This window comes from Argiope bruennichi, chromosome 2, assembly GCF_947563725.1.
Source record: "Argiope bruennichi chromosome 2, qqArgBrue1.1, whole genome shotgun sequence".
In the NCBI taxonomy this organism is placed as follows: domain Eukaryota; kingdom Metazoa; phylum Arthropoda; class Arachnida; order Araneae; family Araneidae; genus Argiope; species Argiope bruennichi.
The window spans coordinates 140,297,618-140,585,975 of record NC_079152.1 but is presented as its reverse complement, the minus strand read 5'-3'; the positions used below and the strand labels follow the sequence as shown (position 1 = coordinate 140,585,975).

General features: G+C 28.3%; 1 protein-coding gene across 1 annotated transcript; it reads right to left on the bottom strand.

Annotated features, from left to right (window-relative positions):
• Window positions 1-144,752: 144,752 nt before the first annotated feature.
• LOC129962361 (uncharacterized) lies at window positions 144,753-282,484 on the bottom strand. Its single transcript, XM_056076108.1, has 6 exons — window positions 281,758-282,484; window positions 280,454-280,696; window positions 279,729-279,907; window positions 145,880-146,331; window positions 145,291-145,478; window positions 144,753-144,955 (listed from the first exon to the last, which is right to left on the bottom strand). Exons 1-6 carry the CDS (start codon window positions 282,482-282,484, stop codon window positions 144,753-144,755), a joined length of 1,992 nt encoding a protein of 663 aa, XP_055932083.1.
• Between the last annotated feature and the right edge of the window lie 5,874 nt (window positions 282,485-288,358).

The window sequence follows — 288,358 nt, the reverse complement described above, 5'->3', positions numbered from 1 at the left end:
CTATTAATTAATGAATATAATTCTAACGGAACTCATATTTTAAAGAACTTATATTTTATTTACATTTTAGATAAAAGAATGCTAGCTTTCTCAAAAAAACCCCCAAAATTAAGAATTGCTCTCTAAACTATCCTTATTTTTCCCCAACAGTTAAATTTAAGTTATAACCTTAATTAACCTTTAAGTAAAACCTTAGCTCTGAACCTGATAAGTAAATTTGTCATCTTCAATTTGTTCATCATAATTTGTGCATCATCATTAACGTAACTATATTGTCACTCATTAAATACTCAAATGCCAACTAACTCGAACTTGTTATTGCTTTTCCATTACGCCCCACACATATAAAACGCTTATTCAACACAAATAAACATTGTTAGTATAGAAATGCGTCAATATCTGTGTTACAACACACACATACACGCACGAATACTGTTTATTTTATTTTTTGATTATATGGCATTGCACCAGAATAAACTAATTTAACAATAATTACAGATTTAAAATTTAGAAGTAAAGGAACGTTCCTTCTCTAAAAGACACAAACATTTTTGCTGATATGATATATTGCAGATGGAAAAAATTAAAATAAGCCCATTAAATGGACCCAAGCACCATAACCTATACCACATATGGCATAGTAAAAAAAAAAGAAAAAAAAAAGAAAAATAAAGAAAGAAAAAAAACATTGAATAAAATAAAAGTAAAGTTATGAGAACGAAAATAAGGAAATAAATGTGATAGAGATAGATGAATAAAAACGGGAAATAAATAAATAAAAAATGAAAATAATAGCCAGGAATGTCCGTAAACTCACGTGTGTTGCAGAGATATTTCTATTCTAAATTTGGGAGAATAATTCTGCTTGACGATTACACGCATAAATAAACATTCTCTAGATTTCGTTTATCAGTTCTTTCCAATCTATAACTTCAAAGAAAAAAAGATGCCAATTTTTACATTCTTCTGACCTGTTACAGCTGTAAACAAAAGCAAATTTTAATTTATACCATCATTGATATGGATGCAGGAATTAAATTTCAAGCAGCACAGATGTTTGGGACAAGTCGAATTGTAAATTCTTGGCTAATGAATTAATTGTATATGCATCTGGAAATTATAAATTCTTTAAATATTTCCCATGTGAATTAATTTATCTTCCCAAAGTCATTGCCATCTATTTTTTCCTAAATTTTTAAATTTAGATTTGTAAGTTAGTTCTGGTTATTTAGAAGACATTTTTCTTAGACTATATAAAGTTGCTTTTTAAGAGCTTCTTAATAGTCTTCAAGCTTTATTTCTTAAAAGAAACAATCAACTAAAGAACCAAGTATGTTGTAGTATTTAACTGTACAAAGTATATATACGATGGTACGACTAATATGCACTTGAACAATACTATATCTTACCATACCATTTATAATTCCAGGTGCTCATAAGCTACAATAAATAATTAATTTCTGAATTATGACAAATGGCCTAAGACTTTAATAAAATAGTTTTAAGTTCAAGCCATCACAAATTCTAATTCTTCAAAATATTTTTATGCGTAGAAAGATCTTCGAAGAAATAAGCAAATTTTTGCAAAACGTTTTTTGTTTTTATAATCCTATTTACTACATCTATGCTTTAAGAGATGCAAGGGCTGAAGGTATGAAAATACGTGAGTTAGGAAACCAAATAATCTTTTCCTTGAGAATACTTGCAATTTTTATTTTAAACTTAAAGTCTTTCCTTAGAGTTTAAGAAGTCTTTAAAGAAAATATTTCATTCTCTTCATATTTCTCACTATTTCATTAAAAAATCTTCATTTTTTTTAAACTTTAAAATTATGGAAAACCAGAAAAAAATGGAAGAAAAGGGGCTATTTTGCATGCCCGTTAACATGCTCCTAAATTGTTCGAAGGGCTGGGGAGCTCAAATCTGAAATTGTGCCTAGCTAAGCAAAGCAAAAATCAATCTGCACTTGTGAAAAAGGGCTTTTTGTTTTTATTGTTATTTCTTTGTGCTCCATTTCTCATGAATTTAAGAAAGAAAAAATGTGAAAGTCATTTTTTTTTCTTTTCGCACCCCCTCTAAAAAGCACTAAAAGCGTCAGGGAAACAATCGGCATCAGTTAGTGGGATTTAGGGAAATGTAGAAAAGGAAACGGATGTTTATTCCACTTGAATTGAGATCGAGTTCTCTAGTTATTTTTGCTTCAGGAAAAGGAAATATTTTCTTATTTGTAAATAGGAAAGGAAGAGTTTTAATTTGATAGATGAAGCGGAAATGTTTTAACTTTAAGTAAAATAGCTTTTAAATTTTATCGAAGATGCAATCATCTTAAAAAATTAATTAACAATACAGACACATGTTAATTATTTGATGATTTTTATTATCAGAACATGAATTTTGAAGTAAATATATTCTTAAAACTGAATGCCTTTCTTATAATGACAACAATTTATAAAATAAACATATCAATCGGTGAATGCAATTATTATAATATCGCCACAAGGTGTATTAGTAAAAATGAACAAAATGCTCTCTCATGGTACTTAACCATGACCATCTATAAATAAATACGTATTCGCAAGATCTTTATTAAGTTGCATAAAGATGTTATGTAAGTACAGAACGGACATTTGAGAGATCCAGCAACTTTAATTTGGTAAGAAACCCATTGATTTGGAAAATTGATATCATCTTAATTCAGAATAATTCGAGGTAGTTCATAGTTTCACATGACATTTTTTTATATTTTAAAGTTTTGCGCCAATGATAAAAGATCGTTGTGTTCCATTTTTAGTTAAATGTAAGGATTTAGGTGAAATACTTAGCTGACCTAAAACAGAAATCAAATCCAAGCCTTTTATGGTTTAAGTATTATTAAGGAGAGCTTTTAAACTTTTTCAAACTTTTAATAAAAACTCAAGCAAAATTTTTATGCAAAATAAGATTTGTTAAGACACTAAGACAAAAGATTAAAACACTAAGTGATCAAAAGTATCCATAATCTTTCATATACACACACATGTTTTCGAATTTCTTCAGGAATGCTGGATGAATTGTCTTTGAGTTTTGGCTACGTAAAACAGGAACATGAACTCACACTTAACCATGGAGACTCGGTTAATAAGACAGTTTGGAAAACGAACAAAAAGAAGAAAAAAAATTCATCATATTTTATAGAATATTGATAATGATTTTAAACCTTAACCCTTTAAAGGTCCATTTTTTTCTAGTCATGTTATGTTAAAATATTTGTAAGCTTGAAATTAGAATTAGAAAAGGAATTCATTTAGCTTATTAGATAAGTTTAATTTGATTCATTAATTAATTTGGTAAATTAATAATTAAGTAACATATCAAGACATATCATTTTGTCTGAGATAAAGAAATAAAGCATTTAAATTTCTGACTTACTAAAAAATTTTGTCAGAACTTATGCCAAACTACATAATTTCATACAAAGATTGATAAATTTGATGGGAAGCATACTTCCCACGGCCGTAGAAAGAGTTAAACAATGATTTTATTTTTTCTGAGCGATACTTGCATGAATTTTTGCAAAAGTAGCACTAGTATTCTAGAAAATATTAAGGCTTAAAAAATAAAAATGATAAAAAAATAAAATGATAAAAAATGATAGAAAATATAAAGGTTTAAAAAATTAATTTAAATAAAAATTAATTTTATAAATATTTAAAGAAATATAAGCATTTGTAGTAAATAAACTGCGCGTGCTTGAAATATATCATATTTTTTCTTTCATAATATCAATGCAAAATATTTTTCCAATCGAAAAGCATTAGGATTCCGAAAGATATCGGCTATACAATGAGTTGCATTTCAATAACTGCCCAAGAGAAACTGAAAGACGAAGAGTTTTCTTCAAACTGGCATTCTTTCACTTGAATCTTCAATTAGTTATTGTCATTATAAAAGTTTAAAAATATACTAAAAACTCTTATATTTTTAAAATCTTTTGTAAAATAAATTGTAGTACAAGTAAATTAGCCATCATAAATAAAAATTTTATTTATTAAGTTCTGCATTAATATTTGCGCAAATATTAGATCTCTAAATTTAAAACCAAGTCTTGATACACAGAAGTATTTTGTAGCAAATATTACAGTTATTCTATAAAGAAGACTTTCCATTAATTTTTGAAATGCTTTTACAAGATTTCCAAATCGTTCATTTAAAAGAATATCAAGAAAGCAGGAACTACTTCGACTACTACTATTGATATAAATTTTAAGAAATTAGACTGGACTGCTCAGAGTCTGAATCTCAATTAAATGAGATACCTAAACATTGAATTGAAATGTTAAGTTGGAGCTTTAATATAAAGGCCCATACGAATGAGAAAGCTTGCTAACTTTCTTTTATGAAAGTTACATACGGTTTCTTCCGAAATTTCCCAGAATCTAATTCATTGAAATACTCATAAAGATCACGTCACCCGTAATAGACACATCTGCAGGTGAAATAAAGCACAGAGGTGTGCGCCGGATTCTAATTTACTCTTACTAATGTTAGATTAGTGATTGTGCAATTAATAACGAATAGCATAGTAGTTTTTTTTGTTTTATTTGGTAATTAATTTTCTGCAATTTATGTTAATGTTTTAATACCTAATTACGAAATGTTATTTAATATATTTCTAACCTTTTATAAAATTCTCTATAATTATTAGAAAATTCAACTTTAACGATATCAATTTCTTTGTATTTCAGTTATCTTGCAGAGCAATTGTAATTAAATTGATTGCAATGCAGATATCTTTCTGAATCTTATTTATATTTGATTGGAATATTTACATAAGTTGAATTATATGTCTGGCTTTGAAATTATGAAAAAAAATGGGCTATACATCACGCATACGAAAGTTAGTTAAATCAGAATCAGTTAAAAAAATTAATAAAATTGTTCATATTTGCTGGGATATTTATGGGATTCACTTTCACTTTTAATATAATTATATTACATTTATTTTATATTTGTTACGTATTTGTAAAAACTTTGTAAGATTTGATTGAAATTCTGCATTCAACAAGCAGAAAAATATACAGAAAAGTTTTAGAAAGAAATTTTTATTTTCCCTCAAATGCCCATGCTACTTTTACAAAAATTTATGTAAATATCACTCATCGTAAATAAAGCTATTATAGAGAATATCCAATCAATATCAACTTTTTGTAAACTATTGAAAACTCGATTAAAATAACGTTCATCGGCCCAAAATGCATTTCTTCAAACAGACGGTTTTAATTCTACATAAGGTGTGACTTAGTACAGGGGTGGCGAACTTTATGGATCAACGTGCCATTTTTTCTAAAGAAAATGAGTCTAATGAGTCTTTTTCTAAAGTCTAATGAGGTATAAACGTGCCATCAAAAACTTTTGACTTGTGATTATTGAAAAGATATTGAAATTAAATACTAACAACTCAAAACTCTTTATTTACTATGAAAAAATACATTTTGCACTATATAGTAGTAGATGTTTTAGTTAAACGCATCATTCAAATTAATGTAGCATTAATGTGACTTCTGTTGTTGGAGATTAGATGACAAATAATTTATATTAGGATTGTAAGATGCCCAGAATGCACGCCGCATTGGAATCATCTGCCAAACGGTTTCTAAGCGAGTCTTTAATGATATTCATCTCTGAAAATGACACACAGGCATAAATAAAAATATGCTTAAAATAGCACGAGGCAGCTTCTTCAAACATTTAAAGGCTTGAATCGAATTCCATGTTTCCAAAATTTCCTTACTGGCATTTTTACTTATGTTGCTTGTTAGCCTTTCTGTTACAATCAATTCCAACTTTTTCCTGATTTCAATAAATTTTTGAATCCACATTGAAATAGACTGGAAATCAATCAGTTGCATTTCAAATTTTTCGATTTCCAACCAATCGAATCGAGACCAATTCAGTTTATCAAATGAAGTCACATGCAAGCCGTTTTGCAAACCGTTTTGATCGGCGGCGTGCCCAAAATATTGTGTCGTGTGCCATCGATGGCACGCATGCCACTGGTTCGCCATCCCTGACCTACTAGAACTCCATATGAACTAGACTGGAAGCAGACTGAAGAGCATTTTTTCCATGTATCAGTCCATGGACTCCCCTATAGATGCCTATTATTACGTTTAAATATTCTCCGCACAATACGTTTTAGAATGATGAGATTTGCATCAAATATGTACTTCACTGCACTAACATGATTATAACTTGAAAAATAAGTTAAATATTTGATTTTTTTTCTCCGTATGTATAGCTAACTTGAATATATCCATCATGTTTCTCCTCGGGAAAGCTATTATCTTATAGCTGGTAATCGCTAAACCCATCTGAAAATACATTACTTCCAAGAAGAATGGTGGGAATTCGGAAATTATCAACCAAGTAAAATGAAAAAATATTATACTTGATTTGCACATCTATTTGAAGTCATGATCATTGGATAACTTATTCTTAAATAAATATTGATATATGGCAGTTTTTATGTATTCAACGTATTTGCATTTCAGAAATAAATGTTTTCATCTAAATTTGTGATAACTTCTTTCTTTTGTTAATACATGGCTATATCCACTATAGGAAGGCTGTAAATATCCTTTGCTTTATTTTTTACATTATGTCCTTTCTTTTTTTATAGTATTATATCCTTATTTGCAAAATAATCGTAGAAGTTAATAAAATATTGCAGGAGGAGTTTAATTCTGATAGTCGAGATGACATTAATTAATTCTATTAAAAATTTTGGAACCTATTGCTTATATCATAAAGAATGTCTCTATTTCTGCTTATAATTTGGTGTCTGAACATTCTGAAGTTTCATTCTTTGGTTGTTTATAGCCCACTTGTACTCAGTACAAATATTTGTAAGGCTAGTTTTATATAGTCTTCAAAATTTGAGATTTTAATCGATGTAATAACGTTGATAGGACATAACTTATCCTCATCAAAAAAAAAAAAAACCGCCACTATTAATCCTAACTTATTCCATGATGATGAAGTCCATTCTGATTATCTTCATTTGGTATGATTTTTAATTGTTTTTTTAATTAAATATTTATAATTAGAAAATGTTTTATACATACTTAAGCACAACAAAGTGGTAATTTCCATTCCTATAAACAATCAAGTTATGTTTAGTAGAAAAATAATATTTTTAAAGAGGTCTCAAATACATGGAAGCAATTCTACCTCAAGCACAGCATCAATTTTAATCTTTTTCTCTTTCTAACCCAATTCAATTCCAAATAATGTTAAAATCTATAAGAAGTATGAGTTTTTATCTGAGATATAAAAGACCATTTCTTAACACAAGAAGAAAGATTATCTAAACGTAACACATTTTTTAATTAACTATAAACAATCTTTCTAGACCTTTGGGAAGAAATACATAATAATAATAATAAAAAAAACGCATTTTGTTGATTGTATCAAGAAACAAATGTGATTATGTCTGAGGCAAAAAAAAAAAGGAGAAAAAATAGATGCCTTGGAAACAAATTGTGAATTCGTATTAAAATAAAAACTTGCAAAAAAGAGTTTTAAATCACCTTTGGGATAAAACAATATTACACATCAGCAGAATTCAATCGGAATTCTTTAAGCAATAAATTAAAATTCACAGTTTTTAATCAGAAAAAAGGAAAGTAATTTTCATTTTCGGGTAACATGATGCCAATACTTTCTCGTTTCAAATCTCTAGAGCTCAGTTATTCTCACTTTCTTATTATTAAATCAATAAAAGGTAAAATGTTTTCATATAGTTAATTCCATTTTATATTTCTATTAAAATGATACTTACACAAATTAGTCTCTATTTTCATTACTCAAAGGATTCCTACTGATATTGAATGAGGTAAAAAGTTAACAATGTTTTTGAAATCTACTTTGAAACTACAATTTATGTTAGAAAGTTTAAATTGCTGCAAATTTAATTACCTTGTACAACTGAAGATTTAAATTCAATTACTATATATAACAATTAATTGACATGACGTTTCAGGTTTTCAAAAATTTTCAACTATATACACAAGGGAAAAAATGCTGTATTAAAGCAATTTAAATGAAGAGTTTAAAGGCTTTTGGAATTATAACAACAGTAATTTAAATATAAATTAAATTATAAGATAATTGCTCTATAAAATTCTAATTTAAAAATAAATACATAAAATTAATATATGAAAAAAATAATAAATGTAAAAATAATTTATGTCGTACTTAGTCACATATTGTTCCTTCTAAATTTTGTTCGAAAATTAAAGGATTTGTTGACATCTATTATTAAACATCAATGATATATGACGGCAATGGAATTATAAAAAATGTTGGCAACATACAAAAAGTTCATACAGGGTTCATAGAGGAAAATTGAATGAAAACTTCTTTTATAAACGCAATTCTTATAGACAAATATAATATAATAGCAATTTCAGTATCAATCTAATATAATATTGTTATGAAATTCGGGGTTCTTTCCGATTTGATGGTCAATGAAGAAACATAATCAACAGGCCTCAGTAACAAATGACGATTTTTATTAACACGAAGACAAGAATGCGCAGACAATAAATATAGTAGTAGTAGTAATCGGTAGTAATGACAAACACAACACACAAAGCAGCGAGACTGAATTCAGCAGAAGGAGGGAATCTGTGTAGCTTCACACTACGGTCTCTCCAGACGCCTGCAGTTCTCCACTGTCTCTCTTTAGCTGTATCCAACTGCCGACTCCCTACTACAGGACCGGCTACTCCTCATTCGACTCGATGCTGCTTCCACAATAAACACGACCACTTGGTACACAGCTCAATCCAGCAATCACTTGAGCTCCAGTCCACGCTTGGGCTTCCCTGGACTGATCCAACTATTCAACCGTTGCTTCGTTATCTCCTCAATGACTTATACACAACTGACTTCGGCTTGAGACCGCCAGTCTTTTATAGTTCCCGGAGGCGGACAGAGAAGGTTCTGGAACAATCAGACATACCTTGGTTCCTGTTGGCTCAATCGCTGAAATTCTGAAAGTTTCCAGTATTAACTATTTTGTCGTGAAGTCGTCAAATGCTTTCCAAATTTGCCACCAAACCTTGAGATCACTAATTCGGTATACGATCAGCATCCAACGTAGCTGATCGTAAAACGGTCTTTCCAGTGAGTGAACTAACCATGCTGGGTAGCAACATTACAGAAATGTAACAATATAATAATTCTTATAATCTAACATAATATAATTCGTACAGTCTAATTATAATAGCAATTTTAACACAAGACTAATAAAATATAATAATTCTAACAGTCTCATTATAATAGCAATTTCATTATGCTGATAAAAGCAAATCACTAATTTTAAAACCATGTACCTTTTTAAATGATCACCTTGAGTGAATTATTCAACTGGCACAAGGTAGCAATAAATATTTAAAATTGTCAACAGAAAAGAGTGTCAATTTAATAATTTAGAAAATTTAATAAGAAGTCTCTAAGCACAGCTGTCCTAATCCTAATGCTCCTTTGTCTGATAATACATTATACAGGGTGTTGCCGAATTCGACCGACAAATTCAGAAGGGAAATAGTAGGTATCAAGGAGAAAAAAGAATCACCATCCAACATGGGGTCCCAAATGACGTTTAGTAGGTGAAAATTGCAAAAATATAAGGAATCGGAGAATTGCTGGAAACTGTAAAAAATTAATAAAAAAAATAACAAATGCAGTTTCAGCTATAAATTTTTTAAGTGAAAGCACATTCTTGAAAGTTTTTTTTCCATGCTGGTCACATACGGATTTGATGATCGAGGGGGTCGTAAATGACTGAAAATGAAAAAGTAGTTTAGAACCCATATTTGCAAAAATATTAAAACTTGAAGAAAAATAAAAGCTTGAAAATGTAAGGAATTTTATATTCTATAATTTGATATAAAAGTGTTGTGTGTAAACTGGGGAGTTTTAAAGATATTCAAGAAGAACTACAATGTGAACAAAAAAAACATTGCTGCAACATCAGTACTAATGTTCGCAGAGAGAGTTGTCAAATTTGAAAGACAAATTCACAGCAAGGATAATAGGCATTAAGGAGAGGAAAAATCACTATAAAATGTAGGGTTGCAGGTGACGTTTATTCGGTGAAAATCACAAAAACAGACGTCGAGAAATCAAGGAGTCTTGTGAAGAGAATGACTCTATGAATGCGAGGATTAGGTACATAGTAATCGAAAAAAAGCCTTCTCGTATGTAAATTTTTCATACGTTCGAGAAAAATAAAAGCATCGAGAGCAAGTATTCATTAATGAGCATTGCAGAATTTATGATCAGTATACTTCGTTCGCAAACAATAAATCAGATTTCACGAATGAAACTAAAATGTGCTTCTGCTCCATCATGTATTTATCAAATGTTCTGGCGTGCAATTGTCGGTGTTCCTTGCTGCAAATCCGGAGGAACGTGCTGCAAGAAAACCAGGTACTTTGTGTCGCTGAGGCGTTCGGGCAGAAAATACAGTCCAAATAGATGACTCTGCCCAGATGTTTGATATCAAACTTCTGTTGTACGTTCGACGAGATAGTGATGTGGGGAGTTTCGAAAAACCAAATATTCGCATTGTGCATGTTAAAGACATCTTCTATTTTAAAACAGGCTTCATCTGAAAATAAAAATAGGAGAAAAGTGAGCAAATATGGGTTCTAAACTACTTTTTCGTTTCAGTAATTTACGACCCCCTCGATCATCAAATTCGTATGTTACCAACATGAAAAAATAAAAAAAACTTTCAAGAATGTACTTTCACTTAAAAAAAAGTCATAGCTGAAACAGCATTTTTTATTTTTTTATTAATATTTTACAGTTTCCGACAATTCTCCGACACACTATATTTTTGCGATTTTCACCTACTAAACGTCGATTGGAACCCCATGTTGGATGGTGATTCTTTGTCCTCTTGATGCTGTTATCATCTCTCTGAATTTGTCGGACGAATTCGGCAACCGACGTTTTTCACCGAATAAACGTCACCTGCAACGCACAATGCATATTATCATCAATTCATATTATCATTCAATTATTTTATATTATCACTGAATATATCATGAAGTACATTGGGAAGAATGATCATACTACAGTCCACATCTAACATTTTTTGTTTCGATAAATATATGCAATAAGTTTTTATATTTTGATAATGCGTCATTTAAATTAGCATTTCTAGAAATCGCTGATTTTATTAGAATTTACATGTTTTTAACAGATGAATAATGTTTATAAAAATCTGGTATCTTTTTTTTTAACTCTTTAATATCAGGATTTCTGAAAATATAGAAATTTTCTATTCGCCTTACTTATAGTGCGAGAAATTTCAAAAATAGATTTCCACACATTTTCTATGTGCTCTGCCCATATATTAAGCATAAAGTTCTAAGTAATTAGCAAACTTCTCTGACTTGTAGGTTAAAATAATTTCGCAATAACATCCGCCCGCTAACCACTAATCAAATTTCAAATTTTAAGGAAACATTTTGTATTTAAAATACATAATAAACTCAGCACTCTTATTAATTTTTATACTTGATAAAGATTTGCTTAGTACTGTTTTTAATTTTCGAACATTTGGGTATTTGCATTTTATAATAAAAATATTGGATAAAAAAATTAATAAAATTTTGTTGCGAAATAAGAATTTTCTACCAGCTTAAGTAATATACTTTTTTCCTCTTTTTTTTTAGAGAAACTTTTGTAATTACATTAAAATTAAATTTTCTTTTTCATGCGAAATAAAGCCAGCCATAAAATGTCAAGTATTTACTATATTTAATTCTATTTTAATTATTTATAATATATTACAACAAAAGACAAATATAAAATTATATTTAACTGTAAAATATTTTGTGGAAGTATTAAAACACATATAATTAGATGAAATGATATACTATGTTTACTTTTCTACAAGGTATTTATATTTCTTATAAAATTTACTACTTTTATTCAATAAAAACAATTCTTAGAAGTTTTAGATTTAATGCTTCATTGAAAATAACGACTCAATTGAGAAAACCTATGCAAGATTTCAATCCATTTCAATTGAAAGCGAAGATCATTTCTGAGCAGAATTACATTTCAATGTGAATAGAAGACCTGGGGAGATATATCCGTTTCATAGATGTTTTGCTCAGAAGAGAACAAAAGTAGGATCTAAAAATAAAAATTCAATACATTTTATTTAAGTGGCTGAAGTACTTTTTTCTCTTATTTTTTAGAATAAATTAGACATTTATCTATAGAAAGCAATCGTCTATGTATTAGAATAAAAAGATATGCGATTCCTTCAAATTTTCTTTATCTTTATTCTTATGATATAGAATTTAACCATAATTAATCTTTTTACTAATTGTAAAACCAATTTAATGAAAAGTTTCAACGATAGTTATGCTTTTAGGATGCTAAATAATAGAGATATCTATTAAAATGTTTTACTAAAGAATTACAGATTTAATGTGATTTTGGACGGAACTTCTTAGGAATACTTTTAATGATTAGCTATAGGTTTTTTTTCTTTTTTTTTTACAAAATTATTAAATGTTCTTCGTTGTCATTTATTTTTATTTTTTGTAACAAAGAAAATAAGCATTAATCATTTAGCTAAATTAAAAAAAGTGAATTATTATTTTCCTATTCATAAATTTCATTCTATTCCTAAATTTCAAAAGTTTTTTTTTTTTAAATCGTTAGTAAAGAGCAATAGACAAGCATACATAAAATGCAAAATTTTACGAATAAATTTCACAGTCTCCTTCAATATATATCTGAGCGCTGTCACTTATGACATTATAATTGATATTAAGGTTAGATGATTCACAAAATGTCATACAAATGTAGTGTATACAAACTTTATTATTTCTGAGAATTGCCTTAAAAAATTAGGAACTTTGCTATTATTCGATCATCACAATTACCCTTCTATTGAATAATTTTTTTTCCTACTTTTTGCGTTAAAGGCCTTTAAAATGACGAAACGATAACTAAAGTATAATATTACCTGAAATGACACAAGCAAGAAAATTAAATTGTTTATTAACTGGATTTACAGACAATCAGGACATCCTATGGAAAACCATATTCATATTTTGGCCGCTAATCAAAATGAATTCAGATTTATTTTCGCCAATGGACTTGTTGGATGTTTTTATAATAAATATTTTTATGGCATAAATTTGGTAGCAAGTTTGCTTTTAATTTAATTTTTCAGGATTTAAGAAATTAAAAATGTAGGTTATAGAATCTAGTTTAAAAAAAATGGATCTGTAAATTTTTTATAACGGAAGTTAAAGTAAGATAGATAAGAAAGTAAGTAAATAAGATAGATTATAAAAGGTGAAATAATAATACATAAGTTAAATTGAGCCTATGCATAGTTTTAATTAAAAATGTCAACTGAAGGTCAATATTCTCAGTCATTAGTATGATCCTTCACTATCTTTGGTTAGTACCACTCAATGAAAAATAGATAATCAATCCACGAAGATCATCATACTGTTAGTTTTGGAGTGATAATCTGAGATAAAAGATCATGCAAAACAATAAATTAAAAATACATTCAGTATCTTGACCATGCATTTTTTCCTTGTAAGATAATTGTTTATAGTTTTGTTTAGAAAGAATCCAATTTATCCGCTTTGTATGTTTGCGAATAGTCTTAATATTTTAATATGTATGATAAATGAAGAATGAAATTGAAATCCTGCAATTTTTTCCTGTTTATCGTCAAAGAAATTATTTAAAACATAAATCTTTGATAAAAGCTCATATAAATTTATTTATTTTTAAGTTTCTGTAGTTTTTAAGACTATCTAACTTATGCTTGGGAATTTTTTAAAGCTAATTATTAGTTATACAGCAAAAATTAACTGAATTTTGGAGTGAAATTTAAAAAAAAAAATAAACCAGACTATATTTCAGAGACTTTTCATGTTAATTCATTTCCTAGTATATGTAAGATAAGTATTCTGTATGTATCAAATTTTCATATATCAGTATTTCAAAATAACATATTTTTAACAAGTAAAGAAAGAAATATAGACAGAATCGATCCAATGTTTAAAAATCATACTGCTTTATAAGTAACCACATTTACTTTACAAATATATCTTATTTTGACAATTTGCCTTTTTACTATCCGCTTTCTTATTTTTTTCCTTAATTATTTTCATACTGACAGTACTTTTATCGACTGTGTTTAGTACCTTTCCTGGTTTGTATTTAAGCAATGTGCCTCTGCTTTAAAATGATTCATTTTTTTATGTAGTGATTGTTTATAAAGATAACTTTCTAAAACATTTTGTATTTTAATGTTTGGATGAGCTTAAAATCGAAGTTAACAATTTCTTAGACATTGATATTATGCAATTCTTAAAGATATAAAAGGTCACGTGTTTTTTCCTTATCTGCAATGCTTTAACCTTTAAATTTAAAACCAAGCATTCAAAATGTATTTTTTGACGTGCTATATTCTCCTACGGCATTCTAAAAGCAATTCTCCTAAGCACACACACACACACACACACACACACACACACACACACACACACACACACACACACACACACACACACGCGCGCACGCACGCACGCACGCACACACACACACATATATATATGCACACAACAATTGATCTACAACTTATTATTTAATTAACTTGTTAAATTTTATCGTTTCCATGCATATTTTATTGTTATCTAGATGCAAATTCGATAACGTTTGTAACAAAAGCGATTCCAAACTTATTCTGGTATATTAACAAAATAAGTTGAAATTCGAACATGAATAGATCTAGAATGACTAAACTCGTTACCTCATTGAAATATATATTTACTAAAATATAATAATGGTAGATTTATGTGCTATAAATTTATGGAAAAAAAATTTAATTATATATTGCTGAAATTAATGAATTTATATATTTACCCGAAATAAAAATTTGTAATTGAATTGAAACTTTAAAATATACATTTATGTGATCAGAATTCACCAACAGAATACTTTAAGAATCTTTGTTTTTTATTAGAATATTTATCAAAATCTCAATTATATGGAAATTTAAACTCTTATTGAAGAAAATGTAGATAATACAATTTCATTAGAAATGCATTAAGATAACCAGAATGTTCCATAATAGTATACTCTATTAAAATTTGAATAAATTTAATTAAATTTGAAAAAAGTTATTATTTTTTGTAAGCCAAAAACCTGAACTTTAAAATTTATATGCCTCATTTCGTCAGATGGAGTAAAATATTTATTTAAAGCTGCGTGTTAAGAATCAGTTCATCAATTCAAAACATGTTTTACTTTGTGCTTTAATTCAAGGAAATTCATACTGAGCCACTTCATTCAGATCATTCCAGATTTAATTCCAAATTGAATAGTTATTTGCAAGTACTTCCCTTTGAAATAATCCCTACAGATAAAAATAAACACCTTTTCAAGAAGTTAAAAATAGATTAAAGAATACTCAATGAAAAGTTGGAATGAAGTGCGAAACATTTAAACTAAGGTGCTTCTAAGCGTTAAATTCTCAACTCCTTCTGGGCTAATCGACCGCACATTGAACATGTGCATTAACTACAAGCAAGATTAGTTCATTCTATATTTATTTGGTTCATCACCGGAAAGTACACCCTAGGCGGCTCCCATACCTTTTAAGGATAATGGTTTCCGTAACTTTTGAGATGTATCTTTCTGAAATGTTTATGTGCTACTTTATGCGAAAACTTCTAAGCATAAGTTTTGGTACTGCAACACTGAATTTTAATTTATTTACTTTGCGGGTTATTATTTGAATATTTCATTAACATCTAATCTGGATAATGCTAGAACTTCTTTAACAAAGGGAGGGGCAGTGAATTCTTAAGTTCTTTCTGGAATTGTTGTTAGAGTTCATTTTTTGAAAATTCATAGTTGCAATTCACGAAATACCAATGTCCTTTGGAAATCATCTGATTTGCCAGAGATATTGGTTATATACAATTGGTTTTATATATTGTTTATTATAATTTCATGTCTATAAATCCATCAAATTATCAGCCCATAAAGTTACTTTATTTTAATATTTTACATATGTTTCATTCATTGAGTATATGAACGTTTTTAATAGAGATAGCATATCAACATTGTGTTATTATAAATTTAAATGTAGGTTTCAATTATCTTCTAATTTTCTCGTTTTCCTCCTTATCATTTGTTTTATAAACGGCACAAATTTAAACGGAATCCTTCCTTTTTATTTCAATATTGGAAGAAAATCATGCTATTAAACATTTGATGAAAGAATTGAATGGGTTTGAATTTCAAGACAACGATGTAATATATTTAAAAAATACTTTTAAAAGATTGCCAAAATTCAGAAAACAATTTGAAGGCATATAAAATTGATAACATTAAAAACATTTGCTTGAAATTAAAAAAAATGACGTTTGATTATATTTAAAAAATTGAAAGTCGTAAAATTTATTTCTGTGCAATAAATAATGGAAATTTCCAGTTTCAGTTTAATATCCATTAACTAAAATTCTAATAAAAAAAACTTCCAAATAATAGTTTCGATGTGCTCATTTCCATTTTCTATGCGCCAAATGTCACAATTGTAGAATAAACGGTTTGATATGTACAGAACAGCATGCAAAAATCCGCACACACATTCATTTTGATTATTAGTGGAGACCACATTCGCATATACTAAAGTAAAATTTGAATATGGAATATGGAATATATATATATATATATATATATAAAAGGGTTTGCAATAATAAAAATTCTTATATTGAAGCATCAAATATCCTCCTTAAAAATTTAATTAAAAATGATTTTCCTAGAAATTACTGTAATGTCAATTTTTTAATTAAACAAGGTATGGTTTGGGATTAATCTTTTGGCTTAAATAAAAATAGAAATTTACTTGCATATTGGATCACTCAATAGATGGCGCTGGGTGCCTACCTCTGTTTACATAATTTAACCGTTAACTTTCAAAAACAGGAAATCACAATCGATTGTTTAAAGTTTCATTCACTGTTGGAAGGTATGTTCTGGCCTTTTTGTTTTTAATTTTAATTTTAATGCTGTTTTTGTTTTTATTGTTATTGTTTTCATTGTATTTTTACTTTGTGGTTTTTTTCTAATTTGTTATTTTGTATTTCCTTTCTGTTAAAATGGTATATCTCTTGAGCATAATTTCGGGGGATTTTCGGGTCACGAGGAATCATTATTAGACTTAATGTCTGTATGTCCTCACAGAAAAAATCCCTTTATTTGAATCCCTGCCTGAGGGTGACCCTTGAAAAAGTCTTCAGGCCGGATTCTTTTTTAATATTTTTTAATAATTTTTTTTGGTTTAATTTTTATTTGATTTTGTTTTTCCTATTAACTTGATTCTAATACTTTTGTATATATATATATATATATATATTATTTGCAATTTCTGTTGAGAAAAATAAATTCATCAGCATTTTATAGTCAATTTTTGGAAATTATTAACTTTCTAATAGATAATTCTTTTCTACTGTTCAGATTTCATTTTATTTCCAGTCATTTTCCAAATTTATTCTTGGGATTTCGATAATGCAATGAAATTAGACATATTCTTCATACAGTATATTTGTTATCCATTATAATTCAACATACTACTTTTTTTTCTTACCGCAAATCGTTTTTATTTCTTAAATATTCTTTATTCGTTTCAGGTTGTACAGTTCCTTACTATTTTATTAAAAGTATTTACATTTGATAACTATGTATCTTGGTTAAATCTACACAATAATAATATGGAATATCATTTTGAATGACATTTCTAGGAGCACGACAAAAACAAAAATACGTATTTCAAATCTCTGAAATTTTCTAATATTTCCAGATATAACACACTATTTTACATTAAACAAAGAACAATACAGCATTAGAAATAAACCAATTAAATAAGAGTTAAATTAATGGTATGTTCTGGCATAATACACGAACTAGTTTAGGAGTGATCTCGTCATTTCGAATCGCGATCAAAGACGAGGACGACAAACGACAACTGAGATGGTATCCTTCCTACAAATCTTCCGTTCAAAGTGGGAGGGATAGTTATTTACCTACAGCGTTGGAGTGAGTCAGCACCAACCAGGTCTGAGTAAGTGATGGAACGTCGGAGATGGGTTTGAGAGTGAAATCCTTTGGCAGATTTTCTATTAAATAGTGACCCCTTAATATAGTTAAAAAATAACATTTATTTATCATTTTTATAATTATTATTTCCAAGCAAAAGCCTATTATTATTATAATGATTAAATATATATCAACTTATTAAATATTCATTGTATTTCTTTCTAAAATTTGGAACCGAATGAATCTGCATCTTTAAAAAATTAAAAACACTTTCCAATAAATATATTTTTTTGATAAAAATAATTAAAATAACTTTATAAAAACTGATTTACAAAATAGCTTTCGTAGATGATTAATGCTTCACATGGTTTAGCTTTTATCGGCATTATCATTATCTAATTACTTTTATTTGAGATTTATAAGAATCTTAAGATAATGCTTCTTTGTGGAGAACGCTGTAGATATTTCCAAATTATAGAAATGGGATCTCTGAAAAAAGATTAATTTTAAGATTATATTTTTAATACTTCTTTCTCAACATATATTTAGTTACAGAGTTCTATATGTATTGAAGAAAATTTGAAAATAATTAGAAAACAAATGCCTAATGAAATTCCAAACAACAGTATTTTCTTAAAATAAAAACGATTTACTGAAAGCTCCAATTTTCTAAAAGATTTACTGGAAAAGTAGCTTTATTTCTATTGATTTAGCTCATAAATAAATCACACTTTTAATGAAGATTAAAATCAAATTAATGATAATGATTTAATTACATCCTTGAAAAAAAATGGAATGAAATATAAATAACAAAAAATTCACTGAGTTACTTTGAAATTTAAAAAATCTTGTGTTACCTCAGATTCTAAGAAAACATCGAAATATTGGTTTAATAAACTTATATTAAAATAGTTGATATACCTGACGTTACTTGGATTCAAAATCATTTTCCTGTATAGTACTTTTAATGTAAAAACTACTTTTATATAAAATATAATGCCAAAATGCGACTCTATATACACGTATTGAAAGAAAACATAATTCAAAAAAAGTGGTAGAACAACTCGTAATGTTGCCCAGGAAAAGGAGCAATTATAAATGTCCTGCTTTTAAAATCACCTGAGTTAAAATTTTTGAAGTAATAACAATGGAAAAAAAATTGCACTGAAATAAAACTAGTATTGTTGAAAAGGTAAAAGTGTTTTTTTAAAGATAATGCAAATCTTTTTGGAATAATTTTCTCCGAAATTCCTGCGCAAGAAAGCGAAAACTCTGATAATTTCTCATAGCCTGAAACGACTTGCTGTAGTCGAACTTTTACTTTATTTACATGGAAATACTTTACTTTTCTTGTCTGTGTTTCAAATATTGACTTGTTTGTCTATATTTAAGAAACATTAAATGATTAGTTTCAGATGATTGAAAACAAGCAAGCAAATATGTATTAACATAAAACAAAAACTAAAAACAATGCTGGTCAAGTCTCTCAAAATTAATTGTAATCCTTTTTTTTAGAAATAAAAAACATTTGAAAGGCATATTTTACAGAAATTAATTTGATATCATAAAAATGGTAAAATTTTGAATTTTAATTTTTTTTTCCGATTATTTTCCCCGAAGTTAATGGGGAGAAAAACTATTTTTAAATGTATTGAATATTTCAATAATTTTTGAACTTTGAAATAATGATAGTATTCTTTTAAATAATAATTGTGTGAAATTTGGTTTAATTGGACCAAGTAGTTTATAAAGAGATGAGTGGCAAACTCAAATACTTAAACACATAATATTGAGCCACAACGACTTTTATTTATATTAGAATAAATGATAAAAAGTATTTTCTTTCAAATAAAGGCTTTGACACTTAATTTCAAACCCGATGTTTGGAGAAAAAAATATCTAAAATAAAAATAAAAAAAACTTTTTTTTAACTTTTGGATATATTTTTTAAAAATAAATGTAAAAGAAATCAGATTTTTAAAGAAACTATATCCTCTTTAAAATTTACTTCGGGATTATTCATGTTCCTTCCTTTTTTTTAAAACGTTTGAAAACATCTTATTTGTATGGAGGTGCATTTGAACACAGATTCATTTCACATTTTGAGGAAAATGAGATTTTAGAAATGCCATAATTTATGACGTTGTAAAATTTCTTTGCTTCCATTCATACCATATTATATTTGTCAATAACATGCCAGATGCAATAAATAATATCTTGACAGTAAGAAGGGAGGAAGCAATAATTAGTTTCTGCCAAATATATAAACAAAGGAAAATTTCATAACATTTGCCGCCTTCAAGTCTAATTTCATAAGAATTGGAGACATTAAGACAAATAAAAGGGAAATAGAATGCATTTGATGACACAATTCAATGCAGTATAATATTGTTAGGCTCAAAATCATTTGATATTTTTAAAAAATTATTTTTCATCCCTTTAGTTTCTATGTTATTTTGGCTAGAATAAAACCTACAATACAAAAATTATTTATTATGATTATACGATAAATCATCTACATTGAATTATCTTTCTGTTTTCAATAGTATGGAATTATGCGAAAAGGAAATTTCCGCCGTCCATTATTTACACTGCATTTGAGCTGCTTAGCCAAACTAGTCAGTTATTTTCTTTCTCCTTGCAATGCACCTTCAATCCAATAAAAAAATGTTGCTGAAATGCAATAAAAAATGTTACTTTTATTATGACATAAGAAAAGATGAGGACGTGTCATACATATATTAACTTTTAAAAGAAGTTTAGTTTAAGGTTTTAGTGATAATTATTATGGAAACTGGGATTCAAATTTCTTGAAATTTGTCTAAAAAAATCACTTTATTTGGTGCTTTCCTTATAAAGAATCAACATTAATCATCATTTAAAGTTATGCTCTTTAGATTTCTTGCATTGTACAAACATATTAAATATAACAAACATTAAGCAGTATGTATTATAAATGTTTTCAAGATTAAGATACAAATCTTTAAGTAGTACAGCACTTTCTCCTATATATATTATACTGCCACCAGAAATTTCGAATGCTCTCTCAGATTATTTCTATATATATAGAGATAGACATTCAAATGGCTATATATCCATTTCTATCATCTAAGGAATGGCGATCAAAATTGTAATTCTAATGAAGTATAAAAATATATAAACTCAAGCTTCAGTTTCCATTTTTTTTCGAATAATTTTGCAATTTAGTATTTTTTTTTAATTTTAAAGCAATTATGGTATTTATCATTAAAGTATACTTGTTTTTCCTACAAGTTATTTTTTCTCAATTCTTGAAATCCATTTTACCTTCCTTATCTATTTCATCTTGAATTTTATCATTGTTTTTATTCTTCAAACCACATCTAGCCATGAATTTTTTGATAATTATTTGAAACCACTTATGCTGCACCAAACACGTGTGCATCCATTTCAGTCACATGTTGGTGCAGCATAACAGCCATCTTGACGGATTGGTTTCCGAATTTCATTTCAGATTACTTCTTAAATGATAATTCTGCGTGCCAAATTTTATCCACCTAGCTCTTCGTTTTGTAGTTATCATGTTAACTTATAATTCGACCAATCGAAAAGGCACGATGAAATGTGTTCAAAATTTGAAAGAAATCTATACATTTTGGATAGAGACCATATATCAAAATTTGATTCATCTGTATGAAGGCGTTTTTTGAGTTAATCGTATTTACACTTAGGCAGACATTCACAATTCCAAAAATGTACTTTTCGGATTTAGAAAGTCTGAAACGAGAAGATTTGTTAAAATGTCGAATTCGAATTTTCGACAATTATAATGTAAGGTGCTTCGTAAATTTGTAAAATCTTCAAATATTCATAATGAAAGAATTGCTCGAAAAAAATATCGATTTGCACTTACATGGAGACATTAGAGGACTCCTGGAATTTTTTTACTCTATATGAAAAATAATTCAAAAAAAAATTCACATGTCATACGTAGATGTTTTATTGAAATTAGGCTAACAATAAAACGAGAATTTGTTATTTGACTCTGGCACTATACCATCATTAAAAAAGTCAAACGTTGATTATTAACATTTCTCACAAAAAATGGTAAACCCGCAAATATTTCATTTCGAAAGTTTCACATAAAGGCATGCTGAATTTAATACACCCCTTTTTTGTGATAATGCAAGTTTGTCGGATAGCCCACGAAGAGGCAGACCATCGTTGAGTACAGATTTACATTATAAGTTGTCAAGAAAACATTCGCAGCCCAGACATCAGTGGGAAGCAACAGAGTTTATGAAGCTCAGAGATTAACAGGGAGTCTGTAATCATTGATTCGATGTATTCTGCAAGGAATCTTGGATTTATATTCGTACAGGATACAAAAATTTCTTCCATTATAACTGGCAGATATAAATGACAGCTACAAAGCCACTGGCACAAATGAGATGTAAACCGCAATATTTGTTAAACGTCATTTGAATGGATGAAGTCTGTTTTTCACAACGTTGTGACGCTAATATTCTAATCATTCGTAAATGGAAGACTTCAACCCCCATAAGTACATAATCAAGCCACTACATTTTCATCATGTGACTCTTTGGTATGGTTTTACCACATCTGTCTTACTGGAAAAGTTGTCTTGAATCCTGCTGGAAAACTTGTTTAGTCACTGTGGAACGGATGCCAGGCTTTTTTGTAAATATATTGTCCCTGCGTTGCACGAAAGACATGAGCTACCGGGTGCCATCTTTATGCAGGATGGTGCCCAACCCCACATTGCTCAGTATAACAATACATACTCTTTGGACACTTTCGCTGAGGCTCTAGTGATGTATGAAATTGTAAGTTTTAGTCACCTTAACAATCACCAGACTTAATAGAGGAAGATTTTTGTTTTGTTTTAGGGATTTAAAATGTCCTGTGTACGTAGGCTCCTCTGTCAAGTCAATGGATTTTGATAGCGCCAATAGCAATATATTGCCTCAGCTGTAATAAAATTAGTGACGAGTTTCATTTGTCTAATACAATTTATTGGTGATCACTGTGCATTTGTTTTAAAGTAATAAATGATGAACATTTATTATTTTAAAATAAATGCACAGTGATCTCTTTCACTGTCTATTTGTGTTTGTGTATTTTTTGAGTTGTATTTAAACGTTTTAGAATGATATGTGAGGCCTCACTTTCTGTTACTTTAGAAATCATTTATTTTTATGCATTAGAAAAATTCCATTATTTCTTTTATCATATTTCGAAAAATTCAAATTTTTTTCGAGTATCACGCATTTTGTTATGAATTTTCGAATGCACCCTTTACTTTCACTCTGCATACTTTGCATAAGAGAAATTAAAAAGTTATTCTATCAGAACTAGAATAAGTCATTTTAGCCACTTTGAACAGATTAACATTCTAATAAACATAGCATATTACTAATAAAATGTTCTCACGAAATGAGCAAAAATTTCCGAAATGCTTTAAATGTATGCAATTTTATTAACAACTTCCCTGTTTGTATTACTAAAATGCCGAATGAATGTTGTATTATATTAGGAGGTAAGAAAACAAACTTTCTTCTTAAATTATTTGTTCTTTTCCCTTTAAGTGTAATTCCTTTTCACAGAAGAATTATATACAGCATTTCTTTGAAATGTTTTACGTTTCGGATATCCTGAATCATTTCTCTGAAACGATATCGTTCTTTCACCTGAAAGAAAAGAGAAAACAAAAAAGCATAAAAAAGAAGTGATCTTTCGATCCCGATAACCGACCCCTGGAATTGTCGGGGATGGTTGAATAACTGCAATCTCAAATTGTGCTTCGTTTCGCAAAGCGAAAATCAATCTCCAGTTGTGAAAAAGACTTTTGTTTTTATTGTTATTTCTCCCAAACTCATTACTCAATGCTTTAAGGCAGGAGATCGGTTTCTCACTCTTCTCGAAACTGGGCCCATGGAGTCTGAGGTAATAATCGTTCTCAGTTTAGCGGAATTTAAGAATATGTAGAAAAGGAGACGGAGATTTATTCTAGTTGAATTCAGGCCGATTTCAGTTATCTTTTCTGCGAAAAAGAAATTGTCTTAGTCTTTGCAAATAAGAAATGAGCAGATATTTATAGAAGAAATTTCGGATATTTTAAATTTCTCCCCAGCATGAACATTATTTTAAATTTTTAATATGAACTTATATACTACTTTGATTGAGGTATTACTGTTTTGTTTCACTTCTTTCTCCTTTGTCTGTTTCTTGGCGTAAAGTTTCTCAATCACTTGGAGTTTGAATGATGAAATGGTCATTATATCTTCGGCAAGATGTGAACTGTCGATGGTTGTCTTTTTCAGAAATTTAGCATTAAAGTGATAGAGATAACGTCTCACAATGATAAAGTTAAGCCATGAATTTGTTATTACCTGAAATATCTAAATAGTTAGACATATGAATGTTTGTTTGCCAAATAATAAAGCAACATTGAAGCTTAAACAACTCTGGATTAACAGCATTTGAATATTTAATATAGTTATATATCTAGTTGTTTTTAATGTTTCTACCAAATGTTTCATTTAGAAATGAACTGTGGTTATTTTGAAATAAAATTCTTCAATAGCAATAAGAAGTGGAAGATAATTGCATGGTTTAAAAAGAAAGGAAGATATTTCTTGAAAATTAAGCCGAGATCCTTAAAAATGTAATACTTAAAATGTTAAGATGTGGCAGAGATTACATATGTGCAATAATATTTCCAGATATCTTCGCGTTAAAAATTCAAAATTTACTTATATTTTGTTAAAAAAATTTCAAAATCATCTTACGTAGTATTGCATTTCCCACACTCAAAGTATTATTATGCGAAATTTGTCAATTCCAATCCAACGTCTCTCTCGCAGGCAAGAAATCATAGAGATTTTATTAGAGACGCAGAGTAAAAATATTGACTAAAGAGGATTCGGAACACATTAAAAAATGAGTTAGTTAATTCATAATTTTTAAACTTTTTGTATTGATTAACCATCTAAATACTAAATAAAATTATAACATATGTTGGCAAATCTTGAAGTTTTTTTTTTAAATTTAAAATTTAATTTTAAAAAATGTGGGGAAAATTTAAACCACTAAAACTCAAAATATTTTCGGTCAATTTTAAAAACTTAAAAAATAAATAAATGCTAATGTATGACCTTCAATTTTGATTCAGCAATTTAAAAAATATTAATTTAACTAAAAATTACAAAATATTTAAATGGAAATTTCTAAAAATTCTAAGATACTTTTTTTAAAAATAAGTTATATTATTTTAAGAATTTGTTTTCCTAATTTACTGAATCTGAAATATAGTAAAATATTTAAAAATATATGTTCCAAATTTCACGCCTTAATCTTCATAGGTTCTTGACTTTAACAAACTGAATACAAAAAAAAAAAAAAAAAAAAAAAATGCACTATGGGAGAAAAACACCACTAAAGTTTGAACACCTGTCCAACAGACTGTTTGAAAATAGCCTTTGCAAAATAGGCATCATTTTGGCTACAGCATCTTTTCGGCAGAGGACTTTTAATGACTGTCTTATGAATAGTGGGGTTTTGTTTCAGCAATAGAGCTCGATTAAAGAAGCATCAAGATTCAGGCCCAGCAGGGCAAGCTGTATATTTTGGTGTAGAGTCGAGTCTGTGCAGCTGCAGTGTTGCAGAATTACATATCTCTATCCTCTTTATCCCTTTAACATTATTTTTGTTTCTGTCTATGGAGTTGCGGTAATATTAGGCAATTTTTGCACGGCTGTATCGCTCAGGCTTCCGTGCTTCTTCCTACCGAGTGTTACGCCCATATTCTTTTTACATTCTACTAGTGTGCGTAGAGCTGGCCACAATTGTCTGAGAGTTAGATTTTCGTAACAACGCGCCACAAGAATAATTGTATCTTTGGTTCTAATTAAGATAGGGTAAATCAGAAAGAAATAGAAAATGCTTTAAAATAAGAAAAAAAAAATTACAAAATTTGACGACTTTTTGTGTCCCGGACCCTTTTAGGTCAACTAAAATTTTGCTCATTTATTATACAAATTTTTAAAAAGTCACACATTATAAAGCTTAAAATTGTGGAAAATATCATTGATTAACCGTATAAAATGTAATTCAATTATTTAATTTGTTTCATATATTAACAGAATATTAATATCATAAATCAGAAAGATCAAGATATTTGTTCTCAAAATAATTTATAAATTTTATGTTCTTAACTAAATTGTAATTAATGTTAGACTCAATAAATATTAAAATACTATTTCATTAAAATAATCTGCATTATAGAGAAAAAAAAGCCCTCAGTTTGTAACAATTTGAGCAATGCTACATTTGCATTTACATTACATTACTACATTTTAGAAAAAAGTGCCTGATATAATCCAAGAAAATTTTTCAAATTGAATAAATCCCAGAATTAATTAACTGCCGCATTTGTATTAAAGAAAAATTACGAAATATTCGAATTAAGATATTTATATGCTATTTTTCTCAATTATTGCAAATCCCAGAAATCTAGATTCTGAAATGCATGGTAATAAAGCATTAAATACATTTGAATTTCAGAAAATTAATTCATTATTTTATTTTCTATTTTGAAAAATGAGGATGCATTTGAAGAAACTGATCTCTAATTAGATTATTTTAGGCTTATAAATTATAATCAGGTTTATGAATTTCTGATCTTGAAAGAACTGTGATGTTATTCATTGGAATATAAGCTGTATGATTACTTTAAATTTCATGTCTAATGGGTATTTAAGCTATTCAAATAGATCAGACATTTCAATACAGCAAAAGAATAAAATATTGAAATGAATAATAAATCCAGTTATATTAATTTGAAAATCTTTTGTTCAAATTTATGATTGATATACTAAATATTAATCTTAAGGAAATAGTGCTAAGTAAAATTTGTTTTTACAAGGAATTCATTCGCATTTCCAAAGAAATTTTTAATTACTTTTCCACATATGCAAGCTCTGCAATTAATTTAAAATATAACAAATTTGAAATGTTGCTCAAAATGCTTTTATCTAAAGAGGGAGATCAAATTAAAAATCATTTCATTTTAAATGATTTTTAAATAATGAATGGATACTAATTTTTTGAATCATTTTTAAATAATTAATAGATACAAAATGTAATAGCTAAAATTTACACGAACGAAAAATTTTTCTGCTCTCGTTTTCGAATAATTGAGAAAATTAAAATATTATCTTAGCTTCAATAAATTATGACAAAAAATGACTGAAGTTTCTGAGCTAAGACATATTAACTTTCGTATTCTAAACATCATATGGCAAACTGACGTAAAACTGACACGATTCTTCATGAAAAATCCGAAAACTTATCGAAAATTATACTAGTTAATATTTCATAATTTCCTTATAGTCTTGTAACAAATTTTCAAAACTTCACCGAATATCATAAAATTGGTGACAAAACGTTACATTTTTCATTTGTTTTTCAGTATAAATTGGCTAATGTATGTCTAAAGATCAGCTTTTAAATTGGTAGCACATCTATCAAATATTGTCTTATAAACTGTGCTTAAAAATTTCAGTCTTCTAATTAAAAATTACAGTCTAATAATTTCTTTATTATATTTAAAAAAAAATAAAAAAAAATTTAGCATTCAAATTATTATTATAGCTATCATTTCCTTAGGAATTTGAAAGAAAATATTTATTGGTGTATTTAAAAATATAAATAGCATCTTTTGGAGCTGACCATAACTTATCACTAAAACATAAAGGAAAATAAAAAGATAAAAGAAATCAAATTTAAATTAAAGTAACAATAATTCAATGGAAGAGGAACATTAATATGTAATATAAGTTATCTAAAATAATATTGTAGCATTTATGCATACATTATCGACATCATTAAGCATGGATTTCAGTTAGAAATTGGATATCCCACTTCTATTAGAGAATAATTTAGATGGACTCACGTTGCATCATTAATTTTAGAGAAATACTGAATTGCAAATAAAATAAGTGAGCAGAAATAGATACGATTATCAAAATGTCACCTTCTCATAGTGAAGCAATACTCTGCAAGATTAATTCAAACACTTTCATTGGGTTATATGTAATATAATTGTAAGTATTGTTTTAAATTAAATTGAAATTAACATGTACCTTAAGAACACATAAAAATAATATGCGTTCCTAATATTTAAGATTTCATTATTAACAACATTAAGTATCAGTATTTAAACAATAAAAAATTTGTATTTTCTGAAGATAAATTTTTTGTGAAGCAGAATCAAACAAAATGTATCAAATGAAATCAAATGAAACGTTTGCCGTTCAATAGACGAGACTGAAAATTTGAGTTCAAAGATAATCTACATTCGACTTCTACATTTATAATATATCCCGTTTTTATGTAGGAAAATTTAAATAAAAGGACCTTATGCCTCTCTAGGGCACTTATATATATTTTTGTAATTTATATGTTAGGATTTCAGATATTAGTTATTAATATGGATATATATATCACTGATAGTTTTAAATTTTTTTGGGGGGTCATAAGGAATTATTCAAAATTAGGATAAAACTCTATTAATAATAAAGATGAATGTATATGTATACGCGAGTTAAGTTCTCTGAAGGAAATATCATTAGAGCTGCTAATTTGGCACAGATATTCTTTAGAAGGTGGGAATCAGAGGGATTCTCAGAGGGATTTTTATTAATTTATTAAAAACTAGGTGACATTTTGACACTTTCCTATGATAATTATAGAAAATATAGAAATTACAAAAATCTAAATTTTATAATGTTTTAAAATTTCAGTAATTTTCGAGTTAACTGATAACAATTTAAATTTTGAACACATTTTTTTTCTGAATGTTGGCAATTTTAATCTACGCAATTTTTAAGCACAGATTTAACAATTGAATTAAAGTTTATAACCATTTTATTGCTTCAGAAAATATTTAATGGTGTCATTTCCTTCCATTTTTTGAAGAAAAAAAGTTTAACATATAATTTATTAATAAACGTAAAGCTTAAGCCTTTAACTCTTAATATGTATAATTTATTTCTCTCTTAAGGTGTACGTACACACTAGAAGATTTTTCTTTAAATTTGATCTTTAAAAATCCTGTTTTTTTTAAACTCATTTCAGTGAGAAATAACCATATTACACTAATTATTAATTACTTAAATAATATTTAATGAGCTAATTAGCATATTTTTTTTTAACATGATATCGTAAATTCTAATTTGCACAGACACACAATTCTAGTTGGAAAGGATGCCTAATATTAGTCTTCATGTTATCTGCCTCAATCAAGTTATAAAAATATATAGTTTTTTTTAACAATTTTTTCATCAACGATGAATAGAAAAAGTGAGATTTTTAGCTATTAAAATTTATTTCTATAAATATATCTTTGATTGAGGCACAAAATATACGCTATTTCATACAGATTATTTTGATATTTAAGTAATTGTATTTGATTAATTTCTTGTCGAGTTATGATTGTTTGAATGAATCAACATAGTGGAAAAATGTCATTCTTCATAAAATGACTTTAAAAAAACCATAACTAGAGTTTTTAATGAAAGCACCTCAAGAAAAATAATTACTACTCGAGAAATATTTCGAATATTGACATCTTGGTATCGTTTGAAAGCTAAAGGATCAGAAAACATTATTAAGCAATAAAAAATATTCGATATTTTGAACGATTTCCGAAATTTCAAGTGTATAACATTTAATAATAAAAATGACATATGTATGTTGGAACTATACAAAATAGGCTTTTAGATTTAGAATTACCAAAATCAACATATTCATATCTTTGGAGTACTAAAATGTGGATTTCAAAACTTACTTTTGAAATTTTAATTAATTAAAATTAAATGAAATATTGATTTTTTTTAATTGAACGTCAGAAATGTGTATACCATAAAATTTTTTTTAAGTCAACGCAAAATTTAAGCATTAAAATTTTTTTTAATGACATTAAGTTAATTTCCATGCAATATTTTCCAAATTTTAAAAAATCTAAAGCATTTTTTACTTAGTTTTTCAACCATAGGTTTTATTGGGGTAATATAATTTACACCGCTTAATTTTTTCATGAAATATTTAATCATAAGATTTTTTTCTATTGTTAAAAACAAAGAATCGAAAATTCCGTTCAGAAATGTGAAATTTACATTTTTTGAGGGTTTAAATGGACAATATTAATTTAGGCAATAAATCAATAAAATATTATTTTAATTACAATATAAGCAACTAATATCTAAGACAAAGAATTTTTGATCGAATTATCATTTGATATTCACTTTATTAAAAAAAGAATAAATATTTCTTCATGATCTTTCTTTCAAAACAATTTGGGATTCACTTATAATATAAGCCATTTAAAGGAAGTAATCTTTCTATTAAATGACATTCGAATTTGATAAAAAAATACAGATAGAAGTAAATAAATTTGAAAGAAAGTTAGAGAAAAAAAAAGGATTGAACTTATCTATATTTTGACAAAGATATGCTCAGATACATGGTTTAAAATGGAAAAGGAAATCAAGTTTGTTTCTTTTATGGGCTCCTAATCTATGATTTGAAAATGCATTTTCTACCTACCTAATAAAATGGTTCTTAAAACTTTTAAATTTAATAAAATGGATATGCTTTATAGAAAAGAAATTGAAAATCCATTTGGGGAAATACAGAAAAGAATTTAATAGAAATTTAAATTGAAAGTGGCTACACATTGAAAGTTCGAAAAAAGGATTTGATTTGAAAATAAATAAAGTAGCGTCTAGTGAAATATTCGAGATGTATTTTTATAGAAAAGAAAATGGAATCTATTTAACTAATATTATAATATAAAATCAAAATCTGTTTCACTCAAATAGCTCTGAAAATTTTCATTTGAACAATTTCGCTGTAAGGAATGAGACGTGTTTTTGGAGAAAACAATTTAGTATACATTGTTTATAGAACAAATAAAAAATATTGATTTTGATCCTTAAATTTCTATAATCTTAAAAGAAGTTTCAAAATATAGAGTTAATCATCACAATTCAATTGATTCTGAGTGTAACGACTAAATAAATAAAGGAAGAATAACTTCGACGCAGTACAGAAGAAGCGTTAAGTTTTATTTGTGCACTTGATAATGGCCCTATACGATTTTCTTTGGACAATACCTATTTGGTCAAATGGACAATTTCTGTTGGGATGTCTATTTCCATATTATATAAAGTATCCTTTGTACTCGTACATTTATTTCGTTCAATATTACACACAGGAATGTACAGGGTAAATCTTCGACTCATCCTATGAAATGAAATGTCAATTTCATTCAGAAGATATAAATGGCAAAGTACTGACCATACAAATGGCTATCGTACTAATATCAATAATTGGAAATAGGTTTCATAAAATGAAGAATGTCATAGACATTGCTGTATGACAATAAAAATAATATAGTATAAACATTACGTCAAAAAAGCCGTCGACATTACTTCTAAATAAGTCAATACTTATTTTCTATAGTTTGTAAAAACGGTATACTATTAGTCAACGATGTAATTTTTTTAATATTGCTATCTATACCTATCAATAAAAACGAAAAGAAACTGAGTTTTGGTGCGTTCATTGACATCTGTAATAAAAGCATTGCTTCACAGCTGAAGATCGTAGTCCAATTTGGAAGGAAACTATTTAAGTTATCAACATTACATGAACTAAATGGATACCAATTTTATATTAAAATAACAATTAATTAAATAAGCATACAATGAAGCGTTTTAAATGAAACAATAATAAAATATTTATTGGAGATACAGCAAATGAACAGCAATTGGAATAAATTAATATATTTGCTTAATTTTAATTACAAAGTTCGGTTAAATTATTGTGTACTATTCTCGAAATGTACTTCTCAGTAAACGTGGTAAAAGAGTATCGTTTAAAAGAAAGAAAAAAGTTGAATGGTTTAATTGAGTTCACAACGCAATTTTATTCATGTTATTCATTTAATTAAAAATAACTTTAATTTTTGTATTTATATTTTTATTGTTGAAACATATTATTTGTATATATATCTGTATATATTATTCTGCATATATTATTTTGTATATTTGTATATATTTTTCGAAGAATCTAATTTTTGCAATAATAATAATATTTGAATTTATTTAATGTTTTGAATTTCAGGTCGTAGATATAAATAACTGAATCTCTATTCTTTTTTCCACTACTCTCAAAGGAAAATCAAAAAGTATCTGATTGTTGTACGTAACTTGTTACACTGCCATCGTAATTTTCAAAAGAAAGCAGATGTCCTTATATTATTCTTTGAAGATATTCATATTATATATTGTTAAATATAAGGTAAATAAACTATTTACATCACAAAGTTGCAAACAAGTTTCATTCAGTTCCCACAAAATTAAGAAATTAAACATTTATAAGCCTCCTAAATTTTGCATACCGAAGTACTACCTTCAAAAATATATTGCATTTATAGATTATTTTACTGAATCACTTCTTTCTGTATTTAATTGCACAAAGAGTCCAAAAAAATTGGAAGCTAAATAATTTTGTAGCATTTATTTCATTCAGTTAAGTAAAAGGTGTGATTAAAATTAAGTATTCATTTTTTACGTCTCTTAGAAAAATATCCTTATTATCTTAAAATGTTAGACTTTCTTTCTGTATTTATTGCATAAATTTAGACTTTTAATTCTCCATAAATATTACTTAGTTTATTAAAAAATTATAACATGATAAAAAAATATGTATTCGAAATTAATTAATTTTCTTCAAAGTAGCTATATGCCAACTGATAACATAAGGCACCACAGAGAATTTAATTCTAAGGTTTTAATTATTTTACAACTTTTTTTCAGCTTTGTTTCAAAATTCAGAATAATTACGAAAATTAGATGCTTTACAAATTTCACGACGTATATACTTCGTGTAGATAATTTAAGTAAATTTAATTAACATAAATTTATTGCTTTATATTTTATAGCATGCAAAGTTTATTACTTTATATGTACGTTAAATATGATATTAGTAAAATACAATAATCATGAATTTCAATACTGTATGGGATTGAAGCTATTTTAAAATGTTGAAACAATTCAGTAAAAGATATATGATTTTTAGATTTCTGAAATGCATTTATGCATCTTTTATTCTAAAAAGATTATATAACGTGATCTGAATATGGAATTTTAAAAATATATGCTACAAGTACCAAACAAAAGATTTTTAGAAATATACTTCTAAATAAATTTATATCGAAAAATATAATCATGTTGTTTCTGAATATTATCCTCGACCGAAGAATAAATATTATTTCTCTTTTATATATAAAATGTACCACTAAAATGCACTTCAGCACCAGCATTTTACAGAAAATATTAGTTATTATTTTCATACGTTAAACGCTTTAAACACGTCCAATACACTTAATGAAAACACTTCCTTTATTTTTAATTCTATACTTTAATTCCATTACGTTTTTCCTATTGAAGTCATACAGAGTAATTGATGCTTTAAGTCAAAGAGGAACTTTAATTTGAAAAAAACCTGAATTTGTATCTGCAGATATCATTCAACGAAACCATGACAAAGCTCAATTAAGTAAAGAATCCTCAATGAAAAATTTGAATCGACTATGGAGCATTTAATACTAAATATTTAAACTGAGGATCTTCAAAGCGTTAAATTTCTTAACTTGCTCCCTAAGGTGAATAGAACGTACTCTAGATTCGTGCATTAATTAACATCAAGATAAGTTCATCCTATATTTATTTAGTTCATTGCCGGAAAGTACATCCTAGGTGGTTCCCAGCCCTTTTAAAGATAATGGTTTCCGCAACTTTTGCATCATATCTGTAAGAATATGTTTGTCTCATTAGAAATTCTCTTCTTCAAGGATTTGGAGTATAAAACTGAATTTTCTCTTTAAATTGTATCATGGGGTCTTCAGTGGAAATGAAATGAAATTGAAATCTTTTAGAACATTTGATTTGGAGATTAATTGACGATTCTGAATAGGTAAACAGTGAAAGGAACTTATAAACTATTTCTAAAAGTAACATTATTTTTATTTTTTAAAAATAAATTTTGAGATATATTTTACAATGAATTTACATCATTTTTCTGAGTACTACATAACATTTACGGACTTTTCTTTTTTTATCGGTACTTAATATACTCATAATTAAAATGCATAAACCACCATATAAATGATGAAAGCATTGGATAATTTTCTTTGCATTTTCAGAAAGGTGAACCAATTAAAAATAAGACGATACAAATGAAAAAAGAATTGATTCTGATTATTCAGTACGCTAAGATCGCACACCCTTCATTGTTTGCTTTAAAGACAATGCACGAAACGCAGATAATCTGTGACATGTTGCCAAACCGTATCCATAAATTCGAAAAGAAAGGTTAGTTCTCTGGTGCAAATGGATTAGTTTCCCTGTTTGCAGATAAATTTTACATCGGTGCCGTGGGCTCTCTGCATTTTGAGCAGTCTATTGAAAGTATCTTTCTAAAATGCGCCTACTAAAAAACAAAGAAAAATTATTCAATACTTCCATCATTTAATTTGAAACTTATGACTAATACCGTAATAAATTAACTCGTAACTGAAGATATGAATTTCCTCAAGCGACCAGAGACCTGGAGTCAAAATGACTTCATTGTTATTTTTCTTTTTTGTCTTTTATGAACAGCATTGGAATATATTTTGGGAATTCAATATATTTTGGAAATCATGCTGTTACCAAAGATATTAAAAATATTAATATTAAAAAAAGTTAATGTTATAATATTAAATATTGAAAATATATTATAAAAAACATAAAAAACTTTTTAATAAGTATTTACTTCGGTTAGATATTACGGAAATACACTAATGTTAATAACTGTTAAAATTTAACAAACAAAAATTAAGAATGCAATATTTAAAATATATTTTAAGAATATTTCTTTATTTTTTTGCATTATTCAAATTAAAAGCAGTGTCAGAGACATGGAGTCAATGAATCCATAAATCACAACACAAACTTTGAAAAAGAATAACTCGGTAATACGCAAGTGTTCATACTTTTACTTTTGCTTATATACTATTGAAAGAACAACTGGAAGGTACTAAGGAGATGGTTGTATTCAAGTACAAAATACTGAGGGATAATCGGAGCTAATGAACAAAAGAGAGTCATTTTGACTCCCATCTTCAGTTACGGGATCAGGTATTATATTACATGATCTCTATGCAGTATACATATACAATGAAGTAAGGAAATTTACTACACATTCAAAATAAACCGTTTAAATAAGACAAAAGGAAGTAAAATACATTTCGTGGACAAGCTTGAAGAACGATTACCAACACATAAAGACATTAATTTTTAATTCTTCCTCTTTATGTGAAATTATTCATTTTTAGATTTGGAAACTAACGCATGCACACAAATCAAATCCAATTTTTGTAAAGATTCTGCAATATGATTATTAAAATGTGAATTAAAATTTTCTACACTAAAATTTTAAAGATAAATAAATGCAACTGAATATTTAATAATCAATGCAGAAATTAAATATATAAATAAATTATTTTCAAGAAAAATTAATCCGCAAAATATTATGGGACGGAAGAATTTTTAGATAAAACATAAACTATAATAAATCATATTTATATGATTATGCAGCTATTATTTTAGGTGTTATGTGAGATGTTATGTTACAAAAAGATTATAAAAAAGACTTGAATAATATTTTATTTCAATGGATTTTTGAATGCATTTTAAAGAGAAAAAAATTTTATTTCTTGTCATCGAGCATGATTTAGGACATGGACTACTGTAAAACTTAAAAATTTTAATTAAAATATCTATAAAGTAATTGGTTGTACTACAAATAAAATTAATGTTGCTAACATAAAGAAAGGTAAATAAAATCTGTTATATTAAAGGATAAAAAATATGTTATGTAAAATGTTTCCTTTGCTAGAGATTAAAATCGCCTTTTCAATGTCATTCTGATAAAAAAAAAATCGTTTTGTTAGACTGTCTAACAAAATTTTCTTCATTGTTTATTTACTTGTTTTAAAATTGCATTAATAAAAGTTCCTTCTAAGAAGTTAAATGATTAATTTTTTGAAAACCATGGTAAAATTATAAATAAAGCCTCGCTAAATTAAAGCTCTTATATCTTGTGTTTAGTTAATTTATTTTCATTTTTCTATAAAACTTCAATACCTCTTTCTACTCTCCAATCTTATCGATTTTTTAAATTGAATGATTTAATAAAATGAGCAGTTTAAAACAATTACTTAAAATATTTAAGCATTATTCTTATAAAAGGTATTTTGTTGTAATCTAAAAATAAAATATAAATATTCCAAAAAAGTCTAGCAATGATATATTTAATTCAAAATATTTTGGATGGATTAAAAAATATATAAAAATAAAAGAAAACTTCGAGGAAAAAGTGCTAAAAATGAAAAAAGCTTTTTTTACTCTCCTATTTTAACATAATTTGATCCGTAATTTCTATTCACATTTCTAAAGTTTTTAAGGCGATTAAAAAAAATCTAATTAGTTCTATTCCAGTACAATGAGATGAATTAGTTAGAAATCCTCTTTCGTAATAAAATTATTATTACAGAAATCTTCGTATTAAAGATTTATCTGTAATAATAATTTTTTCTTTGTTTTTATCACAAGAAATAACTTCATAAGAAGCTTAAAACTAAAATTTATTTAGTTGCCATACGAAATTTAGATAAAATAAGAAAACGAAAATTTTAATGAGGTTTTTTGAAAGAATATAATCATTTATTGTACATTTTTCTGAAATATTAAATCCAAATCAGTTTTATTTCTTTCAAATAAAACAAAGATTAACTAACGCATTGTCTGATGCAACTTTTTAAAATAAAATGTTTGAGACAAATAAGGAATTAGTTGGAAAAAATATATTTATTTTTCTCTTTAAAAGTCAAATACAATCATTCTCAAAATTAACTTTCGAGGAAAGAATACAATTATTATTTGTGCTTTCATATTATACAAATATAATTAATATTGACTGAACTGACAAGACTAGAAATTTTAATTTTTGCTCCATTGCAAAATTTTATAATGAACTATTTACTATTGATACACGAAATATTTTCATTGCTACTTGATAAAAATCAAAACTATTTGAAAATATATGTTTTAATATCAAGTTTTTGAATATCAAAATAGATTTTAAAGATAAAAACCCTTATTAGATATGAATAAAAAGCGGAAAAATCTGAATTAATAATAGATAAAATTTAACCTTAAAATATGCTTTATGAGAAATTATAATTATCTCATATCAAGAAATGAATGTTAAATGCAAAATAAATAAATGATTTAAATAAATTTTGCATCTTCCAATAAAACACAAAAATGCATCCAGTGTTTATTTGAGATCTAAATATTTATCATGCTTCCAGACCAACAAAATATATCGGTTTCTTTATATTTTAACTAACATTTCTGACAACAGTGAAAAATTGGATTTTATCAAGATATTGAATACTAGAAGAAAACTTTATTAAAAACTACATATGTAAAATTAAACAATTATTGGTGTAAAAAATATTTTAATCTTGGAAAAATATGCATTTAAACATTTTTTTTAAAGTTCAGTCTGATAGCCTATTTTCCAGACTATAAATCTTCATCACGATTTCCATAATAGATCGAATTATCGCAGAATTTCCAGTTATATTGATTTCTATTCCTCCTCGACTGCGTTTTACAGTCTGTCAAACGTGATAGGTTTGAGCATAGAAAGAGTTCTTTAGAATAGACCAAAGACACAATTTTGTACAGATGAAATGCCATATGTTGAAAACATTATAATCAATATCTGTTTCAGCCTTCATTTTTTTATGGAATGCAGAGACAGAGGAAACTGGGCTGATTGTAACAAGTGTAAGTCGACAGGCATACATTACACAATGGTGTCTAAAATATTCACTCAGAATTTTTACTAAATATGTTTCTTAGCACGGTCCCTCTTACGTCAGTATAGTTAGTGATCAGTTGAAACGCGTAGTGATAAATTGTGTACACATACTCTGATTCAGCTACTGAATAGAGTAGAAAAGGCATCGTAAATTTTGAGTTAAGATAAATCAAAATGAGCTTCATAAAATGTTTTGTTTATTTACTTTGTTTATGTATGTGGTAATTTACTTCCACGTGATTGTACTTTGCACATTTTTGATGATATATAGCGGCCAAGTGAACAAGAGTTCATTACGAAGCATCACAGAAGAAGAGTTAGATCGTAGATCCAAGAGAAATGATCTGTTAAAAACTTGTAATTATGACTTTTTTATAGCAGAATTCTTGCAAAATATCCAATTTACCACACTTAGGTAGAAATAAAAGATCTTTTTGGATATTAGAACACGTCGTTTCTCATGGAATATAAATTACTTTTTCATTGTTGAACTCTCGTATATAAAAATTTATCATAATCGTCTTTGTTAAGAGTGAATAAAAAAGCATTAGACCGATTAGAAGACCGTAGACTGATGCATTAAAATCCATCACATTCCACATGTATTATTTTTTTAAAGGCTAATTTCAACTTTTCTCTTCTTTTTACTAATTTGTGATTTATTTTTATAAATGAACAAAAATGCCTGAAACTAGACTAGTTATAACGTATTACAATTTGCGAGATATATCTTGATTTGTGTTTGATTGCAGTTGGTTGTCTTATAATAAGACAGTCTGATTTGAATATTAAAAAGTAGCTTCAAAGTTTAAATTTCTCCCTAAAGATTCCTCCCTGAAAGAGTCTAAGAGAGGTCTTAAAAATAAATTCCTAACTGATTCAACTGAGTAAGAATGAAAAGAAAAAAATATAGCAATATATTAAAAATAGAAGAAGAAAACAAGAAGGAAGAGTAAGAGAAAGGTATAAGATAAAAATAAAAAAGCAAAGAGAACAAAATGGATAAAAAAGAAAAGAAAAGAAAGAGGAAAGGTGAAAAGAATAAAGAAAAAGTTTGTGAATGAACGTACAGATTTTGAAAACAGAGAAAAGTTTTGCTCTACCTGGCTAGATTCGCTCAATACCTTTGACGATATATTATATCGTAAAATGTATTATATCAATTTTCTGGTATGAAGTATACGTTACTAAAGAGTAGGCCACACAATTTTGAACATTAGTTAGATGAGAGAACTTTTCTCTCTTCTCTTATCGGAAGAAGGAGGGTGGATGTTCAACCATCTTAGATTTACCGTTCATCAGACTCGTTTATTAGGCGGCTCTTCGGCGAGATCTGACTTCCAACCAAGAAACCTCTTCCCGAAAGTTACAATTCTGATAAAAGAAAATGGATTCCGTGCTTAATTTGCAAATTAAGGGTACAAAATGTGTGCGATGGAATTCTTTATTTGTATTACTATCATTTGCTTGAGCTGTATCAATTCTGATGAGACTGAATTTTATATTATCGTTTAAATATTTTTATATTTATTTTAACTCTAAAGTTCTTACTATATATTTTCACTATGGCAAGTGATAATCATTCCCATATGCCTTATAATTTATCAATGAATTGTAAAGAGAAAATAATTTTAAAACATCTTGTTTTTATTGTTACAATTTATCCCGTAACTGGGGTAAGTTGCCATAGCCGTCAAGGTTTTATTTTTAATTTCTGGTGCTGAAATCAATGAAATTGTTAAATGCGTTTTGGTGCATGTTTCGAATGAATAGTTAAGCTATCCAAAAAGTCATTATAATCAAGAAATGACATAAAAATATAAAAATCTAAACAATTTTGCCAAAATATGCAGTAAATAACTCCTTTCTTCAATATTTAGACAAGTATGTAGCTTTGTGTGATAAATGTGTCACTCCTGAAATCATTGAGAAAAGAAATGGAATATTTTCTTTAAATATCGGACATAAAACCTTCTGTTTATAGGGCATCCAGTTTATTTATTTATTTTATTCTTTTCTTTTTTAATTACGCATTGTAAGCGAACTTCGATACAATCATAAAAGCCCTTCACTCAATCTTTCTTGAAATTAACTAAGCTTGGCTTATACATTTCATTTTTCTTCTTTTCGTTTTCGATAAAAATAGACTTATTTGTATTACAATCATATAGGCACACCGATGCTTCATCAAGGATCACAACTTATTTCCATTTATGTCTTTTTAATTAATTTCCTGTAGGTTTCTATAAACTTTTATGCTTTGAGGTGCATGTCTGGGTGGAGGCTGCTAAACATTGTGTTATAGTTTCTAAATTTTGAATCTATTATTTTGTTTATTGTTCCTAAGACTCTTTGCAATAGATTTCTGTGTCAAAATACTTTTTCTTGTTATCAACGATTTCATTTTAGAAATATGTTAAAAATTACGTACTTTTTTCGAGTATTCGTTTGGAGTATTTTTTTCCACGTATCTTTCAAGCGATCTTTCCAAGTGATAATTGGCGATTTCCGATTAATACGTCTTGCTTATAATGCTTCTTTTTTTTTTTTTTGCACTTTCAAATTTTAATAATGTTAGTACAACATATAATATCAGAATGGCCAAATTTCAATGCTTAGCGCTTGCTATTTTTTCAAAACGCTAACACTCCACTACCTTTATTACTTGGCAAGACACCACATGCTGAGGTTTTTGCATTTTTGAAAGCTATCAAATTTTATACACTCATTTAAACTTGGGTGTTTTGAAGCACTTTTATACATTATCCGTTTTTAATTATTGTAAATTGACACGATTTTAACCCTTGGGTGGCGCAGCACAGTCCAATTTTAATATAATGCTGATCTTAACATTTTTGAATCATACAAAAGGAATATTGCTCTTCAGAAAGAACAAAAATTGATTTTTCAAACCACTGCTTCCTTATAATCGATATTTCAAAGGAAGATTATATTTAAAAGCAGAAGAGCAGATGATATTTCCTTTTTCAAATAAATTCCTTTGCCAGACATTTTATCAAAACATTTGATTTTTTTAAAGAGAAATCAAATAATTTTAAAATGTAGATACCCTCTGTATCCCATAAACGGAATTGATGTAAAATATATTATCGTTGATGATTTCCTCAAAACTATTTATTACATAATACATGTAGAGATTTAATTAGTGACCATTATCATTCCACTGTTATACCGAACGCACCCAGATTTCAATTTAGTTTTATTGTATTGTAATTGATGCCACAGTGGGTTCTACTAGTCTAAAATGCTAAGTCACATGACCATAAGTTTAATAAAACGTGAGCTGTTGTCATTCGCTCAAAAAAGAGAGAAGAGTGTTCTTCGTCTGTGGTAACGATGAGTAATAATCTTACGCTACATAGCAGTTAGTTTTGCTATGTGCAGACATCTTGTTAGGCTTCGTCCTTTGGTGCCATCTAAGTATTTTAACTTCTAACTTTAATGTAATTAACCTTTCCTGTCTTAATTGTTAATGTCCTGTTAATTTTGTTTACTCTGAATAAATTAACTGTTTTTCTTGAAATGTTACTTCTTTTCTGAATCAGTACCCTAGACACTGATCCAATGGGATTGAATGGGCATTTTCTCCCTTACATACATACTGCAATAAACATACTCACATACACACTGCAATATTATTTTGATGGTGAAAGAGAATCCTCCAAGGCAAATTCTAGAGAAATATTCTGATCATATATGTTTCAATGATAATTTCTATCTATAATTACTTTTCTAAGAATTCGAGACAGTTGCTGCAATAGTTTGAAAATCAGTTTTGGATTAATATTTTGAATCTTATTGCGTACTAAATGGTTTTAATGGGAAATACTATTTTAGCTCTCAGTCTTGAAGTTCATGCAGAAGTATTTGAGTTACTCCATTAAATTTGTTTCTAAATATAAATGTTGTTATATCTTTAGAAAAAAAATTTCTGTGAATTGTTGGAGCAATTTGACACTATCTACAAATTAGATATACAGACATTGCTCTGTCTTTCTTAGAATAGAATTACAAGATCGTCATATTTTAATGTGAAAGCAATGCCTTAAATTTTTAAGATGAAGCATCAAATTCTTGCAAATACCTTTGTTGTTTTTAGATAAACAAATTCACTTCATACAAAGAATGATTCAATTAAAATACTTGAGAAAATGTTTATTTTGATCAAACGAAATTTTTTAGTTAGATATTAAAATGTTAGAGCTGTAAGATTCAACTTTTGATATTTCATACTCTTTCTTGACAACATATCGCATGGTAAAAAATCTTTCCTGCATGGTAACGAATTTAAACTTTTATTAGTATTCCAATAATTATCCTATATATATATATATATATATATATATAGGATAATTATTGGAATAATAATAATATATATATACAGAGTGATCAAGAAATAACAGGAGGAGTTCGGAGCCCTGCAGCGTGTTATGTACTGGACGAAATATAACAAAATTTGGCCACCGTACACATTAAAGAATGTGGTTTTGATTTATTAAGAAAAAAAATCAGTACCAAAAACACCGATAGGAGATATCCTGGAGCTGCAAGCGTAAAATATGTGGAAAAAGAATACATAACTGCCAAAGGAAACAGTAAAGAGCAACACACCAAATACCAATGAAAAGCAACTTACAAATTTGGCTCAAGGTGACTACCAACTTGATGTTCCAATACACGAGGTTTTCGACGGTGCTTCGCAGCATATCGGCATTTATTTGTCTGACATGTAACGTTATTTGATCTTTCAAACTAGAAATTTCAGGAACATGTCCTTGAAACACAACATTTTTCAAGTGAAGCAGAACCGCCTCACAACCACAAATTGCCAAGATTCAGATCAGTGTCATCAATTAATGGATGTTATCTTATACGGATAAAATTTCAGAATCTTACGCAATTTCTTCTGCATCATCGAGAACGGGGTATCTGTTCGTCGTGATATTGAACGTGCACTGCTGATAACCTGCTTATTTGCTATCGCCTGATCCATAACGGCTGTTGCAACTTCTTCAACTTGTTCCTGCTTGATAACTTTACATCCTCAGCCTGTTTGCACAACATTATTGTTGTTTCAAATCTTTCAACCATTCTTCGTAAGTCAGTAATGGTCATCGGTCCTCTACGTAACTGCTTTAACCTCCGGTATTCAAGAAGAGCAGCACTGGCATTTTCATCCCGATGATAAAACAGTTTGACTAATAAGGCGCGTTCACGTAGTGACATGCAATCGACGGGCGAATTCTTGCAGAATGACATAAATTCCATCAACCCTTTCTTTTATGTTCGATGTCATATCACAAAATACCCGTATAAGCAATTTACATAATAAAGTTTTCGATAGCAGTGCCAGGATTTCCCCTATCGGCGCTTTTTGGTACTATTTTTATATATATATATAAATCAAAACCGTATACTTTAATGTGTATGGTGACCAAATTTTGTTATATTTCGCCCAGTACATAACACGCTATAGGACTCCGAACACCTCCTGTTATTTCTTGATTTCCCTATAGAGTGGCTCCCAAAATTGAGAATACAATATACTCTTTCTTTTTTAATTTTATTCTTTTTCAACTTAACATTCCTATTTATGGCTAATATTTATAAGAACGACAAAATATACATTAGCAAAAGTATTAGGCTAAAAAACAAAACGGAGGAATCAATAATATTTTTATTAAAGTAATTTTTATGTCAAAGTTGCAAATTCCAAAGTCACAAAATTGAGTATACATCTAGCAAAATCTGTCAACAAAAAGAGAAAAAGATAAATTAATATTTTGTTGCATATCCTTTTGCATTTAGAACAGCTTTGTAAACAGTGTGGCATTAAGTTGACAAGAGTGTGAGTTGTTTGGCCGGATATTTTCGACCATTTTCCTTCTAATACTCTTTTTAAGTTTTCCTTGCCCATAATATCGTGTTTTTGAACTGATTTTCCTAATTGCGCCCACAAATTTTCAATCACATTGAGATCTGGAGATTGAGGAGGGGTGTGTAATTGCATTTTATAATTATACAACAACCACAACTTAACTATTTTAGCTGTATATTTTAGGTCATTATTTTGTTGAAACAGAAAACTTGACCCTAAACCCAAATTCTGGGCACTTTGTTTTAAATTGTTCTTCAACATATCCAAATATTTAATTTTGTCCATCATTCCATCAATGAAAACTAAATTTCCCACTCCTTTTGCAGACATACAGCCCCATACAAGAAGTGAACTACCTCCATGCTTGACAGAAGGATTGGTGTTTTTAGGAAGAAGTTCAGAATTGGGCTTTGGGCTTTCTCTAAACATAGCATCGACCATCACTACCAAAAACATTGAACTGACTTTCGTCACTGAATATTACTTGATTCCAGAAGTCAAGGGGCTTTGAAAAATGACTTTTAGCAAATGAAATTCTTCTCTCTCGATTTACTTTGGAAATTAATGGTTTTGTTCTGGCTACGAGACCATTATAATTTGCTTTTTGAGTTACTCTTCGAATTGTTTCTGCAGAAACACACTTTCCAATTGTTCTTGAAGTAGATGTAGCAATTTTTTGTAGCACTCGCCTTAGAATTGTTTGTTACCTCTCGAATAACTCTTCTCTTGGTCGTGGCACTGCGGATTTCTTTTCTTCCTCTTCTAAGTTTATTAGCAATTTGTCCATACATTTTATACTTCTGGATAATTTTTTGAACGCAACCGTGACTGCGTTGAATTTCCCTTGCAATTTCTCATAGATATGTACCATCTTCAGACAATCGAATAACAAGTTTCCGAATTTCAACATTTGTTTCATTTCTGGAGCTCATTATGATAACCAAAATGTTTGTTTTCGCATGAAAATCAATGACTGTCAATTAAAGTAACAAAACTATTTTGCTTATTCATTTGAAAATAAATAATGGTAGTCAAGTCGCATATTTTATAAGGGGTATACTCAATTTTGTGACTTTGGAATTTGAAACTTTGACATAAAAATTACTGTAATAAAAATATTATTGATTCCTCCGTTTTGTTTTTTAGCCTAATATTTTTATTAATGCATATTTTGTCGTTCTTATAAATATTAGCTATAAATAGGAATGTTAAGATCAAAGAGAATAAAATTAAAGAAGAAAGAGTATAGTGTATACTCAATTTTGGGAGCCACTGTATATATATGTGGGAAAAGGCAACGACCAGCATTAATATTTGAAATATATTTATTAAGATTAAAGTACAAAGGACAAAACATTACTACATAGAACATAAAAGATACATGAGCGTGAGCTACACGTCTTGCAGTCTCACTGCCTAACTCTCGTCTGCCAATAATGGCGGGAAAGCATCACGTGATTAATGACGTGACGCAACATGGCCAGCATGGCGCCATACAGGATACGGGATCTGTCAGCGCTTCCCACATCGGCCATCATGACAGGATAGGCGACTTCGCCTTATGGTATACAGTACAATGAAGTAAATATATAAAACAAACAGCAAATACAGGAAAATAATTTGTAAAATTGAAATATTCACAAGATAAAACAAATAAAATAGTCATACCATCCGTGACAGCATAAGTATATAGCAATACAATAGCGTGCACTGGAAATATCGAATAACTAACTAAAAATAAAAATAATATTAGTCTTGAACATATAAAAATATAAAAACACAAAATAAACAGAGAAAAAAAAATCAAAGTCTATATCGTCCAAATATACACACACAAAAAGAAGGAAAATAGTTCTCTTTCTCTTTAAGTAGTGTTCAGTGTTTTCTTTTGAAACACAATTCAAGTGATATGTTCTATATTGCTGGACCATGGTTTCATATATTCTGCACAAGTTGAAGTTTTTGATGGTCCATCGAAGAAATCATACTTTTCAACATCGTATGTGTCGTTTGCTTTAATTTTGATCACTTTATATGGTCCGAGAAATTTTTGTTTCAATTTCAGACCAGGGCCAAATTGAGTGCGCTTGATTGCGACGAGATCATTCAATTGAAATTTTTGAGCATGTTTCCTACGCAGATTGTAGGTACGGCGATTTTCTTCTTGGATTTTGAGGATTTGTTGTTTTGCATCTTTACGGAGCTCATCACGCTGTTGGAGAAATGCAGACTGGATCTCTTCGTTGACAATTTCGAGGATTTTTATATCATGCTCAGATTTCATTTTAGTTCCAAACAGAATTTCGAATGGAGTAGAATTGATACTTCGTTGAAATGTAGAATTAATAATTTGCTGAACGGAAGCAACATGGCTATACCATTTCTCAGGGTTTTCTATGGATAGCTTGGAGAGTACAGATATGATAGTAGAATTAAGTCTTTCTACCTGACCGTTTGATCTAGGAAGTCCAGCTGTAATAGCAATGTGGGTGATATGCTGATGTTCACAATATTCTTTGAATGACGTAGATGTGAAAGCGGTACCTCTGTCCGTAATAATCCTTGAAGGATTACCGAAAACTGATCTTTGGCATTCGAGCGTATTGAGAACTTCAGCGGTGTCGGTGGACTTGGTCGGGTAAAGCCACACAAACTTCGTAAAGGAATCGATGATCGCCAGAATATGCTTATATTTCTTAGAAGTGCTGGGAAGAGGACCCAAATGATCAATATGATATGTATGAAAGGGAGTATCGTCTTTGTCAAGTGGATGCAAAGTGCCATCTAATTTGCCACGTTTTCTGTTATTTAGAATGCATGTTACACAGTTGCGTATGCATTGTTCAATTTTCTCTTTCAAGTTCGGAATAAAGAATTCTTTGTTTAACATTTCCTGCATGCGTTTTACTGCAAAATGGCCTCGTTCATGACAGGATTTAATAATGTTGGCCTGCATATCATCAGGTACGACAAATAAATCGATTCCGTCTAAGTTCTTATATAAAATGTTGTTTTTGACTATGTAGTTCTCGTAAGGTGCATTTTGAAGTAATGCTTTTATAGCTGTAATATGCTCATCTGTCTGTTGAGCTTTGAAAATTTGAAGATTGACACAGTCTTGAATGATCATGCAGCATGGGCTTCGGCTAAGAGCGTCGACATGAGTCATCTTTGAACCGGTTCGATGCTCTATTTCGTAGTGAAAATCCTGAAGGTATAATGCCCATCGCGAAATGCGGGAATTCATTTCTTTTTTATTTAACGTTTTGACGAATGCATTACAGTCAGTGATAATTTTAAAGTGTGATCCGAGGATGTAAATTCGGAATTTTTTAAGAGCTTCTACAATGGCGAGTACCTCCAGTTCATAGCTGGTGTATTTTCTTTCGCTGTCAGACGTTTTCTTGGACATATAATACACTGGATGGAATTTGTTATCATCTTTGGATTTTTGTAGTAGGACTGCCCCCAAGCCATCAATTGACGCGTCTGTATGAATTTCAATGGGACTGCCTTGATTAAAAATAGTTAAAACGGGTTTATCAGAAAGTAACTGTTTTAAGCGTAAAAACGCAGTTTTTTGCTGAGCTTGAAATAGAAAGGGGCTGTCCTTACGAAGAAGATCACTAAGTGGTTTTGCTATAGTAGAGTATGAGGGAATAAATTTTCTAAAGTATCCCGTAAGACCTAGAAAACGTTGTACGTCTTTTGCATTTTTTAACTCAGGATAATTAAGAACGGCTTTAGTTTTGGAGGGTGAAGGGAGCAATTTGCCGTGTTCTACTACGTGACCCAAAAATTCAATCTGACTATACAAAAATTGACATTTTTTAAAGTTTATATCTAGTCCATAATCGCGAGCTACTTTTAGAACAGTGTTAAGGCGTTCGAGAGCCTCAGATTCATTATTTGCGGGAATGACGATGTCATCCATATACGGGAGGACAATGCCTTTTGCAATAAGATCACGAAAAACGGCATTTATGTATCGCATAAAGACAGGAGGACATGAACTTAAACCGAATGGCATATAACGGAATTGAAATTGACCTGTATTTGTGACGAAACTGGTGTAACAACGACTTTTTTCTTTTACCGGCACATGAAAAAATCCGTTACGCAAATCGAGAGTACTGAAAATTTTAGCATTTTGAAGACGATCTAAAATGTCATCAATTAATGGTAGTGGATAATGGTCTTTAACTAATTTACGATTTAATTTTCTATAATCTATACAGACTCTATGTTTTCCATCTTTCTTACGAACTACGACAACTTGACTAGCATAGGGTGAAGAACATGGTTCTATAATTCCATTTTTTAACCACTCGTCTATCTGCGCATTTACTATATCACGTTCGGCAAAGGGTAAACGTCGAGGAGTGTGGAAAATTGGCTCATCGTCAGTAAGCGTTATGTCAAGTGCGATGTTCGTGGTTTTAGTTTTGTTAGGTTTATAGGCTAACAAAATCTGTTCAACCTCATTGCGAGTTTGTTTAGAAATATTCGGACCTATATCAAACGTGGGAGTTTCGGCAGAAATAGCCATTATAAAACTGTCAGTTTCAACAGGATCATCAGATTTAGAAATTTTGGAAAATACAACACCGTCAGGTTTAATTGTCAAATTTGCCTGATTTATTACGTCGCAACCTATTATTAGGTCATAAGTAGTACAATTATTAGGTACCACAGAAATAAAAATAGGAAAACTTTGTTTGTCAATAATAATTTCAGATTCAAAGGAACCTATTATTTTAGTTTGGGAAAAACCGAATCCAGTTAGTGTCATCTTGTTATTCGTCAACGGCGGCGATCCTAGTTTAATCCATGCAGAATGTTTGAGAAGTGTCGAAAAACTACCAGTATCGACTAATCCGGAAAGTGTATTATTAAGAATAACAACCTCTTTATGCATATTCGACGGAGAATGCAATAAATGTAAAGTGTTGACATTATCCCGTGGGGTAGAACTGTCATTCCGAGTAGTACGATGACAATCGGAAGATTTATGTCCGAAAAAATTACAAGAAAGACATTTAGGACCACGATTACGATTAGGGCAAGACTTTGCGATATGTCCAAAATCGTTACAGTTAAAACAACGCGTCTTACTGTTAGTCGGATTACTAAAATTCGATTTTGATTCTCTTTGTTGGACAGGGATTTTATGTATTGTATCACGTCTTTGGCCGTCATTAGCATATCTAGAATACGTCATCTTTGAATTATTTGCGTTCATTGCACTTACGATAGTTTCGAAAATTCGTAATTTTTCTTTAAACTCAGAAAAACATTTTGCACCATAAAGAATAATTTTATCAGATGGGGAACCCTGTATCCCATTTATTGCGTGTTGAATAACAGAATATTCATCAATAAGGGTTTCAGACTGATTCGCAATTTCACGCATGGCAATAAAATATTGCATAAAAGTTTCATTCGAGCGCATTTTACGTCTTTCTAGTTGTTTATGTATTTCAATCGAAGTTACTTTATCGGAAAATTCATTAATGAATGCACTTTTAAAAGCATGATAGGAATTTAAATTTCTTTGAGAGAATAAAAAAGATTTAGCTGCGCCGGAAACTAATCTCTTTACAAAGATTAATTTTTGTTGTTCGCTTAAAGAAGGAAAAAGAGAAAAATTCTCTTCAACATCATAAAAAAAACTTTTAATCGAATAGGAATCATTTCCTGTGAAGTTTCTGCTACTACCACAGAGATCACGTAATAAAAAACAAAACTGAAGGTTTATTTCATTCATCGTTTGTTTATTCGAGGGATCATTTTCGAGTGATTCCCTTTTGGCGCCAGTAATTAATGTCTGACTGTTATTTATTAATGTTTCGTCTGAAGTTACGGGGATGGGGAAGGAAGAATTATTACCCGTATTACTCATAGAGCTGTTATTAATAGATGAAGTTTCGGTTTGAGAAACCTTTTGAGGAGACAAATGTTTTTCTTCTGTTTCCGATAAAAAACTAATATCTAGCGAGTTCTGAAATGCATTTAAATTTGTTAGGGCTTTAAAAATATTTTCACACATAGCATCTTTGTCGGTCTCAGTTACTTCTAAGTGTAATAAATTAGAAACGGAGATAAAATCAGATAAAGAAAAAATCTTCAGCAATTCTTGTTTATGTTTTTCTACATCTAAATTTTCAAATCTTTCAAAATTTCTCATTCTTTTTCGAGAAGAATGGTCAAAATTACTGTAACCTAACACAGAGTTAAGCAATTTTACGGAATTAGTTTTTGCATATTTAAGGGAGTTAGCGATTAATTCAATATCGCCTAGTTTTAAAGACATTGTAATGAATTAAAACAGAACTAATGCACATTCACTCGGGATTAAAATTTAAAGGGAGAATGGAATAAAGTAACGTACTATACTATAAATTACAAACTTGGGAAAAAATTGCGCCTACCTGGTTGGGAGCAGTCGAATTATTCACTCTTAAAAGTTCCTTTTTTTTTTAAAGCAGCCAGTATATGTCAGCACAGTTGCACAAGAACACGAAGTAATTGAACCTTTAACGTTTCCACTTGAATCATATCCATCCAAAACGTGCACTAACGTCCATTAAAATATCCACGGCAAAAATCCACTCTTATCAAAATTCTTAGCATCAATTTAACGTCTTAAATTGTACTAACGTCCACAGCTTTTCAACAATTTGGCGGGATTTGCTAGGGGTATTCACGAGAAAGGCCGAGCCCCCAAAAATGTGGGAAAAGGCAACGACCAGCATTAATATTTGAAATATATTTATTAAGATTAAAGTACAAAGGACAAAACATTACTACATAGAACATAAAAGATACATGAGCGTGAGCTACACGTCTTGCAGTCTCACTGCCTAACTCTCGTCTGCCAATAATGGCGGGAAAGCATCACGTGATTAATGACGTGACGCAACATGGCCAGCATGGCGCCATACAGGATACGGGATCTGTCAGCGCTTCCCACATATATATATATATATATATATATATATAGGCATCAAGAGGATAAAGAATCACCATACAACATGGAGTCGCAAACGACGTTTAGGGGGTGAAAATCGCAAAAATATAGGGAGTCAGAGATCTGCTGTAAACTGTAAACAATTAATAAAAAAATAACAAATCGTGTTCAACTATGAATTTTTTGAAAGTGAAAGCACATTCTTAAAGGCTATTTTTCATGTAAGTAACATGCCAATTTGATGAACCAGGGGGCCGTAAATTATTGAAAACGAAAAAGTAATTTAGAACCCTTATCTGCAAAAATATTAAAACTTTACAAAAAACAAAAGCTTGAAAATATAAGGAATGTTATACTCTTTAATTTGATATGTCTGCAGTGTGAAAAATAAGGATGTTTTAAGATATTCAATAAAATCTGAAATGTTTGCCGGGAAACATCGCTGCAACATCTGTACCGATGTGTTACAGAAAGTATTGCAAAATTCTTCCTAAAAACTCTGAGGAGTGATAATAGGCATCAAGGGGATAAGAATTTCCAAAGAAATATAAAGTCGCAAACGACAGTGAAAATTTATTTGGTGGAATACAGATACAGCATGCATTTACAGCAAAGACATTTTAACAGTAAAAAGGAGACGACCAGAAACTTTTATAAAAATTGCTCAATGTTGCAGCCACGAAGGTCGTTACACAACCGACACAGACGTTTAAAGGATCGCCGGACGCGCTCAAATATACTAGGTGTGCTTGCGATTTCTCCAGCAGCGACGACGATCCGTGCTACGAGATCTTTCACTGTATCCAAAGATGTCTGATAAACAAGATATTTCATAGTGTGAGAATCTAATAGGAGTTTCTCAACTCGTATCTATTTAGAATAGGGCAATCTAGGGATCTTTTAAAAATATTTCGCTTAGCTTAACAATTTTTTATCCCTTCAGTCGGAGAGTGGGAGCCAAGCTTCTGTTGCATTAATTAATCTCTTCTGTCTATATTACTTTTGTTAAAGTGCATTTTAGTATTTATTTATCTACATGGAGATCTTTTGTTTTATCCAGCTTCGTGCCCTTGCTATTCTTGACTGAACTGATATGTTTCGGGTTGTAGAGTTGTAAGGTTTTGGGCTCGGGTCTGGAAGGTTCTATGTTTCAAACCTTTACCACATAGTAGTAGTAGAGCTCATGCATGCTAAATCTCAGGTTGCGTGTCAAAAACCTTCCAGATGGTTTGTGTGGAAATTTGAAAATGAGAAGTCAATTCAGATGATGCTTTTCTCACCTTCTGACTGTGGTTCAACTAAACTAAACTATTATTGATTCCATAATTTTTTTGCACCACATTTTTTATTATTTTGTAAATTTTATTCTGAGGCTTCCTTTAGATATACTCAATTTTAAATGAGAATTCGATGTATTTTTTGAATTCACTATAGAAATAATTCTTAAATGTGCATTCTACTTGACATTCTGCAACTTTGAAACTTATATAGAGTAACACTGCGTCATTAAATTCAAATTTGGACTTAGGCTTATGAATTGTAAAAAAAAAATACACAATTTCAAAAACGCGTAACCTACTGATTGCGATTGACTAATATTTCAAACCTACCTTTTAAAACGAAGATTCTCCTACAAAAATGGGAAAAAAATCTCACGCTTCTACTACTTCTGGTATAATTAAATTTTTCATTTTCATTTTTAGTGATATTGCCTGCTCCTGTCTTTTCTCATTACAATACATACAACTAATTATCATAAATTAGATAAAATGCTGAGAAGCCAATTATGTTCAGATTAGTTTAAAGGAGAAACGTATTAAATCATGTGAGTATGCAAAATTTTAGTCATTCAGTTTAGCGTCATATGTATAAGCAGAATGCTAAAGCATTATTTAATGTATATAACTTCTCGCAACCCACTTAAAATCCACAATAAATTATGGGAGTATGCAAATCATTAAATCATAAGAGTATGTAAAATTTTAGTCATTTAGTTTTACGTAATCTGTGCCAACCAGAATGCTGATGTATGTTTTAATGTATATAACTTCTTGCATCCCTTATAAAAACCGTAATAAATCCCTGGAATATGTAAATCATTAAATCGTGTAAGTATCCAAAACTTTAGTTTTTCACTTTAGCGTCATCTGTATAAGCCAGAATGCTGAAGCATATTTAATGTATATAAATTCTCGCAACCGATTTAAAATCCGCAATAAGTCAGGGTAGTATGCAAATCATTAAACCATGTGAATATGTAAAATTTTAGTCATTCAGATTTTCATCATCTGTAACAACTTAAATGCTGAAGTATAATTTAATGTATACAGGTTCTCGCAATCCATATAGAAACCATAATAAAAGCATAAAAAAATTATAAATTCCGTAAAATTTTCTTCTTAATTAAAAATATCTTCTGTAATTTCAATAACAGAATAGCAACAGCAGCAGTAGCAAAAAGGCAACTGATATTTCTTACAAGTTTTCCATAAAAAAGTAAAATATTTCCTAAAAATTTGAGTTAAGTTCTAAGTAAATCACTTCAATTAATTATATTATTACAAATGAATTACATCTATAATATAGAATGAAAACTTAAATAAATTCCACAGAAGTTTTCTTTCAGTTTAAAACTCTTTTCAAAATGTCATTTTCTAGAGGATCGAAGTTTAGAATACGCAAAAGCGCTTATTGATTCGCTGTGTTATATATAATAAAAAATCTGAGTTCCAACGTCAATCATGTAAATGTAAAAAAAAATTCTCTTTCTCTCTCTCTCTCTCTCTCTCTTTTTTTTTTTTTTTTTGAAAGTGGAATGTGTGTAAAATTGTCAAAGAAAATAAAATATTCACATTTCAAAATAGACCTTTCAAAGTTTCTCTCAAGTAATTTCAATACATATTATTAATTTTGAATTCAGATAAAAAAATAGAAAAATCATTTGCAAACATGAGTTTGTCTTTGGAATAAATTTGACTTTCTAGGTATATTTTTTACACCTTTAACAACCAAGACTAATTTAAAGGGCCCAAGGATCGTTCACACTAACATTATATTTCAAATGTTTTTGAATGGCAAACATAATTGAAATATATTTTCAAAAATTTTCATAAATTCCCTGTATGAGTTTTTTTCTTAGAATTGAGACTAATTGCAAACATAAATAAAAGTAAAATATGAAATATTTAATTTTTGCTTGCATTTGTAATATATTTGTTTATATTATAATTAAATATAAAATTTTCATAAGTTCTATATGTCAATCATAATTTAAAATAAAGATTTCTAAAATCTATTAAATAACAAACATTCTATATCATACATTAAAACATGTCACTCCTCCTCACCCCAAGATAAATTGTTTTGAGATTTTTCTCATATGAGATTAACATTTTGCGAAAAATTGCCATTAAGGGAATTTAGAAATTTAAATATTCAGGCTTCTCATATACAAAAGAAATATTTATATTATTTTGAAACTAGATAATAGTTTTCGGTTCAACAATTAAAACTTTAGTTCCTTATTTTTTAGTTTAATATTTTTTCCCCATTTATTTGTAATTTGAGTACATTGGATATTGATGTTAATATCAATGCTCCTTTAAAATTATAATAAATCTTAAATTCTTCCATTAAAGATGTATTTTTATCGCCCACGTAATTATCTAGGATATATTAATACATTAGGACCATCTATAATATTGCATTTCATTGCTATAACATTTCTTGGGAAATTATTTTAGTAAAAAATAAATATAATTGTCAAAATCACGAAATCCAATGAAAAGACTTTCATAAACAAAAGGTTGCAGTCTTTTTCTTATAAAAAGTTTAAATTTTATCTAAAAACATTTTTATCCATTAATTAAATTTTCACTATACAAGTAACGCAAAATAAAATCAAATTATCGAACAAAGAAATAAATTGCTCAAAACTTGTTATATTTCAAGAATATTCTTCCCAACTTCTTAAAAATTATGAGTCAAGTGAAGCAATTTACTTTATATGTTTTCTTAATATATTTCAAAGAATGGACCTGAAAATAACATTTCATCATTACAGATATTATCACTAATATTTAAAACTACACATTGAATGTTCCCTCAACATGTTCTGGAAATTATTTAACTAAAAAAATCAATAAAATAAATATTAAATTATAAACATTAAATCAACTATCAAACAAACTATCAGAAAATTTTACAATTTATTTTAAACAATTATCTAATTGAAAATTGCGTAACAAGCGAAGAGATATCATTACTCATTCTGCACTAAAGGTGTCAGGCATAGTTTGGCATGACCGTAGGATGTTACAGTCGACGTTGTCGAGTTGATAGCGATGTAATTCCATCATTCAATCTGTTTAATGTGCTTATTCCGTGTTCTCTGAATTTCAATGAGAACCAGCAAATCCATCAAATATCGGTTAATCCTCTCTCTCTCGCCGTCGAGAGAACAGGTTAGTTTAATCTAATGGTCTAGATAAATGTGATTCTAATTGCATAATCGATTACATCATCAATTTGAATCAATCACACGTGCCGGGAGGATGGGAAATTTTACAGAGCAGAATTCATTCATTTTTCCTTTGCATGTTAGTTGCTGTGCAGTATAATTTGTATTCGTAAATGAGTTGTAAAATATAATCGTAAATAAACTTGGTTTGTATCGATTGGTAAATCCTCAAGATTGAAAACTGAAGAGGTAATTGAATTTACATGTTAGACTCATAAATCATTTGAAGGATATAAATTGAATTATTAGCTCATTTATGAAAAATAGATTTTTTTGTAGTTTAGACTGAATATGTGTATTGTATAAAAGTGAAAAAATTAAACTCTCAAATAAGACATATAATGCAATATTTAAAAGTATGATTACACATACACAGATACATAATTCTGGATATTTTTGATAATTCCCTTGAAAAATATTGCTCTAAAAGTTAGATTCAATTATTTTTCAGAATTAAAAGATCTGTACCTATCATATCGTATATCAAAAACTTAACATTATGCGCCACTTCATGCAATTAAAACAGCTTACGCTTCGGCAAGCACAGTAAAAGCATGCTGATTGCGTTACTTTCAGTTACATTTCCTGGCTACTTTCTTTTGTGTATTTATATATGCATTTATCATAAGTTTGGACAAGAAATGGAATATTTTCCTCTCAACGAAAATGAAGAGAAAGTAATTTTTGGGTACAAGACATAATTTGAAAATTGCATTAATAATAATGCATTAACGTTTAGCATATAAAATAAATATTTTCTGAGTAGAATTAAAAAACTGTACAATCCTTTATTTAAATTTCTGATAAATAAATTTGATAATATTTATATAAACTTTCTTTTTAAATTTGCCTCAAATTATCTTTAATTATTAAATCTATCATTTTGAATGAGTGAAATACAGTACTTTTAAACCCAAAGTATAACTAAATTCTAAATATCCTTTCACAATCTTCTACCTATCCTTCATCCTCTTCAAAATATTTCTCAACATTTATTATGTTGTCAAATATCCTGCTCTGATACAGCACCTAGAAGAAGAACTTCGAACATTTCTTGTCGCCACTCGCGATATCTCAACGAAGCTATGAGAAATTAGATCCATTTTTCTACCATCACTTGATTTATAAGATTTCTCTTTGGGCGAATTGAAGAAGTTGAAGTGGGGCATTTATTACCGAGTCTACTCTGATAGCTCGAGATATATCAAAGGTTATAAATCACTCACCGATAAAGCGGATCCTCTTTATGCTGCACGAATACAGTTAATAGCTGCATGCATAAGTATGGTAGAAAATGAAGGAAGTGTTGAGATGAGCATACTTTAAGTAATATTGATATGTCATCCACAAAGTAATATAATTTCTTATAGGTTTCTTAAAAAAATATTTAAAGCTAACACTATTCCTTCTTTTATCACAGCGAATGGCTAAAGAATAATTTATCAAACGAACTTATAATTCCATGTAACAGTGTAAGAATTGATGAGTTAATTAACGTGCATCGTGTTAAATAGGGATTTATAAAATAAGTTGGGTATATTAGTATAAGATAATATTTATATGATGGTAACTAGGACTGTTGCTTTCTTTTGTGTATGTAGACATAATTCGCATCCGAGTTTCCATATCAATGTGTGGGTACATTTAACGTTGTAAATTCATGTTTTGTGTTTGTGTGGGCAGAATTAGTGAATGCGTTTTTATGATTTATATAAAGATATCTATCATTTAATGTCAGTCTTTTGATTGGTGGTGTATTCCATATGTGTATTCCTATTTTTTATTAAATTATTTAAATATTTTATCTGTATTTTAGTTTTATATATGCATTTAATAGTTTGCTTTCGTATTTTTTTGTAAGAGCAAGTGTTTAGACAGGTTTCTTTATTTTGATTATGTAGATATGATTAGGCATGTTTTATTTTCATATTTTGATTGTCTAGATGTATTAAACTACTGTTTGTTTCAGTATCCTGAGACTACCACTCTTCGAGTATTCTATCTGGCCAAAGGGCGAAACCCGGAAAGATTTTTGGAATTCTTCGCCATTCTTTGACACTGATTTCAACCCTATTAGATACTTCTTCGTTCAAAATTTTTTTCAAAGGTATCTGAGTGTCATGTTGCTTTTATTTTAATTCAAAATTAATTATTTTATTTCCGCGAGTAATCCGAGTTTACTTTATTATTGAAAGTAAACATCTCCTCCTTTCATCTTTCCTCTCATCCCTATTTTGACTAATTAAACCCATTCTAATCAAAAGCGCGGAGGTTTTTAGAATCCGTTGGCAAACAATATGCGTTTTCATATCTTACTTGTAGAATTATTTGTTTAGATGTTTATACTAAGTACGTACATCTGCTTTGAATTTTAAACATGCAATTTGTCAATACACATGTTTAAATAAATTCTGATATCTAGGTAATGTTTAAATAGTTTTTCTATATTTTTTATATGCAGACAGGTATTTACCATTATCGGCAAGGATTATTTATAAATTTTATGCGTGTTGACTTCATTAAATATGTAAATTCATATGATGTTTGTGTAAACGTGTTTATACATGTTATTCATATGTCTAGCCGACTATTTTTATATTTTGTGGTAGACGTATTCCATATGAATTTGTGTATTTCGTTTATTTGGATAGGTATTTTCATATCCTTCTTTGGTTGCTTTCGTGCGAGTACGTATTCAACGAAATTTGTTTTTGTATATAGATGTGTTTAGACACTTTCTATTTCTTAATTCGTGTAAATAGAAACGTTTCATGTTTTTAGTTTCTAATCATGTTAATATATGTGTTTCGATATTATGTGTGTGTTATTCTGTTTAAACGTTTCTATTCTACGTTTTATATTTAAATTGTGTAGACATGTATTAACTTTGCATGCAAGAACTGCTCATGCAATAGGAAGCTATTTGTTGTTCTAAGAATTGAAGATGATGAATGGAATAAACGAGTCAACTTAAAGTCAGAAAAACAAACTTTTTTGAAAATGTGTAAAATATTTCGATGTTGAAAAAATGATAACGGTGAAGAGCTCTAATGAATGCAGAAGACAAATATAGATTTAAAAAATGGAGAATATGCTTAATGTAAAAATTATTAAGAATTTCTCTCTTAACAGCTTATGGGAAATTATTAAATACAATGAAAACATTTTTTCATCAATTGAAGTAAGACATGCTTCAGTACTTTCTTCAATAATTTTATCTCTTTTGTTACTTATGATTTTAAGACATATTCTTAAAAATACTTCATTCGTCCATGACTTTCTTTGCAAGGAAATAAATGATTGATATTAGAGTATAACATGCTAATCAAATCAAAATATCCATTTATATTGGAAGAAAATTATTATTTCGAAATCAATTTCTTTTTTTATTATAAACATGATTGCAATATCCGAAGCATTATGGATCAAATTTATTTTTCTGTCATACGCCAAATTGCGGGAAAATTCCAATGCAGAAAATTAAATATATTAAAAAATAGTGAGATTTATATTAACTCTGATTAAATTCATTAGTACAAAAAAATATAATATATCTTCTAAATAATTATTTATTTTTATATTTAATTGTATTTGTCTGGTGACAATTTGTTCAATTGTATTTAATATTAAATCTGATTGATATGATTTTTTTCATTTGAATTTTATTCTGGATTTGTTTCATGTGAATTGATTTCCATTTTCTCAATTTATTTTTTCCTTATAATAGTTTGACTCGTTAATTTTTTAAGGAATTGTGCTTCATGAAAAATTATGGTATTTGGAATGACGGATGGTCTGCTTTACTCGGCGAACTAATGTCGATTATTTGGTGAAATTGTAAACTTTGTATAACATTTATCACCAAATAAATTTCTAAATAATATTCAGAACAACATTTCAACTATTTAACTGTAAAAATATTGATATACTTTTTGAGATTATTGATTTATCTAATTAAAAATTGTAGCAATGAGTGGAATGCCTTTTGAAAATTTATTATTTCTACCGAAGAAGTTTGAAAATATTATTTCGAAATATTTATGTTAAGTATAGAGGAATTATTAAAATCATTAAAAAATTCGAACTCGAGATTTTAAAGACTGCTACCGTTTGAAATCTTCATGAGTTCGAAAAACATATTTTTGTATTATGTCTGTATGTGTATAAACATGATAATTTAAAAATACTTTGAGCTTGATGGACGAAATTTGGTATATAGATTTCAGATCAAATTTGCATATTCCTATCACATTTTGAACGAAAGCCATTCAAAAGACATCTCCATTATTACAAAGCGCATAAAGGAAAATGAATATAATTTTGTATGCATATTTACATTTAAATACAATATAAATTTTGAACCAAATTTATCAATGGCTTGAATGCCTATCAATTTGTTCTTTCGCTTGTACATAAAAGCAAGTTTCGGGAAGACCTCTCTGTTGTTCTTAAATCTGAAATTGCAAGAGGGATTTGAAGTTATGAACTATTTAAATAATTTCTGAGATTAGACTAAATTATATATATAGTATATTTATCAATTTTCACAAATACATTTTTTTTAAATTCCTTGTTGGCCTGTAATTATTTTTGTACTAATTCCTGTGAATTAGTTGTGATCGCCCTCGAATGTTTTGCTATTTGTCGGCGCTTAAATGAATAAATTCTACTTCTTAAGTAACCTTTGTACTTAGTTCATTCAGATGTTTCTCCTAAGAAGTTAACTTATACAAATTTATTTTTTAAATGAAATTAAAATATATCCAATTATTTCTCACTAACAGAAGTTTGGTGTATTGATTTCTGATTAATAAACACTAGATATATGAGCAGAAATTGAAATGATATTTCGAAAATTTAACACATTAATATACAAAGTTCTATTGACAATTTCATTCCTTTTAGATACATATTTTTAGAGACATTTTTTGCTATTCCTTTAAAAAAATACTTTAAAAAGTTTTCAGACAAAAAAAATGCATTTTGCATTATGACTACGCGTGAAGATAAATAGAAAAACAAAAGATGATGAATTTCGACGATGTGAATCAAGTTATGTAACAAACATTTTTGAATACAATTGCATGCGGTTGTTATTTAATAGTCTAACAATTTATTTTCCTTTCTTATGTTGAGGGAAGAAAGGCAAAACAATGTATACATTTATCTGCAAAGTCACTAGGAAGATATGATTCTTCCATAAAATCTTGGAGAGTGTCTGAAATTAATTTTTATTTGAACGTTTTTTGAAGAAATATATATGAATAAAAAAATGTGATAGATCCAATTGAAGGCGAATTCTTTACTCTTATTTTAACCTGGAAAGATTTAGAAATGGAAATATATTCTTTTTAGATATCTCTAAAAAAATGTACGGAACAGAATTTGTGTTGATTTCTTTTTTCAGTGAAATATTCAGCAAAAGAATATTTTCTTTTGCTGAATGTTTAGACTTTAATTTGAGCCTTTTTTAATATTTTCAATAGTAGGCATTGTTTTCCTTTATTTTAAACAAGCCGCCTTTGGAGACCAGCCGGTTTGCCAATCTTAATGCTCGTTAAAATTATAATTATGAAATATTTTATGCAATTCTTACTTTAATAGCTTCTTCATCAAAATATTTTAAAACTTCAAATTTTGATTGTCATATAATTCAGTCATAATGTTATAAAGACCTTCAGCCATAACGTAGTATGTATCTCTCTAATTTTCTGTTAGCTCCCGTAGAATTTATGCTTTAAATTAAAGTGGAAATGATTAATCTGCAATTAATATAATAATATTTTTTACTGAAACAAAGCATTTTTTTAATAATATGATTACTGAAAACAGAATCACTGAGCTTTTAAACTTTATGGGTACTAAAGAATATCTTTCTTAATTTATGTAATATTTCAAGAATTTGTCAACAAAATGTTCTCAGATTCATCATGAGCAGTTCTACTAATAAACAATGTTTAATTTTAAATGCATCAAACACAAAGAAAATAAAACGAATCGTTTAAAATAATGTGTTGAAAAGGTTTAAAAAAAACTACTTAAAAAACGATGTACTTAAAACTATAAGTATGTACAAAAAATATATAACTAGCATAAATACATTTTAATTACAAAAGCATACAACTAACCTAAAAATAATTTAAATCAATTTCGCATCCGTTGATATAGTTCTCAGCAATCAGAATACAATGTGCATGCGGGAATTTTCAACGCCAGTTACGGTAAAACAAATGCGCGAATTTTTCTACGCCAGTTGGGGTAACGCTATGCGGATTAGAAATTTTTAATTTCCTTTACTCTGCTTTATTTTAATTCAAAAGTACTTCAGAATGAATCTGAAAGATAGATTCATTAACAATTTTTAATTTTAAATGCATAAAACATTAATAAAATAAACAGAATCGTTTGAAATAATCGGCCGAAAAATGTTAACCCTAGCCTCATTAGAGTGGGAAGAAAAAACTTGAAGCCTTACTCATTTGGCATTGGGGAAAACGGAAGATTTTTTTTGGCGGGAAAGTTAGTTTTAAATTAATAATTAAAATTCTAATTAAAAATTCAAAAAAGGGACCCCAAATGCACATTCTCTACCTCTAAGGTATACATGTACCAAATTTAATAGCTGTAGGTCAAACGATCTGGCCTGTAGAGCGCAAAAACACACACACATTGAGCTTTATATAAGTATAGATTATCATGCATGTATATGCTCAATAAATTGTACTAATATAATTTAGTAAAAAATGTAACAATGGATTAATAAAGACGGATTATATAACTCATCCATTTTGAAATCAATAAATTTGTTTTATTAAATACTAACTGATAAAACATGTATTACTGGGAAAAAAATCATTTCAAGTACTTGTAATGTAATCCTATTTAGCCTCCAATTGAGTTATTGTTCCCTCTTGCTAACAGAAAATCAAATTTCCACCAGGAGTACATGAGCTTCTAATATATTTCTTTGAAATTTAGGGAAAAAATATTTGTATGGAATAAAGCTTTTAACAAATGAAGCAATCATCGCTGGCATCGAGATTTCTATCACAAACATTACTTCTATTAAAATATTACTTGAGTGTTCATTTGTAATGTAACATTTTTGTGTCAGTGTACTGTGAATGTAATCACTTCTTTTTAATGAATAAAAAAAATTAGCATTGCAAAGAAAAAAAAAGAAAAAAAAGAATTGTTTCATTTCGTAACAAGCGTGTTATCAATACAAAAGTTTATTCACTCGTATTTTTCATAAAACACTTGTAATTACGTAAGATCTGTACTTTAGTAGAAATAAATTAACAATGCTTTCAAATTTTATATAATATTTAATATAATAAGAAAATTTTACATAATCGTCTAAAAAACATTTTTTCTGACTAATGTATATTAAGCTTTAAACTATTTATCGCAAAACAATTTATAGCTTTAAGTAAAAACTGTTATAGCTTTAAGATAACTAATTATAGCTTTCAACTATGTATAGCTTTAGGATAGATATAAGAAAATAAACTTATTTCTTTAAATATAAATAAACTAAGTATTGTTCTTCTGATAACTCAGAGAGAACTTCGGTCATGCATTAGTTATTACAATATTATTAGCTAAAAATAGTAATTATTTATTTGTTTAGAGAAATGACATCTAGTGGTCAATGTCTTTAATAGTTTTTTTCTTTGGTTTCCGGCGCTATTAAGATATAGGTTTAGAGGTAATAATATAACTACCTCTAATCATGGGCTTTTATAAAAATTACTTAACACATTGTGAATCTGTTGACAAAAACAAACTATTCCTTAAAGGAATCCAGGAAAAACCAAAATGGCAATACCAACAATGTTAATTGAATTTTAAAAGTTTTCCTACTATAGAATCTCACGAGGTGGGAATATTTATATTAGAAACTAAATGATAAAAAATTAGAGACATAATTAATGATACTTAATAAATAATTCAAAAAATTATTGTAGGTTAATTTGAAATTTCTACTAAAAATAAATTTATTTAATATTTTTTACAACTTTAATTCATACTGACTATTTTTTTAACTTATTATAGTTTTATGTAATTTCCGCAATTTTTTTTAACTTTCCAATTCATATTTTTTAAAAAATTATTCATTGTTATTTGAATCTTTAAGGTAAAAAAAAAAAAAAAAAAACAGGTCAAATATTTGGAACAATTTACATCAATATTTTATCTAAAATGAGCGAAAAATACATAATATGTTTGTTCTTCCTTTATTTGATTTTAAGCTTAATCCGCCTGTAAATTTCCATTATTTTATCATTAATTTAAGAAATTAATAAATATTTTATTGCTAATTACCAAGCCGTTGAAGATTTATTAACAGTATATTGTTTAAATAAAGCAGAAATCATTACTACGTAGTAAAGAACTGTAACTCCCCCCCCCGGGCCATTACAATCCGCAATCCCTCAGTGCCTTTAAAATTGTAAGTAATTTACGATTTTAATGTTTAGAGATATTTTAGTTTCATGACAAGCACCTTTTCATTAAAAAAATTATTTTCTTACTGAATGGAAATCTCAATAGAAACTCTAGCTACACCAAATTTCTAGAGCTTGTATAGGAAACATATGGATAAAACATTACTTATTCACAAAAATGTGTTTGTTGAAATGAACCACATGAAAAAAACATTACGTCATAATTAAACAATGTCTCAAAATAAACTTATAACCATTGATTATCAGTATTAAACTGATTTCCGTGACAACTTTCAGTCACAGTTTTCATGAATACAAAATATCACGAAAAGATTAGACTATGGCAAGTATTTATATACAAGAAAATTATATATATATATATATATATATATATATATATATGTGTGTGTGTGTGTGTGTGTGTGTGTGTGTGTGTGTGTGTGTAATGATATTTTAAACTCTAATTTCAATTTAATTAATTTCCAAGGTTTTTTTCTTAATTTAATCCATCGTAACTTTATTCCAAAATTTTCTCTTATTTCCTGATCCAATATCACTTTCTGTATATAACTAATTCAAGAAAATATTTGTAAAATTGCTAAATTGGCTAAAAGCCTAACTTTCCCACACTCTAAGTGAAGGGACAAAATACCACTGACGTGACGAATTCTTTTTTAAAAGATCCCTTGTTTCCCTTGCTTCGTCGTAGCGTGTAGCGAAAATACCTATCGAAATCTCATTATATATAAGCACTATGGAGGAATATTTTCCCTATCAAAATCATAGGTTATATAAGACTAGGGATAAAATGTTCCAGAGATTTTTCCTCATTTCTTACTGTGTCGTTCTGTGTTGTGTGTTGTTTGTAGCTCCTGCTTGTACATAATGCGTGCTTCTCCAAGATGAAATAAAACGACGCCAAGAAATCGAAAGTATCTTCACTGTCTTCGAAACTGCATAAAATCAAGAAATAAATTTAATAGGAAAAAAAGTATCAAAATTAAACCAAATAAAATAAGAATCCGGCCTGAAGACTTTCTCAAAGTTCACCCTCAGGCTGGGATTCAAAAAATGGGATTTTTTTCTGTTAGAAATACAGACTAAAAAGTCCAACTATTGATCCCTCGTGACCCGAAAATCCCCCTGAAATAAGGCTTAAGAGATACCTTATATATATATATATATATATATATATATATATATAAGGAAATTACAATACAATCAAATGAAAACTTTTGTAGAAAGAAATAGCTAATTAATAATATTAATTTAAAAATACGTAGTTATAGATGAAAATGTATTCCATATTTTCTGTTTTGTTACATTTTTCTTTAATATGATATAAAAATATATAGAAACGTTCATTAAAAATTTATTTCAAAAACTTCATCAAAATGTGTATTTCATATTCAGATAATTGGTCTAAAAAATGTCACCTGCCAGATTCTGCTGTAAAAATAAGAATAATTAACTAATATTTGGAAATCTTTATTCATGAAATAGTTAATTTCTCAAATTTGAAATTTTTAATACACGTATTCAAGTGGTATTCTTTGGTTTGTTAATTTTTGACTTTCAGTTATTCATGGGATTATTATGCAAAATATAAAGATCTTTTTGAATAAAGTGAAAGGTTGGATTTCCTTTAAAATATAGACAGTTACATAACATACGTTCTTCTTCATACTAAGAATTTGGAATAACAATACCGAATTATTTATAAATAAATGAAAGAATATATCTAAAATATTACTTTAACTCTTACATTCAATTGACTTTAAATTTATCATTTTGAAAATATTAATTTTATTTCATAATATTAAATATAAACAAGAGAGAATGAAAGATATGAACTACCCAAAGAAAAAAGAAAGAAACTTTTATAAGCAAAGCAAGATCTTAAATTGCATTTTTTGCATTTCATAAACTTATTTATTTCTTTTTGCAAAGGACTTCATGATGTTCATTTGAATAATTCATTAATCAGATCTTCAGATTTTTATAAAGAAAGAATTGATGTTATTTTCCTTTGAAAATACATATAGTATTCTTATACGTAGAACTACTTTTAAATCAATAAACAAAAACAAACAATGAAGAAAAAGGAAAAGAAATAATGATAATGGCTTCTTTGAAACCCATACGAACAAACTGTTGTTTTTCCATTCAAATAATTTTCAATTGTAAAATGAATCTCTCTCTCTCTCTCTTTTTTCTTTTTCTTTTTTTTTTTTGTCAAATGCACTTTATTTCCATTATACCCTGTATATCCATTTAAAATTCAACATGTTTTTTGCGAAAAATACTTTTGCTAAAATTCTATTCTTTGTGGGTTTTTGTAAAATAAAAAACATTCGTTTTCTTTTGTAGTTTCAAGTAAACATATTAAAAATTTATTAAAGTTTCTTTCAGAATAAACAACTGTAAATTGTTTTTCTTTAAAGAATACTTTTTAACTGTAACTATTCTAAAATTTATGCATTATAAGGATAATAACTCTTTTTATTCTAAAGCTTTTAGACCTCATTGGTATAGGCTACAAGAAAAAAAATGTAGAGTTTCAATTATTTATATGATATAAATAAACTGACCATAACTTCAAAAATTAGATTTCATGGAATTGATTATGTTTCATGTTTTCAAATTTAATTTGTGTTTTCCCAATTTGTTGCATATTGCTTGAAATATGTAAAATTACATGACTTTCATTGGTCATTATGTTACAAAAATGAAAGGCCAATTTTGCAAGCTGCTTGCATTGTAACAATACATAAACGGCTTATTAAACTAAGAGAAAAAAATGAGGCACAAAAAATTTAATATATAATATCTACAAGGAGGTTTTACTAACAGATTACATATTTAACTACAACTTTTATTTGCATAGTGTTGTATAAATACAAAACATATTTTGTAAGATCGTCACTATCAGATACTTTTTTGAAATTTCAAAATGGCTTGTTCCACGGTTCAGAAAATGTGTATTTGGATATGTTGAATACTTGTCTGAAACATAGAAAAATTGTCTTAACATTATCTTTGTAAATGTTTGTTGAATACTTATCTTAAGATGATGTAAGGTTTAGTATCTGCCACTAGTCACTTCTCTTCAAAACTTAAAATCGCATGAATGGAGCTTTGAGCTCGGCTAGGCCACATAGACGAAAGTGCCAGCTCATGGAATGTTTTCTGTAACATGCCTCTCTAGAACACCTTTAATAATACCAGATTTCTTTAAAGTGCACGCTAGGGCGTTCATTTGGTTTCGGAATCAAAAAATTTTCATTTTTAATAGTAAAGTGTAGCATTCACACTTGCCCCTATATCTTTTTTTTTTAAAAAGTTAGTTAAAAAAGTTATTTTTAGTTAAGACTGAATATTAAAAGTAACCACACTGGTTACTCTGGCTCACCTAATTAAAAGCATTCGGATTAAATTTGAATGTCTGGACAGCCGCGACAACCTTTGAAGGAACAATGGTTGAGTCCTAACTGCCCTCACCAGCCCCGGCACAACCCTTTCTGTGAGAAGCGCTCCCCTTCCTCAATAGGAGGTAGACGACTTCCAAAATTGTGACCAGGTGGCGAGAAGCAACCACCATACCGAAACTTGCTATCCTCATTTCTGTGATACCACCCTTTGGAGTGAATATTAAAGGTAAAGATAATTTGAAATTGTAGATGTTAGATACCTATTGACCATTATTAAATGCTAGAATTGAAAAAAAAAAAAGGATTTGGAGTATTTTTTCACTATGCTTGAGAAATTTTTCATTTATAACGAAACTTGAACTAATTTGTGAAAAAAAAAATGCAAACAAATGTTTGTACATTATAATATCAATTATCTCTTCATTTCTTACAAGTTTATAAAGATTCTTCTCTTTTTTTTTCTCTGAATTGTATCTCTCTTGAATTTAGTTATAATAATACCCATTGTTTTTCTAAAGGGACATTAATGAAGATGGAGATATGCATTGCCGATGGCCGTACAAAAAAAGGAACACAATCGTTTGGAAAAAAATATTTTATTAATTGTAGATGTATTTCACTGCGACACACACTATTTACTGCAAAGTATCAATAAATTGTATGTAATAAAATGAATTTTTTCTTCTGAAATTTAAAATAGGGCCTTTAAACTTATTAAAAATATTAGTGGAAGACAGTATAAAAAATAAAATTCTTAAACGTTTTTTCAAAGTATAAAATTTTGAGATTGCCGAAAAATATGAAGACGATTAGGAATGAAGCATTGTCTGAAATAGAAAAAAAATGAATATGTCGTGTAGAAATATAATTATATATCGTATCGCATATAGAAATATAACGGTATATCGTATAAAAATATAAATTAAAAAACATTTCAAAAATACAGAAAGTCGAATATCAAATTAATTAAGTTAACTCTTATTCTAGTTGTTTGTTATTTAACCATATTCTTGAGTTATTGGCACATTATATAAGAACGGAATGTAGTATATTTCGTTGATACAAAATGATAGGATTCCTTTAAGTTTAGGTTTGAATTGGCTTTATTAAATATGAGTTATGTGTCTATATGGATGAATATCATGAGACATTTTAGGACTTCCCTTTAAGAAAGACGTTCAGTTTGATCATTACGAACAATTTTTTTTCTAAAGCTTACCTATGCATATTAATTTATGAATAATCTTCATTAACAAAATATATAATTTATGAACTCCAGTGAAATACTTCCTTTTACCATTAAGAAACTTGAGATGCACTCAATTTTGTTAAAATTATAACAAAAGTAATAAGAATTTTCTTATAGCCTCTTTAATAAATTAAAATAATATAATGCATTTAATTATTTTATTTTTTAAAGAAAGAGACCTTTCTTATTAATTCACATAAATGTATTCAGATGTATTTGCTACACAATACTTTAAAAATTAATTATGTCAAGTACCAAGTTCTGGAGGATCACATAACTGAATCATTAATTGCAATTTAATAGTCTCACGTAATTACATCGGTTTAAATAGTTACAGGGAATGTGATAGTTGGACTTGCACTTTCACAATGAGACATGATGCTTATTTTATTTATACTTTGATGGTAATATCCAAGGTCAGTAAATGAGTCTTTAGATATTTATTGTAATTTAATTATTAATCTAAAATATAATACATATCCATAGGAATATGCAGAAATTTAAGCCTTTTAAAATATGCAACGACTATCATTTATTATTATTTACTATTCCTGTTGATCCGAGATTTCGAAAAATCGCTTAAAAGGTTATGAAAATATTTTTAAAGAGACGGTATTGTTTTAAGTGAAAGAAATTGATTTCCATGACAGTTTGGATTCATCTTGTATAATGTGGACGCTTTAGTCAAACATTGCTGACATTCATTTGTAATGAAAAAAAAAGTTGCTATTTGCAATTAGAAAATTCGTTGAAATAGCGTTGAAACCAACTTAGAAAGCTAATTTTTTGAACAATCTTCTTTCCGCCTTTCTTTATTTTAAATGTCTTCAAATCTTCTTCATCATCTCTGCCGCATTGATTGACAATACAAACTATTATCCAGCCTTCTTAAATGCTGTTTATAATTTCTAAGAAATCAGAAAGGTAAAGTAATGAGAAATTATAAAAAAACAAACATTAAATTCATTCCATCACCAGACGTTTCTTTGTAACATTTTTCATCAATGGATGCGTTGCTTCAAAAACAAGCATAAGATTTCTCTTTGTTTGAAAAATAATCGTGAAAAATCCGAAACATTTCGACAGAAGAAGCGTCCAAAGTTCTATTCTTAAGAATACATTTTTTTCCTTCTTCATTTTTGTCATTCCCGTGTCATTTTACAAAGAATCCCTTGCACTCCTTGGAGACAAAAGAAATTATCAAAGACATTCCGAGCTCAAAGTGCCAGAGGAAACCATCGAGTCCGATAGTCGGTGCTGAACTCAAGTGGGAGGGGGGGGGGGTAGGTCTGAGGGGAAGAAAAGGGGTATTCAGAAGGGGCAATCTGGATTCTTGTGACGTTGAGTAAAACGAAAATCGATTTCAGAGTTCGCATTCTTCTTTTTTAATTCTCATTACTCAAGGCTGTCAGGAAAGGGACACTTTTGTCCTTGGTTTTTCAATAGATATATATTTTTTGTTACTTCTTTCCACCCCTCCTTCTATAAAAAGAGTTAAATCGGAGGAAGCGAAAGCTGCACTTAAAGTCGAAATATGAAAAATATGGAAATGAAATGTGCGCCAGGGCTTTTGCTTTGTTTTTCCCATGGTATGATCAAAACAACACGTTATTCAAGTCGACCTTCCCTTTTCTATGACATCAATCGGCGCATGAAAGATAGTTTGGGATCCAGAAAAAAGAAGTCCAGCACTCATCCAAATGCAGAATTTTTTTCGTCTTATTTGTTTGTAATAATTTATTTTAAACATTTGAAGAAAGGTTTTCAGTATAGGTATGTGTATGGTCTTAAAAATGATGTTTCAGAATCATTTTTAAAAATAAATAACTACAAATAATAATGATTTTGCATATCATTCTTTGACGTGAAATTTCCACAAATTCAAAGCTCTGCTTAAGAGGATACGAAATCGGCTAAAAAGTGTTATTGTTATTTTACTATTATTAATTAGCCACTCTGGTGGGTACACAAAAAGTCGGGAGGGGGGGGGGTCTTGCTCCTCCCATCAATGACGGGACGCACATCCTAAGGAAGGGTTGTATCGAGACCATTGATGGCTCTTAGAACTCAACCACGTTGAATTGAATTTTTATGTTGATTCAAGTCCAACATAAAAATTCAATTTATTTCCTAATTTTTAATTGAAATCAATCCTAGTGAATTTCATTCTAAAATGTTCTCATATTTCCTGATGCAATTACAACTTTTGTATTTAATTATTTATACACACGCTCTGTAAAACTGATAATTCAGCAGGTTCTCATTTCTCATTTCGCAAGCTACCAGTGAAGGGATAAAATAGTATGTATATATATATATATATATATATATATATATATATATATATATACTAAGATCCATAAAAGAAGTTTCCTTATAGTAAAATATTCTACATCTGACATTAATTTCAACTTTTTACCATAACAATTTCTTTCACATAATGTATGAAAATATTTCATTTATTTATCGTCATATTTTTAATGTATGAAAATATCAATATCTATATTACAAATTCACTTGTTCCCTTATCAGCAAAATATTTCATTATAAAAATGTACTTTTTTCAAAAAATACAGCGAACCTCCATTATAAAAACGAAAGTTTGAGAAATTACAAGCAGATTCGAAAAAGTAAAAACTGAAATAAATGTGTTCAATAAGCATTCAAACACGAATTGATTTCTGTATTGGTATAATAGAATCATTCTACGCATGGACAGCCGACGAAATATTTTCATTAAAATATTAATGCCAAAGAAATGAAAAAAGAATCGAAAATAATCTAAATTGATCCTCCTTCCCGAATGGAAATAATTAGATATGAAAATTGAGCTATGATTTCAAACAATTTTCTCGTGGGACCGAATTGTTTCGCAATTTCTAAAATGAAGGAATTGATTAATCTTGCTCAATTTTAATATCATTTTTCAAGAGAATTTTAAAATTGCTTTATTTATACTTATTCAACATTGCGACAAAGTTTTGGCGTGTTTTAGTTATTTACTGAATTGCAACTCCGAAACAAATTACTGAGAACAAATAAAAATCAGTATTCATTTTTTGTAATTCATTCTATGAATTTTGTTTGTTTTATTTTCATAAATTATATTGAAATGCTGTAGATTGAATAAATAATGCTTAGTTGATAGAATAAATAATGTGATAAATTAAAGCTTTTATACTAAAACTTTGATATCAAAGCAGAGAACAAAAGCTTCTAAAATAATGGAAATAAAAAACAGCTGAGATAAAAATTCTAACTGAATGTAAATTACGTGCCGTTCTTTCGGTTATTTAAACTATTTTATTGCGCTGAATAATGACAGTGTGAGTAAATATATAATTTATTTAAATGAAAGGTAGATCGTAAATCCAGTGCTTTATTCTACCGACTAAAACTTTGGCATTATTTTTTACTTTCTGCTACAAAAGTTGATCCTATTCGTAAGAATCCATGGAACGATGCAACTTGTTCTTCTATTTCTGCTTTAATCGATAGTAAGCCTCCACAAATATTTTACATTATATTTCCTTTGACTTACAAAACTAGAGAAAATCACAGTTCCTATGTCTAATGTTTTCTCCTCAAATTAGAGGAAAATACTTATAAATATAAGCTTACTGTTCGCTCATTTATGTATATTATATGCACGGGCATTATAAAAAATAACTCTCCTAATATATGAGACAGTAGCTATCATAACGCTCACAGAAACGAAATAAAATTTTGGTTCAAAGTATTTGAGATATGTGTTCAAGAATATATGAAAAACAACAGTTAAGCTCTAATAGTAACGGTTACAGTGATAAAAATTGCAAAATTTTCAAGTTGGAACACCAACCTTCTTTTTTATTGGAATGCGATCTCCACAGCAAAAAAATAATAAACAGCTTTAGAACGGTGTCTGTAGCACGAAAATCACCAGCATTAGACAGACTAAGAAGGAAAGAGAAAACAAGTGTGGTGTGTCAAACAAAGACTTGAAGCTCAAGAAATTTCTTTCAGTACGTGCTTTGGTTCTAAGCACCATCTGCCGCATTCAAAGTGGCATTGTGGTTAAAATAAATCTAGTTCAAAATTGTGAAACACAAAAAAAAATGTTTTTCTTCTGTTGTTATTGGTTATTTTCTCTTTTCCTCTTTGTCTACCGGTCATGATTGTCGTGCTACAGGTACTAAAGCTATTTATTATTTTTGCTATATAAAAGGCCCACAGGTATCTATTGGGTTGTTGCATAATTAGGAGTTCTTGAAAATTATGTATTATGAAAAAGGAAACATAAAAATTGAGCAGTAGTATTTTTAAATGATTTATCCGGAGTGTAGTCACCATCTACTTCAATAACTGCTTCCCTTTGCTTGGAAAACAGTTGATTCCAAGGTCAAAGAAATCACGATTCTTGGAGGCAATCTATGCTTTGACAAACTCCTATAAATCATCGAAATCGTCATAAACTTTGTTCACCTGTCAGGTGCTTAGCTACCGCTTCACGTGGTAGTCGGTAGCGCTCTTGTGGGAGAATATGGTGAATTTGGAAGCAGTTCCCAGTTCTAACTGACACTCGACAACATGACTCTCAATATGTGGACGCGCATTATCGTGATGGAAGACGATACGGCTCTTTTTGTGCTAGTCCTTTCGTCTCGATTGCAGCGCGAAGACGGTCGTGTTGAGACAGATAGACATCAGTGTTGATGTCGTATTGCCACTGGCTGTTTTTGTCTGGAACTCGCCACTTTTGACGGTCATCGTCGTCGTTCCACCAATAGGAAATCTCTTTAAATACGATTACTCAATGGATCATTCCGCTTCTGTCCCACTAAATACACCACATAGCTTCTTACAGAGCACGTCCTTCATTATGCCTTTTGGCGAAACTCAGATCTTCTTTCTTTTGAGGTTTTTGAAGAGAAGCCATAATTTATTCCTAGAGACAAGATACTTCAGAAGCAGAGCCGGCTCGTTTCGTTGAAGCAAATCGGTAAACATTCGGACGCGTTCGCCTTTATTGTTGTCGCTGAGTTCGTGGAGGACCCATCCACTCAATTTTCTTACCTTTCCAAGCTTTTTCAGGCCACGAACGATGGCTGAACGGTACACTTTGAAGTTGTCGGTCAGCATTAGAGTTATCAAAATTTCGTCTCCTTTCATGGCTGCCAAAAGTGCCTGGTCATCGAAATCCGAAGGTCGACCTCTTCCTGGCTTATCTTCCAATCTAGAGTTGCCATATTTGAAACGGGAAACCATTCCCTTCATCGACTTTCATTGATTGTGCCCTCATGGAAAAGTTCGCTAAGATTGCGAAATGACTGCGCTGCTTTCTTAAAGTGGTACAGCATAATTGATGAATACGAGTAGGATTATCGGCAGGCATTTTTATAGCTTAAAAGTAGAAGAATATTTTCATTCATACATTTATAAAATATTGTATATTTTTTCTAAAATATAGCATGTCAAAGAAACGTTTGATAATTATGCACCAACCCAATATGTATATGTATGTATAATGTAATTTTATTTATGGCTGGATAATGAGTAAAAGAATTCATCTGATTTTAAATCTTGCAATATTAACAATTCCAGTAAAAAACAGCAGAAACATATATACTGCAAAAATGTATCTTCAATCTCTTATTAACTCGGTGAATTTATTTTTGGTAAATCTTTATAAAGTTGTTGTCAAATATGGTTTGAATAAATGTGTCATTTGATCCAAATGACCTTTGAGAAGAAACAGGAAATTACTAATATTTGAATAATTTTAAATATTTAATTCCAAATAAATGTTAATAAATGCAACCTGTAAATTAAATTCCTAACGAGTTTGATCATTAGGAACATTAACATAAATCAGACCTTCCAATGAATTCCCAAACGATAAATTCAAAACATTATATGAAATTTATTTAGCCGAAGTCGCTAATCTACAGATAGTGCAAATTTCCGTTCAAGATGAGTGAAACTCCCCATCAATTACTGTATTACTTATTTGCCTAACGACTATCATAATCTCCATCGATGGATGATACCACTCTACAGATTATCAGGGACCCATTGACAGCTGGGAGATGGCACAAATGGATCCACATTTGCGGGCAGACTGTTATTTTCGTCCTGCACCCCCCGGCGAAGAGCAGAAAGCGATTCTCGATCGAAATATTTCATTTATACAAATTACAGAATGAAAGGCGGATCAGAATATTCCTTGCACTTAATTGCCTTTGGAAAAGAGCCCTGTAATGAAATGCTTTGCGCTCCTAAATATCAACGTTGGATTTCGAAAATGTATTGAGAACCGTGAGTCTGCCTATCGATAGAAACAAAAGATCTGATATGGATTTCCGTTGAGCGTAGTATGTGGGTGATTATGGACGTAGAAGGATTGCGAATAATTACGGGTAACGAAGATTTTGAAATCCGGACGAACAATACATAATTGGAGGCAGGAAATACAGAAGAATTTTGAATAATATTGGTAGTTATTGAGCTTGTTTGGTTGAAGAAAAACATTAATTATTAGGTTGCATTTTATAAATTATTCTGTTGCATCCTAATTAAAGAGTACATGAATAATTAGAAATTATTTTTCATAAAATTGTATCCATAAAAATACAATCAATAGATGTTAAGTTAAGTCATATTTAAAGTTAAGATATAAATATCTTTGTTTATTATTTATGCAATTATTTTGTAATGGAAAAAGCGGTTAAAAATAAATTTAACTCAATAGATACTTTTTCAAAAAAAAAAAATATTTGTCAATCAGTATTTAAATTTTTAGAGGACAAAAACAGCAAACAAGCAGTCAGTGTATGGAAATTATGTTATTCCATTCGAATGGAATGTTAAATAGCTGCTTCTATAAAATCCCAATAAATTATTACAATCACATTATATTCATGATCACATTAGAATTTCGATTCCTATTTTTTTTAAATAATGCTAACCATGCAAATGCAAAGTAAGAAATCAACTTTAAATTGAAACTTATATGAAATATGTTATACTAAACATATGAATAAAACTGGATATTCCTGAAAAAGGCAATAAAAATTTCACTAAAATAACTGTCAGGGGTGTAGGAGAAGGATACAAATTATGAAATGTGCCTATTAGCATATCAAAAAATTTTACAGATATAAGCATGAAACTTTTTTGAGGACAGAGAAAAGAAAATAGATTTTATTAGATTTAAAACAGAAACTTATTGGCAACTTTTCGTTTTGGTGGTCATATGAGGGTACAATTTTCCTTTTATTAATTCCCTTTACAAAAGCCGCCTAATTATCCTACAATTTTGTACCTGGAGTTGATGAAACATTGCAACTTGAAATATATGTCTAATTGCAATAGCTAAGAAAATTAAAGCTTATTATACTTTTATGGGACATCTGTATATTCGACAAATAAAGAAATAAATTTATAAGAAATAATTAATAATATTTAGCAGAAGCTCTTGAATTTTAAAATAAGAAAAGTACACTTTCTCCCTAATTTCGTACAAAACCTTTTTTTTTTTTTTACATTCAACTGGTATGTTTTTTGTATTTATAACTTATTGATGTGTTTTTTGTTTTGTAATTTGAAAATTGTCTTATATTATGATTTGGTTTTGTGGTGATTTTGCTTAGATTTGAATTTTGAAATAATTTGTCTATTAAGCTAATATTTTGTTTATTTTTGTTTGATTTTAATGTCATTTCTTTGTTCATATTTATTTTGTCTTCAAAAAACCTCAATTTTAAGGGATTTTCGGGTCAAGAGGGGATCAAAACTTGGATAAAAGTCAGATACCTCAGCGAAAAAAATCCCTAATTTTAATTCTTACCTTGGAGGGGGGGGTGATCCTTTATAAAGTTTTCAGGTCGGATTCTTCATTTTCTTTAATTTTTTATTTCATTCTTCTCATTTTTTTGCAATTTAAATTTAATATTTATTTCTAATTTGGTAATTTCCTTTATGTTTTAGATGTAGCACTATTGCGTATTTTCCCTTAAAGTATTTTCCTTTTAAATGTTTTTGACTCTGAAAATATTTACCTTATAAGGTAATTTCAACAGGGATGGATGATGCAGTGCCAGCAGGATACTCTTTTTAAGTTATAAACAGTGTAAAGTACATAAAATTGATACTGTTTAAAAGTGTAAATTTCCCAGCATCAGTTATTGGATTTGATTGATACTGATAGATAATCGTATTGACTTTCGATTTCAGTTGTGTGAGACTGTACCAGTCTTTATTTAAACATCAGATCAATATTGCATTACTTAACCCTCGTCCGTAATTTGCAATCTGTGGATACTATTAACATAAATTATTTTATTAACTACATATAAATATTATTTCTTTATATTACCTAAAATAAAATTATTTGATTTGTAAATTTCCCTCTACTATTTATTAAGCACGAAAAAAAAATAACTAATGAGATTTTCTCAAAAATGTATAAACATGTTTTGCTGTTAACCTACTTTACAGTCATATGTTTTTTTCCTTAAACCATCAAAATAATTGTCAGTCAAATAAATTGATCAAAAATAAAAAGGAAATTTTGGAAATAAATAGAATTACCAGAATATAATAATTTAAAAATTATACTGAAAGAGGAAACAGTTATAATTTTAAATCTATGTATAAATATGTGATGAAATATATAAAAACCGAATAAAATTAAATTATAAATCTCTTAAGGATTTTTTGTACCCAAACAATTTTTTTCCACCATTTTCAATATTTCTTTAAAATTTCTTATTAGATTGATGTAAACTGTATAAACTTTCATTTGTGAAATATATTTCAGTTTCAAAAATTTCAAATTTAATTTTTAAAAAACATTAACCCTGTTTTAAAAATGCTTCTTCTCGTACAATTTTCAATATTTCCCCCCAATTATTTTAAAGGGACCTGACAACGTATTTAACAGAATAAGGGATCGGATTTTTGATATCTATATTAGTTTCTAAAAAAACATGTTGATCATAATTTTGTGAAATTTTTTCGGAAAATATGAAATTTTTTCTTTTTGAGAATTTTTAGAAAAAATTCTAATCAAAATTTTTACAGATCCATCCCTAATTCTATTAAGCATGCATTTAGGAGTGAGCAAAAAATTTTCATGCCATTATAATAAAATTTGACTGACTTTTAACATTTTATAGCAAACAGAATTTTGGGAAAAAAGGCAAACTGAAATAAGCAGCTTTAAAGTTTTCAACACAATAAAATTGTAATAAAAACAACTCATATGAAGCTGGGTTTTTTCTCTCAAATCTACAATGTGGCATTTCTGTGTCCTAAGATATCACTTTTATTTATATAAATAATTATCATATTTATTAATTACCATTTTTATGCATAGGAATTATTAGAAAAAATGCGAAAAAAATTGAAAACTTTTCACTTTTTTTATTCGATAAAATTTTTTAGGTAAAATATTTATTAAATGATCTTCCGTTTTGTTTATCTGTTAATACATAGAGAATATTCTAGATCATTTGATTGAAATTCAAATGGAATTAATAATTTTTGAAGATAATTATAATAACTAATGAGAAATTCAATCGAAAAGAAAAACGAAAGCGGTAAAGCTATAAACAAACAAAGATTTAATCGTTACAGTATCAAACATCTATCTTTCTTTTTATTTCATGGAAAAAATTAAACGGCATGGTTGTTTGCACATGAAATATGTTTGATGTAAACACTGGAAGTGGGCTTGGCACCTGATACGATGTTATAAAAAATAATTCCATATCTCCCTAAATACCTGTTCGATTGTTTTGAAATTTTTCAGATTAATATGAAAGGTTCAAGGACCATTTTTCTCCCAAAATTGGAAAATCGATATATTTGTTGATTTTCTGAAATTTTCAGGATACCGAGTCCCTTTAATTTCCACATTTTTTTAAAATAATGATTTAAGAGATATAGATGAACTGATACTATAAGATGCCGATGAGCTGATTCTATAAGATGTCGATGACCTAGTTCTATAAAAGGTAGATGACTTATTTCTATAAAAGGTAGATTTGTAATGAATATTTAGGATAAAGCTGACATGAAGAAGTTGAAAGGTGAGTTTTAACTTAATCAAACTTTTACTGGACATAACATCTTCAAAACTTACCAGAATATTCTTTGTTCAGAGAGAAAGGTATAACTATGGAATAGACTAGAGACACGCTAAACATCTTCTTCCCAGAATTTCTGGATATGAAAACGTGAAAGAGAATTCTGAAGTTGGCTTGGACGACTTCGTTGAAAACAACTCATTTTGCACTTTAGTTTTGAAAACTTTTCAAACAGCACTCTTCCCAGACTTTTAATTCTGGAATTTCAGAGTCTAGGATTGTTTAATTTATTTTTTTTCTATCCTTACTTACTTATATTCTTATTTTCCATTCTTATTGTATATTTTATATATTCTTGATTGGTAATTCTTATCATATTTTAATAGAAAATTTAAATTAGAAATATTTTTTAATCTACAACAATTAAAGCTTTGTTTTAGTTATCAATCTTATTTTTAGCCTTTCTTTGATGATTTTTGTGTAAATGTTGATATGCATATTGTATGTTTCTGTTTTATTATATTTTGTTTTTTATATTTTGTAACATGTACGTTTTATGAAATTCCTCTGTTGGCTTTCATACATTGTACACCATTTTCAGTACATAGATGTAGCCTATGATGGTAAATCAAATAATATAAAATTAGATAATTTGATATTTAACTCCCTATTTTAATTGACGTTATTTTAGTTAGTTCTCCGTATTTTGATAAATAGTTTTTTGGCTTAAAATTTCAGTTTCTGTTTTCAAGATATATTCTTATGCTATTTTTATTAAGGATATTTCGAAGCAGATTCAATAATTTAAGCCCACGGTCAATAAAATGATTTCATATGTACTTTAAAATGCATTTAAGTAATCGATTACTTCAGTCAGATATATCTTCATAATAATAATAAAAAAACGTTAAATTTAATCTAAAATAACTAAAGCTTTTACAAATAATCAACCCTAAACTCTTAGATTTGAAGAAATTACAATGGTTAATTACTACATTACAAAGAATTATGCATGCTTCAAAACTTGAATTTTTATTCCTTAACATAAAAAAAATGTTTTACAAATAAAACTAAATAAATAAAATAGGATGCATATTTACTTGCGATATATCTACGATTTCAACGACGATTTTCCATCATTTTTTTACTAACCGAAACAACATTTTATAAAATTCCTCAGCATAACCTGACTTTAACCTGTTGTTTTCACCTAATTTTCAATTAGTTTTTGTGACAATGGCAGAAAAAGTTTAAAAAAGAAGAAAAAAAAATATGAACTTTTCACTAGAGAGCAAATCAACAGTTTCTTTTATCTTATTCCTTTTCTTCTATCTTATAAAAACAATATCCGACCTACTTTTATCTCAACACAAGAGATTGTTGACGACACAGAAAAAAAATTGTTACTGTGTGAAATGATATTCTCAAAAAATTGTGCAAGGAAACTAAAAATAGAGATGTGAAAATTGTTTCTTATTACACTTTTTTTTCACTGTCACTTTTCTTTTCACATATAACAACAATGAGCAAAAAAGAAGAATTCGGGTGGTTCATGCTTCATAACTTTTATGTTTCTATTGACTTCTGAGATGAAATTTGGAATAAAAAGTTTGGACAGTAAGAATTTGACTCTTTTAAAGGAAAGAAAATTATTCTAGCATTGTGTTTTGTAATAAAAGTTATTCTGCATTTGTGATATCAATTTTCAAAACAAAATTCCCATAAGCGGCGCGGAATTAGGATTTTGTAAGAATCTTCAAAAACGGCCATTACAGAACACTTCATTTTGCCAAATGTACTATTAATAATATACTTCGCTTTGTAAAAATAAAAAATAAAAAAAATCTGCCTGATTTTTAGGCGTGTTTTTATTTTCTCGAAAACCTTGCTCTTTCGAGACAAAATAAATTGGAATTTTTTCCTTCGAAAGAATTTCTTTATTCCCAAACACAAAATGTGGGCTACAAAACAAAGTTGAGCAAGAGTTCATTTGGGAAAGTAATTTTTCTTAACAATGCGTATGCGGCAACAAAATAATTCTTTTCATTAATTTACCTTCAATAGATTTTTTCTTTTGATTTATTTCTTTTATTTTCATTATGGCTGATCTATAAAACTGAGGAAGTTTTAAGCGCAATAGACACAATTAAAAAAAAAAAAAGCATGTTAAATTACGAAGAATATCTGTTAGACTTGATAAGAATGTAATTATTAATATTCAGTTTGCTTGGTTTCGGCATGAATAGCGTATTAATCTGTAGTTTATCGGATTATGCATCATCTATCTATTCTTACAATTAAGTGCTTGATTGTTGTTAATTATACGTACATAAGAAATTATAAACTTGAGAAAAATAATAGAAATAATAAGAATATTCAACAATACCAAAGAATGCAAGACTTTAAATGCTTAAAGTATATTTCGATATAAAAGTAATTTGACTACATCTATGAAATCTTTATATTCAGAATTATATTTATTTTAATGTTTTATTAATTAATTTGTTTATTCAGTTTTGGAGAATGCTTAGAACTACTGACAAAAAATTATTAATAGAAAAATTACGCTATTTTTGTATCAGTAATTTCAAAGTAATAATTAACATTAATTTGTAACTGTAATGAAACACAGTAATTAAAATTTATTTATTTACTTAATTTTGGGGATATTTAGAAACCTAGTAAAAATGGCTAATTAAAATAATTACTCAGTTTCTATGTAATATTTTTTTAATGCAGTTTTGAAAAGTTTTAAAAAATGCAGTTTTATTGCTCATTTAGGATCAGAACAAAAGAAAATTTGCAGAAATGATTATAAATTGTAATCACAAATTGTAAATTGCAGTTTGTAATTGAATATTATTCTAAAAGGCGAAAATGTTCATTACTTTCGGAATATTTTTATTTAGTATTATGATAATATGTTCATTAATTAGTTTCTAAAAAATATTTTCCATTCAAAATTCTATGGATTGTAGAATTCAAAAAAAAAAAAAAAAAACTCTTTTCTGATTGTTAAGATAATTTTAAAAATATCTTAATCGCTGTTCTTAACTAGCGGGAATGGACTAATCAAGACCTTCTCGCATACTCTTTTATAAATACGTTATACCAGAGAACAACTTGCATAGCATTGGCGTACAATAGTTATAGTACTATATTTAGCATTTTTATTTAATCTATCGTGTCACTATTGGCGAGTTACTTGGCAATTAAACCCTGGTATATTGTTAATAGTGTCCAGAAATCAACTTCGTGTTTTAGACGGGTTTTGTTTCAATGAGTTTTTCCCAACCCACAAAGCTGCACTTGTAGTTACAAAATCACATATCAAATTTGATGTATTTTGACTTTCAGTTGTTGTGTATACATGTTTCTACAAGTATAGAGCGATGTGTTCTAAAGTACAGTACCTTGTTTGATTTGGCTGAACATTTGATAGGTGTCTAAAATAGATTTTAATTCTGAGTATCAAATTTTATCTATCGACCTCTCTTCGTTTTGTAGTTATCGTGCTAAATTATATTCGAACAGTCGAAAAGATAGACTTCATCAGAGCAGATATTGCTCAAAATTCGATAGAATTCTACAAATTTGGAATAAAGACCGTATACTAAATTTCATTTTAAACATTGGACAGCTGATTATGAAAAAACATAATTGTGACTAGATCCATGGTGGCAAGAAAATAAAAACCAATTGAATTTTACAGGGAGACTAAAACAACTAATTGAACTAGACACAAGAGGAATATAGAGGAGAACTAATTATTTTCGGTGCAGATTTGAGCTATGACTAGATCTACAGGAATTCCTAAAGAAAAAAAAATAATTGATTAAACTAGACACAGGAGGAATATAGAGGAGTAGAAACTCCTCGTAGAGCGATTTGAACTATGATTAGCTAAATAGAGGTAGAAAGCTGAAAACTAATTGATTGCTATATGGTAGTAAAAATTAAATGAGTTATACACAAGAGAAGGATAGTTAGTACCACACGAACAAAAATTTGAAGAATGGCTAGATCCAAGATAGTGGGAAAAGAAAATCTGACTAGTTTCAGAGGAAGAAAACAATTGATTAGACTAGATACAGAAGGAATATAGAGGAGAAAAAAAAAGACTCCTCTAACAAAAATCTGGACTACGACTTGCTTCACAGTAATGGCAAAATGAAAACTGATTGATTTCTATTAATAAATAGACAATTTATTGGACTAAATACAGAAGAAATATAGAATAGGAAATAAACGCCTCGGATAGGGATTTGAACTTTGGGAGGTTTCATTGTAATTAAGCTTTTGAAGAGCTAAATAAACTACGAATTGTAATGAACTGGTTATTTTCCGGTGAATATTAAAAAAAATCAATTAATTTTTTCCTGATACACGAAATGTAATATTTTTAACCGCAAATTCTCAAACAGAATATTTGAAATTTAAAATGCTATATATTTTAAAGAAAATGATTATTCATGCAATTTTTTTAAAGCGGAATGTATGTTGAAGAAATTTCACATTTTCATATGAAATTTTGCATTATTAATCTGATACCCCATATGTTTTTCAGAAAAAAATAAGATTCCAGCATAATAAAAGAAAATGTAAAGAAGTGTGATTTAATTTCTTTCTGAAGAACAAGGAATAGTCTCCTAAAAAGCAAAAATGACACTAAAGAATGAAAGAAACACATATTTTTGTGCATGATTAAATAGGGTATTTAGCAATGGGGAAGGCTTCTAAAAACCTTTTATTAACACTTTGTTAAAATGGAAATTCTACAATGTCCATTTCAAATGTTCGAGAATTTCCCTTCCAAGGGTACAAAAGTCTATATATAGTATAAAATGAAGTATCCTGAAAGCATCTTTTGTTGAAATCGGAAAAATTCGAGAAATACTTTTGGTGACGCTTTATAAGCCCGATGGCAGCTCCGAGACATGAGTAATTACTTTTGTCTTGTGGTCTTGTTACTCAGCTACGAACAATAAGGTTACGAGTTCGATCCTCGCCTATCGCCAATAGTAACATTGGTGACCCGATGACGAAAAATACGCAACCTTCATACAACTGTTATGGCGCCCTCTACCAGAAATAAATAAAATCAAAAAGCAGATAAAAACTCAGCCAATAAATAAAAAAATGAAGCTGATAAATAATCAGTCAGTAAATAAATCAAAGCTGATAAATAATCAGCCAATAAAAAAATCAGTTAATAAATAAAAAATGAAGCTGATAAATAATCAGCCAATAAAAAAATCAGTTAATAAATAAAAAATGAAGCTGATAAATAATCAGCCAATAAAAAAAATTAGTTAATAAATAAAAAAAATGAAGCTGATAAATAATCAGCCAAAAGAAATCAGTTAATAAATAAAAAAATCAAGCTGATAAATAATCACCCAAAGAAAAAAAATGAAGCTGATAAAAAATCTGCCAATAAAAAAAAATGAATAAGGCGCAACAACCAATATCACCACTAATAACAGCAAAAAAAAAAAAAAAAAAAAAAAAAAAACAGCCCAAAATATCGTTCGTTTCACCTCCGACTCTCTGGAGGAGGAGTAATGTGGCGACGCGTTATAAGCCAGCTAACAGCTACGAGAGATGAGTAATTTCTTTTGTCTTGTGGTCTTGTTACTCGGCTACGAACCATAAGGTTACGAGTTCGATCCAAGCCTATCGCCAATAGCAACATACTTAACTAATTTTGAAGATATGTGTACCATTTTGTAAGGCATTTATTGGGGAAAGTTTTAGTATATTGAAGTCTTATCAAAATAAAAAAAGTAGTTTTATAATTGCGATTTTAATTTTTTCTACTACGATTCGCGCATGCGTAAAGCAGCAGTATCTGTGCTTTGCACTTATCCGCGTGTGAGCGGAAATATCAAACTTCGCATGTGCAAATAGCAAGAGCTGTGGTATTCATATGCGATACATTTCTTTGTTTACGTCTGATTTTAAATAGCGATTCAAATCTCATCATCCCCAAAAGAATGAAATTCAACCTTTACCGGAGCTCATTAAATGCCAAAATGCTTCATTTGTTTCCCGATAATGAAAATGTAGAGGAAAGAAAAATTAGGTTAGCGAATATCAGAGAAAGAACATCCATACTTTCTTCAAAGGGGAATCTTCTGCTGAGCGAAGTAATCGCCTCTCTTTAAATCGCACTGCAATTGAATTACAGAGACAGAATGAATCTCGTCTGTCTGCTGACAGAAAAAGACATTCAAATTTGAGACACAGGAGAAGAAGTGAAAGAACAAACGTTCGTGATATTTGGAGCACTCCGCTCCTTTTAATTTCGACCCATGTGTGGATTACCAAAATGATGCCTCGGTTTCAATGGGAGCAATGTCTATAATCTGTCCTTATTGTTCAGCTTTAGGAACAGTTTTGATATACAGTCATTTTCGCCAAAAAATAATTTATCGCCAAATTTTAGCGAAATGCCTGAATGTGGCGAGAATGGCAGCAAAAGAGACACCGAAAAATTGCCAAAGTCGCAAGGCGCAAAATGACTGTATATCAAATCTTAGCCCAGCTTTAAAATGAAAAAATGAATCAAAAGGAGCGTGTTGTTTACAAAGGAAAATTTAAACCATTTTAACAGTCTAAATATAGAGCAGCATTGATATGTCATTTTCACCCAAAAAGTTTATCGCCAAATTTTCGAATCGTGAAATGGCTGAATGTAGCAATAACGTTTCTAATCTTAAGGTTCAGAAGAATGCTGCAGCAAATTAACAGAAATATAGAAAAAAGTCAATAAATGCAGTAAAATGAAATGCATGTAAAAAAAATTTAATCAAAAATAATGAAAATAAGCAGAAGTATGTGCAGCAGGAAAAACATCATGAGAAATGCACAGGAAAGATCGAAATACAGTAGCATACGGTAACATAAATAATAGCGGCCATGTAACCCCAAACAAAGCGCTACTGAAAAATTGACAACCTCGCAAGGCGCTAAATGACTGCATATCAAGCTTAGCCCTAAATATTTCTGAATATGTGATATAAAAATTGTTTTGTAGTTATTTTTGATGATTTCGAAAAATCTTTTTTGATCCCGTATGACATTCCCATGTCATATCGGGTGGAGACTAGATTTAAGTCTAAAGGTAATTTTTCCTCTTAGATGTTATGCCACAGGCAACGCTGTGCGTGTACAGCTAGTAGCTAGTATTTTTATAAATTACAGATAAAAGATTTTTTTTTTTTTTGCATTTTTTAAATTATTGTACCTAAAAATTCTTTTAGACATAAACATAGAGTTTGACATATATATATATATATATATATATATATATATATATATATATATATATATATATATATATATATATATATATATATATATATATATATATATATATATATATATATATATATATATATATATATATATATATATATATATATATATATATATATATATATATATATATATATATATATATATATATATATATATAATGAGATAAGCTGTGGCTCTTCTTTTGATATAAGAAAATAAATTGAATTTTTTTATAAACTTTTGGTACATACAAAATACATCTTTAGTGAAAAGCTTTCATTAGCATATAGTAAATGCAAAATATATTCACTGTTTACTGTCTAAGATCTGTAGTGGCATTTACAATAGGTATCATGTGAGTAGTTGCATAATTGCACATAACATATACAAACGGTAATGATAAGGTATCAGGTTTAAAATATCATCCTCTAATCCTTCAATGGGAACTTATAATATATTATACTTATTCTGTTGTTTATTATTTCATAAACAGTTTTTCCAAATAATATATATATATATATATATATATATATATATATATATATATATATATATATATATATATATATATATATATATATATATATATATATAATAGATCGATAGATTTTTACATAAGAGTTCGAAATGTGAAAATTTAAAGGATTTGTGCCCACACTCACGATAATTTAATATTACTTTTATTATTTTTCAATGTAAAATGTTTAGTTTAAAATTTGATTTTAACAACATTGTTTTCAAAACCAGTCAGTCTGGCCAATAGATGTTCTGCTGACAAATTATAAAGATCGCGTTAGAAACGTCTAATAACACAAAAGGATTTCTTATATTTAGTTATCTGCAAGAACTCAAATTAACGAAAACATTTCTTACTATAAAGTTCACAGAAAATTACGAATATCGTTTTTATCTGCATCTATGCTTACATTGTTTGTATTTTAAACCCCTTTATTAGTTACTTTTTACTATTATTACTACTTAGTTTATTTTAAGCATTTACTTTAGGATCTTTTTTTAAATCCAAAATATTGCAATATTTTCGAAATATATAGCATTTTATGTGACAATTTATATCTATATGTCTATATAAGTAGAACTTCCCAGATCGCAATATGTTCTAATATCATAGACGTTTCACGGTGATTCACCAGTTATTTACCGTAAAAGAATGCTTCTATTCAATATTATTTTTATAATGCAAACAAATTTTATTTGTAATGAATTTGTGTTTCTAAGCTTTGTAAATCTTTCACCGCATCTCAAGATGTTGTACATACAACAATTATCTTTATAACAATTAACAGTCCTATAAAAGTAACAAAACACGTAACAGTTATTATTATAACAGTTAATAGTCTCATAACAGTAACAATACACATAATAGTTATTATTATAAGAGTTAATTGTCCCATAACAGTAACAATACATATAACAGTTAAGACTCATAACAGTAACAATGCATATAACAGTTAACAGTCTCATAACAGTAACAATGCATATAACAGTTAACAGTCTCATAACAGTTACCATTATATCAGTCAATAGTTTCATAACATTTATCATTACAACAGTTAACAGTCTCATAATAGTAACAGTACATATAATAGTTATCATTATAACAGTCTCATAACAGTAACAGTACATATAATAGTTATCATTATAACAGTCTCATAACAGTAATAGTACATATAATAGTTAACAGTCTCATTACTGTGAAGAAAGTGCACGTCTGAATGAGTTAAATCTTTACGAGATCCAAAGATGCATGTTTGCTTCTAAAATTCAAAATTACAAGTTTATCATCGAGACCGATCTCTTAAATAACGAGACCTTTATTATTAATCCAAAGTAATTAATGAGAAACAAGCAATTCATTCAATAAATCTGATTAAGTTTAAATTAAAATCAGCAGTTTTCATAGAAGTAAATGTGATTAGAAAGCTTATAAATTAATAAATTGATTTAGAAATTAAAATAAATGAGTGTCCGGATATATCCAGAGTCTTTGATTTCACAAATGTAATTACTATTTAATTAAACATGTTGAATATTTCATACTTCGTGCTTTGAATTATTACTATTAAATCAGATGCATGTTTTTAAACGAATATAATTCTTAATATAATTGATTTAATTCACTTATTGAAATCAAGGGGATCAACTAAATTGGGCTTAAATAATTCATTTTATATTTGATCTGCTTTAATGTATTAATAATTCTGCCTTCTCTTATTTTAAGTCTATTATTTTTTTACTAAAAAGAAGAGAGAAGCGATGAAACAAACTGTGATTTCATTTCTATATTTCTGTCTTATACATTTTACTTTCTTATATATAAAATTTAGAGGAAGTATTGAAATCGTTCGAACTCAAAATATTGATGAATTTTTACTTTTTAGACCCGCTTGAGTTCGAAAAATATATTTTTCAAAAATATCTGCTTACCCATCTGTCTGTATATCTATGATAAAGATCACTCAAAAACGCTTGGGACCAGGCAGATGAAATTTTGTACACGGTCTTTACATCAAAGTTATAGATTTCTATCAATCCGTTCAGCGAAAATCTGTCTGTTCTGCTGTTCGAATATATGTTAACACGATAGTTACAAAACGAAGAGAGCTAGATGAATAAAATTCAGCACACAGATTTAACATTGACAGTGTAGAAACCTATCAAATTTGATAGGTGTCTATCGGTCTTTACGTTCCGAAACATGTAAACGCGGTAACTCAAAAATACAGCGAGTAAAATATGTCAATATTGGTATGTGATTTTGTGACTTCAAGTGTAGTTCGGTGCCAAATTCTTATTCAGTCGGTTGGGGTAAATGCGTCTAAAATTCCTTTGATATTTGGATCAAATTATTTGTATAGGGATTAATCACTAAAACAATCGCCAAGGAGGATAGATTTTGTAAAACTGCCGAATTCAGGAGTTAATATTTCGCAATATTGTAAAGATTACAAACTTTCCAAAGAGAAATTGCAGAACTTTTAATTCGATTTTAAAATCAATATTTCTGAAATTATTGAGAAATTTTAGATTCCAATATTAGAAAATGTGGTAATTTTCTAATCGAAATATAAATATTTAATTGTTGAAGCATTAAATTTAGGTCTTAGTTGCGTTGTAAAAAGCTTCATAATATTCAGGCATTCATTTTTAATTAACTATGTATCAAAATATCAAACAATTGTTATTCTACAGTAATCACGCCCCTTTTTAAGCTGGTATAATTTTTAGATTAATAGTTTTATAGTTCAAAAATGAAGAGGTTTTTTCTTTCTTGCTGCTTCAAAAGTAAAGTTAGATATTCATTGTAGACATCCAAACAAAGAAAAGAATATATTTTGAGAAATATATGTAAAAAACAGCGAGATAAGGCTTTCGTTACAGTCATTACATTATGTCTTCAAAGACTCATCTTCCGATTTCTCATTCTCAATTTTAACAATTCAAACAAGAAGTATCACAAAACTAATAAAAAAAAAATACATTTTTCGGAATAATTTTAAATGATTCGGTAACATAATATAAAATATACAAATAAGATAATAAAAAAGAATTCAGAAATGAAGTTTGCCAGTATCAAAGTATTAATTAAGTTAAGTACCAATTAAGTTTGCCAGTATTATATTCAGAAACCAGTATCAAAAGTATAAACAGCGAAAAGCTTTCAGTTCATTTCTTTCATGATATGCCCGAAGTTTTAATCTATGTATAATAGCTGTTTTTGCCTTCTCATATATAAAGTATACAAAGAGAAAGTATTGAAATCAACAAAAATTTCGAAGCAGAAATTTTGACGAACATTTAAAACCTCCCGGAATCTGAAAATAATTTTTTGAAATTATGTCTGTCTGTGCACATAACTCAGGAAAGATGGATGAATTGTCTTGTATGGTCTTTACATCAAATTTGTCACGTTTTGAACGAATCCCATTGAGCGAAAGATGATTTGTCTGATTATTTGAGGAAAAATTAATGCGATAACAACAGACATCAAATAGATAGGTAAATAAACCCGGGTACACAACTTTGGCATCTACATATGTAGATCTGTAATTAATTTGTGATATATATACACCAATGGTTGCAGTATAAAATTAATTTTTATTCACTAATACTCTTTTGAAGTTATTGCAGAAAAACACTAAAGATTCATCTTTTTTAATTAATTAAAAGTTTAATTAAAATTTCAAAAAAGTCGCTTAAAATACACATTGTTACTTTCCAAAATATGGATTTGCCAAATTTTGTAAATCTGAAACAGACAGCCTGGCTTGTAGAGCGCCAATACCCAAAAAGAGAGAGAAAGAGTGAGAGACAGACACGCATGCGTTTATTTGCCAATTTGTAAATTCCTTATTTTATTAAGTATGAGGATTATCCAGAAAATAAAGAATGTTTAATTTTACAAAATGAGGAACACAATATTTATTGGAAAAATTATTTACCAAACTAAGGCTTCCTCATCGATATAATCAGTGTCTTTATTTATATATTTATCGGATATATGAATTTAATATGTATTATGAATATATATCTGTTCCGTTGAATTGTTATCGGAATTAATAAAGTTAAAGCAACTGCATTTGAAATTTATCTAAATTTATCTAATCTTATCTGCAATTTAAATTAATGAGCTTTAATTAATTTATTTGATGATTTGATTTTTCTAGAAAATGCAACATATAGAATATCTTTATACTTAGAATAAAATACTCAGTTCAACTTCTCACAATATGCTATAAAAACGCACATGTTGTTGAAAAGAAAACTCCGTATGGAAGCTTAATCTACAGTAAATATTATTTTCAGAATTCTATCATCAAAATGTAATTCCAACATTTAGATTGTGATGACAGGTACTTACACTAAATACTTTTATTTAAAATCTCATTTTTGCAAACATATATGTAACCTAATGTCGCAAATTTCAGATGGATTGAATAAATTATAATCTATCTGTCAAGTCAGTGCACTAAAAATTGATCAATATTCGTAGAATTTAATCTCACTTCAACGTATTAGAAGCATATATATTTATTCTGATATCATTATCAGCTCTAATATTGGTTCCATACTTGACGTATTTAAACTACTGTTGTTACTTGAATATTTTATGTAAATGGGCTTGTTTCATTAGGATTTAATTCAAATCCGCAGTGGTAACAAATATATAGATATATTAAAATCTGTAATATGATCGGTACAAATGAATATGCAAATATACAATATTACAAAAAGATTTATAAAAGTAAAACTCTAAATAATCTCTTACACGTAAATGACTACTGTTGCAGACTAGTAAAATGGTAAAGCTATCAATAGTATATCAAAAGTAAAAGCCATAATATGGCTGTTACAAATGAATATGCAAAGAATAAGTTTACAAAAGTACATAAAAATGTAAAGCGCTAATTAATCTCTTTCATGTAAAAGAACTGCCATTTAGAGAAGTAAAATTAGAACATTATTACCATGTACATATGGGAAATAGCCTTAAATTTAATTTTTAAACTTTAATTACTAAGATTTTCTTCGTGTTTGTTAAGGACAGATTCTGCAATTGGTTTTTTAATGAATTTCTTAATAAGATAGAGTACTGCAATTCCATGTATCTGTGTGGTTTGGTAAACAAAAATCCCTATTTTAATAATCTTAATACTAAAAACTAAATTACCAATAAATCAATAAATTTAATTAAATACTGCTTCTTATAAAAACTATTGGCTGTTGGTGATTTTCAGAAGAAAAAAAACTTTTATAAGATTCCATAAAACTAAGGATAACGAATTTTTAATTTTGTAATAAAAACTAGAAAATTTAAAAAAGTATAATATATTTATAAAAGTTTTTGTTAAAAATGTTTTTTTATTCATTTCTTTTTGAATTGCATGAACAAACATGAGAATTAAAAAAAATGCCTTTTATTGGCTTTGGAAGCAATATATATTAAGTTTTCAAAAACGAAAATTAAAATTTTATTTGATAAGAAGACTATTTACATAGCATACAAAACGTAAATAAATTAACTCTCAGGAGAATATAATTTTATGCTGTTCAGATTTATTGCTGTTTTAATTAGCCATCAACTAACAAATAATATGTCTCAAGCATGCACGAAAAGCGCTGTTAGTCTATTCTAATATATTTAAGTATTGTATACATCTAATTCATTGTCTTAATAAAATGTTCTAAAGGGGGAAAATGCCAAGAAAATTATTTATTCATCTAAAAACTCTTTTTCAAGTATTGGAAGTCAAGGATTGGACTTGAAGAACAAATTAATGCCACAATTTAAAGAATTTGAGACATTTAGAATTTTTCAGAAATTTATTTTAAATTTGTTAAATATGTCGATTTTTATTAGGGGAAAGATATTAATATTCTTATTACAAATGCAGCAAACCTTTCATTTTCAGAAAAAGATATTTTCGGGGGAAATATAGCTAGCTACAATATAAAAATTCAAATAAAGAAGTTTAATCAGCATTCAAATAAGAAAAATTGGCTTCATTTTTGCTACAATGAAATCATTTTACATCTTAAAATCACTTCAAGTACTTTTTCATTAAAATATAAATGCCCAAAAAATAAAAAAATAAATAAAAATTGATCCTTGCTCCCGAATGGAAATAATTAGAAACGAAAAACGAGCTACGTATCGCAGCAATTTTCCCAAAAAACCGAATACTTTTGCAATTTTTCGAATGAAAGGCTTGATTAATTCTGGCCATTCTTAATATCATTTTTCACGTGAGTTTGAAAACTATTTTATTTCTTCTTACTGAAACTGATGCTAAATATTCGAGTGTTTTAGTTATTATCTTTATTGCAATTCTTAAACAATTTAAGGAGAAATAAATTCAATGTGTTTTTATTTCTTTTTGGTTTATTCCAAGAATATCTTGATTTATTTTTATAAATTATATAGAAATGCAATAGGTTGAATAAAGAATGATATAAATATTTCGTGACTAATTAAATATTTCAAAACTGTTTATGTAAAAGTTTGCAAAACATCTTCTAAAATTAATATAGTAAAAAGCCTCTCATCTGAAGGAATTTCCTTTGGAATGTAAGTTATGGATTACCTTTTTAAGAATGTGAATTATTTTAATACTGAAGAATCCTGTGTGTATGAGGAAACATATGATTTGCCTAAATGAAATGAAGATGGAATTCTAGCATCTTTATTCTAATGGACAAAATTTTGAAATTCCAGTGTCACTTGTTACAAAATTGGATTGCTGCTTTATGAACGTATCTGAAAGGAACATTGGGGTGACATTTTGCTGCCATTGTTTCAGTCAATGGCATCTCATTGTTGGACATTTTATATGTCTTCTGATCTCAGTCTCTTATCTCTCTTGATCTCTTATAAATATCTCAAAGATTTATTCTGCTGTAACACCTCTTGATCTATAATTTCAATTTCATTTTGGTATACCATATATAAATTCTTTTGTAGCAATGTATACATGTTATTTAACCTCATGTATATTGAAAGTTACTGAATTTGAACTTCAGCATTTCAACGGTGAAACTATTTCACTGTTGAAATGTTAAAATTAATTCAAATTCTTAGTTCATAATGCCACATTTCCATTTATTCCTTGCGGGGCGGTGGCTCATAGTTAAAGACACACCTTCCGAAACGTCCTATCTTTGGTTCGAAGTGCTATACGTTTTTTCATAGTTTAGTTTCTATTCATTTTCTAGGAATTTCCAGTTTATAATAATTTTATTGTTTGAAATATTTCTAAATTGTTCTATATATATATAAATAGTTGCACTCAAACTGGTAGGCAGCACTCTTGTACGATCGATTTGATCACTCCGCATTCCAAATAAACCTGCCTTAGTTCTGTTCAACGTTTGATTCTTTAATTTAGCCATCCCAGTGATTCCGAGTTTTACACGACAATATTATCTGTACAAAAGAGACAAGTATTCATTTAGTCCATTGGAATATTTAAAGGATAAATTAATAAGAACATTAAAATAAAATAATAATAACATTTATAATTATTTCAGGGTTATATCGATTTAATTTTCAAGAATATAATACATATAGTAGTGTTGTGGAGGTCGACGAGGGCTCCACAATTGAGAATGGGAAATGCACTAAATAATGCGGTGTAACTAATTAAAATAAACTAAGGAATTGCGGTGTAGCTATAAGTGATGAAAACGATGTTTCTGTAAAATGCGGTTTATTTCTATGAGAAGGGACATGGAGTCACCCCGCTACCAAAGGTAAGCATCGCGTTCCGAGTTCTAAACCGTTCTGGAGGGTCATGACCCGTGCAGTTGCAAAAAAGGAGCTACCCTAGAATGGGCGCTTGCCAACTTGGCGCGTTGGTAGCAAAGTATAGAACAAGTAGATAACACTACTTAGGTAGTATATTTGTATCCAAAAGTGATAAAAATATCAGCTTGTTAATATTCTACTGAAATGAAATAATCTATCATCAAGGTAGTTTTCCTTGAAAAAGTCCAATTGTATATATATATATATATATATATATATATATATATATATATATATATATATATTCTACAGATAAAATTATTTGTGTTAAATATATGTTGCGATTTCTATTTATTTGAAGTCTATTGTTTTATAAACGTTTGCTATTCTACTGCTGTAATTGTTAAAATTCCCACCAGAACCATCCTTTTATACGAACAAATATTTTTAAATATTTTCTTTACGAAAAATAACGAAAAAAAAAGTATAACTAGAAAACTCTAATGAAAGAAAAAAAATATGTAGATTATTAGCCAAGATATGTTTAAATTAAAATTTCTGTTACTTTATTTGCACATAATGGTCTTATTAAGTTGTTTTTTATTTGGGATTTGTTATGTAATAATACAGCGTGATTGCATTCGAAGAATCATTTTCAAAATATTGTAAAAAAGAACCACTGATCAGAATGATTAAATTTGAACAGAATATACTTAAAGAATGAGGAAACGATCTAGCATAAGAAAAAGTTCCAAAGTGTATCAATAGATGACGCTGTAAGCCACGTACAATGTAAATTTAAAAAAAATAATAATGTGTATTACAGAATGTATTTGCTATAAAAACGTGGGTAATTTGGCATTCTCCTTATATAGCATCTGAGTAGCTTGTCATGAATCTCATAATTAAGGATCATGCCCTGCTTGTAAAGCTCTTTTACAAGAAAATAGACTGTGTGCTAGCAGCTTAAAAGAAATTCCGGTTATTAAAGGGTATGAAAAAAAAAGATGTGGTAGGAATATGTGGTCACAGCATTACAGGAAGGGACGAGTAATGGCGTACAAATAGGCAGTACACGGGTAACTGTCCGATCTTCAGACATGCCTGTGAGCACGGTCAATAAAAGTTTGAGAAATATTCAACATTGCTTTCCATACAAAATTGTACATGTTCAGGAGTTGCTATTTGCTGACTTGCCAGTAAGATACACTTTTGCTCACGAATTTATTGCTCGCATGGAAGTGAAAGAAAAATGAGCATGGAATATTTCTTGAAGAGACAGAGCTCATTTTCATCTCCGAGGCTTTATCAATAAACAAAATTGCTGGTTATGGGCTACGGAAACTCCATTCGCACATGCACCAATACCGCTTTTCTTCAAAGGTGCGATTTGAAGAGATAGTTTAATTGTAGGACCATGTAGGACCATGTTTAATTGTAGGACCATGCCTTGTAGGACCATGTAGGACCATGTTTAATTGTAGGACCATGCCTTGTAGGACCATGTAGGACCATGTTTAATTGTAGGACCATGTTTAATTGTAGGACCATGTTTAATTGTAGGACCATGCCTTGTAGGACCATGTTTAATTGTAGGACCATGTTTAATTGTAGGACCATGCCTTGTAGGACCATGTAGGACCATGCCTTGTAGGACCATGTAGGACCATGCCTTTTTAAGTAGATGGGTCCTTTGGGTCTCACTATATGTACCCTTAATGTTAAATGTTATGAAAGTCGTTTGCGGAACCAGATCATTCAAATATTTCCTAAGCGTGGGTATCTGGATAGAAGAATTTTCATGCAAGATGGCGCTCCTTCGCACATTGTAAAGCCGATGATGCAACTACTGAAGAGGCATTTCAGAAATAATAGAATAGAGGTCATTTTCCAGCAGCCTGATCTTCAAGATCACCTGACCACAATCCTTGTGACTTCTGCCTTTAGAGTTATCTTAAAAATGTTGTATTTAGTCACCCGATTGCAAATTTATCCGAATTGAAGGCATGGATTAGTCAACCTATATGCAACATGACCCCTGAGATACTCAGATATGTTGTGGAACATGCTGTTTATAAGTTTCAAATTGTGGCGGAAAATAATGGAAAGCATAATGAACATGTCTTGCGCAAATCTACTGATAATTAACAGACACATTCATAGTGGCTTTTTATGCGAAAAATGAAACGCCTGTTGGACAGTTAAAAACCATATCGTTATATACGTTTTATGCGGTTTATAGACTGATGATAGTTAAAAAATGATTTTTTTTCATCCCGTGAGGTACGATCTCGACAGTTTAATGAAGCGAAGTCATCAATTTCCCGTTAAAAATACGAAACAATCATACATATTGAAAACTATTATTGGTTTAATGTGCAACTCATGACAAAGCCTTCATCATGCCGTTTTAAGCGGCATGACGATGGCTTGATGCTGTTTATAGCGCCATAAGATACATGCACTTTGAAAATTTCTTCTTATGCCATATCGTTTCCTTCTACTTCAAATTATTAATTCTTCTATTAATCTCAAATGTTAAGAATTCAAACTTTTCTTTACAGAATTTTGAAAGTGGGACTTTAATTATAATCAACATGTATTATTAGAAATTAATCCACTAAGGAAAAAGAATTTAACGAGATCTTTAGGAGCAAATAAAGTAATACTTAGGAATTTTAAATATAATTTATATAATTTTAATTACAATTATTATAAGCTTGTAACTTGATTAATATTATAAGGAGAATTTTTCTTTCATTAGAACGCTCCAGCTGTACTTTTCTTCATTTGTTCGTAAAGAAAATATTTAAAACTTTTTCTGCTTGTAAAAATATTTTTTTTTTTTTGCATACTGGTGATTTTTTACAGTTATAGTAGTAGAATACCAAAATTTTATACACCAAAAATCATCAGTCAAATATAAATCTTATCATCTACTTAAAACAGAACATTTTATTTGTGAAAAGTCTTTTTCTATATGTATCCTAACATTATCTTCAAAGGCAAATAAACAATCACGGAAATTGGAAGACTTTCAGAAGATTTATGCACAAATTGGTAAATGTGATAGTAAATTAAGAGTCAAACGATCATTAGCATAAATGAATGCAATCTCGCCGACAAACTTCAACGTACAATTTTGACAACTGAACAATTATAATTAGCTGAAAATATTAATATTTACAGAATGTGAAAATTTCTTTTCAAGGCGACTGAAAGGTAACGTTTTCACTTGTGTATTGCTTATCTGTTATTACTTGCCATCATAATCTGCATTGAAAATGACACTAGCCCGCTGATTACCAGGCAACCATCGACATATGTGAAACAGAACAAATGGATCGACATTTGTTGGAAGACAGTTATTTTCGTCCTTTTGACCGCGATGAACTGCAGAAAACGATACTCCATGGGGATATTTTATTTATAACGATTGCAGAATGAACAGCAGACCAGAATATTCCTTTCGCTTAACTGTCTTCTTGGAAAGACCCCGGGTAATGAAATGCTTTACGGTCCTAAACAATAACGCTGGAATTCGAAAATCCGCTGAGGACCGTAAATCATCTTATCGATATAAACAAAAGATCTGCGATGGATTCCAATTCTGCGTTGCGTAAGTATGATTATGGAGGTAAAAGAATTGCGAATAATTACGGTTAACGAAGATTGGGAAATTTGGAAGAGCAATGCATTATTCAAAGAAAGAAATATGAAAGAATTTTGGATAGCATTAACACTCGTTAACCATTTTTCATTAAATAAAAATATTAACTGTAACATTCAAATTATAGTAAATTGCATATTGGTCTCTGAATTGAAGAATATCTTGATAATCCATGCAAAACCACACTTTAAAGAAAGAAAAGAATATTTCAAGAAATAATGCATTGATATCCATATAATCCTCTCAGATGAAATCGCGTTTTACACAGAGGGTTTAAGTTTGCATTCTTCTCTTTTATGCAATAATTATTACAAAGCAGACAGTGATAAGCATTCTTCCATGTACCAAACAAAGATGATAGGTTCCAATAATGCAACTCATCAATAAGGTTTTTGATGTTAACTTTAAATATTGGGAGATACTATCAAGGAAAAAAAAAGGAAAAGAATCTTAATAAACTTCTAAGAAATAAATAAGTATTTGATAAAATAATAAACAATCATTTTTTACATTTTTTTCCAATTTTTTTTTCCAAATTAGTTAAAGTTTGGTATAAAGTAAAAAAAATGTCTTAAGCATATGGAGCAATCATTCAAATACTATTTCTTAAATTTCTACCATTTAATGCCGTTGTTGATTCCTAAATAGGGAATATCGAAATGTACTTAAGTGATGGTTAAATAGATATTTCAAATTCTCAACTTTTAATCTTAAATATTTAGTCTTAACTAAAGAAAAAATACAATATTCATTTTTACTCTTAGTTCTTCAGACTCAAACTTGAGCCTCAATAATAAAATGTGAACTATTCATAAATAAAAACAATGTCAAAAATAGTTAGTATATTTTTACAAATCAATTTGAGAATATTTAACATTTCACTTAAATAAGAGCAGGAAACTCATCTCTACGCTTTTTCAACTGTTAGTTAATTTCATATTCTCAACTTTTTACCTTTAATATGCAGTTTTAGTTAAAGAAAAATATAATATTCATTCTTTTTTCTGTGAAATTTTCAAATTGAGACTGGAATTTCGATTTTATTTCAGTCATAAAATGTGAATGTTTGATAAATAAAAACAATATACAAAAATAGGTCTCATATTTTTACAAATCACGATGTGAAATTTCATATTTCAATTAAATAAGAGCACAAAACTCATTTCTTTCCTTTTTTGGTAAACAGATAAAAAAAAGAGAGCAATTCATCCTAAGAAATAAAGAATGATTCTCAAATATGCAAAAGATTTCTGTGTGCATTATACTTAATTTGAAATGTTATGATTCAACCTATCTTATCGCTTTTTAAATAAATGTACATCATTCCTTCGAGGGGAATAAACAGAAATAAAATTCCTCATCTTCGTAGTTGTAACAGAGTAATATCATTTGCTATATTTGGCATCTTCACGTCCTTATCGTTGATCACATGATAGCCTCTGACGCAATCATCGATATCGTCCCTCAGAGGAGTAATATTAGCTGACAGTAGTCATATTTATAGGTGATAGTTTCGGACTACTATTTAAGTTAAGCGCCTATAAATACTGAATGAGTGAATATTTTTCTTAAAATGTCAAAGGCAATATGGTTCAAGATGCTAAGTATTCAAGATGGTTTAATTCAACATTTAAAAAACTATAAAACATTGTCAAAATTTTCTGAAAGTCAGTTTCATTTCATGATATATTTAGAACAAAATAATTTTATATTTTGATTTAGTTATGAAAGAATCTTGTTGAATTTTTTATTCATAAAAAAAGTCAGTTCCATGATATACGGAATAAACTGAATTTTTGAAACGTTTTTATTATTATTATTATTATTACTTCAACAGCATACTTGAAATAATGTTACCATATTATTTAAAATTAACATAATGCAATTATTTCATCAATGAATGTCGAGATATTAATTGTTTTCAAAAGAAATATCATGAAAGAGAAATCAGATTGCTGAAAAATAAGATTGATGAAAAAAACAAAAAGCCTTTACCAATATCAATAAATCGTGACAGATATAATGGTATTATTGTTATAAAAGACACGATGTTATAAAGAAGAATGATCTTTTTTCGCTGATATTGTTTCGTTTTTATTGCCCATTCTTATACTTCTGTGTCATTGTATAGTTGAATAAATATAATAAAATAATCTAACACATAATAGATATTTTTGGGATGAAACATCTCAGGGAAGATTAGATAGTAACTGTTTTCCATAAGCTTAATGTAAATTGAGATGCTACACCATATCAAATGGAAATGTTATTATTTTAGAATAATAATATTTCCATCCTTGTTCCGAAAAATCCACTTGAAGGGGAAGTTGCTATAATTAAGAACGACCATTTACGCATTATAACGCCTTTGTAATACGTTTAACTTAAATTTAATGCTAATAACTTTAATAATTATACTTATATATGACTAAATAGAAGTATAATTAAACTGAAGCTTTAAAACTAAAATATTAAAATTTCACAGCTATTGAAAACAAGTTATCTTTAAAATTTAATTCAAAATTCTGTAATCCCCTTGTTAATTTATATATTTTATGAAAAATGTTTGAAAGAGAATATTTGCGATCCCAATACGAAAACGATATGCAAATCTTCTTTTTAAATATATTTATGAAAGAAGAGATTATATAAAAATGCAGCTGTTTTTAGCTGTTAGCTTTAGCATTTTTTTTTTATAGTAAGTACTTACACCGAATTAACTTTTGTAAAAAAATACATCGAACATAGCTTGAATTAAAGCAAAACAAATATGAAATTAATAAATGAATCATATTTCAGCAGATTCCTTTGAATTCAATAAAAAAAATTAATTTAATTAAGAATAGCAGAAACGCTTTAAACTAAACACAAGAAAGAATTATTAAAGAAAATTAATATATAATAATAAAATCTTCAACGTATCGTTGATTTCTTATTAAACTGTAATCACCTTCAAGGAAAAAAAGTCTCTGGAAAATAATTTGCATATTTACTTTAAATCGTTAATCAGTTTATAAGGTCAAAATCACATTATTTTCTCTAAGAAAAGACTGCTAATTTTAATTTAAACTTCACATTACTCATCAACTGAATACTTTAGTTCAGATTGCCTACTTTTTAATTTAAAGATAACAAATTCATTATTTCATAAATCTATTCTAACGATGAAGAAGCAGGATAAATGCTTGATTTTGATTCTAATATGAAAAACTGCAACGCAGTTTTGAGTAAATAACGAATTGTTTCAGTTGATGTATAGACTGAACTGAGATTTATCCTGAATATTTCTTTGAACTGAAATGAGACATGATTTCCGACATTGATAAATGTACATCTTCATTTTAAGCTTTAGTGAAGATTAAACAAAAATTAATTAATAAAAGTTTTTCACGACTATTTTGTTTGAATTATAAAAATAATCTTCATGTAAGGATATTCTTCAACAGCATTATTTAAATAATACTTACTGCAGTTATAAATTATTACTGGGATCAGTAATAATTAAATACTTATCTTCTCGAATGATTCATAAGCTTTATAACCTTTAGACATACGGTTTTTAAGATAATCATAATTTGCATAATTTACTCTATTGTCAAGCAAATGAAATGAGTGAAATTTTGACACCTGCTTAAAGTTTAGTCAATTTAGAAAGTATTGATTTAAAAGGAAAATTGTTTAGTGTTAAAATACTTCTTATATTAATATCCACATTTGTTTCCTCATTAACAATATATATATATATATATATATATATATATATATATATATATATATATATATATATATATATATATATATATATATATATATATATATATATATATTATAGTATAGTAATTATAGCTGCCAGTGCTACAAGTCACGAATCTGAATTTTAATGGATTTTTATGAAATTTAAACGTTGGGAATAAATAAGGATAATTTAAAGAGCAAGACATCTTTTTTTTTTTTTTGAGAAAGCTAGCATTCTTTTATATAATTCCTTTGTCTCTGTGTTCTTTAAAATAAAAGTTGTAATAGAGTTATATCCATCAAATAATAGTTCTTTATAATAATATTTATAAATTAAACTGAAATTATTTGCTTATTTATCTACTACTGTAATAACAAATTTTTCCTTTTAATTTTTTAATTTCTTTTTTTAATGTTTTGCTAACATAAATTTCGCGTTCTTTACATCTGTCAATATCTGTACTCATTTTTATTTTAATTTCCGCTAAAATTCTCACTTTCCATTCTCCAAAACCTTCCGCAAGCCACTGGTATTTTCTGGATAATTTAGCAATAAAAATATCCAAATCTTTACCAATATAAATTTTGGTTAATTTCTAAGTTTTTGATATTTTTAGAAAAATTATCCTGGACAAAATCAAAGATGAAGATAACTTTATGATTTCTAGTATCAAAGAAGTACTGGATTATCTTAAAGATAACAACATTAATAAACTTAATACTTTTGATTTAGAAAATTTATACACCAACAAACCTTATGAAAAATTAATAAATGTCTGTACTTTTATATATGATGAATATTTAAATGAAGATGTTATTCCTAAAAATAACTGGCTAGAGTTATGTAATTTTAATATTACTGAAAATTACTTTTTTAAAGGAATTAATTTTTATAAACAAGTAAAGGGCATTCCAATGGGAGCAGCTTTCTCAACGGGTAATAAACGGATGGAGGTATATTGATGACTTGATAAACTTAGATAATACCAATATTGTGACTCATTGCTATCCAAAACATTTAATTCTAACAGAAACAAATAAAAATCAACTTGATGCTACCATTCTGGATTTAAAAATCGAAATTACTAATGATAAAACAATAGTTGGTATCTACGATAAAAGGGATGAATTCAACTCTAAAATAACGAAACTTTGTAATTATAATTCTATCTAAACTCTAAAAATTTCAAAAATCTAATTTTCTCACAATTTAATGGGATTAAAAGAATTTGTAATAACAAAATTTTGTATATTGAAGCAACAAATAATATCATTAAAAATTTAACTAATAATCAATTTCCCAGAAACTACGGCAATATTAATTTTTTAATTGAAAAAGAGATTATTTGGGATTAATCCTTTACTTAAAATAAAAATAGACCTTCCGTTGCATATTAAATAACTCGATAGATGGAGCTGAGATATTCCAATTATTTTTTTTTTATCTTGTATGGAGTTAGCTAAAGCAGTTTATGGCGCGGGAAACACAATGGGCGAGCTTATATTAAAAAATTTATTATTTGCTTGCTGCTGGATTGTCCTTTCCTTTTTGTTTTCATAATTGGAGTGTTATTATATGGATAGTCTATGTTATTTGAAGTTGTTTTTTTGCTTATTAGTGGTCGGATACTTCAAATTTATTGTTTTCTTTTCTTTTCTGTAAAAATGGTGTATCTCTTAGGCCTAATTTCTGGGGATTTTCGGGTCAAAAGGAATCAATGCTGCTTGACATTTTAGTCTGTATTCCTCATAGAAAAAATCCCTTTTTTTGAATCCCTGCTGGAGGGTGACCCTTAAGAAAGTCTTCAGGCTGGATTCTTATTTTATTTGGTTTAAATTTGATACCTTTTTTCGTATTTACTAGGTTTTTATTACTATTGTCTTGATTCATCTGTGTTTTAGTAGTAGCTGCATTTGCGCTCTTTAAATAGAATGGTGCTTTTCTTGTGCTTTTTTTAGTTTTTAGTTTGAATCAGAAATAATTTTTTAGTTGCAATTCCGAAATAATTTAGTTTTGTTTCCAAAATATTTTTAATTTTAGATTGTTTCGATTATAGGTTTTAATTACCTAATGCTAATATTTTTGGTTGCTTATACACACACACACACACACACACACACACATATATATATATATATATATATATATATATATATATATATATATATATATATATATATATATATATATATATATATATATATATATATATATATATATATATATATATATATATATATACATATATTTATACACATAAAACCAAATTATTAAAAATATCAATTTAATATTAGGAAAAAGAAGAAATATAGAATCAAAAAGGAAGAAATTAAGAATCCTGCCTGAAGACTTTCTCCAGAAAATAAAGACCGTATAATTAGAAAAAAAGCAAGAAACACAATATTTATAGAAAAAAATAAAGTAAATCTTTATATATCTGAGGCTCCCTCATCTACTAATTAAATCTTAAATTTATGTATTTTTCGGACATATGTATCTGATATGTGTTATAAGTAGATATATGTTTCGTTTAATTGTTGTCGAAATGAATACATTCAAAGTTACTGCATTAGAAATTAATTTAATTTTTAACAGAATACCGTTTTTTGCAATTTAAATTACTGAATTTTGATTTATTTATTTGGTAATCTAATTTGCCAAAGAAAATGTGACATATCGAATATCTTTATACTTAAAATAAAATACTCAGTTCACGTTCGCACAATACGTTGCCGAAAAACAATATTTTATTTAACTAGAAATTTCTTATGGAAGTTTAATCGACATCAAATATCATTTTCAGGTTTCTATCCTCAAAATATAATCCCAACATTCAGATTGTAACAATTCCCTTCACAGGTACTTACACTAAATACTTTTATTTACAATCGCAATTTTACAACAAATATGTAGTCTAATTGATAAATAAAATTAAATTCATCTTTTTTGTCAAGTCAGTGCACTTAAAATTGAGCAGTGTTCCTAGAATGTAATCTCGCTTCAAAGTATTTTTTAAACATTTATGTATATAATATATATAATATAGCATACATATAAGCAAAGTAAGCATTTATACATATTCTCGTATTATTTTCTGGGTCAATATTCGGTTTTATACTTCACGTATTTAAATTACTCCTGTTATATGAATACTTTATGTAAATGGTTTTTATGAATTATATATAGGTTATTATATAGGTTTTTATGAATTAATTATGTTTGTTTCCAAATGATTTAATTCAAATCAGCAGTGGAACATATATATATATATATGCATATATATTGGAAAAAAATAAAGAATACTAATATTATGTATGTATTGATAATAGCTTTGAATTAATTTTTTTAACATTTCTTGCGAAAATTGTTTCGTGTTTGTTAAAAATCGATTCCAAAATTGATTTTAAATCTATTTGTTAACCATTTAATGCCAGAGTACTGAAATTTTATGTATCTGTGTGATTTGATTTACAAAAAGTTCCTGTATTAATAATCTTAGGAAGAAAATTAACAATCTATACTTATAATAAAGCTCAATGTGTGTGTGTCTGTGTGTTGGCGCTCTACAACCCAGACCGTTTGTCCTACATCTACCAAGGTCCGGGAATGGGCACTTGGAGTCACTCTTTTTGAATATTCAATTAGAATTTTAATTATTAATTAAAAACTAACTTTCCCGACAAAAGAAATCTTCATTTCCCCACCACCAAATGAGTAAGGCTTCAGTTTTTTTCCCCACGCTAATGAGGTTAGGCTTAATATTTTTAGACCGATTATTTCAAACGATTCAATTTCTTTTCTTAATGTCTGATGCATTTAAAATTAAACATTATTAATGAATCGACCTTTCAGATTTATTCTGAAGTACTTTTGAATTAAAATAAAACAGAATAAAGGAAATTAAAAATTTCTAATCTGCATACCCCATCTGGCGTAAAAAAATTCACGCATTTTCTTTACCACAACTGGCGTTGAAAATTCACGCATGCACATTGTGTTCTGATTGTTGACAACTATTTTCAACGGATGCGGACTTGATTTAAATTATTTTTTAGGTTAGTTGTGTGCTTTTGTAATTACATTGTATTTATGTTCGCTTTATATTTTTTGTATATACTTATAGTTTTAAATACATCGTTTTTTAAGTATTTTTAACCTGTTTCCGACCGATTATTTTAAACGAATCTGTTTATTTTCTTAGTGTTTGATGCATTTAAAATTAAACATTGTTAATTAATCGATCTGCTCATAATGAATCTGAGAAAATTTTGTTGACAAATTCTTGAGATATCGCGTAAATTAAGAAATATATTTTTTAGTCCCAATAAAGTTTAAATGCGCAGTGACTCTGTTTTCAGTAATCATATTATTAAAAAAATGCCTTGTTTCAGTAAAAAAATATTATTATATTAATTGCAGATGAAAAATTTCCACTTTAATTTAAAGCATAAATTCTACGGGAGCGAACACAAAATTAGAGAGAGATATATTACGTTATGACTGAAGGCCTTTATAATATTATGAAGAAGAAACTATTAAAGTAGGAATTACATAAAATATTTAATTATTAAAATTTTAATGAGCATTAAGATTGGCGAACCAGCTGGTCGCCAAAGGCGGTTAGTAAATCAATAAATTTAGTTAAATTCTGTGGTGAGTTTTTGAAAAAAGACTTTTATAAGATACTGCAATACTAATGATAACAAAAATTGTTTAATTATGTAAAAAGAAATGGAAAATGTGAAGGAAAAGCTTTTTTCAATATATTAATGTGAAGTTGTGTTAAAAAGTATTTTTTGTCATTAATTTTTTGTGCTGCATAAACAAATATAAGAAATAAACAAAAGAAAAAGAAAAGGTGTTTTTTTGGTTTTGAACTCAATGTATATTAACTTTTGGAAAAAGAATATAAAAACTTTATTTGATAAGAAGACTATTTAAATGGATACAAATTTTAAATAAATGGCTCTGAGGAGAATCTAATATTATGTTTTTCAAATTCATTGCTGTTTTAATGAACTATCAATTAACAAATAATATGTCTTACGAAACGTACAAAAAACGCAGTTTGTCTATTTGAATATATTTAAGTATTGTACGCAGTTAATTAGTTGTTTGAATAAATTGTTCTCAAGAACTAAAAGAACAAAGAAAATCATTTATTCATCTAAAAAATTGTTTTCAAGTGCTTGATAATCTGACTTGAAGAACGAATTAATGCACCAAATTTAATAGAATTTGATAGATTTAGAATTTCTCAGAAACTCATTTTAAATTTGTTAAGAATTTCGATTTTTATTAAATTCAAATTTATTAATATTCTTATTATAGGCGCAGCAAAACCGTTCATTATAGAAATGTATATTTTTGAGGAAATATAACTAGTTTTAATTTAAAAAATTTAAAAAAATTAACTTCAGTTTTGTTACAATGGAATCATTTTACATCTTAAAATCACTCCAAATACTTTTGAATTATAAATACCAAAAAAGAAATGAAAAAGAAAATAGAATAATCCATATTGATCCTTGCTCTCGAACAGAAATAATAGAAACGAAAAATAAGCTATGCATCACAGCAATTTTCCCAAGAAACCGAATACTTTTGCAATTTCTTGAATGAAAGGCTTGATTACTTCTGCCCATTTTCGGTATCATTTTTCTTAGTTTGAAAACTTTTTTTTAATTCTGCTTATTCAAATCTGATGCAAGATGTTAGAGTATTTCAGTATTATCCTTATCGCAATTTTTAAACAACTTATGGAGAACTAATTTCAATGTGCTTTCAATTTCTTTATTTATTCCAAGAATATCTTGATTTACTTTTATAAACTGTATTGAAATGCAATAGGGTGGATAAATAATGATCTAAATGTCTTGTGACTAATTAAAGTTATTAAAACTTTTTATATAAAAGCTTGCAAAACATCTAAAATTAATATATTAAAAAGCAAAGCCTGAGTGAATCTCCTTTGAAATGTAAATTATAGGTTATCTTTTTCAAAATTAAATTATTTTATTTTTGAAAAATCCTGACTGTTTGAATAAACATATGATTTGACTAAAGGAACGAAGGATGGGATTCTAGCATCGTTCTTATCCGGAATAAAACTTTGAGATTCCAGTGTCACTTGTCACTAACATTGGATTGGTGTGTTTTGAAAATATGTGAAAGAAACATTGGGGCGACATTTTGCTGCTACTGCTTCCGTCATTAACATCTCACTATTAAACGTTTTATATCTTTTTTGCTCTCTTAATCTCTTATCTGTTGCAAATATCTTAAAGATTTATTCTGCTGCATAAAGCTTCTTGATCTATAGTTTTATTTCCATTTCTGTGTACCATATGTAAATTCTGCTGTAGTAATATTTGCATGCTATTTAACCTCATGTATACTAGAAGGTACGGAATTTGAATCAGTTTCGGTATTTTAGTGGTGAATCTATTGCACCGCTGAAATGCTGTGGTTATTTTTTTTTTTTTTTTCATATTATCCATGCATAAACGAAACTTATCCATTTATTCAAAAGGAATATTTACAGGATAATTCAATAGGAACTTTTAAAATAACAATAATGGCATTTATAATTATTTCAGATTTGTATCCATTCAATTTCCAGGAATATAATGTGTATAAACGATACCATTGCTATGTTTATATATTTGTATCAAAAAAGGATTAAAATATTAGCTTTTTAATGGTTACCTGAAATGAAATAAAAGCTAGAATCAAGATAATTTTCCTTGGAAAAAGTCCAATCGTAGGATTCAGATGCTTCATGAATTTGCCAAAGACAAAAAACAAATCGATTATTATATTACGAATATATGGAGAGGGAATGCTTGCTCATATGATGTCCACATCAGGTTACGTCAGTTGGTTTAGTTATATTAACGTCCCGTTGAAGCAACACAAGGGCTATTTTGGGACAGACCTCGTAATTTTGAACCGCGGTCAGATGACGAGGACGACAACTGAGCTGGCACCCCCCTCTCCACACCACACCACACCAGCGGGAGGACATTTGATCATGACGGATTTAGCGTGCAACAGACCCCTTCACACGACGGTTCTTCGGTGGAATCGGGTCACGAACCTGAAACTCTCCGGTTCCGAAGCCGAGACCTTACAACCAGGCCACCGCGGCCCCTCAGGTCACGTCAGCTGTGGTTGTCTGGTGGTAAGGTTTCGGAGCCGGAACGAAGCGTTTCAGGTTCGAGACCTGAGTGTTCTTCAGCGGGAAAATGTTTTCCAAACGTCCTCCCACTCATGTAGTGTAGACTTGAATAGGAAGATGAAAGCTCAGATGTCTTTCTCGTTATCTGATCGTGGTGCAAAATCCCGAGATCAGTCCCAAAATATTCCTGCTGTAAAACTATACATTAATTTAACTAATTAATACTTTTGATTAACTGATTAATAACCTTTCAGATTATTCCTTCTATGATCTGATCAATAGAGATCGCAAAAAACCTATATTTAGGACTGCTTAACTACACATCCATTAGACAAAATAAGTATTATAGTCAATGCAAAATGCCACGTTTACGGGTACTGGGATGTACAATCTCCTGTTTATATAAAATGTTTTGAATGTAATTTTATAAAGTAGTTCAGATATTTGAGTTTTCTATTGAGTACTTTCTAGCTAAGGAAAAACTGTTTGTAATCAATTTAATGGAACTTTGAAATTTATTATCATTTTTAATCATATTGCGTTAATTTATTGTAAGGTTTCAATTTTCTGTTCATGAAGGATGAAAAACAATTGAAATTGAAAATGCGGTTTGTGATGTAAAAACTAATAGAAGGCAATGAAAAAAGATATGCAGGATGATTATAATTAATGTCCTACTTTCAAAATACTGTAGAAAAATATCTTTCTACAGCATTCTATTTTGTAGAAAAAGATTTTTCACAGATTTCTAGGTTATAGATGTTATGATTTCCGTGTGATTGATGGCTTTTGTTGTGTAAATATTTGCTATTCTTCTACCCGTAATTTCCGATGTGCAAACCATAAACGTCCCTTTATAAGAAAAGACATTTTAAAACCTTTTATTCGGAATAAAATGACGCAAAATATAGGTATACCGTTCTAATGAAAGAGAAAAAAAATATAGATTATTAGGCAAGATACAAGTTTAAATTAAAATTAAAATTCCTATTATTTTATATGCTCATAAAGATCTTATTAAGTTATTTGTTATTAGAATAATAATTTGTAATGATATAGATTATATTTAAGTCCCCCTTGCAAAACGCTGTTAAAAAAAGAACCTCTGATTAGAATGGAACTCTTTTATAGCAAATGGAATGTGTCTTGCTCAGTATCATTTAATTTTCATAGTATATGGTTTACAGTGAAATCTACTCATACACTTTTGGAACGAACTTATTTCTTATGTTATATTATTTTCTCTTTCTTTAAGCATATTCACTTCAAATTTGAAGCCATTCTGACCAGTGTTTATTTACAGCACTTTGAAAGTGGGACTTTAATTATAATCACTCTGTATTATTACAAGTTTATTTTCCCAATAAAAAGTAAGTTAATAAGATTTTTATAAGCAAATAAAGTAATATTTAGGAATTTTAATTATAATTTAAACTTTTATTTCGGTTGTAATTTAGAGAGATTTTTTTTTCTTTCATTAGAAAATTCCAGATATATTTTTCTTCGTCTGTCCGTAAAGAAAATATTAAAAAATGTTTATTCTAATAAAAGGATGTTTCTGGTTTGCAATAATTTAATAACAATCAATAATACAAAAAAAAATCACCAGCCAAATAGAAATCGTAACACAGAAAATTTTATTTGTGAAAAGTATCTTTCTACATATACCCTAACACCATCTTAATAAGGAAACAAATAATCATATAAATGGAAGACTTTCACAAGATAAGATTTATGTGCAAATCATTAATGGTAAATGTGCCAGTAAATTAAAAGTTGAACTATCATTAGCATAAATCTAAGCTCCCAATGCAATCTCGATGAAAAATTAAAAAGTACAATCTTGACAAATGAAAAATTATAGTTAGCTGAACATATTAATATCTACAATATGTGAGAATTTCTTTCCAAGAAAGCGAATGTAGCGCCTTAACTCGTGTATTACTTATCTGCTTAACGACCATCATAATCTGCTTTGAAGATGACACCATTCTACTGATTACTAGGGAACCAACATATGTGAAACAGAACAAATGGATCGGCATTTGTGGGCAAACAGTTATTTTCGTCCTTTTGACCGCGATGAACTAGAAAACGATACTCATTGGCGACATTGTATTTATCCAGATTGCAGAATGAACATCAGAACCAGAATAATTGCCTCCTTGGAAGCCATCGGTAATGAAATGCTACGCTCCTAAACAACAACGCTGGAATTCAAAAATCCATTGAGAATTGTAAATCATCTTATCGATATAAACAAAAGATCTGCTATGGATTTCCATTGAGCGCTGCGTAAGCATGATAATGGAGGTAAAAGAATCGCGAATAATTAAGGTAAAGGAAGATTGTGAAATCTGGAAGAGGAATGAATTATTCAAAGAAAGAAATATAAAAGAATTTTGGATGACGTTGGCACACGTTAATCATTTTTCACTAAAGAAAAATATTAACTGTATAATTCAAATTATAGTAAATTGCATATTGGTCTATGAATTGAAGATTATCTTGATAATTCATGCGAAAACTGAACAATTTATAGAAAGAAAAGAATATTTAAAGTATTAATGTTATGATATCCATATAATTCATTCAAATAATATCATGTTTTACGCATAGGACAAATTTACATTTTCCTCTTTTATACAATAATTGTCACAAAATAGATAGCATTATGACATGTGAAAAACAAAATATGAACTTTATAGATTTCAATAGTACAACTCATAAATGAGGATTTTAATATGAAACTTATAAATATTGGGATTACAACAATTTATATCATAGAAATTCTTAATCAAATCTAAGAATTAACATTTAGTATATAGGGATGATTTAATTTTCTTTGAGAAAGAATGTTAATTTATTGCTTTTATAATGTCAGTAAATACTTATAGAAATCATCTTTGAAATCAGAGTCTGATTTTTTTTATGTAATCCTAATGGAAGAAAAATTCAATATAGAATAATTAATCAAGATTTATGTTGAAATATTTATCATATAATAAGCGAAGTTCAAATTATTAAAACATGTTGTCATTTTCATATTAATTCTCATATAATTTCATTTACTATTCTTCCTATTTCTAGAATAAATCGTTTAGGGGAGCTACTGCTTCAATAACTAGGAAGACTCATAAATTATTGACAGCGATAAATACAGTCGCAAAGTGAATGCCTAATGGTTTATCATTAGAAACATTAGCATATATCTTATTATTAGCATATTTTTTATAATATGATTACTGATAACAGAGTCACTGAGCGTTTAAACTTTATGGGCACTAAAAAATGTCTTTCTTAATTTATGTAATATCTCAAGAATTTTTCAACAAAATTTTCTCAAATTCATCATGAACAGATCGATTAATTAACAAAGTTTAATTTTAAGTGCATCAAACACTAAGAAAATAAAATGAATCGTTTAAAATAATCGGTCGAAAACAGGTTTAAAAAAGCTACTTAAAAACCGATGCATTTAAAACTATAAGCATATACAAAAAATATATAACTAATAAAAATACAATTTAATTACAAAAGCACGCAACTAATCTAAAAATAATTTAAATCAAGAATCATCCGTTGATAATATTGTCAACAATCAGAACACAATGCGCATGCGTAAATTTTCAACATCAGTTACGGTAACGCAAAGACGTGAACTTTTCTACGCCAGTTACGGTAACGCAAACGCGTGAACTTTTCTACGCCAGTTGGCGGAACGCTATTCAGATTAGAAATTTTAAATTTCCTTTATTCTGTGTTATTTTAATTCAAAAGTACTTCAGAATGAATCTGAAAGATCGATTCATTAACAATGTTTAATTTTAAATGCATCAAACATTAAGAAAATAAACAGAATCGTTTGAAATAATTGGCCGAAAATTATTAACCCTAGCCTCATTACTGTTGGGAAGAAAAAAAAACTGAAGCCTTACTCAAGGCGTTGGGGAAAATGAAAAGATTTTTTGGCGGGAAAGTGGGTTTTTAATTAATAATTAAAATTCTAAAAAAATTCAAAAAAAAGGGATCCCAGGTGCACATTCTGGACCTCTAAGGTATACATGTACCAAATTTGGTAGCTGTAGGTCAAATTGTCTTTTTTGTAGAGCGCCAACACACACACACACACACACACACACACACATTGAGCTTTATATATAAGTATAGGTAATTATAGAACTGGTGGAAGATGATAACGTTCTTCGGCTTATTATATAATTAATTATTAAATTCTTTGCTGTTCTCAAAAAGAGTTCTTGAATGGGGAAAATATCCTGAAAATCATAAATGTAAGTAAGCTTATTTATTGATTTTTTTTCAAAGTAGTGTAAAGAAATACCACAATTGTTACGAAGATGAAGTTTAAGAAAGTTAAATAAATTTATACCTGCAAAACATTGGAACTTCAAGGAGAGGATGCTTTAAATCAAACATCATTTTTTTCCATCAGTTTCAACAAGTTTCTGTGGTAGAGATTCTTTATAGACTACGCTCAACTTTCACATTTTCCAAATTTGGTATAGAATGGAAAATTTGGGAATTTTTTCCAAATACTATTTTTTTTTTAATTTCTAGCATGTAATACCGCTGTTAAATCCTAAATAGGGAATATCGAAATGTAATTAGTTGATGGTTAAATTGATATTTAACATCATTAATTTCAAATTCTCAACTTCCAAGTCTTATTACTTTCTCATATACGTAGTATAGAGAAAGTATAGTAATTATCAAAAAAATTCGAACACGAGATTTTGACGAATCTCAACGTTTTAGATCTTTCCGTGTTCGAAAAACGCATTTTTACAAAATATTCGTCTATCAGTCTGTAACTTAAAATGAAAAAACTTTTTTTTATTATATTCAATTTATTAATACGGTTCAAGTAGTAGTATGTATTGAAGTGAAAAGCAACTACGATTAGTAAAATATTTTTTTCTAACATTTGTGTCTCTTTTTTTTGTATTGTAATCGACAAAACATATTTTCATTATTGTTCCATTAGAAAAATAAATTGAATTAATATATCTAAATTCAAGAGAGAGATTATCAGAAAGACAAAGAGAGAGAGAGAGAGAAGAATTTCTCTAAATTTGTAATAAATAAAAAATTAATTGTATACAAGTTTCTTTTACATTTTATTCACTTTTTCCCCAATTTGGTATAAAATGAAAAATTTGAGAATTTTTACCAAATGCTATTTCTTTATTTTCTAGCATTAATACCGCTGTTAAATCCTAAATAGGGAATATCGAAATGTAATTAGTTGATGGTTAAATTGATATTTAACATCATTAATTTCAAATTCTCAACTTCCAAGTCTTATTACTTTCTCATATACGTAGTATAGAGAAAGTATAGTAATTATCAAAAAAATTCGAACTCGAGATTTTGACGAATCTCAACGTTTTAGATCTTTCAGTGTTCGAAAAACGCATTTTTACAAAATATTCGTCTATCAGTCTGTAACTTAAAATGAAAAAACTTTTTTTTATTATATTCAATTTATTAATACGGTTCAAGTAGTAGTATGTATTGAAGTGAAAAGCAACTACGATTAGTAAAATATTTTTTTCTAACATTTGTGTCTCTTTTTTTTGTATTGTAATCGACAAAACATATTTTCATTATTGTTCCATTAGAAAAATAAATTGAATTAATATATCTAAATTCAAGAGAGAGATTATCAGAAAGACAAAGAGAGAGAGAGAGAGAAGAATTTCTCTAAATTTGTAATAAATAAAAAATTAATTGTATACAAGTTTCTTTTACATTTTATTCACTTTTTCCCCAATTTGGTATAAAATGAAAAATTTGAGAATTTTTACCAAATGCTATTTCTTTATTTTCTAGCATTAATACCGCTGTTAAATCCTAAATAGGGAATATCGAAATGTAATTAGTTGATGGTTAAATTGATATTTAACATCATTAATTTCAAATTCTCAACTTCCAAGTCTTATTACTTTCTCATATACGTAGTATAGAGAAAGTATAGTAATTATCAAAAAAATTCGAACACGAGATTTTGACGAATCTCAACGTTTTAGATCTTTCCGTGTTCGAAAAACGCATTTTTACAAAATATTCGTCTATCAGTCTGTAACTTAAAATGAAAAAACTTTTTTTTATTATATTCAATTTATTAATACGGTTCAAGTAGTAGTATGTATTGAAGTGAAAAGCAACTACGATTAGTAAAATATTTTTTTCTAACATTTGTGTCTCTTTTTTTTGTATTGTAATCGACAAAACATATTTTCATTATTGTTCCATTAGAAAAATAAATTGAATTAATATATCTAAATTCAAGAGAGAGATTATCAGAAAGACAAAGAGAGAGAGAGAGAGAAGAATTTCTCTAAATTTGTAATAAATAAAAAATTAATTGTATACAAGTTTCTTTTACATTTTATTCACTTTTTCCCCAATTTGGTATAAAATGAAAAATTTGAGAATTTTTACCAAATGCTATTTCTTTATTTTCTAGCATTAATACCGCTGTTAAATCCTAAATAGGGAATATCGAAATGTAATTAGTTGATGGTTAAATTGATATTTAACATCATTAATTTCAAATTCTCAACTTCCAAGTCTTATTACTTTCTCATATACGTAGTATAGAGAAAGTATAGTAATTATCAAAAAAATTCGAACTCGAGATTTTGACGAATCTCAACGTTTTAGATCTTTTAGTGTTCGAAAAACGCATTTTTACAAAATATTCGTCTATCAGTCTGTAACTTAAAATGAAAAAACTTTTTTTTATTATATTCAATTTATTAATACGGTTCAAGTAGTAGTATGTATTGAAGTGAAAAGCAACTACGATTAGTAAAATATTTTTTTCTAACATTTGTGTCTCTTTTTTTTGTATTGTAATCGACAAAACATATTTTCATTATTGTTCCATTAGAAAAATAAATTGAATTAATATATCTAAATTCAAGAGAGAGATTATCAGAAAGACAAAGAGAGAGAGAGAGAGAAGAATTTCTCTAAATTTGTAATAAATAAAAAATTAATTGTATACAAGTTTCTTTTACATTTTATTCACTTTTTCCCCAATTTGGTATAAAATGAAAAATTTGAGAATTTTTACCAAATGCTATTTCTTTATTTTCTAGCATTAATACCGCTGTTAAATCCTAAATAGGGAATATCGAAATGTAATTAGTTGATGGTTAAATTGATATTTAACATCATTAATTTCAAATTCTCAACTTCCAAGTCTTATTACTTTCTCATATACGTAGTATAGAGAAAGTATAGTAATTATCAAAAAAATTCGAACTCGAGATTTTGACGAATCTCAACGTTTTAGATCTTTCCGTGTTCGAAAAACGCATTTTTACAAAATATTCGTCTATCAGTCTGTAACTTAAAATGAAAAAACTTTTTTTTATTATATTCAATTTATTAATACGGTTCAAGTAGTAGTATGTATTGAAGTGAAAAGCAACTACGATTAGTAAAATATTTTTTTCTAACATTTGTGTCTCTTTTTTTTGTATTGTAATCGACAAAACATATTTTCATTATTGTTCCATTAGAAAAATAAATTGAATTAATATATCTAAATTCAAGAGAGAGATTATCAGAAAGACAAAGAGAGAGAGAGAGAGAAGAATTTCTCTAAATTTGTAATAAATAAAAAATTAATTGTATACAAGTTTCTTTTACATTTTATTCACTTTTTCCCCAATTTGGTATAAAATGAAAAATTTGAGAATTTTTACCAAATGCTATTTCTTTATTTTCTAGCATTAATACCGCTGTTAAATCCTAAATAGGGAATATCGAAATGTAATTAGTTGATGGTTAAATTGATATTTAACATCATTAATTTCAAATTCTCAACTTCCAAGTCTTATTACTTTCTCATATACGTAGTATAGAGAAAGTATAGTAATTGTCAAAAAAATTCGAACACGAGATTTTGACGAATCTCAACGTTTTAGATCTTTCCGTGTTCGAAAAACGCATTTTTACAAAATATTCGTCTATCAGTCTGTAACTTAAAATGAAAAAACTTTTTTTTATTATATTCAATTTATTAATACGGTTCAAGTAGTAGTATGTATTGAAGTGAAAAGCAACTACGATTAGTAAAATATTTTTTTCTAACATTTGTGTCTCTTTTTTTTGTATTGTAATCGACAAAACATATTTTCATTATTGTTCCATTAGAAAAATAAATTGAATTAATATATCTAAATTCAAGAGAGAGATTATCAGAAAGACAAAGAGAGAGAGAGAGAGAAGAATTTCTCTAAATTTGTAATAAATAAAAAATTAATTGTATACAAGTTTCTTTTACATTTTATTCACTTTTTCCCCAATTTGGTATAAAATGAAAAATTTGAGAATTTTTACCAAATGCTATTTCTTTATTTTCTAGCATTAATACCGCTGTTAAATCCTAAATAGGGAATATCGAAATGTAATTAGTTGATGGTTAAATTGATATTTAACATCATTAATTTCAAATTCTCAACTTCCAAGTCTTATTACTTTCTCATATACGTAGTATAGAGAAAGTATAGTAATTATCAAAAAAATTCGAACACGAGATTTTGACGAATCTCAACGTTTTAGATCTTTCCGTGTTCGAAAAACGCATTTTTACAAAATATTCGTCTATCAGTCTGTAACTTAAAATGAGAAAACTTTTTTTTATTATATTCAATTTATTAATACGGTTCAAGTAGTAGTATGTATTGAAGTGAAAAGCAACTACGATTAGTAAAATATTTTTTTCTAACATTTGTGTCTCTTTTTTTTGTATTGTAATCGACAAAACATATTTTCATTATTGTTCCATTAGAAAAATAAATTGAATTAATATATCTAAATTCAAGAGAGAGATTATCAGAAAGACAAAGAGAGAGAGAGAGAGAAGAATTTCTCTAAATTTGTAATAAATAAAAAATTAATTGTATACAAGTTTCTTTTACATTTTATTCACTTTTTCCCCAATTTGGTATAAAATGAAAAATTTGAGAATTTTTACCAAATGCTATTTCTTTATTTTCTAGCATTAATACCGCTGTTAAATCCTAAATAGGGAATATCGAAATGTAATTAGTTGATGGTTAAATTGATATTTAACATCATTAATTTCAAATTCTCAACTTCCAAGTCTTATTACTTTCTCATATACGTAGTATAGAGAAAGTATAGTAATTATCAAAAAAATTCGAACACGAGATTTTGACGAATCTCAACGTTTTAGATCTTTCCGTGTTCGAAAAACGCATTTTTACAAAATATTCGTCTATCAGTCTGTAACTTAAAATGAAAAAACTTTTTTTTATTATATTCAATTTATTAATACGGTTCAAGTAGTAGTATGTATTGAAGTGAAAAGCAACTACGATTAGTAAAATATTTTTTTCTAACATTTGTGTCTCTTTTTTTTGTATTGTAATCGACAAAACATATTTTCATTATTGTTCCATTAGAAAAATAAATTGAATTAATATATCTAAATTCAAGAGAGAGATTATCAGAAAGACAAAGAGAGAGAGAGAGAGAAGAATTTCTCTAAATTTGTAATAAATAAAAAATTAATTGTATACAAGTTTCTTTTACATTTTATTCACTTTTTCCCCAATTTGGTATAAAATGAAAAATTTGAGAATTTTTACCAAATGCTATTTCTTTATTTTCTAGCATTAATACCGCTGTTAAATCCTAAATAGGGAATATCGAAATGTAATTAGTTGATGGTTAAATTGATATTTAACATCATTAATTTCAAATTCTCAACTTCCAAGTCTTATTACTTTCTCATATACGTAGTATAGAGAAAGTATAGTAATTATCAAAAAAATTCGAACTCGAGATTTTGACGAATCTCAACGTTTTAGATCTTTCAGTGTTCGAAAAACGCATTTTTACAAAATATTCGTCTATCAGTCTGTAACTTAAAATGAAAAAACTTTTTTTTATTATATTCAATTTATTAATACGGTTCAAGTAGTAGTATGTATTGAAGTGAAAAGCAACTACGATTAGTAAAATATTTTTTTCTAACATTTGTGTCTCTTTTTTTTGTATTGTAATCGACAAAACATATTTTCATTATTGTTCCATTAGAAAAATAAATTGAATTAATATATCTAAATTCAAGAGAGAGATTATCAGAAAGACAAAGAGAGAGAGAGAGAGAAGAATTTCTCTAAATTTGTAATAAATAAAAAATTAATTGTATACAAGTTTCTTTTACATTTTATTCACTTTTTCCCCAATTTGGTATAAAATGAAAAATTTGAGAATTTTTACCAAATGCTATTTCTTTATTTTCTAGCATTAATACCGCTGTTAAATCCTAAATAGGGAATATCGAAATGTAATTAGTTGATGGTTAAATTGATATTTAACATCATTAATTTCAAATTCTCAACTTCCAAGTCTTATTACTTTCTCATATACGTAGTATAGAGAATGTATAGTAATTGTCAAAAAAATTCGAACACGAGATTTTGACGAATCTCAACGTTTTAGATCTTTCAGTGTTCGAAAAACGCATTTTTACAAAATATTCGTCTATCAGTCTGTAACTTAAAATGAAAAAACTTTTTTTTATTATATTCAATTTATTAATACGGTTCAAGTAGTAGTATGTATTGAAGTGAAAAGCAACTACGATTAGTAAAATATTTTTTTCTAACATTTGTGTCTCTTTTTTTTGTATTGTAATCGACAAAACATATTTTCATTATTGTTCCATTAGAAAAATAAATTGAATTAATATATCTAAATTCAAGAGAGAGATTATCAGAAAGACAAAGAGAGAGAGAGAGAGAAGAATTTCTCTAAATTTGTAATAAATAAAAAATTAATTGTATACAAGTTTCTTTTACATTTTATTCACTTTTTCCCCAATTTGGTATAAAATGAAAAATTTGAGAATTTTTACCAAATGCTATTTCTTTATTTTCTAGCATTAATACCGCTGTTAAATCCTAAATAGGGAATATCGAAATGTAATTAGTTGATGGTTAAATTGATATTTAACATCATTAATTTCAAATTCTCAACTTCCAAGTCTTATTACTTTCTCATATACGTAGTATAGAGAAAGTATAGTAATTATCAAAAAAATTCGAACTCGAGATTTTGACGAATCTCAACGTTTTAGATCTTTCAGTGTTCGAAAAACGCATTTTTACAAAATATTCGTCTATCAGTCTGTAACTTAAAATGAAAAAACTTTTTTTTATTATATTCAATTTATTAATACGGTTCAAGTAGTAGTATGTATTGAAGTGAAAAGCAACTACGATTAGTAAAATATTTTTTTCTAACATTTGTGTCTCTTTTTTTTGTATTGTAATCGACAAAACATATTTTCATTATTGTTCCATTAGAAAAATAAATTGAATTAATATATCTAAATTCAAGAGAGAGATTATCAGAAAGACAAAGAGAGAGAGAGAGAGAAGAATTTCTCTAAATTTGTAATAAATAAAAAATTAATTGTATACAAGTTTCTTTTACATTTTATTCACTTTTTCCCCAATTTGGTATAAAATGAAAAATTTGAGAATTTTTACCAAATGCTATTTCTTTATTTTCTAGCATTAATACCGCTGTTAAATCCTAAATAGGGAATATCGAAATGTAATTAGTTGATGGTTAAATTGATATTTAACATCATTAATTTCAAATTCTCAACTTCCAAGTCTTATTACTTTCTCATATACGTAGTATAGAGAAAGTATAGTAATTATCAAAAAAATTCGAACTCGAGATTTTGACGAATCTCAACGTTTTAGATCTTTCAGTGTTCGAAAAACGCATTTTTACAAAATATTCGTCTATCAGTCTGTAACTTAAAATGAAAAAACTTTTTTTTATTATATTCAATTTATTAATACGGTTCAAGTAGTAGTATGTATTGAAGTGAAAAGCAACTACGATTAGTAAAATATTTTTTTCTAACATTTGTGTCTCTTTTTTTTGTATTGTAATCGACAAAACATATTTTCATTATTGTTCCATTAGAAAAATAAATTGAATTAATATATCTAAATTCAAGAGAGAGATTATCAGAAAGACAAAGAGAGAGAGAGAGAGAAGAATTTCTCTAAATTTGTAATAAATAAAAAATTAATTGTATACAAGTTTCTTTTACATTTTATTCACTTTTTCCCCAATTTGGTATAAAATGAAAAATTTGAGAATTTTTACCAAATGCTATTTCTTTATTTTCTAGCATTAATACCGCTGTTAAATCCTAAATAGGGAATATCGAAATGTAATTAGTTGATGGTTAAATTGATATTTAACATCATTAATTTCAAATTCTCAACTTCCAAGTCTTATTACTTTCTCATATACGTAGTATAGAGAATGTATAGTAATTGTCAAAAAAATTCGAACACGAGATTTTGACGAATCTCAACGTTTTAGATCTTTCCGTGTTCGAAAAACGCATTTTTACAAAATATTCGTCTATCAGTCTGTAACTTAAAATGAAAAAACTTTTTTTTATTATATTCAATTTATTAATACGGTTCAAGTAGTAGTATGTATTGAAGTGAAAAGCAACTACGATTAGTAAAATATTTTTTTCTAACATTTGTGTCTCTTTTTTTTGTATTGTAATCGACAAAACATATTTTCATTATTGTTCCATTAGAAAAATAAATTGAATTAATATATCTAAATTCAAGAGAGAGATTATCAGAAAGACAAAGAGAGAGAGAGAGAGAAGAATTTCTCTAAATTTGTAATAAATAAAAAATTAATTGTATACAAGTTTCTTTTACATTTTATTCACTTTTTCCCCAATTTGGTATAAAATGAAAAATTTGAGAATTTTTACCAAATGCTATTTCTTTATTTTCTAGCATTAATACCGCTGTTAAATCCTAAATAGGGAATATCGAAATGTAATTAGTTGATGGTTAAATTGATATTTAACATCATTAATTTCAAATTCTCAACTTCCAAGTCTTATTACTTTCTCATATACGTAGTATAGAGAAAGTATAGTAATTATCAAAAAAATTCGAACTCGAGATTTTGACGAATCTCAACGTTTTAGATCTTTCCGTGTTCGAAAAACGCATTTTTACAAAATATTCGTCTATCAGTCTGTAACTTAAAATGAAAAAACTTTTTTTTATTATATTCAATTTATTAATACGGTTCAAGTAGTAGTATGTATTGAAGTGAAAAGCAACTACGATTAGTAAAATATTTTTTTCTAACATTTGTGTCTCTTTTTTTTGTATTGTAATCGACAAAACATATTTTCATTATTGTTCCATTAGAAAAATAAATTGAATTAATATATCTAAATTCAAGAGAGAGATTATCAGAAAGACAAAGAGAGAGAGAGAGAGAAGAATTTCTCTAAATTTGTAATAAATAAAAAATTAATTGTATACAAGTTTCTTTTACATTTTATTCACTTTTTCCCCAATTTGGTATAAAATGAAAAATTTGAGAATTTTTACCAAATGCTATTTCTTTATTTTCTAGCATTAATACCGCTGTTAAATCCTAAATAGGGAATATCGAAATGTAATTAGTTGATGGTTAAATTGATATTTAACATCATTAATTTCAAATTCTCAACTTCCAAGTCTTATTACTTTCTCATATACGTAGTATAGAGAAAGTATAGTAATTATCAAAAAAATTCGAACACGAGATTTTGACGAATCTCAACGTTTTAGATCTTTCCGTGTTCGAAAAACGCATTTTTACAAAATATTCGTCTATCAGTCTGTAACTTAAAATGAAAAAACTTTTTTTTATTATATTCAATTTATTAATACGGTTCAAGTAGTAGTATGTATTGAAGTGAAAAGCAACTACGATTAGTAAAATATTTTTTTCTAACATTTGTGTCTCTTTTTTTTGTATTGTAATCGACAAAACATATTTTCATTATTGTTCCATTAGAAAAATAAATTGAATTAATATATCTAAATTCAAGAGAGAGATTATCAGAAAGACAAAGAGAGAGAGAGAGAGAAGAATTTCTCTAAATTTGTAATAAATAAAAAATTAATTGTATACAAGTTTCTTTTACATTTTATTCACTTTTTCCCCAATTTGGTATAAAATGAAAAATTTGAGAATTTTTACCAAATGCTATTTCTTTATTTTCTAGCATTAATACCGCTGTTAAATCCTAAATAGGGAATATCGAAATGTAATTAGTTGATGGTTAAATTGATATTTAACATCATTAATTTCAAATTCTCAACTTCCAAGTCTTATTACTTTCTCATATACGTAGTATAGAGAATGTATAGTAATTGTCAAAAAAATTCGAACTCGAGATTTTGACGAATCTCAACGTTTTAGATCTTTCAGTGTTCGAAAAACGCATTTTTACAAAATATTCGTCTGTCAGTCTGTAACTTAAAATGAAAAAACTTTTTTTTATTATATTCAATTTATTAATACGGTTCAAGTAGTAGTATGTATTGAAGTGAAAAGCAACTACGATTAGTAAAATATTTTTTTCTAACATTTGTGTCTCTTTTTTTTTGTATTGTAATCGACAAAACATATTTTCATTATTGTTCCATTAGAAAAATAAATTGAATTAATATATCTAAATTCAAGAGAGAGATTATCAGAAAGACAAAGAGAGAGAGAGAGAGAAGAATTTCTCTAAATTTGTAATAAATAAAAAATTAATTGTTTACAAGTTTTTTTTACATTTTTTTCACTTTTTCCCCAATTTGGTATAAAATGAAAAATTTGAGAATTTTTACCAAATGCTATTTCTTTAATTTCTAGCATTAATACCGCTGTTAAATCCTAAATAGGGAATATCGAAATGTGGATAATTGATATTTAACATTATTAATTTCATATTATCAACTTTTTACCTTTAATATGCAGTTTTAGTTAAAGAAAAATATAATATTCATTCTTTTTTCTGTGCAATTTTCAAATTAAGACTGGAATTTCGATTTTATTTCAGTCATAAAATGTGAACATTTGATAAATGAAAACAATGTACGAAAATAGGTCTCATATTTTTACAAATCACGATGTGAAATTTGATATTTCAATTAAATAAGAGCACAAAACTCATTTCTTTCCTTTTTTGGTTAATAGATAAAAAAAAGACAGCAATTCATCCTAAGCGATAAGGAATGTGTTTTCAAATATGCAAAAGATTTCTGTGTGCATTATACTTAATTTGAGACATTATGATTCAACGCAATCTTATCGCTTTAGAAATAATGTACATCATCCCATTCAAAGGAAAAAACAGAAATAAAATTCCTCATCTTCGTAGTTGTAACACAGTAATAGCATTTGCTATATTTGGCATCTTCACGTCCTTATCGTTGATCACATGATAGCTTCTTACGCAATCATCGATATCGTCCCTCAGAGGAGTGATATTAGCTGACAGTAGTCATATTTATAGGTGTATTATATCAAGATGGTAAGTATTGAAGATGGTTCAATTCAGCATTTAAAAAATTATTCAACATTGTCAAAATTTTTTGAAAGTCAGTTTCATTTGATGATAAATTTAGAAAAAAAAATATTTTTATATTTTGATTTAGTTATGAAAGAATCTTGTTGAATTTTTTATTCATAAAAAAAGTCAGTTCCATGATATATGGAATAAACTGAATTTTCGAAACGTTTTTTTTATTATTATTATTAATTAAACAACATACTTGAAATAATGTTACCATATTATTTAAAATTAACACAATGTAATTATTTCATCAATGAATGTCGAGATATTAATTGTTTTCAAAAGAAATATCATGAAAGAGAAATGAGATTGATGAAAAATCAGATTGATGAAAGAATCAAAAAAGCCTTTACCAATATCAATAAATTTCGATAGATATAATGGTATTATTGTTATAAGAGAACATGATGTTATAAAGAACAACTATCTTTTTTCACTGATATTGTTCCATTTTTTATTGCCCATTCTTATACTTTTGTGTCATTGTATAATTTTCAACACATAATAGATTTTTTTTGTGATGAAACATAACAGGCAAAATTAGATAGTAAGTGAATTCCATAAGTTTAATGAAAATTGAGATGCTACACCATATCAAATAGAAATGTTATTATTTTAGAACAATAATATTTCCATCCTTGTTCAGAAAAATCCACTTGAAGTGGAAGTTGCTATAATTAAGAACGACCGTCTACGCATTATAATGCTTTTGTAATACGTTTAACTTAGATTTAATGCTAATAACTTTAGTAATTATACTGATATATGACTAAATAGAATTATAATTAAACTAAAGCTTTAAAACTGAAATATTAAAATTTCACAGCTACTAAAAACTAGTTAACTTTAAAATTTAATTCAAAATTCTGTAATTCCCTTGTTAATTTATATATTTTAAGAAAAATGTTTTAAAGAGAATATTTGCGATCCCAAGACGAAAACGATATGCAAATCTTCTTTTTAAATATATTTATGAAAGAAGAGATTATATAAAATTGCATGGGATTGTAAGTCCTAAGTAAAGACATAAAATTCAGAATAAAATCGCATTATATTTTTATTTCTTCCACTGTTTTTTTATAGTAAGTATTACACTGAATTAACTTTTGTAAAAACTGCATCGAACATTGCTTCAATTAAAGGAGAACAAAAATAAAATGAATCATATTTCAGCAGTTTTTCTAATGAAATAAATAAATTAATTTCATCATTATTTATTTCATTTTTCTAATGAAATAAATAAATTAATTTCATTATGATTAGCAGAGAAGCCTTTAAGCTAAATACATGAAAGAATTAATTAAGAAAATTAAGATATATTAATAATAATATCCTTAATATATCCTTGATATTTTATTAAACAGTAATTACCTCCAAGAAAAAAAAGTCTGTGGAAAATATTTTGCATATTTACTTTAAATAATTAATCAGTTTATAATCGTCCATATCCCATTATTTTTTTTATAAAAAAAAGTCTACTAATTTTAATTTAAACTTCACATTATTCATCAAATGAATACTTTAGTTTCAATTGCCTACTTACTTTTATGTTAATAGTAACAAATTCATTATTTAAAAAATCTATTCTAACAATGAGGTAACTGGATTAATTCTTGGTTTTGATTCTAATATGCCAAAATACAATGCATTTTTGAGTCAATAAAGAATTTTTTTAGTTGATGTATAGACTGAAATGAGATTTATCCTGAATATTTTCTTGAACTGAAATGAGACATGATTTCCGAGTATCATAAATGTACATCTCCATTTTAAGCTTTAGTGAAGATTAAACAAAAATTAATTAAAAGTTTTTCACGACTATTTTGTTTGAATTATAGAAATAATCTTCATGTAAGGATATTCTTCAACGGCATTATTTGAATAATTATGTTGATTATTTAAATAATACTTAATCCAATTATAAATTATTATTGGGATCAGTTATAATTAATTAAATACTTATCTTCTTGAATGATGCATATGCTATATAATGCTTACACGTATGGGTTTTAAAATAATCCTAATTTGAATAATTTACTCTATGGATCCACAAATAAAATGAATGAATTTTGACTCCTGTTCAACTTAGCGTTAAATTTTTTGTTTTAAATTTGTAATTAAAAAAGGATTTTTTTTACTTCTTAAAATACTTTTAATATCAATATCCACATTTGTTTCCTTATTAACTATATATATATATATATATATATATATATATATATATATATATATATATATATATATATATATATATATATATATATATATATATATATATCGTTGGCATCATTAAATGCATTGCCGATATTTTCTATTTGACGGAATTTTGTTATTAATTCAATGCATAGAATAATTGAGTTACTTATTAAATAGAACATTAATATCTCATCTTAACATTCTTAAAAATAGTTATTATTATTATTATTATTATTAGCTGTTTCACTCTAATTATTTAAAATCAAGCTGATTGGAGTTGAGCATGTATTTAAATGCCTTTTTATCCAATTTTATGTATTTTGCCAACATATAAATATTAGCTTGTGAAACACAGCAAATATGGACCTAATTAAGTCAAATAAATTTCGAACTAGAATGTCGAATATATTTGAATTTTACGCGAAATTAACATTTCTTTTTCTTTAAAGAAATATTTAGACAATCATTTCTAAACCATTTCTGTATTGCTTGGGAAATCCTAAGTTTCAGGATAATTATGATCTGTCTTAAATCTGAATAAAATGCTAATTGTCTCTAATGACATAATTGTTTTCTTACAATTTCTGTACAGGGAAATTCTGCAAGTTCTAGACAAAATTAAATGAATTTTCATATGCAAAATCCCAAAATATATAGTTTTTTTAAAACTTTTTTCAATAGTCCTATTGTATTTGAAAAAAGAAACAGTAATAATAAAAATGAATTGTTATTTTGATGATATTATAAAGTTTAAAGTTATAAAATAATTATTGTGAAAAGTAGTATATGCACTCCTAAATATTTTAAACATTAGTATTTTTGTTATAAACCAAATTTTATAGAAGGATTTCAAACTCACTATATTCATTCAAATATATAAATAAATTTCATAAAAATAAAATAAAAATACATTTTTTTAAACGACCAAGTGAAATTATTCCAAATTAAAAGGGAATAACTTTTGTAGTTATAAAATACATCATTAATTACAAATATGGAGCAAATTAAAGTAAGTATTTAATCGTAAAAGCCTTGCGAAGAAAAGAAGAAAATACAAAACAAAGAAATAAATTTTTAAAAAATACAGAATTTATTGTGGTCAAATATAACATTCTATCTGCTACAAATTTTGCGATAGAAATCAAGAAAACAAATTATTAGTAGGAAAGTTAAAGTAATTTTTGTGGATTTTGTTAATTTAAAAAAAAAACAATATTAACTCTCACTCTTATTTCGCGAAAACCTAATTAAAGTAATGGAAAAAGTGGTATAATATAACGTTTACCTCAAAATTGAAGTAAAGTTTAAAAAGGAATGAGAAAATTGTCTCTTGAAATTTAGATAAAATACATTTCCCATTGTCGTAAAGTATTTTAAATATAATATGTTTTTAAAATAAAATTTCTGCTTTTATCAGTTTTTAGATATATATATAAAATGAAAATCTTTGTCATCATTTTAATATTTTTAAAGAAGAAAACATGCTGCATTTCAAGAATCGATTTGAGAATCGAAAAATTTATCTCAAGTACGGAATTCCATAATGTGGAATTTGGATCCCACCATTCCTTTAATAAACATTTTCTGAAGAATTTCATATTGTCGAATACTCTTTTGAATATATTTCACTCTTGCAACATAAAAGTCTATTTTTCTTGATTTCTATTTTCTGGAGACATTGCATTTTCTTTAGATTTAAAATGAATCACAAGTATTTTACTTCTTTTTCTGTACCTTAGTAATCTATTGTTCACATATATAAGCTATGGGCTTTTAAATATACTAAGAAAAAGTTTTTGGAAATGGAAAATTTTTCCATGGTTCATTATATTAGAAAATAACTGTACATCCTTTTTACGTTGATATTTAATATTTTATATTTCTTATGTTTCTCTTATTGAACGTAAATAAAATATGTAACGTAATATTTGTATATTACTGAACGTAGCAATGCAAATATTGCATTTCTTTTCGTCTGAAAATTGTAATACTGTTTGATAATGTTAAAAAAAGAATAATCGGATTTTAATTAATTGCTAATGTTCCCCTGATTTTTCGAGTGTTTCTATTTTAGTTCATCATTATTATTAAAATACTGCATCATCATGTAAAATTAGATAATTTTTATCTTCTAAGAGAAAAATAATTGCAATGAACGATCAAATAGTGCAAATCTTTCCCTGAGTAGTTTTTTCCTTGTTCCATGTTCCCCTAATGTAACTTTCAACCACTTGTTTTATTTCTCTTTACGAATCGATCAGCATGCATCTTCCTGCTATTCTAATTCCTACCGCATATGTGTTTATCAAGAGGAATTCTCCAAGCAAGTAACACGCTTTATGGTATAATATTGTAAAACTTAGAAAGATAATATGGCGGAATGTTTTTTTTACAATATTCAAGCAGTGTAAATAATAAGAATTTTGCCATATTCTTTAATATTGCAATTATTGACCTTCCAAAGATGTAGAACGTATTTCCTGGTACTATACAAATTAATTTACTATATTATAGTACGGTTTCTACAAGGATTTACAATAATATGCAATACTCAGCTTTCAAGGAAAATGTATTCCAGTGCATTTCTTTAGAATAAAATTCAAAATAAATGGATTATTAAGTTAAAAATAATATTTCTCAGCCGGAATTTTACGATTTCATTGCACTTTGAATAAATATGTTACAATTGCCACATAACATATTGATGAATATTGTATGCCTCGATATTCACAATATTGTACAATATGGTTCAATATTACAATATTATGTGCAAAATATTACACAATATATATTATGCAACATACAATGTTTGTGCTACTGCAACAATCTCTCAGACAGGTCCTTAACTAGGAGACGTCTAATGAAAAATCCTGTGACAACAGAAATTTGTAATAGCTCATCATAGAAAAAACTTCCGCATTATTAGGAGGACTTCCAAGAAGGAGAAATTCCTGAACAGGTTTTAAAAGATTTTGGAAAAAAAAATGTTTGGATTAAAAAAATTACCATTATTTTCCTTTTTAAAGGTTAGTAAAAGGTAAATTTAGTTACTCAAATTACAGAAGAAAAATAATATATATCACATGACTTCTCTTCTTTTAAATTTATATTCATTATACGCTACAAAAGTGCATATACTTAAAATAAAATATATCTAGAAACGAAATAGAACAAATAAATACTATGCCGGATGAACTAAAGAAGTAATAAAAAGATTATACCTACATTCTTTTTAATTATTAGTTGTGAATTAGTTCTCTAATGCGTTTTAGGGAGTAATATTAAATTAATCAAAGGCACATGTAAATATATTCTAAATTTAAAAATGTGATATAATATTTTTAAATTTAGTATATATTGGGTTTAAAAAATATTAAAAAGAATTGTTGAAAATGCTATTTATTTCCATAATTTTTTTTAGAAACAAATTTGAATTTCATGTTGGATATCCTTTATTCTTGCTTGGATTTTGATTTTACAAATAGAAAGTTTTGCTATTATTCTTCAAATTCTTTAAAAACTTGAATATCAATATGAAAGAATAATAATCTTCTCAGCAATTAAATGATCTTCGATTGGATATTCCAGATTCGGAAATCTTCTTTGCTAATCAATATGGCGGAACACTGAGCCATATTTCGCTAATTCTTCCCCGTGTTATTTCAATTTGAAATCCAGAACAAATAGTTTGTTTACAGAGATAAGTCGACTTACGATCCCCATGATATTTTCGAATCCCTTTTTTCCAGTTTAGAAGCAGCAAACATTTCATTAAAGGGAGTATTGCCCAAAGATATTAAGCAAACTGAATATTCTAAGTTGCTATCCATTCTGTAATTTTGCATGAATAAAATATCATAATTGTGGACCACTGCTCCTTATTCGTTACGAATTGAAGGGCACAAATAGATGTCCACTCATTTTCCAGCATGACAGCTCTCAACGATTCCCTAAAAATCAGTAGAAGGGCGACCGTTATCTCTACAGATAGTCGTTAGGTAAATAAGGTTTGCTTAATTACGGTTCTTGTTTGCTTATGTTCAATGGGAATTTCCATTTTTGGTTAATTAATTATTTAGATTGAATAAGCCAACTGATTTGTATTTTACTAATGAAAATTACGATTTAAGAAAACTTTTATTCTAGATTGATGTTAATATAAATAATCATCCATCTGGTTAAAAGTATATTTTGTAAGAAAATTGATGAACATCAATTTTGCCAATAAATCAATGTACCGATCCAATTCCCAATCGTAACTGCATACTTTTATAAAACTTAATAAATTTTCATATAAGACAACTAAAATTTGTGTTAATATAAATAATAATCAATCTAGTTAGAAGTATATTTTGTTAAAAAAGATTCATGAATATTAATTTTACCAATAAGACATTATAATCTACCCAACTCCCGATATATTGTTACTTCTCCAATTTAGTTTAAGCTCGGCTTCTCATAATGCGTTTTAGAAATTTTCATCTTTTTTTTTTATCAGAAATGGTTGTAACAGGTAACATTTTGTTATTAAAATGTTTCTTGTTAAAATGATTTCCGATTATATTGCATTTTAAATTCAATAACACATAGGAAATTAATTAAAAAGTAAAGCTTTTATCTATGAAAACTATTTATTTTGTTTTATTAATTGCTTTAAAAACTGAATATTTTTAGAATTCAAACTAAATCCTTTGATAAAGACAAATGTCTTTCTAAACACTTTCTATAGAAAGTATATCTTTCTTATGTAAAAGAGGGAAAAAAAGGATGTGAAAAATAGAGAAACAAAATAAGAGAGTCAAAGAGAGAGAAAAATTCACTGCTCTTCTAAATTGCATAATATTTAGAATGAGCCGAATGAATTAGTTTCTAAAAGACATTCATTTATATGCTAAAGAGAGCTATTAATTAAAGCTATTTATTACTATGCTTCTGTTGCCTAGTTTCTATCTTTATGATTTGTTGATTGACAAATTGGTGACGCAATTAAATTGAACTTAAATTTCAGTAAATTATTTGATTCAATGCTATTTTTGTTCTGAAATTAGTGAAGTAATGTATTTCTATCAAGAATAATCTATTAAACAAAATTTAAGTCCATAATATTTTAGATGGAAAGTAATAAAAAATAAATAAGCCATATCACTTAGTTGAGTGCTTGGAAGTAAGAAAAATATCAAGTGTTATAAAAATGTATAGAAATTTAGATGTATAGGAACTGTACTTATTGAACGATTTGCATAGACTATTTACGTATCTGTTTCTGCGTCAGAAATTAATAAATATTATTTAAAAATATATTTGCTAAAGAAAAATTATTTTCTGAATTTTTGAAATAATCGTTTTCTGCATTTATTTTTTACACAATCTCTCATACTTCATCAAAATTGATAGAAAATAATTTGCATTAAAATTTCACGAAACAAATTATCATTGAAGTTTTTTATAGTATCAAAAATTGTCCTTTCAATAATATTGTGCAATATTTCAATTTTTTTGAAATTTTTATATTATTAAATATTTCTACTAAGTGAACAGTGTTCACTTAGTAGAAATACCCATTTTTTGTCACCCATTTTTTGCCCCTTACTCAATAAGAACCTATTATAACTCTTATATATCGGTACTGATTGCTGATTTGCTATTTCACACATTAATGAATTTATTTGTTGCCATTTTTTATTTAAGTTGTATTTAAAATTTTAATTGCTAGATAACTTATTTAATTCTTTTAGAAAAATTGTTAAAAAAATCTTCTCTTCTCTTTATTTATTTTTTAAAGGTTTAGGTTTGCATAAAAAAAAGGAGTTTCATTTATGTAGAGATAAAGGAAATTATTGCAATTCTTTATATTCTTTTCTGTTTAAAACCGTATAACGTAATTGTTGAAAGATAGCATAGGTATCAATGTAAAATAAATTTGACTTAATGAAAAATCTTAATAGTACTCTATAATTATAAAAACATAATAAAAATCAATAAAAAATCCTATACCTATCTTCTAATGTGCAATAATTATAGTAATAAAATTAAACAAAATAATTACTTCTATTGCTCAATATTACAATAAAGTCAAAGATTTGAATCATATATGCAATTTATGTTATAATCAACTGTCTAAATGTATCAATTGTTATACAATAATAAGAGAGAAAACACAATCATTATAAAATTTTGTGAAACATTATTTCCAGTGGCAACTTCAGTACTATTAAAGCAAATCGTTTAAGTAACCAAACTTCTATAAATTCTATTCGTAAATATTAGTGGGTATTGGACTTAGTTACGCAATCAGGAAACGAATTTGCATTTTGAGGACTTCCTTTTAGCTATTTGTAAAAGTATATAATGAAGTTGATAAACTGTATGGATATTTCTTATAATATAGTCCAGTTCAACATTTCTGCTCTCACACTTCACACAGAGTCTGTGATCCTAACTTTGAGCATATCAATATCTTGAACTGGTTTAAAAGTACTTTGTCCTTTACATCTAACAGAAATGGTTGCTTTGAATTCATGGAATCAAAGAATAAATTGAATCTTTACTTTTTTTAATGCAGTGTCCATAGCAGTCGAATGTAAAACCACTATTTCTGTATTAATTACGTTCTCTGGTGGATTAAAATATAAGCTCACGACTATTAAATAATAAATATATTATAATATTAAATTATTCTTACTATTCCTCGATCGCAATTCATTCCTTATTCATCGATCGCGATTCATTTCGCAATTGGCGAATCATTTTATGACCATCCTGTACAACAATTCGCTATACAGTATTTTTAATGCTTTGTGATGATTAAAGCAATAAGATAGATATTCGGATCGGAGCGTCAAATTATATAGATATTTCATTTATACATTATCTTATTTCTCAATCTATTCGTTCATGCAAACCTAGATGTTCGGTCCTTAACAAATTATTATTATACCACGTAAAAGTATTGCAAAGAGAATGAAAAAAAAATGATATTCGATTGATTATTTATATTAAGTATAAGCAATTAATTCTCCATATTGACCCTCATTCCATAATTTATTATGAAGAATTGTTTGCGATCTCTCTTTATATATATATCAGCTTAACATATGTAAATATCTATAAAAATGTGTTTGACAACAAACAACTATAGAGATCTTGTATGAAGCATACACAATGAGAAATACGAAATATATTATTTTATTACGAAAATGAGATATCATTTCTAGATATGAAAAATATCTTTTATTACTCATTACATTATTCAATTTACAAAATATTACTCTCATTCTACTTACAGAATTAATATTAAATCTGTAAGCATTACTTTAAATAAATGGTGTGAAAATTGGATTCAAATCAATAAATAAATATACTGAGATGAGATGTTTACACGATTATCAAAATGTAAATTGTATTCGGCTGAATTTTAGTATCATTAAATACCAGTAGAATTTATTTTGTCAAAACCCTGTAGTAACCAAGTCTTATTGATCAATTACAATAAAAATGAACGAAAGAAATCTATGACACGCATTATTTTCAGACTAAATATCGAGAAGATAAAATTCATTTGTAGCCAAACAACGTATGCAATGCTAAAAAAATCACATTTCCGAAAAAAAACTATTGCTTAATATGTTTTAAAGCCCCAAGATTGTATTTGGAAACAAAGTAATTCCTGTGAAACAAAATAAAAAATAAACAGTTGCAATTTATTTTGTCTCTAAAAAGCAAGCAATGGCATCCTTGGAAATAAAAGAAATTCCTTAAGACCCAGCATGAAGTTTATTTTTGAAAACGAAAAGAAATTCTGTAGTTCGTTTAGTACAAGGAAGTATATTTACTAAAAGACTTTTTAAAACATACTTTCAAACCCAAATTCCGCGCCATTTATTACAATTTAGATTTCAAAATAAATATCTCCAAATAAACATTGCCAAATGTTTTCAAATAAATTTTTTTAACAAAATGCAATGCTAAAATACTCTTGCTTCCTCCCTTTAATGAAGCCCAAATTCTTGTCAATTTTTTTTTTTTGTTTCTGTGGCTGTATCAAGAATTCAATAGTAACAGGAAATCTTGTTTCAAGAATAGGCTGCAACTTTTTTACGTCGAGTTTGGATAATAAAAAACAATTTTTTATCTAGGTGTCATAAGAAGCAACTTCTGCGTCGCTATTTTCCCTTCCCTTATACATTTTTTTAGCATTATTTTAGCCTATAACATTTTTTTTTCTGTATTTTACATTTTTTTTTTTTTTTTTTTTTTTTTTGCGTAGAAAAAAGAATCGCCGGGACACTTTTTAAAAAGTAAGATATGAAAAAAAGGGATGCGGGGAGGGGGGAGGAAATGTTACATTCTGCTTGGTGACAGGCTATTTGTTTCCTTCCTGAAATTCTGCTATTGTTTAAAAAATTAAGGGATATTTAGGTGAAAACAGCAAACAGAAAGTCAGGTTAAGCTAAGAGATTAAAAAAAAATATGCTTTATTCTATAAAAACGGAAAGAAGCTCTACTTAAATCTCGGAGATTTAACGGAAATAAATCCGGGCACTATTTATTTATTTTAATTTACTTTTGAAAATATTTCTCTATAATAAAAAGAAAGAGCATGCAATAAATTCTGGTTAATAATCATTGCCGAATATATAAAAATATTTTCATTTGCTTAGTTTAAAATATAATGCAGATTATTTTATTTGCTTAAATATTTCTGACAAACTGAAATGAAAGAATAAATATTTGTAATACATTTAAGAAGTCATTCCTCAATAAATTTTGACATACTTCAAATGTGTTCAATAAATCCTTTTGATTCTGAGTTTTATTTTAGCGAATTAGTGAGATTTAAGGTTACTCTTGTTTAGCTGGTCTAATTTTAATTTGTTATACCTATACAATTTATTTATTATAACTTCTAAAAATTATAACTTTTGTGCTCCACGTTTATGAAAAATTTGTTTATCCTTTGTATAATCTTCATATTTAAAAGAGAATTTGTTTATAAAATTTTGTAATAACTTGGTTAGAGATTGATGTGAGAGGAAATTAAGAAAGGTAGGAAATTATATGTTCGAGTTAGATCTTATCAATATTTTGAATTAAGTATCTAAATTAAATATATGGGATCCAACGATGTTTAGTAATGATAAGATGAAATAATGCATAAGATGGGGAGAAATTCTTATGTTTCTTTTTATATTTAAAGCTCATCTCAAAGTAACAAGTAATTATTTTCTACCTGTTAAAAATGAAGCATTAATTTAACAAATGAAATAAAATATAAATCTTTGTGTTTTAATGAAATATGCAGAATAGAAATATAATTTACAAATTATTTATTCCAAAATTGTTAATATTAAGTTTTTCTGTTATTTTAACTGTTTAAGGGAACTCTTTCAGATTAGGTTTTATGATTGTTGACTGTTAAATATGGAAACGATTTCCTTCAATATAACTCTTAAAAGAGCGATATCAATGACTGTGTCAAAAAGTCACTGATCAGCGTCTTGGACAGGAAAACAACAAATATGGGGAACTCTAGTAGAGTATTACCATCATACATTTTACTTATACATTTTTCCTTTTAGGTATATTTGATGCAAATTGATTTTTAACGTGGTAAAATAATGTTATAATCAACATATAGACATTACAACAAACTAGTTTTGAATATTTCAAAGATATATCTGATTTAAGAAATAATCGAAATTAAAGGAAAAATCATTATATTGTAATGAAAACAATCGAATCTATTTTATTACTAATATGTTGTAGAAATATCAAAATCAGAACAATATGTATAATACATAATAATTTTAATATGTATCTGGCAAAAAAATTATAAAATCAAAATTTGATTTTTGCAATTAACAATTATATACATAATTTCATAGAAAATAATATATTTTAGAATGATTAGTAGGTTTAGAAATAAAATATTATTTTTGATTAAAATTCAAATCAAATACATTTCTTTCAATAAATAAAATATAATTTAATTAATAATATTAATGACAAATAGATAAATAATATTTCATAAGTCAATAAATTTTTCAATTCAACAATTAAACTTAGCAGAGTAAAATTTTAGATACTGACATATTTTTCTATTTCAAGGTTATCTATATTCCTTAATTCTATATTTTGGATAGCACATGTGTATAATACGGAATGTTTCTCGTGAAATTGAAGAATAAATGTTTGTATATTTTTTTGAAAGATATGGAAAAAGCTCATCTACATCTTGGGAAAAATTCAGTTAGATTGTGTATCTTTTAAAAGTCGGAAAGTTTACGGAAAAATTGAAATTAAAGAACATATACTGCTTTTAAAATTGCTTCAAAATGTCTTTTTTTTAAATAAATAATCGACTCTTTTTCAAATTTAAAATATTTTCATATCCAGATTTACTGTAAGTATCATTTTTTTGCATTTCTTTTATCATTGTAAGCAATATTTTGCTTATTCATAATAAATTAATAAAGGTGAATATTTTCAATGTCGTATAAGGGAAAAAAACTTCCCGAAATATTCATAATCCTTCAATCTTCAGAAATCGAGTAATTATATATGAATTAAATTTACATTACTTCAAAATGAAGTTTATTAACATTTCCTTTAAACTAATTACTCATATATATTTAATAGCCGGGTGAAATATATAAAAAAATATTTCTAACCCATGTATTTGAATCAACGTGATATTTGTGCAATTCAAATAATTCATAAAGTATCAAAGATTCCAAATATACGGTGCAATTTTTAGTTTTAGAAATTTTAATTCTATGAAAGAAAATATAAATGTTGTGAAAAATGTTTTTGTTCCGTTCCTCCTTCTTCTTCTAGTACATTTTAGCGTTTCATAAAATGTCGCAAAAAAGCTATCAGGAAAGTACTTTAAGGTGAATTCAATACTTATCTGACACATAGTTGATTATTAGCAAGCTTGATTCGAATGCTTTTATTTTTAATATTTACGCTTAATTATATAATAAAAATAATGTACGCACAAAAATGTAATGAATGAGCTCATGCATATACACACTTACAAAACGATAAAAAATATTATAATTTAAAGTTTTTAATAAAATTTCTAAAAATATTTTTTATATTAATATATTTAAAAATTATTTTAAGATTTTGTTTTTTGTAAAATTGGAGAGAAACGTTGGAGAATGATTAAAACAATAAACTACAAATAATTTTTGTGTTTTAAAATGACTTAAAAATACTTTTTCATGCAATAACATACTCCGTAGTTATTAAAGAAGTCAATATTTTCGATTCAAATTTAAATAAGAATATAATTAAAATTTTTGAATATATTTCATTAGCGAACATTTACTCGCCAAAAAGTAGCTGCATGCCAAATGAAGTAGTTCTATATCCAATTACATTCAGTAGAGTATTTTGAACTAATTTTTTCCTCAAGCATGCAGTATGACATAATTTATAAATAGTATACAAGTCATAATGTTAGTAATAAATAGTATACAATTCATTATAATGTTAAAATATATTTTAAAATTAAAAGCATTTGAAAATAAGGACATTTTTTGCCTTATATCTTATATCCTGTTAGGCAAGACAATTTGAAGATGTTATATTTTAAGGACGTCTTATTGATTACCATTTCTCTTTTATACCCAATTATAGATTTTTCTTACATTTATATTTATCTTTTCTTTTTTAATCTTCGCCAAAAATAATTAATACACAAAAAATTTCGATGTCACTTAGAGAGATTGAAGTTTATTTTTGACCTTCATTTACACCGCGATAATTTAAAAAGAATCAACTGGCTGATGGAAAGACAGTTTAAATAACTTCAGTATACAGTTACAAAAAGACTTCGTGACAAACTTCTTCCTTAATTTAAATATTGATTTGGAAACCAACAAAGTGTTTTCATTTATTTTTTTAACAAATTAGTGACAAATTTGAAATGTTTTGGCAAGAAAATTATCAAAAATTCGATAGTTACAAATAAATAATTGTTTTCTTTTCAATTTGAAACTTTTTATCATTCGCAAGTCATTTTATAAAGAATGTATCTCCAAGTTTTGAAACAAAAGAAATTATCAATGAGATTCGGAACTCAGGGGGTGGCAAAAAAAGACATCGAGTCCGATAACCAATGAGGAAATCCAAAGGGTGGGGTAGGGGTGGGGGAGACTAGAGACGATGCAATCTGGACTCTTGTGTCGTTGGGTAAAACGAAAATCAATTCTAGAGTACGATTTTTTTTTCTTTTTTCCTCTCATTACTCAGAGCTGTCAGTAAAAGGACACTTTTGTCCTTTTTTTTTGTATAGTTTTTTAATTCTTTTCAAGTCTCCTTCCTTCAACAGGAGTGAAATCGAGGAAGTGAAAGCTGTTTTTAAAGTCTGAATATGAAATATATGGAAATGAAATGTGCATTCGAGTTTTGCATTGTTTTTCTTGTGCTGATATAAAACAAATCTTTGTTTTTTGAACTTTCTTTTTTTTTCTTTCGCAGACGTGATTTGAAGCAGGAAGGAGAGTTTTAACTGCTGGAGAAATGAATTGCGCATTCATCCAAATAAAAGTTTTAGCAGAAGAGATTTGTGTGTTTGTGTGCGTCTTTCGGATGATTCATTTTAAAGATTTTTTTTTTCTTTTTTAGTTTGCCTTAGTTTGGAACTTCATTTCATAATTAAATATTCCGTTTGTTTCTTTTTAGAGACAATAAATGTAATAAATATTATTTGTTAAAAATTAATTCAATATTTTTCAAAATAGCTAAGCAATAATATCAGCTCAAAAGTTACAATTTTCTTTAATTTTTTGACAAAATATATTAACTGCACTTAATGGATGAAGAATAAAATGAATTTGATTAAATTAATCATTTTATTAAAATATTGCATTTTTCTGCTGATGGGTTGTTTCGAATTATAATCACATGATCACATTGATTCGTTTGTATAATTTTTTCTGTTCAAGTATGACATTTTGCCTTTTGAAAAATGGTAAATATAAAAAAAACTCAAAAGGCATCTTCGTATTTCTAGGTACACTTAAAATTAAGAACAAAAATTGGAAAAAAGATGAAATTACATCGAAATGTTTCTAAAAGTTTCAATTCCAATTATTAAGAAAAAAGTCAAAAACAGATGATTTAACAAAAAAATCAAATAAAATGTGAAAAAAGTTTCTATCAATATTCTAAGAGTTTCTATCAATATTAAATTTGACTTCATTTATAATTTGGAAATTATTTTAAAATTTAGTGCGACTACGCTTAATAATTGAAAAAATTAATTACTTTTATTTCATATGATATAGCATGTATAAAGAGAAGGAAAACAGTATTTTACTTTTTCGTTACAATATTATTGTATAGCATGATAAAAAGCATTTTTACTTTCTTGTATACGAAGAATTCAAAGAGAAAATATTGTAATCGTGAAATTTTCGAACTCAAGATTTAAAAAAAAAAAAAAAAAAAAAAAAAAAAACTCATGAATTTGGCTTCTCTCTCTCTCTTGATGCACAGATATAGCATTTAAAATGTAAATATTTACCAAATTACATAAAATTGTCAAAGGATGATCATCTGTTCGTCGTTTTTTCATATGCCTGTAAATACGATAGCTCTAAACACAATAGTTTAAATGTTTAGTCAATCTTGTGATTTCAATTTTAATATTTTGCCCAATTTCGGCTTGAATCGATCGAAAAATGCAAAAACTATAGTACTTGCATACCTTGCTCATCCGAGGAATTAAACGTAAAAAACCCGTCAAAAATCGCACTCTGATAGGTTTCTTCGTAACTATTATCAGTGTCATTTGAGTATAGAATTAATACTCAAATAACGCTTTCCTTTACTATAATTCGAAATACAAAAATCTTAAGTGCGGACATTATCGATGAGTATTTGAGAACTCATTTTATTCGCGCCTTTGACTAAATCCAAAGTTTTATGCCCCCTCAGAGGGACACCCTCTTTAATTCTAACAGGCTTCATGACCCTGATATACCCTAGTGATATGGTCTGTCTTCCAGATACTGATCCCCACAGTTTGTTACTATCTGTTGTCTTTCTTCTTTCTCTCGACGGTATGCGAGGAAGCTCTCCATGAGAAACTGCCGCCGCTCTGTTTGCTTCTTGGTTCTCAGGGTCAGGCAATAAACCCATGTGTTGGCCGAGTGGTGCACTGAGGTCCCCGATGTATCAATCGGCTGATTAACTTGCCACCTGAGTGGTTAATCTGCTAGAGATCAAGTGAAATGGTCGTTTCTTAGGCTTATCGTTAAGTGTGGTCACTGTCCCGGAAGGTGGCTCTGAGTGTATAGGTTTCGGCTAGCACTAATGTAAGCGCCAAGGCTGGCGATGTCCAGGGCCGTACCTGCATTCCCTTGTTGGGCTGCGTAGTGGACTGTGCCGTAGGGTCTGAATTTCTATCAATGTCGTATCTGGGGAGAAATGAGCAAAACCATATGTGCTCCCTTCAGAGGGCATCGATATTGCATCGATTTCTCAAAATGACTTCCCAACGTCCTTATCATTCGAAAAAATTCAGATTCCAAACAAACGTTCCATGGTGTGTCTCCATTTCTTTGTGGAAAAGGTTTATATCTAGAACCAAGGAGATGTGAAAGCCATTTAGAAACTGAAATCTGGGGATCTTCTGCTGGAAGTTAGATCGTCGAAACAAGCTAAGCAGATTGTAAACCAAAATTCTTTGTCAACTGTACCTATTTTTGTTAGTTCTCATCCAAAGTTAAACTCAACCAAATACCCTTCAGGGAATTGTTCAATGTTCATGAAAAACTGAAAACTGAAAAGTCAAGGAGTGGTTCATGACCGACGCATTGCACGTAAAGGGACACGACGTAAGGGATGGCCATCTGATAAGCACAAAACACGTCCTGTTGACTTTCGTTCTCGTGTAACTCGTGTTCATTCTCCTATTCCCGTGCATTTCGTTTCGTAACTCGGGTTCAAAATTGCCTGAACACATCTAAACAAGATATAGGTGATGGTCTGTCAGAGAATATATGCCGAACCCATTGAGATGCTTCCAATGCCAAAGTTTCAAGCATTCTAAATCTTCCGGCCGCGGGGCACTGACATGTGCCCGCTGTGCGAAAGTTGGCCATAACAGCACTGATTGCACTGCTAAAGAAAAGTGTTTCTATTGTAAAGAGGAAATTACCTCATTCTTCAGAAACTGTTTAGTTTGGAAGAAGGTAAAAGAAATTATATCTTCAAAAATAAAAAATAACATTTCCTACATTGACATCCGAAAGCTTGTAAAATCGAAAACACTTGAATCTGGAAATAGTTAAGCTTTGGTGGTAAAGAAGCTACCGTTACAATATCCATTCTACTGGAATCCCTGGCGTGACCATAATATGATTCAACCCTATTGCGCATTCGTTGGGGATGTCAGGAAAAAATCTCATGATCCCACGCAGTAACAGATGTAAGTTTCAGTTTCGGTTTTGGTTTAGTTTGGTTGAAGAAGCGCATGAGAACGGAACCAAAGATGGTTGTATGCTATATAAAGAATTCGTGCACGTAAAATGAAATATATGTAAATATCTGTAAATAATTATCTGTGCCAGTGTCCTCGTCCAGCAAATAAAAATGATGATAAAAATGAGAATGCTTGGATTAATGATTTTGATGTTTATGTGATTTAATTCATGTTGGAACACCTCGATTCTTCTGATTTAGAAGCTCCCTGAATGACAGGTAAGAGTGAAGTTTCTCTTACATTTTGTTATATTTGAATTTGGGTTTTAGAAATTCGAAAATCTGATATACCTGCCGGGATTTATATATATAGAATTTATATAAATAGATATAGAATTCGAGGTATTTAGAATTAGAATTGAGAAATAAGTAGAAATGGGCGTCGAAAACATTAAAAAGTTAAGAACTCCTACGAGGAGTAATTTTACAAAAACATTAAATTTCGGAAATTTTGGAAAAGAAAAATGAAGATAGATTTTTAAAAACGAATACAAAATTTTAGAGGAGATAAAACGTGTTAGAAAAACCTAAGCAAGATGTCACTATAATGAAAGCATCTGTCGATAATACTAATTATAAATATAGACTTCCAGAGCTGGAATTCAAACAATTTAGTGGAAAACATTAAATAATGGCTCCAAAGGTGAGGGCAGTTTAAAAAGATTCATGAGGTGATGCTATTGTAGATGATGGCAAATTTCAGTATTTATTGCAATCAATACAGAAGTGTTCGCCAACCTGGCAATTCGTAGAATCTTTCACGCCAGCAGGAAAAAAAATATGAGGAAGCTGCCAAGTGCTTAAAACAGCGCTTCGGAAGAGATGATTTGTTGATCGAAGTTGTCATTAGAGAGCTTCTTTCGGTGGTCATAAGCGAATCTTCAAGCGAAATCGAAAGCGAATTCTCAAGGTCAAATTATTCTCTTGTTAAACTGTACGATACTTTAGAAGGGCAGCTGAAAATATTAAAATCATCTCATACCACCAGGAGGAGGAAGCAGTTAAAGTCAGTTTAATTTGAAGAGTATTGATTAATCCATAATATTATTGTCACGATCTGACTCCATGTAAGGGTTTGGAAGCAATCACTCTCCTGTATCAAAAATATATCTTTATTTCACTACTAACAGCATCACGCACCTTGTTCTTGGGAGTTACTCTGCGTGTATTCCTTCGCACTCTCTGAGAGGCGGGAATGCTGAGTCATGCTGAGCCTCAAGGCCATTTTATGATTAACGGTGATGAAACACACTCCATACTTTGTCTCGCTCTCTCCGAAAGAATTAGAACGATCGCTACAGAGTATGCCCCCAGGGACAAAGTCACGATAACATATATACAATATATACAACTAGGATACAATGCCAAATTGCTGTATAAAAAACAGTTACATACAATATGAAATTGACATTGGTACATTTACAGATAATGGTAGGATATGCAAAATGAATGAGAATAATAATATATTATATATTAAGAATAATTATATATACAAGAATATTTGGAATTATAATGTATGCAAAATTCAATTTAATTATAAAATAATACTAGAGTACAGGTTACATTTATACAATACAGTCAGTAATTAGATGCTTGGGAAATCTGACCGTACGGCCGCATCTAGTGATACTGGACGATTTAGACGGGTTTGATGGAACAGTAGAAGACTTTTCAAGGATTGGTTTAGATTGAGAAAGTTTTGGTTGATCAGTATCGTCTGCGAGTAGATAAGCAGGTTTTATTCGATCAATTGATACTGTACTATGCTTTCCATTTAATTCAATAATGAAATTTTTATCCTTTCTACTAATAACCAAGTGGGGTCCAGTATAAGATGGTGACAGCGGAGGATTATCCTTATCTGATCTGAAGAAAATATGTGAAAAATTTTTCAATAATAGAGTGACATAAACTTTTGGGGTGCCATGAAGGGCAGTGTAAATAGGATTCAAAGACCTCATTGTGTTTATTAAATTAGTCTCATAAGTGGGGTTAATGGTTTGATTGATAGAACCGCTTGGCACAAGATCATAGGGTAATCGTAAGGTGGTGCCATAAACAAGTTGTGCTTTGGTAGCTTTAATATCTTCTTAAGAACTGAGCGCAAACCTAATAGTACTATTGGAAGTATTGCGGTTCATTTCCTGTTGTTATGTGCCTTAAGAGCACTTTCAAGATGCCTATGAAATCTCTCAACTATCCCATTCGCCTGAGGATGATAGGAAGCGCTGCGAATTCTGTTGCAGCCCAACATGCGAGTGCGTTCTCTGAACAGATTGAGCTGGAAATTTGTACCTTGGTCAGTTGTAATTGTGACTGGACATCCAAATCTGGAAATCCAACCATGTACCAAGGCCCGCCTAGTTGTTTCCGCAGTCATATCAGGCGTTGGGATCACTTCAAGCCATCTAGTGAATCTATCAATGATGGTCATGCAGAATTGATCGCCTTCGGAAGAAGGGAGAGGACCTATAAAATCTAAATGTATGTGTGAAAAGTGGGCATCTGGTTGGGCAAATGTGCCAATGGGAGATTTTGTATTCCGCGTCACTTTAGCTCGTTAGGATTTAACACAGCTGCAAACCATAGATTTCATATCTTTGCGCATGCCAGGCCATACGAATCTCTTAGCGAATAATTCGATTGAGGCTTCAATTCCTGGGTGAGAGAAGAAAAAAATATTGTTTTAAAAATTAGTTGCCACATGTTTTTAGGAACAAAAGGTCGGGGTTGTTTTGAGGTATATCACAATACAGATGAATGTCCTCAAGAGATAAATACTGTTCCTTAATTTTTAAAGAGGAATTATTGGACTTTAAAAGCTGTTGTAGTCCGTCGTTAATTGATTGAGCAGAAGCGAATTCCTTAAAATCAATTACAGTAGGGGAAATTTCATCTATTTCAATTCGAGATAGTGCATTTGCCACAGTATTTTCAGAACCCTTAATGTATCTAATATCAGTAGAAAATTGGGATATGAAACTCAAATGCCGTAATTGGTGAGGTCTATATTTTTCAGTATTTTGATGGAGGTATATATTAAAGGTTTGTGGTTAATGTAAATGACAAAAGTTCTACCTTCAAGCATATGCCGGAATTTTTTGACAGAGGTGTAAATAGCAAATAGTTCATGGTCATATGTAGACCAATTCTTTTGATATTTACTTAATTTTGATGAATAAAATGCGATTGGTTTCCACTCATTATTTGATAGTTGCATTAATGAGTCACCAACAGCTGCGTTCGAAGCATCTACCCACAAGCTTAATTTATCACCAGGTATGGGATGTCTTAAAAGCGTTGCTTTAGCAAATGCTTCTTTAGAAGCATTGAGGGAAATTATTGCAGCATAGTTCCATTGTAATTGCTCAGTAGAATTGGGAGCTTTGGGACGAGGATGTTTCTTTTTGTTTTTGTGCCTTCAAGAAATCAGAATATCAGCAATATTCTAGACAATATTCTAGAATATCAGCAACTTTAGGAATGCAACATCGATAAAAATTGAAAAGTCCTAAATAATGGCGCAATTGAGTCAATTCTAGGATACATTTTACACGATCAGACAAAGTTTAATTCCTTCCCCTTATAATTTGAATGTCAGAAATTCGATTGTAGATTTTCCAAATTGACATTTTTTAACATTTATGCACAAACTATATTCATTTAATTTTTAAATAAAATATCTAAATGTTTTAAGTGGTCATTTGCATTTTCAGAAGCAACCAGCTGGTCATCAACAAAAGCGTAAACAAATAATAAGTCCCTAGTGACCTCGTCAATAAAGTGCCGAAATGTTGATGAGGCATTGCAAAGACCAAACTGCATTCGCAAGCTCTCAAAAAGGCCAAATGGAGTGCATATTGCAGTTTTATGCCCATCATCAGGGTTGATAAGAATTTGATGGTATGCGAGATCGATGTGACTGAACATTTGTTTACCATGCAATTCAGATGTAAAATCAGCAATACAGACAATGGGATATTTGTCTTTGACGTTTTGTGCATTAAGTGCACGATAGTTATCAACCGGTCGCCATTCAATAGATCCTTTTTTAGACACCATGTGCAAAGGAGAAGAATATGAACTTATAGAAGGTCTCATATGACCAAGATGGATCATGCGCTGAAATTCAGCTTTGGCTATTTTTAGCCTGTCTGGAGCTAACTTTCTAGGTTTAGCTGAGACAGGAGGACCTTTGGTATTGATATAATGCACAGTATTTTGTTTAACAGGCTGATTAGGGTCTGGCAATTTAGTAACTGCAGGATATTTCTTTAACAATTTACCATAAACATTATTTACAAATACAGATTTTACAGAAAAAAATTGAACATAGACCTAGTTTATCTTGCACTTTTAAATTAGTAATATTATCAATTAAACGTTTATTTCTTAAATCTGGTGATAAATTAAAATGATAAAAAAATCGGCACCAATAATAGCACAAGAAACATTACAAATATAAAATGAATATGTGAAATTTCTACGTAACCAAAAATTTACTATTATAGTAACTGCCATAAGCATTTATTGTCGTGCCATTTGCGGCACGAAAGTTCTACATATCAGGTCTATATTTGTTTTTATCTTTCAGAAGCAACAATTTACCCTTAACTGGGGAGGTGAAATTTTAGGAATTAACTGGGGCGGTGCATTCTACGAGACCGCATTTCATTTACACTCAAATTAAATTTTCTAATGAATGTATTAGTATGAAAAACTGCCAATCTATTTTGCAGATATTTTTCTTGATCTATAGATATGTTTTAGAATTTTTTCGAAATATATTTTCATTGAAGAAAATAAATGCGTTGGAACATATATTTTCTTCTCAAATTATACGTTACAATAAATAATATTCTTGAAAAAACGTATTGCTTTTTACTTTTTAAATCATATTTATTTTTACAGTATATGAAGGTATATAGAAGACAATATAATGTAAAATTCAGCAATTATATGAAAAAAAAATTGACAATGGGTAATATTGGCCCTTTTTTATCGGCTTGTGTGACTTTCATAGCACGGTTTTCTAGGAAATTTTAAACATACAGGTTAAGAACTAGTATGAAAATCAACCTATAAACTCTGCATATATATCTCAAAATATATTAATATATTTTATAAATTTTTCAAAATACATTATCAGTAGAAAATTTAATTATGTTTGAACATGCATATCAGAATCAGTTGAATGCGAACTGTCATCGCAAAACTCTTCTGTACAATTATCCTTATCACTAAAATCACTATCAACTTCATTTAAAAGTGTCTGGAGCTCTGCTTCATAATAGGATCAGTAAATTGCATGATATTTCGGGGTCCAAGTTTTAGCACAATCTACTAAGCCTTGTTTATCACTGGGACACTAACAGGGAGGTGCCGTCTTAGAGACCGCGCAAAAAGAAATAACTGAATTATTTTAAAAAGCATCCTCTGAAATCGGTTAAAAAAGTGCACGTGAATTGAAGATCACAAAACAGGAAGCTACAGGGACAATCCATTCAATTGAGCTAAAAATAGAATAGGGATGACCGAAAATCCATCGCTAGCGGTCTTACAGATCGCACGTCCCCAGTTAAGGTTTAAGCTGGCGTCACTGCAAGAATCAATAAAAAAGAAATACCTGTATTATGTTCATGCAGAAAGAGATGGCGATAAGTATATCCATATAAAGTGCCCGCCACCGCTATTCTTCCTGAACAGTGCTTGTATTAATGATTTTGATGTTTATGTGATATAATTCATGTTGAAATATCTGGATTCTTTTGATTTAGAAGTTCCTGGAATGGAACTTCTAAATCAAAAGAATAACAGGTAAGAGTGAAGTTTCTCTTACATTTTGATATATTTGAATTTAGGGCCTAGAAATCCCAAAACATTCAGTGGAATCTTGCTGTTTTTCCATCTGTTAACAGCTTAAAATCCTCCAGACTATATAATAGCGTCACAGCAGAACTCTTCCACTCTATGTAGTGCGCCAATTTCTGAAATGCTCCCGATTTTGATTTAATTGGTTTTCAGTTAATAAAATACCAAAAAAAAGCTTAAAAAAGACTCACCTGCGAAAACCAATAATGTGTCTGATGCAGAAAAAGTTTCGAAGTTTTATGCAATTTCACTTCGTTTAGCCCTCATTTCTATTGAACAACATAATATTTAGATATTAAAAACTGCAACAGTAGCTTCTATTCAAACTCCTACTGTAGAATCTGTACCGCAATCTAAGCCTGCCCTCCATCTGGTAAAATCCGTCTGGTTTTCCATCTCATTCACAACAATTGATTTATAAACATGTAATTTTCAAAAATTCAAATAGTAATTTTTTTCAATATAAAGTAACGTTTTCTCGATTGAACTGTTTTATTATAATATAAGCTTTTCAGAAAAAATGATGTTACATATCACCAACTGAATTAAAATATATTCTATAAAGTAAATTAATTTCTTCTGGGAAAACATGAAAACAATACTCTCTTTTTGTTCACTTAATGGTTGGCTTATCTTGATTCTTGAGGGTAAAATTGCTATAAAGTCACTTAGGAATATTTTACCCAAAGAGGTAATGCTCTCTTTGAATATTAGAAACTAAGTGAAATAGTTTTAATGATAGTTGATAGCACTTTAAAATCTTTTATTTTTATCTTTTCTTCTCCATGCTCTTATCGTCAAAGCAAATGTAATTATATGCTTTTAGTAGTATATGCTGAAATTAGCAGGGCTTTGCGAATCTGCTAATTTTTTTAATAGAATGAGCTATTTTATGGAGTCAAAAATTATATTCTATTTATTTTTGTACTCATTTGGCTACATTCGTTGCATTTGAAGTCATAAACTATTTATGTAATAAGCAATTCAACGATATTGTCATTCTTTGAAATTTGCAGTGAATATTTGATGACAGAGAGAAAATATGCTGATTAATTTCACTGTTTTTGTTTCATATTCTTTGATTATTCAACTAATTTTTTCCAGAATTGATCACGTAATTGGATATGAATCCTCAACTAAATTTGAATCTTATTCCTTCAGGCCTTTTATCATATTCATTTCGTTATCATATTTATTTCGTGTTTTCATTAAAAGTGTAGAGGGTATAAAATTTAAAAGTGCTTTTAATTAGGAATAACAAGTGCATTCGAAACAGAGTATTATTTAATGGAATTTATTTTTTTTCTGAATGTCTTTTTATTCTATTTCTAATATGATTAATATTACTCGTTGCATATTAATTCATAAATTCCTCTTCTGGTGAATATTTGGCGATAACATAGTTAATTTTTTCATAGAAATTCGAATTATCTTATTGATATAAAGTAATTAAAGTAATTAATTTAAATATTTTCCCATTAACTTTCAATACTTTATTTATTATTATATTTATTTCTACAAATATTTAAAATTTGAACACTAATTAAAATAGAAATACGGATATTATCACTTTTTTTGGATTTCGTGAAATTCTGGTTATTTAAGAGATAAATATGCGCCAATTATGATGATATTTCTTGTGATGAGATGGTTATATAAATATCTAATTCAACAGCTTTCTAGATTTCTGTTCATGTATTTCAACAATTCAGTAATTTCCAATTTTTGAGTAATAATACAATTGTAGCTCGAAAATAAACTTTACTAAAAATATAATAAAAATTTTAAAGCATAGATTAGAGGAAAATTGATTATCAACCAGCGGATACCAAGAAAAAAGGCCATTCTGATATTAAACCTGAATACAGAAATTATAAACATACATATCATTACAAAATTAAACTTACTTTTTCGTGATGAAAACGGTTTTGTGCATTTCGATATTAATTTTTAGAGTAAAAAAAATATCATAAAGATTGAAATTCTTAATTTAGAAATAAATGCCAAACAGTAAAGAAAATTTTACAATAAATTTTTAGCTATATTAATAGTTTAGCTTAAAAACTTAAAAGCATTTTTTATTACTTTGCGCAAAAATATCCTAAACCCCAGAAAAATTAAAAATTAAAAAAACCCAATAATTTTTTTAAAGCCCCCAAAAATCGTCTTAAAGCCAAATAACTAGTACGATTTCTCAAATTTTTATTTAAAATGAAATCATTCTTTAGATAGCCATTATTTTCTCCCTGTTTCCAAACCTGTCCAATTTCGAGGATTATCGCAAAACAGGATTTTGAAAGAGACTCAATAAATAGAACGATACCATTGATTTTATCCACTGAAAAACTGTTATTGAGCAAATCAAATTAAAATTAAAATTATTTTTTTTTGTGATAAGATCTATTTTATCGAAGTTGCTTTGCAGTACTAAATTAATATTATTTATAAGATGGGTCGATTACTAGTCACTAAAAACGGTAAATTTAGAAATTGTTTTTTAATCATTGTTTTTTATGAATTATCGTTTTCCTATAATTCTGCGATTTAAGCATATCCTTTAGAGATTTAAAAAAGCTTTAGTTGGAGATTTAATGAATATTCTTACATTTTTATTGTAATTAAGGTAATTTTTTTTGGTCATTTATTAAATGATTATTTTTAGCAAAAACAATATTTATTTTTTGAAGTCCCACAAGCACTTCTTTTTTGAGTCAGCCGATGATGCATATGGATGTTGATCCAAATGGGCGCATATTAAATTTTGCAAAATAAAAACAATATATATAATAAAGTGAATAAGATTTCCTTTTTATTAGATAAAAATTTACCTATTGGCAGTAGCAAAATGAAAATTTCTTTTGTCATTTATAAACGCCGAACACATTTAACTAATTAATAGAATTTTCACCTTCGATATGTTAATTTCTGTTTTGTTTTGATTAATTAGTGTATTATCGTTTCTATAATATCTTTTATTTACTGCATGTAATAAACAGATTTCTTTTGAAGCTTTATTTTGTTTTCACTCCATATAATCATTCAATTTTTATTTCTTATGCATTAGTTTCAATTAATCTAATGCATACATCTCAACATGTGAGAAATTCCTTCCAAATATAGCTCACATGGCTGAAGCGTGATCAAAGCTTAATGGATATCTTTTCCATTGAAACAAAAACTTTTAATGACTCTTTTTCCAATCTCAGAAACAAGTTTAAAAAATAAAATCGGAGCATAACGTGCTTATTAATACTTTATTATGATGTGTTTATTTAATAAGGACAATCTAGGATATTTGAAGAATAATTTTTAGACTTTCATTCTTATAAATAGAATTTTATTGTTTCTGCACCTAACTAAATTCGAACCAATATGATGAAATTAAACTCAGTATTTTTTTTTTACCATTTTCTCTAGATTGTTTCTGTTAAGTCATATGACTGTGAATATTCACCAGTTATATTTAATTCCATCATCTCAATTAAAAAGTTAATAATTCAGATGTGCATATTTATGCAACTAAATATTATCTGCTGCAGAATAATCAAGCCTACAATTGTTAGACGCGTGTCAATTGTAAGTTCATATTAAGCGATTACAAAATACAAATTATTTCTTGAAAAATTCTTAATCGGAATAAATAAGTTCACATTTGAAAAGGATTATTTATTTTCTTTGTCTTTTCAGAATCACCAAAATGGATATTAACCTTCTTCGTTTCTATAAATCCCTAAAGATGCCATTTAGCATTATTAGAAATATACAATAGATATTTTATTTAAGTTAAAAGCGATAAAATACCGTTGGCTTCCAATGAATAATTTTATATTTCTTTACTCCATGAAGATATTTCATATTTACCCAACCTCGCTTATAAATGTTTTACGTCCTTCTCCACTCATAAATGCATCTACTCCATCTTGTATTGCTTTTAGTGGAAATATATACCAAAACTTTCATTTATGACGACAAGATGGCTTATATTCCCCAAGATGTTTTCGAAATCTACAGCTTCAGCTTTGTAGCTCAATATATTTTATTAAAAGGATCTTTACCCAACGGCATTTCATCTCTTTTCATATTCTAGCACTACATCGATTCTATAATTAGTATGAATGAAACATCATCATCGAATATAACTGTTCCTTATTCATCGCGAACCAGAGGAAGAAAATAACTGACTACCCATAAACGTCTACCCATTTATCTTGTTTTATAGATGCTAAAATTTGCCAGGATATCATGGAATGGTGTCGGCTATGGATGCAGAATAGGATGGTGGTGAAGTAAAGGAATGATGCAGAAATGGATGCCGCTGTTTCGCTGGACTTGAACCGTAATTTCCACTTTCTATAGATTAGCGATTTAGGTGCGTTTAAAGCCCTCGTATTATCCCACTAAATATCGGAATAAGTGGCAATGGCTAAGAATTATGCTAATGGTTTTAATGAATGAATTCATTCGTTCAAATTTTTCTAGAATATTTAACAATTCAATTTGCAAATAAATGTAATAAATAATCCTTGAGATTCTTAATTCATGTTTTTTTAACTAGAGTTTTAGGCTAGATTTGATAAATTTAAGTTTAAATTAATTATTATTATTTATTTATTATATTAATATACTTTATAACCTCCAGATCATAAGGTCATTTATATTCGTTTAAGCAGAAAAGATATATTCCAAACTTAGGTTAAGTAGTGCATGTATATAATCAAAGTAACAAAATTATTTATTTCATTTTCGCTTCCTCCAAAATTTTGTAAAGGACAAAGCAGAAATTTTGAAAATGCAATCATGAAATATACTTTAGAAATTATATTATAACAAAGAAAATCGAAAGAAATGTATTTTTAACATTTAATATACTTTTATATCGATAGAGCATATTTAAAGTTACAGCGAATTTTACAGACAGTTATTTCGAGTGAAGATGAAAATATTTGAGCTTATATGAATATAATTTAAGTAAATAATTATTATTTGAGATATTACGACAATAGGATAGGATAGGATAGGATTTAATTTTTTGTGTATAAAGACTACAAATCAATATTTTTTTTTCATGAAAAACAAATATTTTTTTCACACCATTTGCATTAGTATTTTTTTTAACAACAGCGTAGAAATCTTGATTTATTAGAAACTCGGGTAATGTATGAAACCATATCAAAATTTAAGTCAGATTTAGCAAGAAAAAAAAGTATATGCATTTTTTGGCAATTATCAGTTTCTGATAAGAATAACTCAAATATTGCGTTTGATAATTCCGGGGTGGCCAGTCTGCTTGTGAAAAATAAATATTCAATCACGTAAATAAGAGTTACTATAAATATTACTTTTTGTGGCAAAATGTAATTTTTACTTAGATCTTCTAAAATTCCTCCAAAAAGTAGATAACATAAAAAAAAAATATGATTCAGAAACAAAAACAATTTTTATCTATTAATCAAACTTTGAGAAACGCTGTAAAATAATGATGAATAAATAACGAAATACGATTATCAGAATTCTTTTAAGGACTATTTCATCATTTTAAGTACTTCTTTGTAGAAAGGATCTGATTTTTTATCTCTATTATTAACCCTTAACTGGGGAGGTGCGGTCTGTCAGACCGATAAGGATGGACTTCCGGTCACCCCTATTCTATTTTTAGTTCAATCAACGGATTGACCCTGCAGCTTCTTGTTTCGGGATTTTCACTACATAGTGCACTTTTTCAACCGGTGTCAGTGGATGCGTTTTTAAATATTTCAGCTATATCTTTGTGCGACGTCTGTGAGACCGCACCTCCTTTTTAGTGTTCCAGTATTATACAAACCTTAGCAAATGGCTCTAAAATTTGGTTCTTGAAATATCACCCAACCTACTGATCCTCTTGTGAAGCAGAGCTCCAGAGGCTCTTAAATGAACCAGATAGGGATTTTAGTGATGAAGATAATTAAAAAGAAGATTCTTTTCCATGAAAGTTCACTTTCCGCAGATTTTGATATGTATGTTTAAAAATAAAAAAATTTCTCATGATGGTGTATTTTGAAAAAATTCAAAACTATATTAATATACCAAAAGAGATATCTACAGAATTTACAAGCTGATTTTTGTACTAATACTTAACCTATATGTTTAAAATGCCCTCAAAAACCGATAATGTTGATTCAAAAAGGGTCAATTTACCCATTGTCCTTTTTTTTCAAATAATTGTTAAATTTTGCATTATATTGGTTTCTCTATACCTTTGTGCACGGGAAAAATAAATATGATTTAGAAAGTAAAGATATGTTTTTTCAAGAATATTATTTGTTGTAATATGTAATTGGTGAAGAAAATATATGTTCAAACGCAATTACTTTTTTCAATGATAATATATTTTGAAAAATTTCTAACATATTTATACATCAAGAAAAATAACTGCAGAATCTATTAGCTGATTTTCATACTAATACTTTCATTAGAAAATTTAATTTCAGCATAAAGAAAATGCGGTCTCGCAGACCACACCTCTCCAGTTAAGTCCTAAATTTTCACCTCCCCAGACCTAATGGCTATAGTGTAGACACCTGTCAAATTTTGAGTCAAATCCAAATACGGGTTTACTGTCTGTCGGTCTGTACTTTTAGAAACAAGTAAACGCTTTAATCGAAAAACCTCATGACATAAATGTATCAAATTGGTATGGAAATTTGTGACTAAAAGTGTAGCATTGCATCAAATTTTGGTTTTACCCGGTTGAGAAAAATACACCTGAATCACAAATTCGATTTTAGGATTAACCGCAAAATAACCCGGCAAGGATGGCCCGAAAGATTCAATAAAACTGTTAAATTCAAGTCAGAAGTTAATATTTCGTAACTATTGTATGCCAACGGAATGTAAGTTATTGAAATATGTGCGAGAAAATTTCAGGGAGTCAACTCCCGCTGATTTATACATCTATTTTGACTTCTTCCTAGAATGGAGTTAAATCTGAAGAAAAGAATCTGAAGTGAGAGCTGTTTTTAAAAATCAAAGAAAAATAGAATAATAAATTGTGCGTTCAGGTTTTTTTTTCCTAGCATCCATACGAAGGAGTCGTTGTTCTTCGACATTATTTCTTCACAGAAATCAGTCGTAGAATGAAAGGATATTTTGATTCCTGAAGAAAAGGAATGTGCACTCTTCCAAATTAAAGTTTCATTTTTATTTCTATTGTGTAATTTATCTAAAGGATTTTAAGAAAATTATTTTTATTTTAACTTTGTTTATTTATTTGACTGAGCTTGCAATGAAGGTTTCAACAATCCATTTATGTGATTAAACGCGAAGATGTTTTTAATATTAAATCACTTATGTTGAAAAATGAAATTGAAAGCTTTCAAAAATGGATCAATGCTATGATTTAGGAATTGTGTTACATTTAGAACGTGGAAACTGATCTTCCTTTTTAACAAAAATAATTAAATAAATTGCTTTAATGCAATTTTGAAAAAATTTTCTATATTATAAATGAAGTTTGGTTAAAAAAAACTAACATTTCCATTTTAAAATTTTTCTTGGGATACAAATTTTTAAATCTTGTTTAGGAAAGCTCTGCAAAATTAAAAATCACATAAATTTATAAATACGATTAAAATACATTATTTTTTACATAGGCAAAACTGTTTTAATTCAAATTGTTGGAAACAGTCAAATTAAAAAAAATTGGATTCACCTGCTCGCATAAATGTACCATTAAACTGATATTTGAAAAATTATTTTTCAAAGTTATTTCAAATCTATTTTATTTGATCCAATGATGTTCTTCTTCATTTAGTTTATGTTATCTGAATTTTCTACACATATGTATGAATATTTAAAATTAATGTACAGATAATATTTTACAGTTATTTTTTAGCAATAAAAAATAAAATGAGATACAGGTTTCATATATACTGTCAAAATTTTACTCAAAAAATACAACTCTTTCTTTATAAAATTAATATGCATTACAAAATACGATCTAATTTAATTTATAAGAAAAGAAAGAAAAATCTAATTAATTTTTTAAAATCGTTTGATCTTTGCTTCTTTTTGAGAGTAAATTCTTGCTGATATTACTTAAAATTTATTACAGCATTTTTTGAGAAAAGGTATATTGTTTTCCCTTTTAAAAACTACTCAAATATGTAAAACTGTAGTTTCAATTGGAGTTTAAACATTATTTTCAGACAATTAATAGATTCATGAAACTGAATTACTTCATGCGCATCATAAATCAATTAATGATTTTTATTAAATAACTAACTAGGCTTAATGATTTTAGAATTTCTTAGAAGTAATATATCTTTTAAAACACACAGAAGAAATTTTTTATTGTTCGATTCAACAAAGCAAATAAAATGGATTAAGAATAAATTTATTTTAAATTAAATTCAGGAAGAAAAATGATTTTCTTTTGTGATCAGCCAAGAATGCGTGTTCTTAAAAACAATTCTGGAACACGCAAATTGTCAAACGAAAGCCTGTTTAATATATTTTAAATTCTGAATTTGTGTTTATAAATAAAATAATGTCAAAGGGAAAAAACAACAACAAAAATTAAAGTTTGATTTGCTCTCACTAAAGAGACAATGCTTCCCTACAAAAACATAAAAGAAAAGATAATCTTAAAGAATCAGTGAGACATGAAATATTATTTCTCAATTGCAAAACAAATTCAATAACATGGTTGGAAAATGAAATTGTTTTCCAATGTTTTATTATTAAAGAAAATCCGAATCTTGAAATTAGTTATTGCAATTATTTTCGAAAAATAAATAGTGGTATTGCCAAACAATATTCCAGGAAAAATTGTTACTATATGGTTACTAATATACTATCTAATACTAATATACTAAGTTACTAATTGTTACTATAAAATTGTTACTAATATACTATCCCCATATTACATTATGGGGATTGAATTTCTATTTTAACGTCTTATTTTGTATATGAATATAGAATTGAAAAGAAACTCAATAACTTGTTTCAAATACAGACTGAAAAATGTCAAGTAAGAGGTGAACAAAAATATTCTTTTAACTATAAGTTATTAAATACAAATTTTATCTTCTTATTTATGTGCATTTTTTGAAGAACTATTTTGGAAAATAGTGAATTTGTTTAACTGTTTTCTTTTGTTTCTCCTTTATTTTTTGCTGAGTAATAAATATGAAATAAAATTGTATTTCTGTTTAATAACGGGATAATTTGAATTCTTCTATCGTTGTTATAAGAATTAAAATTAATTTTGTTTAAAACTATAAAAATTCAATTCATGTTTCTTATAAATAAAAGTTTGCTTTAATCATCTGGAAGAAACTTTTTCTGATATTTAAAAACTTATCATTTTTAAACACAAGTGTGGTATCTCAACATTCATATTTGATGCATTTTTTCATTGTTAAGAAAATATTGAAAATTTTTGAGAATATACATGTTGTTGTTAATTGAATTGCCCATATTCATCCAACTTTTTAGTGATTCTAAAAGTTGTAAGCACAGGGTTAAGCAAAAAGCAAAGCTGTCTAATGCAGAAATGTAACTTCATTTGCTTATTTAAATTATAATTTATTAATATACTTTTGTTTATTTACATCGTGCTTATCAATATACATAAGTAACTTAAAAATAGTTTCAAAAACTGACAACAATAAAATTCTAATGAAGTTGATCCTTTAGACAAACATGGTTTCTTTTTGCATAAGTTATATTTTGACATTCTTAGCAGAAAGGAACAATTATTATTTATTGCCTTATTATACTTTTTAAATTATACAACTGGCTTTTGGTATATCATGTGGCCCACAAATCGTTAAATTTATTAAGCGTTTTTCTTTGTAAATGATTTATTTTTCAGATTTATTATTTTTTTTCATATAATAATCACTAATAGAGGAAACATTGCTATTCAGGCATATCTACTACAGAAGACGAATATTTCGTTTAAATACTCATAAAATGTTATGATTGTAAATTAAAACAAATATCCCTAAATACTATTAGGGTAAATTGGAATGTCAACAAAGTGAAGGAAGCTATCAGTAAAAGATCCAAATTAAAGCCTCAGAATTGGTTTTTATAAAGATTAGAAATAGAACCATTGCTTTAAATTAAGAAATATTTTGGGGTTGCATTGGATTATTACTGACTTTCTTTATATTTTGGTGACACATAAATTTAACAAAAATCGAATAAAACGTATTAATAAATATACTGTTAATATTTACCAATAAACGAGAAAAATTATAAAAGAATAATTTATAATAATTCATTGAAAATAGGAAAAAAACAAATATATTCAAAGTATTATTAATGTTTATGACATATTAAGCTATGATATACTGTTTGTTGAGACAAAATATACTACATAACTGTTTTACATAAATTTAAAGAATTTACAGCAAAACTATAAAACAGGAAAATATTCTTTCAGATGTATGTCATTTTCAATTTAATCAGCACTTTTTATGTACAAAATGTAAAAGTATTTTAAGTGTAATACTAAAAAGAAAAGTAATATAATTTTCAATAATATTTTATACCGTCAAAGTGGATTAGCACTTCAAAGAGAAACAGCGATAACTTGTGAGGAGAATTTTTTTAATTTAAATCTCCGTATATATACGGTTAATTCTTCATTTTTTTATATGGTAGTTTTTGATAATATAAATAACTTTCGGAAAAGTTTACAATATTTCAAAAAGTCAATAATTTATTATATTTTGTATTAGTACAGATCGAAAGAATACACTTGCAAAATTGTGTATGGCCTCTCAATGCAAAAATTGCCATTTAGTTTCAATAATGGATTGAATTAATTCGGAAATGTGTGTGAAATTTATGAGGTCCACTAACGGTTTAAAGTACCCACTTTGGGACATTTCAAAAGGATAAGTCAGCAAGGATACATTGAATCTTAAAAATTCCAATAAAGAAATTTAATAGACAGAAAGTCATTGAATATATTGTGTATTGATTAACCGACTTTAAACAGAGTAAAAAAAAAAAAAAAAAAAAACAGAATATTTTTTCAGCAAAGAAAGCTAAAAAATAACCTAAAATTTACAGCTAAAATAAGCTGATGCGGTTATGGCGATAATAATCGATAGCCTCTTCGGGTCTATTACAGTGCAAGTCTGTTGGGGGCTTTTTAAAAATAATTAATATCACTTATACAGGTCTTTAAAATCGTTCGAATATAAGCCAGAACAAAAAACCGAAGAGGTAACTGCATATTTGAAAATTATCATAAAAAATGAATGAACATCAAAATATAATTTCAAACATGGATTCTTTATATAAATGGTAATGGTATTAAATATGGTAGTAACTGAACCATAAATGAATTTCTTACTATTCATTCAATAGCATTGTTTTTCAACAAATACATTTTTTAATATATCAGAACAAAGTATTAAAGTATTGATGAATAACATAGAACCAAATATGACTAATTTTATCTAATCAATTTCAAATGATAGCATATCTTGTTATAACCTGCAAAATGTGTCCCTTCGAAACTTTCTTTCAAATAAAAATATGTGTGTGTTATTAACCGTAAATTAACATAAATCATCATAGTTTCGAAACAGACTGTTGGAGTTCAGCCTTTGGTAAATATTTTTCCGATTAATCACTGAAATGCGGTTGATGCACAAGTATTACAGACCGAATCTCTATTCTAAATGCTTTTTCTCCGACCTATTAAAACCAAAATTTGATACATATTTATAATTGACTCACAAAATCACATACTGAATTTTATGTATTTAAGTCACAGCATTTTTGAGTTATCGTTTTTAAAAGCCTGTTAAAGTATAGACCAACAGATGATCAACTCTTGAATCGATTTGGTTCAATGTTTGATAAAAATTAATGCCTTATATGTTCAACTTATGTACTAAAAATAATCAATCTTGCTCTTGATGTTTTGCAGTTATTAAATTGAGTTATATTCAAACAGTCAGATGGACATGCTTCCTCCGAACGGATTTCAATCAAAAATATGAAGAAATCTATAAATTTCCACATAATCATAAAAAAATAAAATTCTGTATAATCAAATTTCATTCAGCAGGTTCAAAACGTTTTTGCGATCATATTTACTATCGAACGGGCATAGTTTCAAAAAGGGATTTTCCTGATTCAAGGAGGTCTGAAATGTGGAGATTCGGTAAAATATCGAGATCAAAGCTTTTCAAGAATACAATGTTTTCTTTCAATACAAGAAAGTAAAAATTCGTTTTTGTGCCTATTAAATAATACATAATCGAAAGAAATGAATAAATGCATCATAGCATTGAATTAAAACAAATGAATTGTATTACATTCAGTTTATCACAAGAAAATATAGGCATATTAGGACAGAATTAATGAAAGCTCTTAATATAAATTTTAGTAAAAGATGCTGGTCCATTCAGGGCGTATTTTTTTCCAAAATAAAACTGTTGATGGCCTGTTAATTGTTTTCAAAATTAAATAATTTTCCATGTATATTAAAATAAGATTATAAATTGGTAATAATTATTTTTATGGTTTCTTAAAAAAAAGAAATAAAAGTAGCCGCTCTTCAAACCTAAATATAATTTTTAATAATTATGAAATATAATGATCACAAGACGCGTTCAACTCTCATTGAGAAAAGATATGGATTATTATCTTCTTTTACTTAAATTAAAAATAATAATCAAAGAAATTTCAGATACTAACTTCAGATCGTCAAAAAGGATTTTTTTTAATGAAAAACTTTCCGTCAATTTTAGAATTGCTTTAACAGATGTATTTTGGCTTCTTTTTATTTATTAGACATTCGGGACACATTTCGAATATTTTGATAGGAGAAAAACATGAATAATTCTATACTGCAGGATAAATAATACTTTCCATTCAAGTTGAAAATATTTCAAACATTTCACAACGAATGTTTTTTCCTGTTTGAGGACAAAAGAAATTATCAATACGATTTGGAACTCAAAGCTAGCAGAAAAAGAATTCGGCCTGAAAACCGATGGTGAAATTTCAGGGCAGAAGAAAGAAGGAAGTGATATCGGAGGGGGCGATAGCTAGACTCCTATGTTCTTATGTAAAATGAATTTTTGTGTAAAAATTTATATTCTTTTTTTTAATTTCCATTATTTAGTACAAACAAGAAAAGTATACCTTTGTCTTGTCACTTTAAAAAAATATTTTTCTCATTTTTGTCTTTATGCTTTGATTCAAAAGAAGCTGAAATGGAAAACGCGAAAACTTTTTTAAGAATCGGAATATGAAGAATAACTGAACTTTTCATTATTTCCCTAGGCTACTTGTTCACATTTATAACGAAATCGCCATTCTTCGAAATACTTTTTATTTCTTTTTTTGGAAATGTCACACGATGCACGAAATGAGACTTTAGCTGTAGTAAAAATGAATTGTTCATACACAGAAAATAACAATTTAAAATATTTTTGAAAAATTTTGAGTAATTTTTATCAAATATTTTTTAAAAAATTTTATTGCTATACTTGAAACGAGTTTTAGAACTCAATAAGCTGTTTGGTTAATCAACAGCCAAATTTTGATTTACAATTATATTGAAGAATAAGTGATTTTGTCTTTAATCATAGCCAATAAATTTTACTGTTAAATCAGAATACAATTTATTTATTCTAATTTCTTTCATGCTTAATTTTATAATATGTGTTTCATAATTTTATAAAAGATGTAGGTTAAAAGTAAAACCATAATTGTTATAAATTTATTTGCATGTTTATAACACATTTCCGAACCAAATTAAATAAATAAAATAAATAAAAGGAAATAAATTCTTTTGATTGTACAGATAGTGTTAAGAGAAGTCTTTCATTACGCACACAGAGAAAAACATCCAACAAACTATATAATGAAAAATGCATCTTTATTCCATGAAAAACACTAATCACACTTAGCACGAATGCAGACAAATGGCACACAAAAAACAACACTAGAAATTCAGAATATAGAAGCCTAGAGAGTTTCTTGAATGAATTGACACTAATGTGAGCTTTTCCACTTAAATTTAACAATTAATAGAGCACAGAATTTTCTAGAAGGAATTTGGGATTTCGACTCCTAACAAAGATATAGCCACAATTTTAAGTGTATTCATTTTTATTTCCAAATCAATCACTAATTCATTAAATGATCTGACATCCATTCAATATTCATTATGAAATTCTCCCTTCCTTAATATGTGGTTAATTATTCAAGAAACTAATATTCAAATTCGAAACAACTGTAAAGAGAGTGTTGTTCCATGATAGGTTTTAAATATTAATGCTTTATAGACTAATTATGTAAGTTCACAATTCTGTTGTACGAGCTGATCTTGACTCTGCTTAGTTTTGCATTTATTAAATATTTTTTTTTTAAAAAATCAAAATTTTCAGTTTTAATATTTAAAAAAAATATTTTCTTTTTAAACTTTACATGATGGGAGTAATAACATAGCCTTTTAACTAGGGAGTTTTGTAAAATTTTTCTTCCCTATTATGAAAATAATCACAAATGCGAGAATTAATAAGTACGATAGTTTTATTTAATTAAATTCCGAGCTGATGTATACAATAATAAGTTATTTACAAGGGTTCGTAGATCTTAAAAGTTCATTAATTTTAAAGCACATTCATTAATTAACTATTTAGTGAACTAGAGAATCAATTTTACTGAACATTATAATTTTAAAAGAAGCTATCTACGTATGGAATTCATTTTTTTCTAAAATAATTTTTTGTTAAAGCAGCACATTGTCTGTAGAGTCCATTTCTATGCTTTTTTTTCTAATTTAATTTTGAGGTAACACTAATACGATACAATAATAATAAAAATTCTATAAATTTATGAAATGAATATCAAATAAATTGCATTATTCCTTCCTTGCAAAAGAAGCATGGGAGCTTAAGTAATAATATTTATTTAAAAAGGAGAAATCAAATGCAACCATTTCGCAAACGAATTTTTTAAAAAAAAAATGTAATTTGCGAATGAAGCATCCGATTCGAATTCCATTTCAGACAAAAATAACGTAGAACACTGGCAAATTTTATTGATTAGTTACATGAAGGTTCAAAAATCGCTTATTTAAAGCAAATAAATAAAGAAAGAATTCTCCTTTTTTTATGCATGAAAACCATATTTCATTTTGGCTAAATCAATTAAAATATAAACAACGAAAGAATTAAAAAAAATAGCACAATTAATTATTCAGCTGAATGAGTTTTGTCTGAATTGAATGATAGTTAATAAAATTGTGAATCTCATTTAGGGAATTAAATACGAGAAAAATGATTTTAAATTTAAATGCCGTTTTAGATATATATTGTTTTTCGCATCCCTTGCGGCTTTCAGAAGGTTTATTTTTAAAGAAATAACACAAAACTTTCGCAAGCAAGTAATAAATAGTAATTAAATGTTTTATAATGATCAACTGCACCTCATGAAAGATGTCTCAAAGGAATTTATTAATGATCGTATTTGATTTTCAAATAATAGCTTAACGTTGAAATATTTCGTAATAATTGTGAGGTTTGATTTAATTTCGAGTTTAATAGCGCTAGAGCCAAATATGGCCGGCAGATATATAATTGTATAGTGTGCTAATGATAAAAACTACATAAAAAATTTTAAAATAATGATGGAAATTTCAAGAAGAAAAAGAATGAAAACAATGTATATGAATACAAGAAACTATATTATTGATATTTATTTTGAGATCTTTACTTTTTCCTATTTATTCCGAAGAGAGCTTTTAACTTTTGAAATCCCATTGCAGCACATGCTCACTTCGTAAAATTTTTTTAGAACTCTATATTATTGGTTTAAAATATTTTTGATTCAATTTCATGTTTGCTGCACTTTTTAGATTTTTGAAAATAAATCGTATGATTATTATTGCTTACATTCATTCACTTCAGGAACGCTATCCCCAAGGAATCTATTATTTGCTTTATCTGACTTCTAAACAGTTACATACTTGTAATAATTGTTGCATCAGAAGTAATAATTATTTTCAAATAGTATTTTGTTGAAACTTTTCAGAAATACTATTTTACTTAAAATAAAACAGTTTCCCTACCCCAGAGGATTTATTTATATACACAGACATAAAGATTTTATCCATGACAATACAACACAATATCGAAATAAAATATGCTTCAAGATATGGACAAATGAATTTTGTTAAAAATTAACAAAAAAGACATTTTAAGCATTAATATAGGAGATAAATAAATGAATAATATTTTGGCTAAATGTCGTTAATATATTAGCGTGTGAAATTATGATATTTAATTTGTCTACTAATAACTTTATAGGAATTATGAAGTTACGAAAAAGGAAACTAAATTTAAAATTAATTATAAAATAACGTTACCATTTGTCTCTAAGGTTTGTTAAAACCATGCCTTTAACTTTGATTTCTTTTCTTTAGTTAGAAGTGGAAATAGTATGCAGAATCGCTAGCCATTTCGAAGTTTTAACTCATTTTATATAATAGAATGTTCTCTGAAATATTTTAAAGTTTTTTTTTTGTGTGTGTGTGTTTATTGTTTCAATTGCTTTTGTAAATCTCTCATATATATATAGAAGTTAAATTTATTCAGGTCAATCCACCATTCGTTTTTATTTGGCATAGCCTATTGTGAGAAGTGCTTCTCTTGTATTTTATATTTTGATATGTATTTTGAAAGTAAATTTCCAATCAATAGAGATAGAAATAAATTAAAGACTAAAATAAATAAAGTTTTCTTTGTTTTTCTGGATTGTAAGAAAATTCGTGTTTAAAATACAATTAGCTTCCAAACTGGAGTTTGATTAAAGTGTAACTGGAACTTATTCCTCGAAGTTTGTTCACTATTACTGTTTTTATTTTCTTTTTAATTTATTCATTATAAAAGGTGTTTCGTAAAAGGTAATACAAAAAAAGCTTCCAAAGAATTTGTTGAATGACTTGAAAATAAAATAAATGAAATTGCAAATATTTCGAGTGAAATACTCGAAATATTGAAATATAAAAATTGTAAAGACAACATGGATTAAAAAAATAATTGAAATTTAGATATAAAGTACAAAAGCAAAATTTCATTGCAACGACTATATAAATATGATCAGAGAGCTCTAAAATCAATTTCTGACAATTTTTATAACTAAACTTTATTGTTGTAGAGCACTTCGTATTTCGGCAAAGTATTTTTTCCCATTACTAAGCTGTTTTAACTGTTTCTATGTATAGTTCTTCTTATCAACAGTTTTAGCTTTATCTTGCTTAGTCAAGAGGAAAATATTCATCGCTCGCCGTATTCTTTTATAATAGCATTTACATCAAAAATTTGGTAATGCTTTCATTTCCATTCCATATAGTCTCCCGTGCATTTTTTCCTATGTGTACCAAATTCTGTGAATTATTTATTGCTACCTCCTCTTACTTTTAATGCATGGTAATGTTTAGAGGCTAAGTGAGAGTTTACAAACAACATATAGGTATTCCCGCCACATTACACTGAATTAATTTGAATATATCGAGAATAGTAAAACAATTTCAATAATTGTTTGACTATTGATACTGTAGTCATTATTGATATTGTTAGTCTTTATTTATACTGCAGTCTCTATTGATGGTATTCTTTATTGATACTGTAGTCTTTATAGATACTTCATTAATAGTGTGTCTATTGATACGGTAGTAATTGTTGATAATGTTGGTAAATAATTTTTTTTTCAAGAAACATAATTTTATATTCAAAAAAGTTTCATAGCTGCCCTTATAAACTAGAGATGAATGATAAACAACGCAGAATAACCTAGTAATATTTGAGTTAGTTGAACTATTCCTTTTAAAAGGGTAAGTCACTTGACGAGATAAGGATTAAGTTTCCTATTGTGTTTCTCTTTATATATATATATATATATATATATATATATATGTGTGTGTGTGTGTGTGTGTGATATATATATATATATATGTGTGTGTGTGTGTGTGTGTGTGTGTGTGTGTGTGTGTGTGTGTGTGTGTGTGTGTGTGTGTGTGTGTGTGTGTGTGTGTGTGTGTGTGTGTGTGTGTGTGTGTGTTGTAAAATAAATTACTAAGAATTAAAATGAGAAGAATTGATTTTCAAAATATTTCTTCACGTAAAGAAACTTTGAATTTAATTTCTGAATCGGCGCCTTTTTGGTTTTTCTCACATTCTTTCAAAATCTTCTTAATGTAGTTTTAGTTGTCTTAAGCTATTGTGGATGAAATTATTTGATTGGGTTTTCGAAAGATTGTGTTCTGGTCTAAATAAAAACTGTTTTAGATCGACTACATTGCCTATTGGCGGTTTCAGCTTCCAATGTTTATCTAAAAAAAATCTAAGGTTTACTTTTCTATCAAATTATCATGTCTGGTACCCATTTAAATAATATCCATAGAGTTAATTGACGTTTAATTATAATAAAAAAATGTGCTTCAAGATTAAAATTCAACTTATTGATGCCTTTTCATCGCGATTGCATTTTCTTCAAGGATTATTACATCATTTCTTTTGTGAATTTGATATATAAATTTAAGTTCAGTTAATCCACGAGGACACACAAGAATGAATAAAAAAAACAACGACACCCTAACTAAATCACAAAGAGAATCCAAGATAAGTGTCTATTATCAGTATTCTATAAATAAATATTGGACAGCAAAAAAAAACAACTAAAGCATATAAAAAGCAATGTTTCATATCATTATTTCCATAAGTCAGCGATTCTCAACCTGTGGGGCGCGCCCCCCCTAGGAGGGCGCGAGCATACTAGAAGGGGGGCGCGAGAATATCCAAGAGAGAATATTATTTAAAAAAATTGATTAACTGATTGAAAGGAAAGCACACATACACATAGAAAGCAAAATACATTTTGACATATTTAATAACTTATTAAAGTAAAACAACTTACTAAATCAAAGCATACTAAATTAAAAACAAATTTAATAATTATTAGTGACTTCCTTGGGCCTGTCTTGCAGAGCAAAGTTTTTCGAAGGAAGGCTTAATATTAGAAATAGCCACTCTCGGTTCTGTTTCTATATTTAGCCGAGATCTGTATTTTGTCTTCAAAGAAGCTACAGCAGAAAATCCCGTTTCACAAAGGTAGGATGTTGAAAATGGTAATAGAATGCGAAATGCCCTTGTTTTTAGTGCAGAAAAATCATCCTCTACTCTTGTCCAAAATTCAAATAGTGATTTATTACTAAATTTCCTTTTAGTTTCGAAACTTGTCGTGAAGTCTATGAATTTTTCTTCCTCATCAATTGAGAGTCCTTCGGGAGTTTTATGAAATGGATCCCTAACCCACTCGTAACTTTCTATCAGTTTGTCGTCAGCAAGAAAATACTTTTTAAAATTCTTTGTCGGCATCGCTAAATGATTTTCAATGGTTATAAAAAAAACTTTTACATATTCTTTTTCAGCCTTATAAGCTTCAGTACAATTATTCTCATTTGGGAACAATGTTAGCTTTTTTTTTTTTTTTTTGCTCCACAATTGCAATTAAATATATCACTCGTATCCATTATATAGGTATTTGCTCCTAGGAGTAGAAGATTCAAGTTATTTAATTTCTCGAATATATCGACCAAATAGCTCAATTTTATCACAAATAAAACATCGCGGAAATTCTCGGCCTCCGATCTGTTTTCTTCTAGGAAAATGGCGATTTCTTCTCGTAATTCCTAAACACGTTGTAAAAATTTCCCACGTGATAACGATCTTGCCTCGCTATAAAATAGTAAAGCTGAATATACTGAACCCATGTCTTTACAAAGTGCGGAAAGTTTCTCGATTTCAGGAGTCTCATTTTTATATAATTTACTACGGTTACAGCCGTTGTTAACATAATATTCAGACCAGGACTCATTTTTTTCGAAGCCAAAGCTTCTCTGTGGATCATGCAATGTGTCCAGACGCACAGAGATGTTTTTTTTTTTTTTTGCTAGGTATACAAATGCTTGCATACCTTGGAATCTCCCGGACATTGAACGAGAACCATCGTTGCATATTCCGACGCAATTTTTCCATTCTAGGTTTTCCCCGTTCCTGAAATCATTTAAAATAGCAAATAATGCGAACGCTGTTGTTTTGAGTTCTATTGGTTTGCAGAAAAGTAGTTTTACTACTGACATATTATCACAAAATCGAACATAGGCAATTAAATGAGCATCTATATTACTTTCTATTGTTTCATCAAGCTGTAATGAAAACAATTTGTCATGCAACACTGTACATCTGCTGACACTGTACATCTTCAGCTATATCACCAATTCGACGAACAACAGTATCATTTGAAAGAGGTATGGACTGCAATTGTTTTGAAAAATTATCTCCAAACATAGTTCTAAAATCTCAATTGCTGCTGGCAAAATATGCTCTTCACCAATGGTGTGAGTTTTTTTTTTCTACATCTGGCTATTTTATATGAAACTTTGTAAGATGCAATTAAAGCTTTTTTATTCACAGGCAAAGTTTCTTTAAAAAATGATTTTTGCTTTTTATAAGATTTTAATTTTAATTCGAAGAATTCTCTGGGTTTGTGTGCGTACTCACTATGAAGCGTTTCCAAATGTCGTTCAAGTTTATTAGGTTTCACGCTGTCTGCGACCAACATTTTCGAGCAAATGATACACAGGGGCCTTTCTTCTTCATTTATTTCAGTACTGGTAAATCCAAAATTTAAGTATTCTTGAGAATATTTTCTTGATTTTATTTTCGGAACTACTCTCGTCTGTGTACTTGTTGATGCTGGATTGTCTTCTAATGCTCGCTTACTTCCGCTTAAAAATTTATCCATGAGTCTGCATTAATCTGCTGCCGTGAATATTTAATATGGCGAATTGTAATTAGCACGAAAACATATATAACATAAACATTCACGATAGATTCGATAGTGATAGAAGGATCGACTCGAATGAGATTGGCTGGAATTGAAACTTGCGTTACCTAACATTTTCTTTATTCATGTCAGAAAATATTTGCTCTGCGCATGCTTGAGAGGGCATCAGTCGTGTGGATTCCCTTCCACAAAAATTACTTATTTTTTTTTCTCTTTTGTTTAGTCATGCTTCTGTTTTATTACTTTTATTATTCGAAAAAATGTATTCATAGTTTCTAAATTTAGCTCACCCCGTTTAAGTTAAGTTTCATTAACGAATTTTTCTACTTTCATATTTTTTTAACGTTATCTCCCTGTTTGGCATTCATTTCAAGTATAATATTTAAATTTTCACCGCTTTCATTCGCTTCATCTGTTAACCGCCCGTATGGCAAAATGCCAAATGTGGTTTCTCGCCAACGTTGGCTCACTTTTAGTCTTGTTTTGGCAGTTAGTTAAAAATAATTTAACAACCGAATCCAAAATATTCAATATACATTATTGTTGTATACATTTTATTTTAAACGGTGGGGGGGGGGCGATGAAAATTATGATTGAAAACTGGGCCGCGAATACTGAAAGGTTGAGAAACCCTGCCATAAGTATATGCGAAACATTTAGAGATGAAACATTATTTTCCAAATAAGATCTAATATAAAATTTAAGATGTTGGAAATGACTCGCAGTTCCTGATAGATTATTTCTTCATATGTTTTAGAGTTATATTGCACATTTGGAAACAATAGAATGTCAATGTATTAGTAAAAATACAACGCGATTAATTTTTTTCAACTAAGAGTGGTATTTAAGAAAATAAATAAAAGCAAAAAACAAGTATAGAAATGATACCGTATTAATTTTTAAAGCAAGAATAAAGATTTTCCTGAAATATCTTTGTATAAAGCTCTATTCGAATCCATATTCTGTAGAATACTTTTGTAAAAATAAATCATTCCAAATAATTTTTCAGGAGAATATTGTTTCCCTCCTTCTTCTAATGGAGCAAATTCTTGTTTAAAACTTTTTTTACTCTTCATATAGATCTAGGATTCAATAGAAACATGAAAATCTTATTTCAAGAATAGACTCGAACTTTTTTTTTCCACATCTCTGTTGAAGGATGAAATAAAAAATCTTTTATCTAGGTGTCATAAGACGCTATTTTCACATCCCTGTTCTTTTATTTTCCAACTACTTTTTTATGTACGATTTTAGACAATACAGTTTTTCCTCCCTTTATTCTTCACTTTTTCCCTCAAAGTAATGACAGTTGTCGGGGTCTTCCTTCTAAGTAAGATAAAAAAATATACATAGAAAGAAGGTTACATTTTTTTATAGGAACAAGTTACTCTTTATTTTTTTTCTTTTGTTAATTTTCTTTTTTCTACCGTTGTCGTAATAATTAAATAATAGTTAGTTTGTCCAATACAGCCACCAGGAAATTAAATGTTGGCTGAGAGGAAAAAAATTCTTCTTCTTAAGAGATACAATTTTTTTCCCCTAAACTTGTAAGATTTATTACTAAAGTACGTACGCATTATTTTGTTATTATTGCGCGTTTTATTTTATGTGTGGTTTATTCATTTTATTATTATTAAGGAAATTGAAAGCTTCCAATGATTACAAGCGTCCGAAGACTATGAAAAAATTATAATTCATTCTTTAGATTCAATTTCATTTTTTATCGCTATAATATTATAATGACTAACAACATTTTTATTCATTTACATATTTTGCATCAGCTTGCATAAAATAACGTGTTACATTCGTTTCGTGGTCAATTCTGCCGTCGGAACTATCTTAAAATAGTTTTTTTCTACCAAATTGAGTTACTTATGCTCGTATTAAGGGCAAAAAAAACTACTTCTATATGGAATTTGGAGCCACATGACTCATTTTTATTTGTCTTAAAAACTAATTATACTATCCTTTTTCGTCAAAATTCTACTAAGAACATGGATAATTTGCATTTATAATATATTTTTAGGGACTTGAGAAGATTAAACTATTACCTATGAGAAACCTTCTCGCCTTAAATAGACTAGATAAAAGGAAAATACACATTTTCTCAGCCAACTCTGTATTTTTTAAAATTACTTTGTAAAATAATGTATTCCAAAAAACTCTTATCTTATTGAGAGAAGACTTTCATCCTTCACATATGTCCACCGTATTTCAAAATCAAAAGAAAGATTCATTAAACAATAGCGGTTTTAAACAAGAAACAATTTCATAAAAAAAATGAAAAAAAAAAAAAAAAACACTTTCTTCAAGTATAGCGCAGAAAATATGAATCGGGTCTCTATTTATTTGAAATACTTCCAAGACAAATTTGGAATTGTTTGACCGAGAAAATACTTTTTGATCGAATTCTACGCTTAAGAATAAAATATAATGTATCCTCAATTCAAAATATTTTTGTCATTCTCTCGGCATCGTACAAAAAATGCCTCTCGCAGTTTGAAAACTAAAGAAATTATCACTAAGATTGGGATCTTGGGAGGTGTTACAGATTTTCTTCGATTCCGATAACTGATAGTGGAACTCCAAACGTGGAATGAAGATAGCGAAAAAAAAAAAAGAAATATAAAGGATGCAATCGGGACTTTTGTGTCATCGAGGAAATGAAAATCGATTCAATAGTTCACACACATCTTTTTTTTTAATTCTCATTATTCAGGTGTGTTAGGAAAAAGACATTCTTGCTTTATTTTTAATTCTACTTTTTTTTTCCTATTTTATGCTACATCCTCAAGAAAAATTTACATCGCAGACAGTAAACGTTGTTTTTGAAACAGAGATATAACAGAAAATATGAAAATGAAATGTGTTTTCGAATCGTTTTCTTTTTGTTGTAGACTTTCTCTGTTTGGACACATCAGTCAATGAAGTGAATAATATGTAGAAGCTGAGGAATAAACTGCGCACAATTCAGATTGAGATATTTTTTTCAAGTCTCAAGTCTCTCTAGGAATTAAGGAAATAATTTGTGTTATTCATTTTTATCTAATCGTTTCTTGCATGATATTTAGAAGGAGGAAAATGGCCATTCTATCATTGTAGCATTAAAGAAAATGGATGTAATTTTAAAAACTTGAAATATTTTTACTTAGATATGTATGCATGAAGCAATTTTCTTTAAACTACGCTTTCAGTGAATATGAAACTAATTTCCGAAGTCCGTTTACCAAAGCAAAATTTAGAGGAATAACTCTACGCTTTGAAGAGGTTGAAACTTTTGCAGAGAAAGATTGTGAATTTAAGATATTGCAATCTAAAACGTTGAAAGGTTAGAATAAATGCATGGTATAATAATAATTTACGTGCAGTTTTATAATTTCATATTTTTTTAATAAGATTTGGGACTACATTAGGGATGAATTATTTAGAAAACGATAAAATATTTCCCTGAAAAAGATTGAAAAAATATCGACTAAACCAAAATATACCAGTGAAGAATAAAGGTTATTTAATTAGACAAAAGAGGCCTTTTTTAACTAAAAATAGGTATAAAGCAAAAACCTTCTAGTTTAGAGGTTTTTCAAATCATTTGATAAAAATTCGGCAGATAGCTCCAGAAATAAATTATCTAGTTCTTGAATTAGAAACTAAGCTACATTTATTTTGGTAATTGTTTGTTAGCTGAAATTCTTATAACATCAGAAGGTGAAGAAAGAAATTCAAGAAAAAAAAATTAGAAAAAGATATTCTAAATTATTGAGATAGTTATATCTGTGAATTCAAATGAATGTAAATGTAGAAAATCAGAAAATAGTTATTTTAATTATAAAACAAATACTTTCTGATAAATATATATATATTTTTATCAAACATATATTGGAGAATTTGTTAACCAATTTATGTTAAGGTATCCGACTGGTTAAAAATCCTCAAATTTTACAAAAATAATGAAATTTTTTTAGTACGTAATATTTAAGTCTGTTCTTTTAGCTTTCCAAATCTGTTTTATTTTTTATTCTACCTTCTTTAAAATAAAGTTACGGCCATTTAAGTTAGTATAATGTGACGAAAATCAAACCGGAAATGGCATTTCGAAACCGGAAGTTGATGTAAATATCGCGATCTCTCAAGGAATTTCGATTTAAAGAATATTAAAAATGACTAAAATAATTAATATATGATTTTATATCTGATAATAAATATATGTAGGTATTATTTTTAATTTGTTTCATCAAAATTGGCAGCAAATTTATTGTACTGAAGTTCTGTTTGTTTATTTCCTCCATATTATTGAGGATTTTTCAAGTGAATTATGAGATGACAGCCTATGTAGCTAAAAATCCCTAAATCCCCCTCATTCAAACAAACAAATCAAGTGAATTATGTACGGGCTCTTTTCAACTTCAAACCACTTTTTTGCTATACACTAAATCTGTTTCTGGCTTGCCAAAAAAGAGATCAAAACGTTCTAAGCAATGTTGTTTTCATGATAATCTATTTACTCAATGTGATGAGGTGAGTGTATCTTCTACAAATGTGATTATTACTAGTACATCGAAACTGAAACTTGAATGCTCTTCGTATGTTGATGTTTTTAACACGGATATCAACAATGACTTTACAGGAAATCGCAAAATTTATTTATCGATTTTATTTTATATATTTCCTTTACTTTGCTGCCCTGATTGCAAGGACAATTTGGACAGACAAGCAAAGGAAAGTTAGCAGTTGGAACAAAGGAAAGTTAAAGTCAGATATGTTCTACTTACTCAAACTCATAGTAACCTGTGGTTAAACTGGAGTAGAGAGAATGCATTGTGGACACCGCAACAGTGGGCTTGTGTGATGTTTTCAGATGAGTTCAGATTTAGCTTGTAGTCTGATTCTCGCCGGACTTTCATATGGAGAGCGCCAGGTACCCGTTACCACCAAGACTACATTACTAACGACACTGTTACGGTAGTGCAGGATTGCACGTTTGGGGGGGAATTATTCTGGCTTCCAGAACTGACCTGCATGTTCAAATTGGAATCATGAAAGGCCAAATCTATCGGGATGTCATTCTGAAAAAACATGTACGTTTGTTTCAGGACACCATGAGCGCCGAATTTGTGTTTATGGATGAAAACGTCCGTCCTTATCGTGCAAATATCGTAAACGAATGCCTTCGATTGGAGGATATCACCCGTCTGGACTGGCCAACATTCTCACCGGACTTGAATCCAGTAGAGCATGTGTAGGACATGCTTGGCCTATGAATTGCAGCCCGTCAACCACCTCCTACATGTCTACCGGAACTTCGGAGAGCATTGCTTGATGAGTGGTGCTTGATGGTTAGTGCAGAAAAAAAAAATCAACTATTAATGAAATCGGATAAACAAAATGAAACATCTTACATCATTGCCATATATTTTATACACCTCAAAACTTTTATGATATAATTTTTCGTGAAATAATTTGATAACAGCTGTCTGTATATAGTTACTTTTCTATTTTATTATCAAGACGTCTAGATATTTGTGACATGAAAACCGATATCATGGACTTTATACTAATTAATTATTTAATGGTTTTCCTATTACAAGTTTGCCATCCAGCTCTATACAATTTGACACTACCTTTTATGTACTGTCGATTTTATTCTGAAAGGAGGGTAAACGCATTGTTCGTGGTGAATATAAGTTCAAGCTGATTTAAACGTCTATTTTATATATGAAAAATTATATACAAACGCATTTTTTCGAAACAAATTACAAAAGGTTTTTTTCAATCCATCAATATTTAGTAATGGAATATTTAAAATAAGATTGTATCCCATGATTTACTGTTCAATGAGATTTTTTTAACAAGCACATAAAATTCCAAATTAATATATGTGCCTTTATTGATCAAAAAGTAAATGGAAAGTTTTCGTTCTATTTTTGGTCCGATAGCTAATTCCGAAGCTTCCAGATAAACGAGTATTTTCAGTTGTAAAAATGCTTCTAGACGTAAGGAATTATATTTTATATTATTTGAGTCAGTAAATGTAGGACATAAAAAAAATTAAATTTTTATAGTTTTTCTTGGTTCAGTTAGTCATGTTCATTAAAATACTCATACCGCAAACATGTTACAAATACACAGAGAAAGAAATCCCATTCTTATACGATTGAAATGACAAAATTTTGAAGTTTTGAATATTAAAGTTTTAGGCGTCTCAAGTACTCCTCCACAAGCACACTTCCTCTGTTTTTGTAGCAATCATTGAACAGCCTAAAAAATGAATCTTTGGCTCTTCAATGGGAATGTAAGTTTTTAAATATACAACATCATTTCAAATAAGAAAAAAAATCTGCCATTGAAATATGTGAAGATTACACAGCTATAATTGCACAGAAAGTTCCTTATACATATGCAAATCGTATATATTTAAAGAAATTGCTTTTCTAAATTAAATGATATTTTTTAAAATTTAAATTTGAAAAATTTAATATATTACAGATTGGTCTGATTTTCTATCCTATCTGAGTATAATTTAATTTTATTTATTTTAACTGGAGCAAACAGACGAGTTTAATTTTTCCATTATTTTATTTTGTTTAATTCATTCTATGCTCATTGTTTTCTATAACTTCGATCATTTGTATTTATTTCAGTTATTTCTTTTTATTTATGCAATAAATATTCTGTGCCAAAAAATTCGTTGTCAATACTAGGCGATGATATTTACTTGGAGATTATATAGTGATATTAAATTTTAAAACCAAGATTTATTTTTTTCAATAATACCAAAGTAATTAAAAATAAATAAATGTGTGTGTTTTTTAAATTATATTTCTGTTTATGAGAAATGAGTTCTCAAAACAATCTTGCATGTTAATTTTCTTTGCTACAGTAGTCTTTCTACATTTAAGTTAAATGTTAATAATCAAATAAAACAATTTATGAAGGACCAATTAAATTAAATATTGGTTAATCATAATTTTTTTATTAACCGCCCTGATTGGAAGCATTCTAAAATTGCACGAATACCATGAAAGACCATTCTGACATTATTTTCAACTTCACTAATTGTAGAAAAAGAATCCCAAATCACTAATGAGTGATTTTTTTTTTTTTTTTGTAATTTTCAAGTTTGTTAAAATGCCCGAAGATTATAATTTTTTTAATGTCGTTACATTTATTTCTAGAAACCCATAGCAGACTTGAAAGTAATAATTAACTATTTGGTTAGTTAATAAGAATAATTCAATATCGGATTATTCTTTTGGCAGTTAAAGTACTGTCACACTAATTCTTTAATAAATAAAAAAATTCAATACATCCTATTCTGATCCAAAATAAAATGATCATAAAATTTATTTGTAAGGATACAAGAATTTGTATGATTTGCAAATTTGCAATCTTAGTATAAAGGATTCAACATGAAAAAGTAATAAACTTAATAAAGAGTTTGCTAGATGTCGATGGATTATGTACTTAGAAGTGCACAACACACATGGTGAACATTATTGTTTCAATATTTTACCCTTTCATATTGCGCAGTATTAAATTGTTCAATGAAAAGCTATCGAATCAGTAAATTAAAGTACAGTCTAAAAAAGTAATTTTTTTACAGAATCAATGCTTTGCTGTCTGATATCTAAGAAAAGAAGTGACAGATAAAACATATTTTTAATAGTTCGTAAACATCAGTTTACATTTTCCATAACTTAAACATATTTAGCTTCCTACAAAATTTCTCTACACTTCCCCATTTTCCAAACATATTTTTCTTTTATCGACATTCTATAATCGATGATAATATTTGTCAATGATTAATTGCCTTGTCTATTTATAATCACGCTTATTCTTCCCCGCGCTACTTTTAATCAAAATTCATAACAGAGATATTTTTCAAACAACAATTGTGCAAGACTTCAAGGCAATTTCGAATCTCAGAGTAACTGTTTAGATCTTCAGTCTTCCATTAAAGAAGCTCTCTCCCAAGGAATTAAGCGCAAGAAATACTCTGATCTAACCATCGATTCTATAATTCGTAGGAATGGAATACCATTTTGGATTATCTCTGCCCCTTATTCATTGTAGCGCTGAGGACGAAAGTAGACGTCTACCCATAGGTATAGAACCATTTGTACCGCTGCAGATTTGTTAGTGGTTGCCAGAAATCAGTGGAATGATGTTAACTATCGATACAGTTTATGATAATGGTTAGGCGAATAAGTTATTAAGTAATTAAGAACGCTTGTTAGCCGTTAATGGAAATCATCACTTTTGAGTCATTTGAGGCTTCGTTAGAATACGGCTATTCATTTGCATTTTTATAATGAGTATTAGTATTTTGAGTATTTGATTCTTTATAATACTTATAATAATTGTTGGGAATTTTGTTTACTGGCCAATTAGACAATACCGATGAGCAAAAATAACAATTCCGATATAATGTATTATGCATATCATGTCACTACGTGTTCAATTAACTGTTTTTTTTATTAATATAACTAAAGGTTTTAATTATAAAAATAACCTTCTTAATGTTATTGATATTTTAATGAGGTGCATTAAATTTTGAATATCAAGACAATCGGTTAAAAACTTTTAATAGATGCATTTAAGAGAACTTCACTCAAATAAAATGATTAAAACATTAGCAAATACATTTTTTTTGTCATCAAACATATTAATAATTATCAAATATATTAACTAACATTTTAAATATACTAAATAATTTATTTAATGAATATTTATACAATATTAATAATAAATTCAACTAAAACTAACATTAAACTAATAATAAATTCAAATAATATTAACACTATACTAATAATAAATTGGACTAATATTTTAAATGTACTAATTAGTTTAAAAATACTAATTATTTAAATATATATGTCAATTAGGAACTTTATGATCCTTAATTTTTAACCATGCACATTTGACATTAGAGTGTTAAAAAATTATCAATGATTATTGTCAGTTTAAGGTGAAATTGGTTTCAATAGAACGTTTACCAAATTTTATTAAGATTGGACAAAATCTGTAGATTTCTACAAAAGGGATTTATATATTCGTAGACGACAAGTCGCCTTTAGTGTCCAATCATATTATTTTGGAAGTTATCACAAAAAAAAAAAAAAAAAAAACGCTTACTGAAGTTTTCATTAATTAAAATTTTAAAAATGTCTCCAAAATGCATATTCCTATTCTCCAATGCATATTTATACCGAATTTGTTAGTTACAGGTTACACGGCTTTTTTAACAAGTAATATACGCACCCACATCAGGGATAATAATTATTCTTTTATAAAATAAATATTTTTGAAATGAGAATTGTTACTCAAATTATTTGCCAGAGTTTTTTACAGCAGTGTTTGACTATATTCTGATGTTGTGATTCTGAGTTTTTAAACTTATATAATTAAAAATATACCTGAGAATGTTTTTAAAAATTTTGACATACAAAAAATTAAACATAAAAGACCATTTATTGCACCTTTATCATTGGTTTACCCGACAGAAATACAGATTTAAAAAAAATCTTTCTGATACTACTCTCTATAAATTTTATTGGTAAAGTAACCATATTTAGAGAATATTATAAATGTGAAATTTGATAATGAATAGATTTTCCGTTACTAAATGTTTTATGTGCAAAGTATAGATATTTCTGTTTCCATTAAATTACTTTAATCAACAATCTTGTTTTTTATAGAATTTTTAGAAACCAATCAAATCTAATAAAGGATATCAACAGAAGGGGCTATTATTCATATAAAATGGAAGATAAGAATGATGTTCCATACTTGTCACACAGAATGTGCGTTGCTCAAAAAGAAAGTGTATCTCCCCCTCCGCCCTAAAAATAGGTTAGCTTGCTTAATGTATTTCAAAGCCGTAGCTTGAAGCTATAAAGATTGGAATTCCATCAAAAACGTTGCAATTTATTTTGTCGCAAATAAAATTGCAATGGCTTCAAAGGAAATTAAAAAAAAAATATATTAAACAATCTGATAAAACATAAATATTATTTTTTAGAGCTGAAACATATAGAATACTGTGTTTGGTAAAATGAAGGGCTGCTAAAACTATTTGCTCAACCTATGTCGAAATCCGAATTCCGCACCATTTAGTGGAATTCTATTTCGAAAATAAATCTTTCCAATACCAAATAACTTTTTAGAAAAAAAAGAAAAAAAAAATACTGTTTGCTCTTCTCTTTTAATAGAGCCACATTCCTGTCGGATATTTTTCGTATTCTTTTAGTGGATATAGAGTTCAATAGAAACATAAAAATCTTGTTCCACGAATAAACTCAAAGTCTTTATCTGAGCTACTGTTGGAGAATGAACAAGAATCTTTTATCTACTTGTCAACAGACTCAAATTTCACGTCATTATTTTCATTTTCTGACAGCATTTTTTTACGTATTATTTCGCACATTACCGTTTTTCTCCAAAATTTCAACGGTTTTTTTTTTCTTTGTTTACGAAGCAAAGAAAGTGTTTGGGGCACTTCTTTTAAAAATAATATCAATTTTTTTATATCTTATATAGTGAAAGATTTCTTTTTCTTCTTCCTTTGACAAATTTAATTTGTCTAACTTTGAATTTGTTACAAAATTAAGTGATAGCTCATCTAAATAATAAACAGAAAGTCAATTTTAGATGAGAACTTCAGAAAAAAATAAGTTTTCAATTCAGTACATTATAGAAAAAATTACGCATGCAAACAGACAAATAAATACTGTCAGAAGTAATTTATTTGCACATTTAAATGTAATGCTATTATTTTTCAATCCTGTTACAATTGTTTTTCTGAATGTTTCCTTTATTTGAAGATACTGACGTATCTTTATCAAATTCAGTAGAATGCGATACGATATTAAGACAAACAGGTGAAAAGAGAAATGAAAATACAATTGATTAGTAACTGATACAATAAAATTGGAAAAGTTTGCTTCATTTATTAACACTACCTAAAGTTCAAAGCGTGTTCTGTATAAAATCTTAAAACATGCGTATGAACAGTTATTATTAATTTGAATTTAAAATTTAATGATATAGTAGAAAGTAGCAAAAATGTATAATTCAATACAGAATTGGGTTTTCTTTAGCAGTGAAGAGAATCAAATTAAGCTTTATTTTGAAAATTTCGTTTTATTGATACAGAAATTCTGGCAAATAATGGCTTAGGTACAATGTAAAGCTGCAATCTTAATCATTTAATAAATCTACTAAAAACCGATGGAATATTTTTTTAAATACTATTGAGTTAAGTTTGAAGAGTACAATCCGCTTAAACCCCTTTTTTATGAGCTTACAGAATTCTGCTAATATGTTCTGGTAGCAGTTCTTTTTTTGTATCCTTGTTTTTGTGGATTTTTTTCATCATTTGTCGATACATGTTAGCTAGATACAAAATTAAAGATCATGCTTCGTGACCAAACTAGTATTGTTATCAAATCCGATTGAAACAGGAGAGAATTAAGAATTACATGCATGTTTTACTTCGCTGAAGGTGCAACTATTTATGAAACAACAGGAATACAGACATTTTCAAGTTCTTCAGGATATTTTATATCTATAATCTTAAACTACATTCCGAGAACTAAATTATAAAATAACATATTCCTTTGTTAATTGGATTCCGTATTTCGACAAAGAAAGCAGAGAACATATATATATATATATATATATATATATATATATATATATATATATATATATATATATATATATATATATATATATATATATATATATATATATTATTATATATATATATATATATATATATATATATATATATATATATATATATATATATATATATATATATATATATATATATATATATATATATATATATATATATATATATATATATATATTGCTTATTCGAAGATACGGATTTATTTGGAGAATAGTTCGTTTGTTCCTTTTTCTGGTACTTTTGAGAATTTTCAGATTATGCCAAGATCGCCAAAGTCCAATTTACATAAGATGCCAAGAATTCGTCAAGATTGTTGCTTTTTCGTGGTTTCTCATTGCTCTTTCGTACTTGGTGATTTTGTGATAATGACAAAAACACCAAGATAAGGGCTTTACTTAGCGATTTTCAGATTATGCCAAGATCGCTAACATATTTAGAAGATGCCGATATGGTTTTCCACGATTTGAAGTTTTAGATAATTTATCACTAGAGTAGTAAAAGTACCACTTTTCTCATAAATGAACATGTTTCAAATATATATTTTAATCTATATACTCGGTTACATTTTTTTGAGGTTATGTCTTCGAAGGTCTATGCAATATTGTCAAATCAAGTACTAAAAAAAGGGAAAAGAAAGCGTGTTAAGCAAACTTACTTTCTACATTTATATGTATTAAGATAATATTGTCGGTTGATTGATGTCGAATTATTTAAATTTAAATTTCAGAGAACTTTCAAGAGTAGAATTGTTTATAAGAAGATGCAAGGACCTTTATTATTGATGAACTTTAAAAATAAAAAGGACAACATAAGTGAAAGTTATATATATGCACCAATAAAGAACATATTAAACTAAACAGAATGATATATTTTATTTAATTATAATATTTAATGTCTGCAGAAATAAGAGGTGCTTTGATATTTTTTCAACGAATTAAGTTTCAAAATACAACATTTATCTGTTACTATTTTCAATTTTTTTTTTCTTGGATATAAAAAATGCCTTACTTTTCCTATAGAAAAACAAGGAAAAATTTTTACATTCAAAGAATTGGAATTTCTCTTCATTTTCTATTTCTGAGAAGTTTAAAATAGATTTGCTGATATCGAAAAGACAAGTTATCAAATGGTGCATACCATATTTTTTTCAAAGTATAGTGATATATAATCAATTCAATATTTTAAAATACTTATAAATATCTGAAATTTCACATTATTTGTTTCAAGTAATTTTAAATTTGACACAATTTTCAGTTTTCTCTTAAAACTTATTTTTTATTACCTTTAAATGCGTCAAATTTTGAATTTCATTGAGAATGAATAAGATTAATATATTTGTTTTACTTAAATCCTATCTAATTTGTAAAAAATATAACGCTTAAGTAAGAACTCTCTTTTAATGCAAAAATGTTATATTCGCTCTATTCCATCATCTTCACGAAATCCTTCATCAAATTGGATACTATTTTGGAAACTGGCATCGGCCTTCTGTTGACCTGGAGGACATTCGTGACAAATTCGGAACATTTTGTTAGAAAAAGCATTGAAAAGGAGATATTTAAAAATAAATATATAAACATATTTTTTTGTAATGTTCAAAATATTCTTTGTCATTCTCATTTCATTTTACAAAGAATTGAATTCTGAGTTTGAAATAATATATATATATATATATATTGTAAGCATTCAGAACTTAAGGGCTGACAGGGGCGGACATAGAATATGACTGAAACTACAAGGGTTAGAAGGAAGGAGAAAGGGGACAACAAAGGCTGCAATCTGAATTCTTGAGATGTTGAGTAAAACGAAAATCGATTTCAAGGTTCGCATGTTTCTTTTTTAATTCTCATTACTCAGGGCTGTCAAGAAAAAGGACATTTTTGTCTTCGTTTTTTTCAATGCAAATTTTTATTTTTTTCCTGGCCTCTTTCCCGAAGAGGAGCTAAATCGGGAGAAGTGAAGGATATTTTTTGAAGTCGGAATACGAAAAATATGGAAATGAAATGTACGTCCGAGTTTTTGCTTTGTTTTTCTTGTGCTCAGATAAAAACTAATAGTTATTCTTCAACATCCCCCCTTTTAGGAGATGTCAGTCGCTGCATGAAGGGCCGTTTTAGCACAGAGAAAATAAATTGAGCACTCATCGAAATTATAAACTTTGTTTCTTCTTTTCTGTTCGTGATGATAATTCATCTAAAAGATTTTAAGAAAATTATTATTTTTTTCATTATCTGACTTTAGATTTTGTAGTTAATGCAAACTATTTGTACTATTAAACTTTAAAATAAACATTATGATAATATTAAAGAATTAATTTTTAAGATTATTTCGCATATTCGTAATATGATAAAGTCCACTTTAAAAATTACAATGTATTTTGTATTTTGAAAGATCCACAGGCAAGTTAAATATCGTGGAAAATATTTAGATGTACATTTATAAATATCTTATCTTTTTAATATCTGATAGGAAAGGAAAAAAATATAAATGCATAGACACAAATTTCTAAAAAAAAAAAAAGCATGGAATGTAAGCATTATACATATTATTTAATATTTATTTAGTACTTTATATTTTTAATATTGTTGTATTTTATTTAATATTTTAGTTTTTGAAATTTATTTATGTTTCGTATAGGTAGAGTGCCCTTATAATAGGTAGAGTGCCCTTATAATGCACGCACAAAGCAAAATTGCTTTGAACCTTGACTATGAATATGTATGATGAGGAAAAAATCACAATTTTGCACTAAGGCTTCAACACGTTAACCCTGTCTGCCAGGTGTAATTTTCACTATGGCAAGTTTAGGTACAATAAGGCTGATTAGCACAGATAAATATAAATCGTCACTAGTAATATTAAATTTATTATTTTATCATCCGAGATGTTATCATAAAACATTGTGGGGATGTATAAAATGACAAAAAAAAATCACTGCTGTAAAGAAAACATCTATCTCTCACAAACTATATAAAAATATAAAATTTCCCGTTTTCCAAGTAATTCGTTTAAATTATCAGGTTACAAATTGAATGAATTTGGTAGTTTTAAAAAGAATATTATAGTTCATAAAAAATAAGAAGTTTAAATGCATTTAAATGCATATAATACAGGGCATCAAAAGTCGAGATTCATCCGAATCGATAAGTCTTTCACAGAATCTTAAGATTCAATCTCATTTTCTTTCTCAAAATACCCATACACCGGTAGGTCTTCTTACCATCGACTTCCAACGACCACACTATCTTTCCGGTATTTCGATTAGATGACTTGGAGCAGATAAATCAAAGAATTTAAGACCATTTTAGAACAAAACCAGAGAAATCAGGTTAAAAATTCAACGTATCTTCGATAATTCAATAAAATTTGAATGAGTCAGTAACAAAATAAGTAAAATAGCTACACATAATAGGAAAAAACGAGTATTATGAAACTTCTTGTGCTTGATGAGTTTGAGGTCAATGTATTTATGAGATCAGTAGGCCAATAATTCTTTTATATTGTCGCGTAGATGAGGTGAATGTAATAAGGTCAATGGAAATGAACGCACTTAAGATCAATTCAAGATTTTATTACAAACTCTAACTGATCGAGAAACTACTTAGATACATTTAAGGAACATTCCAGACTTTGAAGGCTCGCAGAAAATTGGGAATTTAGATAAATAAAAGATTTGAATAATTAACATAAATTTGCATAATTAACATAACTTTGACATAAAGCAAATTGAAATTGAAAATCAATTTTTTTGGTAATTTGCCTCACTTGTGTTCAAACCCGCAACCTCCCGTTCAGCTACGAAGTGTTTGGTTGAGCCAACTGAGCTATGATGTGCTTGGGCGAAAGGAAAAGTTTTCGATACAATATGAAGAGATCGAGTCGTATGAGACAAGAGTTTCCAAACATCTAGTAAAAAAAATGATACAAGCAAAAGGGAAAAATTCACTTTTTTCTTAGAAGTGGAAAGGAGTAAGAAAACCATTAGCTGTGTCAAACGAATTCCTCCAGACCATTGCACTCACGGTGTGCATAATTAACTCAACACTCGCTCCTGAATTAATATAAAAATACATATCATATTATCACTGTTTAATAAATACTGCAGCAAATGAATGTCTTATGTGTTTGGAGCATTTTTGCCTTTTGAAAAGGAAGAGCAGCCTATTTGTGAGAAAATTTCCATGAATTTAATAAAATCTTTTAGGTAATGCTAACGTCAACATTTTATATTAGGCAAAAAACTAAATATTCACTCGTCAATGTGCGAATTTCAGGTTGGGCAAGAGCTTGCTTGGCGTATCACTGAACGGCGTTTAAATGCTTATAAAATTGAAAAGCATCAGCTAAGATTCTTTGACTGATTCCGTGTCACTTAAGCTAACCTAAAGCTTATACATAGATTCAGCAACAAAAATAAATCATGTCATTGCTAGTTAGAAATTACTGTATTGATTAAATCAAAATAAAAAGATTCTAAAACGACTGAAATCATAGAGTTTCAGATTGAAGCATTTTTCTCTATTTATTCCGCTCAGTTGAAATCAATCTTGAATATTCAATGATTTGAAACAATAGAAGAAAGTGCAGACATTAACTACGACTTAATGTAGCTTGAAAAGAAGGATTCCATGAGTCTTGACGCAATGGAATGTACGTTGTGAGTAGCATATAAATATAAGAAGAGAGTAGATAGAAAAATTCAAGATGCTTTGAAATATATTCAGAGTAATACTGAAATAATTTTAAATATACCTTTTTCCTTTTGGTAAAACTTTGAGGATCTTAAAATAAAATTTACATACAGCTTCAAAACTGGAGATAATATATTTTCTATAAAATTAAAAAAAAAACTATATTGTATTGAAAATGTATGACGAAACAGTTTTAAAATGTGTAAAACAGGTTATATGAAAACTATAGTTGTACTTTTGAAAAAAGATTTTCATTATGTAGATATATAAATATAAACTCTTCCATGGATATACTTAGCATATTGTTAAAGAATAAGTGCCCCAATATAATACTTTTCTCACAGCCCAAAACAAATGTAAGAATTAAAAATTTCTAAAATTTTAGAATATTTAGAATGCTTTAAAAGTTCATTTTTAAATAATCAAGATAAAAAACTTATCCCAGAAAATGGGGCTAATAAATTGTGAAATAATATTTACTCGGATCGAAAATCTCATTAACATTATTTAAACAAGCATTCAATGGGATATCATTGAACTAATGAATTCTCTTTATTTCAAATACCACAAAAAATATAGTCTATGTCTAATTATTTTTTTCAAAAACAACATGCAGCATTTATTGTCAAATCATATATGCATTTATTTAAAAAAATATTTTTTACCATATCATAAATAGGCTTTCATATGTATTAACACTATTAATTTAAAATAATATTAATACTTAAGAAACTTTTTATTAGAGAAAAGAAAAGAAATTACAATAAATTGAAATAGAAACAAGAAATTGTAATTAGCCCCATGCTGGTTTATAAATTTAATATAAATTCATAAACAAAATTAATTTTAAAACATGCTCTTCATCATACAAATAAAATTTTCCCAATTTGCATCTTCATTCTTGCGAAGAGTCACGTAACTATAGAAATATAAAAAGCATTCATAAAAATCCAAATAGAATGAAATGATTTCTAAATTTCTGTAATAGAATCCATTCGCCTTTTTAAAAAAAACTCTAGTCATTTTCATTAAAATATTAATGCAGAAAATATGTAAAAAGGAAAATGCAATAATTCGAATTGACTTTCATTAAAAGAAATAATTAGATATGAAAAATGAGCAATGCTTTCAATTGTTTTTCCTGAGGGCATGAATGAGTCGATAGTTTTTTGATCGAAAAGAGTGATTATTTTTTCTCATTCTGAATATTAGATTTCAGATAAATTTAAAAATCATTTTATATCGTCTTATTCAAAACTGAAAGAAACTCATTTGATATTTTGGTTATTAATTATATGAAGTATTAATAATATATTAATAATTGCAGAAATTAATTGAAATTAATATTTTTTAACTTAGCATTTCCATGTTCTCAAAGTGGATATATTATAAGTGCTCCATTCTTATTACGACGCGCTTTTAAATTTATTCCGAATTCGATCTTTCGCCAATGACAAAGCAATATTTTTTATTCTTGAAACTGCTGTATCAGTTAGAAAGATAATTTAATTAAATATCTACATCATCCTTCTGGCATTAATTTTTAAGGAAAACAAACAATTGCGGTTTCAGTAAAATTTAAATAATGGATTATAAATTAAATATTAATAAATACAAATAGTTAACAAAATCATTTTTTTTTATTTTTCTGCTTTAATATAGTATATTGAACAACTGCGTTCATTAACGTATTTAATTAAATGAAATATGGTCTGGAAATGCGGAAGTTAGAATCTAAAGAAACGAAGAATTCTATGACAAATTTAATGTGCAAAAACTATTCATAAAAAGGCAATGAAAGAAAATTTATTTTAATAAGTACAATAAAAAAATATTTAAACTGAATGAATTTTTTCTGGAATATAAATTGCGTCGTTACTTGCATAAAAACACTTTTTTGTAGTATAAATGAAAACAGAAAGCGTTTGAAAAAAATGTGAATCTTATTTAATCTTTCATAGAATAAAATCTAAAACTAAACACATATGCATAATTATATAGTTGTGTAATGATGTTTTAAAATCTAACTGCAATCTTAATTGATTTCTTAATTTTTATCTTAAATTAACCCATGTTAACTTCATTCTGAAATGGTCTCTTATTTCCTGATTCAACTAAAATTTAACTAATTATTTTTAACTTGCGCTCTAAAAAGCTGATAACCTCTGCATTTCCCATACTCAGAGAGTAGGTATAAAAATCCCTAAAGCTTACAACATTTAAAACATTCTTTGAAAGATACCTAAGATTCCCTTACCCAAGTCGACACGTGTCAAAGAAATCCCAATCAGATTATCATAGTAAAATCACTGAAGGTAAACATTTCAGTCACTTTTTTTTTCGGGATGAAAAAAGGTTTAATTTTACAATCTCTTCCCTGTTGTACCAATTATACTCCTGTGTAGCGAAGGAATTTGAAGTTCAAATTTCAAAAGTTTCTTCTTTTGCGCCACTCATCTGCAAAATCATGTTTGCATGCGCGCGCACACACACACAATTATTTAATTCTTAAAGATGCGTACACACGCGCACGCACACACACACACACACACACACACACACACACACACACACACACACACACACACACACACACACACACACACACACACACACACACACACACACACACACACACACACACACACACACACACACACACACACACACACACACACAAATATTTAATTAAATATTTATTAATAATAGAGAATTCTAGAAGCCTGTTCTTTGGCTGATTGTCTCTAACAAAGGAATTCGCTAAATAGATCAAAATGAAAATTTTATTGTCTTTATCTTATCAGATGTTTCATTTTGTGTGAGATACACATTAGAGCAACAAAATAGTATTCTCTATCTCACTGAAATTTGATTTTCGGAAACAAAACAAAAATGTAAAATCAGAAAATTATACTAATTAATGTAACTAAAGCTAATCGCACCGTTGATTCCAAGAAACTGAATGTTCTTCCTGGGAATCTTCTACTGGATTTGTTTGCTGGAAAAAAAAAGTTTATAATTTGATCTGTGTGTCTAAAAAAAAAAAAAAAAAAACAGCCTGAGAACTGTGGAAAAAATAAACACTTATTCTTAATAGATTTGCTTAAAGGTAGATCCGTGTGAATATATATACTTTACGGAAAATCATCAAATTTGAAGAACCAAGTGGATTAAAAATTTTCGAGGATAGCTCTAAAATAAATAATGACTTAAAAAAAACGGAGTTTTCTGTTATCAAGAGGGAAATTTATTCCTCATCCAAATAAACAAATAAACAAAAGATTAAAAATGTATCAGCCTATTCTGAAAGTAATTGAAGGTTTAAACAAATGGAAACAAAAAATAGCGTAGCATTTTTTTTCTGATAAGACATTAGGTTCCGTACTTATGTCTCTAGAATCACACAAATATTACAAGGAAATTATCTGCAAAGTAAAGTCATTTCTACTTGATAAATTATCAATCCGTCTGTATTTGGTGAAGGCTCATGTAGAGGTGTAGGGAAGTGAGCAAAATTATCCTCTAGCTAAACAAATAACAGAAAAACATTCGACTTTATGTCGATCCCTAAATCTCGGATCAATTTTAAGCTAAAGAGGCCGAAGTTAAATGCATGAAAAAGTAAATGGGGCAATTCTCTTAAAGCAAGATTTATTTATGGGATTTACTTGTAAGTGACTATAAATCGTTGCTTCAGTGATTTCATTTTGAACCAGTAACTCATTTCGTATGGAACTTTCCTGCTCTAAGAAAACCATTTTCAAGAGAATTCAGTGGAAATCAGCCCTGTGAGTTTGACCTTGGGCAGTGAAACTAATATCATTTGTGACTGACCATTTTCAAGCATGTTAGAACAAAGTTATTCCTAAACAGTTTGTTATTTTAGATAATAAAAAGTGCGATAAGCTTTATGAAAGCATTTGACGAAACCTCTTTGAAGATCATCTCTTGATTATGCTTATAATATATATTGATTATGTTTTTTGCATTCTTTGCAACTCTTTTCTTATGTCCTGTTTTTTGCTATTTATTTCGATTCATTTTATTGTAAATAGTTTCAAATTTGAAGAAAAAATTGTGCTTAAGCAGAGTGAGTCTTCTGGAATGAAGATTAATCGTAGTTTTCAATACTTCAAAATTCTTTAAAAAATCCTGATGTTTTATTACGTTTTTTGATGTATTCTTATTTTGAAAATACATCAATAGTCAGCGCTTTTTTTAAGACCAGTGTTGAATAAAGATCTAATGCTCTCGTTGTGCTACAGAGATTCTTGCAAAACTTTTGGCGCGGTGACTAGTCAGTATGGGTTTCCTGTAGAAGCAGTTGTCATTTTTTGAACAATTGGTAAATTTGGATACATTGGTAGGATGGGTTACCATTTGCCTTCACGTATTCGCTTCATAAATATCCCTATCCAATTTAAATTCAAGTTCCAATTTAAAATTTAAAATTATGTATTAAGTGTTTAAGAGGAAATGCAAGATTATTGTATCTCCATCAAAAATAGACGTTTGTATACATTTTGCATTTATCCTTGAAATCATCTGTCAGTAGTTCCGAGTCATTTTAGTTATTTAATAGGTCTTTAAGATACTGGCATTAATCACATTTGAGATGAATCGCACATCGTCAAGTGTCAGAATTCGCAGTTGCGATCAGTCTTGTATTACGGCGCCTGAAGTCGATTTTTTTTCGTTTTACTGATTTTATTTTTCATTGACTAAAATTGTATACTATAGTAATTGTTTCAAACAAATTTCTAAAGTGGCAGTGATTTTTTTAAGAAATCATGAATGATTTTCTAAAATCATTTAAACATTTATAAGCACAGTTTTTTTATTTGCCACCGCTGCGAATGTGGGCTAATATTGAAAAATGTTCATTCGGGAAAAAATTTTTTGCGTATCTTCTAAGTCGAACGGGAGATAAACTGTCGATTCACGACCACGAAAATAAACGGGAGTAATTGTCGAATTCTTTGCTGGCCCATCCATTGTAGGAATTTTGTAAAGCATTGTTTTTCCCTTCAGAGTCCCAGCAGCTTTGAAATGAAGAGATACTTAGCATAATAACAAGCCATTTCGATGACAAGCAAAAAAGCGCCATGTTTTGTTTCCTACAAACTATTGAACCTACTCCTTAATATAAAAATGGACTTACCTGTGGAAATAAGTATACAAATGATTTCAAAAGCGAAGTATTAATTATTTTTTATGTTTTGTTAAATTCCATTGAAATAAAACGGAAAATCGTATTCACAAGCAAAAGCTCTTGCACTTTTTCTCTGTTTCAATGTGAAAGAATATTGGAAAATACGTAGAAAATAGAATACTGGCTCAACATTTTCTGTTTCATTTGTACTGAAAGTATCATTTATTCACCTGAAAGTGGCATTCTTTCTAATTGCATTAGGAACTATTTTTGTATCAAAAGTTATGCCAATTCTGTCGAAATGTTGAAGAAAGAAAGATTTGAAGCATAATATGTTTAACTGCTAGAAATTGGCTATAAAAAGAATTTATTACGTACGTAAACATCGCTTATTTGTGTTTAGAATATAGTAATAAAAATTGCAAAATTCAATCATTTCAGTAAATAACTAGTCTATGACTTTCCGTATTTGATTCCATTGAATTTGTTGATTCAGTTTTTATACTTTGCAATATTTTATATTTATACATAAGTTTATTTTGACGCAAATAATGTCAAACACCTCTATTTTGGAATATCAACATCTATGGCCTGATTTGTAATTTTAAGAATATATAATTTGAAGTTGTTTTCGTTATCTTATTTCTCATATATTCATCTAGTTATTTCGAATAATATAAAATATTATAAAATAAAAATACAAACTTTAAAATAAAATTTTATAAAAATTAATTATAAAATTAAAACACATACTTTAAAATAAATTAAAATGCATATTTTAAAATAAATAATACCTTAAGATTGGAATTTAAAAAAGTGAATGTTGTGCCTAATATGAGATATAAAATGGCCTCAACTAATGGAGGGCTGAGTGAATATAATACTATGATGTTTTTTTCAATATTTATTTATATGTACCAAAAGAAAAACATTGATTTTTTAAAAATATTTTTATTAATAATTTGTGGACAGTTAGGAATGACATTTATACCTTCTCAGATATTAGTTTATTTAACTCATGAGAAGACAATATGTTTAATTATTTTTTTTCAAAATACGTTGACGTTTCCAACATAGAATAGTTCATCATAATAAAATGTTAAAGCGCCCGTGCTAGGAAAATAAATTTTCTCACCAACAATTTAATTAAAATACACCCTAACCCCCGAAGTAGAGAAGTTACTTTTCTCAGGGATGAATTAATTGTTTTTAGAAAGACATCAAAATAATGCGCTGTTCTTGTTTATATCAACTTCAGTATTATTTTAAAACGTTTTGGTAAAATTGCTTAAAAGTCAGTTAGGTATATTTTACCAAAATCTTTATTTAATGTAATTACTTGTTTAATGTTAGGAAGTATGTAAAGACAGAAAGTATACTTTTTATCTCCATTGTTATTTTGTTTAGCCCTTGTTCTTTAATGCAACGCAGATTTAATTATATTTTGCATTAGAGCTTAAAATGAGAAACATAACAGACGTGGCATGAATGCCAGAAGTAAGAACTAATTTGATAGTTTTATGGTAATTAAAATTTCATTTTATTCCTTATGATAATAAATTCGTAGGAATTACAACAATTTCATTTGCCTATTTATCAATAAGCATTTAAATATCATCTAATTTTGCTAACGCGCTCATTCGAAATTGCTTTTCATAAAAATATATTTCATATATTTTTATGCATAAAATCCATATAATTCCATTACACATCATAAAATATATTTCATATTTTTTATAAATTTAAAAAAAAAACTAATTAATCTATTTTTACTTCCATTTTATTTTTATATAATATCTCGCCAAAACTATCATTACGCATGTAAAATATCATTTATTATCTAAAAATAAATAATACTTTAACGCAAACATTATTTTCATAAAAGATATCACTGTAGAAATAATCTTCTGATGAATTGTAATTTTATTTTAAATAAAAGAAAACTATCAGTTTAACTGAATTATTTTTAAAACATTTCGTATTAAAAAAAAATAAAGGCATTAACAAGTGACTTTTAATAACAATAGCAACAAAAGGCTTATTTTTTGTAAAAAGCTATTAATAATTTTAATATTATATAACATTTTATTAAACGTTGTGAATTGTCATTTGGTAGAACATAAATAGTTTTAAATATTTCTATGTTTTTACGAAGTATCAAATAAGCCTTTTAATAAAGGGAAACATCATTTTTAATTAACCAAAAATTAATTATTTCTATAATAGTTACCGAAGCCTTCCTAGCCAAATTCATATTGCGTAGCATCGTTTTTTTCCCCTGAAATTAATTAGAAATATTTTGGAAAGTAATAAAAGTGTGCGGTAAAATATATTCTGAAAATTTATACAGTCGTAAAATTCTAATTGACACGAAAATGTGAAAAATACAATTTTGATCCAATTTGGTTATAAAATAAATTTTCTGTCCTGGAACACGATAAAACACCACAAAATATAATAATATGATTTTTCCTTTGAGAAATTCAATAATAGCAGATATGTTCCCGCCAATAATTGATTCATCACTTTATTATCAAATTGTCAAGAAAACTGTTCCATGAAAGTCGATATCATATACTTGATGCTGATTAATTAATCAATAGTTTTTTTTCTTCTTCCTTCATTGTTTATGTTCTTGGTTTTCTGCTCATGATAAATTGATGCTATCATAAATAAAGTTTATTTTATTATCCTTTTTATTTATTATCGAAAACAATGACAAATTATCTGCTCGCAGCAAAAATGGTTTATTTTGCATCAAGTGTTTATTTTTTGAACTAAAGATTTTTTTAAAAATAAATCTGATATAAAAGAGATTTCATTTCTCCATTTATTTATAAATTAAATTAAACTTGTTCATTCCTAAAAATGTGTTATTTTTGATAAATCACAAAAATATATATATATTATATATTTCCAATAATGCTTAATTTTTCCTGATCCATCGTAAAACTAAATCACCAGAAAATGATATGCCGATTAAATAAAAAATGTTGTTATTATAATTTTAACACAATAAGTTCTTTTATAGTGATATCTTATATAGTATAGTTTTATTTTAATTTGTTTTTGTTAAGATAGGCACACTCTTTTGCCATTCAATAGATTCTTTCATCTTCTGAACTTTTCTTCTTTAAGGTATCTAACAGGTTTGTAAAGGTGCTCTTTCCAAAAAAATAAGAATTCAGTTTTTTTTATTCTCTAAATATGAAGCCTAAACGTAAATTTTTAAATAGTTTTTATTTTTTATATAAATAACATAAAACTACAATAATAGTTTCAATAATACAAAATAGATAAAAATGGAAAATATAAATAGTGATATTTTTACCCCGAAGTAAATTATTAATTTTATTTCTACCGAAAAAGTTTCCAAAAAAAATAATATTTGAGATGTTTATATTATACTTTTATAGAAAAAATGATAATACTATATAACTCTCCACATACTAGGCACAGTTGGAGCAGTTTAAGTACCTCTGTTAAAATTCCCGGAGAAAGTAATTGTTTGTAGAGCATTAAGATGGATTAATTTGCATGCACATTTTAAAAGTCATTTTCTGAAGAATGAATATTTCACTATGGTTGGTTCACAAAAGACATGTTATCTCATAGCCAGCTTTACAAAACTTAATAAAATTGGGACAATAAATATTTTACAGACACTTTCAGATCAAAACGGAAAATTTTTTAACGCAAAAATCATGAACGATCTCAACATAAAACATTTACTAAGAGGGTTTTTATCTTATGCTCTCATTCTGTGTCATTTGTGAAGTATATATGACGAATGAAAATATAATGTTTATAATATTTTTTTTAATTCATTGTGGCTTTAAGGTTATTTCAGCTGTTTTCAATGGCTCTGTAAAGATTTTTTACATATCGGTTTTTTTTTTAAGTTCTCTTCCAAACCTTGTCGGGTATCTTAATTTAAACTTTTATTTTGAGAAACATCGTTAATAAATAATGAGCTGTAAATAAAGCAACTTAATAGCGAGGAACTTTTCAAGAATAAATTTTGAAACGTAAATCATTCAGTTCTTTGAAAGGAGCCATGATTATAAATTGACAGTAAATATCAGCAATCTCGCCAAGATGCGGAATTCTATTGACCCGCCAAGAACACAGAGTCATAAAAACGAAATTTAAATCCTTTTTCTCATTTGGAATATAAATTTTATATTAAAAAAAATATTCAAAAGGAAAGATGATTCTTTTCGAAACGGAAATCTTGTTTTTTTAAGTAACAGTGTTAAAAGTTTATCATTTATGATATGAATTAAAATCGACTGTCCTTATTAACATAGATATTGTTACAATATCTACTCGATGTAGCTCAATATTCTTAAATCCGCACAAAATTTAAAGTGTGAAGTTATCGCAACGCTATTTTGCTAATAGAGGCATCGATTCTAAGGTTTCTTTCATTGTTTTTCCTTCTGTGGCTTCCGGTTAGGTACACCTGGATAGAACTGACAACTATTTTATACACATTTATTTTTATGCTTACATTGCATTATGCATACTGCAAAAGTTTGAAAATAATTTATAAAAAAATATGTATAATAATTATATTAATATATAAAACATTTGTATGAAACTTTTCAATCAATTTGAAAATTTATTTTTATAATAATTATTTTCTTTGGTTGCAAAATGTTATTTATAAATAAACAATGAAAAGGAATTCGTTTTTTTTTGCTTTTTCTCCCAAAAAAATATTTTTATTCAGACAAAGAAGAATGTTATGAAATTTATAAAATATTATTTTCTGTGTTGTCTTTAAAAGGTGAATAAATATGATTCACTTTTCAGTAGACACATGTGGAAGTTTTAAATGTACTGAAAAATTATTTTCAAACGTGTAAAGCAAGAAAAAAATGAATTCTCCTTTAGGACAAAGCTCTATATTTTGAAAAAGAAATCAAACAACCATCAAATATTTTATTAATTAATGAATTTGTTCAATTTCGAATGAAAATAATATAATAAATACTGATTTATTCGCCAAAATAATAAATAATAAATTTTTGTCTTTATTCTCATCTTTTGGACCAAGCTTCAAGCTCTACAAAAATTTCCTCATCAAAGTATTTACCTACTAACATGATATGTGCCCAAGAATGCCCCCCCCCTTCGCAAATTGAATTGCATATTTTGCAATAAATTATTTTCCTTTTTCTTTCGAGAATAAATCTGTGGACCTTGGGTAATGCTATAAATATTCTGCATGGCATTGATGAAAGAAAAAGATACACAGATCTTTGGCTTTAATCCGGCACTTTTCAAGCTAAAAGTTGATATGAACTATAATCTTAGTCACAAGATAATATACCGAGTTTCATTGATTAAAGTCGTTGCGTTTATATGCGAGCGAAAGTACAGACTGCCAACCATTTGATATATATTGTTCAAAATTTGACATTTATCTACATTTTAGATGCTAAACTTGTGTACCACATTTTATTTACCTAGCTCTCTTCGTTTTGTAGTTATCGAGTTCCCCTGCACTCGAACAGATGAACAGACCAATTTCCTGTGAATAGATTTCGTTCAAAATTTAGCAATAATTTGTAAATTTTTCCTTAACTTCGAATACCGAATTTCATCCAACCGACAGAAAATATTTTTAAGTTACGTGTTAACTGACAGACAGATAAAAATATATTAATCGGACCCAGTGAACATTGAAACGTGGAGATTCGTCAAAATCTCGTTTTCGAATGTGTCTGTGCTTCATAGTAAATAAGTAAGAAAATGCTTTAGTGCAATAAGTAGGAAAATGTTTTGATCTTAGATGAAATATGTATGCATTTGAGAGTTACAATGAAATAAATAATGAGATTTATTACCTTAGAAAAAAACTAGAAAATCTTAAATATTCAAAGAATATCTAAATCTTTTAATAAGTGTTTTACAGTTGCTTTAGATTTTACATTCAAATGCAAAATTATAACAATGAATTAAACAAAATGTAAAAGACAATTTTTTTTCTTGTCAATTATTATTTTGTTATAGTTAAGAAATAAATAACGTAAAAATGTTTAGAAAATTAAGAAAGGAATTACCACATTTTCTACACATAAAACCCATTCATCAAGTCAATTTGAGCTATAATGCTTTTAAATCATCCGTGGAATTCTTAGGCTAAATTGAAACATGTATCTATACAATATCCTTCATTAATTTTCTATCTACTCTATAAACTATCGAATTATACAAATTTGAACTATTCCAAACACTATATTTTGTAGAACAATCGTAGATATAAAGCTACTGCGTAGGCTGAAAAAACGAACGAAAATTAATTCCTTTCGCCTTTAAGAAAGGACGTAATCAAAGAAGAAACCTTTTACGCAAGTTCTCAACAAATGTGAGATCTGCACAAATGAGTCAGACGATGTTAGCTCTAAGCATTGAGAATCCATCCGCATTGTGAATGGATGGCTGTTTCCATCAGAATATATTAATTCAATAACAGAGTCTAACAAAGTGACGCAAAATCATTAATTCAGCTATCACATCTATGATTTCAATGCCAAATTAATGCTCACAGTTGATTAATTAAGTCAACTGATTAAGTTCCTGGGATATAATTGCATGTTTGAAAATATAAAGGGTGATATCTGATATATGTGCCTATATCCCGAAATGGATATAGGGATAATACCATTTAATACCAATCTGCATGCATCAAATTATATAGAATTCATTCTAATAGAATATATCCCTCCATTATGGAATTAATAACAAGCATTAACCATTGAAGGAGTCAATATTATATGGATATAGAGCTTAATAAGATTATATATTCTATAATTAGATAGCTATTTTCACAAGAATGGTTTCAAATTTAACGACGTTGAACAAAATTTGGTATATGCACGCATAATTAATTGGTTTATGTAGTAATAATAGACTAGTTGATGAAACAAATCACCATTCAGATAAAATATGGGATAAAAATCAATTCAGTTGTTAAATTCAGATATCATTAAACATAGTTAATGCATGCAAATAGTGTTGCTAATTAATCAGCTCTTCTCTAATCTTAGGTAGTTAGGTTATTATAGGTTAGGTAGTCATTCGTCCTCACTGTATATACAATGATATTATTCTCACAAATACGAGGCACGTTCGATGGCATATCGTATTATGTATAGACATAGATATAGATAGATAGATAGAAATGTGGCGTTTTGATTAACTTCTCAACGATGTTTGCTTTGATCATGATACGTTTGTTACATCCTATCTGTTGTTTACTTTTACATTAGTAAATCTATCTTCAGTGGGACTTTATTTGCTACGTTTTTATTTTGTTTATTGACTACGGCAATTCAAAATCTCGACAAAGTGAAATGCGCTCTTTCTTTCTTTACTTTAACTCAAAAGATGAGTGCTTGTAGCATAATGGAGTGATTGTGTAAAACTAACTAATTGGGTCCGTTTATGAGATTATTATAAATTAACAAAATGTAATGAAATCGTACATAGAATTCACTGAAAGCACGCACGATGTTCATGGTGAATCTAGGAGCAGTAAACTATTTATACTTTCGGATATATTCAGGTATATTTCAAAGAATGCAGGAATCAATGCGAACAATCCTACATCTCACAATGAGGTAATTAACCCTTCAACCGGTTGGAACGTAGAAAGTCGCTCCAACGTGTCTCTTGAATACCGGCTGGAACGTAGGAAGTTGCTTTCCGAAAACTGTTTTGAACCCGGCTGGAACGTAGGAAGTTGCTTTCCGCAAACTGCTATTAACCCGGCTCCAACGTAGAAAGTCGTCAATGCTTTCCCCCTTAAATGCAATAAACGGGGTGGGTCATCTGCTTGTTAAGGTCATTTTGTGGTTTTCGCTGACAGTTAGAATTTGGGTGGTCCCTCCAATTAGGGGAACGAACTCCCGAAAAGGGGAAATAACGCTTTTCGTAAGAATTCGCGATTGCAGGATCGATTGGTGATATGAGCTGTATACTTCATTTCTGATTTGGATATTTCATTATTTCGCCACAAATTTAATATCCAAATGAAAACTATTATACTTATTAAAGGTAGGGAATCCCTCATATTTACATGTCATAATCATGTATAACAGTTAATGATTGTGATTAGTTCGCAAAAAAGTACGTTTGAACTTTTAATAATACTTTTATTAAAATGCTGTAAAATATAAAAAAACAAATCCTTATATAAAATTTTTAAATTTATTTTCATCCCAATTATTAAGCGAGACAAATATTTATTTATAAATGTAATTTTAACTATTGTTTAAGCTTTGTATATAGATTTTGGCCAAGCATTTAATACGTAATGAAAGGCAAATTTGAAAATTTTTGGATCTAATTATTTATTTTTTACTGTTTAGAATGAGTTTTTAGTAAAAGCGTTTTTAATTTTTTTATAGACGTTTTTATTTAAAGTATCTTGATAAATGTAGTTACTATTATTCTCTTATACTGCTTAATATTATTTTTTATTTCACTATTTAAATACAAGCGTTGTTCACTGGTTTTTGCAAATCATATTTGTCTTTCGTTTTTTTTTGGGGGGGGGGGAGAGGGCTCAGGTTATAAAAAAAACCGCTTTTTTTATAAATATAAAAAATATTTTTTTAGAAATTATATCTTTAAAATATATAATTATATTATAAATATATATTTAAAATCTCTATAAAAAAATCAAAGCACATTCAAATGGGAGGAAGAGTTGTGTCTTGTGACGGGCTGCGAAAAGCGTAAATGAAAAAAATTACTTGGTAATAATAAGGACTATTAAAAAAAGTTTGGCATATGAAAGAAAGAAAATATATTTAATAAATGGAAAACATTTATTTATATTCTTCAAAATTGGATGATGTGTATGATATTGCTTTGAAGAATAGAATTAATGAATGTATCTGTGCAATTATAATTATTGCTTTGCAATAAAACAGCATTAACTATTTAATGAAATTAAATAAATGCATTAAAGGCTGATACGATTTCTAACTGTTTGAACGTATCACAAGGCTGTGGATTCAGAACTTTTTTTATCTATGGATCTCGGTTCCTTTCAATTGCTAGTATTCGGTAAGAAAATCCATGTGTTTCTCTATGTGAAAGTAGTTTTTCGGCTTGTTCGCATTGTTAAAAGAAGTTTTACGATCAAATCAAGCAGTAAAATGTCGGTAGGTTTAGTGCTTAAAGTTGCCCAAGTTACATTACAAAGAGAAGTGTTACATCTGGTGAACAACAGCCTATTCAAGGAAAATTAGTGTCTCAAAATGGGTTATATAGAACATGCGCCAGGCAGATTGTACAATAGAAGTACTTTTAATACGAATCTTGCATTGAAAGGGAGGATATTTTCCCTTGCTAGGCATTCAGCAAGACAAGAATTAATTCTTGAAAGAGGTTTTGAGTAGTTCTTTTAATCTTTACCATTCTTGAAATTTATGAGTCTTGGATTCAAAAGATTAATTCATCACTCCTGAAAGCGGTGTTCTTTTTATTAAGTTAACGTGGGTATTATGGCAATAATCTATGAAAAAAAGTTTTTAAGCTTTGCTCTTTAATCAGTTTTAGATTTTATGTCAAACAAAGTGTGTGCTCTACTATTTTTGATTTTCATATCCATTAAAGTTTTTTTTTCATAGAAGATTTAAATACGTATTTCTTAATATATTCAATAATAAGTAATGACTAAAAAATAAAATAAAAAATTCGATTTCTCTGTTCACTAATACAATGCAAGTGGGTTTTCTTACTAAATTTGTTTATATTCTGGTTGAAATTCGGCTATTGATCAGATACTACTGAAGATTGTTTCCAATAGAAAAATTGCTTCCTTTAGGAAATTTATTTCTAATGTACTTCCTAAGGGCAATCCTAATAGCAATTTTCAAAAATGAGCTAAAAATGTTTCACCAATGCTTGATTCTGCACTTGAACTTTATCTAAAGTATAACAGAATTTTTAACAAAAGCATACCACTGAAAGATACTCAGCATTAAATAATTAGTTGGATCATATCTTGATATCAACAATGGAAAAAAATTAGGTTGAAATGATAGAAGCAACAATGAAGACAATTTAATTTCACTTCCATAATGAAATATATTGATGTAAAATATGCTTAAGTTCGATAAATTAATATACAAATGTCAAATTAGTTAATTTACTTTTCTTCGAATTACCACGGAAAAATTTTAATTAAAATTTTTACTATGCTTTAAAAATTCATAATTTACGAAAATAGTAGCGTTTGGATTTTTAAAAAGCTGTTTGTGAATATTATTTTTGCTTTGATAAAAAGTAGTTACAGATGATAAGAACATCATGAGACATTTAACATTATGAGAACATTTTAACATCATGAGACCACGATGAGTCATCTGTGACTAGACCACCAATAACTTGCTGCTTTATCACACCAACATGATTCTCCGCCCTGTCTTTGCTAATTAATTCTATGATGTAATAATTCACGCTTATCTCTATTTTTCTTAAAAATATAAAAAAACTTATATATATATATTATTTCTGATTTAGCACAACCTTCTTAATATGTAATGTCATTGTTAAGCAAATTTTCTCCCATCCAATTTTTGTGACCGGAGGATAAGATCATTTAAATGAAGAATTTCTGCCCTTCTTGCACAAACTGGAAAAATAAGGAACTGGTAAAATAATAAAATAATTACAGATTCATTAATATCTATAATTTGTTTTATTTTAATGAGTGTGCCAAAATTTGTAGCAAGTATTTTTATTGTTGCAATGAAATAAAAACCTTAATTTTCACTCACTGGTTTTAAACGTTATTGAAGTTATAATTACTTACTCTAGATTGTTTTTCATTTATTTTATTGTGCATCTACCTTTTGAAATTCACATGCAGCGAAATACCTTATAAATATTGCCAGTGAAATTCGTTTGAATTGTTCAGAAATGAAGAGCATGGAAGCAAGAGTCTGAAAGGGTAATTCTTAATTATTGGACACATGCAGCTAAGTCTCATTTTTCGTAAATTATCTACGAGATAATTTACGAATTTTCATAAAAAATCATAATGTTGTAACTTAATAAAATGGGTACAGTTGAAATTTTGATTTCATTGATGGAGTTAGATGAAAGAAAGATTCTTCGCAATATTTAACGGCAGAGAAATGCTTGGATTTATGAAAATATTTCTGCACTGACTATAAGTCATTTTTACCAAGATTTGTGACAAGATTAGGAATGATATAAGAAATTGACATTCAAAATATTCACTTATTAAAAATATGAATGAAATGATGATTTTTATCAGATATAAGCCTCGTGAGTAAATGGATACACTATGTTTTCTTATTTTAGCATTAAAATTAACTTTAAAAATTTATTATTTCAACTTATTTTTTAATTATTTCAAAATAAGATAATTAGTCAAAAATATTCAAGTTAATAATATTTTCATCAACATATTATCATTAAAATATTCACCTACTATATATTGACAAAAGATTGTTTTATTATTTTTCAAAACTTAAAAAAATGAAATGAAAAACAAAAATAAAAAAATAAACAAATTTTTTATAAATTTTCATTTATAATTTTCAATAACAGATTATAACAGATTTATATCCGAAATTAATGTAGTATTTTTAAATTAATAATAATTTTTTATAATTTATTTCAATCAAGGAGCTATAAATCATGCTATTTTCATTTCGAATACCAAATATGCGAGTAAAAGGCTTACAACTAAAAATTAGAAAAAACTTAAGTAAAATTCACTGAATGTCAGTAAAAAGAATGTATTATATTCGTAATGCAATTTGATGAATGATAATTCCTTTTAAATAATTTATTAAACAAATTTTTCTATTACTAATAAAAATTTATAAAATCATACTGCGGATTTTTTTTAAAATTTATTTTTGAACAAATTCTATTTTCTGCAAACATTGCAGATTAAAAGAGAAGTTCTTAGTTCTCAGAGCGAAAGCCAACTTCTTAGTTGAAAAACCGCATGGCAATTGCCCTGCGTCGACAGATTTATTATTTGATTGATCAGTCAGTCCTATTCAAAATCCCCGGTGTTTAGGGGGTGGCGATGGTCGAGACGCGGGAAAGTTTACCCCCTGTTGTTAATGGTCAGGGGAAAGCAAAAACATACCAGGCCGGTTTAGGAACGTTCTGCCAATTTCTTTTCTAGTAAATTGTGTTCAACCTTTATTTTGACTGCGGCCGTTTTAAGAACATTCTTAAGCTGGACAGCCGACGCTCGATGGGTTAAAAAAATAATATGGTCTAGATCTGAAGAGTAGACGGCTAACCTAGAAATTCAGACAGATGAGTTCATTTGTGTTGAGGAAGATAATGAGGGGAATTTCAGCCAAATCCGACAAGTTCTGATTCAAATCCGTTTTCTAATGGATCGAAACAGGTTCAACTTATGGCACACAGTTTTTACGTTGCACCCACAAATTCCACAAAGGCAGGCAATATCGAAAATATCCTTACTTCATTTCATCAACAATGGAATGAAACAATGAGAAATGTGGATTTAGCAGAAGACGGTGGAATTTCCACTTGCAGGGTTTCTTAACAGTTGTTCGAATTAAATATAAAAATAAAGATGTACCAATAAATATTGTAATAAATATTTTTATTAAATAACAACGCCTTGAATGGAAGTAACGGTTGCACCTGTTCCTTGAACAGAACCATAAAGCTTAAAATAAAACCAGTTATGGAAATCATTGATGGCAAACCATTTCTAGTGAATTGTGACAACAAATTATAATAATTAGAAATAAAATAAAAACAAATAGAGCAGAACACATTGGCAAAACTAATATTTCCAATCTAGATTTCATTAACATTTCAATGCATGTACTTAATGATAAATTATAAATGCGATAGGTGTAATATGTGATCATAAAATGTAAAATTTGGTGAGAAAACGTGCGTCTTGCTGAAAAGTGAGAAAATTAATTTTTCAAAACAACAGCAAAGAAAAAGACGCAAATATGTAGCTACATGTGACGATTTTATAAAGAATAACGATATTTTATAAAGAAAGTAGAATTCTGTTTAAATTAAAATCGCATAACTTATGTTTAGAGAATTGAATATGCTTTTAGTTGATTAAAGAAAAAGAAACAACTTATCATAAAAAAACTGATAAATTATATATGAAGTAAAATTTTCGCAAGTATTTACAGAAAACCGTTTGTTAATACTTCGGTGCGTTTCGAGTAATAACTTTCTATGACTGTAGAGAATACAGCTAGTCCTATTTATTGTAAAGCCTTTTGTTTGCCATTAAAAAAAATCAATAAAAACACTCTTCAAAACAATCTGTAACGAAACTTTTCAGTAAAATAATATTTTTCATTTCATTTCAAGGAAAACATGTTATCATTTAGTCCGATAGCAAATATTTTCGAACAAAGATTTTTTTCTTAATAAGTACATTATCGAATATCGTTTCATGAAGGAATTGTCTGAGGATATGTTTTCAGAAAGAGATTAGATAGCATTCCTCTAAGAAAGCGTTTGTACTTTTCTTACGATTTCAACGCAAAAACAAAATTGCATTTCTTATAACTTAAATTTTATAAGTGTATATAAAGTAATGAAAATAATATGAGTTGTATATATCATGTACATATTTTTGTGATGATATGATAAATCATTTGTGAACCATCTACAAATACTTCATATAACATATACTTGAAGAATCAAGATAAGGTCACGGAAGAAGGACAGTGAGAATTAAGTTTGTTTATTAATTAATGATTAATCCTCCGAGAAATGAAGTCTACTTTTGGTCTGTTCTCTCTAGTCCACCTGATGGCAAGATTTTTACATCGAGACAGCATAGTTCTAGATTCGAGATCCATTTCTGATGAATATTACTTTTGGATTTGGACATAGTTACATTAAGTCTGCAATGGAGGGTAAAAATTCTCTCACATAAATATAGAAATTCCGAGAACGTGGCGAAATCCAGACATCAAAATCGGATGTCAATGATTAAATAGACCAAGGTTCAAGTGTAAAAGATATACTAGAAAAATAGTTTTATTTTTTGCCTCTAACTGAGAAGTTTATCTAAATGAACAATTAAATAAAGCTGATATTAAATCAAAATTATGAAACTCTTTTCCAATACATAATAATACATATATTTATTCTTGTAAGAGTTAATTTAAAACTGATTTTATGTTGTTTGAACCTTTAATATTTTTCTATGTAACTAATTTTTATAATAAAATTTGTAAGTTAATGTTTCAAAAAAGTCTTTTATTTATTGATTACACTAATGCTTACGCTAATGATACCCTATTGATTATACTAATGATAGTTTCGTTTTTTAGAAATAACACTAAAATTTGTTATTCAAGCAAATTGTTCAAATACTTTATCAAAATAACGACTAAGAAGAATAAAACTTTAATCGAAATTCGTTTTCCAAATAAAATTATGGATGACAGACTATAAAAAAAGCAAAAACTTATATAAATTTCATAAATTCTTTACACTTCAAACATTTAAACTAGTTGCCTCTAACTGTTCCCTCTACAAAGCAAAAGGGTCCTGAAAGAGACCGAAGAAAATTGATTTCCGTCGGAATGAAAAATGTGAGCCATAAAGGGAATAGGATTCCACTGCAGGCGCTTGACTGACTATCAAATCCCAGTTTTAGCGACATTTTTAGGTTCTCGCCGAGCACTCCAGGTGCTTATTTTCAGAGGCAGAGATCATTTAAATCACTCGCTGACTTTTGTTTCCGCCGAGATCTTTTCCTCATTTTATTTTCCTGCAGTTGAATTCGGTATGAAGGGATATATCTTTTGAAAGTCAAATCCTCGGGGGTCTACATTTCGTCGAATCTCTGAACAGACATTTCATTCGGAAATCCCCTTGCTTTTTAGAAGATATTTGAAGTGAATAAGGAAATGCAATTGAGGCACCCATTTCGTCATACGTATTTTATTGAATTATATTGCAAAGTGCCTGCGAAGGATTTCTATTTCTTAACTGAATATTTGTAAGAAATATAATAGGAATATTTTTATTAAATCCAAAACATATCCAAAAATAAGAAAGAATAATGAAGGTGAACTTTAGTTCAGCTCAGTATCTTTTTGAATCGTTAATATGTCATGTTTTCACCTGTAATTACTGTTCCTGATTAACTTCTCTTGATTCAGGTAAATTAGGCGAATTCACGAGTCATGGAATCTTAATAAAGAAATATGTCCGTTTCTGTTACAAAACATAAAAGAAAATAGGTAGCACTTGCCGTTGAAGTTTAACTTGACTTTGGTGATATGAGAAAATAGGTCACTTTCTTAGATGGATTTTGAGGGGAAAAGGTCGATATGTATTTTTTCTTGCAGAAAACGATAAACTATCTTGATTTCTTCCAGCATTTTCGTAACTAATCTGTTATCAGAGCTAATCATTTATATGTTAACCATGAAGGAACTCATGACCTCCGTTTCTCATTTTTTTTTTTTTTTTGCTATTAATGACTATAATCTAATAGAGGAAATTTATGGAGATAGAATTAAATTATGGTTATACATAAAACAAATTACTTCATGTCACGTACCTTTATTCTATCTAATTCGAAAGGAAGTCAATTTTCTACTTATTGTGACTATATTGAAATTAATGGAGAAAAATGAAGAAAACGAAAATTTGATTTATATTTGCATTACGCTTTTAATTGCATTATATTAATGTGTAATTTGAGTTAAGAAACTTTTCAGTCAAATCTTATGTTTAAAATTTTTACTCAAAAAAATTTAAGGATCAGTTTTCTGGGTAATCGAAAATATCATTGGAAATATTAAATAAAAAAAAATTATGAAGATATTCCCAATTCTGTTACCAACTGCAAGAAATAAGCAGAGGGATATTTACTATTGATCAGAATAACAGCAGTCATCTAATTAGTGCATTCTAGAAGGAAAACATATTTAATAAATACATTTGCGTTAAACCTTTACAAAAGAAGTGTGAATAGCAATAATGGAAAGGCAAGTACTTACCTTTCAAGAATTATGTTTCTTCAAGTAAATATGCACAAAATTTGTTTGCTTATGAAAATATCAATGATATCGTCCCCAATATTTTAACGAATGAAGAAGTTTTGTCACGTATTAAAGAAATTTAAGCCTCTTTTAAGATTTTGACTGAAATCTGAAACTAGCTGAAGCAAACAACTTAAATGCATTTAAAAAAAATGTAAGCAATATCTGGTTTTTATATCCTATTTTTGTCATTCTGAGAACTGAGACAGTTTCAACTTTGCTCTTAACCATAAATAAATCAGAAAACGGAACTGGAATTCGAAAAGTGATGTTTTTGAACAACAATTGACAAATGCCCTTTTAAGCATAAAATAAAAGAAGCATTCTATTTATCTTCCAGTCCACACATTTTTAAGAGCAGCTTTATGGAATTGGACACAGAATTTATGGAAACCACACAGGATGTCTCAGAGTCTCTACATTCGAAATCCAATTAAAGTTTTGTGAAATTTTGTTTAAGTCGCATTTTAAGAAATTATTTTCAAACGATTGATACTTTTAAAATAATACCCCTTTCAGTACGACTTTTCATGATCCAAAATATTTTTTGAAGTTTAATAGCTTTAAAATCGTAGCTAGAAGATTTTAATTTAATATTTCCTCCATAGAGGTATTGAAATGTGTTTGAAACATTTTTAAAATATTGCACACTTTTTATATTCAAAGGGAACTAATCGAATGTAAATTTTATAAAATAAAAGTTCCGTTTAAAGATTTGCAACTTTTATGAAATGAACTGGAAACGAATTTCAGATCACATTTTAATAACAGGAATTATTTTTTAAATGCTATTTGGATTCAAAATTGCAATGGTAAGAAGAATGACTTTTCACGGAATTTTTTCTAAAATAATTAAATATTGAATAACTTATGAGTTTTCTTTAAAGGAAGAACTAATATAACTACGTAAGTCTGAAAGCAGCGCTTTTCATCCATTTTCTTATAGCGATAAAACTTAGGAACACCTTCGAAGGAAATGTTTGGCATGATATTTTACTAGCCATTCTTGCATCGTTTGACTTTGGCAGGTCGTTCATCATACAGGACAAATATTAATGATAGGTGTTTAGTTTCCGATTTTGCCATTTCCGACACTGTTTTATTCCCGTTATTCCTTAAAATTATCTATAAGCCTATCCCTTCCGTTTTAGAAAGATGTATTTATAATTATAATCTTTACCTATTTTGTCGAATAACAATACATTTCTATATAATATGATGCGGGCAAAAAACATTATATATTACAGTCTCTAAACTGGCATTAAATATTGAAAAATTTAATTTTATAACATGCCATGTAAAATGAAAATTTTCGATTGATATAGAATATTTAGACTTATTAATTACTGCTTTACATTTTAGATATGGCAGGCAAAGAATTCTGTGATAATTATTGTTGAATTATATATTGCTCATCGTTAACCAATATCTGAATGCGAAATGATTAAAAAATTAGAAATAAATATATCCCTCAAAGGAAAAATACTTTAAATGAAATGTAAATGTGACGACTCAATAACTTCGCCAAGGTGCCAGTTGAAATACTTAAAATTAAGAAATGGAAAGCAGAATAATTCTCTCAGTTTTAATCGCCGAAGAAGGAAATATATTGTGTTTAAAATGTTTATGGGTGACAGAATTATTTCATTAAATTTCGATTTCATGAAAATAAATGAATATTGGCATGAGCTGTGCAATATTTGTTCTTTTAATTTATAAAGCGCATTACTTTATATTTAATCATCAATATATGCTTCCTTCATGCGCAACGCAACATTTTGGGATTAATTACATAAAAATATCATTGGATGAATTAAAAAGAGGTCAAAATAGGTGAACTCTATAGAACTATAAGAAATTGCAAGACATAGTTGTACTCAGTTTTCTTCAGTGGTTTAAAAGCATTTTTTAATGATACTACCAGGTCAGTATCAGATGTGTTAAGACATATTATTAATTTTAATAGGAGAGCTCAATTTGTGCAGACAATCGCAAATGATAAACCATGCCATGTGGCAATCAATAAGAGATGTTTATACAGAAATATTATATGTCATATTGCGTTACCAGGATTACAAGGCACAGTCTTGGAAAAACAATATTTTCTTACAAAAAATAATCGAACTGCAATTTTCGAGATTTCTTACTACTTGAATCAAATTATCAAATAATAAACTGAATATATATTTGTAGGAAAAGATATTTTTTAGATTACGTAAAAATTACAGAAAACCATGGAAGGAAAAATGTTAAAAGTATAAATCAGTCTGCAGATTATCACATATGAAGGATTAAATACTATAAGAAATCATTTATCTGTTGTTCTGGAAGCAAATACAAGATTCTCATATACATATAATTTTTGTCCTTAAAAATTAATGCAGGTATATAGGAAAAGCTATAGCTTTGCTTATGCAAATTTATAATTTGGGAAAATCTGTCCAAAGAGAGTAAAGTGAACTGTCTGGAAGTTTAACAAACTCAATAAGCAATAAAGATGCTTTATTCCATAACAAAATACGAAAACAGTATTAAAACATAGCATAAATATGCACAAACAGTGCGCTTTCAGAAATAAACAAAACACAAACGGCTAGCGAATCGCTAATTAAACAATAGCACAGCATAATAATACTGGGGTTCACGATCGCACTCTAAATAGAGAAATCTTTGTTGCCTCTCACTTTTCCAATACTTTCTCATACTCCAAATATAGAAATATACTAATAATTCAAATATCGTTTTAATTTCTGTATTTCCGAGTACCTTATTTCTTTGAAAACGAATTCGCTGAAATCATTGCCAATTCACCAAATGGTTGGCATGTTTATCGCCAAGATTGCGTAGTGTCATAGACGTGATATTCATTTAGAATCAGTTAAAATACCTGTAAAACTCTCTTCTATGAGATTAGCTGCGGTGGAAGTAATAATATAGATTCACATTGGTATCATAGATCCAAATTCTTAACAATCTCATTCCTGAGATCAATCGAGTTGAAATACTCAAGATTCTGAAACTTTGAGGCTGTCTTTCAAATAAAAGATGCATTCTCTAAACCTCTCAAAAGTTGCAGTGACAAAACGTGCTTTTAAAGAGCTGATATAAAAAGATGGGGATTATTAAACAGAGGAAAGCTCCGTCATCCTTTGATAATTCGCAGAAATTTTCCCCGTCCCATAAACCAACATGCTCCAAGCGTCTCTAACGAAAAAAGCGTTCACTTCGAGTATTCCATCAATCACAATAAAAGGGAACGAGAATTTGATGCGGTATTCAGCCGTTTTGTCTTGGGTGTCCACCCTTTTTATGCTGAATAGTTGTTTGGAGCCTCTTAGTAATGAGAAAGTTAAATGCAAAAAAAAGGTGGAGAGTTCGCAAGCAAAGAAAATTTTATTTTTCCATAAAAATACCATAAAAAATATTCTTTGTTTAAATAGTTATTATTTCATAATTACCTGAAAATATATCTAAATTTTCCTTTGAAATATATCAATTTCCTTTAATAAAATTCAAATAATTCATTTTTAGAAGCCTTTTCAGCACAAAACGTACATACATCAGAGGAGCGTATTTGTAATATACATTTTAAAAATATAACCATTAATCCCTCTCTTTACATTTCACAAGAAAATAATTTTTTATAATGAATTACAATAACATTACTTCTATAGATATAATACTGATGTGTGTTAATAAATCCAAAATTTTGAATAAATAGGAAAATTAGAAGAAATAAATGCAACTTGAATTTTATACAAAATTAATTTCCAAAGGCCTAAAGTAAAAATATTTCGAAATTTTCTGTCGAAAAAGGATTCTCATCATCTTAATTGAAGGTTTATACTGTGCAACATTTTACACAAACATGCGTGATCTATCGCATCTCATTAATTATGAGAGCTGAACATGTACAATATGACATGGCAAAAAATAATTCCAGACCCATCGCTTTGTTCTTTCAGCCCAACTCGGAAGCGCCGCAAATTTTAATCCTCAATAAACAAAGGACAAGCATCTTTTGTTTCTTTTTTGGCGCCAAAACGAGGAGGGTTGGGAGGGTTCTCCTCACCGTCTGATAACGGAAAAGGCACTGGGCAGATTTATCAATGTCATATCTGAACTTTTTGTTCTTCGCAGGCTCCCATCTTCCTTTCTTCGAATTCTCAAGGAAAAAAAAATGTCCCGTGTTTCTGAAATGTTGGCAGAAAACTGGACAGATTTTTTTCTTTCCTTTCTTTTTGCTGCTAAGGCCATTTTTCAACTTTCAACACAAGAGTGACGGACAACTAGTCCTTGTCGTCATTAAGTGAATGAAAATGCTCCAAGAAATTCATTTAATCATGTGTCTTCATGAGAAAAGTAGAGAGAATTACTGATAATACTTCTTGAAAAAGCAGTCTTTTCTAAAATTTGGGTGACTTAAGTATTTCATTTCCTGAGATAAAAGAAAGAAAGAACATAAATATTAATGGTTACAAATAAAATAGAGTTCTAAGAATGCTTTGGAATTTAAAAAGAAGATATAAGAAACGGCTTCCTAAAACAAAAAATGGATTACAAATATAATAAACGTAAGTTCTGAATTTAATTGGTTTTTTGGTACACTTATTTTGTAAAAATATATTTTAGGTAATGAGGTGTTCGATTCTGACAACTTAATATCAAATTATCAGTCATGTTTCATATATATATCACTGAATAAACATTACATTCGACCCTATGTTTTTTGGTAATTTTTCATATACTTAATGTCTATTATCCTAGCTCGGAATTTATCTTTTGAATTTGACAACGCTCTCTGCGAACATCGGTACTGATGTTGCAGCGAGGTTTTCTGGTTCCCATTTTAGATTTTCTTGAATATGTTTAAAACTCTGAAGTTCTCACACTGCACGGTTATATCAAATTATAGAATATAAATTTTCTTATATTTTTAAGCTTTTATTTTTCTTCGTTTTAATATATTTGCAAATATGGGTTCTAAAATACTTTTTCGTTTTCAGTAATTTATGAACCCCTGAACATCAAATCCGCTTGTGACCAACATGAAAAAAACTATCGTGAATGCGCTTTCACTTTAAAAAAAGTCATAGCTGAAACAGCATTTGTTAATTTTTCATTAATTTTTTACAGTTTCCAACAGTTCTCCGACTCCCCTACTAAACGTCGTTTGGGACCCATGTTGTATGGTTCATTGGCCTCTTAATGCCTACTATCACCCCTCTGAATTTGTCGTTCGAATTCGACAACATCCTGTGTATGCATATATATATATATATATATATATATATATATATATATATATATATATATATATATATATATATATATATATATATATATATATAGTTTTAATCGTTATTCGAAATTTAAAATTAACACAAATAAGTTAATTATTATTACAAAAAGCTTTGCTCTTCTTTATGATAATTGTCATTACTTATTAATTTTTACTTTAAAAATTGTATGAGAAAAGTTTTGCCACCACCAATTGAACATTTTCAGTTATATTCTATGAAAAATTCAAGCATTTTTTTTCTCTCAGCAAATTGTTAAAAATCATCCAGATTTACAACCAGTTAAAGTGTTTATAGAAGAAATGATGCATACATAAGATGCAAAACTAAGGTATAAAACAATTCCAAATAAATATATTGTCTAAAATGTATAGCAACCACGCATAATATCATGCTCCAAGTACACAACGATTATGCTAAAAAAGATAACAGAGGTGCAAACGATAAAGACGTTTATCACATCCTAAACTAGCTGAAACAGGGTATTTAGATGATATTAGAAAGAATTATATTTTTAGCAAGGTAGGAAAGTATTAAATTACAGTATTAGATTAAAGTAGCAACTCATAGAAAAGTAACATTTTCTTTATTAAGGTGACGTCAGAATTTTTGTTTAGGGTCTTTTGGGGATGGATAATTATTGGCAGAAAAATAGTGACTTTACATGCTAAAGTTACGCGTTATTCACTTTTCATTTCAGCAAACGGACGGGTTTTAACCCTTAGAAAGGCGTGTGATCTGTTTCACCAACTAGGACCACGGTTCGATACTGATTTCCCCAAATGGAAAGATTGGGAGGGTAATTTGATAGAGGATGAGATAATGTAAAAACTTCTCAATTTCTCTCCATCAGAATAGGTCTATTGAATTAAAATGCAACAGCTAGTCATTCATAAAAAAAAGGAATAATGTTTTAATAGTGCTATAAAAACAACATTTTATTAAATCATGCTTATAATAGAGTTCTGAAAAATTAATAATAAAATAAATATTGCCAGATATTGAATTAGAGAATTAAATATATCTTTATATGTTAAATGATTTATTAGAATATTCAAATTAATTTTTCCTCTTGTATTTATCCTTTGAAAATAATGTAAAAGAAGTATAAAGTCATATTTTATATATTAACTGCATAGAGACATAACACAAGTTTATTTGCTCTATGTCTGTATATATGAATTATATTTTAGTATACATTTATGTATATGATTTTTTAATTTGCAAAATTTTAAAAACATATATACAAAAGTAAATTCAGCAGGTTCATTTTTAAAGTGAATGGAAAAACTCTGACATATAATATTTAAATGCTAGCCTTGAAATATATTTTATGTAACAATATTTATAGGAAGGATGTTGTTGGAAACGCATTGAATAGAAGAATTCACCGAACAATTTGACATAATTTAATGTTATGTCAAATTGTTAATATTCGGTGATTTTTTTATTCAAATAGTATTGAATATGAAACACTGGAAACAATTGCGGTTCTGAAAGCATAAGTAAATTTACTTCCTCGCTTTCTTCAAGAAAAGCAATAACAAAACTAGACATGAATTTTTTAAAAATATTTGACGTTATACTAATTATTTATTGATTTTTAAATTTATTTGTAAAAATGGCACATCGAAAAACTAATTTCAGCTGCATAATGCTTTTAAAAAATCAACAGCAAATAAAGCAGAAATAAGGATGAATACTGAAATCTCTAAAATGCGCATGCATAAATAAAAAGTGGCAAGCAATTGGGAAAAATAAACATTAAAAGACATATTAAAAATACCAACTTTTTCAGGAAACTTGCTGAAAATTTTATGAAATTTCTGCAAAGAGAAACTATTTTGATAACTAAATTTGACAGGCGTATTCATATTTAAACACAGAAAGGAAAAATTCTAACGGTACAGCATAATGAATGTAGCTTAATATGCCTCATTGAATCCTATATTATTGTAAGTATAATGACAAAAAAACAGCAAAAATCTATTCGGGGTTACAAACGAGGAATATCAAAATTATTTAAAGAAAAAAAATGATCATTTTCATTTTTAATGATAACTATTAATCATTACTTTAATAAGGAAATGATATTTCAAATTGATATTTAGTACTTTTTGTTTGACTGGAAACTTTATTTATAAGATAATAACAATTTAATTAAAATTACTCTTCTTTTCCAATAAGAAAGGAAGTAACACAAGTGAACAAAAGTTTTAATTTACACATTTCTTCTTGAATTTGAAAGCACGTATAGTTAGTTATACCATTTTTAGAGCCGTTTCTGTCTGAGGCTTAATAAATGCATCTTTAGAATTTAATTTTAAATTAAACTTTGTGCTAAAATGTATTCTGTTATTTGTTTGAAATAAAACCATTTATTTTTAGACAATTGCTTCCGCCTTTACAGGAAAGAGTAACTCTAAATATATACAGAAATTTGAGAAAAATTAAGTTTTATGTGTTTGTGGTTATGAATATTTCGAGAATGTCATTTATTCTATGAGATTCATTTGTAATGTTATGCAATGTGATTTTTATTTCAAACCAAAGAATAAACAAATTATTAGTTGATTTTCGCAGTTCAATAAAATGTTTACTTATCAAAAATATTTTAAAATAACAAGAAAGTACATCAGTAAGGAATTTTATTCATAATTAAAAAGGAATCCAACCTCTTTATCTTATAATATTTACAATTCCTGAAGTGCATCTTTCACTGCCAGAAAGATTATAAAAGTATTCATGGGAAGTAAAATATTTATGGTAATATGTAAAAGACAGCGTTTTATATAAACATCCATTAGCCGCCATTATGGTTCAAACTGTTCCACTTATGTTGGACATTGACGAAGTATTTTCCTACCGAAAATCCCAGTTTTGGATAATGTTCGAATTTAGTAGATAATTTTCTGACATATAAAAAGCACTTTATTCAACTCACTCAAATCAATTTATTCACTGCCTACATCTTTTCTAGGCTATTATTATTGTTAACACAATCTCGATCTTTTATATTTTTATTCAGTCCGGTGCATCTTTAGTAGAAAGCTTTTTATAAACTTTTAGCGCTGCTATTCACTTCCGATAAGCAAAAAATTGACAGGAAAATCGATGACAAACGACTCTCTCTCTTTTAAACCTCTTTATTTAGCTTTATTTTTCATTTCATGGCACTCTTCCGATATAAAAGGGGGGAAGGTACTTTTTTTTCCTCCTCTCCAGTCTGCTGTCTCAGTTAAAGCAATCAAATGGGGCCAGATGATTTTTCATAAAACGCCACTTTATTTGAGAGAGAGACAGCGTTTATGAAGCACATCATTTTGAGATGCTTCGAATTTTCAAAGAAGAAGAGAGCATTTCAATTTGAACGATATTCTGTTACAAGATTTTGATGGCGATATTAGCGAATTGAAGGAGTTGTCAACAAATGGTGGAATGCAAAATACTCGCGTGAAGCGCTATTACTTGAATATAATGGGCTAAACAGAAATAAAAAAGATATATTTCTCGCCATTTACTTGAGTGCTGGAAAGGGATTTGGAGAAAACGAGAATGGATATAGATGTTAGGCATGTAAATGATTCCCGAGGAACTTTCTTTCGTAAATGGTTTTCCGATCTCAACTGAAAATGGCGTTCGCCAAGATTTCCGGATTTTGTGCTGGGAATCTGAAATTACTCTGAGAGATTTTCTACAGCAACGGGGTTTAATCGACGCCATATATTACAACGCCACAATGTAATAGTTTTAAGTAGAATGTCACAAGAATTTGAAGCTATTAGACAACTGATGGAATGGTGTTTAAGAATTCAAAGGAATTCAATGGTTTGTAAAAACAACATAAAAATGCTTGGAATATAAAGCAGATTAAAGTTTCTGCACATTTGAACTGAGAAAAATTTCATCTTCTAAAAGAGGAGCAACATACCAGAAAATATCTTAAAAGAAAATAAATTATATGGTTCAAAGATATTTTTTATAGGATTTGAAATAAAGCGAAATACCAGTTGCTAACAAATAAACATCATTTGAATGTGAAAAAATAATGGGATGAAAAATGGAAATTCTTTGAAATTCGAAATAAATAAAAAAAAGTTTGTAACAAGAACATAAAATGTAAATTTGTAAAATTGAAACATACAGCACAATGTTTACGGACTATGTAAAACTGAATCAAAAAAGAAATTTGGATATGGGTCTTACAGAAAAGAATAAGAAAGTAAAATTCTGCAGACAATTTATCATTTGTACCCGGAAAAGTAATTCGATGCATAGTTATTCTCACTAATGCATACCTTGTTTAGCGCTCCGTAAAATAAAAACATACATTTTTCTTTAAATTGAATTTCCACGAAAATGTAATCTCTGTAGAAACTCTCTTACAACTCTGTAGGCATTTTTAACAATAATTAAAACAAATAAAGAAAGAAAACGTCAAAATGATGAACTGTCTTGAGTGGTGAGTGATAATCACCATGCGAGTACAAAGGGTTAATAATTTCAACAAGCTTAAAACACAGTTATAAAATTATTAAAAAATCCAGAAACTATCTGGATACTCAAAGTAAAAAATTAGAAATAATATTTTAAATTTATTTTATAACCTAAGTAAGATTTTTATGATAAATGCTACTTTTTATGTTACTTTTGCTACTTATTTATTCTATGCAAGTTATGGGATAAATCAAATTCATCAACCACTGATATCATGACATGACAAAGGGAGTATCACTAAATTAAAATATGTGTGCCTTTTAAGAACCCTCATTATCGGCATTTCCAAAAGCGTCTATGACATCGCAAAATATTCCGCAAATACCAGTCATCAAAGTCGTAAGGGGGAGGGGGGCATTCTTCGTGAAACATAGCAATATGAGAACAATTATTCTGCTTCTGGGTAAGAACTTCACTCGAATTTGCAGATCCCAACTGTTCCTCATTGTCCTTTACATAATTGATAATCCTTTGCAGATTTCAGAGCATCCAATGTTAATTGAAGCGTTCCATAATCAGAGAGCTGTCATGTCTGGCGTTTAATCTTGCATCCACAAACCCAAGACTTAATAAAAGGGGAAACATTAAGTCGGGTAGCAATTAACTGCTGAATTCCAATCAATGTATATTCATAACAAAGCTTCCGGAGAGCTAAATTGTCAAGAATGTTCCGTTTCTATCCGATGGCAAACACGAAGAACAGTAAATGACTCGGCAGATTCTCCGCATTAATTTCCTCTTCAAATTATTGGGTGTGATTCTCTTCTGGGTTTGAAAGATATTCAGAAGTATTTTGAGTGTATATTGAGAAATTGTGTACTGAGATGAAATTCGTGATAAGAAATATTTAAAAGATACATTTAAAATTTAGAGCGATAGGATTTCAGAAATATAAATATTAAATAATTAAATTAGCTAAAACTGGTATATTCTTTTTCCTTTTTTTATGAAATTTATAGTACACATTTACTCTACATTGAGTACTAAATTTTAATACTCTGTACGAAACATTTTAGTGCTCAAATTTGCTAGAACAGAAAGCATAAAAAAATTTAGCACCAAAAGATTAAGATTTTTTCATTTTTAAAAAAATTAAACAAATTTAAATTTTCATTAAAAAATTTTTTTTTAAGTTAATTACTGGGAAGTAAAAAAAAAAAACTTAGATGAAAGTTGCTTTGTCCTTAAATATTACGTATTTTCAAACCAAAAATAGATAAAAATATATAATAAGTGCTATAAAATTATATATATTGATATAGAAATTTTAATGCATATTCATTTTGATTCCATTTAAATATTCAGAATTCTTAATGAACATATAACCCACCAAAACTTCTTTGAAACTAGAAAAGTGACAACTGTGCAATAATGTTTTTTTTTTTTTTTTAAATAGAATAGTTTAAAAATAGCTTAATACTTTAGTATGATATTACTTCCTGCCTTATTAACTATGCAATTTTTATAAACATGGGCATTGACTTTTATATGTATCCATTTATTCTTTCTCTTAAAGTCAAAGATTATTTTACTCATGATCTTATGCTAATTACCCGATATTTTTAAACTGTCCAACTGGAAAGTTGGGAATCATGGGATGATACATTTTCACATTTCTTTCTTTACTTTGCACAAAGTTTTGTGTCTAATAACATATAATGGAGTACTGCCGGACTCTTTAGATTTCATAACTCTGATGATCCTGTTATGAATATGGGACAACATTCGCACTTAGAATGTCCAAATAATTCTTTTTTATCGCTCGGAGGAAGATTAAATACGTATCGCCCACATAATGAGGATTCTCTGGTTCGATTACTTTTTGAAAATATTTGGAATGTTCCTGTATCGAACGAGAATCAAATAAATAACTTTTGTGAGCTTCGATTCTAGAAAGGAGAAATTCCTTTGAAATATTAAATATTTATTTTGTAATAAAGACAAAATAATTTTGATCGTGAACAAGTAAAATATTAAAAAATAGTATTATTAAAATTGCTGTTCTTAAATAATTAATATTTTCTTAAATTCTTTTATGCAAAAAGAATTACGCATCACTACTACTTTTTAAAATTGTCTTAATAGGTTCACGGGGAAAGCAAGCAAACTAAATGCTTTGTACAAACAACAAGATGCATGCTTGAAATATTCCATCTTGTTAAATAATTCTTCACTAACAATTTTTTTTCTTAATAATTATTTTTGGGAGAAATTTATAATATATATGAATTAGAATTTTTTTTATAAATTCTGAAGCGACGCATTGTAATCTTTGAACAAGATATTATAAAAACCATTCTGTAACATTTGTTTATGTACTGAAAATTTCTTTTATTTTTTCAGAATCTTTATTATCATAATTATTAATATACATAAAGAAAGCATAAAATGCTCATAATTTTGAATTCTAATTTCAATCTAAAATCCGAAGAGTAATTAAATATGCAATGTAATATATTTTGAGTTTTACAAATTCAATTTCATAAAATGAGAACATTTGTTTTGTTAATCTATTTTTAATTTGAACCCCCCCCCCCAAAAAAAATATAATAACTGAATGACATTAAAACAGATATAGGCAAAGATATTTTTGCAAAATGATTTCATAATTCATTTAATTATAAATGTATTTCGATAATAATTCAAGATACTATATGTCCAAATTACAATTAATTGATGAATAGTAGAATATAAAAAAAATTCTTATTCTTTCAAATTTTTTGAAAAGTTATTATCCAGCAATCTGAACTATATTCTTTTTTTTTACAAATAAATTGATACTCTTACAAATAAATTGATTTTAAACAAAGATCAATGTAAAAATCTTCCATCATACTTCCTTCAAATTTCCTCAAAACTGTATCTTCAGGGTTAGGGGAGGAAGAATGCATGATAATATCTCACTTAATTAGTTAATTAAACAAAGATAGAATTTACACCTTTAATTTTTTACAAGTTCTAAATTTGATGGCAAACTAGAAATATATTCTTTTCATGCTCAGCTACAAATTGACGCTGGACAAAATTAATCAATTATTTTCACTATAAGGACACAAAAGCTCAGGAAATTATTCTTCGCTTATTAATTAACGTCCAAATATCCGAGAAGCAAAATTCTCCATTTCCTGGATATCCTAGCATCATAAGCTAAATCGGCGATTTGCCAAAGACTTTTCCAAATCATATTGCATTAACTACTTATCTGAAAAATTATTACCCTAAGCACAAACATACAACTTTAGCAAATTTTAATTTGAAAGATATTCTACTAAACAACACATGATTTATAATAATAAAGTCATAATATATTGGATGCAATCATTACTGAAATACCACAAACGACTTTCAATGAAATTACGGCGTGCTCCAGGAAATCAATCCCTGTTTCGTTAAATATATTTGATTGAATGATCGTGACATTTTAAATTTATCAAAACCGTTCGCACAAATGTTTTAGGTGAAAGACAGGTTTTCTGAGAACTCTCAGAGAATGCCCGAACATTTACTAGCAGCCTTATTACATTACTCACGGGATTCTCTTTATATGCAAAACCCTTAAGAATACGGGATACCACTGCAGTTTATAATCTGGTAGGAGATGTTTCTCATCTATAAAAGAGAAACTCTGACATTCAAGTATTCTAAAGTGCCAGAATTATCTTAGGATTGAAAGAATAAAATGACCGTAAACTTTTAAATAATGTCAAAATGCAGCTTTTATTTTCTAATTTTGCTAAGCAGTAGAGAAACTTAAGTTAAATTCTAACGATTTATCTAATCTTAACAATGTGATTACAAATGAACAGACAACGCATATAACAATTGATAAAAGGAACTTCATTAGGTTCATTAGGAGCATTCATTAGGTCACCAATCAACATTATAACCATTCTGAATTTTATACTGAATTGTAGCTACACCTGACTTATCTCTTTCGAAGTCATAATTCTTGCTCGAGTATAAGAATTCTGATTTCAAGAAAAAACATGATTGCATTATTATCACTTCTTTGATATTCAGATAAATAGAAATTCATAAGAAACTATCCTAAATAAGATTAAAGCAAAAATCAGTAAAGCAGTGCATTTTATATTACACCATGGACAGAAAAAATATTTCCAGAAACATTAAAAAGAGAGACTAAAGAATAAAGAATATTTCAAAACTGAATATCGGATGAATTCCACTTTTCTATAATCATAGCGACATCTGTGATATTACACAAATCGATGTAGAATATTTCAATCTAAGGAATCTTTTTAATGTTAGGAATTAATGTTTATTTTTTATATTAATTCACAAAATAAAAAAAAAATTACAGATATTTCCAAAAGTTTTCAATTTTTTTATATGCATTTAGTTTAAAAATGATTTATTGATGAAACAATTATTTATTAATAATATGGATTTATTACCTAGCATTTTCCGTATTCAAAGAATTGAAACGTTTCAAAAATATGATTGAATATCTATTTTATTTTCATCAGAATGTTCAGAATCCGCATTTTATTTTGCCAAATGTTTCGATTTATTTTACCGTGCAATGTTGTATTTAAATAAAAGTCTGAAAAATAAAAAAAATGCCTTTAATAAAAGTTTTATGCTAATATTTATAAGTGCTTTCTCAAGTTACATTATATGTAAAATTTTTCAATTGTATAATAAAATAAAACTGGGTAAAGAATTTTGTTAAAAATATTATACGTTCAAGAAATTAATCAAATAAGAAAATTGCAGTCTTTATCACATGAAAATAAGAACTTCAGAAAAGATATTTTATCCGAAGATGAATAGTGAAGCAATAAAGAATTGAAATTATAAAATTACTTTATAATAAATTATAACATTATTTATAAACATTATTTCAGCTAATAAAATATTTCATTGGTAATTTGTCTTTATTTACTCGCCTTTCCTTTGATTATTTTAATTTTATTTCAATAATCCTGTTAAATGATCGAAAGCATTTTAAAATTTTGAATTTAATACTTGGTTGTGAGCTTACCTAACAAAAAATACCTCCAGTTCTGAAACTGATCCTGAATTTTTTCAAATCCTCTTGGAAAAATATTTAATGTTCTTAAACATTTTTTTAATCTTTATTATAAATAACGTCCGCAATTGTTTAAAAATAAATGAACATGAAAAGTAATTGGATATGATTATTTTGGTTTTTTTATCAAAAACTTAATTAAATATAAAATTCAAATTTCAAAATGAAGCTAGCAAAGGGTTGTAATATTTGAAATCAAATAAGTAAAGAATTATGGACAATAATTCTAGATATTTAATCATAATCAAGATAAACGTGTAGAGTTAAATTATCTTAAAAATTATGAATAACAAGTGATTTGAGATAATGCTGGAGAAACGTGAAAAAATTTATGTCAACCCAGTTTTTTAGAAATTTTTTATTACTAAGACTATTATTAAGATTTATTATTAATTATTTATTATTAAGATTTATTACTAATTATTTATTATTATTTATTACTAATTATTTATTATTAAGATTTATTACCAAGACTATTATCCTTATTACATACTTTTTTTTAAAATTTAACCTGCAATGGCGGGCCTTTATATGTTGCATAAAGACGTATATGGTTTTTTAAGGGCCAAAGCACATTATTTCTTATCGTACTTTGATATAATATCGTACTTTCATAAGGATTTTCATTTTTGGTAGGGCGTAGGATTCGCGTCACTTGAGTTGCGAGTTTGGACCCCTCCGTCCGAAGACTCCCCGTGTGTGGTGACTGGCGCACGTATAAATCTGTCGTGGTCACAAAGTCCTCCATGTCGAGAGTAATGCCACTGGGGGTACTGGATCAGGGGTGATCGTTCTCTGATTCAGGTCTAAATTACGATCTGTGGATGAGTGAATGCAATTCATGAATGAAGTCCGCCCCGTAAAAAGTGTTGCGACGTGTATGTAGCTAAGTCGTACTCTTGGCGCTAGATGGCGCTACTGTAAAAATAACAGACGCACCCTTGGCTTAAAATCTCTGACTTCTAAAGTCAGTGGCATAAATGTCTATGACAAGTGCAATTAGAAACAACAACAACAAAGCAACATTTTCATTAGAAGATATTTATCTGCTGAGGACACATATATCTTGTTTATTTTTAAATATACATTATACATATTAGAAATATACTTACAGAAAAACCTCTGACTGAAAATCAGTTCCAGAAATTTATCTTCTTCTTTTGAAGGGGATTCTTCAGTTTTTTAATGTACTTATTTATGCATTTTATCATTTCATCGATCATATCAAGACTGATATTTTTTATGATTTTTTTATTTATGTATAAATAAATGCCTTTGGCTCTTGGTTTTAACTCTGGGAGTTTCTTATAATATATTTTTCTCTGAATTTCCAGAAAGGGGGAGATTTTAGTTATTTTTCCAATTCAGAAAGATACAGTTGTATCGTTCCCAGCATAAAAATTATCCTTGACATTATTTATAAAAAAATATTGTATTTGGATAAGTTATTGTCACTCTAATCTACATCACGCCGATCAAATCTTCCGATTCATTATCATCATTATTTTCTGAAATGTAGAATATCTTCACAAGATATTATACATTTATGCATGAGTTTCGATGGATTTTTCCGTGCAGAATATTATGAATTGCAAATGCAATCCCAATAAAAAAAATCTATAACTCAGATCAATTTGATTTGACATTTATATATTTAATGATAAATTAAATTCTTCAGAATATAATTTATCAGTCAGAGAAATAACCACTAGAAAAAAGCATGATGAAGTTATGGAAGATGGAAGTTATGAAAGGAAGCAAAAGATGGCAAAAGAGGAAATTGAACATATTTTAACAACTCAGATGGAGGGTTTCTTGTTTCAGAAGTAAAACAAGAAATGAAACCAAGGTATTTCTTGAGTGACATTTTAAATCTGACTGAGAGGCATGAAAACACACTGGATTTAGAAATTAAAGAATTATTTAAAGAAATTAAAATGCCTCGTTAAATCGATAAAAATAAATAATATATATATATATATATATATATATATATATATATATATATATATATATATATATATATATATATATATATATATATATATATATCCCGGTATTTCCTTTAAGGGCCAAATTAAATAAGATATTAACCAGTTTACAGACATTATAGCCAAATTTTGGTATTTACATGATGGATTAAAAACTATAAAGTAAAAACTGTTGATGTACTATTTACAGCAACGAGTATGCTTGTGTCGCTGAAGGATAAGATAGCATTTATATTTTTAATCTGATTCCTTATCTAGGAAATTCAACAGAAATGGCAGTATTATATTTCATTTAAATCTTACAGTTTTTATATATATATATATATATATATATATATATATATATATATATATATATATATATATATATATATATATATATATATATATTTCTGCTACTAAATTTAATTTATGTATTCTTATACATACAATATAACAAGCAAATGAGCATTATTATATTTTATTCATATATTAAATCTAAATACGCATATACATACATTGGAAGTAGATTTTCTTTTTCAATGAAGCGATATTGCTGAAAGTTTATTTTCAAAATTATTTATCAAACTCATAAAATGAAGAAGCATATAAATATTTTAAATGAAATTTCAAACGTCCATAAGTTATGATCCAAGCAATTATATCCATTCAATATGATTCTAAAGAAAATATTTGCATTTTTAATTCAATAAATGTAGCTATAAAAGTTGTCATTAAACATGTTGCGGAATTAAATATGGAAGAATTCTTAAAATCTAGCTCTTGTCCCATCATTGTGTTAACGATTGAGGTAATCCCACTTTGTAAGAAAAATTTGTTTGAAACAACTCAAAATTTGTTTGTTTAATTTAAACTGGAAGGAATTGAGCTAACGTTCTCCACCAGGATATAAAAATCTAAATCGCTCTATACCTAGACATAGTAGTTAATATAAAGGAATTTAACTTAGTGAGGAAATAAAAGCCATTGAAATAAATTTCTACAATAATTATAGTGCTATTCTCAGAGATCATTTGCGAATCGACTTTTTTAGTTGGAAAAAAATTTGATTTCCTCTTAATAAGACATAATTAGAGAGCATAATTGAATGCAACGTTTAATAACAATGTCTGAATGATGTGCATTGTATGGATAAGTGGTTTAAAATTTTGTTTATTCACAAAAGATGAAAGGTTTAAGTTAGATGGAAATAAATAAATATCAGTGCTTGGAGAAAATTTATAACATGAAATTACTTTTCATATTTTGAAAACTAATCAAAAGAATCTCCCATTCCATTTTGTAACAGTTTAACGAGCACTAACATCAAAATGTAAATTTCATCTTGAAAAATCAATGGCTAATTTCTAACCCTATAAGAATTTCCTTAATATGTATAATTTTTACATATTAAGAATTTACTCTCCATTCAGTTTTCTTCCATATAGGTGGGATAACTTATATCCCATAGCTCTACAAGGGGCCGCGGTGGCCTTGTAGTAAGGTCTTGGCATCGGAACCAGAGGGTTGAGGTTCGAGACCCGATTTCGCAGAAGAATCGTCATGTAAGTCAATTCGGTGGATGCTAAATCCGTCGGGGTGAAATGTCTTGCCGCCGGCGTAGCACAAAAGCTTGAAGAGGGGACGCCAGCCCAGGCACTGCCCTCGTTATCCGATCGTGGCTGAAATTGGCGAAGCCGTCCCAAAATAACGCTAATGTTGCTCTAAATCGGGACGTTAATGTAACTTAACAAAATTATTCCGATCTTCAAGGAGCATGAATATTCACAAAATTCTTCCCCCGTTGGACTTTCATTTAAATAAAATTATGTTTTCTACTCATGTGTTGATTTTAATAAAATAGATGAAAAGGAAATGATGTTTTGTTTTTATAAATTTCACTAATATTATAATCTTGTAGACTGCGTTATCTTTCTTTTATAACTTATCTAAGAATCTCATCATGCATTTTATATTTATAATGCTTGATTCCTACAACTTTTAAACACATTTTTATTTATGTGTCTAAAGAATATATGTTTTAAAATTTTACTCGTCATTTTATATGCCATCATGATCCTGTTTATCTATCATATGTTCGGCACATGATAGCCAAATATGGCTCTTGCGTCATCAAATCTTATCAACCACCTCACCAAGATTTCGAGACTCGTACCATTTTTTTTTCCTTTACATTGGGAGTATTAAGAACATTTAATACCCATTTTCCTCAAATGTTTTCCAAATACCTGGATTTGCAATTGTAACTGAAATAATACGAATTTCAAAAAAAAAGGAATTGTTATATTCTGATTATTAGAAAAGTAAGATTTTCTACAATTAAAAATTCAAAATTAATTGTTAGATTCTGATTTTAGAAGAGTACGATTTTCTAACAATCAAAAACTCGAAATTAATTGTTAGATTCTGATTGTTGGAAAAGTAAGATTTTCTAATAATCAAAAACTTGAAAATAATTTTTAGATATTAATTTTAGAAAAGTAAGGTTTTCTAACAATCAAAAAATTCTTTTGTATAATTTTAATGGATATTCTCTTCTTTGAAAGTTTCAAAACAAAATAGTCACCATTCTTCTAATAATAATATCTTATTAACTTTCTCCGTGTCTTAGAAAGGAAAATATAGGATTTCGTTATCTATACATTTTCTTTCATTTGTTTGGTTCCGATAAAGGATCTAAATACAACAGCCCGTTAATGAGTACTAAATTCAGCAAAGAACAGCATTGATAAATTATTCTTTCCCACGCAGTTGTACATTATCCCCGCAATGAAACTATTCTGATTTCACATTCAATATAACGTAAGGGACCCAGCTACACCGTACATTATATGATATGTCTGGGGAAAACCGGTGTAAGTTTTTCAAAGCAGAAGGGGACAATATAGTGAAGGAAACTTGGACTGTTCGCGAATACATAGCAAATAATCATGAGACAGAAAATAATAGAAAACTAATATCTCTTTTTATATGACCTGCAAAATGATCTTTACTTTAGCAGGTCAGCACAAAATGAGTTCAGGTAAGACATTTTTTAAGATATAAAACGTTGAATAATTATTTGTTACTGTCAAAAACTTTTATTTTCTGTGCTACGAAATACAAATATTATTTTCATTATGTATGTATTTATTTTCAATTATTAGTTAATGACAATTTATATGAAATTCGTCAAGGAAGTTAAACTAATAACAAAATACCTAAACTAATAAAAGCATTCAAACAAAATTAAATACAAATGTTACTAAAATTTAAATTTTGCTCTTATTTGTGGACACACCTTAGGGGGGGATTTTTGTACTGAGTTCTCAATTCAAATAAGTGATCAAAATGATTTTGATGACAGAATTTATTTTGAATATATTTTTTGAATTTCTAAATTTTTTTAGGGACAGACATTTACGCATTATACTCATTTACATGCAATTCAACAACAACAACAAAAAAAAAAATTCCATAATCTTAAAAGGCAAGAATATAAAATTATTTTGTAAATCATTCTAATTTATTTTCAATGCAGTGCATTGATTTGAAATGTAAGAGTAATTCAAATACAAAACAAAATAATTTTTGCTGAAAAATGATAGAAACCTAATTAGACAAAAATCTTAATAAAAAACAACAGACGATATTCCAACTTCTTGTAAAAATATTAAATTTTATTCCTTGCAACAATTGAAAAGTTGAAAAACTAAATCTCAACTATTTTTTTTTATATTTGGGATTACGGGTAGTAAGAAACGAAAGTATGTGAAATACGAAGCTAAACATTTTATTCTGATTAAGCCGTAATAATTAATACTGGAAAGAAAAAGTGGTGATAATAAGAAAATTTACCATCTTTTTCAATTTGATATGCATTACTAGAAACATATCATAATAGACAAAATATGAAGACAATAGTTTGAAAGACATCGCTCTTAGAATACTTCAGGTGAAAAGTTATTATCGCATGAAAAAAATTAGATTAAAAGCAGAAAAATTTACACTCCATAAAACTTACTATTAAATGTCAGCTTACTCATTCAAAATCTAACTCATCTTAGAGCAAAATCAATCTAGTGTTAACAAATTTAATAAATATGAAAATATAGTATCGAATTCAGTTCTCTCATTATTATAATACGATGAATTAAGTGGCGCTTTATTTTTGATTTTCCATAAACAATATCATTCAGAAGTAAAATTACTTTGTTGATTTATAACAGAAATGACAAATAATTACTGTTATGGAAAATTCAAAATCAAAACTTCGAAAATCAACAGATCTGGTGCAGTGCGTCTGTATAGTGAAACATCCAAGAAGATCAATAACAAAGAACGACCCTTTATTATACGAAGATAAGGACAACAAGATATAGCCGAAGTATGCCGAAGAACAGTAGGTACTTATAGTAACAACAATACAAAAGAAACAGCCCTGTAACGTACAACCGTAACACAAAGCACTCAAATAGAACTCAAGAATTTTCTCTTGATTTTGGCAATTTACGGACAACACAGTACACGATTCATCGACTAACTCAATACTGATTAGCTGTTCAGCATATAACCGTATGCTGCATCAACACTCAACAGATTTAACCTTCATCACTCTGCTTTTCATAATTTTCATGACATATTCCGCAAAGAAAGTTCTAGAAAAATCATGATAGCTCATGTCCTAATAAACCTGCCGTCAAGGTTCTTTCAGTCTTTTATTATGTCCTCAAAGTTGCTAAGTTCATTGTCAAGTTGCCAAATGGTTGTCAATGCTGGAAGTCCTCGATAGGCATCCACTCAGCATCCAAATCCTGAATTAAGCAAATATGTGCATTTTCCTACAGTCTGGCCGCAAGAACAACTGACCTGAACCATTGCAAATTGTTTGTGGGATGACTTAAAAGATACCGTATACAGGGTCGTTTGCAAATTCAAGCCAACTGAAAATGCAAATTACGCAACAAATTTACAATATCAGCACGTAAACATTGCAATTTTTTGTGGTACATGATGTTTTGCATTTTCAAATGATAGGAGAAACTGGTATACAGTATATCAAACGTTTCTTAAGCAATTCGTCGTTAACTTCCATTTCTTGATGGTTTAATAAGTTTTATTCTTTCTACTGTTTCTGGCGTAGGGACAGTTAAAAACATAATTCAATTTTGCTTTTTCTATGGTTTGTGATCAAGGAATAAATAAAAAAAACGATTTAATTTTTGTTTTTTTCAACGTTTTTTAAAAATTTATTTAGTTACAGTTAAAACCCGACTTCATTTTTCTCCCTTTCTTTGGCTCTTTCCACGATTTTTCGTTAAGGAACAGTTAAAAACCGACATCATTTTTTTTCTTTCCTAGGAGTTTTTATCCTAGAAATCATTAGAAACCTGTTTTTTTCTGTTCGTTTTAGTACCACCTTGTCGGGGTAAATGGACACTAAACAAAGAGTATTAAACGGCATGTGATTTGTTTTAAATAGCATCTTCTGACTTCTACAGAACTACATATGGAACACATTTGGTACATTTTTTTTTTTCTTTTTCACGCATACCGAGATGAAATATTAGGTCATTCTATTCAGGGACTCTATTTCTGCAGCATTTCGAAAGTGCAACTTTAATTATAATCACCCTATAAATGTTCCTACTTAACAGATAACAATTTATCATTTTACTAAAAGTGCGCTTAATTTTAAAATAAAATAAAATGTGTTTCGAATAAAAAGGGAACAATGTATTTATTATTATTATTGTTATTATAATCATAGTGTTTACTTTTATTAGTAATATTGATATTTTTAGTATCTAATAGAAGAAGACTGATTTACAATAAAAACTTTTGAAGTAAAATTGCAAAACTTTCTGTCACATGCGACATATTGGGTATGTGTAAACTCTCTAACAAAGTTCAAAGATTCTTAATTTAATTTGCCTGAGGGCGAAAAATTTCATCAGACGTTTACTTCACTTAAATATAAAACAAGCACAGAATGCGCCGAGCATTTTGTTGTTTGCCTTTGAAGTAATCTTCCTTTTGAGAAAATTTCGTTTGAGTATATTAAAACGCAATTCCCTGTTTAAAGTTTGGAAAACATCAAAGCCCTGAATTCAAAGATGGGATAAAAAGTAAAAGTGATATATATTTTCACACCGCAGATCGAACGATACCGTTAAAACGATGATACGGTAGACAAACTTAGAAATTATTTCCTTCGTTACGATCTTTTCAGATATGTGATTTAATAATTTATATTTTCATTTATTTATAAAACTGCAATTTTCTTTTGAAATGAATGTTAGACGGAGAAATTAAAAGAATGTTACAGTATGTACCATACAATAGTATAAATATATTATTGTATGGAATAATGCTATTTTTATTATACTAAGAAACATAAACTGAATAACGGAAAATTTATTTAAAATGTAGATTGCAGTAAATAGAGTTTAAACTGATATGAATTTAATAATCTAAAACTCTAGAAAATAGATTCGTTATTATGAATATTGTTTATAATGAAAAACTTTTCAATCAACTTTTAAAATTAGAATTTCTAAAAATTTTTGTTTAGAAAATTAATGAACTCTTCTACTGAATTTTGAATTAGAGCATAAAACTGAATAATAGAATTTTATTAAGTAGATTACATAAAAAAAAAGGTAAGGAAACTCTGAATTATGCAAACAAATTTCTTCGTTTGGTCTGGTCTGATCAAAAAATTATGAAAGTTTCTTGTTCGAATTGTTGAATCAAACGTTTCTCTTGAGTTTTATGAAAGTAACTTTATTTAATACTGACACATGTATTCATAATTTAAATAAAGTAAAAAATAAATTTATTTCCTCTATAAAATAAATGCAAATTTAAACAAATATGGTTTTATTTTACCCTACTTTACTATATTATCACCTTAACTGTTTTGCAATATTTTATTCTCTAATAAGATGATAACTTCAGTTATATGAATGTGCTTACTGATTACATCAAGAAACCATGTAATACTGTTATAAATCTTACTTTATTCCTTGGACAAATCGGTTTCTTATATCTAATTTGCATACCATAGAAAAATGCAGCTCAGTTCAAAGTTATCCTAAACGGAAAATAAATTATCCGGATTTAATAAAATTATTGCGTGAATATATAGGGTGTTCATTAATTATTGTCGGGGTTTACGTACCTCATAACTTTCGAATGAAAAATATTACGCAAAAACCGATTACGTATTCGTAAATTACAACTCAAAGAATTTTATTAATGATATTAAAGTGTAAAGCTTGCACAATTTGCACTTTGTAGGCATTCAGCTGAAGGCGATTATATATTCGTAAATTCGCTGAACAAATTTTGACTCGAATTGAGGATGATGAAAATTACCTTCGGTAATGGTTCTTCAGTGACGAATCCACTTTTCATGTGTCAGAAAAAGTGAATAAACATAACTGTAGAATATGGGGCTCGGAGAACCCTCACGATTATCAAAAGTCAAAATATGTTCAGCGAATTTACGAATATATAATCGCCTTCAGCTGAATGCCTACAAAGTGCAAATTGTGCAAGCTTTACACTTTAATATCATTAATAAAATTCTTTGAGTTGTAATTTACGAATACGTAATCGGTTTTTGCGTAATATTTTTCATTCGAAAGTTATGAGGTACGGAAACCCCGACAATAATTAATGAACACCCTATATATTTAGTATAGATTTGTAAGATTGCTACAGCCTTGGAAATTATCCTAAAATCCAAATTTATTTTTCCTAATGACATTTTACGTCCGTATCATTTACTAAGAAATATGAAAAAATATCAACTTTTTGAATCCAAGTAATATCTCAGTTTAAGTCGTAGTAAAAGAGAATGGGTATTTAAAGAAATAGGTACTTTTCCATTAGCCGGACGCAGGCGAAAATCGCCAATTAAAATCGAATTCCGCCAAATTTGCGTTTGGTTTACTATTGGCGACATTTGCGCCCGACTAGCGGAAAAGTACCAAAAAATATTGATAAATAAGTGTAAATATTCCAAAAATTTAAGTTAATCCTTTTGCTTTCTGATTCTTTACTTCTTGTGTACAGCTGACCAACCCTCCCCTGCTAAACGAAGTATTAACGACGGAATATGTTGTGGCAGACTGTCGTCTTTATCACTACCCAGCTACATCACTGACCAGTCCTCCGAAATAGCATGCTCTAAGGGACGGCCAACATCTCGGCCGACTCTAGGGAAATGTATGTTCGAAATTATCCCGTGCCTGTAGTCTTCATTCCCCGCAAAGCCATTTTTTCTTTCATGGCGGTTGGCCCCCAGACACAAGGTGCTCTATCTCTGAACTTCCTCCTCATCTTCTCTCATACATGTCATACTTTTTTAAGAGGAGCAAGACAACACTTTGAAAAGATTTCCTCAAAATTCTCTACATGCCATTAAATGCACTTCTGTAACGAAAAAGAAGGCAAACATTATTAAACTTTTAAAAGGCAAAATGCTTTCAATTTTCAGCATTTTATTGCATTATGACTTTCAGGGTTTTAAGCCAAGTATTGCATTATGTCTTTCAGGGTTTTAAGAATTACTAACACCCTTACTACTATGCTTAAGTCATTATTTCTAATTTTTAGATTCTTTCGTCTTAACACGAGTTGCTGAGATTTCTTTACTTGATAAGTATGTTCGAAAAATAGCAAATAAAGTGGTTTTTCTGTAGCAAATATCTATTAAAACTCAATAGATTGACAAAAATTAAGATACCTAAAGAAACATTTACCTCCTTTCATTCTTGTTCCTTTCTTCTTGAATTTCAAAATTTTCTCATTCAAGAAAATGCAGTATTTCATGCGATTCCTAAAAGCCAATATATTTCCATTCATGAGTAATGAATAGATCTGGATATTTCATTTAGCTTTTGCGTTTTTCATTCCTTCTTGTTTAATGAGTTAAGAAATTTTAGATGTTAATTTTTTTTCATTGTAACTTATCTGTTTATTGGATAATTTATATAGTGAATATATATTAAGTTATACTTGATACTTATTAACAAGTTATTGTTTAAAGTGTTCATCTTTCATGGTTGTTGCTATAATTATGAAATTAAAAAAATAGCCATTAAGTAATTCTAGGGAAAACTTACACATATTTTTTTAATACATTAACACAAATGCTTCTTCCAATGATTTGAAAATTTGGAATTACTTTTCTCGCTTTCTTTTTCTCCAAACTCGACATTCTATGAGAATGATTTTTGATTTCTTCCACAAAGTTAAGCATATAACTATTTATGGATCATTTCCCCATTTTTACCTTCAAGTACCGTTAGAATCATTGTTAGCTCATCTCTGAAAAAAATCGACTCTTTCAAGAACTCAAGGAAAAAAAAGACTAATGTCTTTACCTTTTTTTGGAATGATACCATTGCAACCCATTTTTCTGAAGTACCTTAGAAATCATTTGATCCCGCTTTTACAAAGTACAATAAAAAATCAATATCATTTTATTGTCATTTCTTCAACAAAGATGGCTTGAAAATTGAAATCCAGTACTTATTGATAACACTATGATCGTGCGATCGTGATTTATGCTTAATATAAAGAGAATGAATGAAGTTAAATGATGTGATTTTTTCAAAAATGAAATATAGCTTTATTTGATAGCGTTTACATCATATTCAGTAAATAGATACCCAATGCGTGGATTTTAATATTGTTTATACATTTATCGCCTGTAGATGAAAATATAAAATATTTCCAAGCAATTTATCTAAATCTATCTCAATTTTACAGTTACTTTTCTATTCATGAAATTAGAAGGGATAGTTATTGAACAAAATATTTTTTTTAGCTGAAGTAACTCAAATGACGTAAAAAATACTTTATAAGCTGATCATATCGCGTTATATCGGAGTTTATTTAATTTTTTGTAAGCTATTAAAGTCTCTAAATTTCTAGTATTTCAAAGAAAACAAATTGTCATACATAAGAAAATAAATTAAAAGAATTGTATTGTGTTTATTTACTGAAGATTATGCACCTTTTTATTTCATGAAGCCATTTCATTTTTACATTTCTTCAATATCAAAATCGAAAAATTTTGTTAAGTTCGAGTAATTTGAATTGTTCACAGAGAATTTTGAATATATTCAACAAGATAAAAAGAAAATAAAACACATTTTAATATTTCTTATTTTATAAAAAATGATGTAGCTACAAGGTAAACACATCTAATTTTGTGGCACAAAAAGCATAATATAAACACTCTTCATTTGAGCTTTTAAATATTTTTGAACAGTCTCTGGAAATAATTAGATGTCTTTTTGTTACAACTCCAGTTCTGGAAAATGTTTGAGCATTTTTTGAAAACCCGTTATGATTATAAGCTGCAGTAATAGACAAATTTAAAAAAAAGTTCCTAATAACATGCGCTGTGTATTGCTTGTTTTTGCATAAGCAAAGACCTAATAAATACAAGGAACTCGAAAAACAAATGTTTATCAGTGACGGCAAAGCGCTTATGATTTAGTAACATACTTCCAGATTGTTTTGAAAAGCGAAAAGATGAAAATAGATTGTAGCAAAATAGCATAGCATAAAAATAGGCTTAGTTACAGAATTCTGAGAAACTTACTAAGGCGCTTATTTATGGCTATGTATTTCTCCTGTTTATCCTTTAATTAAAATCTCTTCTCTCTCTTTCCTTTTCTCTCTTGTAGAAAAATATTTACTTCGTTAATTCAATGCTTTACGAATTATTATATTAGGGGTTGTATGGAAACAAATATATTTTTTTATATTAGACATTTATTGATTTAAAAAAAGGAGTTGATGGCCATTCAGTTTATCATCCATATTTATAATAAAAATGAGGACTTGCATAGATCAATATAATTGCAGAAATATGCCATTTAATTTACATATAATATAAATGGTACAGACAGTTCTATGTAAAGATAACTTATAAATATCATAATATCATATATAATTCATCGACCACATGATTTACATATTAATAGGGATTAAATTTTAGGCATTTTCAACTTTTGTTCAAAAAATGAGCAACTTTTGAGCAACTCTAAAAAGAGCATCAAAATTTGAGCATACTGTTACTAAAAATTTGTTGGCAACAGCATGTTCGCACTTATCAAATTTATTTTCTAAGCTGCCACGATTAATATGTTACGAATTACATGTTTCAAATTACCACCAATTGATTTTATTTCTCACAATAATCAATTTATCTTGCATCGCACATTATCACAAGGTGATTGAAATTTTTTATAGTTTTTTTCAAGAAAGTGAGACAGTTTTTTTTTCTTGTCGCAGCTTCAAGACAATTTTTTGCCCGTTGATTATAAAATGATCAAAATCTCTTTATATTTTTCAACCGAACATGTTTTCTAACAACAATTTAAATATATGAAGCCTTTTCGGTACTATTCAAACTTTTATATGCATTAAATTGCTCAACAAAAAAAATGGTTGCAGATAGTCATAGATAAGTAACAGAAAGTCATAGATCAAAAACATGATCTTCATGAGACAATTAACACATCTGGGATCTATGAATACATATTCTGACTTGAAATGAAAATGCATAACAGTTAAATATACTAACTAGTTATTCAGAACATACAAAAAAAGTATAATGCATAAAGGCAGTTTGCTATTAATGCAAATATAAAGATCAGGTAGATTTTTTGACACACTTTCAAGATAATTTTTTTGCTCTTTAAATATAAAATGATTAAAATTTCCTTATTTCTTGACTTGAACATGTTTTGCAACTACAATTTGAAACACATGATGTCATTTCGGTACTATTCAATCTTGTATATGCATTGAATTGTTCAATAAAAATAATGGCAGCAGATAGTCATAGATAAGGAACAGATAATCATATTCATATATCAGAAACACGATCATCATGTGACAATTATCATTTCTGGCAATTATGAATGCATACTTTGACTTGAAATTAAAACACATATGCATAGATTTAGATAAAGTCAAAACATATAGCTGATTCTTTAAAATGTAGCTAATATGCTTCTATCCGATATTTATTTTATAAATTTACTCATAGATACTTGAGCTTGATGTATGATAGTAATTTGTATTAAGCACATGGTTCTTTGCATCGGCTCGGTTGCTTTGATTACTTTTTTGTACGGTGTTCATTAGTTTGCTACCAACGCGCCAAGTTGGCAAGCGCCCGTTCTAGGGCTGCTCCTTTTTTTATAACTGCGCTGGTCGCGACCCGCCAGAACAGTTTAGAACTCGGAAGACGATGCTTACCGTTGGTAGCGAGGTGACTCCATGCCCCTTCTCATAGAAATAAACCGTATTTTATAGAAGCATCGTTTTCATCACTTATAGCTACACCGCAATTCCTTAGTTTATTTTAATTAGCTACACCGCATTATTTAGTTCATTTCTCAATTGTGGAGCCATCATCGACCTCCACAACATACGGCAAGCTTCATAATGAACAGCAGATGCAGAGAAATTTGTCATATGTACCGCGCGACCCTCATATGATTTTATGAAATGTTCATAATTCTGATTGCTGATGAATTCAGGAAATAAGTGCATGGATAAAAATTCGAAATCTCTGAGACCTCGATGCATTTTCCTAAAGTCCGATTTAATAAAATGTTTTTCGTTAATTTGAATATTTTTTTTTCTTTAGCTCTCAAACTAGTGTATGAATGAAGCATTTTTATCATTTTGATAGCAAATAATTTCGAATTTATTTTCCGCAGCCTAAACTTCTCAGAGTTATTCCATGCTATGTTCTAACAACCTGAATTTGTATACATACGGAGTGGATACTTCTATTTCTTTATGCAGCGAAACTTCATTTGAATAGAGAAATCAGAAGCTGCAAATATAAAGTATATTTAAACTAAAAATTATTATATGTTAATATTTGAAATTGCCTGGAATTCCCTAACGACGAACTTTAGAGGCTAATCGTCATACTGAAAATTTTAGGAATCTAATATGAAGGACATTTTAAGACGTACAATTTTTGTTGTAAAATGTGCTTTTCTAACAGGCACTTTTTATTTCTTTTCGAATTCACTTGTATATCTAGATATTTTAAACTAGAAAAAAAACTATTGTTTCATTTTCAACGGAAATAGTAAATGTTTAATTGTATTTATATAGTATATTCAATCAGTTCTGAGTAAATTATAAATATATATCAAATAAAAAATGTCATGAATTGGTTTCGCAAATTCTTTGGAGGAAACGTCGAAGCAATCTTCTAAACGAATAACGATTATTATAATATAAAATCACTCTAAAGATCTATATTGCATAACCATTGTTCGAAATTGCTATTCAAGGCATTCGTAGCCTCACGCAGAATCCAGAATTTTATGCAGGAGGAGAGTCATAAGAACCTTTATTGGAAAGAATGTGGGAGAGCTTCGGATAGATCCTTATAGCTGGTATTGATTCAAAGCAGGAATAAAATATAATTAATATCACAAGTATATTCAAACAATTGAATAAACTATGAAAATTTCAATTTTAATCAAATATTCATTTCAAATTTTTCAATAATTTTCATCAAGTCGAAGAATAGTGTCTGAAATATATAATTGATTTTACGGTGCTTGTGTTTTAACCGCATTAATTGTCAGAGATGGCAGCACCCTTATTTTACGCCAAATATTTTTAACTATTGTTCGAAAAATCCTTCAATTGATATACAAATGTTATTTTTCTTCATTATATCAACAAGCACAATACCTTTGTGCGTGCGATTCTGAAAATGAAAATCTGAACTTTGGCAAGTTTCATGGCTTTACCTAAGGTCCACAATTTTATATTGATAGAAAAATAAAACAGATTTGTACATTAAATACTACTGAGATACAGCAAGATTGTTTTGACTAACAGAAATCGTCACATATATCTCTTATTCTCGTAGACACAGGATCTTCGATAGATATTCTCGAGCTGAATAGAACTAAAAACACCAGCCAGAAATTTAGAATCTTATTATGAACACTTATTACAAAAGAATCTTTGTAATACACTGTTATTTATGCACTATTTTAAGAAATATTCTTTAAATGTCGTTAATTAATGCTCATAATTATCAAAATATCAAATTCTTGTCTTTATTTCTTAAATGGAGAAGTTCGCTGATTTATTTGGCATAGGTATTATTATTTCAAAATAAAATATCTAGAAATAAAAAAAAATACTCTAAACTTGTGACAATGAAAATGAAAATTATTTATGAGATCTTCATGCGTTGCATTCCAATTATTCTCAATTTAAATTCAATTTATGTTTCAGTGATAAAAAGAGCTAACAAAGAATGAAAAAAAATCATTCAACAAAGCATCCACTTAAATAAAATCACGGGAGAAGTTTTTTTCAAAAGGAGCTGAAAATGGAATTATGAATATCTGTTGAAGGTATCATTCCAAGTGAGCTTTAAAAAGAGCATTTTTCTTTACAAAGCAATTTTTTTCAACCAAAAAGGGAGTTATTTAAAATAGAATTTCTAAGCATTATTTAATAAATTCCTATTTCGTGAAGTATTGTCCTGAGATAATACTATAATTGAGTTCAAAATTTTAAAAATAAGATTATTTAAATGATTTAGATTATGTTTTTCAGTTCTTTTCTTCTAACTCTTTGATGAATTCAAATGTTTATATCTTTTATTATTTTTGAAAATTTGAATAAATAAATAGTTTTATAAATGTTATTCATCTTCATGCAAATCCTTAATTGGTTTATATTTATAATCTGAATTATTTGGACATTTTTATAGACGAATTTCGTGTCCTCAAAGCATTTAGTTTAAATATCAAATATTTTTATCTTAATTTGCAAAGATGGGTAGATTTTTATGGAGTTACTTCTGTTATCTGCCTGATTTGAAGCAACACGAGGAATGTTTGGGGGCGAGCCTTGATATTTCGATCCCAGGTAAAATTGAAGAGAATGTTACCTGAGCTTGCACTACCCTCTTTAGACTTCTCCGCCACAATAGCTGGAAAATGTTCCGCCTCAACGAATTTAGCACTAGGCCGCGTTTATACGATATTCTATCGTTGGTATAGAACCAATTCCGGTTCCAAAGAAGAGAATTTAATATACAGCCATGAGTAATTTGAATAAAATTAATATGTAAGTTCATATTAATATGAGACTACTTACACAAAGTTATAATGTCAGTCATTACATATGGCGTAAATTTAAAAGAAAGGGCATTGAATATTCGTTGGCAGCATTCTTTTTTTACTGTATTATGATTGGGCATTAACAGTGTTTTATAAATTATACAGATGTTACTCGGCTTTGGTGAGGTATAAAAAGTTAATAACGAAAACTTTAAATGGATTATACATGATTAAAACATTGCATTTTGCTTATATAAAAAGGACTTTCTAACATATTAATAACTTAGCAATATAAATGAAAAGTAAAAGTAAGCCCAAACACATTCCTTGAATCCAAGTTTTAAAATAGGTATGAAGCTATGAACTATGGAAATTCACTGATGGAAAACCAAGTCCTCCAGAATTTGAAAATCATCAAGAAATCAAATGAAGCACTATCACGTTGCATGGTAAGTTTAATAGAACCTAAACCAGCATATATTTTTTAATAAGTTAGTAGAGGGTTCATCATAAATACCCATATGACATCTGGGTATCTATGAAACCTGTGTAGCATAAGCTTCCTTTCGTTCCTATGTATGGTAAATAACGATACATTTCTCATCTGACTCACTCACCTTATGGTAAAGATCCTTCTGGTGTTTGATAGGAAAGAGTTCAAAAATGGTTTATATCGATTACATGTGGCAACTTGGCATATGGTGTCAGTGATACCAATTGCCAGGTTGTTCAAAAGCTACTTCAAAACCAAAAAAGGAAGGACTTTGAAATTCACTCACTCACCTGGTCTGAGGCCGGCACTTATATTTGAAGTATGTGCTGTTTCAATCCATGAATTGAAATTTGATCAATCTTGTTTTGGATTTACAACAAGTCTTTTAACTACGTTTTACAAACTATAAGTTTAAAAGTTTCCTGTTAAATAAATAATAAATATTAATTTGAATATTAAATTGGAGGAATTCTTAATTTCACAGACATGACAAATTCCACTTGCGGGTGATTGTAAGTCTGCGATTTCAACTCTCATACATAACTTCACATTCGTAATATATAATGCAAGCCCATGAAGAAAAATTTAAATTCATAACATATTTGAAAAAAATCCTTGATGTTAATAAATTAAGGTTCCAGATTAAATTCTATAACAAAACACAAAAATATTGTGAGAGACTAATTATGTATTGATTCCTAGAGACTATAAATAGTTTTAATTAAATAGTTGATGAAAATGTAAATATTTTGAACCAGGCTAAAGGCATGAAAATTGCACAAGAAGATAAAAAACTGAAGTGATGAATTGTGGGAAAAAAGGATGCATTCATTATGCAAAACTATATAATATTTCCTCAATATAACATGTTATGAGAATCAATTAATACGTCTAGACTATTTTATTATAGAAAATATTATTGGTTTGTTTGCTCTAAATCATTCAGATGGGGATGGACAGATCATATGGTATATTTAAATCAAAAGGGCGAAATATGTTTGATGTTATCAAAACATCAACTACACAGATCAACAATGACGAGATGCACTGTCGCGAAAAATGAAAGATATTGTTTATAATCCACTGATAGTTTTGGATTGCTATTATTTCGTCTATTTTGGAAACTGACTATAACTAATAAGTTGATGCTAAGATCTTAGAGGCATAAAACGGAACTCGAGGGAGCAACTAGATTTCTTTCAAAAGAACATTATGAATATACAAGACCATTCTAAGATTTGAGTTTGCTTAAACTTTATCTATAATGATGCGCAATATCATAATACTATGTTTGATGACTTTTTTTATTGAAGGGATATATCGATTAGTGTGCCCTGCGTATTCAGGTGAATTTAATACCGTAAAAAGTGTATGAAATGTACTTGAGAGCACATTACAGAACGCAATTTGCCAATCTTAACAAAAACGGTCATGTTAGATTCAGGAGAAGAAATATAATTCTTTTGGTTGGTAGATTCATTGGATGTTTTGATGCAAAATCCGAATTTGTCTTTGAATTTTTCAGAATAATCAAACTTATTTTTAATGATATATTACTATCACCATATATACATATTTTTTATTCTAAAAATACATTAAGTAAAGATATATTGAAAATGCCAGTAAACAGTCAATCTATACTTATAATAAAGATAAATGTATGTATGTGTGTGTGTGTGTGTGTGTGTGTGTGTGTGTGTGTTGGCGCTCTACAGGCCAGACCGTTTGACCTATAGCTGCCAAATTTGGTACATATATACCGTGGAGGTCGGGAATATGCACCTGGGGTCCCTTTTTTGAATCTTTAATTAGAATTTTGATTATAAATTAAAAACTAACTTTCCCGTCAAAAATTATTCATTTTCCCACCGCCAAATGAATAAGGCTTCTGTTTTTTCTCCCACGCTAATAAGGTTAGGCGTCACATTTTTCGAACGATTATTTCAAATGATTCTGTTTATTTTCTTAATATTTGATGCATTTAAAATTAAACATTGTTAATTAGTCGATCTTTCAGATTCATTCTGAAGTACTTTTGAATTAAAATAAAACAGAATAAAGGAAATTAAAAAAAAATTCTAATCTGCATAGCGTTACTCCAACTGGTGTAGAAAAATTCACGCATTTGCGTTACCATAACTGTCGTTGAAAATTCACGCATGCGCATTGTGCTCTGATTATTGACAACTATTTTCAGCGGATGCGTGTCGATTTAAATTGTTCTTAGGTTCGTTGTATGCGTTTGTTATTAAATTGTATTTACGTTAGTTATATATTTTTTGTACATGTTTATAGTTTTAAGTACATCGTTTTTTAATTATTTTTTAACCTGTTTTCGACCGATTATTTTAAACGATTCTGTTTATTTTCTTACGGTTTGATGCATTAAAAATTTAGCATTGATAATTAATCGATCTGCTCATGATGAATCTGAGAAAATTTTATTGACAAATTCTTGAGATATTACATAAATTAAGAAAGATATTCTTTGGGATCCATAAGGTTTAAATGCTCAGTGACACTGTTTTCAGTAATCATATTATAAAAAAAATGCTTTGTTTCAGTAAAAAATATTATTATATTAATTGAAGATTAATTATTTCCACTTTAATGTAAAGCATAAATTCTACGGGTGCTAACAGAAAATTAGAGATATACATAATACGTTATGACTGAAGGCATTATAATATTATGAATGAATTATATGACTATCAAAATCTGAAGTTTTAAAATATTTTGATGAAGAAGCTATTAAAGTAGGAATTACATAAAATATTTAATTATTAAAATTTTAACGAGCATTAAGATGGGTCACCAGAGACGGCTTGTATTTAATATACAAACCATTCGATGCCAATAGGTAAGCGAGCAAATTAAACACGTATTATCACCTAAAATATGATTAAAATATCATATATATAGTAGTCGATTGTCACTTTGGAGGATATTGAAAGGAAGCGGGCCCATCTTAATTTCTTAGAGGAAACCTATATAAACTTTTAGCAGCTAGTTCTAGAATATAAGCCGGTCCACCAATCTTATGAATTCTAAAGATAGAACCTTCAACTTACTTTTGCTTTTTCACATTTTTTAGCTATGCCATATGTCGCTATACCATTATCTGGCATTTTTATGCTTATATCTTATGAACTGCCATAGGAATATAGATAATCTACAACGCATGTCTTTAAATATATATGTGGGAATTACCTTACTCTTTTCATTATTATGTCATATATTATTTCTTTAATTAGTTAATGAATTGAAAGGAAATCTATAACTTATTTCCTTGTATGTCTTAGTGCATGAGATTAGCCTGTTTTCAAACGACTTAATCAAAATTCAGGTGGTTTTGAATAAATTTATAATTCGATGAAAATCTTAAGCTTATCTAATGGAAACTCTTAGTTAAATAAAAAAATAACACTTTCCAAAGCAAATTACAAACAAGCTGGAGTAGTCTCCCCAAAACTTTCCCCCATGTCATGCCAGAGAACACCTTACATGGCATTGGCGTACAATAGCTACGAAATATTAACCTTTGGCGGGAATTTATTATTTTTAACTAATCTATCGTGTCATCCTTCGTGAGATTTATGGTGATTTATTCCTGGTATATGGTTAATAGTATCCGAAAATAAAATGGGTGCCTCAGATACATTTTTCATAAATGATTGAAATGAAAATTTGACGCAAAACTGCACTTAATAGTCACAAAATACCAGACCTAATTTTATCTATTTAAGTCATTACACGTTTGATTTATCGCATTTACCTATTTCTGAAAATATAGACCGACAGACAGTCAAGCATATCAAATTTGAATCAAATTTTGATAGGTGTCTAAAATATAGATGTTAAATATCTGTACTGAATCTCATTTGTCTAGTTCGCTTCGTTTTGCAATGATCGTGATAACACATATTCAACAGCAGGACAGACGGATTTCCTCTGAACATATTTTACTCAAAATTTGATATAAATCAACACATTTGCTGAAACGACTATATGCCAAATTTCAACTGTCTAGCTGAAAGCGTTTTCGAATTATCTTTGTCATAGACAATGGGCAGTTTCTAAAAGTGCGTTTTTCGAACTCAGGGAGATCCGAAACGCGGAGATTTTCAAAATCTCGTGTTTGAATTTTTTGACGATTACTATACTTTAAGTAAAAATGAAATAGTGCAATGGTTAATATATTATTAAGATGTGTTTTGGAGCAACAGAAAAGTGATTCAAAATCAGTTAACAAGTTAAACGCAAAATCTAATTTCGCTATCATTCCATCTAAATCATAATATACAGTTTCACTGATCAATCCATGTACAAATTTACTATACAATTTCACCGACAATCAGGTATGTATTGTAAGCAGTACCGGCCTTCTCTACAAAGGGGACCGGGTGCAAAAAACTATTTGAGACTCTAAATTTTTTTGTAACGTAAAAAAAAGTGTTACAAATAGCAACACATATTATTATTACATGTTTATTTAAAACTTAGTTTTATTTTTACTATTACTTACTTCAGAAAAATTATAATTTTTTGCAATTTCTTTTTCAATGTTTAGTATAGCATGACACCATTTTGTGCCCCGGTGCCTATAACACGCAAGTGCATTTAAGCGTTCTGCACACATTATTAATTTTAATTTGCTGAAAGAACGCTCAACACTTGTTATTGTAATTGGGAATGTTTTAACACAGTTAATACATCTATATTGTGTTGAAATGCTAGTAATATGCATTTCTAAATATTTAGGAATAACTCATTATAATTATTACTTAATATGTAATGCAATATATGTTTTGCATTATTTATATCCCTTTTATTTATAATTAAATACCTTTGCAAAATGCTTTCATGGATTAAGTTTTCATTTACACCTTTATTACAAAACGTTAAAAAGTTTGGAACAGTTTTCTAATTCACAATTTTCAAAGTTTTTATATCAATCATTAATTTGAAATACTTTCAAATCAACATTCTATCTGCACAATAACAGTATTAATTACAATGTTAAAAATATCATCTACATTCCTCTACCGGGTTTTCTATAGCCTCATCTTCTGCTATTTCGGAATATAATTTTTCTCTTTCTTGAATTCATTTTTCATTAAAATTCTCTGAAATATTTAAATGACGTGCTGTCCCTTTTGCTTCGTCTAAAAATGTGTTAAATTTTGGATTTCAGTTTTAATTATATTGATTAAATAAAAGCGGACTCGAAGAACAATTAACTTAGTCGAGAACCGTGTGCCTTCCGGCGAGTCTGAGTAGCCAGTTTAAGGTAAGGTTCTTTTCTGACACCCAGAGGGACACTTCCTTGGCGTAGGCATGATTAGATCTAACAATATGAAAACATTTTATAATATGAATGATCGATTATTTAATTTAGGCAATTTAACTTAGTAGGTGAGGTAAATGACTATTAATCTACTCACTTTATGCTTATGATATGTTACAGACTTGCACTAGAACTGTAATACATCTGTAATACCAATTCCATCGATTGTTCCAGTTAAATTTCCTCTTCTCTTCTTTCCATCCCGCCATTGGAAACATTATTTTAGTTCTTCATCATGTTGAGGCTCGTACAATCGCGCTGCCTCTGTGCATAGCATTCGTTCCCCCCCCCCCAGATGGACGACCCTCATTGCAAGTATTTCAGATAAGTTACGAAGAGACTGCAGGTATTTACTTTGGATTATTTTGCGATTTCTAGATTAAAACTGATTGAGAGAATATAAGTTTTAAATGCATTCCGTCAATCAGCAAAGATTAATACAATCTGAATGAAAATTATTTCCTCAGTCAAAGTGGCTGATGTAATCTGAGCGAAAAGTACGAAGTCTCTCACCAATGAATGACGTGATGAGACGGAAAGTTTTGTGTCAGTTACCGCAGAATGACACAGCGCTTAACGTTTTAAATGGTTTTTACTGCGCGTTTTAATATTCTTTTTGACAGGTAGGGAGATAAATGGCCAGAATATTTTTTCAAGCGACCGTCAATCTTTCAAATGGCGGTGCTTATTTTTGCACGAACCGAACGAATGATTCATCCTATTTATGAAGGAATAGCACGCATTTATTTTTTTCGGGGCATTCATTAATTGTACAGGGTAACAAAAAACTTAACAAAATTTATAAAAGTTTCATTAGGTAAAGTAAAAAGAGAAATTTTAAAAATGATTTTACGAGTTTCGGTTGTTGAAAATATATTCAGATCTGTAAAAATCGATACACATTTTTTTCTAAAGATGATAATTACGGAAACTGTAGGAGCAAAAAAGCAAAATAAATTAAAATGTATGGTAGAAAAATAATATAAAATATCCTTTATACATAACCTGCCTAATGAAATAAAGAAATGCGAGACATTTTTAGAAGAATGTTGAAAAAGACATTCAAATTTGTTAAATGTGTGCCTCAATCTATCACTATTTAACGAAGTTGAACTGCGGACATTATACCTTATCTCAGTAAAGTGGTCTTGGTTTAGAGCATGAAACGAATAACACCGTTTTTAGTTAAAAATTTTATAAATAAGATATTTTCTTTCAAGAATTATAGCAAATAGGATAGAAAAACTCATTCCTCAAAGCTTATAGAACTACCTATTTACTATAAAAAAGCTTATTGCCAGAAAAATTATTATTACCAGTAAATTACGTGCAAACCATTCAATGCAATTTTCATACTTTGCAATCATTAGTAAACTAGCGAGAAAGTGTTATTCTTTAAAATAATTGTAGATTTGTGAAATTAAATTATTAATGAATTATGTTTGCAATAATATTAAAGAAATGTTTATATAGAATTTAGCTTCTGAATTATTTCATAATATAGAGTAATGGTTGTTTCAAACTTTCACCACTGAAACTTCAATGTTTCCATAGTAACTTTCGCATGTTTAAAATAATTTTAATTTAAATTGGAAATGTTTCACACTTTTGCAATGCATATTCTTCTTGTTAAAGATAGTGAGATAAAATTTTTCTCGTCCAAGATTACTCTGTAAAAGCGCTGCCACGCTCAGATACCAAGACATTACACAAAATGTTATTTTATTAGAAGTATGCATGGCATCCATCAATACAGCTTTATTAGATCGAATGCCTTTTTGATATAAAAAATATTTAACATACTGAATACGAGTTTAAAGAAATGTGTGTTCCTGTATTAAGTATCGTAGAATACTTCTATCAAACTTTATCAGTCGTAACTTTCATTTTATGCTCTTATGAAACTTATTAATAGTTCCAAAATATGATGAAAGGAGAAAAAATAGTCTCTCTTATTTTCACATATAAATAAATAAACTCAACAAAATTTTTCTTTGATCTTTAGGTAATCTGTTCTTAACATGTAGATCTGTAGGGAGACATATTTATATAATAGAAAACTAGAATGTTAAAAATTTTCAAACCAATTTTTATGGATAATCTTTTTTCATCATATATCATCATATCGCATTGTGTTCTGAAAATAGGAGACTTGTCTACAATTTCTTTTTTTTTTTAATTTTAAGTGACAATGTGGATAGAATACGTAAAAGGGGTGAAATCTAACAAATAATAAATATTTCGATTTTATTAGTTTTCTCTAAAATTCGCATTCCCACACTTTCTCAAAAAGGCAATTTTCACAACCTTCCTGAGGTTATTTCTTTCTGAAAACAATAGAAAGCAGCTGATATTGATGATGGGTGCTTTCAGTTTAGAATTGAAAGTTTTATTCAATATAATCTAGTGAAAGAGTTTCTTTTTGGATTGATGTAATGTGCAGAAATGTGTAGAATAACTATGGGAAACTTTTTAATTAGCGTCGAAATTAATTTTTATGTTCAATACCAGACTATAACAAAAGTAAAAATTTCTACATTTAATAAACAGATTGATAGTATTAAGAAGTTCACGAAGAAGAAGAAGAGATGTTAAAAGAAAATCACGCACAACGTGCCATTTATTTTAATCATTTTCATGGAAGATGATTGAACACATTTCTTTTTGTTAATCATGTTCAAGACGGCACAATTGATTAACATGGCATTATTTTATAAAATTTATTGATTGTGAATCTTCTTTTCGTCCTTTTATTTTCTTGTAAAAGAAGTCTATTGGTATTGTATGCATCATTTATTTGAAATTATTTGTTGATCAATAACTAATTTATAAATATTAAAATTCGTATTTTTTATTCCTTGCAGATCATTTTTAATGAAGAATTTCTTATACTGTGCAGTTTTCCATTGGGGGGGGAGGGAGGTTGGTAATTGAGGACGAGAAGCTTTCGGTATGGTGGTTGGTTCTCGCTCCCCTGTTGAGCAAAGAAAAAGATGGGGATCAGCTCCTCAAATCGATAACTGGATGTACTTCCTAAGGGAAGGGTTGTACCTTGACCGGTGATAGCCATTAGGACTCAACCACAATTCCCGCCAGTGTTGTTGTTGTGGCGGTCCGGTCATTAAGATTTCTCCGGGTACCTTCAGGCTGATCGGAGTAACCGGTTTAAGGTTATACTGTCCTGCAGGTATGACCATACTCAATATTTTCACCTTCTTTTTGAAGATTACTTTTGAGCATATAATGTATAGTCCATACACAATTTCAGTGTCAATTCGATGTCCGATTTCAACAGCAGAACAAATTTAGTTATAATCACCTTGTATGGAATTGACTAAGGAGCATCTGATAGCAGCAACTACATAGCTTTAATTTTGTTTTGGTTTAGTTTAAAAATCCTGAAGGATGAAATGGATTTTTTATATTTAAGATGTTCTTTATTTTTTTTTTCAAAATTTTAAGATGTGGGGAACAAATTTACTAAAATAATTCAAAACTTGCACCAAATAGTTCACATTTATTTTAAAGATTTAAAATGTAGTTATAATTGTTCGTAAAGATATCTAATTTTTAAAGACTCAGGAATTAGTATGAAAATTTTTACATTTTTCATCCCTTTATGAAGTAAAATTCTACAATTCTACATATCTAAAGGTAAATTTTATTACGTTTTAAATTGTTTTATATGCTTTAGGAATTTTATATTATCAACATAAAAGGCACATATATTTATTAATCCAACGACAATTAGTATGAAATAATTTGAATCCCATGACTTTAAAACAAATATCCTATGCCAATTCAATAAAAAAAGAAGTCTAACTAATCTCACAAAAATATATTACGTTAAAAAATTTGAGTGGGTGATTATTAAAAGCGTTTAAATTTCTATATCCCTTGTTTTGACCACTTATCTATGTTATTAAATATATATATATATATATCATTACTCAAATTTAAAAATCACTCATTTTTATCAGATTTTGTCCTTTATTTTTATCGCGTAAACAGTTTCTAAATCTCAATAAATGCAGGGGAGGTTGTAAAAAGTAGCTTTAGTACGAGAGGGGTTTGATTCCTAGGTTTTAACGCACGAAAAAAATATTTTCAGATTTATTTAGTTTAATTCATGAAGATTACTTATTTGATTACACACAGTGACTTTCCAAAGAATATTTTTTCAACAAAACAAGAAGGAAATTAAATTTACGTTGCAAAAAACATTGATTCTGTAAAATATACAAAATATACTAAAATATAAAATATATAAAAGCTTAGTTTTCAGATAAATATTATTTTTAAAATTCCACCTTTAAATTATTTTAAGCAAGGACATTTTCGAAGTATTTTAAGGATCATTGCTGCTTAAAAACTCAAATATAATACTTACACTGAAATTAATTAAAAAAATTATATTATTAATTTGGCAATAAACTTTTGTGTGTCCTTCTAGCAATCCAGCATTGAAATACGATCACGCGAACCTGGTTTCACAGTACCGAATATTTGTTTTCTAGAATAAGAAAATGGAAGAAATTCCTAAAATGCCTGAAGCCAGCTTACAAATGGTTTTGAATGCAGCTACCATGAAACTGGATTTTTTCCCATTGAGAAACCGATTATATGAGATATAGTATTTTTAAAGATGAAGGAAAACTGACTAAGGAATCATTGATCAATGTCTGGAGAAACGAGATTCATCATCAAATAATTCTCGTGAATCTTCAAAATAGTATAATAATGGCACTAAAAATTACTATAAGAAATCTTCTTCTTACTTGAACTTTTTTAGTAACGGCAAATAATCATAGTAAGTATTCGCCAATAAAATAAAAACATTTTAGATTGGTTTTAATAGAGGTAGCATTTTACAGAAAATGTAGCAAGTAAATGCCAGAAATATTGAGAATAGTAGCCGAATAATCTTGAACTTGATAAAAAAAATGTGTTGAGCTAATAAATTTTAAATTTCCTGAAAGGAAAAATTCTGTGAGAATTTCATTCTACATTTTTTGAGAATAAAGACTAAAAATCTTGATTAGCGTTTTAAAAGAAAGCATATAAACAAAAAACATTCCTGTATCTCTTATTTCAAATTTGCACCAAATAAAAATCAAAGAATCTAAAAATGTCTGTGAATTTATTTGCTAATAAGTTAAAATGGGTTATTCACTGAATAGGATGAGGCGAGAATTACGAATAAGCGAATATTGTCCATAATCAACAAGGTGATGGAAAAAGGAACCGATAAACATTCCTCCATCACTTAGTTCGAATCTGCACTAAATAAAAATAAAAAATCTAAAAATGTCTGTGAATTTATTTACAAATAAAGTCGATTATGCACTGAATAGGTTAACGTGACGATTGCGAATAAGTGAATTTCACCCATAATCCACAAGATGACCGAAAAATGAACAGATCTAAACGATAATGCTTATGAACGGTTATTAATTACAAGAGCCTTACGCATATAATTATGATTTACAATAAGTAAGCATACGGTCATTTATGTTCTGGTGCCATCACGATTTATTACGGAAGCTTTCTTTTCACATTTTTGATTAAATTCTCAATGATCGTGCTTTTTACTTTCTCGTATAGATAGTATAGAAAAAGTATAATACTCATTCAAAAACATCCAACTCGAAATTTTGACGAATCTCCACGTTTCAGACATCACTGAGTTCAAAAAGCCCATTTCTGGAAAAAAGTTGATAGTTTGAAATTCGGTATACGGTCTTAACATGAAATTTGCCGATTTCTGTCAAATTTTGAGTGAAATCTGATCAGAAGAAACCCTGCTGTTCAAATATAGATTTATGCGGTAATTACAAAACGAAGAAGGATATACAGATAAAATTTGGTGCATAGATTTAACATCTCTAGTGCAGACACCTGTCGAATTTTGAGTCAAAACCGACTTCTAGTTGACTGTCTGTCGATCTGTATTTTCAGAAACATGTAAAATCAACAATTCGAAAACGCTGAGACTTAAATATGTCAATTTCATATGTCTTTTTGTGACTACAAGTGCATAAATGGGTCAAATTTTTGTTTAAATCGGTTGAGAAAAACCCGTTTAAAACACAAATTAAACTTTTGGGTAATCTGAAAGCATTCCAGAAATGAGTCGCGAAATAATTCGCCAAGGGAGAGGCAGTGGATTCAGTAAAAATGCTAAATTCATGCCAAAAGTTATTGTATCGATACAATTGTATGGCAATGTCATATCATACGTTCTCTGGCATGGCAAGTTTATTAGAGCGCAGACGAGAAAGTTCAGGGTAGAGCACTCCCGATGGTTATTTAAAACTTAATTCTATGATGCCAAAAATTGATACTTTACAGGAACAATATTTTGTTTAACACGGATCTTTTAGCTGTAGAAAAATACCGAATAAAAATAAGCGCTGTATCATTGCCGTGCAGCCAATATAACATAAAATAGGTTCCATTTTAGTCCCGTGGAAAACGTTCAATTACTCTAACAATTTCTTACAAAGTTACACCATTGCTCAAATTTATCAAGCTTATCTGTGGCATCGAAACTTTTCACTATTAGAAACTTTCCCCCAATATGAAACTGGAGGAAGCGACATCCGTTCACATGGGGAGTGCAATAATAATCGCAATTAGTCCCTGCAGTGGGAAACTGATCAGAAAGTGGCACAAAATTATATATCCAAACTCCTTGATTTAAAAATTGGAATCTCAAATGCGCTAACAAACATAAAAGAGCCATTTTATATTTCGAAAAAAAAATCTAGTGACTGATACAAATTTATTCTTAGGACTGATGGGAAAGTTCTTTCGGATCTTTATAAATTGTACTAAGAAAAATTTATTGAGAATAATAATTTATAATTATTTTAGATATGATTTAATAATGATTTACCGTTACTGATAGTGAATATCATATTAAAATGTACTGTTTGATGAAAAAATGCGTAGGAAATATGAAATTATAAATGCAGGAAATAAGACTGATTTTACAAAAAGGAACGCAAGTTTATAGATTTAATTTCCATACATAAGTCATTTAAACCAGAAATCGTTTCATAGAGATTTTTAAAAATTGACATCATAGAATTAAATGGCCAACTTGTTTTGAATGTTGAATTACTTTAAAGAAAAAGTTATAAAATCTAAATTTTTAATTACAATCCCTTCTTATTATAATAAGATTTTCTCCCTCAATGCGATAATTCAAAAATTTCCCACCATGCTTCTAATAAAACTTAAAACTTTTACGAATTCTTTGCCAATGGTTTTATTTATGTTTACAATTTATAATAATTTATTAATTCTTTGATTTCTTTGATTTCACCTTAAGATTATGCATTGTTTAATGTTAAAAAGAAATAAATTAAGATTTGTTCCATGACTATTTGGAATAGAGTGGTGAAACTTTAATTTTAAACTAGGAAAAGACAGGTTGACATCCTTTATTGGATAAGCAGTAGGTATGATTTTCTTCTATTCAAATTTGAATTTCCATTTGATCAAATTTCTAAATTTCCCTGAATTGTTTTAAATAAATTCTACATCAAAGTCACGATTTATTAAGAGATAATGTTGATTTTTTTAAGGCAGTTACTGGATATACGACGTTGGCGTTTTTACAAATCCTGGTATATCCAGAAACTTTTAGGCAGATAATTAAAAATAGAAAATCAAACTTATCTGATCATTTAGATCCTCATCCAGACCGTTGAATTCTTGATTCTCGCTGAGAATGCCTCCTTCTAAAGATAAGCGTTATGCTCTGCAATTACTTGAAGAACCATGTATTAGTTTCTATAGTTTTAATTCATTACGTGTTGCCCAATTTTTGGATTATGGACAAATTCTCACGTAGTCAGCATCGGATGTGTTCTGATTTCTTCCAAGAGATGGAATAGAACTGCTGAATCATCTCTCTTTCGATTTTTATGAAAAATAAATGCAGAACAATAGTTAAATACAGTACAGTTAGTGCAGTATTTGATTTTGCTACTGTTTTCAGTCTGCGGCACTTCTTTATAAATTATTTGAAGTCGAATATATTTGTAAAAGTTTATAGACACATACCATTTTTCTTGAAATCTCAGTAGCCCTTATTCATCTAGCCTATAAAAGTTGTGAAGTCTTCACATGACTTGATGTATTATTTTTTGCCAATAATGCCATAATTTCTTTTCTTCGTTATCATTTTTTCAATTCTTAGCAGTACTGAATTTATACTTCTGAAATAAATGGCATAACATTCTCGGGATCTGGTACCTTTTTTGGTTTTACCTTAAATAATTACATTTTTTATATGGAAGAATCTATAAGCGTATCTACTACACCAACAGTCATCTCCATTTCAAATTTTAGTTGTTGAAATTCCAAAAATTAAAATAAATATAAATTTTTCTTAATCATAAGTGATAGCGAATAATATTATCGCGATAAATATTTTTTTTTCTTTTTTACCTCTTATGAAAAATCCTTCAATAATGTCTTGTTTTCTTTACTGTTAAAAATTTATTAGTGACTACAAAGAATTTTATAAAATGATTTAAATCATCAGCTGCGGTAAACTAAATTAAATCAGATGGCAATAAAACTTCCTTCCTGAATTTCTTATATAATTCTGATGAAGTCTTCTTGTTTATGATCTTAACATCATATGATATCTTTTTCAATATCTTGAAACAATTTAAAATTTACTTGTAATTTCGAGTATTTGGAATTGAATAAATATTTGTTAAAGAAAAATGTATTACTAAAATTTGATTTTTATTTAATTTATTTTATTTATTATACAGTATACAGTAACAATTTCAATTTTTCAAAATCTGAAATTCCTGTAACTATCAAGATGAATGAGCAGATAAATTTGGATTGGGATATGAGTTTGCGAATTCTTTTCTTCCACTGTAATTTTAAATTTGTATCAGTTATTAATAAAACACTAAGAAATACACTTAGCTAATTTTTTAACGAATAAAGATTGATGAGTTGAACATTAGATATTCAAAAAATTTTGCAATCAAATTTTAATAAATTAATTTCGACTTGAAAACAGCGATTAGAAACTATAAAAGGTTTAGCAGTGAAGTTTTCCTTTATTCCATAGAATGAACCAGCTTCTTTAATTCTAGAAATGCAACATACTTCAGATGCTTCAGAAGCATTTAGAGCCGATGGAAGTATACTGGAAAAAATTTTAATCAAGATTTATAAAAAGAAGTATCGATAAAAAAAGTTTTTCTCTTTGAAGTGATTTATTTATTAGAAACACTGAAGGTCTTGTTAAATTTTCAAAAGCTATGCAGGATCATTATAAATCATAAAAATGTAATGAGCTTACCGAAACAGATTATAAAATGTGAATGAGGAAAATAATATTTTAGAATTCCGAATACTCACAGACAAGGAAAATATTACGTAGGAGTAAGCTTTGAAAATAAATTATAACTTTTAGTTAAATTTACAAATAAGATTTGCAAATGAAGGCATTACAATAATTTTTATTAAAAAGATTTTATTTCTTTTAAAATATCCAAACAGTTTATGTAGACATTTCTTTTAAATATATTTTTGGGGATTTTTTTAAAAAAAGTAGCAAAGTACTTGAAAATTTTCATGTAAGAAGAGAAATTTGAAGAAATAATGGAAAGAATATGGTAATTATAGATATTTAAAATTCCAGTGTCAAGGTATAAGTGAAGATTTATCTTTATTATTAATCTTATGCTGAATTTAAAAATTCACCAGACGCGAGATTTAAAGAATTCTTAGAATTACTTTCATGTATTGAAATGATTTGATAAATCGAATGCTCAACACAAATTTTCAAAATTGCGATGTCATACCCGGATAATCACACCATTTATGTCATTACTTGGAGTATTAAAAGAAATAAAGCTTTATAAATTAATCATTTAAATATCCTTAATATATGATTGAAAGTTATTAATCGAAAACGGCTATGAACAGAATGCATTATAAGTTGATTTTAAGCTGACATTAATTATAATCATTCATTTACTACTCTATTAAAAATATAGAAATAAAATTAATAAATAAACAGGCTTTATATTCAGTTGATTTAATTTGGGAAAATACATCTTATCATGTATTTGAATTGTCACAAAATTAAAATTTTACCTCATATAAAGCACTGCAGTTTAATTAAAGATAGAAAAAAGTATTCCTAAATATTCTGAGATATATTTTATCTTTAAATAAATCAAAGCTTTTAAAATTTTTACTGAAAACTGAGCTTTTACAGAAAAAAAAAAGTAATTAAGAATTTTTTTTTCAAACAACTGTTTATTATACCCCTTTTGTTGATGAAATTGTTCCTTTAATTTGCTGGTTTCGGTTTTAAATTGATAAATCATAATAATTGAGTTATAAAAATAAAAAAAAGCTAAAAAGATATAAAAAAAACCTATTAAGAATTTTATTCTGATGTATTTATATTTTTTATTGTGAAGTGTTTCACTCATCATCTTTTTGGGGTATTTTTTTTGTACAAAAAATTTGAAATTTATTCTATAATTTAGAAAATAGGGTGTTTTTTTTCTGTAAATTTCCTGTTAGGCTTCCAAACCATTTAAATAAAAACTGGCTTTACTATCAATTTCAAAAACATCTTTATGTTTCATCTAATTTTCAATTCGTTTTTATATTTTTTTTGGCCAAAATAAAATAATATGTCATATATTAGCATGTAAAATTTTTTTGTTTTACAAAATAATGTAGAACATACATAGTGCATATATCAATGCAATTATTACATTTTTCTACATAGTATAGATGTCAATGCAATTCAGTGATAGATGAGATAATGTTTTAAATCTTCATGTTAATACCGAAAAAAAAACAATTGTTAAATTAAAAAAAAAAAAAAAAAAAAAAAAAAAAAAAACGTTATTGCCCTTTTTTAAAGAGGTTTCGAAAATAATACATTCTTTCAACACTCAGCTAAGATATTTTTTATTGTCTTTAGCATTCTTTAATTTTAGTAAAAATGGTAATCTTCATTGAATTTTAAAATATAAAATATTATTTTGCATTTTCGATAGTGATGCTAAGAGAAAAATTTTAGAACTTTAATTAAATTTTTAAAGAAGTTTTCACATTATGTTTCCAAAATCTTAAGCATTCTTGCTTTTGCATTAAATAATCGAAAAAGAATGTGGGGTAAATATACATTCCAAAAATATCTTTATTCTGCTACTCATTTTTACTAATCTTTTAAAATATGACTTTTAAATTTTTTTTTGTCTAACCAAGGGAATATATTACGTCAAACTTTATATATCTCATCTATCGAAACAATTCGGTAGATGAGATAACATATTTTTTAAACTTCATTTAATGCTGAAATACAAAAATTTATGAAAAAAAATTCGGGGAAAAAATTACTCAGCGAAATATATTTCGAAAATACATTCCTTCAGTTCTCAGCCTGAACATTTTACTAAAACATTCATCACTATTTCATTTTTCATAAACTAAATATGAAGATTTAACACATTTAAAATTACATTCATTTTAAATATTACTTTTTTAGTATAAACTATCATGCTGAATTTTTCAAGCTGAATTTCTGCCTTTAAAATGTTATATGCAGTTTTCTATAGTATTGTTAAAACAAGATAAATTTTTGAACGAAAGTTTCATATTAAATTTCCACAAATTTATGCATGAAGGAATCATTTGCAAAATTTTTGATAATAAGTAAATTATATAACAGTTTTTTTAACTCATCATCTCCATCTCTCTCGTTCATTCGATCCTCGTTAGTGTCATCTCCTGCTTCTTTGCTTAAAAAAAAGATATCAGCTAAAGTATCATTTTTTGGACAACCATCATCTTAGCTGATAGTTCATTGTTACTTTCATCAGAAGCAAGTAAAATTATTTTAATTTCTTCTTCAGTGTGTTCACGATTTCTTTTACTCACAGTGAAGAAATAATAAGCGTTTCAATACAAAAATTACTCTGAAAATCCAAAAACCCGATTCACAGTACGTAAAATAAAGAGCAGAAATTCACAACTGAAGAAAAATTTTCAGAATGGCATTCGAAAAAGGAACTCAGTATTTATATAACTAATCTCACTCTGTGAAGGGGGCGATAAAGAATACTCCCAATCTTTTTTTTTAATGCTATTTTGAAAGCGGTAGTTTGTACTCGGCCTCAGAAATTCCGACAGTCCTTTCATGACAGAATAAGATGTTTGGAGTGTAAAACGACTTCCATCTACAGTAACAAGAGTCGCTACACATTTTGTGAGGAAACTGCGATGTCAATAGGCCGCAATAGTGACAATACAATAGTTTGTCTTTATATCATTACAATAGTCTTAATACTGAAAAGAGATTCTGATGTTTATCCAAAAAATAAACAACTTGTCCGTATCCTTATATATCATTCATCGTTAACAGAGCACTTCAGTGGAAATTTTTTTATAAATGGCCATAAAATCTTTCCAATTTCAAACTAATAATACATGAAAATAGAAACTAAAACCCTTTGAAAATACAAAATATACGCCAACAAGCTATTTAGTGAATTCATCCTCAACCCTTATCGCCCGAAGGCACAGGGGAAACTACTGTGAAAAAGCATCGATTTTCAAAGATAACAAGGACCTCCTGGAGTGTTTAGTAGAGTAGCCGTTTTTAATACCCATCTCCCTTAAAACGGCAGCAAGGGCCCCAAACCGACCCACTTGGAAGTTATAGAGTAAATTCTCAAACCGCCTCAAACGCCCGGCTGGAATTGAGAGGGATAGATATATGATGTAAAATATCCTGTAGATGATATGGATTGAGTCAATAGAGAACAATTAAAAAAATAATTCTTTAATAAAATAAAAAATGAAATAAATTCATGATATGAAAGGTTTTGTTTTAATAAAAATTCTTTTAGATCTTCAAAACAAAAGAGTTGCTTTTCATAAACAATATGCCATTAAAAATGATAAAAATTCTGATAATCAGTAGCTTTTAATTCAGAATGTTCCAATTTATGAACCGAATTTAAATACCATTATTTATAGGAGAATTACAAATGTTTCAGATCCTGCTTTGAAAACAATATTGAAACAATTTTAATTGCATCTTTTACAATGTTTAATAATCAGAGATCATTTATTGTATATGACAAACACAATGATAGGTTCAAATATTTAGCCATTGCATTTGGAATTTTCGATGCTATCCAACTCCTTCCACCTCTGCAAATAATAAAGTCTAATGTGTGTGTGTGTGTGCGAGCGCGAACTGGCGGTCTACAAGTCAAATCCATTTGATTTTCAGCTCCTAAATTTAACACATATATTGTATGATGGAAATGTGCACCTCGGAGCGGTATTTTTAATTAAAAATTTTGAATTTTGGCGTTTTTGCCATAACTTCCAAAAATATTATAGCACAAAAAATTTATACTGTTCCAAAACATAAAAAAAAATATTTTTAATGATATCAATTTAATAGTCATGATATTTTTTTCCTGATTTTTGGTAATTTTTTTAAAATATTTTTTTTGTCCTAAATGAAATACGGTTTCATTATTTTATCAAATATTTGAGTCGTATACTTTCCATCAATGTTACTTTCCTTTCTTGTTGGAACCTAAATACGGATTCTATCTAGCATCTGTGTAGTTTACAAGATAAATAAAAAGTAGAAGTTACAATAACGCGGAATTTAGAAACTAGGTGAGCCGGATCTTTACATTTTTAACAATACTATAATGTCATGGAACCTTTTTCATTATAAAAAGTCATGTGTAGAACGAATAGTACAAATGGAAATGAATTAAAATAATACATCTTTAATGTGAGGCAATATGCCGGGCGGACGTGAAACTTAATCTAACGTTTTATCTAAAATCAAGCATAACCAATATTCCTGAAGAAGCAGCTGATTACTTTAGGCGATTAATTCATACTAAAAGAATGAATCTTTCTGTTAACTTTGATATTTACAATTCTGTGAGCGTTAGCGTAAAGGAAGATTAGTATCTTATTAAAATATTCCTACATAGGAAAAAAAATACATAAAGTAAAAAATATATATAATAATAAAATAACAAAAACTATAGGTAAAAAACAAAGCTTTCACAAAGCAGTTTTGTTTCCTTTCAATGTTAAAAATTAGATGCCTTAGGCGCGTAAATATAAAGAAAGCAGCAGTTTGGGACTTTGTCTGGGATATAGTTAACAGATAGGGATATAGTTCTGAGATATAGTTATACGATGTTATTATATCACATTAAAAAATTATTTTATTAGTTTGAAAGTTATTCTATTCGTTTGAAAATCTTTAAAAAAACTGAATTTACCTTTATTTATTGTAGGGCATCTAATCCCCTTAAAATTTCATTTCCAAGCCTGCATACATGTATAACACATGCAAGATATATATCTTTGGTTTCTAAATGCAAACACGCATTTTTACAATTTTGTCAATATTTATATCATAAAAGGCTTAAATGAATGAATAAATTCGAACTCCTCTTAATAATTATTCAAGATATTATATATTATGTTTACAGTTAATGAAGGGATATCACAATCAGGGAAAATGTATATCTATTCAAAACTTCCAAACGATATAAATTCCATGTCAAACCAATTTTTTTTTTCTTGTCGGCAAAATAATTTTAGATTTAAAAAAATCTAATAAACTTTCATGAGCACAGATTACTCTTCTAAAGGGAAAGGACTCCATGATATTTTCACATATAATTATTAAAGACAAAATTTGGCAAATATGATATTGAATCATGAAAAGTTTTGAAGATGGCAAACGAAAACAATATTATCTTTCCAGGCTCAGCAAGAAACACATTCTTGGTGAAACCAATCAAGTATATTTCCATCATTAGGGGTCCAGAGGGAAGACGTTTCCTCTACTTCATAATAAGTATGCAAGGAAAGTATCTGAAGAGCAAAATCAATATATCGCTATTTAATTATATGGGTTGTATTGGAAATAATTGCATTCAATTTGATAATGGCGTATTATATATTGTATTGCATTAACTTTTGAGCTGAAAAATTACTGTTTTAAGAACGAGCATGCTTCATTATCAAAATAAGCTTTAAAAAATACCAACGAACATGCAATTTATTTTAATAAATCCTTTTTTTTATTGAACTTAATCTGTTTTCAAAATGTAATCAATAGTGGCTGTTTGGTGCGATTATATATTTTACTTATTATTACTTTTTTATAAAACTAAACTAGAAACTAATGATTTCTTTAATCTTAAACATTTGATTGCAAATAAGCAGATATGAAATTTTTATATAAAATAATTAATTATAACAAATTTATCTCCCCCTTAGTTACCATTTATGGAGGGAAACATTACATTCATTCTACATTTTCTATTTCTCCAAGGTATTAATTTAATCTCACCATTATTGTTTTTAAACGATTATAGGAATATCAATTTTTTTAAAAATGTAATAAGATTATAGAACTTGGCAATGTCACTGCTAATGATATATTATTTAGCTTTCCAATAAAGAAAACTCTATAAATAACTACTCTAAATTTAAATGAAATATAATCAGTAAAACATCGAATTTTGCATCGTATTGTGAGAAGGGGAAAAGATTTCAGAGGGTAATAGAACGAAAGTGAACCAAAGAAATGGTTTAGAAGTGTCATTTTGAATGATTGTCAATTTTCTGTGTGTATAATGATATCAAGGAAATTACAAATATCACTCATTCTGACACTCTGTTTTATGCTTGGATTCATAACATCAAAAGTAAGTTGTCCAATGGCAGTTAATCTTAAAAAAACTGAAATGATAATTGTTTTAGGTGCATTTTCTATGCATTTAGTGTATCGATACTTATCAATAAAGAAAATCGTTTTTTTTAATATTAAGTATTTTTAAGTAATCTATTCCGTGTCCAAAAGAATAAAGAAAATTTTTCAAAAAGAGCATTTACTATCAATTTGATTTTCATGTGAATCTGAAAAATCCACTGTATTTTATCTCAACTCTTAATATATCTGAAAAATAAGCTGGAATTGTCATCGTATATGAGGTACAATTTAAAACTTACACAACTGTTGCAAGATAGTTACGTCTAGACAATTATAATGTATATTAAGCAACTTTGGTATTCCCTAGATTCTTTGAAGAATCATGTGCAGAATTAAATAATATTATCTCACACGTAAATAAACTAGCCCCCTAAAGCTTTTACCATATATTAAAAGCACAAAACAATACACGTGCTAACAATATTGTATTCATTGCAATTACTAAATGTAGCGCACACATTTGCACATTACAATACACACATATTCACTCACATACATTTATATATACATACAACAAAAGTAGATTTTGTCCACAGGGAAATGACATTATTGGAAGAGTAGGTTTCAAAATGATTATTCAACTTTTAATATGCAAAAGGATATAAATATTTCTAATAACATTTCAAGCCACCATAATACATCTTCTAAACATTTAAGTCCATTTAATTGCATTTTAGAATACCGTTCACATTCTTAATCCAACTTATCTAGCAACGAAAATTGTCATTAAACGACTATCATGATTAAATGCTGAAGAATCTTTAAGACCTTAGTCTTTTCCCTTCATTGTTAACGATCGAAGTAATCCCACTTTGTCAGAAAAATTTGTTTGAAACAACTCCAATCCATCGTCTATTTAATCTAAGCTAGATAGAATCAAAGCTGTGCCTTCCGTGCACTTACCGAGAATATAAAAAGTTAAGCTGCTTTATGTCCAGACAGAGTAAATCGAAGCGTGCCATCACAGTTATGAAACAGTAGGCAAAGAAACTTCCTGCAATGATTACAGCAACGTTCTGAAAGGTCATTTGCATATTGATTTTCTTAAAATTGCAATTCCTCTTATAATAAATCTTAGGACGAGAGATAATTGAATGCCGTGTTTTATAACTAGGTCTGAAAGATTCCTATTTGGTTATTGATCAATGGTACTAAAATACCGTTTATAAACATAAAAAAAAAGAATGACACATTTTTATAGAAGTCAATAGGGTTGTTTCATTTCATCAAATGAAATTACTTTCAATGCTACAGAAATGAAAGGAGAAAATTCGTTCATTCATTTCCTAAAAGTTTTATAAATAAAAACATTTAAAAAAATAAAAATAAAGTATGACTTTTCCCTTTTATTCAGCTTCAAGAGTTGTTAGGTGTAAGTAAATATAAAGGAATGTTAAGCTTGTTTTATTATAATAATATGCGCCAAATAAAAGGGAAATGAAAAATGATGGCAGGGAAGAAATGTATTGTTGCAGAAAAATATAGTAAAGTATATATGTGCTAAGAATCCAATAAAGTTGATAATGGATAGAACGTTTTATTTAATAATAATACATAACACATAGATAGTAAAACACAGCAGAAACATACAGAAAAGAAGTCCTTCTAGAAATCAACAGCACATACGTAAATATTGAACAACTAAATAGAAAACATTGCACCACAATAGCACACAGATTGCACCCAGAGATCCCTCCGCGAGTAATTCCTCAATGAGAGAATTCAGTAGACCGACTATCTTTGGCTCTATCGCGTCTATATAATTTCTTGTAACAGGGTACAGAAATTTCCAAAAAAATCGGTGAATTTTTATACGTAATGGATATATCCCCATAATTTTTGTAATATCGAGAATCTTTAATTTTGACAACAAATTCGTCATATATATATATATATATATATATATATATATATATATATATATATATATATATATATATATATATATATATATATCATGAAAACTCTCAAAGATATGTTAAAACAAAGTTGATGACGGGTCAATCATAAATTAAAATGCAAATGTTTTCAGCTTTAGTGAAGATGACACGACGCAGGAATGATAAAAAAATAAAATAAAATATGCTTCATACCTTTAGTTTTAAATAAATATTTTAAAATCTATACTTACTGAAAAATACTTTAAAATTTTATATCATGAACTACAGAATATAACTCAAAAATAGCACAGTCAATGATCTTGTAAAAAAAAAAAAAAACTTATGTAATCTCTAATTTAAGTCATTTTTCTTTATGTAATGCTTCCTTAAAGTTATTATTTCTACAAACTTTTAATACTTTTGAACCAATAAATAACAAAATTATTATTTATTTATTCAATCATTACTTTCTTTGTTAATTTGTGTACGACCCCTAAAACACGAACATCCGGCATGATCTTTCCTCTTTGCGAACTCATATCCAGGCATCGAAAAGTGGTTTAAGTCAGCATTTATGTAGTTTCATATCTTTGAGACTTTTTGTGATAAATTTCTGAAATTTTGTACATGACCTTTTTAGAGGATGAGGCACATTTTATTCACTTGGAATTTTTTTGCACGGGGTCCATATAAAATTAAATATTTGTATTTTTTGAAGTTTTATCGATTTTATAACATTTTGCACCTTTTTATGCAACTTTGTACAGTTTACAGTTTATGTCTATAATCAATATTTAAGGAATAAAAGCCGAGGTAGAGGTTTTTGAGACACCCTGTATATATATATATATATATATATATATATATATATAATCTCAAACTGAATGGAAATATATGTACTAACTCGATGAATTAAGTTGCAATCAACTTTTGATACCCTATAAGATATATTTAGCAGCATCACATTGCTGATTTGTAATTTAAACGTTTTTTTTTTGTTTGTTTTTTTTTATCTCTACAGATAATACAGGAAAATACGTGGCGATCTACGGAATAAATCTTTTGCTCTAGAGCTACAAAATTTTGTACGTATATACGTAGGAGTTGCTTAAACGCACCCTTTGAAACAAATTAATTGAAATTTTATTAATAATTTCAGCTAATTATAATTTTTCATTTCAAATTTCACGTTTTCACCAAATTTTCCATGTTTTTCAGACATAACGTGAGAAAATAACTTTTGCAAAATCTAATTTTTACTCCACTTTAAATTCTGAAAATTTTTAATTCTATTTTAATGCCAATATATTTTTCTACATATTAATGCAAAATGTTCTAATGTTTACATTTAAAAAAAAAAGATTATTGTAGCTTTTATAATTAATTTGATTGTTGAAAAAAAATTAAAAAGAGTTTTATTTATTTATTTACTTATTTCTACATTTTTGATACCGCGTGACTTTCTTCCAAATTTAATAAAAGTTCCGGCTTAAAATCTGTGACGTATACATTATGAACAAGAAGGTGCCGCGAAAGTTAGATGAAAGGCCAACCGCACCGTCACGTTTTCAGTGGCACTATGATGTCACAGGATTTTACTTCATGAAAATGTTCAATGCACACACGAAACAGAATATTTGCAGGTTATGGAACTAAAAAATGTTATCATAATTTGTTGCTTGAAAATGAATTGAAAGAAAACTCAATCAATGTTTTTTTGAACCAGCTAATCACCAAAGGCATCTTTATAAATAGAGCATTTTGCTATTGTATTACATCAAGCTTATTTTAAATTAAAATGATAGTTTACGAAAAATAAATAAGATATAAAAAAACATTTTTCAGATTGGTATACTTGTTACAGAAAATTACAACTTTCTTAATTTTAATTTAACTTAGAACTTAACTATCTGTTTACTTCACTAACAAGTAAGATGGAAAAAAAATGTGCCGAGAACTTCGTTGTTTGAGTTCAAACCAATTTATATTTTGAGAAAATTTTGTTTGAGTATATCAAAACAAATTTCCTGTTTTAAGACTGGAAGACATCAAGATTATGTACTTATTTAGAATTAAAAAAAATAAAGGAATATATGTCTAGACAACTTAGATCAAACGATACAGTCACGACAAAAATGATGAAATAGTATACAAAAGAATAGCTTTCCTTACAGTCACATAAAGAATGATGTAACAGTAGACAAAGGAATAGCTTCCTACAACGAGCCCTTTTCAGGGATTTTATTTATTAATTCCTTTTCTTTCTTCGATAGAAAATTGCAATTCCTTTTATAACGAATCTTAGGTGGAGGGTACAAAAGAATGCTGAAATTTATTTCAAATAGCGCTGCGTTTCATTTCTGTGTAAGATAATAATGTCTATCTTTTGCAATAAGAAAGACTGGAGATTCAAAAAAAAAAAAAAAAAAGACTGAAATCTATAGAAAAGAGAATACATTTTTAATTGATAATCTGACAGACTAAGATGTTGAAAGCCAAGAAATCATGTATAATAGAAAATGATATTAACTATTAAATGAAGATTAAACTTCTTTTCTTCCATTCTACCGTCTCAGATATCAATAAATTAGAATTTGAAGACTTTTTGTCTTGAAAATTAATGAAAGTTTGCTTTGATTTTGGAGCTGGAAATATAACAGAATGATAGAATTATATTATATATATTACTTAAAGAATAACTTACCGTACATGTGCATTAATATAATAGATTGACCAATCCTATTACAAAGTTGTTCAATGAATTTCATATAAAATATTAAAATTCTTAAACTTTAAGCATTTACAAAAATTTCATGAATAGGAAAATAAGTATAGAAATTTATGTTTGCTTACTTATTGAAAATTATATAAATTTTATGCTCTGTAAAATAATTTTACTATTACATTGCCCCTAAAAAATATTGGAAACTTTTGTGAGGTTCAAGCAATTTAAATTTATGCTAAGATATTTTAAATTTAACTAATTAGTTTAAAGAAAATTAAACAAGTTTCTATCATTCCTTGAATATAAAATTAATATTGCTGTAAGGCAGTAAAAAAAAAAATCTAATTTCGAGGTACGAAAGCCTGCTTGTGCAGCATTATAAAAACAACCTTTGATGATATATTTTAATATTTTCGAATAATCTAAATACTTAATTGCATTCATGAAAAATATTTTTAACAACTTTGTAAATTCTTATAAAAACCTTCAGTTTCTGTGAAAACAAAATTATCATCCAACAACATGTACCTTGTTTACTTCAGACACACTCAAAATTCTAGTGAAAGTAATGAGCTTGGAAAAAAGAATCTCATGGTTTATCAATTAATCAAATTGTTTATTTTTTGTTGGCAATTTGTTTTAATAAGCAAGAAGAGAAAATATTTTTGAGCAAAATAATATAGTATAAATATAGATTACAAAATGCTTGAAATTTAAGAAAGGTGTTGTTTTGATGGTAAAGAATTTTCTGCAACTTTTTTCTAAATTAAAATATTTTGCAAAAAAAAAAAATACTTTTTTAATTTAATGTTTCTCAAATTGTAATAGTTATCGAATAATAAGGAAAGCAAGGTGATTTAATTATTTCATTTCAAATTTTTAACAGAAAATGGGGATAATCATACATACATATCATTTCATAAATTGTCAATTTGAGATATATTTACTGTATACAATTCATTTGCTATATATGTTATATAGTAAATAATTTCTACACATTAAATGCAGGCTTCCACAAATTCATAGAAAATTTCCTTAATCAGGTATACTTATATAATTTATTGGCTGAGATCAAAAGTTTTACTCGTTTTTGGATATGCAAATATGCAATGGAATTGACCTGACACATGGCATTGTAATGACGCAAATTGTGGATGCCTCACATGTAAATGCATCGTGTCTCACAAAGTTAATTGTCTGAAAAAAATATCAGGAAGTGTAACATTGAAAGAGAGAAGCATGCAAGACATTGTTTGTTATACGATTTTGATAAAAAGAGTACGGCAAATGCATCATGTCGCAATGTTTATCAAATCTATGGGGAGGATGCAATAGACGAAAGCACATGTCGTCAATGGTTTCGTAAATTTAGGGAAAGAGACAGAAGCTGCCACGATCAGGCTAGGAGTGGACGGCGATCACACGTAGGAGAAGACGATATTGAACAAGCCATATGGAACAACCCAAACTCAACCGTGCAAGAATTAGCGGAGACCTTCAACGCACACCGGACAAGGGTCAAGAGACGAAAAAGTTGGATTGTTCGGTTCCACATGACCTGACAGCTAATCAACGGAATGACAGAATCACTACCTGTGTCTCCTTGCTTTCCCGTACAAAAACGACCTATTCTTGATATCCATTGTAACAGGAAATGAGAAGTGGAATATGTACCAAAGCGAAAAGCGTCGTAAAACTGTGTGTGCCCTTCTGATCTGCCTACTTCGACTTCGAAAGCTGAACTTCATCCCAAGAATGTGTTATTGAGTGTGTGGTGTGATATGCAAGGAATAATTCCCTGGAATGTCCTGCCATTCAACCAAACTATCAATGCTGCCTTCTACTGTCTACAGTCAGACAGGTTGCATTCAAATTTGATAGCAAAGGGGCCAAGTCTCATCAATCGTTGCGGTGTTATTCTTCATCATGATAACGTTAGGTCACATGCTGCTGTCATCACTCGACAAAAATAGTCACCTTTGGTTGGGAGGTTTTACTCCCCCCCTCCCTATTCTCCTAACTCGGCACCAACTGACTATCACCTATTTCGTGCGTCGAACAGACAGTTATTTCAGTCAGAAAATCTTTGATGATCTTGATGCTGTGAAAACTGCCATCCAAGAATTTTTTTGACACGAAACCGCCGGAATTTTACCACCGTGGGATTCATATCCTACTAGAAAAATGGCCAGACGTCATAGATAGTAATGGGGACTATGCACAATAATAGGTACTGTTCCTTTCCCGTTTATTTGCTTTTTTTTATGAGTAATAATAAAAGGGCAGAACGGTTTCTTCTGATTTTCAATGATGAATATAAATATCAAAGTATTCTTTCAAATTGCCTAAATTGCATCTCTTATGAAATTAAAATAATCACTCAGAACAGAAATTTGTGTTCAAAAATTTGTTTGGTGTTTCTCTAAAGACAACTCATTTTTTTACATTTCAACTGAGCTTTTTTATTCAGTATTTCCTTAGTACTGCCTAGCATTGGGGGAAATACCTCAGATATTTTTTTTTATTTTTTACTATCACTATTGGTTTACTTTCCCATATACATTATTACAAAACTTTTATTTTGTTTTCTCACATTCTCAGGAACTGTTTGCTAAGTGGTACATAATTATGTATGTAGCAGAAAAATGTAGAAAATGTATGTAGTAACAGAAAATTGGAAAACAGATCAATGCTAAAGATAGAAAACATGATGTTTATTGTACTCTCTGAAATGATTGTACTTTCTGGTAGAGATACAGCATCACTTTGCTAGGCATATATCTTTGGGCCTGGAATGCCAATATGTTACTGACAAATATCTCAGGTTTGTTTGTCAACACCTACATTCATGATTCATGTTTTTCTTCAAATGCTTGGATGAAGAATAATTTCAACTAGAGCTGCTCGATACAAAGTTGCTGCGGTACGAAGTTTCTTCCAACATCCATTTAATAAATGTATTCACCAATGCTTGAATTTGACGATTGGACAGAAATTTGAACTGAACGTGGGCACCTTACATTATACTGGTTAGCGCTACTTTGATTATTTTTTAAAATTAAATTAAAAGTGTGACAAATGACATCTCCATATTAAACAGTACAGAGAAGTTTGGCAATTGTATCCTGCAACAATATATTCATACATATCATTATTCCCTAGATGAACTTAGAAACGTCGTAATTTTGAGTGTCTACGAATTAGATGTGTAAGTTCACAGAACTTGGAACACAACTTGTGACTCCAATATATTTGACAAAAGTACTAAACAATATCGATAAAACATTTTGGATTTGGACTTAACTAATTAAATTTATGAGTACGATGCTTTTAGCAGTTTAAAAATGAAAGATCCCACGTCGTCTTTCAGCAGTCTAAGCTTTTCAAAGTTTTTTTCACTAGTCTTGAAACAGTCTGCATTTGTATATATACACAGAATGTATATCTATATAAGTATTGAAAAAGATTACATTTGAAGAAGAAGGTTAGAACGGTAAAAATAACGTTTAACGCACTAGTATCTAAACGGTATACAGTGGGGTTTAGATAAACGTTACTACTCACGTTTGATACTGCTCAAAATTCTTCAGTGGCTAATGCCTATATCTCAATGAAAAATTTAGAAACCTAGAATTATGGGCACGTAAAAGACCAAGCATTCTGCTGCAGTTTTTCTAAAAGACGCATTTTATATATTTTATACCTCGAAATTCAGGAACCTAGTATCATGGCATATAAAAGACATAAAATATTCTACTTTTGTGTTTTCTAAAAGACACATTTTATATATTTTCATGAGTAACTTGGGTATCTCGATACCTTCATTATAGCATTTTTTTTATTTTATTTTTAATGGTAAAGGTAAGAGGCCAACCGGAATTCAAACAATATTTGGTTCTGTTTGAATTATGAATCAAATAAATGAAAATGTAACGGAATGATAAAGATTATTCTTTGGGAGTGGAGCCAATGTTCATAGCAAATAACCATGCTGTAAATCAAATTCTCTAATGAACTTTTTCAAAGATCTGAAAAATGAATTTCCAAAGGCAACTCAGACTAACAAAATTACTTTTTAATAATAAAGAAATTGATAACGACAACCTTTTTAGAAATAAAGTTTAAATTTGTTGTCAGGAACCTGTGGCAGAATTCTGAGATTTTGGAAGTCAGAAGCCTGTCCTTAATAATGATAGCTTGCATAATGAAATCAATAATACAGGGTGATCAAGAAATAACAGGAGTTGCTCGGAGACCTGTAGCGTTTTATGTACTGGACGAAATATAGCAAAATTTGGCCACCATACACATCAAAGTATGCGGTTTCAATTTATCAAGAAAAAAATTAGTACTAAAAAACGCCGATAGGGGAAATCATGGCACTGCGATCGAAAACTTTATTATGTAATTTGTTTATACGGGTACTTCGTAATATGACATCGAAGATAAAAGGAGTGTTATGGGAATTTAAGTCCTTCTGCAAGTATTCGCCGGTGGATTGCGTTCCCACTACGTGATCGCGCCTTATTAGTCAAGTTGTTTTATTAGCGGGATGGAAATGCCAATGCTGTTCTTCGTCAATACCGGCGGTTAAAGCCGTTACGCAGAGGACCGATGATCATAACTAACTTACGAAGAATGGTTGAAAGATTTGAAACAACAGGAATTCTTGGTGTGAAACCAGGCCGAGGACGTAAAGGTGTATCAAGCAGGAACAAGTTGAAGAAGTTACAACAGCCGCTATGGATCAGATGAGAGCTAATAAGCAGGGACCAGCACTGCACGTTCAATATCGTGACAAACAGATACCCCGTTCTCGACGATGCAGAAGATATTGCGTAAGATCCTGAACTTTTATCCATATAAGATAACACCCATTAACTGATGACACTGATCTGAATATGGGCAATTTCTGGTTGCGAGGCGGTTCTAGTTCACTTGAAAGACGTTGTGTATCAAGGACCTGTTCCTGACATTTGTACTATAAAAGATCAAATAACGTTACATGTCAGACGAATAAATGCCGATATGCTGCAAGCCACCGCTGAAAACCTCGTGTACCGCATGCAATTATTGGAACATCAAGTTGGTGGTCACCTTGAGTGAAATTTGTAAGTTGCTATAATAAGCGTTTTCCATTAGTATTTGGTGTATTGCTATTTATTGTTTCCATTGGCAGTTATGTACTCTTTTTCCATACGTTATGCGCTTGCAGCGCCAGGATTTCCCTATCGACGTTTTTTGGAACTAATTTTTTATCTTGATAAATCGAAACCGCATACTTTAATGTGTATGGTGGCCAAATTTTGTTATATTTCGTCCAGTATATAACACGCTACAGGACTCTCCTATTATTTCTTGATCACTATTCATTATTGATTTCATTATGCAAGCTTTCGTTGTTAAGGACAGGCTTCTGACTTCCAAATTCTCAGAATCTCAGAATTCTTTGATTTAATCTATTTCAGAGGGCCATCCAGCCTATGAAATATTAGCTGAACCCATACATCATCTCTAGTAAAGGCTCAGGCTTTATCTACTAACTAACTACGGAAGTTCTGAAATGAAAAATTCTCTCCTTCCTCAACTTTTAAGAGAACTTCATTTACACGCTCTTTTCGCGAAATTATCGAATGTTAATTGCTTGAAGGCTCTTTTCGTCGGCTTTTGAAATGATGTGAAAAGAAAGGCAGGATTAAGGGACGATATTTTCCTCTAGTAAAAGACATAGGTGAGGATGTTGATTTGTGCAGATGGGACATCATCCTGAAAGGATACACAAAAGGATCTATTTCATCCACCTTTGCCTATCTACTATTTCCACAAGTACTAATGGCATGTTTAAAGAATTGATGAGCCTACCGTTTCTAATATCCTGCATTTCTTCTCTTAAACAAAATGCGAACGTCTCTCGGGGACCACGTAGTTTAAAGAGTTTCATTATTACTTATTTCTTCTTTTCTAAACTGCACTACAGACTTTCTACTTTCTGTAGTGCGTCTCTAAACTGCACTACAGAAAGATACAGTTGCAGATACACAAAGCATAATTTTGTTGGGAATATTATTAGTGCTAATTAAATTTTTGGATCTTATTATTATCATAGATAGAGGAATTTAAGGGTTCAAAAATATTTAATTGGTAAAATCCCACTTCTATCTTAAGGGTAGTAAAAAAAATTATTATTAATTCTTTCCAGTATGTCATTTTTCGTTGGAAAATGATAGCTTGCATAATTTTCAGCTAATTAATAATGTGATGAATTAATAAGTGAACTAATTCAATACTGAAAATTATCTATTGGTTCAAATGCGAAAAACAGAATATTTGGTTTAACAGAAATTATATTTTGTTTTCTAAAGATAGGTTGCTGATGTGTTGCCGAATTATTCGATAATGAATGTCTTTACATATAAGCTTTTATGTCCAACTAATTTATGCATGTTTGATTCTGACATAACAAATTAGTTATTTAAAAAGAAACTACAAATACAAAAACAATCAATATGAAAATCACCTACACATATTTACTTAAACTAGATAATAAAATATACATTGTATTAGAGAGAGCAAATGCTGCTAACAACTAAAACACAAATGAACTTAACCAAATTAAAATAAATATTAAGTTTAAAGCCAGTAAACTAAAAAAAAAGATATAATGAAGCCGACCTGAAGACTTTCTCAAGGGTCACCCTCAGGCAGGGATTCAAACCAGGGATTTTTTCTGTGAAGGGTCCGACTTTCGTCCAATAAATTGACACCTCGTGACCCGAAAATACCAGGAAATTGAGGTTTTCGAGATAAAAATAGTTTCACAAAATTAAAATAATTATACAGTAACAAGCAAAAACATTTCTAAATTTTTTTTAAATCCAAGTAAGATCGCAGCAAAACCAAAAAACACAACCATAAAAACTAAAACCAAAATCATTAAAATATGAAAGCCAAAACACTTACTAATTGAAAGTCCAACTCTCAAAGACAGTGTGAAGCAAGTAAACTTGCTTGTGCAAATGCACTTCGTTAAACTAAATATAATTTTGAGAGTTAAAGCTATATACGCCTACCACGCTTGGTTATAAAGCATCGTCATCATAAGGAATAATTGGAGCGACATCTATTGAGTTAAAATTTAAAGCGCCATCTATAGAGTTAAAATTCAAAGTGAATAAAATGTAGGAAGTTAGAAATTATATAAATTTTCTCTATCAATACTTCTATATTGCAAAAGGTTTTTGGAAATTCATTAGTAGTTAAGTTTTTAATGAGATGCTTAATTATAAGAAATTTTATTTTTACAAATCTTTTAAATCCTGTTAAATTGTGAGAATGTCAAATTTTTGAAAATTTTAGAGTTTAAATTAAAATGAATATTACTGAGTTTAAATATTTTAAAGTTAAATTCATCACTTTTATCATAAACACCTATTAAAATTTTTCCATTAGAAATTTGTATATTTAAATCTAGATAGGTTGCTTTAAATTTATTTTCGTTTTTTCAGTTAAAACTAAATCTTTTGGGTAACAATAACAACATTAGGATTATCCAAGTTTAATAAAAGTAAGTCATCAAAGTATCTCCAACCAGGTATTAAATTATTTTTAATTAATTTTTTCTCATAATAATATAAGAAAATATTGGCTAAAGCTCTTGAAAAGGCTGTTCACATTTTAATTCCCTTTACTTGTTTATAAAAATTAATTCAATTTAAAACGTAATTTTCGGTAATATTAAATTTGCATTAATCTAGCTAATTACTTTTTGTAATAATATCTCTATTTAAATATTCATTATATATACTAGTATATAATAGTACGAACATCTGTTAATTTTTCATGAGGTAGATTAGTGAACAAATTTTCAAAATCATAAGTATTAAGTTTATTAATATTATTATCTTTTAGAAAATCCAAAACATCTTTGTTACTATTGATTATAAAGTTATCCACATCTTTAATTTTATTAAGGATAATTTTCAAGTATTTAAAAAAATGTTTTCCCGTACAGTAATTGTAACTGTCAGTGCTACAAATTACGAATCTAAATTTTATTGGGTTTTTTTTAATGAAATTTTACTGTTAGGAATAAATAAGGATAGTTTAAAGAGCAAGTCTTAATTTTAGTTTTTTTAGGGAAAGCGAGCATCCTTTTATCAAATTATTTTTTTCGGAACTAATTAAGTGGTAAATCGAATTAGAGTTATATTCATTAATTAAAAATTCTTTATAATAATATTTACAGATTGAACAGAAATTATTTGCCGCTTTATTTATTATTGTAATAATAAACCTCTCTTTTAAATTTCTTATTTCTTTTTCAAATGATTTGTTAAAATAAATTCCTCGTTCTTTAGTTCTACCGTTATCTGTATTAAACTTTGTCTTAATTCCTTCTAAAATCCTCACTTTCCATTCTCTGAAACAATCTGGAGGCCAATGGTACTTCCTAGATAATTTAGAAATAAAAATATCCAAATCTTGTCCGATAAAAATTAAGATTTTTTTATTGTTTACTTTTTCTGTCAATCTAAATTTTGTTCCGCTTTCCATTAGATCTCTTAAAGAGCTGGAATCTATAATTTTCAAATGCCTTGTTATAATATGTCCTTTGTCAGCATCTATATAATCTTTGTAAATTTCTTTGTTACATTTACAATCTATTATGTAGATCTTATCTTATTTAAATTTTTGCTATAGTAATTATAGTTACAAATTCTTTTCCTAAAAGTTGCTGAGTAACTAAATGTTATTGAAACAATTGCATTATCTTTTAAAGGAAAAAAAATCTTTACATGATTACAAGAGCATGATTTTTAGTAACTTTAGGTTTTCGAAGCGAATATCCAAAAATCTCATTACATAGAACTCTTTATTTAAATTAATTTTATTTTTAAATAGTAAATCGTTTTTCCAATATTAAGCTAGAATTTGATTAGATCTAGAGTTATGAACTTAGTGAAAGAATTTTCAAATTTTAAATATTCAAATTTATTATGAATAAACCATTTTATTTTATTTTTCCTAAAGGCAAAAAGATATATATATATATATATTTAATTTTAAGAATGTTCTCACTATTATGTTCAAAGTTGCAATAATTTTGGTCAGATATAATATCAGCTCAGATATAATATCATAATTGCCACCTCTACCTTTACCTCTCTTAAATCTCTTATTATAGTTTTCTTTATCTAGAAAGTCTTTAAAGATGCTAAATTTGTTATAAATGCAAATGTTACCTAAATCCCCGAAACCTTCTCCATTTAACTTACTATTGAGTCCATAAGGAAACAAAGTTTTTAAATTATAAATATAAATATTTTCTATGACTAATCTTCTATTTAAGTCAATAATGTCATCTTCCAGAATGTAAATATTAATATTATCAAAATCATGACATTGAAAGTGTAGTAGCTCAAAGTCAAAAGGCTCATTTTTAATGAAGTTTTTAAAAGCATATCTGTGGCCATTTATTATTTTATTTAGTTCAGTACTAGTTTGTTCTATATCATTCAAATTACATTCTTTACAATTCAACAGATAAATAAAATTTTTGTTTTTACAGAACAACTCCAGATTTGAAATTTGTTTTTGATATATCTTTCTTTTTAGTTTTTTGGCTTCAAACTTAATATTTATTTTAATTTGGTTAGTTATTTAAAACTTATTTAGAAATTACTTGATTAAATTTTATTGTTTTATTCCTGTTTATTACACATAATGTTTGCGTTGGCATGGATAGAGCATTCAATACAAATTTTAAGATCCTTTGTTTTCTGTATTTTAAGAAAATTATTGTATTTTGAGATAAATAGAATTGTTTCAAAGAAGTAAACGTGATGAAATTTTAAAATTATACAGTAAGAATTTAAATATAAAGCTTGCATATCTAAAGAATGTATTGGAAGATTTTATAGATTTTATCTCTTTACATTTTGTATGTGGACAAAAATGTTCTACCTGACTTTTTTTTTTGTTGTTGTTGTTGCAAAATTATTTTCATTTATTGCTAGCAATTGATGGAAACAATTCGAAATTCTCGCGCTTATTACTCAATTAGCCGTTTTCCACGACCATATAGTTCACCGGTACAAATGCTCGATAAAATTTTCAGTTCAAACTTTTATGTAATTTGGTCTTTTGATAGCTTCTACAGCAAAATATTTTTTTTAATTTAAATTTTCTTAGACATATAATTCATAATATTACATAAACCTTACGCCTTCCTGTTCATTGTACTATGCATCTGTCTACTTTTATGCCTATTCCCGTAAAATGTTAACTTTAAATCGAAGCATAAATTAGTATACTTCAATTAAAACAAATGCAATCTTTATCATTTTTTTGGTTTAGATTTTCAATCATTACAATCGTTATTCGGGAAGCTGTTCGCCAAAAATAGTATAGTCCTGCACAGTGCTGTTACATGCATCATCTGTATTATCAATGACTATGTCTGGATCAAGCTATGTCTGGTATTATTACCATTTCCGTTTCATTATCGACAGATACATCGTCCAATGATATTAAGTTGTCTAAAGCTTCATCACTTGTTGAAACATCATTTTTAGTATTGTTGTTGAAGACATGAATGTGAATCCAAATCAACTCGCACCTCGAATTGTAAGTGTATAGTAAAATATATCGTTATCATGTGACTAAAATTCATAATCAATGAATCGAGAGCAACAAAAACATTCTCCGAGCATCAATTTTGTCCTTTTTCCAAGAAAACTGAATTACTTTAGTTTTGTAGGAGGCAAAACAGCGATATTTTAAACTTCTTGCCGAAAACTCCAATATTTTCGTATTAATACGTTTCGTAGGAAGAACAAGGGGGTATGCTATCATCCTATATATGGGTCATCTCCTAAAATATTTGTAAATACTGTTTAAATAAAAACATTTTTTGCCTCAGAATTTCGTTGGCAATAATATACAAGATTTGTCGCCAATGAATTTGTAAGTAATGTTTCTTTTACAAAAGTGATTAAAATGTAATTTGTTTCAAATTAAAAAATAAAAATTAGTCATTTTCAAAAATCTAAAAAAAGATAAAAGTAATTAAAATTGATCTTCAGACTATAATACATAATTTATAATAAATTTGAAATCTATTTTAGAACATGAACATAATAAAAATGTTTGTATTGAGTATGAAAATATAACAAATCTGAGTTGTCCTTTAAATGGGATGATGATAAAATGTCCAAATATATTCATCAAGATTCAGTCGGAAAATATTTAACTTAATTTAATTAATTATTGTCAATTATTTTATTCTATTCGTAATAATTTAACTAGCTATTTAATTTAATATATAATACTTATGATTATTAGAAGATATTTAAAATATATAAGGTTTTTTTACGGTTTTGATATTGATACTCAATCATAGATTATTTGAATTCAGTTTTTATTGTATAGTTCTAGATATAAAAGAAATTTGACAGAGAAGAAAACACATGTAAATTGAAAGAGTTTAAAACATTTACAATACAATCACTGTCAAACTATCTAAATTGTTTCTTTAGTCATTCAGTTAAAAAAGTAATTTGATATTATCTGAATATTAATAATTTTTTTATAAACTTCCCAGTTTCTGATTTATCATTTTTATTACTCACTTATAGTATCATCTATTTTACAATCATTTATTTTCTGAATTTCTAAAGGAGCAAATATATCTAAATATCTCTGTCTCAAAATTTTACATATATCTGCAAAGAATTTCAAAGAAAATAACTTCTATTTTCGGTAAAGTTTAGCAATTTGTAAAGTTTAAAAATTATTTTAATTTTATTTAAATATTTTCCATGCATTAGCAGACCTGAAATGCTACTCGTTACTATTTACATAATTCATAACTTTTTGTAAATATTTAGTATCTCATGATAATTGAAGTCTTCTTTGATGAGAAAGCTGGAATGCGTGGCATTTAAAGCAAACAGCAGTCTTTCAACTTAATAAAAGGAGACATTAAGTCGATTCGTAGTAAACCACCGAGTTCTAGCCAATGTATATTTATTACAGAGGTTCCGGATTACTGCATTATCGGAAATAATCTGTCTTCAGCTCTTGATAAACATAAAGAACGGTAAAAGCCCTTTAGATTTTCTGCATTACTCTCCTATGCAAAGAATTAGCAGAAATTGCCTCCAAATATCAAGAAATAGATGGAAATATTTTTGGTTGCTATTTCAGACGATATAATGAGATAAAATCTGATCTTACCCCAAAAACTAAGTGGTTCTTAATATTTTCAATATTTATTTAAACATTTTAACGGAAATAATCCTCCTCCTTGCTTTTAGGACTATTTCTGTGATGTTATTGTTATTATTCTGTGATTATTTGTTTATTAAGACCAAAAATGCACATATATATATATATATATATGTGTGTGTGTGTGTGTGTGTGTGTGTGTGTGTGTGTGTGTGTGTGTGTGTGTGTGTGTGTGGTGTGTGTGTGTGCGTAGAGAGAGGGAGAGATGCACTGAATTAATAGCATAATGAGAGAACAAATTATTTTGAATGTCCTTCGTGCAAGGCAGATCAAGCCTCCCCTAATCACATTTTTAAATGTTTAAATTTTACGATTTTCGAGAGTTTAAGGGATCCGCTATTGTTTTTGAACTTTGGTTTCATGGATCTTTGGTTTCATGGAGGTGGTATAGCGCAGCTATACCACCTGGGATCAGAAACAACAACACATTATTTATTTCGTATCTATATATTTCAAATCCATCTATTAAAATCCATCTAGGTTAACCAGTTTAACTTTTCTGTTGTTATTAACAAAATTAAACTTAATATTACAGACGTTTTTATTGATTTATTTATCTTTGTATGGAAGTCAGGAGCCAGATTTAACATTTCTTTTTTCTTTCTTTCTTTCGTTTCTTTTTTTTTTTTTGCTTTTTTTTTTTTGAGAAAAATGGCTACAATTTTTATGTAAATGTATAACACAGAATAGCTTTTCATCGAATTAAGTTTAAATGGCTTAAACGTAAAAACGTATTGCAGAAATTAGTTTGAACATAGAATTAGCTAAGAAGAGAATTAGTGTTTTAAAATGTAAACGTTAGTAGAATTAAATCGGGAGATGGCAGTGTTACCAATGGTAACAAATCTGTGTATATTTGGCTGGAAAAGTAGGAAAGCTGACAACTGAATGTATGATAAATACAAATTTGACTCTAAAATCGAATATAAGAAGTTCAATATGATTGCAGGAAATGGTACGATGTACAAACTGTTAGGCTGATACGGGGGACAATAGACAAGAACTTTCTGAACTCCAGATCACCATGGTAGTCAGCTGCTTTAGACGTAAATGCTTATCGGCGTACGACTCTGCGTTTTAATGTGCAGATTGTAAACGCTCGATACATAAAATAAACATTTCTTATTTTAGGATATTACGACCAACGATTTAAAGTATTTTAAAGAAATTAAAATAAAAACACAACTACGTCAAATCCAAGCAACGGCGAGCATCTCACTCGTTCTATTTATTTTTACAATATCCATCTCGTTGCCAGATGCAACAGCAGAAAAATAGTTTCATTTAACACAAAAATAATATATAAAATATTTTTGATGCAATTACTTCAAAAACAAACATGAACAATTATAACAATTAAACAAATACAAAACATTAATAATTATTTATAATATTTACGTGTGAACCACAATAACTTGCGATGATGAGTTGCGTTACTCACAACCTGTTCCTACATCACTCCCTTGCCAGTAACGAAGTTACGTTAATTAGAAAAAAATTGAAAATGACATTTAAATTTAATATGAATATAATGCACTAGAACAACATTTTATGCATCGTCTGTAAAACGCACAGGTCGTTTTATTTTCCTTCCACAACGTGTTTGTGTGGTTAAAGCAGGCAGTTTCTCGTCCTTTATTGAATCACTTAATGCATTCTTATGTTGCATTCTTTCAGTTGAGCCACTTCTTTTGGGTTCACAAGATGCAGGACTGTTAACAGTTGATGGCAATGGAGCATCAGAAGTGTCAAAATGTGTTAACTTATAGGCTGGTTTAATTCGATCAATAGAAATATTTACATGTTCACCTTTGATTAATAACGTGAAAAATTTTTGCGTTCGTTGTAATACTAAAAATGGTCCTTCATATGGCGGTTCTAAGGGTTTTTTTACGCGATCAATCCTAAGAAATACGTGAGTAGCTGTATTTAAATCTTGTGGGACAAAAATGTGTTGTTTGCATTTTTGCTTGGGTATTCTTGGTTTTACTAACTGCATCTGTTTTCGCAGATTATCAACAAAAGAATCTGTAATGGACACAGTTTTCGAATCTTCAAAAAATTCACCAGGTAATTTGATAGATTTACCAAATACCATTTCGGCTATTGTAAAACTACAATCGTCTCGAAGAGAAGCTCGTAAACCCATGAGAACCGTAGGCAACGACTCAGTCCATCGAATACAGTTGTGGCATCTAATGGTTGCTTTTAGCGTGCGATGTAGGCGTTCTATCTTTCCATTACTTTGGGGATGATAAGACGTCGTATGCCGTAATTTTACACCACAAATGATTGCTAATTTTCTGAATAATTCTGAAGTAAACTGAGTTCCTCGATCCGTAACCACGAGAGAAGGTACTCCAAATCGTGTTATCCAGCATTCGTAAAAAGCTTGTGCAACAACTTCAGCAGTGATCTGTCGTAAAGGAACCACTTCCATCCAAGATGTGTGTCTATCGATGCATGTCAAACAATAGATGTATCCATCCGATGGAGAATACGGCCCAATCAAATCAATATGAATTACACTAAAACGATCATCTGGCGGTTTAAAAGTTCCAAATTCGGATTTTGTATGCCGCGAAATTTTATTTTTTTGGCAATAGAGACATGCTCGTGTCCAGTTACGAACTTCCTGTTTCAGTGAAGACCAAATGAATCGTGATGACATTTCTTTAACTGTTGTACGAATTCCGGGGTGAGCTAAACAATGGATTTGTTGAAACATCCGCATACGGAAAGGCTTTGGAATAAAAGGTCTAACCTTTGATGTAGATGTGTCGCACCATAAAGATTTTCCGGATGGAAGTTGACACTGCTTAAATTTCAATGATTTATTGTAAAGTCGCAGTTGTTTCAGTTCGTCATCATCAATTTGGGCATCAGCAATTTGATCATAGTCTATAGATGGCAGGTTAACATTAGCAATTCTCGATAATGTATCTGCGACAATATTTTCCTGACCATTTACATGACATATATTTGTGGTAAATTGAGAAATATACTGTAAATGTCTCAACTGTCTTGGCGACGCTTTGTCGTTCTTTTGCTTAAAAGCAAAAACTAAAGGTTTATGATCAGTGAAGATTTGGAAATCTCTACCTTCCAAATAATGCTTAAAATGTTTTACGGACAAATAAATAGCCAAAAGTTCACGATCGTACGTCGAATAATTGGTTTGTGTCTCATTTAACTTTTTTGAAAAAAATGCGATAGGTTTCAACCCATCAGGTTCGTGTTGTTGCAAAACTGCTCCTATAGCCAAATCCGATGCGTCTGTGTGAAGAGACAGAGGATAATCGGAATTTGGATATGTCAACATTGCAACTTCTGCTATATCCATTTTGCATTTTTCAAATAATTTTACAGTTGCCTCACTCCAAGGCACTTTTCTCTGATCTTTCTTTTTGGCACCTTTTAAAAATTCATGAAGAGGGGCTTGAGTTGCCGCAGCATTTTTTATGTATGGACGATAGAAGTTTAGCATACCTAAAAATGTACGCAATTTTTGAAGGGTGTTTGGCAACGGATACTCTAATATGGCCTTTACTTTTTCAGGCAGAGGCCTTGATCCTTTAGCCGAAATTTTATAGCCCAAAAATTCTAGTGAATCAACTCCGAAAACTGATTTGATGACATTTATGCGAAGCCCGTAATCATTTAAGCGTTGAAAAACTATTTTGAGATGTGAACGATGTTCTTCTGGACTAGAAGAGGCAATCAATACATCATCTAAATAAGGAAACACAAAGTCTAAATTTCGAAATACTTCGTGAATAAATCTTTGGAATGTTGCCGGAGCATTCCTCAAACCAAAACTCATTCTGTTAAATTCGTAAAGTCCAAACGGAGTAATAATAGCTGTTTTTTTCTTGTCCTCCTCTGCAACAGGAATATGAAAATAGGCCTTAAAAAGATCAATTTTAGAAAATATGACTTTGTTTGGCAAAATGTGCTGAAAATCTTCGAGTCTAGGAATTGGATATCTATCTGGGAGTGTTAAAGATCCATCTTTCTTCGAGACCATATGCAGTGGACTGGCCCACTCTGATTTAGATGGACGAATAATATTATTGTCCAGCATAAACTTAAATTCCTGTTTGGCAGTTTCTAATTTCTTCGGATCTAATCGTCTTGCCTTAGAGTACACTGGTGGTCCCCTAGTTTCTATGTGGTGTTTTATAGTATGCTTTACATCAGAAATAAAAAAATTAGGTTTTGTAATAGATGGGTACAAATACAATAAATCTGAATATTTACAGGCACTGTACATTGTATTTACACTGACGTTTAAGGCAGGTGCAACTTTACCTTCAGCAGAGATGTTAGTTATTCCATCAATTAATGTTTTATTCTTAACGTCAACTAACAAATGGAAACGATTTAGGAAATCTGCTCCTAAAATTGGCTGTTTGATATTTGCTATGACAAAAGGCTATTGGAATTCACGACGTAATCCCAAATCAAGGGTTAATACTTTCGTTCCATATGTTTCAATTTCAGTTCCATTTGCAGCATATAATTTATAATCACTAGTTGAAATTTGTTTTGCGGTATTGGGAAAAATGCTAACATCAGCTCCACTGTCCACAAGAAAACGCAAACCCGTTGTTTTGTCAAAGACAAATAAACGGTATTTACGGCAATCTTGATTTACTTCCGCAGCAGAACTCGCCGTTAAATCTGCTGCTGATGCTAGTTTTCCGAATTTGCATTTTTCCACTCGCAAGGTTTCTTGCATTTATCGGGATGACACTTTGCTCCAAATTTATAATGATAAAAACAGTACTTACCAGCAGGATTAAATCGTTTACGAGACGCGCTGCGCCCCCGACTGTTTTGATTAGCAGCTCTGCTCCTTGAACGACTGCGTTCAAGTTGTAAGCGGTTGATTTTACGCTCTAAAGAAACAATTTGTGAACGTAAACTATTTATTTCACTATCCTGCTGTATATCACTTCTAGATGTAGCATATATTTCCCGATTCGGATGCATTTCTACAATACGGTCAGCCATTTCGGCAAGTTTCCGGATATCTTCATTGCTGACGATTTGGATATTTCGGATGGAATCCGGCATTTTTTGAAGAAATAGAGTTTTCAACACATTATCCGAAATCCCATCTGTCGCCAAACTACGCATTTTTTGAAGTAGTTGAGTTGGCCGTAAATCGCCTAACTCCATTTCTGACACGAGACGCTGAATACGTCTATTTTCGCTTTCTTTAAAGGTATTCAGCAATCTCTCCTTCGCAGCGGTATATTTATTTTCATTAGTATCAGTGACTATATCCCATAAATTTTCAACAAATCTTGGTTCCATCTGCGCAATTAAATAATGAAATTTTGTTTCCTCCGATTTAATACCACTAATGGAAAATTGCGCCTCCACTTGGTAAAACCAAATTTCTGGCTTTTCTGTCCAAAATGGAGGTATTTTTATACTAACCTTGGCTACTTCACCATTAGCTGCAGTTTCCGTTGCACTTAGTTTCGGTTCGTGTTTTTCGCTGGTCGCCATTGCAGTTCTGTTTCCGGGTCACCACTTTATCGGCGTACGACTCTGCGTTTTAATGTGCAGATTGTAAACGCTCGATACATAAAATAAGCATTTCTTATTTTAGGATATTACGACCAACGATTTAAAGTATTTTAAAGAAATTAAAATAAAAACACAACTACGTCAAATCCAAGCAACGGCGAGCATCTCACTCGTTCTATTTATTTTTACAATATCCATCTCGTTGCCAGATGCAACAGCAGAAAAATAGTTTCATTTAACACAAAAATAATATATAAAATATTTTTGATGCAATTACTTCAAAAACAAACATGAACAATTATAACAATTAAACAAATACAAAACATTAATAATTATTTATAATATTTAGTTACGTGTGAACCACAATAACTTGCGATGATGAGTTGCGTTACTCACAACCTGTTCCTACATGCTAATTGGTGGCAGGGCTGAAAAGTGGTTTCAGAATATACTTTATAAGTGAAACATCTGAAAAAGACACTCACACTATGAGTATGGCAGAAAGAATGTAACGGATAGCACTAAGTGTATAAATGATTGATAATACTGGCGGGCGTGATGAGAGATAAAGAGTGAAACTGACTCCTAAAAAGATTGTTGAGATGGAACCAGATCATGAATGAAATCTTTCGAATGCCAAGCAGTTAGGTAGTTATCGAATAATGTAATGGATATAACTCCGAGAAGCTGCAAAATCTTCTGGCCAAAGGCTCAGTTCTTCATGAAAGGCAATTATTCTTTGACGAGTATACTGTATAATCATACCTCTTAATGCTGTAACTCTTGGCTAGGCATTTCGAATCTTCAAGACTGTAGTGGTCACCCATTTCGATGAGATTATTCAGATATTTTTCAACCAGATACGAGCACGCGTTTATACTTTCTTCATCTACTTGAAATCTTATGAAGCTTGATATGTATCTATATTTATTTCTAGCGAGCATATTCTATGTTATTTTTCATTACATTTGGTGAAAAATAGTCAGGAATAGTTACTAATTTAGTCATTAACACGACTAAACAGAATTATCTGATAATATGATAAATCGCATTTCAATATATCTTTTCTTGCAAAATGAACTTATTTTGTGAAATATAAACAGAAATCTGGGATTTCTTGGCCCTAATATGATCACTTTATGTAAATTATTGAGATAAAAACTTTCGAAGTTAATAAGAAGGAACACATTTCATTTCTTTTTTATAGTAAAATTCGAAATATTCAAAATTTTGAAATCAGGCATTTTCATACATGCAACCTAAAGACTCAAAAAAATTGATCAAATTAAACGTAAAATAAAACAGTTGTTTATATTTACATATGAGTACAATCTCAAACCAATTACTAAAGCTTTTGAACAAATTTCATGATTTATTTATTGTAATAATATTTATGATGGGGAATGAGCAGCGTAAACAATTATCACACATGTTATTTCCAGAAAGACAGCATTGAACTTATTATATCCTTAAATACTTTTTAATATTTAAAAAAAATTTTCGAAAATATTATTTAGACAAATAGGAAGAAATAAAAATATTAGTTTAGTAATAAGTTTTTTAAATGGTAGGAAATGAAAATGAAAATTCAAGAATAATTATAGCAATGCGAAAATATGCCACTGTAAAATACTTTTATATTATCTAAATTTGGAAATCCATTGCGTGGAAACAGTCTAAACGAAGCAATCAAAATTGGGGCGGGGGACTAAAACGTTTTTGGGAAATTGATTTTTCTGATTATAATATTTGAAAATAGTGGCCTTATTATAAATAACAGTTTCATTATTTGAAGAATAGTTAGTTTCATATTTTTTTAATAATTTCAGATTTGCTGTAGTAAGTATCTCAAATCATTTTCAAACGAACTACCTGCAGTGCCCATTCAAGTTAGTCTGTTTCGTATTTTCCAAACAAAAAGCATGAAAAGTTCTTCAAATTTCTTGGTATAATTTCTAAAAATTACCTATATCACACATAGAGAAATGACATGTAAAATACGACAATATAAAACACATATGAAAGTATTATCAGATTATTACTTTTATTAGCATTATTGGCGTTGAAGCATTTGTTCCATCCTGGATCATTTTAAAAAAGTCCAGTCTCATAGAATGCCACTGTGAAGAGTCGTGGACCTCAAACGTGCGACTTGCAGAGATAGGGGAGAATTTTGAGCCAAATATATGAACAGTTGAGCAGTTGGAATGCACTTTTGCAGGAACTAGAGAAAAATAGCAATGGTTCGATTAATACACACCATATAGTCTCGCAATTGACATCCTCATATTTTCATCCGTTTGTACCAATGAAGGGAATCCTGTGCGGTCAGAAGTTTGACTTTGGCAACAACCTCAAATGGACCATTCGGCAGAAGCTCTTCTCGTAGCTGACGGCATTCTGTGAGAAAAAATTATGTGTAATTTATTGATACTTCCTCGTAGATAACCCAGCTTAGCAAACATTTTATAAAGGGAATCAAGTAATTAATATTAATTCTATGGTGGCTGAACGCTTATATAATCAGCTGAAGGCAGCTATTAATTTCGCAAATAATTTGGATAAAAAAATTGAATGTATAGAAAGATAAATCTCTCAAAAGAAGAAGAAAGCCTTAAAAACCGTTATTGGTAATGATTTATTTCTATCTCCCCTTAAAAATGGATGCATTTCGAAAAAGACGATTTTCGATTTTGATTTACGCAACTTAATAGGATAAAATTACAAAATAATTTCCTTCATAATTTTCAATTTAAAAGGGAAAAATCCATAGAAGAAAAAAAAGAGTGTGTTTTTTCACCAAATATATGCAAACAAAAAGAAAGAAGTGCAGAAAAGAAAAATATTTCTCCAATATCGAACAAAAATTCCTTGAAGATAAAATAACTTCACCGAATGCTTTATCAAGAATAAAGTTTTTAATTTCATCAAATTAGTGGATTTTCTTCTTAAGACATTTCGAATTTTATAAGGTCGATTTTAATTGATAACAATTTTCCTAGTATACTCTAGGCAGCAAATTGATCCATGATAATACTAAAAATATACACTTCACTAATCAGAATTCCATCTTTCAGGAATTTTCTCTTAGCATATTAATTTATACACGCGAAGTACCTGAGGGGCAAAATCAACATCTCCGCTATTTAATTATAAGAGTCGAAATGTGTATAATTGAATTCGATCTGACGATGGCTTCTGGGTATCACATTGCATTAACTGCTGATCTGAGAAATTAACTGACTTAAGCGCGAACATGTGGCTTTAATTATAAATGCCGGTAAAACTCTCATTGGAAAGGGAGTTCACGAACTAGCACGTGATTTGCATTAATAAGGTTTCGTACGCGATGACTTTACCTACTGTCATGAAGTTAATAATTGAAAATTTCCAAGTTGGTTATGTTTCTGGTTTTGAAATGCATCAACAAAATATTGATATCTAAAGAAGCTCATGTCATCCATAAATATTAGACTGCAAATTAGTTGAAACTTTTCTACATAGTGTCATCTATAAGAACTAACACATATGCTGCATCATTCACCACATACAAAGAATATAGAATACAGCGAATTTCAGCCTTGGGTTTGTAAGATTAGTTGGGTTAAAGGAATGGACAAGTTGGGACTAAGGAATAGACTTTAACATCATATATTGCTGGCTAATTAGATTAAAATGCAAGAGCAATTTCTGGACTGACCCCATAAATGATCTGTTCTGAAAATTTAAATAAACATATTTCTATTCGGTGAGTATATCTTTCAAAATCTAACTTTCCCAATTTCCATATTGTGCAATATTTCGTTACAATCGAGGAAGAAATGTCGGTTGACCAATTTAAATCCATACAAAAGATGAATGGTGAATTCTTCAATTCTCTATCTATACCAATAATTGAGTACTGAGCTTTCTGGTTTATTTTGTATTTCAGAAATGTTTGTAAGTTCGGTTTGAATTTACAGCTGATGGTGAATCGACATAAAACTTCCTCTGATATTCAAGGCCTTTCGAATAGAGAAGTTTTGCAAAATCGAGGAACATATTTACAAAAAAATCATAACGATTATTACAAAATAATTAAATATTTTTATTTTCCCTAGAGAATACAGTCAAACATGGTGGTACTTATAATGTCCATAATGAGCCCTACTCCCTGTAGGAAGTGTTTGAGGATATGCTGGTAGTCTCTAATTTGATCTGACTTTAAAATCCACGTTACTATTCTCAACAGCAAATTATTAGAAACACGGAAGGGCATATGATCAGGCGATGTGATTTGAATGAATCATGATTCAATAAATCAAAGTCTTAAAAAAATGGACATCTCTCCATTTTTCAATTATCCATAGGATTTCTAGTTTCTAATTTCCACACCACTTTAGAGAAAGAATCGTTATGTCTGACAGAATTAATAGTTCTTTAACATGGGATATATTTATCAAGGTCTATTCAAGTGAATTCTATTTAATTATACTCAACTTTTCAGTCTTGAAATTGCGTCTCTGCCTAGAGTTTTGTAGCACTAGCATTCTTTTGTAAATATTTATTATGATAAATTTCTATCCCATTAAAACTGGAATGACCGTTTCATTAAAGCATTATATATATATATATATATATATATATATATATATATATATATATATATATATATATATATATATATATATATATATATATATATATATATATATATATATATATGAAAAGATTTTTGCCTTCTATTCCAGAATTCATCACATAGATCACATAGACTAATTAAGCGTGAACCAACCATATACCAGACATTACAACTTTTAAAGTGATTCTCGCAGAGCTTTATGATGATATTTACATTCTTAATCTAACTTACGTAACAAAGAAAACTATCAGTATACATTTAGCCTACTTAAATGTAAATGAGCTCGCAAGACTTTAAGCGTGTTCCTTTATTGTTAGCGATCGACATAATCCCATTTCGTTAGATAAATTTGTTTGGAAGCACCAACATCCTTTCCTTGTTTAATTTAAACCAAAAGAATCCAGGCGTCTCTCACACGCTCAGCGAAGGATATAAAAAATTAAGTAGCTGTGCGTCTAGACGGAGTAGATCGAATAGTGCCGCCAATGCCATGAAACAGTAGCCAAAGAAATAGCTTCCTACAATGGTTATAGCGTCATTCGGGGAAGTCATTTACATATCGATTTCCTTGTTTGGTAAGAAAATTGCATTTCCTCTTATAATGAATCTTAGGCAGCACAATGGAATGTTGCATTTTAGAGCAAACGCTGGTTCATTTGCATCGTGGTTGTGGATCAATGGATCCGATTTTTGGCAAGAAACAAAAGCTGAATGACATTAGTATGACAAAAATCAATACAGTGTTGGATAATTTATCAAATAAGGTTGCTATTAATATTATGGGAAACAAGAACGGAAGCTTCTTTTATATTCAAGGTATGATTAATAAGGAAGGAAAACCGTTAAAAAAGAGTGGTTTTGGAAGTGGATTTTCTTTTATCTTGATTTATATCTCTGTCGTCAGCTATAAAAGTATTTTATATTGACCTTAACACTAGAGATATTATTATGAAATATAATTACAAAATTTTGGTATGGATGCTATAAATGACATTAGTATCAAAATGTTGATAAAGAGAAAGCGTTATAAAGTAAGATGAACAATAGACGTTACTTTTTTTAAAAATTCGGAGTCTAGTTTCATAAATTTGCTATTAAGATTATTGCATATATCATGCCCTACTCCCCTTTTCATTATTGCATAGGTGATTTTGCTTCTTACCTTTACATAATAACAAAGTAACATTTTGATATAACCCTCAACCTCGAGAACTCGAATGATTTTGCCAATT

Excerpts from the sequence above, each read along its gene's own strand:
- LOC129962361 (XM_056076108.1), bottom strand. The coding sequence starts at position 282,484 with ATGGCGACCAGCGAAAAACACGAACCGAAACTAAGTGCAACGGAAACT. Across the intron at positions 280,697-281,757 it reads TAAACGATTTAATCCTGCTG|ATGATGTATTGATTGCCTCT; the intron begins GTAAGTACTGTT and ends TTCCTTATTTAG. Across the intron at positions 146,332-279,728 it reads GCGACACATCTACATCAAAG|AAATATCCTGCAGTTACTAA; the intron begins GTTAGACCTTTT and ends AAATTGTTAAAG.